The 288358-nt window shown below is 40.4% G+C and overlaps 8 protein-coding genes, 2 long non-coding RNA genes and 4 other non-coding genes across 17 annotated transcripts in view; 9 read left to right on the forward strand and 5 right to left on the reverse strand.

Moving 5' to 3' along the window:
* Positions 1-9488: 9488 nt before the first annotated feature.
* On the reverse strand, positions 9489-10697 carry LOC148096150 (uncharacterized). Its single transcript, XR_015717214.1, has 3 exons — positions 10641-10697; positions 9742-9950; positions 9489-9578 (listed from the first exon to the last, which is right to left on the reverse strand). It is a non-coding gene; the product is annotated as an uncharacterized LOC148096150 (long non-coding RNA).
* Positions 10698-15505: 4808 nt separating this feature from the next.
* LOC148096151 (uncharacterized) lies at positions 15506-18669 on the forward strand. The gene is made up of 2 exons (XR_015717233.1): positions 15506-15792; positions 17950-18669. It is a non-coding gene; the product is annotated as an uncharacterized LOC148096151 (long non-coding RNA).
* A 4536-nt stretch (positions 18670-23205) lies between these two features.
* LOC102795669 (tubulin alpha-1C chain-like) lies at positions 23206-29846 on the forward strand. Its single transcript, XM_006792885.3, has 4 exons — positions 23206-23331; positions 27083-27305; positions 28406-28554; positions 28653-29846. Exons 1-4 carry the CDS (start codon positions 23329-23331, stop codon positions 29625-29627), a joined length of 1350 nt encoding a protein of 449 aa, XP_006792948.1. The 5' UTR covers positions 23206-23328; the 3' UTR covers positions 29628-29846.
* Positions 29847-36026: 6180 nt separating this feature from the next.
* Positions 36027-148043, reverse strand: LOC102785397 (inactive dipeptidyl peptidase 10-like). 2 transcript variants are annotated; one of them, XM_087835833.1, is made up of 27 exons: positions 147789-148043; positions 94612-94726; positions 94343-94438; positions 78683-78777; positions 73652-73726; positions 69021-69073; positions 68850-68931; positions 67452-67572; positions 65520-65674; positions 64268-64365; positions 64058-64181; positions 61668-61706; positions 60767-60874; positions 57628-57719; positions 57056-57103; positions 56847-56965; positions 52390-52437; positions 49027-49116; positions 48769-48838; positions 48134-48262; positions 47989-48045; positions 46593-46647; positions 45445-45544; positions 44748-44806; positions 41117-41186; positions 40804-40877; positions 36027-38705 (listed from the first exon to the last, which is right to left on the reverse strand). In XM_087835833.1, the coding sequence occupies exons 1-27, from the start codon at positions 147846-147848 to the stop codon at positions 38577-38579; spliced, it is 2361 nt and encodes a 786-aa protein (XP_087691959.1). In that variant the 5' UTR covers positions 147849-148043; the 3' UTR covers positions 36027-38576. The 2 variants fall into 2 exon arrangements, with proteins under 2 accessions (XP_087691959.1, XP_087691960.1); XM_087835834.1 differs by lacking the exon at positions 147789-148043 and adding an exon at positions 107909-108005.
* Positions 103360-103432, reverse strand: trnar-ccu (transfer RNA arginine (anticodon CCU)). The gene has a single exon. It is a non-coding gene; the product is annotated as a tRNA-Arg (tRNA).
* Positions 148044-190956: 42913 nt separating the features above from the next.
* On the reverse strand, positions 190957-191030 carry trnal-gag (transfer RNA leucine (anticodon GAG)). The gene has a single exon. It is a non-coding gene; the product is annotated as a tRNA-Phe (tRNA).
* Positions 191031-192539: 1509 nt separating this feature from the next.
* Positions 192540-192613, reverse strand: trnaf-gaa (transfer RNA phenylalanine (anticodon GAA)). The gene has a single exon. It is a non-coding gene; the product is annotated as a tRNA-Phe (tRNA).
* Positions 192614-193307: 694 nt separating this feature from the next.
* Positions 193308-193380, forward strand: trnar-ucg (transfer RNA arginine (anticodon UCG)). Its single transcript has one exon. It is a non-coding gene; the product is annotated as a tRNA-Arg (tRNA).
* Positions 193381-193764: 384 nt separating this feature from the next.
* Positions 193765-226743, forward strand: nhej1 (nonhomologous end-joining factor 1). Of its 3 annotated transcripts, none has more exons than XM_035908539.2 (9): positions 193765-193837; positions 194706-194823; positions 195137-195350; positions 195502-195723; positions 195807-195945; positions 197945-198003; positions 222204-222384; positions 224313-224422; positions 224712-226743. In XM_035908539.2, exons 3-9 carry the CDS (start codon positions 195162-195164, stop codon positions 224787-224789), a joined length of 978 nt encoding a protein of 325 aa, XP_035764432.2. In that variant the 5' UTR covers positions 193765-193837; positions 194706-194823; positions 195137-195161; the 3' UTR covers positions 224790-226743. The 3 variants fall into 3 exon arrangements, with proteins under 3 accessions (XP_035764432.2, XP_006792945.2, XP_006792946.2); XM_006792882.3 differs by having other exon boundaries at positions 195140-195350; XM_006792883.3 differs by lacking the exon at positions 193765-193837 and adding an exon at positions 193861-194216 and having other exon boundaries at positions 195140-195350.
* A 1592-nt stretch (positions 226744-228335) lies between these two features.
* Positions 228336-246552, forward strand: LOC102794438 (indian hedgehog B protein-like). Its single transcript, XM_006792881.3, has 3 exons — positions 228336-229352; positions 235548-235809; positions 244878-246552. The coding sequence occupies exons 1-3, from the start codon at positions 229053-229055 to the stop codon at positions 245573-245575; spliced, it is 1260 nt and encodes a 419-aa protein (XP_006792944.2). The 5' UTR covers positions 228336-229052; the 3' UTR covers positions 245576-246552.
* Positions 246553-248847: 2295 nt separating this feature from the next.
* Positions 248848-275712, forward strand: bin1b (bridging integrator 1b). Its single transcript, XM_087835954.1, has 19 exons — positions 248848-249265; positions 259939-260019; positions 260492-260546; positions 263392-263486; positions 263899-263934; positions 265009-265104; positions 266818-266925; positions 267363-267455; positions 268568-268653; positions 268740-268815; positions 268894-268949; positions 269054-269098; positions 269766-269808; positions 270261-270410; positions 272254-272274; positions 272547-272807; positions 273041-273094; positions 273224-273325; positions 274405-275712. Exons 1-19 carry the CDS (start codon positions 249185-249187, stop codon positions 274504-274506), a joined length of 1641 nt encoding a protein of 546 aa, XP_087692080.1. The 5' UTR covers positions 248848-249184; the 3' UTR covers positions 274507-275712.
* A 2655-nt stretch (positions 275713-278367) lies between these two features.
* On the forward strand, positions 278368-280123 carry LOC148096154 (tubulin alpha-1A chain-like). The gene is made up of 4 exons (XM_087835815.1): positions 278368-278402; positions 278518-278740; positions 278843-278991; positions 279067-280123. The coding sequence occupies exons 1-4, from the start codon at positions 278400-278402 to the stop codon at positions 280042-280044; spliced, it is 1353 nt and encodes a 450-aa protein (XP_087691941.1). The 5' UTR covers positions 278368-278399; the 3' UTR covers positions 280045-280123.
* A 1573-nt stretch (positions 280124-281696) lies between these two features.
* LOC102793273 (tubulin alpha-1A chain) lies at positions 281697-284805 on the forward strand. Its single transcript, XM_006792876.3, has 4 exons — positions 281697-281774; positions 282812-283034; positions 283133-283281; positions 283364-284805. The coding sequence occupies exons 1-4, from the start codon at positions 281772-281774 to the stop codon at positions 284342-284344; spliced, it is 1356 nt and encodes a 451-aa protein (XP_006792939.1). The 5' UTR covers positions 281697-281771; the 3' UTR covers positions 284345-284805.
* Positions 284806-286567: 1762 nt separating this feature from the next.
* The window catches only part of LOC148096155 (tubulin alpha chain-like), a 5439-nt gene continuing 3648 nt past the window's right edge, over positions 286568-288358 (forward strand). The window contains exon 1 of the mRNA XM_087836887.1: positions 286568-286672. Within this exon, the coding sequence (XP_087693013.1) occupies positions 286670-286672 (3 nt within the window). The 5' untranslated portion in view covers positions 286568-286669. The remainder of the gene's footprint in view (positions 286673-288358) is intronic.

The following is a 288358-nucleotide window of genomic DNA, read 5'->3' on the forward strand; positions in this document are numbered from 1 at the left end:
GGCTGCCTGACATTTCTGCAGCCCTTTGGTTAGATGTGGCATTAAAGAAGTCAGTTTCTGCTGCCGTTAGCAAAGATAAAGGCCCAGGATTCAGCACCTACACCAAGAAAGGCCAAACAGAGCAAATAAATGGAGGCGCTGGTGCTGAATATATCCTACGACCTCATGTTGCTCCTGTCCATATGATTAAAATCTCTTCTAAAACATCAAATTTTAAAAGTCTTCAGTGAAAAGCCAAATCCTTTAAACAGCAGCCTAAACATTTTTAGTGATGCATATGTAAATATTTCAAGTTATTCCAGCTGATTTGTACTCTGCAGCTGGTGACATGTGTTCTCTTCTATCTGGTTGAAAACATTGATTTCATGACTTGAAAAAAAGGTCTTATAGGATGATGTTCCCAAGGAGGTTTTAATAGGCCTGCAGGTCGATATCTGGGGCCATTCGGGTGCCCCGGCGTGGTGAGCTGAGATAGAGATAAATCGATAACGGTATCTGAGAAACATCCAATTTATTCTGATGATGATGGTGACTGACAGGTGCAGAAAGCGAGTGCAATACAATAACTGATATTTAACAGCCAAACAGTGCTAGTTCCTCTAGCACCTTTATAAATATGGACATTGAATTAAGGTCACAGACAGGAATGTTTTACAAAAATTAGCCTATAGGAAATCTATTGATCCACAAAGTCATGCTAGAGCATCATCGCATACACAGTATATGTCAGTGCCAAGTCCCTGCAGTACTGTAATACACTGTATAACCAAAAGTATTTAGACACCCCCATCTGGAGCTCTAAGGAAACTTGTGCAGCTGTTACCACTGGATCCCAGCCTCGAAGAAGATGTTGGCTTGACTTTGAAATCATTTGCTATTCATATTACTAATAACCAAAGAGCAAAACTACAGAGTGCAAGAAAAAGGAATTAAAAGTTCTTTCATGCACGGTCTACACAAAGATCAAGCAGCAGACAGTGTACCCACTTTTAATGTCCCATAACTGATAACAGGTGTAAGAACAACATGTAAAAGCACCTTTCATGTTGCATTTATGGATATTTAGCTCATAAAGGCCTCAAAGACTCCAAAATTCACTGTGTGTCAGTTAAATTAAATACAAAATATGGAGTACAAAAATAGGAACAAATGTTGAAGTAACCGGTACCCAATGATTTACTAATATAACATCTCCTAGTTAGCTCTTCTTTAATTCATCACTATCACTACAATAGTCCTGGAGTGATTAAGAGAAACAATGTGAACAATGGATCAACTACTTCACATTTTTATGTGCTGTGTTAGCTTTGATGTACCCTCACTTTTAGCTAATGTTGTAGTCCTGTGTTGTATGGTGCGCTGACATGAGTAGCTAAAGGAGAGGATGCTCCAGGAAATTCATCGATAATTCACGGATGCAGCTTGCAGATTCTGTCCGCCAGGATCCTCTTCCCATCTTAATTTCCCCAACTGTCCTAACAATCGCTTCTCAAACCTGTCAGTCTGCAGCTTCTCAAAAGGCACCAGCAACTGCACCATCTCTCTGTCACTGGAAATAGGTATTGTTAGTTTAGGGAAGATGGGTTCAAGCAAACTCCCACGCAGAAGGCTGGGCAGGAATTTTGAATGAGATGTACAAACTCAATTCCCCCAAAAAGTTGGTACGCTGTGTGATGCAGTGATTCAAAAAACGTATAAACTCATATTTTATTTACAGTAGAACAAAGAAAACATTAAATGTTTAAACTAAGACAGTTTAATATTTTAATGAAAGGTTTAACTCGTACATTTGATTAAGTAAAACAGTAAAAGGTTGGAAAAGTAAGTGCTACCTAAAAAGAACGAACATCTTGCAGACAATCAGGTTCATTGGCAGCAGGTCAGCAACGTGATTGGGTATTAAAACAAAAAACAAAAAACAACATCTTAAATAAATCAACAAAAAAACACAAATTCTGGAACAATTTCAGAATAATGTCCTGTATGTATAGACTTTTGAATATCTCATCATCTACAGTCCATAATATCATCAAAAGATTCAGAAAATCTGGAGGAATCTCTGTGCGCAAAGCACAAGGCTGAAAATCAGTACTGGATTGGGATCTTCAGGCCCTCATACAGCATTGCATCAAAAACAGTCACATTTCTGTTGTGGACATCAGTGAAAGGGCTCAAAAACACAAAAATAGAACTCGTAAAAACTTGTATTATGCAAAGAAGATGTGTTACAGACTCTTGTCAAAAGAAGAGGGGTTGCTGCACAGTGCAAAACATCTGGTTTGTATCATTCTACAAGTAATCATTCGTTTTATTTTACTCCTTTCCGTTTCCACTTCCCGTTTCCTCCTGCCTTCTGTATGTCCCTGTCTGTCACTTACTTTTGGTCAGCATTACCCTGGGAATACACTGGATTTAATGTCACGTTCCCATCACTGTTTTGTTCCATCCTTTGCACAGCTTCAAATCCCACTGGGAGCATTTCAGAAACAGAGCCTTTAGTCTGTGTGGGGTCTTTTATTTTGAAAATTCCCTGGATTCCCTATGTACTGCTTGTATCTGACTTCCTGCCCTCTTCACCTGCTCTGTGCAGCCTCCTAAAAAATAGACCTGGCACCATGGGGACGCTTATAAAATACACAAGGAAGCATTGTGTTGAGTTGGCGCGATCAGCTTCAGTGGCCACGTCAGAGCCATCGAAGGTTAGTTTCCCTCATTGTGGTTTTTACTTCCTGCCTTTGTTAATTTCCCCCCGATTTTGTGATTGTCTGGCCCCACTGCCCCCCACCTGTAACTCCTCTGTGGTCATTTCCTGTGCTTCTCTGACTGTGTTGTTCCTAGCCTTCTTTGTGCTCCTTTTAGATCTTTGTATTATTGCTTCATATTTTCAACCCGCCTGTTTTTGTGCACTGCTTTTTGCTGTTTGTAAGTTCTATTAAATATTTCTTTTCTTGGTTTAACTTCATCTTGATTCATTCATCCAAAGCCCAATCCTCTATGATGCCAAGTTGTAGCTGTTCCAAACCAAACTGGAAAACACACGTCTTTATGGAGCTCACTGTGTCCTCCATCAAGAAGAGCCATTTCACTTGAAAAAAAAAAACACTGCAAAGAAATAATTAAAAGCCATGGCATTCATGCCCATGATGGGTAGATGTAAATGTTTGACCATAACTATACTTCCTGTGCATGGATCCACCAATGGGCTGCTTCAAAATCTTTTACCTTAGTATATGGAAACTCCTTTCCCGTATCAGCAGGACACAGTCAGCTCCATAAAGCAGTGGTTTTCCCAGGTTTGGTTGAAACAGTTAATCTGGCTTGCATGGATTTTTCACCCATCATCAATGAAAAAGAGACACAACTATAATAGTTAACTTTGGGTATGCTTTATAAATGTTAGGAAAACAGGGGAGAACACCAACAGGAATCCTCATAAACTATGGATTTTATATAAGACAAAGTACAGTGGGGCAAAAAAGTATTTAGTCAGCCACCGATTGTGCAAGTTCCCCCACTTAAAATGATGACAGAGGTCAGTAATTTGCACCAGAGGTACACTTCAACTGTGAGAGACAGAATGTGAAAAAGAAATCCATGAATTCACATGGTAGGATTTGTAAAGAATTTATTCGTAAATCAGGGTGGAAAATAAGTATTTGGTCACCTCAAACAAGGAAAATCCCTGGCTCTCACAGACCTGTAACGTCTTCTGTAAGAAGCTTTTCTGTCCCCCACTCGTTACCTGTATGAATGGCACCTGTTTGACCTGATCATCTGTATAAAAGACACCTGTCCACAGCCTCAACCAGTCAGACTCCAAACTCCGCCATGGCCAAGACCAAAGAGCTTTCGAAGGACACCAGGAAAAGAATTGTAGACCTGCACCAGACTGGGAAGAGTGAATCTACAATAGGCAAGCAGCTTGGTGTGAAAAAATCAACTGTGGGAGCAATCATCAGAAAATGGAAGACATACAAGACCACTGATAATCTCCCTCGATCTGGGGCTCCACGCAAGATCTCATCCCGTGGGGTCAAAATGATCATGAGAACGGTGAGCAAAGATCCCAGAACCACACGGGGGGACCTGGTGAATGACCTGCAGAGAGCTGGGACCAAAGTAACAAAGGTCACCATCAGTAACACACTACAACGGCAGGGAATCAAATCCCGCAGTGCCAGACGTGTTCCGCTGCTGAAGCCAGTGCATGTCCAGGCCCGTCTGAAGTTTGCCAGAGAGCACATGGATGATACAGCAGAGGATTGGGAGAATGTCATGTGGTCAGATGAAACCAAAGTAGAACTTTTTGGTATAAACTCAACTCGTCGTGTTTGGAGGAAGAAGAATACTGAGTTGCATCCCAAGAACACCATACCTACTGTGAAGCATGGGGGTGGAAACATCATGCTATGGGGCTGTTTTTCTGCCAAGGGGATAGGACGACTGATCCGTGTTAAGGACAGAATGAATGGGGCCAAGTATCGTGAGATTTTGAGCCAAAACCTCCTTCCATCAGTGAGAACTTTGAAGATGAAACGAGGCTGGGTCTTCCAACATGACAATGATCCAAAACACACCGCCCGGGCAACAAAGGAGTGGCTCCGTAAGAAGCATTTGAAAGTCCTGGAGTGGCCTAGCCAGTCTCCAGACCTCAACCCCATAGAAAATCTGTGGCGGGAGTTGAAAGTCCGTGTTGCTTGGCGACAGCCCCAAAACATCACTGCTCTTGAGAAGATCTGCATGGAGGAATGGGCCAAAATACCAGCTACTGTGTGTGCAAACCTGGTAAAGACCTATAGTAAACGTTTGACCTCTGTTATTGCCAACAAAGGTTATGTTACAAAGTATTGAGTTGTATTTTTGTTATTGACCAAATACTTATTTTCCACCCTGATTTACGAATAAATTCTTTACAAATCCTACCATGTGAATTCATGGATTTTTTTTTTCACATTCTGTCTCTCACAGTTGAAGTGTACCTCTGGTGCAAATTACTGACCTCTGTCATCATTTTAAGTGGGGGAACTTGCACAATCGGTGGCTGACTAAATACTTTTTTGCCCCACTGTATGGAGATTCAGAAGGTCAGAGAGTTCAGGCAGCAGTGAGAACAGACCTCTGATTGTCTCTCACTGCCAAACAACTGAACTTCCATCAGAAATGGGCTGCTTTTGGGGCTCCTGAAACCCCTCGGGCTGGCCGTGGTTGCTCAGGAGCATCAACTATTTTATCTCAAGTGCACAACTCGTGGGGTTTTTCTGAAGCTCTGACTTTGATCTCTGCATCCATCCAGCTTCAATACAGCTTAACCCTTATCGCTAGCAGCCCAGAGCCCGCCAGCATCAGGACCACCGCAGACAGATTTATAGGCAGGGGCCCCCCCTGTTACTTTAAACATGTAATCCATTGCAGATTATTACAGATTACTGGACAGATGCATCAATAGCTGTCATAATTATAAATGAATACTTTCCATTTGAAGTCGCTACAGCTCCTACAGCATGCATGAACCACTTTTAGAGGTCCCCAGACAAAAACAACAAGCTGGATTGTTTCGGACTTTTATCAAACATTTTCAATAATCAATAGTCATTTTTCTTTTAAGAATGGATAATCCAGAAATCAATACATATTCGTTAAATGTAAAAATAAGTCACCACACTGATGATTGCACAGTTTGACTGGACTCTAATCTCAGCATTTATCATTTATAGCATGAAGCATGTTGTAGACGTGCAGCTTCACCTTCTGGCTGCTTCTGCAGATAAACACAAAGCTGAGTTGGTGTTTTCAGGCCGGAGTTACTGTAACATACTGTAACTATATCTGGAAAGGATGAGGATTAAACTCAACCTCTCTAAAGCATACATTGTATTTGTTCTCTCTTGCCGTTTGGCTCTTACAGTGCTTGGAGCGCAGTTTAAAATAAAGTTTGGTTTCATTATGGACTGTATGTCTTAATGGATGCTCAGTAATCAGAGGAAGTAGATTCTGTCAATCTGAACAAACATTTCATCACTAACCCAACTGACTACATGAGTCTCAGCTGACTGCAGGTTTCAAGATCAGGTTTCCCTGATTTTAAAAACCGTGCTATTAAAGAAAGACTGAAACTAGCACCGGCTCAATTTGATAATTGCTAATATGCAAAATGTCATGACCACTGATCAATGGCTACGAGTACCATTCAGACAGAGATGGGGAATGCTTGTAATACACTGCCAAATCACAACAGTTGCCTCAAAGCGCTTTATATTGTATTGTGTATGAGTAAGCACCTAGCAACTGTGAGAAAGAAAAACTCCCTTTTAACAGGAAGAAACCTCTGGCAGAACTAGGCATCGAGTTGGGAGTCATAGGAGGACAAAACACACACTGTCAAGAAGAGATGGAGATTAATAATAAATAATGATTAATATTTGTATACATACAAAGACATGGCACCCTTAGGCCCCCTCCTCGGTTCAGAGATGGTCATTCTCTTTTCACTGTTTTCAGTGCTTAAGTGCTTTCTGTCTAACATTCACAAAACGTCAGGTCAGTATCTTGCCAAGGATATTTGGCATGCAGACTTGAGCAGCCATGGGATCAAACCACAAACTTTTGGATTAGTACATGACATGCTCGACCTCCTGAGCTACAGCCAATCACTGAAGGAGTGGTCACTAGCTTGTAGGCATAATAAGACTGCAGAGTCCTGGCCTGATGAGGTAGCTCTTCTGTGTTTTCCCATCCTGTTGGCCAGAGGTTGCTTGGTTTCCACAATTTATAATTCACAGTAATCCTCTGGGCACTTCACAGTGCATATTACTTTGTTTCCAGTTACTCTGTTTTCCTTGGGGTAGATCGTTTTTTAGCATAGCGTGTTTTTTGGGTTTGAAAAATTGAGTCTCAGCTGTTCCGAAACTCCTGACACATAAGGGCTCACCAGTGGTTTTCACTTAGGCGGTGGCTGTCCATACTCTTTCCTGGATCGCCTGGAGCATTCTTGGGTTATCTTCCCAGCTCTGACAAATGTCCAGCTGGGATGACAACATTTACTCAGGGCCTTCTTGATATGATGTTCTTCTGCTTTGCTGGCTTCTGTATCTGTGGGGATGATGTTCACGCTGTGCTGTAGCATCCTGATGACAACTAATTTGTGCTCCAGTGGATGATGAGATTCATGCCTTAATGTATCCATATGCATTGGCCTATGGTACACATCAGCTTTTCAGTACTAGTTCCACAGTTTAACAAACTCAATGGCTTGGTGGTGTTTCAGGATAGAATATTGGAGCCCTCTTTTACCTACATTGGGTAAAACTGGTGCAACCATGTTTCTGCCTGTAGTAATGACACTTGTGCGTGAAATGTAGACAGAGGACTGGTCCTGATGTGAAGGGTAGGGTCACCCTTTAATGTCTTATGAACTACCTCCACTACTCCAGTAACTGTAATGCAAGTGAGAGAGATTCAACGTCAAACGAGACCATTGTTTTTATCTTCCTCCATAATGTCTCTTACTTCTCCACAAATATCCAAAGTGTTCTGAATGTTGTGCTTGGAAAATGGTTAAGGACTGAAGCCAAAAACCTGGGAAGATGTTGTCAGTTTGTATATAAAAGATGGCCCATAATGTAACCCAATGGTAGGGCAGTCCTGATGTAAAACCTTGCCTTCTTGGTGCTTAGAGACCAGATGTGACAGGTGAGGGTTTGATCTGACTGAGAAAACAAATGGGTAAACATGCAGAATAAAAACTATCCTGCTTTGTCATCTATTTTACTCTAGTTTTTTTTACTCTAAATTGTAATAAACAGTTTTTACTGAGGACACACATAAAAACAGCTGAGAAAGGCAAACTGAGGCTAAACCCCTGTTCTTACCTTTCTGTGTGCATAACATTTAAAATACCCAGCAAACATTTTTGAAAATAGTTACAAAATGAAAACTAAGCTAAGCTGATGTCTGAGAAATAATGCTGTCTTCTGGGTGTCACTTGAGCATGTTGGACTTTATAGAAAAGCCAAGGTTATGTACAATAATGTATAATTAGTAGAGATGGCACAATACCACTTTTTTATGCCCGACACGATACCGATATCATAAATTTGGATATCTGCCGATACCGATGTGAATCCGATATAGTGTGTTTTTTAATCAGTAAAACTGTTTTTTTTTTATATTTTGCTGCTTTTTGTATAAGTTCATACTCAAGTTAAAAAAACAAAAAAACACTAAAGCTATTCTGTTATACCTGTATGCAAAAAATACACTGCACCCAAAATATTTCATAGTTCAGCAATACTGACCCAGATAGCAAGGAAACATTGAAACAACGTTGAGTCAATATCAGGCGACGTCATTGAACCAACGTTGAAGTGTGACGTTGACCTAACGTCACTCTTGCACCCTCTTTTAATGTTGAAACAACGTCAGGTTTTGATGTTGAATCAATGTTGAAACCTGACATTGAAACAATGTCAGATTCTGATATTGAAACACTGTTGAGCTATGGTGTTGATTTTCCACCTCTTTCGCACAGTTGCTTTTTATTAAAACAGTTAAATCATGACTGGAAATCTACCTTTCTTTATAAGTATTTTAACCAATACTAAACTACTGCATGTTTCCATCAATACTTAAACCACCTAAACACATAATTGTACTTATTCCTCAAATTGGACACCCTTTATTAAAAAAAACAACAACAAATGTCTCACAATGTATCATGTCAATATTAATATCCTAAAATAAGAAAGCATTGCATGTGATGTAACAGAGAAAAAAAATAAACAAAAAAAAAAAAAAGGTCAATAGGCATGTTTCGTTTGCTAAATACTTTATTAAAAGACAGTTTCCTATTTACATTTATGTGTTTCACAGAAGTTTGTAATTTTTTACTCTGGGATGGGGATCATGATGTGCGTCCTGCACCACCCATACCCATACGATCTGGGGCGTATCGGAGCCATTTCTGCACTGCTTGTGCAAAGACAAACTCGGACATAGAGTTTGCCCCTAACTGCTGCGTCAGGCCATCTAGGAAAAAAATACACACACACAAACACAAAAAGTGAATTAGAGCACATGAATAAGCTCTTGTTAACTGTCTTCAGCGGGGAGAAAGTATGTAAACTCCTAGGCTGATAAACATGAAAGTCACCAGGCGTAAATCTGCAAACTGCCGCATTTGATTCCCAAAGAGCTATGAGCTGTGATAAGTGATAAGTCTTAGCATGGTGTGCTGTGTATCCTTTAAAACAAAATAAACATGGGGTCCTCGGGCTGTACAACTACAACCCGAGGACTAAACAAGCCAAAGACCAAAGACTCCATCTCCAGATTAACCGGACATGAAAGTCTTGTTATTAAGAAAGACAAAGTAATATAGCAAAAAAACTGTAAAACTTACCACCATATATGCATTTGCAGAGCGCTGTATCTTTAAATGCCATTTTTTGCTTTGTCTGGTCCTTGGTTTTTTTCCTTGCCCAGTTGAGTACCGAGGCCAGCTCGTTTGTAATGGCATAAGCCATTACACGGCAGACTCGCACCTCCAGTGTGGTCCCTCCAATCAAGGCAAAGCGTCTCACCTATAGACACATTTTAAGAGATGGAATTAGCGTGTCTCATGTCTTAAATGTGTATGCAAGTGCTTGTGTGTTTAATCAACAGGCCGTTGTTATGTATTTAAATCACATCTGACAGCTATTACACTTTATAGTTACAAAGTGTACATAACCTTTATATACTTACCATTGCCTTATTTGCCTCTTATGATTGAAGAGCTGCCTCTGCATTGTTTAGCTCCTCAATGTTGTGCAAGGGCAAATCCAGAGGCAGTACCCCAGCATCTACCGATTCATTTCAGCAGGGATGGCGGATGGCTCTGACCTCCTCACGGAGTTCGTTAACAGCTGTCGTCAGGTCTGACAGCATAGCTAATATCTTTTGTGAGGTCGCATCTGTTTAAAAAAACAATTCCAGAAAGATTAATGGCTTAAGCAGTGAGAGGCGAAAAACTAATAAATAAATAATAAAACGCAGTTTACGTGTGGACAAAAGGTGCAAACGCAAGGTAGGTGAGCGTGCAACGTAAAGTTAGGTGAGCATAAAGTTTGAATTGAGTGCGAATCGAAGCGGCCGCTTCGATTCGCACTCAATTCAAACTTTACGTTGCACGCTCACGTTGCACGCTCACCTCACTTTTAATGATTGGAGAGCACCTGGGTGCTCTCCAATCATTAAAAGTAACAAAGTCATTGAACACATTTATACAGTTACCTTTACGTTTATCAATCATATATCACAGATTTACAATTTTTTGTAGTACTATGCTAAAAAGCAACTGCAGAGCGAAAGTCTGGGTCAAGCGCCGAGGCGACGGCAAGAACAAAGAAACCCTCGAAGCATTACAGCTAGCTAGCTAGCTTTGTAAGGGAATATGACGGAAAAGTATGAAATGAAAATGTTTTCTTTGTTGACTTTGTTCGCAGTGCAGTTTATTTGTTGCCGGATTGTAAGATGAAAGTAGACACAATTTCGGGCTCCCACATTTTGTCCGAAACTTTACATTAACAAGTTTGTTTGTTTTTTACAGTTATTCAAATGCAACCGTGGAAATAACGAATAGAACAAAAGTCATTCATTCTTACCTTATATTAATCGTGGTGCAGGCCAGTGCAGTGCATGAACTGATGCCTTCTCCGGTCGCTGAGAGTAAATCTAATGTCCCGCTCTACCTTACAAGACAATGGTTACCTGAAGGGATGTACCACTGTGAGAGGGGGGGCTATGGAATAGTCCAAGTGGTAGCAGCTTTAATTTCCCGCAAAACCATAAATCAATGGTTTTTCAACGTGATTGTTGTCACCTTGTCAACTATAAATAGATCAACAATCAACGATGACAGAACAACAGTGAATCAATGTTATTTCAATGTCAGTGTCAGGTTTCATCAGTATTTCAATGTTGTTTCAACATTGGTTTTGTGTTGACATTTCAAGCATGACGGTTCTGATGGTTCAGATGGAAAATCAACATCTGTTCAATGTCTCCTTGCTATCTGGGGATCAATCTAATAAACTTAAACCTACTCCAACCACCCTATTCTGGTATTTTAAAGAGTAAGCAACCTAACTAATAGGGTTCTAAAACTCCCAGCAAAAAAATAAAAAATAAAAAAATCTTTCTTCAACAGAACTGCAGACTGCACAGATCGTACCTTCCCAAAGGAAAAAGTACTATAGCTTACTAGGGTATATTAGACTTAATAGTTACTATATACAGTAATGGACTTCTATACATTTTACATCAGATTAAAACTTTGGGTGTAAGATTCAGATAATTATTTATTAAAAGCTAGACATTTTAAATGAGAATAAGAAAGAAAAGTATGTCTTTGTGCCCCCTTTTCCCTGTTCATGCCCTATCAGCCCCCCTGGCTAAACTTTGCTAGATCCGCCCCTGCACAGTTACCAGCCGTCAGCTACGTAGAAAAAGATCCTGGTGTAGAAAGTAATATTAAATAAATTCTAACAACAGCTTATCAAGGTTAAACGTGCTGCTGTTGTTCAGCCGCTGGTTTCCTCTTTCTGGTGCAAAGTGGGCCAAAAACAAAGAAGAGAGACGGACTCGCGACAGAAAAGCCGATCAGCTGATCATTAAGCAGTTTCAGGATTGAAGTAGCAGCAGGAGGGGGAGGGAGAGAGGCAGTCGCTCCATTTATCGGTTGTTAAGCTTAACGCCGGAATGCTTTATAAACATTCAGAGATGAACTTACATATTTGCTTTACTTCTCTCTGGGATAACTTCCTCGGAGATGAAATGCCGGAGTAGTAGCAAGGCTACAAATACACGCAGCCGCTCTATCACGTGATGCATACTGCTCCGACGTGCTACGGTTATGAGCCGAGTTACGCCGTGTCGCAAGTTTTGTGAGGTGCTTTTTTGATATTTAATGGCTCGATTACATTTTTATTTCTCTCCGATATCCGATCCAGTAATTTACTTAAGTATCCTACCATACCGATAGGTAATATCGGATTGGTCCATCTCTAATAATGAGCTAATCACATGGCAGCATTTAAGCAGGTAGACATGGTCATGACATTCTGCTGGATTCAGTGTGAGCATCAGAAAGAGGAAGAAAGGTGATTTAAGTGACTGTACTTCAGAAACTGCTGATCTCGTGATATTTTCCCACACAACCATCTCCAAACTTTGCAGAGAAACATCAGACAAAAAAGAGAAAATACTGAGTGAGCAGCCGTTCTCTGGGAGAAAATGTCTTCAGAGGAGAACGGCCAGACTGCTTTAAGTTGATAGGAAGGCAACAACAATTCAATTCTAGTTACCACTTATTGCAACCAAGGTATGCAGAAGAGCATCTCACTCTTCAACAACAGAAGAAGGAGAAGACCACAGCAGGTACTACTCCTGTTAGCCTAGGAGAGGAACCTTTGAACCAAAACAGAAAATTGGACAACATTGGTGACCATGTCCAAAACGGGACTAAGCCCGTAATAGCAACGTTGAGGGCCAGTGAGTGTGTATAACATCTAGACAAAACCAAATGCATGCTGTTTCTAATAAGAAAGAAATACATTGGCTTTCTTCATAATAAGAGTTTGTCCAATAAGCCAGACTATAAAAATGTTGATCAGTAAACTCTTAAATTTTATCACCAGGGCCTTATTGGCAGCTCCACCAAAGGGCTGTTAGGTTTGCACAAAGCAAATAAGCTGTGACTAAACAAGCTGTGACTCTAATACTAGGCCAAATGATTTTATTTCTAAACTAATAGGATATAATTCCATTTTTTCAGTCTTACCTTCTTGCCTCATTATGAAATTTTTCACAAACTCCCAGAAGAAACTAAATTGCTGTTTATGGATCAGCTGTGGATTGGAGGTTAAAAGTCAAATCGGGATAAATCAGGTTCTTGATGCATCACTTGGGCTCTTCTGTGTGTATTCTGTCCTTTACCTCTGGGCAGAAGTAATCCAGTCGGGTGATTCAAGTGTTCAGTCCTTGTCCTGTTAGCAGACAATGCTAATTTCAGTTGTAAACTGTGAGGAGCTCCCTGAGGGGTTTACCCCTCAGAAATAAAGCACTCTAATCCCTTCCAATTATTACCTGTTGTCTCGGTGACACAAGATTTAGAGATAGAGTTGCTGAGTGCGCTCTTCATGATGGCAAAATATTCCAAATCCACTGATTGCTTTGCTAACCAAAGCCTAGATCTGAATCTGACGGGAATATGTGGCTTTAAAACCTTCTGCTGGGACCTGTGGCATGATCACTGTTAATGTATATGATAATAATAATAAATGTGGGAGTTCTTCACTTCTTTGAGCCCACTATGAGCTCCACTTTACTCTGAAATACCAGCCCCCTCTTCCTCCTCTATGCTGGTACTGCAAACTGTTTTCATTAAAGTGAAAAGTCGTTGAATTTCTGATGTACTTTAAGTGTGCACGACTCGTTTCGTGTCTGTGGCATGTTCTCAGCAGTAGTTTTGTTTGCACTGCTTTGCTGTGTTAGATTCACTACACGGGAAACCAGATGCAGGTGAAATATAACCACAGAAAAGTTCTATTTTCTGTAAATGAGCTGACTTTAAACAGTTTGTTTCCCTGTGAATGCACACAGTGTAATAATGTGGGTTCAGTACAATCACCTCCAATCTAACGTCTTACTGCTGCATAACTGTTTCCTAAGCTGAAAGGGTTTTTTTTCCTGTAATTGTTATCGTTGATTCCAGCTTGTATCTCCTTTTTATACAGGTGTTGCTTCTTCTTATAAATAAAGTGACTTGTCTAAAAGACTTTAACCTGAGATTTGGCGTTCTTGTCACGTTCTAACTCAAGCAGTCATGAGAGGACCGGGTGCAGAAAAAGTGAGAGAGATGTAACAGAAGAGCATCTGTGGACCGCCGAGGGGGAGGAGGACGAAACACACGACATGAAAAAGATCTCCACTATCGCAAACTCTCGCACCTTTCCAAAAAAAGAAAAAAAAAGATGCTTAGGGGACTGTTTGAAGGAAGGAATGAAGGAGCTATAGGCTCTGGAGGACTTTGAGGATTATGAGGACGTTCACATTCAGAGGCGGCGGCCTGGTGCGATGGGCTCAGGCTTGTGAAAGCTCCTGTATCAGTTCTGCGTTGCTGTGAAGAGTGATGGACAGCTAAAGTTCACCAAGACTTTGTTCTTCCTCATACATGCTGACCACGTGCATGCATCCATGACAAAGGCACACTGCTAATGAGAAATGATTTGATGTGAACACCACAAGGGGACAAAAACCCATGTTTCTCTTTTTGGCTTGGTTTTAGCTCACCCAGAGTGTTGGTGCACACAGAGTCCTCACCCTGGGCTCAGTCTGGGTTTGCATAAAGAAGTCACTGCTTTAATGTTACACAGTGTTACAGTGTCATTTCCTCACAGTCAGGAATGTAAATCAAGCCAACACTTTGAAATATGACCTGCAACTAGGGGCATAATTAACCTGTGATTAAATGGGATTACAATGTATTTTATTAGAAATTACAATGTAATTATATTTACTTACAATTGCTTAATGAGTGTAACAAATCAGGTCCTTACAGGAAACAAAGAAATAAGTATACTGTAAGTGATTTTAAGTATTGCATAGCTTTTAAAATAACGAGAATGCACCGATTTGCAAATCTCATGAACCTTTTTTCTAATTTAAAACACAGAAAACATACAAAATGTTAAAACTTAGAAAATTTAAGAAAAATCTGAGCTAATAATGAATTTAAAGTGAGTGGTGTTATAAAGAAACAGCTGGAGGAACTTTTGGGAACTAATTAGGTTAATTGGCAGCAGGTCATTAATGTGACTGGGTATAAAAAGCGTCCTCTAAAATCATAGAGAGGCAGAGTTTCTCAGAGGTAATGATGGGCAGAGGTTCACCAATCAGCAAAAAACTGCACCTACAAATTGTGGAACAGTTTCAGAGTAATCATCAACGTAAAACTGGGAGAGATTTTGAATATCTCATCATTTACAGTGCATAATATCATTAAAAGGTTCACAAAATATAGAGAGATCTCTGTGCGCAAAGGACAGGTAAGTGCATAAATATTGTGTTTGACATCCCAGATCTCCTTGGTGAGTAACATGGCGGCTCACACAGTGGACATATTAAAAGGATGCATGCAGTGTTCCCCACACTACTAATATCCTACGAGCCCTTGAAGTAGTATTTGGCGTTTTTTAATTCCACCTTTTATTTTCTTCCAGGTTTGCTTCAGAAGTACAGGAGAAGAAATCCAAAACAATTCAGGGTTCAAAATCTAACCAAATCAACTTTATGTCTTCTCCAAGTGTCACAAAATCCAAATGTGTTCCGATTTCTCTCTACCCCTCTCTCAGTATCAGTGACATCAGCACAAAACAGATCAAATTTAACAGACAGGAAAAAGCGTTAGTGTCCTGCATGTTTTTCCATGTGGATTTCACAAGTGAACGGCAGAGGGCAGCATTGCGCCACCGCTGCCCAGCTGAAGACGAAGAAGGCGCTACCGGCATTATCTCGGTGTTTTTCGGCTGGAGGACCTCTTTGTTGTGTGCTCGCACTAAACCCAGCCGTCGGTGGGAGTGAAGATGTCCTCGTTTGGGTCTTTCAGAGATCGCCTCAGGCAGCGGATGTCGGCTGCGGGCGATGAGCTGTGCTCGGCGCTGGAGGAAACCACCGTCCGGTACGAGGCGCAGATCGAGCAGCAACGGAAAATGCTGGATGTCATCTGGAAACCCGAAGTAAAGTTATACAGAATAGGTGTGTACGGCTGTGAAAGGTCCTGATTTAACCACACACGGTGTGACTGCACTGTGTTGACAAGAAGGGGCGAGGACGGTCACAACGAGGGTGTTGGTGAGGAACAGGACAGGGTGGAGATCAGCAGAGCCCGCTGAGGAGGTCACTAATAAAAAGCTATAAAGCTGCAGGCAGAGGCAGTCTGCTTCACCCAGACCCCAATATTAAAAAACTGAGAGGAAAGGGTAGAGTGCAGGGGTGTCAAACATATGGCCTGGGGACCCAGAAGTGGCACGCTAAAGAGTCCAATCCGGCCAGGCTGTGCAGTAGTGGGTGGGGCCACTAAAGTATCGTGTTACAATATTGTGTGTGAAAATACAACCCCACCAAATACAGCATCCCCTGGATTAACACAGGGTTTATGGTCCAGGACGTGGAAGATCTGCGAATCAGAAACCATGTGTTTATTTTATTATTTTCATCAATTTAAAGCCATAAAAACCCTCCAGACACTTTTAAAGACACTTTTGAGACACATCTGTATGTATTCAGCAGGGCATTGGTGCAGGGCGTTTTGTATATAAGACGCCTTAAATGCACAGAAAAAACACCTTGCTGTATAGGCTGGATATTTATATTGTTATGTTTTTTTAGGCTAGAAAATGCTTATTTTACCGCAAAAATGGTTCAAATATAAAAATATAACATTAGCTATAGGCCGCAGAAACTCGCGTGAACAACGTAGGGAACTTACGGAAGACAAACAACCCAAAGCATCAATTCTGTTGCACTAGTATCAGCCTGATACCAATACCAGCATTGCTATCAATACTTGGATTGGGTGGGTTTGTATTGGTTTCTGTACTGACCAATCATGACACGACAGAACTTACAGTAAAAACAGATTTTTTACCGGTGTAGATTGCAGACTGATCGCTTGCACACCGTCCAGAAAGTTACTTTCTATAAACTATGCTGCTACACATGGAAAATTTAAAAAGGTAATTTTAGGTAGTGAAAAGCAGTAAAATTTTGTTTCCTCTGAAGGTTTTTAATCAGAAACAGCTGCTTTGACTTAATGCTCAAAACATCTTGTTAGCAGGATCAAAGGTCATGCACTCGTCTCATGATTTAGAGCTTATTCTGGGAGATCCGAGAGCAGACTGGGCTTCAGGCATATTCAGTGATGAGCGGATGTAAGCATGTTACAGCTGAGGGGAACATTATAGAAACTATTCTCACCCTCACAGTTAGTGCAAGCCTTTGGTCTTTGTTTCCCATGGCCTTTATAACCACGAGTTACTGCCGTTTTAATGATCTGTCTACACAGAAGCTCAGAGCCACAGATTGTACAGAGGGAGATGTTGCAACAGAAAAACTTTGGAAAAAAAAAGGTTTCTTTGCCTTCCCCTTTTGGGAATATCTGCGGGAATGTTTGTGGCTGGTAACAGGATTGTGCTCAGGGATTTTATGTGCAGATTTCTGCCTTTAAAGTTTCATAAAAACTGCATTATCGGGCCCACTCCAGGTTACACACGATATTCCTCTTGCTCCTGGAAATATGGGAACAAAAACCTATCTGTGTTCTAGTCACTGACGATCAGTCTTTGTTTCTGGTGGGATTTTTGTCCATCCAGCCATCCATTTTTTGTCGCTTATGCGAGCCCAGGACACAGTGCCACAGTCTAAGCTGAAGAGCACAGCTCTAACTCTTCCAAGCCACCTCCTCCAACTCTTCTAGGGAATAGAATATCTTCAGTTTGTTTGAGGTTTAAGCTGGAATCTCCTCCTAATCAGATGCTTGAACCAACCCGACTGTCTCCTTTCAATGTGGATGAGTACCGCTCCTTCCTGAGATGCTTGAACTCCTCCCCGAGGCAGCAAGTCAAGCATCTTCCTCAGACTCGGAGGTGCTAATACTGGAAACAGCCCCAGTGCAACCTGCAGGCCAATGTTCAGTGAGGCCAGAACGATGAAGGACTCCACCAAACCCTACAAACCCTCCACCTCCCTCGGTTACACCTGAATACTCTCTGTGAAAGTTATGAACAGAATGCCCCAAACAAATGATTACCATCTATGCCATCAGACCTCTGCTGTTACTATAATATATTTGTTTTGTGTTGTCCTCTCATCACTCTCGTCACTTTTTGTGTCTGTGTGTGTGTCTCCCTCCAGATGACCCACACAATCAAGCTTTTAAGAAGAAGTTGGAGGTTTCCAACCAGGAGCAGAACTCCAGTGTGGACCAGAAGGACTCAGAGGTCACGGATTAAAGAGGACGAGGAGAAAACCTGCACCTTGCATGAGGGACAAGCAGGAGGCTAATAACTTTATGGTGACTCCTTACTTATCTACGGGGGGAGTAATCAAAGGGCTGTTTGGTTCTGACTGCGCATTCTTCACACATTTACGTTCCCAGTGAAGCCTTCAGCACATGTCCATATTGACACTAAAAGTTGAGTTTCTTCAGATCACCATTTTTGTTGTTTTCATATGTTGATTTATTCCAGTTTGGATCCTGATTCACACAAGGTCCTGGAAAACCTGGTAGGTTACTGAGGGCAAGAACTAAACCAGGTCTCTGTGGGCTGAACATCCCTAACAGTGAACCAGAGCCAAAGACAGCTCTGCCATAGATGAGAGTCAAGACGAGGAAGAAAATGAGCATGCTGTTAGCTCAAAGAGCAGCAAAAGTAGAGACGGTACAGAAAAAGTGTGCGAGGTATTTGTGGGGGGAAAATGTTTTGATGAAGGTTCAGAGTGAAGCCCACTTCTGAGGAGTTGTTTGATAGGGAGCCAGATGTTGGTGATTATTGTTTGTGGGGTTTTCTGTTGTTCAAAGTGAGCAGTGGGCTTTTTTCTTTGTTGCTGATTATTAATCTAAAAATTGATTAAAAAACAACTTCATTTAAATATTTTGTTGCCATTTTCATTCATTCTAAAATGTTCTGATTGTTGTGACGGGAGCTCTGTGAAAGAGATGTTAATGCTTTAAAATGGATGTTTGGTTATTTTTAAAAAGACTCATTGCCTTTTCATCTGCCACTTTATTAGATACATCTTGCTAGTACTGGATTGGACTTCCTTCTGCCTTCAGAACTGCTTTAATTTGTTATGACATAGATTCAACAAGGTGCTGGAAACATTCCTCAGATTCTGGTTGATATTAACATAATAGCATGTCCAATTTTGGTGAGCCCCTGCAAATTGTAGCGTCATTCTTTGACCTTGGCTGATAGGGGCAGCATCCGGTGTGCTCTTCTGCTGCCACCAAGATGCTCTTCTGCATACCTCAGTCGTAACAAGTGTTTTTTTGTTTTTTGGTGTTACTGTTGCCTTCCTGGCAGCTTAAAGCAGCCTGAGCACCCTCCTCTGACCTGAGACCATTCTCTATAAACACTACTGGTTATGTGGGAAAATCCCAGTAGATCAGCAGCTTCTGAAATACTCAGACCAACAACCATGCCACGTTCAAACTCACTTAAATCACCTTTCTCTCATATTCTGATGCTCAGTTTGAACTTCAGCAGGTTGTCTCAATCATGTCTACCTAAAATACACTGTGTTGCTGACATGTCATTGGCCGATTAGGGATTTGCATTAAGTAGTAGCTGATGTACCTAACAAAGGTGGCCAGTGAGTGTAGTGTACAGTTGTGTTCAAAATAATAGCAGTGTGTTTTAAAACGTGAGTAAAGCTCAAAATCCGTATAATATTTTTATTTCCATTCATTGGGAACACTGCACATTATATTTTACATCAAAACATGAAGAACAAAGTATCAATATTTCAATTACTTTACAGAAAATGAAGCAAAACATGATACTGGGCTGTTCAAAAAAATAGCAGTGTCTGCATTTTTCATTACAAACTCAAATATTTAGTCAATAAACTGAAAAAAACCCATTAAGATTTAGCATTCCTGTGAATCACTAAGCTAATATTTAGTTGTATAACCACTGTTTTTGAGAACTGCTTCACATCTGTGCTGCATGGAGTCGACCAAATGAGATCTCTGTGTGTAAACAGTTATGCCAGCCCAAGATGATTTGACAACCTTCCACAATTCCTCTGCATTTCTTGGTTTTGCTTCAGAAACAGCATTTCTGATGTCACCCCACAAGTTTTCTACTGGATTAAGGCACAGGGATTGGGCTGGCCACTCCATAACCTGAATTTTGTTGGTCTGAAGCCAAGATGCCGCTCGCTTACTGGTGTGTTTGCGGCTGTAGTCTTGTTGAAACACCCATTTCAAGGGCATTTCCTCTTCAGCATAAGGCAGCATGACCTTTTGATATAAGCAAATTGATCCATGATCCCTGCTATGCGATAAATAGGCCCAACACCGTAGTAAGAGAAACAGCCCCATATCATGATGCTTACACCACCATGCTTCATGGTCTTCAGAGTGTACTGTGGCTTGAATTCAGTGTCTGGGGGTCACCTGACAAACTGTCTGCGGCCCTTGGACCCAAAAAGAACAATCTTACTTTCATCAGTCCACAAAATGTTTCTCCATTTCTCTTTAGGCCAGTTGATATGTTCTTTGGCAAATTGTATCCTTGTTTTTTTTTACAGTGGGACCTTGCGGGGGCTTCTTGCCAATAGATTAGACTCACACAAGGGTATTCTAACTGTCATGTTTACTCTGATCTCCCGTGAGCTGATCATTGGCTGAGTCTTTGCCATTCTGGCTATTGTTCGATCCATTCGAATTGTAGTCTTCTGTTTTCTTCCACGACTCTCTGGTTTAGCTTTCAATTTTAAAGCATTGGAGATCATTTTAGCTGAGCAGCCCATCATATTCTGCACTTCTTTATGTTTTCCCCTCTCCAATCAATGTTTTAATTAAAGCACGCTGTTCTTCTGAACAATGTCTGGTACAACCCATCTTTCTCAGGTTTTCAGAGAGAATTGCATGTACAACATGTGCTGGCTTCATCCTTAAATAAGGTCCACATGATGGCACCTGTTTCTTCACATAATGAATGACCTCACTGATTGAACTCCACACTGCTATCATATTGAACACGCCCGTTTCACTTAACTCAATTATGCAGACTCAGGTGCATTCATATCATGTGTTGGGTTGGTTGGTTTCTCTGACTCTACTACACCGACTGATAAATTATTTGCTTTGTAATAATATGATTTGTACCAAAATACTGATTGATCTGGTTAGTCCTGTTGGACTGTCATTATTTTGAACACAACTGTACCTTAAGCTGCAGACATGCAGTTGTGTCATTTGACCTGAAGAGAGCACTGTCGATCTGTTATTGAAAAGGCAAGTGCAGTATGTCACTGTCAGTAACTCTATAAACAGTTTAACCACAGAGGTTCAGCCTGAGTGTTACAACACTCATTATAGCAGGAGGACTGATGGTGAAGCTCTTCTGTGTGATAATATTTCATGAGGAAAGAAGCTCAAGTTTCTGTGAGGCTTATACTGAAATCATATTTAACCCCAACAGAAAAGATAAAATAACACATTTGCTAAGTTATGTGACAAAACCTGAAGTTAAAAATGACTGAAACAAAAATAGGGCATTTGTTGTTTTTGAGATATAAGAAACAACACACAAAATTTAAACTCAGCATGTTTTCAGATATACAGAAATGAGTCACTATAATTCTGCTAATGTAAGTAAATTGTAAGAACAATTGAAAGGTGCCTTTTTGTTTATTTGAATTGCTTTATATACTTACAGATCATTTCATTTGCATTAATATTAATACTATTTAATTTATTAAGCTGACTGTCTTAACATAGACCTATTCTGCTCATTTCCATTTCGTATCTTTATTCTTGGGCTTTACTAGAGTCTCTTTGCATGAATCACAGTTCAAAATAACCTTTATTTCCCTTGTAGCTCGTGCAGCCTTTCAGTTCCAACTTCTAAAGTACGTTGTTTCAGAGCCTCTTCCTTAAGGGCACTTTTTTGTTAAATACTGCGCTATATAGTGAATCTCAACAGAATGTGCTAAACATCTTTGTATTCTGTTCAGGAGATATCAGCTGAAAGTTAAGTAGGACTGAGCTGTTTATTTATTTATTTAGTTTAACCACAAGTAACCACAAGTTGTTAAGTAAGTGAAGTTTTTTTTTTATTTAGAGTGCTGTGCAATAAAATAAAGTCTAGGAATAATCATAATTAAGTATAACGTTAAATTTAAACACATTAATTAGCTGTTAAAAAAACATAACTAAAAAAATCAGAATAAAAAAAGAAGCATATAACCAGCTGTGAAAAAGATGATTTGTCTAAGCTGGTAAACGCGGCATTGCAAGTTATCTAGACGAGTTATCTAGGAAACAAGTGTTTAACTGATTCTTTAATGTATTTCAGGAGGAAGTACAGGGGCCTTAGTGTTACTGGAAAGGTCATTGTTAGGGTCACTAATCTGGGATAAGCCGGTGGGGTTTAAGACATATACAGCTGAATGTCATTAGCATAGAAATGATAAGAAATGTCAGAATGATGTCCGATGATGGCAGCTGAAAGAAGAATGCAGAAAAAAATAACAGGCCCAGGATTGAGCCTTGAGGAACACCACAGGTTGGAGAAGCAGGGTTAGAGGATAATTTGGCAACAGTCTAACACAGCGTCAGAGACACCAGCCCAAGTATTATTTTAAGATTATTAAGTAAAATTTTGTGATCAAAGGCAGTACTCAGGACTAGCATAGTGAGCACAGAACAATGCCCTGCATCAAAGTCATTCAGATCATTATAGACCTTTTAAAGAGCACTCTCAGAGGAGTGTGCTCCTAAAAACAGGGTTGATGAGGGTCAGAAATCTTTTATTTACTTAACAAGGATCTGAATAGACTTTTTACAACTTTGTCACAAGATGGTGCAGTGAGCCAGCATAACCTTTATTTAACCAGGCATGTGATGAAGAGCAGATTATTGTGTAACGGTGTTGGCTCAGGGGGGAAACGGAAGTTTAACAACAGCACACTTCTAAAAAAAATTACAACATGACAACAAAATTTAAGAAACGACCATATTAGGAAGAGATCTGCTCTTTATGACATCATACAGTGCCAAGGCTAGAAAAACAACTGTCTGAAACTGAGCATTTAGAGCTGTTGAGTCATATGTATTACTTGCACATATTTGAAACTTCAGTTAATGTTTAATGTTTAATATGAGGATCCAGCACTGGAACAGGAGATCTATATTACAGAAAATTAGGTAACAGAAATTTATAATGAGAGAGTTTTTAAATACATGTACTTCACACTTGTGGAACTAAAAACGGCGATCACTATCAGAAGATTACATCATCTGAGTACTTCCTGTGGACTTTTATTATGACAAGGACACAGAGGAAGACTTCTCTTGCCCTTAAAAAAAGAACAAAGTTTCAGCTGTTGGGTGGCTCCACCTCTCCTCCTCCCTTTTTCTCCACCTCCTGTAGTAGCTATAAAAGTGTGCGTGTCACACACTGATGAGACTTCCCTCACAGAGATCTCATTATAGGTGCACTGTGAGAACCTGCAGATTTGAACTACTTCTTCTCCTTGGAAAACAATTAAAACAGCACAATGGTGAGTATCAATCCAGACATTATTTACTGTTATTAGTACAGAACTGCTTCTATTCAGCTGTAATTACCCAAAAATGCAACATATTAGACTTGAATTTTCTTCATAATTTAAGGTTTCCTCTTATATCTTTACACTTTCTTCTCAAACCCGAGCTTCAGTCTACTGTTTCTACTCTACTGGCCCCAGGCTGCTTCTCAAAACACATTTCTGTTTTTGGCGCTGATGCAGGAAATACCTCCTACCTCAGCCACGGAAAACAAATGTATGTTTAAAACATAAAGTCAGTCAGTGGAAACAAGCTACCGGGTAGCTGGCTTCAGCTCCGGCTCAGGGGAAGGTTAACTTTTTCCATATGAGGCCTGGAGGACTTTGTGTCTGTCAGGAGGGGCGTGCTTGTTTGCCCGGCCGGTTGGGAATGCTGATGTGGCTTCCAAAGGGCCGCTTGTGTATTTTGCATTTATTTTTGTTCAGCAGAGTGCTAACAAGCTGCAGAAACTCCAACCTCCAGGGTCTTTGGAGTGCACAACATTTTGAGCAAAGTTGCACGAAATGATAAAGGAAATCAGCAGAAACTGTGCATAAACCTCAGGACTCTGACCTCCCCCCCCCGACTTTTGCTCCCTTTGCAGCAGTTAGTGGTGTAACATTTGCAGGTCATTTGGAAAATGCAGGCAGACAGAAGTGATTGAACGCAAGAAAACTGTTTCTTGTGACACTTCCTACTGAGGAGGGGGAAGTGCAGAGAGCTCAGAGACTCAGTTCCACCTTAAAGAGTGAGCTTTAAGTGAATACTTGGCATCGTCTGGACTCTGGACGGCTTCTGATTTGTCCACCCGGTTACTTCTTTCACCAAAATACACACGAACAACAACAATCCACTTCACTTTCATCCGAGGAAACCAGGAAACTCCAAAATCTTTAATGATTCATAGCCACTTCTGCATTTTTGTTTGAGCGCGCACTCTTGCAGCACAAAGCTCTCTACTGTGTTAGCTTTCCAGCATGGAGACCCGGACGTCAAACATGACGTGGTTTCAGTCAGGGGACGAGATACAGGAAGCACAGTTTAACTCTAGACACCCCCCTCAGCCCCCATGTTTTCCTGGAAGTGGGTATTTCAAGGCTGCGAGGCATATTGCAACACCAGCAAGCAAACAGGCCGTCACGCCCACCTTCCTCACATTCAGCCAACAGATGTCACAACAGCTCTTGCTGAATTAGCTTCATATATGTTTGCAGTGTAATGTAATGTTTGCAGAGAGGCTGGAAGCGTCAGATTGTTTGCAGATTAGCGGGGTAAAAGTGTAGCCGCCGCTCTCTGAGGGTCGTCTGAATGACACTGAATGACACTCAAAATAGCTGTCTACCATCGCCATACTTAGCAGCTCTGTCATGTTGACCCTATCCTCCCCTCCTCCGCCCCTGATCACGAGCCTTTTACAAAGGAGGGGGACGGTGGTGGGTGAAGGGATCATAATTCACAAGTAGCCCAAAGCTGAGCTGATAAATAGTTTTAAATCATGCTTATTGAGTGTCTGAGCTTGGTTTGTGGTGACTAATCCTAACTTTTGGTCTCTTGCATTCAGAAAATTCCTGAAATATCTCTCCACTGAAATCCCTTTATCTCCTCAAATGTAAAACATGCCTCGAGACTGATTATCAGCTTAATCGTTTCTTATATAACGAACATGCCTGGCTGCATTGTTAGGGTTTCTTTAAATGTGTTTGTAGGCTTAGCCATAGGTTTAAACAGGCATGTTTGGCTTTAAGAATTTGAGATCCGCTTTCCCGCTGAGACACCTTGTAAACATGAAGCTGTTTCTTATCCATCAATACATCAGGGTGTGAATACCTGAAGTCTTGTCTTAGCAGGTATGAGCAACACATGACGCATGTGCTCTCATTTTTTCGTGGACAGATGGTCATCTGTTGACAGGGAAACTGCTGGGACAATGCAAACAGTGTGGAACAAAATCATCTGCAGAGATAAATATGACTCGGGTTAATAATTCATGAACGAGGCTAATTTCATATCCATGTTGCTTTTTGACAGCCTAAACTGGTCGGCTGATGTTGCACCCTACTTTCCCTCAGGCCGCTTCTGCACGATGAGACCAAACACGTTTTCACTCTCACCCACATCTTTTATAAGCAGCTAAAAAATACTTGAGCAGGGAGTGGAAGCACTTTGGACCTTACACACACTCTGACAAGACTGTGTTAATCACCACTGCTTGTTAGTCTAAGGAAGCGGTCCCCAAACCCCGGGCCACGGACTGGTACCAGTCCGTGAGTCGTTTGGTACTGGGCCACGAGAGTTGAGTCTCGGGTGTGAAATGTATGGTTTTCAGGGTTTTTATCGGTTTTCAGCGTTATTTTGTTATCGTTTTTTTTCATTAACTTGGTTTTCCCGGGTCTTTTCACGTGTGTTATGAATAAATCTTCTTTTTTTCGGTACCAGTACTAGTTTTATTTTGTTGTATTTATCCGCGACACCTTAAAGGCCGGTCTGTGAAAATATTGTCAGGCACAAACCAGTCCGTGGGGTTGGGGACCGCTGGTCTAAGGCAGTGATGCCTGAGAGCTCTGATAAGAGTGCAGATCCAGGCAATTTGAACACATGGAAATCGGGTTGTAGAGCAAATCGACTCCACCCAGCTCAACTGTCTTATAAAGCAGGTCATGACAGGCTTAAAGGCAGAAATGTTGGCAGTAAGGTATTCAGTTAAAACAATTTAGCCTTAAAAAAATATATTTTTTTATGTGATTTTTGATACACCACTATTTATCATGGGTATGATGCCATATTAAATTTGGGCTTTTAACTTTTCTTTTAAAAAAAACAAGTTTGAATTTATTTTGGATTTTCTCTAATCCACACAGGGTCAAACATATACATACTGCCTCAAATATATACATAAACACACTTAAATCTTTTAATAAGTGGTACTGAAGATTCTATGATGTTCTATATGAGGCCTATCTTGGTAGTGATCATGATTGACTCCAACTGGTAGTTTCTTTTTGCAGCTTTAAAACGATTTATTTAACAGAACTCACTCACAGACTGATCAATACTCAAAACAATGGGAAAGTCCAAAGAACTCGGTGAAGATCCAAGAAGGAGAACTGTAGATTTAATCTAGTTGGAAAGGCCTTTTGGAGTAATTTGTAAACAATTGCATATTCCAAGATCATCAATTCAAACACCTGTATTTAAGTACGAGTTATTCAGATCTGTCACCACATTGTTGACGTTTGAAGTTGTCATCCTCAGATGAGAGGAAATTGGTTATGATGTTTAGGGACAAATCAGGAATCATCAAGCTCAAGCATGCCATGAACTAGATTTTTGATGACGACCAAAAGCGTCTGGTTGAGGTTCAACTTGATAAGGGAAATTTGACCAAATATTAGTCGGAGTGTTCGTTTCTTATTTGAGTCTGTATTTATACTGTTGACCCTGTGTGGATTAGAGAAATCCCAAAATACATTCAAACTTGTGGCCCCTTTTCTTCTCTCTCTTTTTTTAAAAAACGTGATTAAAGATGTATAACCTAACCCTAACGCTGTACAATCATTCCACCATGTAAAAAGGGGAGTTTAAATAAAATCATTAAAAGTCCCAAATTACCATGAAATTTATGCCAATGATTAGTGGATGTAAACTTTTGACAACAGCTGTATATTAGAACAAAAATAAGAAGAATATTAATAACGAAAATGTCTTTTTTGTTTTCTTCCTCTACAGCGTGAGTGTATCTCCATCCATGTTGGCCAGGCCGGTGTCCAGATGGGCAACACCTGCTGGGAGCTGTACTGCCTGGAGCACGGCATCCAGCCAGATGGCCACATGCCCAGCGACAAGCCCACCGGAGGCTATGACGACTCCTTCACCACCTTCTTCAGTGAGACCGGCACTGGGAAATACGTCCCCAGAGCCATCTTTGTGGACCTGGAGCCCACTGTTATCGGTGAGGGTTTTACTCTGAGTGGGTTTTTAAGACCTAAGGGTTTAGGGCGTCGAAAGGTTGGTGGGAGCTGTTATTTTATTTGTCATTTAGAGTATAAAGTGGTTATCTTTTTCAATCAGTTTTTAAAAAACCTAAAAGACTCCTTTCATGCTTTTTGTCTGAGTTTTTGCTACGGTCTGCAGACATAGGCAAACTGTGAAGTATCACAAAGCTGTCATACAGTGGTTTGTCATCGCACTCTTTTATAAATAGACTAGATTGCAGACACAATGAACTAAGATAAGCCTCACCCTGAAATTTTACATACTTTCAATGCTCAGCATTTGGCCGCAGAGGGACCCGGTTAAAGTCCAGCTGGTGAACATAGTGGAGCATTTAGTAGTCGAAGAGCCCAATATGTTTTTCCTCAGGAGCTCAAAAGAAGGAATCTCAACTTCTGTTTATCAAGAGGACGTGAGCTCGGCTCTAAGTGGAGCTGATTCTTATGTAGTGGGCAAATATTTATTTCTGCTGCCCCCAAGTGGCCAAAAAAACTCATAACGTGTGTGTAAACTGAGCTATAAAAATGTCCAAAGCTATGAAGTTAAAACTAATGATTAATCATTTTCTGTTATCGGTAGCAGGTGGTTCCAAGACAATGTTGATGTTGTAACAGTCACTTTTATGAATTTATCTCCTGGCCAAAGTTCATTTCAAATCATTCAAGTAGGCTGGGTTTCTCTGTAGCCCAGCCCACTTGAGTTTAAATCAGCCAGTCAGATCCACTCTTCTTCTTTCAGTCAACATTTTCATTATGCCTTTGCAACTACAGATGGAATTAATACGGACTTAGAGCTGCATTAAGTGTGTTAATATTTATTGCATGTTGGCTCCTTTTTTATTGTTTACTTACACCCACAAAAGCAAAAAAGAGCCTTTGTAAAGTTTCTGTGCTTCCAAACGCCATTAACAGAAACTACAAACTGGACCCAAATTACCTTCAGGGGGACTCTTAATGTTTTGGCATCCATTTTAATAGTGCGGTTCGATTTTTAAGAGCAAATTTTCTCACTCAGCATGAACAGTCAAAGCATTGCTCGCTCTCTCTTGCTCTCCTTCAGATGAGGTCCGTACAGGAACGTACCGCCAGCTCTTCCACCCTGAGCAGCTGATCTCTGGGAAGGAGGATGCTGCAAACAACTACGCCCGCGGCCACTACACTGTGGGAAAGGAGCACATCGACTCTGTTCTTGACAGGATCCGCAAACTGGTGAGAGAAGAGCAGAAACCTGGAGAGATTTTGAGTGTGGGGCTGCTTTGAATGTTGTTTTTGATTCTTAAATTTTAACATGTGCCTTTTTCGGTCAGTCTGACCAGTGCACAGGTCTCCAGGGATTCCTCGTCTTTCACTCCTTTGGTGGAGGAACCGGCTCTGGTTTCACCTCTCTGCTCATGGAGCGTCTCTCTGTAGACTTTGGCAAGAAGTCCAAGCTGGAGTTTGCCATCTATCCAGCTCCTCAGGTGTCCACAGCTGTGGTGGAGCCCTACAACTCCATCCTGACCACCCACACCACCCTGGAGCACTCTGATTGTGCCTTCATGGTGGACAATGAGGCCATCTATGACATCTGCCGAAGGAACTTGGACATCGAGCGCCCATCTTACACCAACTTGAATCGCCTCATCAGCCAGATCGTCTCCTCCATCACCGCCTCCCTTCGCTTCGATGGAGCCTTGAACGTGGACCTGACAGAGTTCCAGACCAACTTGGTGCCCTATCCTCGCATCCACTTCCCTCTGGCCACCTATGCCCCTGTTATCTCAGCAGAGAAGGCCTATCACGAGCAGCTCACCGTGGCTGAGATCACCAACTCTTGCTTCGAGCCGGCCAATCAGATGGTGAAGTGTGACCCTCGCCATGGAAAGTACATGGCTTGCTGCCTCCTGTACCGTGGTGACGTGGTGCCCAAAGATGTCAATGTCGCTATCGGCAATATCAAGACGAAGCGATCCATCCAGTTTGTGGACTGGTGTCCTACAGGCTTCAAGGTGGGCATCAACTATCAGCCCCCCACTGTGGTTCCTGGAGGAGACCTGGCCAAGGTGCAGAGAGCCGTGTGCATGCTGAGCAACACCACCGCCATCGCAGAGGCCTGGGCTCGACTCGACCACAAGTTCGATCTGATGTATGCCAAGAGGGCCTTCGTCCACTGGTATGTGGGAGAGGGAATGGAGGAAGGAGAGTTCTCAGAGGCCAGAGAGGACATGGCTGCCCTGGAGAAGGATTACGAGGAGGTCGGCATCGACTCGTTCGAAGAAGATGAAGAGGGGGAGGAGTATTAAAAACAGGAGATGTTTATTTAAAAAAAGAGCTTTTTTCATGTCATTGTTATCAGTCTCATGCAGAAGCAGTTTAATGACTGTAGACCACTAATAGACTGCAGAGCAGCAGTTTGTCTGAGCTCAATCCCACGGTGTTTGGTTTTATTGAAGAACGACTCTCCACTGAGAGAGACGGTGTCTGTATCTTCTTTTTCTAATAAAACTCTTCACACCTATCAAGCTTGTCCTCATCAACACTTTATTAAAACTCTATGATGCAGATCTATAATGAAGGTTTAGAAGCCAGGCACTAAAAAAAAGGAAAAGGAAGTTATAAAACCATAATGTGTGCCTAATAGTATATATTCATATGCAGATTAATTATTACAGTACTGGTTTAATAGACCAATAAAAAAACCCTTCTTAGGAAATGTTGAAGCTTTCTGGTCCAACTAAAAGGGCTTTTGAACAGGCTGTGCAATAATCTGGATCCTATTACACATTTTTAGATCAAATGACACCTGAAGATGGTATTTATTTTATAGAATAATATGTCATTCTTTAAAAAAAAAGAGAAAAAGATCAAGTTCAAAGTATAAGTGATGCAAAGATAAAAAGAGAGTTTGATAAGAGGTGCAGGAAAGAGCAAACAACGGAAAGGTTAAAAAAAGTCCCATTCAGATCCATTCAGATTCAGGTAAACATTTTCTATTCTACCAATAGAAATGAATATTTTGTTAATTTCCTGTAACTACATGACTAACCATAAGATAACAACACTAAAATTTTCACTAAACCTTTCAATGTCTGTATTTGGCTTCTGGGTTATAATGTGGGTGGTCCACCACTAGATGTCAGTGTGGGGTGACTTTACGCAGAACAGACTTTTGCACCGTACTTTATTTTTAAATGTATGCATTTAATCAGGATGGATTAATCAAAAGCAACATTTTATATTAGTGAGTTACTATTACCTCAAAGTAACCATTTAACATTTTATGCAAACTGAAACATGTCTGTTTGTTTTCACAGGTCTAAATTTGCTCATCTGGTTTACACTGTACAGACATGTGACCTCTGCGGTCACCCCTCTGCAGATTTTGTACTCTAAAACTGTCAAAGCAAGGCTCAATTCCTCATTTCTTGCAGTACAAAGTGTTTTTTCTTTTGGTCTTTATACATTTTCTGCTGAACCACCAGAGACGAACTTAACTTACATCTTCTGAAGTTTCCGCCGCAGCTTCTCCTCCCTTCCTCAGTGGATGAGGCGCTCTGTAATTGCTTTGATGTAATTAAGGCTCAAATTGAGCGGAGTGAAGGCACAGCGCGGACGGGGGATTTATAAAGGTCACAGAGGGCTGAGAGAGAAAGATAAATGTTCTTTTCTCCTGAATTTCATAAGTCTGCTGCCACAGTCCACCAACTTTTACTGTTACTTGCTTTTTCTCGACGTGGCCGCGAGGCCCTAAATCACATCTGTCAGGGTTTCAGGCTGCCACACAAACACACCTGCTCAATATGGCAAAAAAAGGAAATTACAAGGTGCTGATATCGATAAATAATCACAGCAGGGTCGGGACAGGCTGCAGCCTGGTTGTGCACAGATGGATAAAGTATTGACGTTTGCTGCTGCGAGTGTCAAATGAGGACAGATTATAGCAAGTTTGAACAGAAGAGAGAACTGCAAGATGATATTTGATAGGTTAGGTTTCAGCAGCTCAAAAATACTTAAATCAGGACACTGAAATCAACCTTCTTCAACCTTTTTTGGAGCTGGTGGAAATACGATAGAGTTTACAATGGTGGCCTTCAACACCTGTAAGAGTGCATACATGCTGTGATGTGAACAATTTATGGATATTATGGTTTGATGCATGCAGACTGCACAAACATAACTGTGATTTGTTTCAATAAGCCCTTCTCTGATTAACTTGGAGGACAACGAGTCAAACGAGTTTCCTCTGCCAATGTTCAACCAGATGCTCTCCCTGTTTAACTAAAAACCCCAAATTTTTTATGTTTTAATTCCATCTGTTCAGTTTGGTATGTTATTGACCAGCACTTCTGAGATGGTCCTTTAAATTTCTGACAAGGGAAGAATTGGTTATGGGTACAATTGCTAGGGAGAACCAAGTGGAGGAATGTGTCCATGGCCTCAGGACCTCATCTTCGGTTTTTTGCAGAGGATGTGATTCTGTTGGCTTGAGTTTGAGGCCATTCCTCTCAGCTGGTGGTGGTCAGAAGGTGTTTTCCAATGTTTCTATGTGAAATTGTTCCTATTATTATTGTAGGGTCTTTACTATACAACATAAATGCAACTGAATTGAACTGAATTAATTCCTTGCTTATATTAATAAATGACAGTAGATAACAAGAATTACAAAGGGTTATATATATATATATATGTGGAAAAATTACAATATATGTACAGAACTGTTATAGTAGTAATTTCTGTTGCCCTCTTGGTCAGATCTCTCTTGAAAAAGACATTTTTAACATCAATTACACTTTTACCTGCATAAATAAAGGATACCTACAAGACTCTTTGGCAAAAACTGATTGCACCTCCTACTTTGTAACAGGATTGTTCTTTTTGGCTCATAATGACTTGATATCATTCATGAGAAACATGTTTGGCACGTGTTTGACATATTCAAGGGCAACAAGCCATTCAATATGTTTTAATACCGGATATCACTTTTTTGGTAGAACACTGGAACAAGGTGGAGTGTCCACTCTGGGTGAGGGACGAGTTGCTGGTTCAACTGGAGAAGTTTAAGTATCTTGGGGTCTTGTTCATGACTGAAAGGAGAGGGGAGCGAGGGATTGATAAATTGGGGTTGATCTACATCCCTACACTCACCTATGGTCGCGATATTGGAGACAGCAGATAGAAGCGGCAGAACAGAGTTTTCCTTTAGAGATAGGGTAAAAAGTTCAGTCATTCAGACTCAGGGTACTGCCGCTACTCCTCCAAATTGAAAAGGAGCACCTGAGCATCTGACTAGGTCGCCTCCTAGACTATGTGTTCCCTACAGGACAGAAACCCAGGGGCAGAACCGGGGCTCATTTATGTCTCTTAGCTTGCCTGGCAACTCCTTGATGTTCCTCCAGGTGAGTTGGAGTACGTGGCTGGAGAAAGGGAAGCCTTGGACCCAGATAAGAAGCAGAATATGGATGATGAACTGGCGGTGCAGTGGTAGCTCTGTTACTTTACAGCAATGTCTCTTTTACTCAGTGACAGATCACCATTTTGGCAGCATTATCAAATATATCAATACAATTGTTTCTTGTTACCAACATTCCTAAATCACAACAGTGTATAAGAGCAGGGGGTTCCACTCTTTCTAATCTGTTCAACCTTGTTTTGCCAGTATTAAGTTGCCATTTCAAGCTGGATCCCTGCATGATGGACTTTTTTTTTCCTCCCCAGGTTATCTTTGTTCACCAACTATGAACCTCTCTTACTGGGCAAGGACCAACAGATTGTAGCAGCAGTCACACTGTGAGATGGTCCTCGTGACATTGTCTACATCTAAATTTGTCCACAAACTGTGTCCAGAGTCCATTGCAGCAGCCAACTCTGTGATGTCAAACATCTAAAGACAATGCTGTTCATCCTTCAAGTCTGAGAATCAGCTGTCCTGTGTGCACCCAGCTTAAGAAAATGACTGGATTTCAGGAGGCAGCAGCTGGACAAACAGCTGTTGGAAATAGGTTTAGTGCCACATCAACAGGCCAATGCCAGCAAGGTCATGTAAATATAAAATGTGCCAAATTTACCTTGCTGTGCAACAAATATATCCAGCGAAAGTAGCACATATGTAAAGCCCAGTTTCATTAGTGCAAACTAACCACATTTTGCACAAGTTATACTGTATATGTGAAGTTCACAGTTGCTTTGTGTCATTTTTATAAGAAAAAAAATGAAAATAATTTAAACTTTGGAAAATTTAAAGGCAACTATGTTGTTGCTAATTTATTATGTTCACAAAGCATTTTCACACACACACGCCCCCCCCCCCCCCCCAGCTCATGTCTGAATTTTTATAAGAGGTGCACTTCTCTAGGTTGTACATTTTCAGTCATAGCAGTGACCGATGGGTGGAGGCTTCACATCGAGTTCCTGACTAATCTTCAGGCTCTGCTACGGAGGGAAATGCTGCTGATTTGTGCACAACAGCCACTAATCATTTCTACCTAGAAAATGCTGACTGTACACTACTTTGGCTGCAAATGAAGGAAGGAAATTATTCAGGTACAAAGGCCCAAGAAGGTAACAAAGGAAAGCTTGATTTAACCACACACTGGTGGAAAACTGATGCCTGTGGACAACAAGTCTGCTGTTTTTACCCATATCTACATTTAAAATATCAACTCATGCTGAAAGTTAAGACAGCTGTTGTAACTTTAATGCAAAACAGACACTTTACACAGAAAATATGAGAACCTACTTGTAGCTTGAGGAATGTGGGTTAGAGGATGGAGGACAGGAGATGATGAGGCTGGGAATCATGACTGACTCTGAAATGACAGCAGGAATTATGTGTATGATGCTATTGAAGACGCCGAGTGTCCCCTGATGCATCTGAAAACAATCTCTGCTCTGGAGGAAAGAGCTATGAACACTATTCTTAACTCAATAATAATACATTTATAGACCTTAGTAAGACATTGGTCTTACTTTAGATACAGTAGTTAGAACAATAAAATCTTAGTAAAGGAATACCACAAAATGTAAGGTACCGCAGTTAAACACAAATATAAAAATAACCATCTTCTAAGACTTATAAAGGCCTAAATATCAGAGAGTGTATATAAACTGGCCTTGGCCAGTGATTTATCAGTGAGCTCCAGCTGTGGGTACTTACTTTAATTCAAGATATCATAAGCATGGAGGAGATCTGACAGAGCAACACTGCTCACTCCTCATTGACTAACTTGTGTTAGCCAATGAGCATGTACTTCCTATTTCCTTCTGTTTTAGATAATTTACTGAGTATCATGTTGTATTCAGTAAGACGTTAAACTTGCGAGACTTTAGTTTCACACGTGTAATGGTCATCTACCAATCGGAAAGTTGGTGGTTTGATCCCAGGATGCTCCAGTCTGCATTTCAAAGTATCTTTAAGCAAGATTTTTTATTTTTTTTTTTAGTACCGGAGCTATGAGCGTCCTTGGTGCCAAAAGCAGTGGTCTGATTGGTCAGATTTGTTTATTCAAATGCAAAAAATCCTAAAAAAGTGAGCTTGACCAGAAAAATTAAATGGCACAAATTCATCCTGCGAAATTACACGATCGTTATGAGAATAGGTGAGTCAGAGATAGAAAGGACTGCGATTGTGAATTAGACATGTTGTAAAACGTGTTTTGATACCATATAGAATCCAGTCAATTTTCAAAATAAAAGACCCCTGAGCTCCGCTTTTGGAATGCCCCCAAGGTGCTTTGAAGCTCTCACAGAAACACACCAGTGAGGCAGAGGGCGGTTTTCATTTAAGTTGTAGTCACACAGGCTTAGAGACCAGTCTGTGGTCATCTGGCAACCACCATCTGGTTGCTAGGCCAAAATTTGCATTCGCAATCCGGTTGGCTAGGGGTTGCTAGCCTAAAACTGGTAACAAAGAGGATATATGATACTGCACCGAAAAACCTTCTTGTGACTGCCTTGGTTGCTAGCAGGTTGCTTGCCGAAGGTGAACGCTCTCCATTTCTAGTCTGTGTTGCACTTTTTCGAGTTTCACTACAGCTTGAGTGAATGTTGAGTGCAAACTGCATCTCTCTGCAGCTGATATCCTGGCAACTGTCAGCAAACTGCAGCAGTCTCTTGCAAATATACTGTACATCTTTCCCTAGCGACTGAAGGTTGTTAAGCAGCCTCTACGCCTTGTGGCTGAGATCTTAGGCTTTTATCCAGCCAGGCACCCCCTGCTGGACATTAGCGAGAATTCAGGCTTAACCACTTTTTGTGTTTGTCTTGATGCATGCTCAATCATCTGGGTAAGTAAATCTCCAAAAGTTGATTCTGTTTATCTGGACGTAGCGTTTTGTGGGAAAAACATTTCATCACTCATCCAAGTGACTTCTTCAGTCTCAGATGACTGCAGGTTTCCCCAATCTTATAAACAGTACATTGTACTGTACAGTTCTCCCACAAAACGCTACGTCCAGATGAACAGAATCAACTTTTGGACACTTTTTGTGTTGATTTAACTTGTTGCCTTGCATCTTTCGTATACAGTCCATGCTTATGAGCCTAACTGAGATCCGAGGTGTTCCTGTGTTTAACAAAGAAACTCTCACAGCTCAAACATGCCTTCTTCATCATTCTTTAATATTAAAACAGCAAAAAAATTTACAATAAGCTTTTCATCACTCATCCCACATCCACATTGCCCCCCTCCCTCCCACCCTCCCCAGAACAAAATCCATCCCCTCACGGACTCCATGTTACAAAGCACAGATACATATGGCTTTAAGTGTGTTGCATCAGCAGCTGCTCGCTCCGCGATGCAAAGCGCTCATCTCTGAATGAATTATGAGAGTGGCCGTATCCTGGGCTACCAAAACAGTTGTCATGGCAACTACCTGCAAGCCAAGCACTGGGGGGATTTTTCACCCCCGACGCACGCCAACTCCTGCAACTGTTTTTATCCTCGCGTGGAGATGAACCTCGCTGAGGATGCTCGTCTCTGTGATTGATGGCACTTGTGAGCGGCCGAGCGGTAATTGTGGGAATCGCTCTCAGAGCCGTAATCACAGCGAGGAGCGCTCTCGGGCGTCGTATTGGCATAACATTTATTATGCTTTTATTGCAGTGTTTTCTGGATAACACTACAACCACAATGTATTTACGAAAGAAAAGACTTGAAGCAGCTGGAAATGGATAAACTGAAGAGAACAACAGAACCAAATACAGTGAAAACTTCTGGCACCTAATCAGTTAAAGGTGATTCTAAACCAAGTTTTGGACCACATACTTAAATATACAAAAACAGAACGGCCTGCAGCTACCTAAAAAAAAGAAATTACAGCATAAAATATACATTATAAGCCAAATGTCACAATTTAACCTGCAACAGAGGTGCTCAAATACCCATGAGAAAAATTAAAGTACCCTGTCCTGAAATGTAGTCCAGGCCAAACTATGAGTAGCTATTAAGCTCCTCCACACCTGCACAACACCAAAAAAACTGGTGTGAAATGGTAAATATCTACTCTTAGATGTAATAAATTAATAAATAACTCTCTGTTTCAGTAAGAACAAGGAAACATAGCGTGCTTAAAAAAAGATCTTGTAACTGTCGTACATCTGTTTAGCACTATTGCTGTCTATAAGCTTGATGAGTCAAACTTTGTAAGCTGCCCCCACATAAATAATCCACAGGATAGCATCACAAACACCTGGGGAAATGAGACGAGCATCAACAGGAAAAAGAAGGTAACAACATGACCTGAAAACGCCCTTGAAGTCGGGTTTTTAATCATGGCTTTATCTATAAAACTGATGTTTTTCTACTTTTTTATCCTCTCAGCTCTGGAAGATTCTTGACCTCTGGGTCAGGTTGGTATCGTTGGTATCATTATGCTTTAATATTTTGAGAAAGACACAACAGTTGATGCAAGGTGTGAGCTAAGAGTCCCGTCTTTACAAACCATACCAGAAGTAAGTCTGTGTTTCAGTGTGTGACCACTTTCCTAATGGATAAGGTGTCAGACTTCGGATCAGGAAATTAAGGGTTCGAGTCCCTTTGTCTTGTAAAAATGAGTTTCATATCCACCAACACTGCTAATAAAAAGTGTAATGATTCCATGACACCAAAGCACAAACTGTGATGATTGTCTCCAAACACTTGCAGGCTGCCTTTTGACCGACTGCAATCGCTCTCAGATTGATTGCCAACAAGTTGCAGTAACTCCTGGTACAACTGAGATGCTTTGCAATAAGAGGCTCAACTCAACTGGTTGTATTGTTTAAAAATAAAAAAGCCCCTATGTTATTATCTGTGGAGGAATTTCTGTTTCAAATCTGTGATGTAGTAACTGGTGTGAGTTTCTGTGCATGTAGTTGGCAAAAGATCTTTGATTTTATCTGATTTATCAGCCTTTACGGCTGTATTCTGACAAACTCAAACTGTCAACATGACCCCAATTAATCACAGACTGAAAGCAGATCGACTCCATCACACTGCCATTTAATTCAGGTTTATTTATATAGCGCCAAATGACAACAATAGTTGCCTCAAGGCGCCTTAAACCGTAAGATAAACACCTTACAGTTTCATCACTGCCTCGACGCACCGAAATCGAAGCAATAATTTAAAAGGCAACAAGATTGGACGTCCACTTGTTGCTGTTGTTTTCCCTGGTGTGACTGTAGCATTAGCTGTATTTTAACACACCTCACCGGGACACTGCCTCAAACAGCTCCTCCTCTACTAATGATCAGGAATAAACTGGAAAAAGGAGTTGGTTTTTGTGCTGGTTGGTGATATTTGAATACATGGACCGTTTTAAGTTGTTTTGACGGAGGAACGTCTCAATCACACCTTGAACAACAGGTTTCTGAATCAGCCATTAAACTCTAGGCAACAAGGATTCACAGATTTTAAACTAATCTAAACCTTAAAGGTTAAAAAAAAAGCAATTTCTCAATTATATTTGAACTCCGATTAACAACTCCAACAAGATCTCACAGTTTTCTCACAGTTTGAAACTTGAACAGTTCTAAATGCTTCTTTCACAGGCTTGTTTGTGCCACCAGGACAAAAAAAAGAAAGAGGTGATAAATCCAGGGACAGTCACCGACAACCTCTGACAGCAGGTGAAAACTTATTTCTACTGAGGTGACACAGACTATTCTGATATGTCAATAAGAAGCTTTTCCTGTCTGTCAAACATTGTGCTACAGGTATAAAACACACACACACACACACACACGCTCAGAAACAGTAGCGAGCCCGTTCCCTCTCACTCGTCATCCCGTTGGTTCAGTAACGATGACGCATCGAGGAGACATCCTCTGAAATATCCAATTAGGGAGTGAGTCAGCTGAATCTGGCTGCGTCTTGACAGGAAGTGGCCTTCATCTGGGAAGATCTGGCCCAGAAAGAGGAGAGAATTTAAAACACTCTGCCCAAATGAAACATCTGAACAACCTCTGGAAAAATTCTTGTAGTGAGCTTTAAGTTTTATTCTTCACTTTCTTCACTCAAGGTTCACTTTACTCGAATGTGCTCAAGGTTTTGACCACAATAGAAATATCTGTCCTTGAGTCTCCTTGCTTTATAGTGACTGGACTGTAGATATCCAACATATAAATCCTCTGAGTGCTACACTTACGTCTGCACCGGAGGGCTCTGGGATTTGGGCAAAAGTTGCGAAACAAGTGATGAAGTGGACTAAAAAATGGATTTATTTGATTGACCAATTTATTTTCACAAACACAAAGACGGTAAAATAAGTCAGAATTTCTAAAATAACTTGTCACAATATTTTGAAGGCTGTGAAAAAATCTGTGAAATAAAAGCAGCTAACCTTCTCTTTGAGACTTGAAACTACAACATTTAGAAATTCTAGGAAAAACAGAGCTTACACCAGTGCTGCTGCAATACCAAGTAAATACAGGACCAGTATAACCAATACTAATACAGATACTGATAGTTTTAACCCATGATTGGAGGAGCAATATGTCATGATTTATCAAGTCTGAACACATTTTAATCACCAATAAGTTACTTCAGTCATTTCTGCTTTCCATAATGAGGAGTTAACAGACCAAAACACACCTTTCATTAAAGTGTTGCTGCTTTCTTGATGAACAGGAGCAAAGCGCTGAATTTAGACGAGACAAAGAAACGCGAGCATCAATCCAATCGTGCTAGTATCCGATACCAATACCAGCTTTAGTATCAATACTGTTAACATCTGGATCAATCTGCCCACTCCTATCTCGCAGCTCACTTTGAAACAAGATATGTGAGAAGCTTTTATCTGTTTATCTGTCTGTGGAAAAACTAGGAGCAAATCTGTGTATCAGAGAAAATCAGGTTCCTCTACTTTCTGGGGAGATACTTAGATTTGAGTCTGGGCTTTTTGAGTGATTGCTGGCTATCACCAGATGAAACTGGTTACAAAGAAGTTTCTGCACCAAAACCTCCTTGTGATTGCTTTGGTTGCTGGAAAAATTACTGCAGTCGTCTGTAGTTATCTTTTGTATGTAAGACACCAAGTTGTCAGCAAACACTCAACTATTCACTGACTGTCAAACTGAAGAGTGTAACGCAAACCGGAAATAGAGAATGTCCAAGTAAAAGTTTGGTTTACCACATCACCAAACTATGTTACAGAAAGTGCAGCGTTTACTCTTCGGTTTGACAACTGCTCAGCGAGTAGCTGGCAAGAATTTGCTAATGCGAAAAACTACAGACGACAGGTCGCAATTTTCCAGCAACCAAAGCAAAGGTGGATTTTTACTGACACTGTAAGACTGTGGAAGAGATGGTTTACAGTATTTGCAGCCGTACTTAGGTAAATATGATTGGATTGCTCTCTTGTTAACAGATGATATGCATCACTCTGTTTAAGAAATATGCTACCTTTGCTAGCTTATATGCTATCTTACCTTAATTCAAACACTGGAAACAGAAGCAAATGGCAGTCAAATGGCAGCAATACCCACCTAGCAGCATCTCTAAAGTTTACTCATTAGTTATGTATTTAATTATATATATATATATATTTTACTATAAGCATAAAAGCAACATGTTTACAGGTTTGTTAGCATATTTTCCAAAACTTAACCATTTTCGAGTATTGTCACAAAACACATTTTTTCAGTGAAGTTTGGCACAGAGAGGTTTTTTAGACATGTTTAAGTGAAAAATGGACCAGCTGTGACCATGCTAAGCTGTGATAAGCTAATCATCAAAACTAAAGCTATTTATTGAATGATGGCTCTTCATAAGTACCTTTAAAGTGGGGTAAAGTGAGTTTTTAAATATTAAAAAAATTCCTAAAAGTCACATTTTTACCATGAAGTTTAGAACTCAAGTACAGGACTGCAAATCTCCTGTGCCACACTGGAGTAAATAAAGACTGCATAACAGTGCACTGATACATAATGGAGAATGACCCATTTTAATTAAAAGCCACAGCTGCTGTTTGCAAAGACTCTTTGTAAGAGCCGAGTGTTTACCTGCATAGTGTAGTTGGCTCCTATCTTTATTAAGTGCTTGATGAGCTCGGCCGAGTGCTGGAAGTGAACATTGGCTGCCGAGACACAAAAAAACAGGACATGCAAATAAGTGTCGGAGAGGTTAATTCCACCGCTGGATAAAAGGCGCCGCACTCGCCGAGGTCAAGTTTTAAAGCTCAGCATAGCAAAGAGGCTCGTGAGACTCACGCCTACCTTCAGTAGCTCACATTACTACGATGTTACTGTGAAATGAAGTCAAATTACATCCTCAGTTTCTGCTGTTCTGTGAGGAGGATGAAGGAAATGTGCATACCGTCAGCAGTGCCGTGGACCAGGAATAGAGTTCCTCCCAGATTTTTCATGCCGGACAGCACTTTGGAAGCCTGAAGATTGGACACAAATCAAATTATTTGTCGCATTTTTGTCGCATGATTGAAGTGTCAAAAGTGTAAGAAAAGTTAATCGTGAAGTTTCCACTTGAGGAAGCGGATTGTAAGATCATTAACAGGAAAAAATATATAAGAAGCTAATTTTTTCTTGTTGGCTGATGCTCTTCCTGTGCAAGCTTGGCTTCATCTCACAGTCTAAAGGCATGTTAGACTAATTGGTGATTCTAGGTGAAGATGTGAGAGTGAGATGTTTCTCTGTCCATCTATCTGGGGTCTACCCTGCTCCAGATCCCTTGTGACTCGTGGAGTAAACAGAAGCTTTAAGCTAAATATACTGGAAATCACTAATTATTAAAGCAAGTAACCATCTTCTTGATGAAAAATTATATGAACGTAGACGTGCCAAACCTGTCATTCCTCTTGTAAGCGCATCCATCTCCATTCAACTCTTTTAAATGTTTACCTTTACAGTAATCAAAAGCACGGTTATAGGCCACAAACTGCCCTGTTTCCCCCTGCATGACAACTGCATGATGGGTTATTTGTCTCTTTTTTTCTTTTAATAACTTCTCAGTCTCATACTTCTTCTTTGAGCTGCTCCTTCAAGGGGTCGCCACTTTGGATCATCTATCTCACGCTATGCCTGGCATCCTCCTCTGTCACACCAGCCCATCCTTCACTATATGAACCTGCTCTGAGGTCTTCCTCTCACTCCGGCGCTCCTGCTTTTCCTTCTCTTTAACTGCCTCTGAACATGCCTTCCCCTCCCCTCTTCAGCCAGCAGTAGCACAGTTTCCACATCATTCCATGGTTCACATTATTGATTATCTGCTTGCTTGCTTGCTTGCTTAGGTGCATATTTTACACTGGAATCCCTTCCTGACACAACCTTCTTCTTTCATTCAGTCTTGGGACTGAAACTAGGAGTACTGGTTTGTAGTCTGGCTTGTAGCTCAAACAGCGGTAACAGGAAGGTTAAGCCTGCAAGACCTCCTTGGCTAATCAGAGTCACTAAACTGGACCTTTACACTGCATTTGTGCTGCAGGTGCCTTTTTAATCTAATAGGAGGCTGAGGGGTAGAACTGGCAGCCATCAGTATTTTTCACCCCCTGAAGCGAGGAAGTATGCAATCAGCTCCCCTTGTTTGTCTGTTTATTAGCAGTCCAGCGTCCACAGTTTTCAGGATATTGTTGTGTGATGGTAGTTACCAATAATAGCTCAAGCTGATTTAATTTTAGTGAAAATCAGGTCAGGGTCACATGAATGTGAATATCAGTAAAAACTTTAGATTATCCACAACTTTTTATGTATTGTCTTCAAACTTCACAACAATATACCAGGACTTGGGGGACACGAGTACCTCGGTTGAGTAAAAACATTTGATGTTGATATCACTGTTAGCAGCACAATGACAGCGTAACACATTGACGTCGGCATGTTGTAATAAATAATTAGAATAATTCTAATTCTAAAAACAAAAAAACAAAGTTTCAGTGTAGCCCTTGTCCTTCAGGCTGACTTGAGCTCTCTGAATGCTCGTGTTTCGTGTTTCCATCTGAGGTCATTTCTTATATTTATTTAGCCTGGAAAAACTCGACCTTAGAGTTATATATGTAGTCTGCTTGAATTAAAGCCACTGATATAAAGGCGCTATACTCACATGATGTAACGTGAGCCACTTTAAGTGTGATGATCCCGTCTGTTGTCCTTCATGCTGTTTGATTTGCTTTTTTGGGATTAAGATATTTAAAAACTAAGCAAAAAAACATTTTTTTAAACCAAGATGCCAGACTGATAGCGATCGCTCTGGGAGGGCGAAGCTTTAATATTACAGGATGTCTCAGTCTCACTGCCGTCATTCATTTTGTTCCCAGCTGGAATTCAAACCCGCAGCCAGCCATCAACCACGGCATGTTTTCTCACCCGTCAGTTTCTGCATCTCGGAGGACTGGGTGAGTGATGATGCCCTGCTGATTATTGTCTGATCAGATCGTGCCACATTTCCTTCTCTGGGTGACTTTTGAAGCAGACCACCCCTCCTGCTGCGAGAGTCACAAAAATAGAGCTCTCTGGCCCAGTTACAGGCAACCCACTTAGGAAGAAAAACACTCTCTGACTGCAACCTTCACTTGGAGGACAGCTGGGTGATTTTGTTTTTTTTAGGATGGCATTCCTCTGTTCCTAAATGTTTTCTTCTTCTTTACTGTTTGTTCTTTACTTTTAAAAAATGGGAGCTGTATAATTTGTGTTGGCTGTCTAACCCCTGCTATACTGTAAAATGTAGAACTGATTGGGAATCAAACAGGTAAATGTGAAACCCACCCAGCCACCTGCATCATCAGCCAGCTGCATTTCCCATTAAAGTGGCTCTAAGTTTGCACTCTCCTTCTTGGTTTCAGAGATTTGAGCTGCATGAAGCAGCCTGTACGGCTGCCAGCTTACCTCCACGCCTCGGTTTAAACACAGTAAAGATAAAAAGATAAAGGTGTCAGGTCGCAGGACATTTTATCATCAGCTGTGCTTCTTGTTTAAACACATTGCTGTCTATAAATGGAACAAGCTACAAAAAAAACCTATTCTCTGATTTCGCTGGAGCATTTTAAAGGGTCGTCTTTGTCTCCCTGCAACAACCCCAGCACACCTTTTTCTTTTTTTGTGTGTATAATGTGTCTCAATTTCTGTATATGTTTTTTGAACACAGGTCTGTCTTTTCAAAAAGAGATGTTGATCTCAATAAGACTGCCTGTTTAAATAAAGGATTTAATAATAACAAGAAGCACTCAGAGAGCACAAACCTCCGCCAAGCCGGCTCACTCTCTGGGCAATATTTACTTTTAAGGGAACAGTACTGTATTTGTATACATTCATTTTGTTTTCTTTGTTATTTTTAAAAGTACTTTAAGCAGTTTGATGTGCAGTAAAAAAATCAGGCACTGGTAGCATGAGAGATATTTACTTCACTCTTTACACTACAGTATATGCAGCTTACTCTACTTTCTTTAAGCATGTAATACTTTCTGACGTCCCCTAAAAAAGGCAGATGTGAAATGTAGATGTGAGGTCAGAGGTCAGACGTGACACGATAGCTGATGAGGGACATCCAACTTCCCAGATCCAGTCGCATTTAGCTGAATTTCTTAGCAGTGTTAATTTTATTGACTAACAAATGATAACTAAACAAAAACAAAAACTGGAGAGACGAGATCCAATCAGAACTTATGAAGTTGTGAGCAAGGCGGGACGAGTTTGGAAGTAATCCAATCAGAAGCAATCAGACATACACATTTGAGCTGCCCTCGGGAAACGACGCAACCACCTCACATGCTCACAGTTTCTCTCGAAAACGCTTGGGAGGAAGAGACGAGCGGACATATGGACATGTTTCACATTTGATGGACAGGAAAATAAGATACCATGTGGAGGAACGCTCACGCTACAACAATTAGTTGAATAAAAATAAAAGAGTTTAAATGCTTAAACTATGACTAAAATGAAATGAATCTAAGTCATCCGTTAATAAAGAAGCAGGTGGGTAAAAGACAGACGACGCTCACTTGGTATCTGCTCTCGTCAGTTGAAGGTGAGCCGAAGTATCTCTCTGAGAAGGCTGAGGCTGAAGGGGAAAAAGGAAATCAAAGAGGTTACATGACGTCAGCAACAACCTGAGAACTTTACATAAAACCAAGAAGTGCTGCATGGATCTTCTGGAGGATCTGACAGATCAGTGGCACTGGAATAAGCTAGAAGCCACACATTATGTTAGAGGACACATTTGAAGTTTATTATTCGAGCATATTGGCAAAAAACAAGTTGAAGTCGTCTTCGACTCATGCTGGAAGAACAGTCGGAGGTGGAAAGGCGTCTTCTTTCTGCTTTTTACGAGTGAAGACAGACAGAGAGAGTTGCTTTCTTTGAAGCAGAGGCTTTGCAGCAACACTTCAGTCTATTAAACTCTACTCACAGCCAGCAGGAAGTCCTGAGCTGTACAGGAGTGCTAACGCCCAGCATTCCCTCAAAGAGCTGACGAGAACTTTTTCATCTTTAAATGTAATAACCCTGAATTCCCGAAAGCGAACACAAAGGATAATTAAAGTGACATTACCCCCGGCAGTGCACATGAAAAAGATTGTGCGGGATAAAGATGTTGTGTTCTGAGAAATGACTAGCCGGGTTCAGCAGCAGCAGCAGAAGTAATAAATATTTCCGCGTCTCTGGAGCGTTGTATTAAAGAGGATTCAAATTCCTGCTCACCGTACATGCTCCAGTCGGTGACGGGAGCGCGAACAGCTGCGCAGCTGATCAGCTTCTCTGTCGACTTCAGCATCATCAGTGCAAGGTAGCCACCGTAGCCCTGCAGGGGAGACATTAGAGGAGCGTCACTTGCACCGAGAAAACAGCAGGACGTTTCTATCGTGTTTACACAGCATCAAAAAATGGCAGTCTCTGCATGGATCTGTACTTCATTACATTTATATATGGTCTCCAGCAAGAGCAGCTGGCAGCAGAACTGTTGAAACATCTTTAACAAACTAATAAAGAAAGACAAAACTAAATTTGAGGGAATAATGTGTAATTTAATTGGGGATTTTGTGGTATCAGTGGGCTGTTCTGGGTTTAAAAACAGGAGCATTATATTACAAGTAGCTCAAAGAGTAAATACACTGTGTGATGATGGCAGTGATGGTTTGGGGAGGCGTATCCTTGGAGGGTCACACAGACCTGTGCTAGCCAGCGGTACCCAGACTACTCAGACCAAGAGAAACTCCTGTTCCTCCTGGTACAGGTCATAAACAAGTCTCCTATGGCCAGAACCTGTAAGTAGTTCCTGGATGACAAATGTCGCCTCCTAATGAAGGGCCACAAGTGCCAAAATGAATTAACTGAGTACATCATTAAATCATTCATTTAAGGTGTCATTAATAAATAATTACATTTGTAAATGAAAAATTATTTAAATATACAAATAATTAATATTAAGTAATTTCATTTAAAACAGTTAATACAGCATTTATTATTTTAATTAATTATTATTAGATTCAATTATAATTTAATGAGAAATTTAATTACCTCAGTACATCAAATAAATTCATTTTGGCGCTCGCAGCCCTCCATACTCCAGTGCACCTCTTTTTTTTTTGTACCAAAGCGGCTGAAATGGATTCACAGTGGTTTCTACTTCTTAAATAGGCAGACTGAAGCTTCACTGAGTTGTTATAGTTAATGATAGCAGAGTACATTTTCACCATGTTTTCTTTGTAAAATCTCATTTCCTCTTTTTTGTGGGACTAATTCACTGGATGAGGAGGAAACAGAAATCAGAGTTTTGACTGGGCAGTCACTACAGTTACTGTACCGATCACACGTGTATTCAGGGTTAGGTCAGGGCGTGAGAGACGAACCTCGCCGAAGACTCCAACACGAGTGTGATCGATGAACGGCCGCTCCGCCAGGAAACTGAAAAACACAGCGGCTATTTTTAACAAGTGGAAAGGAAGTGGGTATCAGAAAGTAAGAGAGGTAATTATAACTTTATATTTCATTTCACACATCACACACTCGGCTGAAGCTCCAGAAGGTCAAAGGTCAAAGCCGTGAAAGAAGTTTTTGAATACAAATTTATATGTTTTCCAGAAATATTACTATTCATAAAGAAATAGATTTTTCCTTTACATCTCCCAAAGTTTTGAACAAAGATCACTTACACCAGACCTCATTCTAATCATCTCATCAAGCGGTGTGGCCTCCAGTATTCCCATAATATGGTCAATAAAAGGTATAACAGTTGTAAAAATGACCATTTAAATGTTTTATCTTCTTTAAGAAACAGTGACACGCTCTAAAATGTCCATTTCAAAGATGTTTAGAGCTCATAAAACAAGCACCTTTATATCCAGAAAACTGGAAACAGAGATTCGATTGATTTTCTTCTGTTCACAAACTCAATTAGTTGCTTCGGGCCAAGGAGTTATGTTTTCAGTAGCATTTACACGTGTGCTTCATTCTGTCTGTAAACATGAAAGCTCTTAAGGTTTAAATGAATTTTGACAAAACTCTGTAGGCGAGTAGCGTGCACTCATGTTAACAAGCCATTAAAATTAGCCTTACATCCATCGAGGTCTTCAAGGTCAACTTACTGGTGGAAAAATGACAAAAAGCCTTAGAAACCAGAAACTATGATTCTCACAAGTCTGGTCTGTCGTCAATACAGAAAGTAACATATAAAGGTTTAAACCTCAAATCACATTTGACCTCTGACCTCTTCTTCAAGGTCAACAGATTGAGCTGAAAGTCAAAGTGACCATTAATGTTTCTTACTGCCATATCGTGTATTGACAGCATACAGACATGTAGGGAATGACAAACAGGAGGACTTTAAATATATTACGTTACTTTGGAACTCTGACAAGTTTATTAAGGTCAAACTTTATTTGTTTGTATCAGCAACATTTAGGAAAGAATTATGAATATCCTACAAATATCGTGTCACATCTGACCTCTGACTTCACTCTGACCTTGGGTTTTATGGCACTACAAACTTCAAACTTCTTAAAATAATTTTTAAAATAACAAAGAAAACAAAATGAATATATACAAAATACAAAGCAGCACTCAGAAGCTTCTTGTTATAGATCATTTAAGCGCTTTGCTTTTTTACTTTTTTAATGTATGCATCTTGTTTATGTTTTCCCGCCCAAGAACACCACAGAGTCATCTGCGAAGCTCTGACGAATTCTCTGTCTAACAGAGAAATGGTGCTCCAGGGTGGATGAAGGCGTGCAGAGCAGCGCTACGTACTTCAGAGCTGCTATGTAGTCCTCCACGTCCGCTATGCCGAGCCTCTGCTGTGAAAAACTGCCAGAGGACAAAAGACAAAGAGACTACCTGTGAGGTCAGGAAGGACTGAAACAACTTCTGTTACTAAAAAAACAAAAACTGTTACCTTTGACCTCTGAACCCTGACCCCCTGCCATCAATCCGCGCCACGATGACCTGCTCCAATCCTGCCAGCACCGAGTCCCACTCCAGCCTGAACTCCTCCGTCACTGTCTGGGTGCCTGGAGAGCTGTCGCTGTCGGGAAGGTTGTTTTACTCACATTAATGTACTGACTCTTAGATCCGGACATATTTGTAGTTTACTGTGTGAGAGTGGCGCTTCACTGAAGCATTTTGACCCTTGGCCCTGACCCATTTTTGCTCTAATGGTCACCATAATTTACAAAATGAGCATCATGCTGTACTGAGAAAGACTTAAAACTAGCCACCGAGGGCATAAACCCATGAGAAAAATGTTAACTAAGGACATAAATGAAGGGAACTGAAGGTCGTTTAGACTTCTGTATAACCACGTCTTTCTGAAACCAGTCTGCATGTATATAAAACTGCAGGATGATTTTAGCTATGACATTTACATTTTTCTCAAACATCCATTTTCATCTCCACAAATGTGTCCGACAGCCTGCAGCTACACTGCACTTTCATTTTTAGCTGTCCTCACAGAGTCTGGCCTTTGAAGCTCACAGTGCTGAGATAAAATAAAATAAAAAAAGCAAATGTAATAAAGTGGAAAAGGCTTACACAATAAGAAGAAGGCCGTAGATGTAGGAGTCAGAGAAGTCAGGAGGATAGATGAGCTTCAGAGGCAGCCCTGTGAGAAGACATGCAGAAATATTAGCTGGAGACGAGGCGGGGATAAAAAAAATGCACGCACAGACACGTAAACATGACGACACGTGCACAGACTCAAACACGCTCGTGTCATTTACTCTCGGAGTGGCTCAATTATCTCATGAAGCTCACACACTAGCACAGCTGTTAAGTGCAGATAATTTGTACCAAAGGTTGTGTTAGTGATCTCTGTCCGAATCATCCTTTTAGTCTCCAGCGCCGAGCACAGGGGGAGGTTGTTCTCCAAGACAAAATACGCTGTGAAGAAGAAATCATGTTTATCAGAGTGCAACAAAGCTGTTATTAAGACGAGAAAAATCATTAAAAGGTGCTAAGAGGTCCAGGATGCTCGGAGCGGAGCAGTTAATTCTCTGAGTGTTTTTCTATCAAGTCTTCATCGACTGCTGGTTACTACGCCACTGTTATTTTTTTATGTAAATATTATTATGGACTGAAACAGGGTTTTTTGACATACAAAAACATCACAAAATCTCACCTCAGGATTAGCTGGCACAGTAAAAAGAAGTCATGACTTGACGTTGCTATTCACAAGCTATATCTCAGACTCTACAGGTCTCAGTTAGCATGATAAACGTTCAAGTTCATGACTTCTGGAACAATGTCCTTTGGAAAGAAGAGACCAAAATCAAGATGCTTGGTCAGAAAGCACAAAATCAAACATCTGATACCAGCTGTCAGCACAGTGGTGGAGGAGTCATAATTTAGGCTTGCTTTACAGCCACAGGACACCTGAGTCCATCAGTCTAACGGCTAAAGCTAAAGATTACTTCAAGTTATTGCTGTTAGAGGTGTATTCACAAACTACTGAATCATGGGGCATAATTAGTTTTCTAATCAGAATCAGAATCAGAATACTTTATTGATCCCTAAGGGAAATTATTTTTTGTTACAGATTCGTTCTAATCAGCTCAGAGGGGACCGTGGCTTCACTGCTGCAGCTCCTAAAATGTGGAACAATTTCTCTTCTCTGTCTGTTTTTAAATCTCTTGTTAAAACCTGCATCTTCTCCTTTGGTTCATTGTGGTTGTTTGTAAAGTGCTTTACAAATAAAGTTGGTATAGTATGGTAGTTTTCACTGTTACCTCCTGTGGGTGGAAAAACCCAGCACGTGACTCTCTGTTCTCACCAAATATTGACCCTGATAGAGGATGACCCCTACCTTCAAACAGCTGTGTTTAGAGATCAGAAGAGTAGATCCGCATGATGTTTTTACTGATCTCAGTTGAGGGTCTGCAGACCGAGGCCGCTGCATGTAGCATGGATTATGAGCCTGCTTGAGTAAAATGTAAAACTTGCTAATGTTTATCCAACTACAACACAGCTGATATCATGGCTAGAAAGACTAAACAGTGTCATAAATAGATGCCTCATACAGGAGGTGTGTATTAAAAGGTACGACACTCATATGCGAGTTTGTAATGAGCAGCTAATTGTGTTGGTGTTTTTCCATCAGGTCCTCATTGATTAATAGCAAAAGGTCTAACTTGCAGTTTTATTAACATGCTCACAGTTTCTCATTTGAGCTTTGCCTCTGATGTATGATTGATCAGCTAGAAGAGTTCAGAAAGTTCATTACTGTATGGATTACAGCGAAAAACCTGCAGTGTAAGACTGGTTTACTGATGACCATGAACCAGACCAACCAGTAAATATTTTCTGGCTTGGCAACACATCAAAATCACCTTTGAGGAGAAAAACACCCACCACACCTGCAGTTCTCTCCTTAAACACCACATAGGCCTCAATATAACATGACCCTGCTTAGAATATGACCACTCACCTTCTACCTGTTATTTAAGGAAAATGTCCTTTTATAGGAAACCCTTTTACACTCATTATTTGAGGAAGTTTCCCAAGATGCTATTACTGCAAAGCAGGGTCTTATCAGAAGGATGCTTCATTAGTCACTCTTCCCAAATTACCTAATGCAAAATGTTTTTTGAGCGTGTTTTCACCTTTTTCAAATCAGTCTGAGTGCAGCTGGTGCAGATTGTGAAACCCCCGTGAGAAAGCTTTGCCGTTTGTAATACTGGACTATAAAAAACACAGACTTAACTTGACAGCTGTCACTCTTGGCTGTTTAATTTCTCTCTGATCATTTATGCAGCAAATGCACTGGGAGACCTTCAGTCGTAATTCATCTATTTTCTATGTGGCTGCAAAACGCACCAGACTTCAGCAAAGGCTGCTGGGTAAACTGGCTATAAATCCACTGTATGAACAGGCTGAAAGCATTTGCTGATAAGCAACATAAATAATCCATATTGCAGACCAGTCATGGTGGTGTTCTCTGATAAACTATATCTGATTTCTCTTCCCCCCACCCCCCACCCCCAATCTTATTTCTAAGGGAAACTTACATAAGGAAACTTTGTTGATTGCATATAAAAGGTGAATTTTCTCCTTTCCTCTCCATCCTCGAGTGTCTGCCCTGCCTCTGCCTTGTACTCCAATCAGCCCTCTGACAGAGTCCACCTCAAACAGGCATTAGAAGAACTACAGTTTTTGGTACTTTAGCTGTGGATTTATTTTTCAGCCCTGGACCTTCAGTGGGTTCTTGTCTGCCCCCCATAGTCTCCAAGTGCCACAGCAAGTGGCAGTAATACACTCACTGAGAAGCAACAGTGAGCTTGGTGATGTTTTTTAAACAAGCACGTTTTTTGGAGAAAGTTGATCCTCTTACGACAAGCATGTGGTTTGTTATCCCTGAAAACTTCAGCATTTGGAAGAATTTCTCACAAAAGGAACCCCAGAAAACATAACTACGTTTGTTACTTCAGCCTGACTTTAACAAAACACAATGTGGCTCGACACGACGAGGCTGCCCTGTAGCATTTTGAGGTGATTTCCCCTAAAAACAGACACATGGAAACTGTTACTGTACAGCTTTTAATTCCTGCTTTTGTGTAACGAAAAACTCTGCAGCTCGTGCATTTGAAGAAGCACAAGCACACGGCAAAGCAAAGGTGTCACTGCCGCGATTATAACCTCGACTGTGCATAAGGTTGGTGGCCTCTTCTTTCACTATGTTTGTAGAAGCAGTCTGCACAGCTAGCTGCTTTATTTCATCCACCTGTGGTCATGAAAGTGACTGGAACACCATGGCTGAGTGAATACTTTTGGAAATGTAGTGTAGCTGTCCTCTCTCTGGCATTCTATCAGTGCACCACTAACTTACACAGATGGTATCCAAATCCACTCTTTCACAATCTTTTAATGAATTCCCCTTGCAGCCCCGCTGATGATTAGCTCTTCTAAAACACTAAGCGATGACACCCGCCCGTTTAAACTGTGATACAAAGCACGTTAAACGCCTCCAAAATGCAGAAATTATCAGCGCGGTCTGGCACCAAATCCAGCAGCTGCTCATGTTTCCACACAAATGAGATGATGTCGCCTAATTGCAGAAAACTATTTTCCATTTCAGAGCAGAAGTGAGAAAAAAGCACATCTGCCCGCCCACGCAAACATCGCACAAACACCATCAGGCGGAGTAAAGACTCCACTCACAGTCTACGTCGGCGAGACTGACGAGCAGCACAGCTGGAACTCCGGGACCTGCGATGGGAGACAGAGAGAGAGAGAGAGGTTGAGAGATGACTGTGTGCTTGTGAATAAAAAGCTCCATGCTGATGCAGCCTGCTTTAGGTTGTGTTTTGACCAATTATCAGTCATGCAAAAGCAAAAAAGAACAACTTATTCTGAACATCAGGAGTATTTTTATTTTTATTTCTGCAGTTGTTATGCGATTAAAGCAAAAAGAGTAAAACTGGAGATTTCAATCAGGTTTAATTCTCTCAGCCAAGCTCTAAATGCAGCTTTCCTTTGCATTTGCCATATTAGAAAGTAAAAGTGAACAATGTTGTCGATAGATGGTGTTGTCTGGCTTTAGATTGAGTGCGTTATTTGTCTGGAGAAATAAACTAGCATGGCTAACATGGAGCCAAAGAAGCCAAAAAGCCAACCGGAAACCAAACACGCCTTCAGAGGGAAACAGAGGCAGCAAGAATGAGCAGATTTTATGAGCTAGTGAAGCTTGTTGGCATGTGATTGACTGTTGTGATAGGCTGCAGCACCACATGTTGCTCCTGAACCAAAGAAAACTGTAGGCATCATGACTGAAAGTGGCTTCATTTCACAACACGATCAAAAAGAAGAACCAGAATAAGGCTGCTTCCTGTTGCTATAAAAGCAAGCATGCAGTGTATCGTGGAGAGCTTTGGGTGCAGAAAGTTTGGAAACCACTGGAGGTTTAACAGACGTCTGGATCACTGATTCAAAAATGCAAACAGGGCTTTATAGTTTTATAAACAACACAGTGAGCCAAACAACCTCTGCTCCAGGTACCCAGATTAGTTCTACTGTATGACATCTGTTAAAAATGTAAAATAAAAACAAGTGTTTTTCATTTACACTGGAAAATCTAATTCAATTATAAGATTTTACATATGGGGACATAATACAGTCATGTGTTCCTCGCCAGGTTCTAAAGTTACTTAAATAAAACCTCAGATGAACAACAGCACGACATGTTACACTGTGTCATTATTTAACAAGAACCAAAATGCTGAACCTAAGCACACCTCAGGATTCAGCAGCCTGTAGAAGCACCTTCAGCAGCATCACTGTGAAGGACACTTGGTCCATTCAATCAATCAATCAATCAATCAAGGCTTTATTCGCCACGTGCAGGTTGCCCTGCAGTGAAATAGGACCCCCCCGACCTTACACACACAACACAGACATCACATGGGGATACAGGTCGGAGATCAGTAGCGTTACAGAAAAAAAAAACACTGAAATATACACTACAATGGGAAAGTACAAGAGGAAAAAAAGAGACCTCTACTCATGCTGGGCTCCTGGGAGGACAGCATGAGAACAGGAAACAAAAAAAGCACATAAATGTCCACAGCACAACATTATGAAACACGTGACAAGCCACAGGGTCGGGTGGGGGGTGAGGAGTAATCCGAAGCAAACACAGCAGCCATCCTGCCCAGTGCTACCATTCCAGCTCGGGCTCAGACCCGCCGTGTTCCCAGGAGGGAACAAGCATCGAAGGCGTTTGGAAAGGGAGGGGGGATGAGTGTGTGCATATCAGTGTATACAGTGGGGCAAAAAAGTATTTAGTCAGCCACCGATTGTGCAAGTTCCCCACTTAAAATGATGACAGAGGTCAGTAATTTGCACCAGAGGTACACTTCAACTGTGAGAGACAGAATGTGAAAAAAAAATCTATGAATTCACATGGTAGGATTTGTAAAGAATTTATTCGTAAATCAGGGTGGAAAATAAGTATTTGGTCACCTCAAACAAGGAAAATCCCTGGCTCTCACAGACCTGTAACGTCTTCTGTAAGAAGCTTTTCTGTCCCCCACTCGTTACCTGTATGAATGGCACCTGTTTGACCTCATCATCTGTATAAAAGACACCTGTCCACAGCCTCAACCAGTCAGACTCCAAACTCCGCCATGGCCAAGACCAAAGAGCTTTCGAAGGACACCAGGAAAAGAATTGTAGACCTGCACCAGACTGGGAAGAGTGAATCTACAATAGGCAAGCAGCTTGGTGTGAAAAAATCAACTGTGGGAGCAATCATCAGAAAATGGAAGACATACAAGACCACTGATAATCTCCCTCGATCTGGGGCTCCACGCAAGATCTCATCCCGTGGGGTCAAAATGATCATGAGAACGGTGAGCAAAGATCCCAGAACCACACGGGGGGACCTGGTGAATGACCTGCAGAGAGCTGGGACCAAAGTAACAAAGGTCACCATCAGTAACACACTACAACGGCAGGGAATCAAATCCCGCAGTGCCAGACGTGTTCCGCTGCTGAAGCCAGTGCATGTCCAGGCCCGTCTGAAGTTTGCCAGAGAGCACATGGATGATACAGCAGAGGATTGGGAGAATGTCATGTGGTCAGATGAAACCAAAGTAGAACTTTTTGGTATAAACTCAACTCGTCGTGTTTGGAGGAAGAAGAATACTGAGTTGCATCCCAAGAACACCATACCTACTGTGAAGCATGGGGGTGGAAACATCATGCTATGGGGCTGTTTTTCTGCCAAGGGGACAGGACGACTGATCCGTGTTAAGGACAGAATGAATGGGGCCAAGTATCGTGAGATTTTGAGCCAAAACCTCCTTCCATCAGTGAGAACTTTGAAGATGAAACGAGGCTGGGTCTTCCAACATGACAATGATCCAAAACACACCGCCCGGGCAACAAAGGAGTGGCTCCGTAAGAAGCATTTGAAAGTCCTGGAGTGGCCTAGCCAGTCTCCAGACCTCAACCCCATAGAAAATCTGTGGCGGGAGTTGAAAGTCCGTGTTGCTCGGCGACAGCCCCAAAACATCACTGCTCTTGAGAAGATCTGCATGGAGGAATGGGCCAAAATACCAGCTACTGTGTGTGCAAACCTGGTAAAGACCTATAGTAAACGTTTGACCTCTGTTATTGCCAACAAAGGTTATGTTACAAAGTATTGAGTTGTATTTTTGTTATTGACCAAATACTTATTTTCCACCCTGATTTACGAATAAATTCTTTACAAATCCTACCATGTGAATTCATGGATTTTTTTTTCACATTCTGTCTCTCACAGTTGAAGTGTACCTCTGGTGCAAATTACTGACCTCTGTCATCATTTTAAGTGGGGGAACTTGCACAATCGGTGGCTGACTAAATACTTTTTTGCCCCACTGTATGTATGTGTGTGCGTGTCCAGAGTTCAGCTGAGACAGTGTCCTTCGCCCTGCTAGGCTAAGTAAACAGTCTGCCAGCCAACCCAGGTGGCCTTGCATGGAATGGGAAGGAACAGACTAAACACAGTCGTTATCAGGGTGTTGTTGTTCAGCTCCAGCCTTGCAACCGCAGCTGGCGCCGAGAGGGTATCTGCATGAAGTGATGGTGCTTTTTACTTTAGTGCGAACAGCTCATATGAATTTCAAAGCAGTTCTAACAGTCCAACACTGGTCTCTCAATCTCCCGTTGGAGAGCCGTGAGCTTTCTATGATGTTATCAAACTTGCGCTCTGTGATGTTGTCATTCTTGTGCTCAAAGAGCCGATTCTGAGAACTCACGACCACAGTGTGCCTCCCCAAGATGTCATCCAATTTGCGTTCAGAGATGTTATTCCGAGCGAGCCCTTCCAAGATTTATCCAGTCTGCACTCAGAGATCTTATTCTGAGTATTCACAGCAGCCGTAAGCCTCTCCAAGATCTTATCCGTGCTGTACTCAATGAGCCCATTTTGAGAAACTCATGCCTCTCCCATCGTTCCAATCCCAGCGGGCGGTCTTTGGTTTTGTGCATCCTGACCAAACATCTCTACTTTGGTCTCGTCTGTCGAAAACACATTGTTGCCGAAGTCTTGTGGTTTGTTAAGATTCAGCTTTACAAACCTGCTCTTTTTAGAGAGAGGAGGCTTTCTCCTGCTAAACCTTCCAAAGAAGCCATACCTGTCCCATCATTTTCTACTTTGACTGTCATGAATTTTAACATTTAACATGCTAACTGAGGCCTGATAGAAAGCAGAAACACTTTCATTCCTGTGAAAGCAGTGAGGTGATCCATGCTTGTTTTACACACTGTTTCTGCATTTTGGCTCAGTTTCTGTTAAATAAATAATGACACTGTGCAATAAATCATGTTGTTTCTCATCTGAGGACCAGATGGTTTCTCATTAAGCCCCCATATATAGAGTTTTAAAACTGAAAGAGGACTTCCCTCTTCACACATAACTCTTAATATTTCTCTATTCAAACTATTTCTCTCTTTCATGGCGTAAAGTCTCACCGTGTGTTACAGGCTGAGGCTCTGCCCGTCAGAACTCATAAGCTCAGAAAGAGTGCTCATTAACACTCTGTCATTAAAATGCCAAATATTGCTCACACGAGACCTCATAATTTGTGTGTGTGATGCTTCCCCGAGCGGGATGTGCATCGACCCTCTCTGACCTTGACAGTGCACGATAGCGTGCTGTGCGTCTGGGCTGACGTTGGCATCGAAGAAGGTGCACCCCTCTCGCAGTCCACAGGTGAGGCATCGCCGTGGAAACGAGCTGAGAGTCGACACACTGTCAGAGGAAAGGGGACAAAATGTTTACCGAGCCTCACACGCACACACACAAAGGCTGGGGGAATAAGGCTTTAAGTGTGTGTTTCACCTGTATAGGTGTCTGTGTTCTGCAGCGTCCTTTGTGCTCAGGAAGTATCTGTGTGAAGGAAAGCAGAGCAGCTAAAGTAGGACAAGGTCACACATCCATTATCCATCCGCCTGCACTCGTCTCTGTGTCCGCCCAACCGTAAGCAAAGATCTGTGCTGTCATGAAACTGGCAGCTCACAAAGCACTTGTTGTTTTCTCACATTTATCTCCTCCTCCTCAATGAAGCTGAATTATTATTATTAGCAGTGATAATGGGAAAAAATAAATAAGACAGACAGAAGAGTTTTTATTCTGTTTCTTGGTTGGAAAATGAAAAAAAAAAAGGCTTTCATCTAGATAAAAATGAGGCTTTTAGCAGGAGTGTTTTTCCTTTCTCTCATCGTCTACTTTACATCTGAGCCACTGCTTTCTGAGTCCAGCGTTATAATTACAGCCTGGCAACGAAAAGCCACACAGTCTGTGTTAAAACATTCATTTTCGTGGCTGTATGAGAAGCATGCTAACATCTTCCTCTCAAATATCAATCAGCGTTTGCTGAGACAACACGGGTTATGATTTTGTTTGAGTCTTACACAGTCTGGTTCTTTTCGTCGTACGCCACAATTTTTGTCACCTCCCAGTTTCCCGACGTCAAGTTGCGAACTTCGTCCTGGTCGCTTCGCAGCTGAAAGACAAACAGTTTGATGGAAACATGCTGAAGTGAAAACAAGGTGAAGAACTGATAAGACTTGGAGTCTCTCATCCCAGACTGGTTAGTTAGAAAATGCACTTTTAAACGACTTTGATGAAGTTACTTCATGCTGTCTGAATATTATTATCTTTGTTTCTGGCATTTGACTACTGTTTTGACAAAGATAATCATTTTTATTGACAGTGAAGTTTAGAAATTTCTTTGTTAATGTTCATCCTCTGCCCATATTTAACTGCTGTATGGATTTGGATGTGTGTGCTTCATATTAGCCTATGATTGTACTGCTGTCCTTGTTTGCAAGGACACTCATGACAAAAGAGACTTTTAATCTTATTTTTTCTTTATGAAAAGAAGGTTAAATAAAAAATTAAATCTGGGGGTTGTGTATTCAGGCTTGGCAGTTCTTCGCCACGCTGCCTCTTCCTCCACGGTGCTAAACTGTTTTTCTTTCTTGATCTTTGCTGATCTTCATTTCGATGCAAGAGTAATTCCCGACTTGTTTCACTCCCACTACTGTGATTAAAAAAATCCAGAAAAAGAAATCCACATTACACAAAAGTTAAAAACTGATTTGCATGTCACTGAATAAATAAGTATTTGATCCCCAATCAAAACAAGAGTTAATTGGTAAGCTGTTTCCTGTTGGTCCCCAGGTTTGCACACATCCCAGGAAGGGTTTTGGTCCACTCCACATTACAGAAACTCTCTAAATCCTTTGGGTTTTTTGGTTAAATCTCAGCAGCTTCAGCTCTATATAGTCTGAAATCTGGTTAGACTACTCTTTTATCACAGTGTGCTTTTTCTTTAGCCCGTGCTTTGGTGCTTTGGTGATATGTTTTGGGTCAATGTCTTGCTTGAAGAGCCATCCATGACTCATTTTCAGCATCCTGGCTGAGGGAAGCAGGATCTCACGAAGTCGTATTGTACAGTTAGCATGTTTCCACGTCTGTGCCTGACTGTGGGGATGGTGTTCTTTGAGTCTTCAGATTTCAGTCAGTTACAGCGTAGTGTGTCACCAACGGCGTTACCAACTGACTTCAAATAATTATTTAAATCAATAACATGCAGCTCAATTTATAACTTTTATATAATGGTGTTTCTGGATTTTTGGTTGATATTTTGTCTCTCTCCAATTAAACATTTGGTGCCAGCCCCGATTCTGTGCCTTCTCTTTCTTGACAGTTGCAAATATGTGTTTTATTGTGAGATTGGTTTCCTTTTTAGGTCCAACCCATCTGTATCCCTGACTTTTTCTTTATTAGTAAAGCAGCACAGTGACAGCTGTTTGTATACTACAACCTTCAGCGATGCCAACAAGAAAAAAGAACTCAAAACAATTGAAGAACCTGAAGTAAATTAGATCAATTTTTAAGCTTCTGTGTATTAAATGACCAATTTTTTTTTAAATGTTGTAAAGTTTCATATAAAACTGAGCTGATAATTGAAGTTCAGTGACCTGCGAATGTAGTTTGTTTCATTGTATCTTATACATCATGTGGAATTACACAGTTATAAGAGCTTCTGTTCTTAACATTAATTCATAAAAATCCAGATTGTATTTTTATTTTAAAGTGGCCCTACTATGCACATTTCCAGGTTTATATTGTGTGACTCTAGCAGCGTATTTTTACATCATTCAAAGATCTACATAATCATTCTGTGGGCCTTGGTGATGCCCTCACTTTAAGGCCAGCTTTCTGCTGATTTGTAGCCATTAATTAATAAATAAAGTGTCTAAACAGCAGCTGGGTTGAAAAGATGGTCTTAAACTGAGCGATTAGAGGATGACATTATTACCATACACTAATCTAATCACACTGCAGGAACCCAGTGCATTTAGGCATGCAGACATGATCAAGACGACTTAATGAGGTTCAACCTGAACATCAGAATGGAAGAACGGTGACTTTGAGCATGACACAGTTGTTGATCTAAGTATTTCAAAAAGAACAGAGAAAAAGAGAAAATGTTCAGTTCGCTGGGTGAAAATGCTTTGTTGATGTCAGAAGTCAGATGAGAAGGGCCAGACTGCTTTCAGCTAATAGAAAGGCAACAGTAACTCAAATAACCACTCATTACCACCAAGGTATGCAGAAGAGCATCTCTACAGCAGCAGAAGACCACATAAGTGCCACTCCTGTCACCTAAGACCAGGAAACTGAGACTACAATTCACACGGGCTCATCAAAATTAGACAACAAAATATTCAAAAAACATTGCCTGGTCTGATGAGTCTGTATTTCTGCTGCAACATTCAGATGGTAGGGTCAGAATTTGATCTAAACTACATGAAAGCATGGAGCCATCCTGCTCTATATCAATGATTCAGGCTTCAGGTAGTGTAATGGTGTGGGGCTGTACTCAAAGGGCCTCCATATTTACAAGATTTCAATCCAGCAGATCACCTTTCGGGTGTGCAGCTGACAAATCTGCAACAACCGTCTGATGCTGCCAACATGCACCAAGCAGCTTGTTGAATCTGTGACTTGAAGAATTAAAGCAACCCTGAAGAGCATACAACCTGACAGCTGCAAGGTGTACCTAATGAAGTGGCCAGTGAGTATATATCCAGAAAATAAGGAGAAGGCATAAATGGTCCACTTTAATTACTAGTAAATTCCAGTTTAATGTGTACATGAAAGGGAATTTTTTTTTAAAGCTCTTTTGAACATTTTGAACATCATGAAAAAATAGTTTACTCTCAGGATAACCAAAAACAGTTTATTCTTAAATATAACATTTCAATAAAATATTTAATTAAATATAGTTCAGAAAACCTCTGCAACATAAAAGGTTTAAAGGGTTCCAGACGGGATTAAATTTAAATTACTTGTGATTAATTACATAATTTCCTTAGGGATTAATAAAGTATTCTGATTCTGATTAAATAAAAACTGTCGTTGGGATTAAAATCAAAGCCAAGTAACTGATGAAACAGTCGTCCTACTCTTATCCGGTCCTGGCTACACCACTTGTGGCGAGGACGTGGAGAAAAGAGCAGAGTGTCGTCTGTAAATCACCTTCTTGGTGAACATCGTGATGTGGTGGAAGTCTCCGTGACCTCCCTGCTTCACAGGCAGCGTGAGGAAAAACCGGCTCCTGTCCTTGGAGAACAGCGGATCCTGTCCCTGCAGAGAGAAACTCGAGACTTCAGAGGTCACATTCTTCACGCATGGACGCATCGTGCTGCATGCTGACTCAGCAATACAACACAGTCCAAAAATAAGCTACGCATATTTTTATCAATGGATACGACATTAAAGGAGGCAGCTGTGCAGGAGATTTAACCTTCACGTCTCGCCTACAGTGAAAACTAACCCGCCCCATGAGTTAAACCCCTTATCCAAGCACAGGGGATGCTCCTGTATACACAAACCGTGAAAATCTATCTTTATTCATTATTCTTGCAGGCTTTTACGCTATAATGCACTTATTCAAGCATTAAAAAGAATGCCAGTAACACCCCAAAAATAAGTTACGCCATTTTCACACATCCACAGGAACCCTGGACTTTTCTAGACATCATATAAATGAGGAGCATGTGAGAAGACAGATGTCAAACACGGTCAGCTCATACGTTAAATGGTCTTTAACCTCCGATGTCTCTGCTACAATGTCCTTGTGATTGTCAGGTGTGAATGGGCGTCATGTGACCTGCCGCTTGTCCAGAGAGGCCCCCTCCCCTGAACCACATTGATGATTTCCAGTCCTACAAACATGTCTAATTGTGTAATAAAGACAGCTCTGGACAAGGTCTGAGTGCAGAAGCCTGTCCGGTTAGTTTTGTAACCTTGAAATATGGTCCTTTCTAATGCTGGCATGAATGTTTGCAAGTTAAAGCTAAGACTTATCACATGTGTGGTATTCACGGTTTGATTCCACATATGGGACACTGTGATAAATGTGTGCATTCAGACTTACCTGTCTGGAAAGCCACGTCTCTGAAGACTCCTCGTGTCTCTGCATGAAAGAGCAGGAAATAAAATCCAAGGTTTCACACAGCTTGAATCATGTGTCCATTAAACGTCTCTGTAAGGTTAGGTATGGTTATGATTTCTGAATATTCATATAATTACTTATAGTATTATATATATATAGTATTATAGTATAATAATTTATGCAACTATTTCTTGTCCTTCACTTGTTAGGATGTAATGCACCAATCTCACCAGAGGGTGGGAGTAATGCGCTTCAATGTCACTTAATAATAATAAAAGAAGAAGAACACGCGAAGCACCAGTGCGGCCACACTGGATGCTACTATACAGAAAGCAGAAACACGGAAAGTTAAAGGTGACAACAACGGTCAAAAAAGTGTGAAACAACTGAAAAATAAAAATTACGTTTTTAAAACGTCATCTGGTAAAGCTAGCATTAGCATGTCATGTACCTGTCACAACTACACACTGTTACGGCTGCAAAAAGGGGCTAGTAGATGAGGGGAGCAACAAGAAAAAGACCAAGAAAGCATTTTTTATGAAAACAAAGGACGCCAAACTAAAATAAACACATAAGTACAAACACAAGTTAGTAAAAGTGGGTCATACTCTTATAAGTACTACATTTACTCTCAAGTTATGTTAAATAAGCCACGTTTCACACACACCCCCTCCCCCCACTAGGCATCAAAATCACTTAATATACTTCAGGTAGAAATAACAATATCATATTATTATATTATTAATAATATTATATTATTACAGTACTTCATTCATTAACTATTATTGTGAGTATAGTAATAACACGTACAGCGATTTATCACCTTTTATCAAACTGCAAATTACATCCTCTAAATTAGATTTAGTCAGTATCTGTTTTATTTTGTAAGATAAAGTTATCTCACTTCAGGGACCGAGACTGTGAAGCACACCAACGTGGTAACTGAAACCTGCCATAAATGTTGCCATAAGAGAGTCAGTCTACAATCACTGTGGTATTAAATGGGGTCAAGTTGGCAGTTACATGCAATCTGTTTATGATAATAACAACATAACAGCATAATTAACAGCATAATTATCAGCAATTAACTCTGATAAATCATTGCACATCACATATCTGTTGCTGTCTACATGGAAAGAAATGAATATCTAACTATCACATTTGTGCTCAGCAGCCTTCCTGTTCTGTAGGAATATTACCAGAATGCAAACTGCTGGCAGCCACCAGTGATGTTACCAACAGTTCAATCACCAATTCAATACAATCAGCAGGCAGCCACTGATCTTCTTGCTTGCTGTCCTAGGTTGCTGTCCTATTTTTACTTGTGCGACTAAGCTATTAGCTTGCAGTCAATCAATCAAGTGTTTTGATTGATTGATTTTTCCCACCCCTACCACAGACTGTAACAACGGTTTTGAGAAGCTAAAGGAACTTACCAGTAGGTCTGAAAAGAGTGGTTAGGCTATGCCCATCAGTGCAGTCCACCACTGCCATCAGCCTTAGAAGGCAGGGAAGACCAAGGACTGTTTCTATGCCAAACTGGACTTCTCCGTGTCTGATAAACTGGGCTTTATGTCACAGAGATTGGTCATTCTTCCAAACCATCTGCCAAGCTGCCAAACCAAAATCCTGCATGACCGCTTTTCACCATCCTTAAACCCGTCTGACAACCACTCCATTTTTATCAGTCCATCCAGTTTTGGATGTGTGGAGGTGAACGCAAGATACCTATGATTTCAGTTTTAGAACCAAATGACCACATTTATGACAGTTTCTCCATCTTGGGTCTTGACAAAGGAATGCCAGCATCCTTTATTCACAGAGAGCACAAGTGGGAGCAGGCATGCTTAAAGCTACTTTGGTGTATCAGTGGACTCATCGGCCATGTGGCGGCCTGATGCAAAGTCGACACTTAGAGAAGTTCCAGTGCTTTCAGGCACACAGTCCTCACCTAGCAGCAGCTCACACTGACTTGCACTGATTGAAGTGTGCACCATTACAAGCACAGCACCATCTGCCTATAAGTCCTGGCAAAGGGTCACAGGCTTGTAAAGTGGCAGCTTTGATCTTCTTATAGTCAAGACTGCAGCAAAGAGCTTCTGCCACTTTACAATTTACTCTATATCAGAGTGGCCTACATGCCTCAGTGTCACATAAGACTGGGACTCGCTGACTGTATATATCTGATTGTAAATGAAGAAAAGCAGAACAGCTGGCCCTAAGAGAGTAAAGTAACAGTACAACTTTAATGAGTCTGATTCTTCTCAACTCACAGCAGTGCTTTGGGGTACACTTAAGTAATCTGCTCTGTATGCGGACAATGAAAGTCTGAACTAAGTTTCCTTCCTGAGGTTTAAATCAAAAGCACTAACCTGAAGACAGACTCCTATTGTTGCGTCACACACAGTAAGCAGAGAAGCGTTCTGGGGCCGATTGAGCCACTGCACGGCGAGGTGAGTATTACTGATCCACTTCACCATGGTGATATAGAAATCCCTGCAGAGAAGATACAGAGAGGAGACTCGAATTGTGGATTTTACACCTTTCTGTGCCAGCCCGAGCTTATGTTTGTGTGTCGTCACCTGAGCGCGAGCTGATCGGGCGGCTGCATCTCCTGAGTGTGCGTCGCACCAACCAGGCTGACCACTGACAGCTTGACTGTAGGATTGACGTGACCGGCCTGATGGGACGGACACAGAAACATCCCCTAAAATCAGCTTTTTAATTTTATGTACATAAGACGAGACCGTGGTGTTGACATCTATACATAAAAGCAGAGAAAAAGTCTGAATAATTCATTTAAAATGAAAAGACCATGCTATAGATCACAGAGAGAATATGTAAGCTAACACCAAATAAATAACTGTTCATGACTTATTTCCACAATTTCTACTCTTCCACATAGCAGATTTTTGCATCCTCAGTTGTACAATAACTACAGCTGTGGTCTTCACGTCATAGGATCATTTAAATGGTCAGACATATCATTGGTTGGGGAATTGCTGGTATCACATGTACAGTGAGAAATTAATTCCCAAAAAGACAAAACAACAATCAACATATCATCTAAAAAACAGGGAGATAATTTGTTTGTAAGAATGTTCAGCCAACTTCGAGTTTAACGCTTGTGGGTTGAGTGCAAACGTGTCCATAAGTATTGATGCGTTCCGTATAAATTCAAGATATCACGATGGGAATGACAACACCAATTTCAAAAAAGTTTGGATGCTGTGTCAAACGTGAACAAAAACAGAACCCACTGATTGCAGTACTAAAATAGTAACTTTTGCCAGGTCATTAGGTTCATTGGCATCACGTCAGTGACATGATTGGGTATAAAAAGAGCATCTTTAAGAGGTAGAGTTTAACAAATCTGAAAAAACCCTGCATCTTCAACCTGTGGAAAGATTTCAGAATAATGTTCCTCTACATAAATGTGACTTTGAATATCTCATCATCTACGGTGCATAATATCATTGAAAAATTCAGAAAATCTGGAGAAATCTCTGTGTGCAAGGACAAAGCCCAAAATCAACATGAATGCCTGTGATCTTCGGGCCTCGGGCAGCACTGCGTTAACAACAGGCATGATTCTGTCATCGAAAAACTGCACTTTAAGATAATTACTTACAGTAAAATAATTTAAAATGATTCCAACTGAGCCAGATGTGCAGAGCAGCGACTTACTGCTACTCTGCTAAGCTAAGGTTATTGATCTGGCATTGCCTTTTCCCTCTGGTATATTTAGATTTAGCTGTGTATTAGTTGAAGGACGAAAATACTGCAAAGAGCCTTAAAGAAAGCGACTGTCTATTCCTCAGAGCCCAGCCTCACCATTGGATATGGGTACTGTAGGCCTCGGGGGTACGTGCTGCCGGTGAACTGGGGAAGAACCATGTTGGGTACCAGTGTGTCGTTGATGGTGAGGTAGGCCAGTCGTTCTCCATCAGGAGACCACCAGTGAGCCAAATATGAATGTAGAATCTCCTCTGATCAGGAATAAAACACACAAAACCATCTGTAAAACAGCTTTATTTAGATTTTTTTCCTCTCATTCTGTATTTAAAGCAACCTGAGGATCTTCTTACATACATTAAGACAGATAATTGATAGATCTTATGAACCTGCTGGTTTTCCCCACCTGCACTCCCATTCTTTTATTCTTTAATTTTTGCCTTTTCTAGGTCACTTTACGTTATTTAAAATGTAATCCAAAAACTGGTCAAAAGCACACTTTTTGATGGAGTTGTGCTCCTCCGCTGTCAGAACACATCAGCCAAATGGCTGCAATCTGAAGTAAAAGCAAATGAAACAGTGAAAATGCACAGCTTTCAGTAAATCTACAAACGAAAATTATTCTGTAATGTTCCCCATCTCTCTCAGACAGCGTTTGTGCTGCTCTCTGTGCAAACTGCACACACTATCACCACATTACTGAATTTGTTTACACAGAGACTTAATGGATCGTAGAGGCTTGTTGTTGATTTTTCATTGCCACTCTGCTGAGTTTGTCTAGTCTGCTCTGCTGCATTTTTAATGCCAAAGACAAATCTTTGAAAAACCGACAATCCACAGTGCACCCTGAAACTGTTTCCTCCACCAACGAGCTCACAGCGACTCTCCTGTTTCGCCTTCTGGCATTTATAGAGAGAATGGCAAAAATTCAAACCACCTGGATTTAAACTTAGCAATTATTAATGTCACAAAGTTTTTATAACTGACTTTCTGAAGGTCTTAAATTAGCATTTTACTAAGAGAAAGTCAGAGAGTAACAAAAAGAGCAGTGAGCCAAATGCAATTTACAAGCGCACTGCTAATGGGAGCAATGCCACCTTTCATAAATGGCTGTTTCTGTGTCCATAGATGTGCTTTTTCTCTCTTTATTAGTGGAATATGTCAAAATGAGTAAAAGGAAAAGATCTCATGCTGAAAAATTGTAGTGCACGTTACAAATCTAGTAAAACCACAGCCGCTGTAGCCATACTCCAGCATCCAGTATAACTGTAATATCCTAAAAGTAAGACACTAGAATGGCTCATTGTTTATGAATAACAAATAAACATTTAACACTGTAAGATAATGATATCTGACCCATTGCAATATGTGTGAATTTTAGTAAATGTTTTACATTTTTATTGCATTGCTCGTCATTTATTTGTTATAATCATAGACTGTATATAAAGTTATTTGTTGTCATATTTACCAGCGGAGAGGTTTGCATGCTAACATTACCAGTCCTGTAAAACAACGTCCATCCTGCGATTCAGTGACTTGTAGAACAACTTACAGCAGCCCACAACAGTCAGGTTGAGGTCTGGACTTTGACCGGATCATTGCACCACCTTGATTCTTTTCTTTTTCAGGCACTGTGTTGGAGATTTGCTTTCTGCTTGTATGCTTGTGTTCATTGTCCTGTTGCATGCTTTATCTGTCAGACAGATGTCCTCACATTGAACTCTAGAATACTTTGGCATACAGAGGAGCTCATGTTGGCTAATGTGTGTATCTATATGTGAAACCACAACTAAGACTGATGTCATGAGGAATTTAGTCATAAGTAAAGTTCACACGTGTTTAACTCATTTACATTCAGTGTCTGTGCAAGATTTAATTTCACAGTTATTCACATTAAGTCAGAGCTGGCATTTATGGTGCATCAGCCCAAAGTGCAGTTTATACATAAAAGTTGCATTTGTAGTGATTAAAGGGCTCATAAAAGATGCAAAGAACTCAACGTTCAGAGTCGATACACTCTGCGGTACACACCTTCGTATAGCCAGTCAGTGAGCCCGTTGAAAATGACTCCCTCCATCCCAGAGGAGGTGATTCTCAGAGAGTTGCTCCTCACGTCTGACTGGTAGTAGATGTTATTCTCAAAGATGTAGATCTGGAGACAAAGCGACAGCAGACACAAACACGCAAATTTAGTTTGTTTTTCCTCTCTGCCGTTTCTCACCCTCGTGTGAAGCTGCTTTTTGCTCGTCCACTTGATTTGTTTTTCTTTTTGATTTCCTCCCTGATGACATCCCCTTTTTATATATATTAAAACCCAGTGTGCAGTGTTTGTTCACCATCTTTCATCACTGTTTTAATATTTGCATTTGAAGGTACAAACAGGATCTCGCATCTTCACCAATATCCTGAATCTTCCTGAAGTCATTTCCCGCTGCATTTGCTTCATTTCCACTGCTCTCTTGTCAAATGTCATTAGCTGCATGGCAGCTCCTCTAGCTAAACTGCACCCTGACCACGTGTAAGCCTTACATACACCTAATGCAGCTGTTGTTTTAATAGCTGTACAAATGTTACAACACTGACACCAACTTAGGAAAAATGGACCAAGAGGTGGAGCATCAGTGTCGTGAGATCTTTTTTGTGAAACATTTTTCCATTTCATTGTGTTTTATTTGACTTCTGTTGTTCTGTCGATTTCTTATGTGCATTTTTATATTTCCTGTTTTTTGTTAGTTGCAGTGCATTTGACCTTTTAGAGCCACCATAGAAACATCTAAAAGAACTTGCAAAGAAATGATTAAAGTTGCCCTCAACTCATGGTGCTTAAAAATGACACAAAAGGACAGATTCTTACATGTCTCGTCAAGCGAAAATGCAAAACTTTAAGTAAAAGACAATTAATCTGGTCTCTAGCTACGAACGATGAAATAATCTGGCTGTGTTAACCTTCAGAGGTGAGAATGAGCTCTGGACTTGTGCTCCAAGTTTGAAGACTAAAAAAAAAAAACCCTCAAAGTTTTTATAAAAGATATTTATAAAAAACATATATGTTATTCTTTTATATTGCTTTCCAACTACTGATAAAAGGCACTGCACTACATCAGCAGACATTCAAGGTTGTGCTGAAAGCTGCTGCTTGCTTTACAGTGCTGAATTTATTTCTACAGCACAGCGCTAAAATGAAAACAGGTGGCCCAGAGACTTCCTCACTCTACTAATAAGTCTGAAGAAGCACCCCGAGTGTAACATAATGTAAAAATGTGAAATTAACTACAGACGAAAACAGAGAACGTGTAAACACAACCCATCCTGTGGAGCAGATCCCCCAGGAGCGGCTGGGCAGCGTGAATTTATAAAAAGCCGCCGAGGACAGAAGAAAGGAAATGAGAGAAAGCATCACGCTTTAAAAACAGACACGCTCAGCCTTACCAGCTGCTGCCCTTGTCGTCCCCAGGCTGCGTGCTGGAGCACAGCATTGTGGACCTCGGGAGGATTCAGCTCCCTTACCTCCCTGTTAAACACACACACACAGAAATAAAACAACCTGAATGCCGTCACGTGCAGAGAGCAGGTGATGATGAAAAGTCTAAACCGGCTTACCTCGTGTAGATGTTGTACAAGATATAAGATGCGGTGTATGAATATCTGTACATCTGAAATAAGAGAGCAAGCCATCACATAATGCAAACACTGATCCATCACTGATACCAGCCGTGCTGAGCAAAGACAAACCAACTGCAGCGGGAAAACTTTGATCTACGTGCTGAAGTCACAGTCGTCTGCAAACATCTCGTTATTCTGCTTTCTGTTTGATTGCTAATCTGGTAGTTTTGGCTTTTTTAGCTGGCCTTTTGTGACATGAGGTTTTGTTTGATACCTTTAATAATTATGTGACTGCTGAATGAGTTCCTAAATCAAATTTGACAGTAAATATGTAGTTTAAACCCTGGCGAACCTTAGTGTTCTGTTATTGTTCTGCTTCTTGCATTGGTATAATAAATCCATGTAGCAGAATACGTGTATGTCTTTGATGGTTTTATCGATGTCTCCGTTGCTGTCACTTCCTGTTTTATTATGGTAAATTCTGTTCTCTGCTTGTGTTCTTATTTTGGGAGCTCGTGGTAGTTCTTGTTTTGAGTATGGTTAATGTTTGAGTCTTGAGTTATTTTGGGGATGTTTGGTGGTTTTTTTGTTTTGTATTTTGGTTCTGTTTTCTATATTGGCTTTTGTTCTCCACTTGCTTTACTTGATAGGTTTGTAAATGGTAAATGGACTGATTCTTATAAAGCGCTTTTCTACTCTCACGGAGTACTCAAAGCTGTATACAACATGCCTCATTCGCACCCACTCATACAAGCACTTCTAAACACAAGTGCAAACTAAACTACATTCACACTCCAATGAACGCATCGGAGGGCAATTTGGGGTTAGTATCTTGCCCAAGGATATTTGGCATGCAGACTGGGGAAGCCAAGAATTGAACCACCAACCTTCCAACCAGTAGCTGAACTGCTCTACCACCTGAGCCACAGCCACCCCCAAGCGCTTGTTTATTCCTTTTGTATTCCCATTGTGTATTATTCTAATTTTAAATTGCTAGCCCAAACATTTGAGTTATGGACATCATGTTTTTTGTGTGTTTCTGGTAGAAACAGGTTATAACAGTCTTTTTCAGTGTTAGTTGTTTTGATTTTTCTCTCATTAAGCAGCTTAAAATTCTTCTCTTTGCACTTGGCTCTTTTTCTAATAACACACTTAACAAAACCTAGCTTGCTGGCAAAATATGCAAGTGTAAAACTTAAGGGTTATAATACACTCCAAGGATTTGTACTTAACTTCTATTAAATAGGAGGATTTCAGGACACAGCGGTCAAAATAAAAGCAGGCTCTTTTTTACATACTAACACACATGTGTTCATGTGGTCATAATGACAAAAACGATCTTGACGAGTGGAATAGGTGTAACACATCTTTATCAAACGATACCAAGGAAACTGGACGAGTTGTGCTTTACAGATTAATCTGCTTTTCACAGATTGCGGCTGACTGACTGACCTTCGCTATGATGCTTAAAATGATGTATGTTTACAAATGCTTCAGTAAAGTCATCTTTATCGACCCAATGATGCTATGAACTGTCACGTCATCCATTCTGGCTTAAATATCTTGTGTTATTGCACTATTTGTCTTGTGTTTTGTTTTTTCTTACAAATATTGATCATACTGACATTTTGCTCAGCAAAAGCTGTCTCAATCTATCTTCATCAATCTCTCCTTACAGCCCAGATTCCCCTCTTGTCCTCGAGCAGGATTTTTAGAAGCTATTTACAGAACATCTGCATATTCATGAATTACCACTGGCCAGTGGACTGGCCCCCAGGTTCACTTCAAGTCAATGGGAAACGAATCATGCAAATTTGGGTATACTGTATTTTATCAGAAGTACTGGGGGTACTGCCTCTTACTGTAGGCTTTGTTCAACAATTTTAAGTTAGGAATAATGTTACCCGATCCATCGATTCCACCCACCCAACAAATGAATGTGATGAAATAAACTAAGCAAGTGTGAAAAGTGTAGAACCACCTATAGCAGCAAAAATTTGAAATAATTGTTTTCTGCCTAACTTTATCAATCTCTACAATGTTGTGAAGGAATTTTGGTCCATTCATCTTTATAATGTTGCTTCGGTTCAATCGAGTTTGCAAGGTTTCATTTATGCACAGCTCTCTTAAGGATATCAGATCAAAGGATTTCAATCAGGTTGAAGTCTGAAGTTCGACTGGTCACTGTAGCATCTTGAATTTTTTTTTCACCCATTGCTTTTTGTCGCTGTGCTTGGGATCATTGTCCTGTTGCATGACTCAGTTTGGTCCAAGCTTTAGCTGTTCAACTTGCCCCACATCTGACTCTAGCATACTTTGGTATACGTGTTGTTCAGGGTCGACTCAATGACTGCAAGCTGTCCAGGTCCTGTGGCTGCAAAACAAGCCCAAATCAACACCCCACCACCACGTGCTGACAGATGGCATGAGGTATTTTTGCTGATGTTGGGTCTAGTTTTGTGCATTATCATCAAACAACTCCAGTTTGATCTCATCTGTCCAAAAGACATTGTTATGGAAGTCTTGTGGTTTGTTCAGATGTAGCTTTGCAGACCTAAGCTGTGTTGCCATGTTCTTTTTATAGAGAGGAGGTTTTTTTCAGGCAATCTTCCCAAACAAGTCACACTTGTTCAGTCTTTTTTAATTGTACTCTCCTGAGATTTAACATTTAACATGCTAATTAAGGCCTGTAGAGTCTGAGGTGTAGTTCTTGGGTTTTTGGCAGTTTTTCTGAGTATGCAAAATGCCAAAAGTTCTGCTTTTATAGAGGTGCTCATACTTGCTGATCATCAACTAATCAAGTCCATTTGATTGGCACCACCAGGCTGCTATTTACTCACTTAATTACAATGGAAGCAGTGAGAATGGACTTAAACTATACAGCCAAAAGTATTAGTTTGTTTGTCTTCAAACATGTATGAACATGAGTGACGCCCCATTCTTAATCCATAGGGTTTGATAGGTCAGTCCACCATTTGCAGCTATAACAGCTTCAGCTCTTCTGGGAATTTTTGACCGGTTCTTCCAGAAGCACATTTGTGACATCAGTCCATGTCTTTATGGACCTTGATTTGTGCACTGGTGTGCATGCTGCAAAAAGAAGGGGCCAACCCTAAACTGTTGCCACAAAGTTGGGGGCATGAAATTGTCACAAAAACACATAAAAATGCAAATTTGACAACTTGAACAAGGAAAGTAGTAAATGTTTTTTCACTCTTTGTTACAACATTTTAGATACCACTTCACATCATGTGCCACATTTATAAATGCTGACTGTAAAGCAGTGGAGGCTTGGGTTGTTAGACATTTGCTGTTAAACTGTAACACCGGCAGTTTGACTCCTAGTCCAGATCTCTCTCCTGACACTTATCTTTTGTGTTTTTGGCCCTCAAATCCATCACTTAAAAGCTGCTTGCTCTTGAGGTAGGAATTTAAAATTCTCAAATACTGGAAAAATACAGGAGATTAAATCATGTTGTTTGTGCAATTTTGGCCCTTTAAAGTTGCATGAAGGATTTAATTCACTGGAAACCACAAACCACACTTTAGGTTTTCTGATTTAATTTCCCCCAAAACTGCCTTTAAAGTCAGAAGACTCCTCTTACAGCAACATGTATCTGAATATATTAAGTATGCCCTCACTATGTAATCCAAGCTTAATATAAATATTGGAATATTAACTAAGGAATAAAACAAACTTGAACTGGAAAAAATTCAACTAAAAACCTCAGGAAGAGGCTTTAATTGTACTTAAGGGGATATCATGTTGCAGTAGATGGTAAACAGGGGTGCGATAAGTGGAGGGTATATTAAAAACGTAAAGCTCATTGAAAATAAAGCTATTTACATGTTTCTATATAAACAGAAGATGTTCCAAGGTGTGTTTTTTTATGGTAACAAACATCCTGCTGAGAGGCCTTTAAACTGGTGTTGCAGACCCCAGTGCAGGATGTACAAACATTCACCTCAGAGTTTTTCAGTTGCTGCAGACTTTCTAAAGCCTGGATGCATCGGTTTGCAAACAAATCTAAAAATCAATGGAAAACCTGTGAGGGGAGGAGAGCCTCGTGGTGGATGACTGACCGCTAACAAACAGAAAAACACAAAAAATACTGAGAGACAGAGTGAAAATGCACAGGAAGGGCAGAGGCACACAGCCTCACAGCAAATAAACACACACCTGCTCAGCACAGGTGCTGCTCTTTATATTCACAGAGAAACGGTGGGTACGTGCAGCGCGGTAAGTATTGTGTTTTGCAATCAGCTGGTGTATGCTCAGTCCAAAGTGAATGCTTTTAATTTATGTCGCTTCCATTTTTTTATGGGTTTGAAAAACAGTTCGTCTGAGAACAAAACAGCATGATTAGCAATAAAAACATCAGGTTGCTGCGTGCATGTAAGTGAATGAAAGCAGCCTCGGTATTTCACAGCACAGTGTCAGTACCGTCCTGGCTGGAAATGAAACAAAAGGTTTGTGACAGTGAGGATGAACTCCTGCCGCAGGGTGTGTGCTCACGAGGAAGCAAATAAAAAATGAACCATCTGTTCTGTTTGCTCTTTTTATGTGATGTTCAGGGGATTTTGATTTATCATAGTGGGTTGTGGATGCATTTTAATGTAAAACTCACCCGTTTGACGTCATAGGCAAAGAGCGCATACTTTAGATCTGCAGACAGGGAGTACTTTGCCACCTTGAAAGAAACCTGATTGAAAAAAAAGAAATAGATGAAGAGGAGAAGATTTTTTAATGTTTTTTGCTCAGTCCACATTTATAACAAGCAAGCAAACAATAACAAAAAAAATGATAACAGAGAGCTCAAGCACTCAGGAGGCAGGAGTGGACAACTGGTAGGAGTGGGGTGACAAAAATTGATTGAGCACTGGTATTGTGTGGCAATATTGCATCCCGATAAGGTTAGTTACCAAGTGTTAATAGATAAACTTCCTCCTAAATAGATTAAGTATTTGTTTTTTTAGATTAAACATAAGTTCCATAGGGCAGATATATATTTCACCATTTGACCCAACTCTCCACTTGCTTCATCTCCACAACTGCCAGGCTGCTGTCCTACTTCCTACCAATGTTGGGACTCTGCTCTTATCGTGATGCTTCACTGAAGTCTACAACGCTTCACCTCTTTCCCATTTTGTCATGTTACAGCTCTATTCCAAAATGGATTCAATTCATTTTGTGGGTTATTGTGATTTTGCCAATCACAATAACCCATAATGACAACGTTACAAAAGTTAGCTTGAAATTTTTTGCAACTTCATTCAAAATAAAAAAAACTAAACATGTATATAGGTATTCAAGACTTTTGATGCTACAAGCTTGGAACACCTATTTTTGGGAAGTTTCTCCCATTCTTCTTTGCAAAACCTCCCAAACTCTATCAGCCAAACACACAGCTGTTTTCAGACCTCTGCCAACACAATCAGACCAGGTTAAGGTGGTCATCTTTATGGACTTTACTGTGCCACTGGAAGAAGGCTGTGATGAGGCTCAGGAAAGGAAAACCCTAAAATAAATAAATACCAAGACATCATCAAAGAGTGCAGACAGAGAGGTTGGCAAGTACAGCTGTTTTCTGTAGAAGTGGGGTAAAAAGGGAATGAATTGAAGACAGCTGTGTGCAGGATTAGGGAAGCAGCAGAAAGAGCCTCTTGCTGGTATCAAAGGGAGGAGAAGGGCTGGAAGAATTAAATTGCTGAGTGCTGAGCCACCAACAGGAGGGTGTTGGGTGTTATGGTCAAGCGTCAAATTCTGATTTTTCCTAGTTGAGGTAAAATCTGGAGGTTGCTGTCACCCCAGCTTTTTTCCAGGTTTTGGTCAGGACAATGATGAAAAAAAAAGAAAAGAAAACTAATGCAGCAGGCAGAAGCTAATGTGGCAGATAAAGGTCACAAAATCACACGGGAACCTCAGCAGGTTGTGACATTTCTGGTATACGAAGTGGTAGACCAACATTTTATAGACAGCATTTCAAAATTGTGCAGAGTCGGAATAATTAGGCAGGCTTAAAAATTAAACAGCATGCATCATTTCTAGTGCCACTTTTTGCCTTATGTGTCATTTTTGCAATTATTTGCAAAAAATGAGACAGGCCAGTGCTTGGTTTAGATGCTGAAGCTGTTTGTCTATGCAGCTACCAAGCATGGGTCAAGACTATGACTTCTCATCACCGAGGCCACCTCTGTCTTTTGATTTCATCATGGAGCTACTCATTTAAGCATGTTGATGTAGAAACATGCTTCCTGGTGACAGCGCGGCTGAGAATAAATGGTTTATGATTGTGATGATGGAGCACCAACAGGATTATAATGATGCAATTAGAAAGCAGCCAATTTAGCCCTGCACTGGAATAATTTAAAATTCCTGGAAGTAATACATGTGTGACAACTCATGATGAATGTTCATTTGTGTGCTCGCATCAGGTTTTAGAGAATTATCTAAAATTATAATTTACATGTCAAATCCTCTTTTCCAGGTAAGTTGAGGTGAGGATCAACCTTAAAGCTAGAGTTTGTCCGCAGTGCAGACAGACGGGCAACTAGCGTCTTCACCAGGACGCTACTGTATTTTTATTGTGCAGATAAAGCAGGGATGAGGCTTGTTTCCTGCAGCCTCTGGGGACCCAGCAGCCAGACAGTAGAAGAGAAAGCTTTGTGATGAGGACTAGACAGAAGTAAGGTTGCAAGGCCAGTGTCTAATTTACTGTGCCAGTTCTGTAATTCTGTTTTCTTTAAGTCCTAAAAGATGATATTTGTGTTTTAACGTGTGCATGATCAGAGGTTGAGTAATCAAACTTTGTATAGAGGTACATCTTTGACCCCTGAAGGCTTTCATCTACATCTGATATTAAGATGGTATCATTCTGCAAAGCAACCATTTATAGTCTTTTAAAAACCATTATATCGTTTTAATTTTACAACATTAACTAATTTATATTCACAAAACTTGAATATTGGGTCCTTATCTAAATCAGATATTACTAACCCTACCAACATACTAAAATTACCCCTTTGTAGCTTTTACACAACTAGAACACCTTCTAAAACAATTATATCATTTCAAATTAATGAAATGATCTCATTTATGTCCACCAAACTTAAGTATTAGGTCCTTATCTATATCAAATCTTATAATATAATCATGTTCCCTAGCAACCACCTACCCTTTATTTCCTTTACGCACCTATGACACCTTCTAAAAGTGTCATATCATTTAAAGTTCATGATATTATCTCATTTATATCCACAAAACCTGCATGGTATGTCATCATGTTACCTGTCAAACACCTACCTAATGACAAAAATGACCTATTTGAAGTGTTTATGTCTTATCTTTGTTATGTTATGTTTACTCTTTTTAGCAGTGTTTTGTCACCTCCCGTTTTACCTTCAAAAAGGCATCGTATAATTTTCCTTTCACAACAGTAGTGTCTCATTTACATACACTAGTAGGGCTGGGCTATATCATGCCGTTCACGGTAATACCGGTGTAATTTTGGGCAACGATAGTAAAATGAAATATCGCGATAGAATATGGGTAACACGCGCATGCGCAGTGCCTTTGTTTACATACACACATGGCGGCGACGCAGAATGAGAAGAGCGAAAGTGACTATGTGCACGTTAGCATATGCTACTTCCGGTGCGGAAACTCCTGTGGGGAGCTTTGTTTCCGGTGTCCTATTCGTATCCTGTTTATGGTCCAAAACAAGTTAAGCAAATGAATAAATCAAGCGGCGATTTACATTTCTATAGATGTCTCGGGCATTTACCCAATATATCTGTAAATGATGTTCATCGACTTGTCGATATTTTTTCCCCGCGCCTCAGGGCAAAAGAGAAAAGGGATTCAAATGTTATATTTCTCAGCTGTCCCTCGTTTATCGCAGGTGTTATGTTCGAAAAATAACCAGTGATAGGTGAAATCAAGTAGCCAATTTTATTTTTTGACGGTGCAAAACGTTTCGTGGACATCGTAGACATACAGTACTGCTCTTCAGAGTCACACTGCCAGCGATCGATGCAGCGATTCTGTACTGTACAGGAGAGACGTCACGGAGGAGATCGTCTGCAGCGATCAGGACTCAGGACACAATGTGATGTAAAAATAAGCATGCAAACTTGCACTAAAAAATCCGTGAAACAGCGAGGTGAAAGGTGAACCGCGTTATAGCGAGGGACCGCTGTAATTTTGAAGGTAAGTCACAACATACCCTTCATAAATACTAATGTATAGAAACCCTTACCAGCAATTTTTGTGTGGCTTTTTTCACGGTTTGTTAACATGCTGTGTAGGTGTGTACTTGACTAGCTGATATCGACAAAACGGAAACATCTGGTTTGACTATTCTTCACCTGTAGTTTGAATGCTGAACATTTGCCTGTTTAAATCATAAGACCAGTCACTATACAGAGATGTGCTTCTGAATGTGGACGATGTGTCTTCTGCTGCAGTGATGCAGTTCTGCTTGTGTTGAGTGATGTAAACAACTGATCATCTAAACTCTTTAAACGTCAAAACTGATCATTAGATTTTTTATGACACAACAGTGGTGAGTGTTCCCACCTTCTCCTCTTTGTAACTTAACGCGATCTTTCCGTTTTCGAGTTTTGGACATCAATTTTGGAGTATATCTTCGCAGTAGCATTGACCGCAAAGTAAAGCTACCGGAAATGTACAACCCCACATCCGGTCTCAAACCAAGAAGTTAGCATTTTCTCGTGCACAGGGTCAAGTGGATCGTTAAATGAAACGGATGAACCAGAACTGGTTTGTAAAAATGCTGCAACTTCAGTGGTGTGGAACTGGTTTAGCTTTCATCCTCAGATACACAACAAAGCACTATTTTTGGTAGAGCATGCTAGCGGGCCGTCGTTATTACCGTGTTGTTTGGAAAATACGGCACACTTAAATCAATCCTTTGATTTTCTGAAAATCGACAGTGCCCTTATAATCCCGTGTGCCTTATGTATGAATTCTGGTTGTGTTTACTGACCTCGAAATGATGTTATGTGGTACACGGCGCTCGAAAATCTGTCAAATGTTTTAGTACGACTTTGCTAATCTACGAAGCCGCACCGCTTGATGGATTGTCGGAGCATTACGGCTATCGTAGGCAGGCGCCTCGCGGAGTGATACGTACTGTGCTTCAACATAATATTACCGTATTGTGTGTGTATAACCTCTTTTTAGTTTTTGTGGATATTATACATGGTTATGCTGAGAATATGTCGGCCAATTTCCACTGGAAATGCCTTTTGGTTAAACTGTCAGCAAAGAATATGCATTTGCACTGTTAAATTTTTATGTAACTTTAATGCAAAAAACAGCTGCTTGTTTAAGTGAAAATAGATTGATGGGGTTTTTTTTGCACTAATAAAGTTGAGGAGTTGTAAAGTATTTTGTCTAGTGTCAATTATATCGTCAGTTATATCGTTATCGCAAATTTTCAAATGTATATTATGATAAATATTTTTGATCATATCGCCCTGCTCTATACACTAGTATGTATATTCACACATCACATTCCTTGGCAATCACCTAACAGTGAAGTAAAATGGCATTCATAGAATATAACAGCTCAGGCGCATGGGTGTGTATTGGAATATTTAATATGTTTAAATAAAGAAAGTGTAAAAACACTCACAAATATGCTGTTGCTGAGGAGAACGTGTGTGTCATTCAGGACAAAGTCAAACTTGATGACATCTCCATCTCGGTTCCTGTAAACCACCTGGGAATCTGAAAATGGAGAGAAAAATACGTAAGACATAAAAGAGCCAGGAAAACATGTTTTTAAAAAAACAGTACACTCAGAATTAGATACAGACCACAAGATACCACAATAAAGCCCAAGTTCAGTTCATGTGATTGTCTGTTATCTTGCTAAAAAAAATTTAAATTACCATAAAAATTTTAAACTCAGTATGTGGAAGGTTCCAGACAAAGTGCAGAACCAAGACAACAAGAACATGTGGACAAGAAGACAAGTGATGAGGGGTAAGTGCTAACACCACGAAGACCAAACCTCTTCATGTACCATAAACAGATAAAGTAAGAGGCTGACTTCAAGAAGTCCTACCAGTAGCAAGAAAAGGCAAGTGTTCTGATCATGGCTGCAAACTCATGCCCTGAGCACAGTAAGTGTCACAGAGGCAGCACTGAAGGTGCACGTGTGCAAAGAAGCTCTGGGACAGTCCAGCTCCTCATGACAGTAATTGTGTAATAGTGTACAGGAACATTTGTGCTCGTTAAAAGCTCACAAGTCCCACTGGGACACTCCACTCCAGCGCTCAAGTCCTGTGGGACCTCAAGTTCCAGACAGATAAGCCGCTGCTGGCCAACCAGCCAAAGAAAGATACGTCAGACACGGGAGGAAAAAAAGGCAGTTTTTATAAATGTGGCTGCCCCAGCTGACGGCATCGGGAAGGAGAATGAGAAGATTGATCCCAGGTTGAATACTTAGTTCAGACATTTTACAAGTTTAAAAAAGACGTTGACTGAACTTCTAGTCTTGCACACACTCTTGGATTGTTAGTGTACAGAGGACTAAAATGTACATTTTCCATGTATTCATTACTCTGTAAAGAACCAGCGCTTCATTCAAAATGCATTAAAGACAAAGTTGCCCTCAGAAGTTTGCTGGTTGATGATGATTTTGTGCCCTTAAAGTGGATTCTGTGTTCTGTGGCTGAGATGACCATGGAGTCAAAACAGGACGGCAACCTCTTCGAAACTAGGAAAACAAAAATAGTGGTTGTCTGAGAGTGTGCAACACATTCACCCTCTGAATAGTTGCATACTTCGCTTTGTGAGAAGCAACCTGAAGGTTTATAAATAACTATCTAACCTATAAGCACAGACTGCCAACATGTTGCAATCAGTCTGAGTGCAACTCTGCACTACATATAACTACATATATAACAATCAAGTAAATTTCCCTTGATCAGATTCCATTAATTTTAACATTTTACTTTGGACTTCTGTGACAAAATCACACAAAAATATTACATGTAATTAAATTAGTTCAAGTCAGCAATTTGGGGCATAATTGAGATTCTGGTTGACCTTCTGTCTATGTAGACAGCAGCAGATTTGCAAATGTCCCCAGTTTATTACAATTAATAGCTGTAATGCCACAAACGGTACCGACAGTTTTCAAGAATTGCATGTAATTCCCAACTTGACCAACTTAACTTTCCATCTTGAGGCACCAAAGTAATTATATCAAGACAGGAACTGCCTCTGAGTGGTAGCTGACCTGGTCCCTATCGTCTACATCTGGAATAAAATTTAATTTAAAATTTACTTTAATCGTTCATTTGAGTTTTGACAGGTCACAAGTTTAAATTTAAAAGATGGTTTTACTTTTATGGAGAGATGAAGTGAACTGATGACAGCCTGAATTAATAAAGAATAAAAAAAAGCTCTTACTCAAAGTTTCTTTAGTTGTTTCAGTCAGAATAAAAATGGTGTAAACTTCTGATTTGAATTTCTTGAAAAATCACTCTGCTTCACATGTTAACCACACTGAACCAGAAGCAGCTGTGCCTCCCTCGCCTTCCCTCTTCACAAGCTCCTGAAACTCATTTAGAGTGAATTTGTGGCTGATTGCAGGAGCGGCAATCACTCACTCACTGCTATACGAGCAGAGGCAGCTTTCCAGCTGAATGTGCTCTAATGCAGCGTAAAAAAGCTAATGTGCATTCACATTGTTAGAGAAGACAAACAATGAATAGATGCAACCATTTTTAGCATAAATACGTAATATTGCTGGTTTGATCCAACTGCAAGTGGCTACAATTATCTCTGTTTTTTGAAAAGAAAAATGCCAAAGCTGGAAAATGAACACACCGTGCAGCTACATTGAACTCACCTTTAACATACAGACTAGAGGAGCTGGATCGTTTTTTCAACCACTGACTTTCTGATTAGTTGATGATCTGCTCTATTTACTGAGCCCCTGCTGCTCACCTCTTCGTTTTGGTGCTGGAAACTTACTGCTTTTGTTACCTCTTTGTTACTAATAGTGGGCAAAGATGGGCCTGAAAACACTTATGACAAAAAAACACACTTTTAACAACTTGCTGTGGATCACTCAATAGCATTTAGCATGCAAACAACCAGATATTTTCCCCATGAAGTCAAATTCAGTATTTAAATGGTCTGATATGTATTGAATTATATATATATACAACTTGCATGGCATGTTTCACCTGATAATGAGTAAAAAATAATTTATAAAGATATTTTAGAGCTTATTGTTTAAAAAAATAAATACCAACAGCGCAAGCTAGGAGTCACTGGTCATCACTGACCTTCCCCTTGTCCTTTTAAATTTTAGAGAAAGAAGAAAATGGCAGGAGTTCGTATATATTCAAGAAGAAGAGCTTTGAGAACAACCCCTCATTACGACTATTCTCCATGTTGAATTAGAGGCTAGTTTCCTGCGTCACAAAAACCCAGCAGCAATAACGTCAAAGGTCTGCCTAGACTCTAATCTCCAAAAGAAACCATCTTAACAGCCATCCACCTTTTAAACTGCTTATACAATCCAGGACTGCAAGGGGGCTGGAGCCTATCCCAGCTGTCATGGAGCGAGAGGCAGGGCACACTGTGGACAGATAACCTGTCTGTCACAGGGCTAAAACAGAGAGATAAAAACCATTCATGTTCTCAGCCAATTTAGAATCTCCAGTTAGCCTAACATGTACATCTTTGGAGTGTGGGAGGAAGCCAGAGGACCCAGAAAATTCCCATGCACACTCGATGTAGACAGGCTCCAGTTGGCAAGTAGATTGGAGCCCAGGACCTTATTGCTGTGAAGTAATCGTGCTCACCACTCCACCACCATAATGGCCAACATCTAAATATGAGGAAGCAAATAAGACTTGGCTGGAAGCTACCAACAGTTGGAATCCACCCCCAGCTGCCCCAGAAGTTAAAATAAGTACAGTACAAGTACAAGTACAAGTACAAATACAAATACAAGTACAAGTACAAATACAAATACAAATACAAGTCAAATAAAATCTACCTGAACAAAACAAACAGAGCTACCTTGTGGTGATGCCCGTAATTTTGCATAAATTTAAACTTTAAAGGGTACACTGTGTAATATCTCACCACTAGATGACAGCAAATTGCAGTGTGCATTCAAAGGGTGTATTTTGTTAACCCTTCCATTTTAAATTGAAAACTTAAAATTGTGTGGGAAACACTTTGTAATGCTGATAAGGTGTACTACATATATGTGTCTGGTTTCTATCCACATATATAAAGTGTGATTAGCGGAAAATGGCGATGTTCATCTCCACAAACCTACATATTTTGAATGGATTAATTCTGAGTTCATGAGAATGAATCAGTTTGCTGGAAGATGCAATTAAATACTCATCAGTGTATATTTATGAGTACAATGGGGGTTTTTTTTATATTAAATAACCTAAAAAAAAATACTTACTGTAACTTTTTGAAGTTTTTGACTGTAAACATAGTCCCCATAGACTGGCTCACTTTTCAAGGCACCCTCAAGTGGACACTGGAGGAACTGCAGCTTTTGCATCTACTTTCAACTCCGGAGGTAGCTGCTTATTTTCAACATGATATAGAATAAAGGCTTAATGCTGAGGTGTCCACATACCCATTTTGCCCATGTTTTGAAGCCCCCTTATCCACTGGAAGTCTCTGTGCTCCAGTAACAGCGATTGACCTGAACTCTTATAGAGGATGTGCAGTATTGTTCTCACATTATTTATGTTACATAATCATGTTTTACTCATGTGAGTCTCTGCTAAAGATGTAGTCTCGTTTGTCCAAACCTCATTAACAATCATGTATGACAAGCTGAGCAGCACTCACCCATAAGTGATTGCGCGCGCGCGCACACACACACACACACACACACACACACGTTATCGCTCTGTTGCATAAGCAGCTGGATGTTTTCTTCATCCTCAGCTCAAAAACACATAAGTTGTCCATACATTACAATAATACACCACAAATGCAGATAAACAGGTGCACATTCAAACCGACAGAGCAGGTTTAGTGAGGAGGACGTATAGATGGTAGTGATGTAAAATAATGAACACGTTTATAAAGTTAGCAGTTAGCTGTTCGCTCTGACAAACGCTGCACTGTGGGTTTTTGGTGGTAATTAATTTTTCAGACCTACAGAGTCGCCTGCCCCATTAGCTGTTTTGTTGAGATTGATGATAAATTTGGGAAATCGCTGCCTGACATGCAGCGTGGTGTAAATCTAATGTCGATCAGGTGCGATGAGAGCCCAGAGACAGCGCAGACGAGCGAGGTCTGGGCTTGAATTTACTGCCGCGCCTCCTGGAGATGTTGTGGGTGTAATTCACACATGATGGAAATTGCTTCCTTGACAACCTCTGACTTATTTCCTTTTCTCTCCTCTTATAACTTTGTTAGGCTTCAGTAGCTGCTCGGCCCTAATTTAACAGCATGAAGGACACTAATAAAAGCAGTTCGAGACACGGTTGACAGATTAAGTGAAAATAAAGCAAACACTTCAACAATAATAATAACAGAAAAAAAATAAGCTGTGAGATTGCAGCTTCTTGAGTTCAGTCGCTGCCAAACAAGTTCTGAATATCATTAAAATAATATGTAATCTCAGCCTCATCAGGAAACCAGAGCAAAACAAACACGTCCAAATCTTCTTCCTGATTGCTTAGAGCACGTACCCCCAGAGCAAACACAGGAAGGATGGATGCAAATAACTAATTTTTTTAAGTTCAAACTGCTGAAAAGATCAAAAGTATTGTTCCCAAAACAAGACTACCACACCTAAATCCTCATGTTACATACACATACTGTCTGCATGCTGACATATGTCTAAATCTAAAGAAGAAGAAGAAAAATTTTATCTATCCATAAAGGGGAGAACATATTCAAAGTGATTCAATAAATAAAACTATAAATATCATAGAATAAGCTGGAAATGGATGGAGTGACCACTCTGGGTTGATCTATGTTCCTATCCTGCTTTATGACCCCCGGGTAGTGACTGACAGAAAAAGATGACGGATACGAGTGACAGAAATTAGATTCCTCAGAAGACTCTAAGGGCTCTTATCCAGTAGGGGCTCAGAGTAGAGCCAAATGCCTTGTGCAGAAAAGTTTTATGTTCAGACAAGACAAAGATTGAGCTCTTTGGCCATATTGACAAGAGGTATGCTTGAAAAAGTAAAGATGAGGCTTAAAAACCTAACCTGTGCCAGCTGTTAAGCATGATGTTGGTAACATCATGCTCTTGGGCTGTGTTGCTGCCAGTGGTACTGGTACATTGCACAAAGTGGATGAAATAATAGAGGAGGAGGACTACCTGCCAATTCTTCAACTTCACAGTTGAAACTTGGACACAACAGGAGAATGATACCAAACATACATCAAAACTAGTTTTGAATCAATAAAGCGGGCTTATATTAAGCTTGGCCTTCCCAAAAACCTGAACTCAACCCTGTTGAAAATTTGTGGACTACACTTAAAAGTCAGGAAAACGTAAGAGTCCGTCTGTGTCAGGAAACCATCCAGTTGAAATGAACTCTACCAATTGTGCCAAGAAGAGCAGCCAAATTTCAGCCAGAATTATGCTGGAAGCTTGTTGATGGCAACCAAAAGTTTCTGGTTGAGGGTCAACGTGCTAAGGGACATTTCACCAAACATTAGTGTGGCTGTGTGTATAAATTTGATCAGTGTGGATTACAGAAAATCCAAAACAAATTCAAAGTTACGCACCCGCTACTTGTTATTAAATTACATGCTGTGCAATCATTCCACTCTGGAAAAAGAGAAGTTCAAAGAAATCATTAAAAAAATATCATTTCATTCATGCCCATAATAAACAGATATAAACTTCTCACCACAACTGTATAGTCATGACACCAAAATAACATTTAGATCAAAGTTCTCTCCAAAAGACTTTGGTGATATGGTCATTTTTTTTGTCCAACAGCTGACGATTGCTGGTATATTTGCCACATACAGTAAGAGAATCTTCACTCCCCAAATCCCATTTTCAGTGACGGTACTAATGGAAGAGCCCAACTGGGTGAAAACATCTCTTTTTAAAGTCACAAACTAGGATTATTTTTGGTTTTCCAGTACTGGAATACTGGACCTAAAATTACAGATCAGGTGAAGGATGCTTCTGTTTGCAGCCTCTACATTAGCAGGTAGTGATACCAAAGGCTATAAAAGACCTTAAACATGACTGATGATCTCATTTCAGCACCAATAAGCAACTACTAAAGATGTGTCATTCGCAGTCGCTGACATTCTTTGCACTGCCGCTTCCCATTACACACACTATAAATTATATTGTAACAATGATTTATTTACTAAAATTGGTTCTTAAGTAGGTGTATCATTGAATTAACTTAATAAAATTACAATAATTACCTGAAAAACAACAGCAGTTAGCCGTACACCAGCTTCTTCCTTGCTTCTACACATACATCAACGTGTGTGTACATGTGTGTGTGTTAGAGGACTAAACATCCACAGCCCATTATGAAAAGCCACAGGCCACAAGACTAGCCATTAGTATTATCTCTCTGTGGAAGGGAAGGACACAGCAGGAGGTGAATCTGTGTTTCACAGCCAGAGCAGGAGGACCGTCTCTCACCGTCCCCCTCCACCTCTGTCCTTCTGTCTGTCTTTCTTCCTCTCACCTTCTGTCACTCTCAGCAAGTCTCCGGAAAGGTGTTATGGGTGTATTTAGTTATCTAATTTACCACAAATGCAATAATTTAGCTATCACATTGCCAGAGTCCCTCCTCTTTAGCTCTGCCATCTATAGCTGCTATTTACATTCTGCTTCTTCTTTGGTTTTTCTTTTTTTTCATTCTCCAAGCCTGGATACAAACACAATCTGTCACTCTGTCACGGAGCCAGTTAAACAACGCAAGCCTTTGAGATTGTCCACATTTAGACTTGAACAGGAGCTCAAGGATGTGGAGGGATGCAATGACACAACACAGCCCTCGACCGCAGATCAAGGTTGTGCTGTAGCGCGGGCCGAGTCTTATGCAACACGGGTGAAAAATGTAATGAGGAGGCGGTGTCGACGTGGCCCGGGGAAAGATTGAAGAGGAGAAGAGTCAGTGAACTCAGGTGGTGGGGGTGATGCAATGTTTGAGAGCTGTGAATTGGCTTTTATTATCCTCAGTGACAGATATTTTTCTCCCACATACACACACTGAGAGTTTGACTCAAGGACACTTTAACACAAATGTCACAATTAGTAACAGACCAGCTGAGCTGCAGCTGCGACAAAAACCGCCACAAAACACAAAACAACAATCAGCCGGATTTGAACCCTATTGTCTATTTGTCTGTGTCACTTTGACTCCATTCGACTATCTGCTGCCATGCTGACATTTACCAAAAGCATGACTATAAAGCATTTCACTCAAGTCATTTTACCACACTCTTTATATGCCTTCATGTCATTTGGCCACCACAGTGTGTCACAGATCACAGATACAGAGTCATATGAAAAAGAAAGTTTTCACAGGACTCAACACCGTCGTGTGAAAACTCTTTTCGCATCGCAGTGTCCATTTGTTGTGTAACTGGGGCAAACTTTCTTTGATAAATTTATTAAAACTTACAAGTAAAATGCTCAAGTTCACCACTCCACCTTTGCTATTCACCATCTCTATTTTGTTTTTGTTAAACAAACAATATTACTTTTAATTTTAAAGAAATATGTTCTTGGTTATTTAAAGGTAAAGTAAGTCATTGTTTAAGTATTTAATAGAAAACAAGAATGCTGTACTCGTCAGTTTACATTGATTAATGTGTAATTACATCTTCCAACAAACTGATTCGTTCTCATAAACTTTAATCCATTAAAAACACACAGGAGCAGAGAGAGAGCTATGACCATTTAACATTGGTACATGTATATTTTCATCATCTCCTTTCTCCTAACCTCATCTTTTCTGAACTGAAGGTCAGGGCTCTAACATGCAAAAACGGGCATACATATGCCATTGTGGTTTAAAAAACCCAACCTGGATCCAACACTGCTTCAACAATTTAGACCTATCTCCATTTATGTCAAAACTCTTTGAGAAGGCAGTTGCTATCCACCTTACAGCATACTTGGTGAAACACAACATCTATGACCGTTTCCAATCTGGTTTTTGTAAATTGCATTCCACTGAGACACCGCTACTAAAAGTCACTAATGATATTATGATGTCAGCAGACTCCGGAGAATACACAGTCCTAGTCTTGTTAGACCTCACCTCAGCCTTTGATACAGTTAATCATACAATCCTTATAAACAGATTGAGAGACCTGGTTGGGATGTCTGGCTCTGTTCTAGACTGTTTTTCATCTTATATATCTGAAAGGAGTTTTAGTGTGTCTGCAAACCAGATCATGTCGGAATCTACAGAGTTGTGTGGAGTTCCTCGGGGCTCCGTGCTGGGACCTATTCTGTTTTTAATATACATTCTTCCTTTAAGCCAGATAATACAGCAGTTTCCTGAAGTGTCTTATCATCTTTTTGTTGACAATATTCGGCTATACTATTCATTTAAGCCTTCTGAAGTTCATAAGCTCTCCAATCTGATTGACTGTTTAACCAACATTAAACAATGGTTAAACAATAATTGCTTACAGCTAAACCCGGCCAAAACAGAAACTTTGATTATTGCACCAGACAGTACAATACCTGATATTAAACATCGACTGGATGATTTAGGTTTCTCACAGAAACATAACCTTAGAAACCTAGGCATTATTTTTGATGAAGCTTTTTCTTTGGAGGGACATTTAAATCAGATAGTAAGAACCTGCTTTTTTCACTTGAGGAACATTTCAAAACTTAGATCCATCATGTCAATAAGTGATCTCGAGATGATAATACATGCTTTTGTCTCTACAAGACTCGACTACTGTGACAGCCTGTTTACTTGTCTAAACAAGAAAGGGCTGGCTCATCTACAAGTTGTTCAAAACTCTGCAGCGAGGCTACTGACCCGCCTGATCAAGGGAGCCCAATTGGATTTAGGATCTATTTTAAAATTCTAGTTTTAACTTTTAGAGCATTACAGGGACATATCTCAAAAAACTTTTAATTAGACCCGGGTTTTTATGATGTATTTATAACTGTATTGTGGGGTTTTTGCCTTTCTTGTAAAGCACTTTGTGACAGATGTCTGTGAAAGGTGCTATATAAATAAACTTTACTTACTTACTTATTTGTTCCTAACACTAAGACCAAGCCGCTGAAAAAAACAACAACAGTTGGTTATCAGCTAACCTTATGTCAACAAAAGTTATGCTCAAGTGTCCTAAAAGTCAAACTTTCCCTCAGATAAACAGTTTGATTACATTATCACATCATATGAGAGTTACTTCTCTAAGTGTCTAAGCTCAACAATGTTTCATCCATTTAAAAGACAGTTTCACAAACGTGGCTAACAGCAGCTAACATGAGCTAACAGAGGCTAAGACCAGCTAACAGACATTAACACCAGCTAACACAGGCTAACAGCAATAGAAGCCAAAGACATTACAGACAGAAAAGTTCTTTCAACAACTCTTAGTACCAGTTTTACAATTAGTAAAAGTCAAAACTGTCTTGAGGTTTATTCGTATTTGATTCCTTATGGTGACGATGTCACCCTGCTACACTTTGATGACCTCATCATGAGGATCAGGAAATAAGGCCATTTAAATTCCTCTTGTACACGCAAAGTATCTGATTCCTAGACGTGTAAAAATATCTGTATTTTTAACATCATGTGTTCATGAACAGTGATTACCTTCTGTGACTTTTTCTGGCTTTTTTACAGTTACAGTCATTATTATTCCTCAACCATAGTTTGTCACAGGGGTTGTGGATGTTTATGTTGAGTCACTGCAGGCTGTTGAGCTCTAACACAGAGAAGCCATCTGCATTTGAATATGCAGGTCAGCAGGAGTCACTCCAGCTAGCTTATGTGTTTATACAGTGACAGGCATATAAAAATAAATAAATAAATCAGGGACTCAATAAAAAAACAAAAGAACAACCTTTGGCTCTAAAAAGTGATTCACAAAGTATGAAAATGGTGAAAGTTAGAGACGCTTGAGGCAGTTTGATGTCAATAAATGAACCAGAGGTTTGTCAAACAGAGAGGCAAAAAGTATTAAAACTAAACTAATTATCATGAAAAGTGAGTAAGTGTTTTTATGAAACAATAACAGACCCCATCTGCTCACTGACAAATGTTTGGAGTCTGTAATGAAACCTCAGGTGGAGAGATTCTCATTTCCAGCTAATGCACTTCCCACAGTGCTCTGAACTTTTTACCCACGGCTCTCTCAATGCGGTTTTTCTCCCCCAGTGGGAGGAAAGTGTCCATCCTGTGGTTAGCTGAATTTATCTGGAAAATACTTTATTAAATGCTCATCAGCTCACCAATCCACTCTAACCAGCTCTGAAGAGAAGAACAGAAGTTTGCTTTGGATTTCAAGTTTAGAAAAATGTAATTGTCTTGGTTAGATAAAAACAGGAAAGTTTATTAATTAACCATTATATTTCTCTAGCCTTCAAGCAGGCCTATCTGACTCATTTACATCCCCATCTATTAATTCCTGGGCTCTGCCAGAGTAGCTTTGCATGAATCAAAGTCCAAAATAATCTTTATTTATCTTGCATTGGGCCCTGGTGCCACATCTCAAGTTTGGTTTGTGTCTCAAATAAACAATTGCAGCTGTCTAACCTCCCTTTAAGCCAACGTTCTTGTGATTGGCTGCCTCTTAGAAACAAGTAGTTGGGTGGAGCTAAGGGATATCTGCTCTCAATGACATCATACTCCGCTAAGAGTAGAAAAAATGGACTTTAAAAATGTCTGAGACCTAAGCTTTTGGCTCGCAGCAATTGTACATGTTTACAATTATAATTGCTGTGAATATTCAGTAAATATATACATACATCAGTATTTATATGACAATAAATGAGGAAAAGCATAATAGCGTAATGTTGTTTAAAGCTGAGCATTTTATGAATATAAATGAAGATGGTCTGGTTTGTTTTCTTTATTCACAACCAGCTACAGCAACACATTATATTGACTGCAGGTGGAGTTTGTGCTCATAGAAAAACCTAAAGAAACTCACCTGTATGTTACCTGCTCAGTACAAAACAGCAAGCAGACCCAGTTAGAGACGAGCTGATGAGCACAGTGGTGGACTAGCTGGTCAGCAGTTACACATCAACATATTTCCCTCAAAAGCTGGTGGGGACCAAAAATAGATGAAGAACAGAGTACCCAGGACAAAGCTACAGCAGCATTTATATTTCCCTACAAAACATATTTAGGAAAACATATCGTGGCTGTGCAAACTCTTTTACCCAATGCAAGTATAAATGTTATTTTAAATTAAATATCATTATCGTGTATTTGTATTTATTTTAAATCAGCTGTTTATTGATTTAGTCTTTTAATCTTTTAATGTAATATTTAACAGTCATATAAGAAGTCATATTAATTAAGAGTAGTTTTAATTAATTTTTTTAATTTAATTTTAATTAGTGGTTGCAGCACGGCGAGCAGTGACCGCGAGGATAAACTTCCTGCCACAGCAACCCTGAACTGGTTAAGCGTAACAGGATGGATGTTTAAATTATTAAACTTTTTGATTTTTTTTAAATAAAGGAACACATGAGGAATAAACAGGGGAAATATAAATAATGTTTTCTGTAACTAACCTGTGCTTCTAACATTTAATTCTATCTTCAATTAAAATGAAATCTAAATGAAGTCTTTTAATATTCCAGACACCCAGCTTTAAAACATTTACTTTAAAGATGATCTTTGTCTCAGTGACAGACGGGAAATTGTGCACCAAATAAAACTGTGTAAAGTTTTCTACACGAGCAGCTGTTCTTGAAACTGAAGAACTGATTTTTTTTCTTTCAAAAGATAAAAATACTAAAGACACCTCATCAGGCCTCTCGAACTGACACACAGACTTCACCTCTGTGCTGTTTGCACAGTTTTACTCGCCTACACTGCATTACATGTCGCTTTCCTCACACATTGTCCTCACCTCCTCCATCCTGAGCTACATCATCTTCACCTCACTCTGCAGGGGCCACGACTCGTGACCTTGGGTCACAATTAAAATGTAACTATACTCCGCTGCATCAAAGACAGATATTGGCAGCAATACTTTTGTTTTTCTTTCCAAAAATAAAGGCACATAAAAAGTTAGTGCTATTGTAGCTAGGATTGCTCCATTATCTCATTACATAAAACTGATTAAAAATCCATCATGGCGGACGTTTGGAGATATAAATATGTGTTTATTTCAAAACCAAGTGTACCTAAATAATGCATGCAAATGTTTCATTTTTATTTCTTAACATATGAAAGTTAGTTGTTGCAATGGAAATCGATGGTCACAAAGGTCTATGATTCCAGTGAAAGGAGATCTAGATGAAAATAATTTAAAGTGCTGGTAAACAAACATGAGGAGGCAGCTAACGAAAATCAGGTGGCTATTTGCACAAGGCTTCAGTATTAGCTTATGAAGTACTATGTGTTCTTGGACTAAGACTACATCAAAACTAACAAGATGTAACCTCCAGGCCTGAAATATGAAACCAATGGCCATTCTTCCTGACAGCCAACGTGAAGTGACTCTTCCTCCTCAGGTTATAAGGAAGTCAAATAAGAAAATGACTCTACTTTCCACTTTACTGATGAGTTTACGGTCCAACTAATCTAGAATAAAACACATGATAAATCAGGATAAATCAGCAGATAAAAAGTCGGGCGGCACAGTGGTTAGCGTGCACAGAGGACTGAATTCCTTTGAAATGGCTCAGGACGGGATCAGGTCTGTGACCACTTCTAGTTACTGTAGGTGCCATCTTTAAAGCGACTTTGGTGCCTCAGGTTGGTGGTAAAACACCACAACTGATCAGCCCCTGTCAGTTTGTGATTAAATGGCATCAAGTTGACAACTACATGCAGTTCTTTGTGATAATATGGTGATAAACAGCGATAAATTGGCAAAAATTTACATCAATTGTTTACATTCAGAGTCCTGGAAGAAACTCAAAGATCTGAAACTGCGACATAGTTGCTGCAGGACAGCAGTTTGACTGCAACCTTACTTTGATGTAGGATAAAAAGCAGAAAACCAGTGGAGTCCTCTTTCGCAAAGAGACGAGACATAGATGAGTTGCGCTTATTAGCACAGACTGACTCGGATTGACTGCAACATGTTGACGTTTGCCTACACTTACAAATTAAACAGCAATTGTTTGCAAACCTTCTCCAGTCTGAGTGATTACAGTCAGTCCAAGAGAGACCATGATGGTTCGAAGACAGGTTGCCTCCCCTTAGACAATTTTGAGTTATCACCGAGAGCTTGAGGATGTCACATGCTGCATGCTCAACCTCTAGGCAACCAGCTGGTTGGCACAAGTACTTGCAATCAGTTGCGAAAAAGGAAATAAATGAATGTGAACACAATTTTTTTGGTCTTTCTCTCAAGTTGTCATTCAACAGGCTGTCATCGTGTTTTCACTCTTGTCAGACTGAACCACGAGTAAACTGTGTTTCTCTGTCTATAACATACATCAGGTGTTATTCTCTCCTGATATTATCCATACATCAGACAAGGAGGGGAAGTTAATTGTCACCTTTCTTGGTCAGTAGGAGCTATAGAATTCAATTTCACTTTTTATATACAGAAAAAAATGGCCAGAGCTTGAAAAAAGCACAATCTAGTAAATGTACTATTGTTACTTAATTACAGCTAGAAGTAACTCTGATTTACCTTTGCTACTTTTGCTTGTTAGGGACAAATATTTAGGGCTTCCAGAGTGATCCCAAATCACATCAGGAAGTGAGATTTCACATTTGATGACCTTCCCACTCTGAAGAACAGCATTTACTTTATTTACCTTAATGTCCTTTGGAGTTTGGTCACTTTTGTCTCCAAACAAAAAAAACAAACAAACAAAAAAACAAACATGATGGAAGAAATGTCGAATGGGTGGCAGCACTAGGGCTGGGCGATATATCGAGTTTTTTAAAAATATCGATATATTTTCATACGAGATATAAGATGTGACAATATCCTTTATATCGATATAGTCTATGTTACGTTCTAATTATAGTTGTGGAGCCACAAGTTTGCCTCTCTTTCGTCCACTTTTGTCTTTACGAAACGTTACTCAGCCTCGCCCCTCCTTCACTGAACACAACTCCCCCTCCCTTCCCCATCGCTTCACCTGCAGGCAGCGACAAGATGGACACAGCAAATCTCCGTTAACGAGTTACCGCGGATCACCCCGTGCGTGGGGCTGGACGGCGTCAACGTGTTAACGAGAAACCACGCTAACGAGCTAACCACGCTAACGCCATGCAGCCCCTCTGGGCTGCACAGCCTAAAATCCTTTCATTCTCTCAAAAGTTGACAGCGCACCTTATGTATGAATTCTGGTTGTGCTTGATGGCTGCGAACCGATTTTATGTGGTACACAGCGCTCAGCAATCTGTCAAAAAATGTTTTAGTTCGACTTTGGTAAGCTACGGTGCTTCACCGGTTGATGGATTGTCAGAGAATTACGGCTACCGAGGAGCCTCGGAGTAATACGTACTGTGCTTCAACGTAATATTACCCTACTGTGTATAAGGACCATAAATGGCACCTGTTAAGAGACGTGGTTATGAAGAGGATTTCAAACTCAATGCTGTCAGTCACACAGTAGAAGTTGGGAACAGAGCAGCTGTGAAATCTGTCTTTGTTACTATGCTCTGTGTCTTTTAGTTTACATTTTGACTGCACAGTTGTGAGCTCTTTGTTATGCACAAAAACAACATAGTTTTCTTTTATTTATGGAGCATTATTATTTAATAAATGCTCATAATTTATTTTTGAGTAGTTTTTTTCATATACATCTACGCTGTATGTTAATAAAAGTGCCTGTGTGACATCTGGGACACAGCTTTGACTAAGAACTCTCTTTTTGTTCTTACTTTATGGCTTTAAAAAAATATGAGATATATATCTTATATCGCCACCCAGCTAAAAAATATCGAGATATGAATTTTGGGTCATATCGCCCAGCCCTAGGCAGCACATTAAGTCCATCTTTTATATACAATGTGAGTTTTACCTTTCCTTCTCTTTCTGTAAAAGGAGACTTAAATGCTGCTACTCTGTGCAGGATTAAAACCTCAGACTCGAAATATTCAGCAACACACATGTTTGTGTGAGGATTTTTGTGGGGGTTTTTTTTCAAGTAAACACTCACCGCTAATCCACTTGGCCTCGGGGTCATGAATGCTGAACTCTGGTTTGTAAAGATCTGCCACAGTCAGCCTGGACTTGCTGCTGCCGGGAAGTTCAACTGGAAAACAAATAAATGGGTGAACTCCAGGTTACAGTGAGAGATTCATCCAACGAAGAGCTGCAGATTATAAGTGTCTTATAAAGCATATTCATGTACTTCTGACAAACACATATTTGCATGGTTTAGAAAGCTAGACACATCATCCTGTCTCTCTCCACAGGCTGACATACCGGGTGTGAGGACGACCACAGACATGGTGATGAGCGAGCAGACCACCACGATCACCAGCAAAGAGATGGCAATGCCCTTCCAGTTCCTCTGCGGAGGGCTGACGTCCACATACTCCTGCAAACACAGAAAGTCAGAAACAAACACTAATCATCAGAAACTGTGACTCCACGTGTGAGTCACTCGAACACTGCGAGAATTCATCTGCAGCCCTAACAGCCTCTACGCTCGCTGTGGGATTTTGCTCTCATTCAGTCAGAAGTGATGCTGTTTAATGCGGTCCAGCTTGCACTTTATCCCAGAGGTGTTGCATGTGGCTGAGTTTGAATTTATGTGTAATTTCTTCCAGACCAAACTAGGAAAACTTTTTTTTACATGGCGCTGACAATAAAATATCATCCCAGTACTGACCTATAAAGAAATGGGCTCTGCAAGACCTGTGAAGGTGTCTTATGACATCTGGCACCAGCTGGCAGCTCACTGTGAGTTGGAGGTGCTGTGGACCAGTTAGGGATTTGCCCTGAAGCTCCCCACAAGCCTCAACCACACACACAACTCTTAACTTAATACAGTTACTTTTGATCATTCTGAAAAATGGGATACTTTGTATAAAAATGGCTGTAATTCCTAAACAGTTAATTCAAAAGTGTTGTTAAACCACTTAAATTAAAGCTGAAGGTTTCCACGTCAGTGTACAGAAGGAAAACTACAAAAATTGTACCTTTCTCCAGCAAAATATAGTTTGATGCTTCATTTTAATTACATTTTATTTATATAGCGACACATTACAACAACAGTTAGCTCAAGGTGCTTTAAATCGTAAGGTGAAGACTCTACAATAATACAGAGAAAATAGAAAAACCCCACCAATTAGACGAGCCCCTATCAGCAAGCTCTTTGGTGACAGTGGGAAGGAAAAACTCCCTTTTAACAGGAATACACCTCCGGCAGAGCCAGGCTCAGGGAGGCACAGCCATCTGCCACTGGTGGGGGGTGAGGAAAGGAAGACAGGACAAAGAAACCTTGGCCATTTCACTCTAACTAAATGATGGACAGACTCCTGCATTAAAGGAATATTGTGGCTCTGCTGTAATCTGTGGTCTCTTTCAAAATGAGAGAGGAAATAAAGGCTGACTGAATTTGATGCTGTGGCCTTCACACTGAACATCTACAGGACGTTTGGGACTGAGATGCTTGAGCGTGCTCCAACCACCATCATAAAAAGATCAAACATAGCAGAGAGAGACTGCATAGGGTTAAAAATCATGTATGAACTGAGCCCCTGGGTCCAGATTACTGTGTGATACTTGCTGTAGAGCATTAACAATACATCTCCAGGTTTCAATTACATTTTAATTTAATATGAATTTGTGAAGTTAACACAAAATGTCCATGTGACAAAGTGGCTAGGAGAGAAGTCATTTGCCATTTGTCACTTGTGTATGTTGTTATTCTGTGTTCTGTTATCTTATAGTTTATCATAATGCTTTAATGTAAACACAGCACATGTAGCCTTGGCTCTACATACTATCCCGGGTCTGTTTGTGGTAGCATTGGTTATATTCATTTCATCTGTGCAAATGTACTTAAAGCTAAATGTCACTTCGTCATTAATTGATTTGAATCTTTCATTTGTTTATGTAGTTTGGTTATACTTACCATTGTGTGTTCCTCTGGACAGGTCCTATGTGTAAAACGGGTATGTGGGAATGGCCGCCCCAGTACTTCCTGATTTTATAGGATATGTCACTGATCATGTCAATTGGGTGTAACCAAATGAAGGGGTGTTTCTTTTGTGTAAAATTGTTTATTTCGTTTAAAATAACCTCATGAGTCTGTAAGTGAAGAGATTGACTTTTCAAATTGTTTAGTTGGGTGAATGAGTTTGTTAAGTGGAAAAATTATTTTATTCCTGTTTCTTTGGACTAGACTGTGTTATTTAGTCTACCCTGTTTTCCCAATGGTGGAGGTTAATGAGATCCAGGTGTGAGTAGAATTTTATATAAAGCAGGTGAGGTTTTGACTGAGAGGTTCTTATGTTTCTGTGAAATAATTGTTGAAAGGCGACGCCAGAAAATAAAGAATACTTAAAAGAAACTTGAACAGTCTGCAGATGCTGTCTTCCTATCACCTTCCATGCTGCTTATGTCACGCTACTTCACAGTCCAGAGCACTGAAGCTGATTTAATGGCTAACTCCTTGTTTTGCTACCTTTGAGCTTGGTACTAGCAGCCAGCTTTCAGATTCTTCTTCTTTTTCTTTTTTTTTTTAAGTTTTTTGAAAGTAAAGCTTAGCCCCCTGAGCATTTCCCACTTTTTGATTTTAACCAGGAAAAAATATATAAGTTCAGTCAGTAACAGCTCCACAACTTTGAGGCCTTAATGAACAGCCTCAGGCTCTATGGATCTGAGACACCTGGGAGAACTTAGAAATACAATAAGTTTCTTTGTCTTCATCACAGGGCCAGAGTGAGATTTGTAAAAGTCCACTGAGCGCTCATGGTGCTGACAAATCCATCACCTGCAACTCCACCAAATCTATCAAAGCTTCGTCCTTTATACAGCTGCACTGTGACTAATACTAGTGTGACGCGTGATGCAGGGCTCCTCCTGTAGTGGAGACTTGGAAATGAAAATCATTTGCACATTCACTGATTCTGTGACTTTTGTGACTGTGTGTTTGAGATCTTCTGCAATGTACGATTTGCAGATGGCGGCAAAAACACAGGATGCAGAGCTGAAGATGAAAAGTGATAAGGATGGACAGGATCAGAAATGAGTATATAGAGGGCAGAGGAAGGATAGTGGATATATTGGGAAAAGAATCCTTAAGACGGAGCTGCCAGGCAGAGGAGTTTGATGGCTCTAGTGAAGCAGGACATGCAGAGGTGGTGTGGCAGAGGTGAGATAAGGTGAGATGGCACCAGATGATCTGCTGTGGCGACCTCTAAGGGCAGAGGTCAATTTAAGAACTTCCAGCTAGGTAACTGAACTTTTTATAAATGAGAAAAATCATGGAAGACAAACTTTGATATTCTTTTTTTTAATCAAAGACATTTAGTTGATTATTCCTTTGTTGTAACAATACTACCTGTCTTTTTATACAGTTGGAAAGCCTGTTTCTTTCCCCTTAAGTTGTGCCACATTTATAAGGAAAATGTAATGTGGGCTGAACCATGAAAAACTTCTTTGCCAATGCCAAACAACTGTATAAAGCACAGAATCAGTTTCTTCCATGAAGAGCTGTCAAAGGACATCAGGGACAAGACTGTAGACCCGCACAAGCCTGGAGTGGGCTACAAGGCCATCAGCAAGAAGGTGAGGTGGTGGATCAGCCCAAAACTACATGGGAGGAGCTCGTTAATGATCTGAAGGCAGCTGAAACCACAGGACCCAAGAACAGCGCTGGTAACAAACTACGCTGTAATGGACTAAAATCTTGCAGTACCATAAGGTCCCCCTGCTTGCCCACAACCACACCAGCAAAGAGTACTCGCGCATGCTGCCCACTCTGTGACCTACCTTCACGCGACCAATAGAAACAAGGCGTACAGCCGGGCTAAGCTCAACCACACAATGAACGAGGATCTTTATGACACAAGTGTACGTGCATATGGTCCAGAGCCCTTGAGTAAATCATTCCATTCAACACATTGGCTTCAGAGGCCACAGCAAATCTGTGGAGAGGTTAGGTTAACACTGTTATGTTTAACACTTCCCTAATAATGCAGAACCAGATACAGTCAGGTCAAGTGTGATAATGAACACCTGTTGGTGCACACACAATGCTGAGAGGCACCTGCTCTTCATCAGCTCCATTTTTTCCTCATGACAGGGCACACAAACAAAAAGTCACATAGTACAGTGAGTTACTGAGGACAGGTGATCATATTTTATTTTACATGTAACCGTTGGTCAAGAAAGGCTTGAACTACTGGCTAAAAGGAAATTGAAACGTGCAATAAGCAGAAGAGACGCAAAATGTGTCAAACGGAGACAAAAACTACTGCAATAAGAAACAAAAAGATACAGAGAATATCTACAAAAACAAAAATGTTCAAAAACTAAAATGAGATATAAAACACAAGCAAAGATGCAACAAAAACAAAACTGTGTCACACAATCACACGACGAGATTTAAAACTAAACAGGGAAAAAAAACATGCAGAGTGATACAAAATCAGGTAAAATATCAGCCGGCTACAGAGTCAGAGACACAAAGCAAACAGAAATCATATCTGCATGTACTTATGAACCACTGTTTCATAATCTGTGTCCTGTACAACAGAGTCTGAACCTGTGCCAAACATGTTTGCTTTGCCAGAAGGAGCTCCTCTTGTTAGTCTTATTCTTTTAATGTGATTGTTATTGCTTTATTTATTATCATTATCGACATAAATGTACATATTGTGTAACAAAGAAAGAAGTAGCGCAATAATGAGGAAAAAAAGAGGATAAGTGCATCGGCTCACTGACTCCTGCTACTCTAACACCTGAAGAAAGATACACGAGTAAATACACATGCTTACTGTGTCGGTGTGTGTGTGTATGGATGAGAAGCTTCCAGCATACTGCAAATGAATACATTATAAAAACTAATATAACTTGGATAATTGGTATCCAGCTGTTTTAATACGGATTTGTGTGTGAATCACTTCTTTGTAAAATGAAATGACTGAATAAAAAAGAAAGAAAACTGCAGGTCAGTCAGCACACAACATGGATGAGTCTGTAAAATGATAATGTGGAAAGAATAGTCCCTTTATTTCCTCCTATTGTTTGGAGTGCATTTAGAAAACATTAGAAGGAATTCACTATTTTTAATGGAAGCGAGATATAAAAATAGAGCAGACTCGCTGGCGTTCATCTCCAGCATCAGTCAGGATTGAATTTTGACTTTTACGGTCATATAACACTCCCGTCGTCTAGACAGAGCGGTGATTATCCTCCGAGCTAAAGTGGAAAATCTGATCTGAGCTTTCACACGTTGTGCTCTTAGGCTGAAAGTTTGCTTAAGGATTCCAAGACATCCAATGAACCGTAGCTTCTCAAGAAGCTACCAGCTTACATCATTCCTCACTCCAGCCTCCAGTGATGAAAGTTGAACCCGCAGCCAAGACGTTGACAAGTGAGAGAAAAGATGAGAAAGAAATGATGCAAGCAGGGTTTTCTAGTTTAACCTCGCACGGGGCCAGGAGACGGCTGCGGACGAGCACTTGGATGTTTCCAGCAGCGACACTGCAGGGGACTGTAATAGGAAGCTGTCACATGCTGACTAAGTGGCCTTTCTTCTGAGCTTGAGAGGGAGAAGCATAAAGGGAAGACAGCATGAAGCCTTGTTCGTACATCAAACACATCAAACTGCATGTTTTCCAGCAGTCTGTCTGCCCTCTGTAGAGCCGGAGACGAGCTAAAAACTCGTGTTTCTTTTGACTTGTTAAGTATCCTGACAATCTTCATTTGGTCAGCTGTTTGGTGTCTAATTATCTCCAACAGGCAGAAGATGAAAAACATGTTCAAATTTGGAAGCTTAAAAGGACTCTTGCTGTGAGTTTTAAAGTATCTGACCTGAAACCTGAAGGAGTTTTGTAGGTGGCCATCAAAGATCACCAATTCTCTAATGTTTACTGACTGGCTAGACTGTTTAAACATTCAACAGGTATTCCACTTTAAAATCTGGGAGGCACAGGTTGAAGTCTCTTAAACGTTCAAAGTGGACTAAAATTTCTCATCAGGAATTTCTCAAAAATAAAGGCAAAATGTAATAAATTCAATTCAATTTGATTTATATTGTGCCAAATTACAACAGCTGTCTCAAGGTGCTTTCTTTTGTAATGTAAAGACCCTACAATAATACACAAAACAGACAAACCAGATTAACCTCCCATGACCAAGTCTGGTCTGTAGCAGTCAGCACTCAGATTTTACTAGAATACTTCAGTGCAGAAAAGCTGTCCAGGTCCTGGGTCTACAAAACAAGCCAAAATGCTGAGTTTGGTTTTGTGCATTGTGGTCAAACATCTTCACTTTGGTCTTGTCTGTTTAAAGCACATTGTTTTACAAGTCTAGTGGGTTTTTTTCAGATGTGTGCTGACCCGGTCTTTTCTGAAAACCCTTATAAATAAGCCATACATGTTCAGTGCTACGCTGTCATGAACACTGACATTTAACAAGCTAACTGATGCCAGTTTTTTTACCATTAAACACACAAGTATTATTCTGCATTGCTAGTGATGCATGAATGGCTCTGCCCTGCTAAGAAGCTCAACAAATCTTGTTTTTCATTGACTAACAGACTAACTCAGGGCTGACATCACTGTAGACTTCCAACATTAAACATAACTGGAATACAACATAAATACTGGCAACCGAGTTGGCTACTTCTGCAGGGTACACAATAGGCTCTACACAGATTCAGCACAGCCTTAAAGCCTTTTCAACTAGGATGTAGCTCACGCATTGCTGCGCTCTGAACCGCTCTCCTTTCTATTGCTTGCACTGGGCAATAGCGGTTCCCCGCTGTGCTTTGCACAGTCGAAGTTGAGTTCGACCCGGTTGAACTTTGACCGCTGTGCACTGTGATGTACCTTCGTGCGACCAGTAGAAACCTAGAGCCACGCTAAGTTAAACCACATGAAGAACGAAAAGAATCTGTGTGTATCAGAGTTTAGTGAACTTTCTGACACAAGTTTACGTGCATCTATAGGGACCTCCAGTCTTAAAGTCATTCCTTTCAATGGCTCTGGGGACCTCAGAAGGAAAGCAGTGTTGTGGAAACGACACACCCCTCAAAGCTTTCTTCTTCATGAATGAGAGACGCATGTTTTGAAATAACACAGAGCAGACGCGTGTAGTACAAGTACAGCGGGTGGAACAAAGTGAAGTACAAGCAGAGCTCAACGGCCAGCTTAGCGCAAATTTCGGGCCATTTGCACTAGCTAGCAGTCAGCACAGCACATGTCGCCTCCTATGTGAAGGACTTGTTTAGACTGTAGTCAGACTTACTAATGATACTATGCTCAGCACATATGACGCCCAAAGTCTAATTTGTTTTGATTAGTATAATCATTGTATGCTGTGCCTGGTAACAGCTGAGGAACCCTGTCCTGCTTTAAAAGGTGGGACCAGTTTCAGTTCAAACTGGCACAGCATGCATGTAGTATGATTGCTATCAGTGCCCGAGCACTGCAATCCTGCATAAAAGTAGCAGCTTTTGTAACGTTCGAGTGCCACAAAAAGCATAAAATCATGGACCTTGCCCATATGGAAAAGATATATATAAATCTTATAAAGTTTTAATCTGTCTTGTGTGAAACTTGTATGAAAATCATACAAGAGTGAAAACAGATATAAGATCCCTTGAAAAATTCTATAAAGGAAACTTGTATGTTTTGGATACTTACTAAAACAATATATGAAAGTAATGAGAAAGTGGCCACTTTCATGAGTAAATCAAAATCTTATATGATTCACGATATGAAGTAGGCCACATCTTATGCAAGTCTTTTATACGTTTTTATTATTTCTTTTCCATATGGGTGTGTTCTGTTGAAAGGCTTCAAAAGAGCCTGTGTACGAGAAAGGAACCAAGCATGAGAGAGAGGCCAAGATGCTGAGGCAAACAGATGTGTACTCAAGCCCGATCGTTGAGCACATTGTGAGTGCAGGATAGTGTGGGAGAGCTGAACATCAAACATCATCAATTCAGAATCTGATCAAAAGTTAAATATACAGGATTTTACCCAAATGTTACCCTGTTTACTTGGTTATTCATTCAGCGGGTTCACCATTGCAATCTTTAGATATTTGTTGAGTTAACTCTCATTATTGCAGATTATTAAAAACAGAAATGCAGAAAAATATGGCTCTTGCCTCAAGAATCGCTGAAGATGCCAACTGGAGTGAAACGCATACTGTTAAATCGACAACCTGATTCAGAATTCTTACCCCTTGCACATTTCATATCCTGCAGGTTTTTCAGGTTGCTACAGAAAGGCAAAATTGGTGTTGTAGTGTAACCTCGCTCTCTCTGGGCTATTTCATTATAGCAGTAACAGTTTTGTGCTGTGTGCTGCATGTCAAAACCTCAGTTGACTCTCCCAACTGAGTCCAACACTGGCTTTAGTTTCTAATTTACAGTCTTGACCATTTGGAAGTTGTACACTAAGTATACTTTACTAGTTTGTCAAATCCTATTCTCGTCTGGCGACTTACTGAATTCTAAATTCTCACAAGTGCCTCTGATCAATAGAGCCCAGGGCTGTTCATTTTGGCCTCACAGCTGTGGACGTGTTACTGACTAAATTTGGGAGGTTTTTGTTTTCCAGGTGGAAATTTCAGAAAATAGCCGAGGGCTTAAGGGATTAAGGCAAAGGCCTTAACAATCGACCAAAAACACCTTTATAACCCTGCCTCTGCCAGCTTGAGCCCACACATCAACAGAACCATTACAACCTCAGACTTTGCCATCTAACAGCTCAGCACACACAGAAAGAAAACATGGATACCTGTGTAGATTTACAACATATTAAAATCCTGAATGTTTTTTCTATTCAAAACACAAGCTGTCGAATAACAAAAGCAAGAAACTATTTGATTATTATGGCTGAAACTAATTATGGTTATGTAAGTCCAGAAAACTTGAAGAATAATGCCAAGTAAGCTGAGATGTGTAGTTCTTATGTTACAATATCTCTAAAACAAGACCAGTATCATGGTTTTACTGCATATTGCTTCCACTGCACTGAAAATCACCCCAGATGGGACTCGAACCCACAATCCCTGGCTTAGGAGGCCAGTGCCTTATCCATTAGGCCACTGGGGCTGCACAAAGGGACCCCAAACATGCTGCATAATGTTCAGTGTACAGCTGATCCATTGTGACCTGCAGCAGAATGGAGAAAATGTATATTCGGCTCCTGAGCTTTGCTCTGAGCTCCACTTTGTTTGGATGTTGTTTCCGTTGTTTGTGGACACTCATGAAACCACACAAGGACCAAAGAGTAACTAAGATCTGGATCACTGGCTCTAGTTACATTAAGTCTTTAAAGGGTCTTGCTGAATTTCTGTTATGAAGACTTAAGACAGCTCTGAAGGTAAAAGGGCTCCCAACCCTTTACTAGCAAGGTGTACCTAATAAAATGTCTGGTGAGTGTAGATTCAGTCTGAAAAGTAACAAACGTAACCAATGCATTTTCACAGTATACACCCAGTTTTCTCATTTTACACAATTCTTGTATAAATCTAAAAAAATACAGCCACAAACCTTTCTAAATATGACCACCCACACATACACATGAGAGCACAACTACACAACTGACTGTGTGATGCTATCGTGTCAATATGGATCAAAAACTCAGAGAAATGTTTCCAGCACCTTGTTGAATCTATTGTTCTGAAGGCAAATAGGGGGTCCAACCCAGTACTAGCAAGTTATACCTAATAAAGTGGCTGGTAAGTTTATATACAGTCTTAAATCTATTGTCAGCAGCTGCCAGTCAAGCACACAACTGTTTAAGACTGAAAAAAGGCTGTGATATTAATCGAGTGATGTAGAAAGGGTTTGATTTTGTGCAGTGTGAAGCTAAACCGCCCTAAGACTTGTAAAAACAGTTTGTGCCTCAACGAGAAAGCACTAGCAGCGCTTTTATTCTGGTAGGATACAGATTCGCCAGTTTAAGTAAACTAAGTAAACCTTTTTTTTTTTTAGATCTTTTTGAGATCTTCTGTGATGAACAACACTTTCATCTTCTGTTCATATCGCTGCACGCTGCTGCGGGATGCCGACTTTAGTGTTATTGAAGGATTATTATGACAAACCCACTTTGAATAAATCTGTGTGACGCTTAGTATAAAAGGCACAAATGTGTCCAGAACAATCTATATCACATCCACTGCTGTGAGAGGTGAAACTGTTCAATTACCGAAGCAGGGAAACCTCAGACACGCTCAGCAGTGGGTAGAGCTTCCTTTGCACACCACTGGGCCATCGACTCCTCTCTGAGTTTGGTTCAACATCTCGCAGGTAATTCACCGTACGCTCAGAGTGTGAGTGTGCTTCAGCAGATACAGTTCACTGCAACAGTCTGCTGATCAAACTCCCTTCAGTGGGAAGTAAGGCAGGCGAGCAAATCAAAGCATGTGTGTCGGTGTTTGTGTGCTGAGGATACACTGAAGAGAGTTAAAGGGACAGATGCAAAGACACACATTGACAAACCGAACCTGCTGAAAGCCAAGGCGATGGCTTTCCACACAAAGGCTTTCACTGGGTCACGCTGAGACTGAACACGAATTCAAGGCTAAAATTTCCAGCCTCTCAGATCGACCTCGGAGATAAAAAGGCAAGGGCACGTTTTATGCCACGAAATAAAAACCCAAGACATTATTACCAGGAGTATTATCCAGTCACTTTTAGCAAACAGACACCAAAAACAGACAAAAAAAATGCAAAGACAAAGGCCAAGACTGAAAAAACAATAAGGAGGGATTATTTCCAAGTAAATTAAGTATCTGTAAAAACTTAAATGTTTTTGTACAGTTACTTTCCCTGTTGTGTGCTAGTTTTTTGTAGAGCAGGCGCTTAGTGATTTAATCAGTAAACCAAATCAATCCAAGTCATTTCAACTGATTTGACATTTGAGTCTTTCTTCAAGCTAAAAATGCCCAAAATGTTCTCAAATTGATCATTTTCGGCTCATCCTTCTCTTGCATGGTAGTAAATGTTTTGAGACTTATCGTTTCCTGGTGTTTTAAAGACAAAAGAATCCGTTCTTATGCAGAAAACTCTTAGCTGCATTCTTTTTGCATGTTTATTTCTCTTGCAAAACAGACTTCAAACTCACAGAGAATAAATAAAAATCAACTTTTAGACCCAAAATAAAATCAAGATTATTGTTTGGTGGGGAAAAAAGAACGCAGGGCATCCATGAAACACATCCAGAAACAAATACAAAATTACTTAAATGAGATAAAAGCGCAATAACAAATTACTCCAAAGATAGTCAACAACAGATAACAGATAAGACAACAAAGATAACATCTCTGCGAGCCAATGACACAAAATAAGGTGTAACACAAACAAAAAGATAATTATAATTACCAAAATGTGATGCAAAATGACCAAATGAAACGTGACCACAGAAATACAAAATGAGAAACAGTTTTACCACAAATATGTGCAAAACTACCATAAGTAGGTCAGAAATGAGTAAAATGGGGCATAAACAAGTGCAAATACAAAATTTGGTACACGAATGTAAACAACAATGACCACAGATATGCAAAATTACCACAAAGAGGCTCGGGATATCAGATTCAGATGTTTTAGGAGAGACGAGATGCTATAGGTGGCTTTTACTTTGAAAAGACTTCAGTTCTACAGCATTATGGCCCACCCTACACCGCGCCTGATTGGGCAGCATTTAGGCCGATGACTCATGAGAAATGATAACTGGTTGGTTTAGACAGGAGGAGGACAGGAGCCATCGAGTAAGTAACTTCCTCCCTTGTGCTGTTTTCATTTTAAATGAAGCCATAATTCTCTACTTTTGATATTTCATCTTACGTGTTTCTACAGACATAGTCACTCCTGCAAAAGAGCAAAGCGTAATGGCAAAAACATTATCTGTACCACACTAATTTCTAAACCCTGGTTACATCCATGTGCAAAACAGACCGACCGAAGGAGGCACAAAGCAACCAAAAAACTAGCAACAAATGTGCACAATTTGATTCCAAGTGACACACAAAACACTGAAAATGAGCAAAAGAAGGACAAAAAAACCCACGAACCTACTAAAACAGGAGCTACAATGACAATCAAACACAAAGAGACGACAAATTAGACACAAGGCTTCATAAATGCCAAGCTACCACAAACACGTGACAGTAATGAGAATAAAGATGAACAAAAAGCAAAATAAAATGACCCGATGAAGACACTAAATGAGACACACAACATTTAAACTAGAAAACACCACGATCTACCACAATGATGAAAAACAACCAAATGGAGACAGGATTTAGACACAACTAGCACACAGTGAGTCAAAATGTGACACATTTACTGAGTAAATTAAGAAATAATAAGTTGAGCAGGAAGAAATACAAAAATGCAAGAACGAGACACAAAGGATTTAAAATAAATCGTAAGAGCACAGGCAGAAACTCCCACAAAAAGATGAGAAACAAAAATCAAAAGAGATGACAATGAAGAGATAAAGAACAAGACACACAACATTTAAACTCCAAAACCTGCCAGATCTACCACAACAAGACTGAAAATAATGAAAAAACTAGATGAAAAAACTGAGACACAAAGCCACCAAAATGAGACAAAAAGGGAATCAAACACAAGAAGTAAGAAAGAAGATGAACAGGAAGACATTTAAAATAAGAAACAGTGAGAGCACAAAAAGACTCAAAGCAACAACAACAAAAAAGACACAAAATCACCAAAACATGAAAAAGATGACAATGAAGAGACACAAAACGAAACACAAACACTGAGAATGAACACAAATGAACAGAAATGGGAATATTTTATTCTGCTGTACATGTTTGTATACCACTTATATACTTATTAATAGTCAATATATACTGTATATGTAGCAACGAGTTATTCATTCCTAATCTATTCCAACATCTTTGCACCACTCAACCATAAATATGCTGTACTTGTTGTTATTGTCTGTGTCGTGTGATGAAAACACAACAATTATGCGCAAACTGAGCAGAATAACACACGAAAGAATCTAAAACAAACAAACAAACAACCAAAAACGAGACAATTTGATCAGAAAGACGCAAAAACAAACCCGAGGAAACTTAAAGAACTGCGAAGCCAAAGCATCTACAAAAACAGGACTCAAAGTCACCAGAGTGTCGCCACAAACGAAGCTCCCGGCCTGTTTTTTCCACAAACGCGCCCTGGATTATTCACATGATCGTGGACAACCTGTTGGAGTTACACCGCGGACATTGCATCCCTGTCAGCCGCGAGCTCCGCGGCATCAGGCTGAAGTTGGAAAAGTGTGAAATTACTGAGAGGAAGGAGGAAAAGGAAAGCTTCTTGAAGGGAAAGGAAAACTTCTACAGATTTGATTTTTACAAAGTAAAAAATAAATAATTTCATTAAAATTTGATTTTAAATAAAGCGCGGGGTCCCTGTCCACTGTAGCTATCGCGCTGACCGCACGCGCATGGACGTTATCTCATTATAGCTAGAAATAAAAATAAAAAATTAAATTAAAAATAAAGATGTCTATCTGTGTCGCTGTGTGGTTTTAGCGAGTCATCCCACCTCATCCTGCTGAGACTCTTTGGGCTTCTTCTTGCTGGCGGCCGTCATCGTCTCGGAGTCTAGGTCTGTCTCTGCCCGGTAATAACATCACAAACCTGCCGCGCGACGATTTTAGCTGCGCGAGCCACAAAGCTGCTAACAATCAACGCGAGGTTCCGGCAACAGCTTCAAAATAAAAGTCCTTCCACAGGAAACACCTTTTTCGTCAATAACTGTCGCTACTTTTTGTGTTAAATTCATTTTTTATTCTTCTTCTTAATTTTGCTTGTTTAATTCATTTTTGCTTTACATGCTAAAGGCTTTATGTGAACGTTTCTAATAATTATTTAACTAATTAATAACAGTTATTAAACAATAGCAATTACTGAAACTATTAATTAATGTATATTAATAGTTTAAAAACACCACAAATATTAAAATGATTTTTTTAAAAACTGAAACTGGCCCTGAAACTAATAAAAACTAAACAGAGCCTAACATAAATAAACTCAAGATGAATAAATAGAAAGGCAACTAAAACAAACAAATCTGTGCTCTAAAATGACAGAAACTAAAGTGAACTGAAGATAAGTAATAAGAATTACTTATATAGCATAAAGACTTTCGTAAATGAAGAGTGTACTGCTACTCATAAGCTGGACTAAGCCAAAATTTATACTACTCTGACTCTGAGTTGTTTCATTTTGTTTCATGTTTTTTTGGGGCATATACCAGTGTGGAAATAAGAGTATGTGGAGATATACTGAGTGAAGAGAATAAATCCAAAACACAGTTTGAAGAGTTTTCAGATTCAGTGCACGGTGATAAAGTTTTTTTCCCAAAAACATTTAATAAATATTAAAATAATAATGCAAACATCAAGTGTCAATTTAAGCAGAGCTGTCCATGGTGCTTAAATCCACAATAGCTGAGACTTTAGCTTAAAATAGGCAGCAGCAAGCTTTAACTGTAATCCTTTTTCCTGTCACTGCTCATTAGAAACAAAGATAATTTTATTATTTGTAATATTCATTTTATTTTTATTTTTATTTTAGGCCTTCAGTCAGGACACCACATTTACAAGAAAGCTCAAGTTTATTTTATTTCTTTTACTGTAAACACAAAAAGATGATGTTTGCTTTTACTAGCTCATGCTTATTCATATTCAGCTACATTAACTACTTCATTTGAATTCAAGGTTTAGTTAATGACAAAAAGAAAAAAGTAATCAGATTATGCAAACAGGTGCAAGCCGACAACACACACCTACAGGATTATCATAAAAGGGAAGTCATACTGTAGTAACAGGTAAATGTGAATGAAAAAGATTTTTTTCAAGACAACCAATCACATCACACATGAAGACATCCTGTAAAGTCTAGCTTGCTACATAAGCTCTCAGCACAAAATTTAAATCTCAAGGTTGAGGAAGGAAAATTACTTGTTGTTTTATGCATGTGATTCATGAAGGTAGCAGAATACTGTGGGCAAAGGGAACATCTGTGTGGCTGTACTTTACTGCAAGCTCTTGTCATGATATGCTGTGTGGACCCAAATGTAAGACACAGAAACAGACCTTAACTCCAAAATCTCAACTTATTTACTGGAAAAAAAAGAAGACAGGAATGGAGTGCAGAAAAAACATACTCAACACAGGAACCAAGGACTAGAATCAAAGATAAGCTCAAAAGACTAGGATATAATATTAAAATTAAAAGAACTAAAAGCCTGGGACTTGATCATAAATCATGAACCAACAGAACTCAGAACTCTTCAAGAAAACTGCCAAGCTTACCTCCACCCCACTAGCCAACAACTGAGAGAACAGTTGGGCATAGAGCCCCGTGTATTCATGAGAGTCCAACCCCATGAAGTCCAGAAAGTGGTAGTTAATGTGTATCTAGAAGTTTTGTGTAATAATCATCCTCCTTCACTAACACACATAATATGGGTGACAACTTCCTTGGAACAGAGAACGCCTTTCCCCCCAAATAAACCTGTATATTATGTTGAATATTGACCTGAATTCACGTTGTAAGTCAAGTTAAACACAGCCCATCAGTTTTGCTATGAAATGATCCCCTCTAAGCTCTCCACAGGAGTTTATCTCTCACTCAGTCTGGCTGCACATTTAAACCTGATAACTGCAGCCATACTTAGAGTAATATTCCCATAGAGGCTTACAGTGTAGTACTTTGTGGTATTTTTACCTGCGATGATGTCATGCCACTATTCCTACAGTATCACTTCAGGGACTAAGAGGCCTTCTGCAATATCTAGTGTTTCAGCATCCCTCGGAAATACATTACGGGATTATAGCTCAGCGTGTCATCGGAGAACAAATCGGACCAACGCTTCATCTGAAATCCCCTCAGACGAGAGCAAGACGAGACAATCGAGGAGATCGGTAGCCAGCTGACCCTTCACCACTGCCAAATGTCTGAATGCAAACAGATAGGTGTCAGAGAGAAAGCCCTGAAGACACAACCCACACTCACTCACGCAATCTGTGGCCCCCCATCCCATCTACAGAGTAATGAGTACAGCTGGAGGGGGAAATGGGGAAAAAAATTAAGATGGAGGAGCCGACGATGAGAGGCAAACCAGCCTGAAGGTGTCTCTCTGCCCTAATGTGTGTGTGTGTGTGTGTACGTCTAAGGACAGGAAGAAGACACAGATCAGTTTCCGACTTCCATATGTGGGGGTTAAAAAGGCTTAGATCAGGAGGCCTGGCCAGTAAGTATGCATTTAATAAGTGCTTCCAAGGCTCCTCTAACCATGTTTTTATTAAACAGCTTCGATAAAGACAAAATATTATGGAGCTAACATGGAACCATGAATACCATCATACACTAACCAAAGCAGTTTTGCAGAAAACTCGCCTTTAATCTCTTATAGGCACCTTTAACTCTGTGACAGTGTTACAGCTCAAAAACCCGGTGACCACAAAAATGCAGCTTCAAACAGTCAAAGAGTCTAGGGTTATGGGTGTCATCATACATCCAAATCAGACTGGATTTATGAAAACACGCTCTTCCTCAGATGACATTCAAAAGCTACTCCTTTTAATGTAGTGGGGCCAGTCTAAAGATAGCAGCTTTCTCCTCCAGAGAAGGCTTTTGACAAAGTTGAATGGAGCTTTTTTTTTCAACCTTGTTGCGGTTCAGGTTTGGGCCAGACTTTCTAAACTGGGTTAAAGTGCTATACAAAGAACCAAAGGCGGCGGTAAAATCAAATGGTATGGTTTCACCCTTCTTTAGTTTGTCACGTGGAGCTCGTCAGGGCTGTTCTTTAAGCCCCCTTTTGTTCTTAATTTTTATAGAAACATTGGCAGTGAGTATCAGATCAAACAAGGAGATTAAAGGCATCATAGGTGGGCAGCAGGAACACAAACTCCTCCTCTATGCTGATGATATTCTTGCCATTATAACAGACCCACTCTTATCAGTACCGCATTTAATGGACACCACAAAGGCGTTCTCTGAGCTGTCAGGTTATACTATTAACTGGGGAAAGTCTGAAGTAATGCCACTATCACCACTATGCTATCCAAACATGGTAGAAAAATTTAATTTTAAATGGGTACCTAGAGTGATGAAGTATCTCGGGATAAGACTAAACCAAGATATGGAGGACCTACCCAAACTTAATTTTGACCCAGTCCTTCTAAAAATAAAAACAAATATAGAAAAATGGGGCAAATTAAAAATCTCATTGTGGGGCAAAATAAATATTGTAAAAATGATTATAGCCCCCCAATTTAACTATGTAGTAATGATGTTACCAATTGCGATACCGCCTGGTCTCTTTAAACAGTATGAAAACTTAATTAAGCAGTTTCTTGTTCAAACATACAAATTGGAAGGGAAGGAAAATTTCTGGAGATATTTGCAAATTAGACACTATGTGACGTCGAAGTTCAGAAGGGGACATGAAAATCTTGTTCTAAATTTTATAAATATGCCTCAGGAGCACCACACAGCATCATGTTTTTATAGGTTGGTAAATGATAATAGAAGTGGGGAATGTTCGAACATTAAAACTTTGTGGCAGAAAGATTTAAATGCACCAATTTCAAACGAAAAATGGATGGGCATTTTGGCAGAAAATGGGATTCATGTTAAGGAGGCGAGGAGCAAATGCATACAATACAAAATTCTGCATAGATATTATCATACCCCAGCAAGATTACACTGTATGAAGCTTATGCCTTACAATCTCTGTTGGAAATGTAAAATTGGGGCGGGGACTTTCCTACATTGTTTTTGGGAATGTTCCCTTATAGCTCCTTTTTGGAAGAAAGTCGTCACACTTTTAAAAGGTTGGTCAGGATTAGAAGTGCCTTTAACTCCTGAATTGTGCTTGTTAGGAGACAGTTCTCATATTCCAAGAATTCATAATAATATTTTTAAGGTTGTTATGGTTGCACTGGTAACTGCATCGAGGATTATCCTTAGGCACTGGAAGACTACAGTACGTCCTGAACTGAAAGACTGGATCAGAGCAATGGCAGAGACTGCTTCCTATGAGTCCATGCTGAATAAACTTAAAAATGATACAGAAGATAAAGATGAACAGTGGGACTACTTCTGGAGCTATTTGAAGCAAACAGGAAATCATGACCATATTATCGTAATTTGAAGGATTATTAACTGTGACCACCGGTCCAAATGTTACTTTACCGTCATTTTTATTTGCCCATTTCTGTGTTTCTTCTCTTGGAACCCCAAGAGAAGAATTAGTTAGTTTCTCTTTTCTTTCTTTTAAACTTGTAAGGGCAGGGGTGCACACCAGCAGTTTTCTTGTGTGTGTGTTTTTTTTTCCTCCCTCTTATACAGGTTTAAGTATATGCTGCAAAATCAATAAAAACTTAAATGTCAAAGAGTCTAGAAATGTTGCTTTTGATGTGTGGTCCAATGGTTCGAAAAATCAGATCATATCAAGGATTAAGGGAGCTTTGATTGTCATTCACAGAAAACATGGGAGAACAAGATCCACTTACTTAGTTCTCAGTGCAAATAATTAATTACATGTGTCATTATTGATTAAAATGGGAATTAATTAAATATCAATTTATATATATATATATATATATATATATATATATATATATATATATATATATATATGAGAGAGAGAGGAGCTAAGAAGATCTGTTTCAGACAGAAAGACAAACACTGAACTGGGAAATTAAGCAAAGGTGCTTTAGTTGATTCCTAGGGTAAAATAAGAGCTGGGGGGGAAATGAGCAGGAAAAAGCTTTAGCCACCATTAACTGAAATAAGAGCAGAGCTTAAAATAGGCGTGCACGTGTAGTATAAAAGCCCAGAAGCTTTAATATGAAGCCAAATGGCCGGATGACAAAGCAGTTTTACCCTCCCGGTATGCAGCTTGATGATTGATTTGCTCGTCATGAAATATTTCGGCTGGATCTCCGCTCTGATTCACCAGCTTGCTCCTCTTTATTTGGAAGTGTGCGACAACATCAAATGTGTCAGCTAATGGACGCAGATTCAGACACATCGGGGTCAATTTGTAGTCAGCTTTTGATAACCTCTATGGCAACACAGGTTCTCACAAAAATGGAAAGATTTTTGAAAAAATGCAATTCTTTTGAAGCTTGATCTCTCATTTAAGTCACAAAAAATAATGTATCAGCATTACAAAGTTGAATTTCTTTTAATTTTTTTTGTCCTGTTAAATCTTTAACTCTTATTTTGAAAGTATTTCAGGTTTAATTAGTGGACAGCTTTTGTACCAGATGTCTTTATTAGAGATGGAACGATACCACTTTTTTATGTCCGATACCGATACCGATATCATAAATTTGGACATCTGTCGATACCGATATGAATCCAATATAGTGTGTTTTTTAATAAATAAAACAGTTTTTTTAATATCTTGCTGCTTTTTGTATAAGTTCATACTCAAGTTAAAAAACAAAACACTAAAGCTATTCTGTTATACCTGTATGCAAAAAATACACTGCACACAAAATATTTCATAGTTCACCAATACTGATCAATCTAATAAACTTAAACCTGCTCCATCCTCCCTATTCTGGTATTTTAAAGAGTAAGCAACCTAACTAATAGGGTTACAAACTCACTGCAAAAAATAAAAAAATAAGGAACCACCCTCCACCTCATGATGCTTAATCAACGTAATCAACTTTAATTTGATGCAGTGTGGAAAAAAATGCCCAGAAATAAATTATTTTCCAAGAATAATTAAATAGATTCAACATCTTTCTTCAACAGAATTGCAGACTGCACAGATGGTACCTTCCCAAAGGAAAAAGTACTATAGCTTACTAGAGTATATTAGACTTAACAGTCACAGAAAGAAAAGTATGTCGTTGTGCCCCCTTTTCCCTGTTAATGCCCTAATTTGCATTTGCATTTCTTAATTTGCATTTTGATAAAAGCTGCCATGGATATGGTAAGCATGCTCGTTGTTTTCAGTACATAACTCCATCTTTTCTCCGTCCTCATCCTTTCAGCTGCCTTCCACAGCCTAATGCATCTTTGAATAGAGATGTTCTGCAGAGTTCAGCTTCAAGGGCTACGGTAAAGTGAGTAACAATGATCAGACGTGCAGTAACACGTGTGTGTGTGTGTGTGTGAATGAGCTTGATGTAATGAGCAGCGCTCGGATGAAAATGCAAAGAAAAAAGGCATGAGGTCACGAGCAGGGAGGAGGAGGGCAGCGGGCTGAAAAGGAGGAAGAAAAAAGAGAGAGCAAGGATGAAGAAGATGGAAGCTGTGGAGCTGTGGAGACATGGTGGGTGGTGGGAGATGAAAGAAAAACGGCAGGGATGATCCTCAAAGCCTCGACTGGACTCTCTTGCCGCCTCTATTAAATATTTAAGAGGCGGGATCAGAGACCACATGGAAATGATCTCGCTCTATCCCTCCCTCTCTGACCTCTGCTGGCGTTTCGGAAGTTCACTGATGTCCCTGAGGCAGACATCCTCTCTACAGTGCACAGGAAGCTGGTTGGTGCTTCGGTGCCTCTATATGATGCATGCGTGCATCATGTGGATGCGTGTGCTTCTGCACAGTGCTCCTGTGTGCTGTGCACTGTAAACAGTTTTAATTGTCTTCAACGACGTGAATTTATTATCATGTCTATCCTTGATTTTTGAGTGAGCCTCGCAGCCTCTTCTCTTTCACCTTTCTTCACCTTCTAACACCAATTTTACTTTGACTGGGCGTTAACTCATAATCCAAACCTTTAAAGTGCTGGGATTAACACCAAAAAGCCTGTTAACTTAGCGTTAATGGGTCACGAACCAAAGCAGTTCGGATTCCCTTCAAGGTTTCGCTCCAGCCATCTAATCAGGGACTGGTTAACACCTGGGACACCAGGTGTAATTAACCTGCTGCCAGGATGGAAACCTGCAGGGCTCCGAGTTTAATGTTTGGTGTTTTGATAAGGAAGTGGGATGTTTAAAGCCAGGTTCCTGATAAGAGCAGGTTCAAAGTTTTGAAAGACTAAGGAGAAGTGCTTCTCTGGCTCTCTGTGGCATACACATGATGGTGGTTACTAAAAGACAGAAAATATCACTCTCGCCTCAAGTTATTATTCATTCAGAAAACTCAACTATTTAATTATAATGTAGTCTTGTCCTTCCCAAGCAGCAGCCTCCAGGGCTGAAAGATAAAACTAATGCAGAAGTACCAAAAATTGTAGTCTGAAGAGACTGTTGTCTCCTGTCAGCCACTGTCAACCGATGTTAGCTGTTGTTAGCTGCTGTTAGTTAGCATTAGTAAGCTATTATTTAAGTCGATCTGTTATTAATGTGCTCTGACACTTAGTGAATGACCTCTACTGTGAGAGTGATTTCTGAGCAATCTCTGAGCAGAAATACAACTAAACCCCTGAAACACTGCAAACCCAGCAGCTGACTCTAAAAATTAAGTTTGCTGGGTCTAACAAGCACCCTCGCATGTCAGGATATCCCTTCTCCCTGTGACGCTCCATGTTAATATTGTTTCAGTTCTTCTCTTTGTCATTTAAATACTTGACCATGTTATGTAGGAATATATGGGTCTTGTGTTCTAAACATAAGAGTCAAGACAAAGCTAAATTTTGCACTGCGCTCACAGCCATGAGCCATCCACCTTTATCAGTTATGCACTGATAACTGCAATGCCAAAGTACTGCTAACAATCCAAGATGGCAAAACCTTTTTGACCAATACAAAGTCAACTGGGCTTCTCAATCACTGGGTTTTAAGGAGACAGGAGCTAAACCTCAGCAGAACATACTGTGTCTTTTTTCCACATGAAAGCAACGAAACCTATTCTAGTATGTCCCACAAATCAAATGACAAGCCTGCAAATAAGCATAACATGGACATTTTTGTATCAAATCAAAGTTCAAGCCTTATAATTTTAATTACATTTTTTATGCTCACATTCATTTATGTCAGGAAAAAAAACCTGTCGTAGTCCTCCCCAGGGAACCTGTAAATGATTTTAATTTACTGGTTGGGATTCTTGGTTTTGACAGAGATCTTAAAAACTGAGGTTTAATGCTTTGAAACTTGAACATGCCCAGGCACAAAGGCAGTACACTGTGAGTGGGAGTGGAGTGCTGCTGGCAGATGAAAGCCATGTACCTGAAAAACATATTAGTCATGCCCATGATGATGCACATGGATATTTTAATCTACACACAAGGATTTCATAAGAACGCCACACCTCTTTGCTGCATAAATGAGAGAGTAAAATTTATAGAATAAATAACCTCAAATTTGTCGGTTTACTCAGCAGCTATGAAAAGCTTACATGACTAAGAGTTATGTAAACGGGCCCTCAGAAATGTATTTGCATAATTTTACATTTATCTTAGTGACAGTTTCCCCTTAAGCGCATTGCAGCATTTAATTTAACACATAACTGTTTGAAATGAAGTGTATTTAAATGAGTGTGTAACATTACCGCTGTGATTGCTCAAAATATTTCAAACGGATAGTAAAATAAAGAGACACAGATATGTAAAAAACGAAAGACAAGTGCAAAACATAACAGAAATAGGTCAAGATTTCCTGAGCGACCCATTAACCAGCCCAAGGGTCTGCTGGGCTTCAGCCAAGCAGCTGAGGATTTATGGCATAAATCCTCTGAAGAGACTCTTGAATCTTGACTGTAGATGTCTTTGTTACCAGCCATCAGCAAAAGTGTTTGACTTGATTTTAGTAATTAAACAATACAATCTGCATTGGATGACCAAGGAATGACTCCTGTAACAACTCAGTTAATTATGCAGTTATGGTCAGGACAACCTGCTGAAGTTCAAACCGAGCATTGCACTGGCAGAAAAAGGTGATTACTTGACTTTGAATGCAGCCTGGTTGTGGAGGACAGGCTACAGCAGCAGGAGACCACAAGTGGTGCCACTCCTGTCAGCTAAGAACAGCAAAATGAAGCTAAAACTCACACAAGCTTACAGTAGAAGATTGGGAAAAAGGTTGGTCTGATGAGTTTGTATTTCTGCTGCAACATTCAGATAGTAGAGTAAAAATTTGGTGTCGAGGCCTGTAAAAACACTTTTCTTAGCTCTCATTGCTGACCGTAGCATTTGACTTAGTTTGTTAGATCATGTAAAAGGGTAAAGGTGAGGCTTTCAAACCTAAGAACACTGTGTCAGCTGTCAAGCATGGTGGTGGCAGCATCATGTTCTGGGGTTGTTTTGCTGGTAGTAGTACTGGTACATTGTAGAAAATGGATGGAATAATAAAGGAGGAGGATTATCTCCAAATTCTTCAACTTCAACTTTGATCCTGTGAAGATTGGAGAAAAAATGTAGTTTTGTAGTTTTATTTTCATTCTGAGGTCTTTCTTTTCCTTTTCATGTGATATTTGGAGACTCAGTTGTCCCAATTTTGCTACGTTTCTTACCTTTATGTTAATCTGACCATTATTAGATGCCATGAGACCAACCTGTAGTCTGAAATAACAGACCTGTAGCAGCTATTTTAAAAGCTCATTGTATTCAAGCTTTCTCAATTTTCTCAATTTTTGCCTTGCCTTGTTAGGTTTTTGGCCTGATCTGAAGATATCAGATTATATTTGACTTTGGGAAATATGTTTTCTCTTTTACCTGCCGCCCTACATTTGCATTTGTCCACTTCAAAATCCATCTCAACAAAGTGTCTTTCAGCTGTGAGCAAAAGCAAGCTGAGGCAAGAGTTTCTTGTTTTTCCATTACTGAAGTCTGCACCATATAATCGCAACATCACATGTCACAGAATCATGCTCTGCAGCTCAGCCATCACTCACAACAACAGTCTGACACACTTTGAGTCCCGGAGGACGTGTTTCTGTTTCTCAGAGTCTCTGCTCTCCCTGGAGGCAGCAGACTCTTGTGGGGCTTCATGATAAAGGACACGTCACTAGCTTCAGAGGATGTCTGCCACCGCGCCGCGTTATGCAACCTATTACACACGACAGAGTTGATCTTATGTATGCATACACAGGCATCAGTTGAAGAGTTCTAGCTGTGAACTGCTGTCAGCTACATCTATATATTAAGAGCATACTGAGACCTCACCTCCACGAACCTGAGCTCTGGGTCCATTGTGTTGACGTTCTTCAGTTAAAAAGCTCAGATTTGAAGCAGGAAGCTAAGCAAAACTGGGCAAGGTTGTCCAAAATAATAAAAAGTAATCTCTGAAAAACAAAAGCAAAAAAAAAGAAAAAACAAAGAGTATCTGCTTTGCAATACAACTGAGTAAAAAAATGAAGATCTCCTGCTCGTGCCAGCAACGTGTCTGCCTGGGGTTTCTCTTCAGAGTAAACAGACGTCTGGCACAGGCACACACACATGCTCACAAAAACCCCTCTGTTCTGATTTTATCACTTAAAAAATGGTGTCATTCACAAGTGAAATCAGTCAACCCAGTTTCACTTGGCATCGTTAGTCTGATAATCTAATTCTGTGTCGGGGGGAATTCGCCCGGTGGAGGCCGGTGAGCTGAATTCACATAGCATAAATCAGTCTGAAGTTCAGGTTTATAAAAAGCTGCAAGGAGAAAAATAGAAGACACATTTTAACGTTAGGGTGCACTGATGGTCGTGCCTTTACGCTTAGATCTGCGGTTGTGAGGTTAGAGGTGGGGGGAATATTGATAGTACTGATATCAACGCTGGTATCGGTATTCGATCAATAGTAGCGTGACAGGATCGATACTTTGTGTCTGCCCCTCTAAGTTGAGTATCTAAACAACTGAATTGTGTTGAATAATATATTTTTTTAGGAAATAAACCTTAAATTTGAAAATTTATTAAAGAGTCATCGCATAAATCATGACACACTGCTCTCCCTAAAAGTATTGGTATTGGTATCTGCAATGCTGGCCCTGTATTTACTTGGTATTATATTGATACAAGCATTTGGAGTATCACACAGAACTAGCTGATGTTCATTCAAGGAAAACCAATGTCTCTGAGCCTGCTGTGATCATCTTAATGTGTGAGGGCTCTCAGACAGTGCAACTGTTGGGTTTATATTGTTGGATTGTCATTTAGCTTAGAAACATATACTCATTTATGCTTAGAGGTATATAATCAATTGTATATTGATAGGATGTCTGATCCTTAGCAGTCTGCAAAGACTCTGTGTGCCTTCCAGAGTGTTCTGGCATATACACACACATCCTAAGGTCATGAGAGAGGTCGTACCTTCTCTTACTGATTTATGGTATATTTGTTGGTGGACCGCTGGGCTCCTAGCACCAGCTTTGGGGAGTCGTTCACAGGGTCACATCTAGACACACACACACACACACACACACACACACACACACACACACACACACATACGTACACGTACACACAGACGGTACTCTTTGTTCACATGTATGCCTATGTAAGATGTCATATGTTAATGAACCTATGCATATTCATGTAACCACAATAAAGAGCAGTGCTACCGGGGAGTTAGCAGCGCTAGTCACAGTTCTCTCCCTCGTGCACAAGATCACACAAAGAGTTCTGCTTGGTGTCCAATGCTTTTTGCCATTGTAGTAGAATAGTCTCTAAATGTTCCAGCAATAGGCCTGTGGTTGACAGACCTATCAGCAACCACTGCCAAAGCCAACATCATCTAATATTTTAACGCTGAAAATTCAAATTTTTTGAAACAGGACTGTTAATGGGACTATTTTTTAAATAAGCAAATTAAATACCAGCTTGCATAAATGTGTGTTTTAAATTCATGTCATATTTGGGGGGAAATCACAGTGGTGATGTAGAAATCTAAAAAAACAAACAAACTGTCAAATATGACACATTTGGGGTTAAAAGGAAATCATCCCTATCAAAATTTACTGCCATTGCTATGGGCCCCAACCTTCCAGCACCAGGCTGCCACAAACCTTCAATCTTCTTCTTCTTCTATCCAGCTTGCTGTGCCTTCTTTCCACCTCACCACCATGGGAAGCAGAGCTTTCAGTTGCTCTGCTCCCTGGCTGTGGAACTCTCTCAGGGATTACGTGTTAAGTTAAATTTCTTTACACTGACAGAAAAGAGAATTTCCCTTGTCTGGAGTGGGCGGTATGTGGGCCACAATGGAAAATTAGTTTGACATCAATTATAAATGAGCTCTTACAGTTAATAAAATGATATATAGTAAATTCCTAAGACTCTTAACCCTTTAAAGCCGGTCGGCGCGGGCACGCTCTGTTTTGCGTAACTATTTTTAAATCCCGGTAGCTCTGCATCCACGTGAGCTAGCGCAATAATTTTTTTTGCATATGAAACCTGAGGAGTTGTACTTACATCTTATGCCATCAGCTTGTCCTCGGTCACAGTTTCCTTCCACATATAGCTTTGCAAAAACTGCATAAAAAGCACTTGCAGCAACAAAAACATAATATTCCAGAAACACGCTTTGCCAATCTGATCAGCTGTTCATAACACTTCCTACATTGGATTAGACGTCAGCGCGAACTATTGCATGTCCGCCATTATCTGCCCGAAACCGGAAGTGACATCATTTTCGCGGAAATGTAGTTTTTTACTGTCCGGGCCTCAATGAGCCTATACTGGTGTTTTTAAAAGTTATGTTTGACTTTATGACTTTCTGTGTCGTTTCTGGGATTCTTAGGACTCATGTTGCACTGCTGGAAATAATTTATTTATATGCATATGCTGCTTTTTTGCAAATTTGCACTATAATATTTATTTTCGTTTTTCCTGAAGTATATAAAAATTGGTGTATTTCAAAAATAAAACTATGAAGGCACTCAAAATAAATTTCCTGTGGTGGGAAACTATTTTGTGCAACTTTTCTGTATTTACAGTTTTGAGGGATAAGCCTCTTAAATTTCTCTAACTAGAAATATATGTTAAAAAAACAAAAACGATTTTCAATTTTTTTGTAGTTTATTGCACTTTTTTGCAATTAATGTAATTACTATGCACTTAATGGAGACATATTATTAAAATCTAGGCTGTAATGGTTGTATTGATGTATAGCAACTTGAAATGCTCCCAAAAATGGCTCCACAGCATGTAAACATATAATATAAGCTCTGGCGGACTTGGTTCTATGGTAGGTCTTAAAGGGTTAAGAAACGAAACATATTTTAATTTCATATGAAAAGAGAGTGCCTTGGAGTTTATTGATATTTTACATTAAATATTTCCAGTTTATATTTTAAACAACTGATATTTCTGTGGGTTTAAAAACACTGTGAACAACTAAACCTGAAGTGAGCTCATATCGTTTGTCATATCAAACCTGGAAGGTGACTTCTCTTTCCTGCTCAAAAAAACCTACGATACAGTCTAATCCTCCTGTTAAATCTGCCAGTAAGAAGATTAAAAGCTGCAAATTCATGACATCTGTAAATCAAAGCCATGGCTAGGAGAAGAAAAGTTGACAGAAAGTGAGGAAAGGCCTGGAGGGCTTTTTTCTATCCGTGGTGAGGGATTCAATCCCCGATGCTGACTCTGCTGCACAGCAGGAGCTCACAGTCAGGCCGGCCTGCTAATACAGATTATAGGAATTAAAATCTGAGGTGCTGCTGCTGCTCTGGAGGAGACACGCTGAACTTGCCTTTGATTAATGCTGCCGACTTCCAGGCGATGAGTGAGACTCCATCTGAATTTAAACTTATTAAAGACTCAAAAACAGACACGTGCATTTACTCTGTGAGCAGACACCACAATTTTTGTTTCACCTTGCAACTGCCGGCAGCCTCCAATGATTTCCCAAGAACTCAGGGGAATACACACTTTCCACTAGCTGGTTGCTTGGAGGTTATTGACTGGTCTCTAGGGTTGTGAACCAGGAGTCTAAAGCCTCAATTACACTGTCAAAAGTATTCGCTCTGCCATCCAAATCCAGGTGTTCCAATCACTTCTGAAGTGGCCACCACCCACAATAACAAGCGTTGGATGCAGTGGTGTAAAGCACACCACCACTGGAATCTAGAGCAGTGGAGACATGTTCTCTGGAGTGACAAATCATAATTTTCCATCTATACGAGTCTGAGTTTGGCGGTTGCAAGGACAACAATACTTGTCTGACTGCATTGTGCCAAGTGTAAAGTTTGGTTGAGGGGGAATTATGGTGTGGGGTTGTTTTCAGGAGCTGGGCTCGTCCCTTTACTTCCAGTGAACTCTTAACGGTTCAAACCAAGACATTTTGGACAATTCCATCCTTCCAACTTTGTTTGAACAGTTTGGGGATGGACCCTTCCTGTTCCAACTAGACTGCACACCAGTAAACAAAGATCAAAGCAAGACATGGAGGAGAGGCTTTGGTGTGGAAGGACTTGACTGGCCGGTGCAGAGTCCTGACCTCAACCTGACAAAACACCTTTGGGATGAATTAAAGTTCAAAGTGAGCCAGGACTTCAAAATCAGTGTCTCACCTCATAAATATGTTTCTGGAAGAATGGTCAGAAATTCCCACAAACACTCCTAAAACTGTGGAAAGCTTCCCAGAGGAGCTGAAGCTGTTATAGCTGCAAAGGGTCATCTGATATCATATTAAACCCTATTGATTAAGAACAGGACGTCACACGAGGTCATATTTGTGTGTGTGAAGGCACATGAGTGAATATTTTAGTGTATTTTCTGCACCCACAAATTCACTTGGGTCAGCCTGAACAAATTTTATCATCAGACAGAAAGTGCAAGGGTCTATGCGGACATCCTTGGGCCTGTCTGCTTTTTTGTGACCATGTGGATTTGTCTGCAGAGAATTTACATGACAATGCACCAACTACACATGTTCCTGAGGCCTGTTTCAAGTGGACTTTAAAGAAGTCTAACAGGAATGAGGACTCAGCTGTCTGTGTCTGCAACAGAGTAACATCAAGGTGTACCGAGGAAGTATTACAAGTCAGAAGTCATCCTTGTCTTAATTAAATTTCCCATTTAATGGTTAAGAAAATCCAGTGTATTTGCTCATTTAAATGTTACCTTTAAACAAAAAATTAGCTAAAGGCTATGGTTGTAAATTTTCTGGCTGTATGTGCCAGTAATCTTCAAATTGAGAGAGCCAACGAGTTATACATTTCTTAAATATTCTAAATATAATCCTTTAAGACACTGTGCCCAGGTTGGTTTGTTCTGTCAGGCCTAATTTAACCTAAAGATAAAAAAAAAAGACTTCAGTTAAAGTTCTCCCCACACACGTTTCCTCTTTGACTCCTTAAACTCCCATTTTACCACCTGGAGAGCAGCCATGGATCACAGAGTTCATCACCGATCAAGAGAAAAGCTTATATTAGTCAGAGGCATTACAGAGCCTCCTTATCTTGGTCTCTCTGCGCCTTTTGCTCGGCTCTATTCTGGACAATAGTGACAACTGGGCGTCAGAGGCTGAAAAGCACAGCTAAAAGCATTGAAGGCATTTAAGAAAAACTCAGAAAGAGTTGAATATAACAAATAATATCGCATTTTGATTAAATGAGCTCACAATGAGGGGGATCATAAAATAAAACTTTTCCAAAATGATGTTTTGACACCCATAGGCAGAGGACCTCATTACTGAACAGTATGAGGTGTTTTTAGTAGCACCACTGGAAACTGAAGCCACCTCATAATGTTTATTTTGTGGTGATTAAAGCAGGTGGTGTGTGGCACAAACCGAGGGTACCTGCTGTTTTCTGTGATGAATGCTAACAGTGCTCCTAATGGTTATGGGTACTGTCTTAATAGCTGCAAATTGCTCTGTTACTAGGGATTTAATCACCTTAAGTCTACAGCAATATCTTCCTGTAATTTAATAAAACGTCTTCCTCTTGCTCTGTTATTTCACTCTAAAGGCAGACCAGACCTAAGACCTTAAACACAAAGCTGCCAGGACTTTGAGGACAGACGTGCTGACTGTGGATTTCCGTATACTATATTTTCTACTGTGGCTGTTGTGATGGTAATGAATGCCTTCTCTCCTCTCACGGTTTGGAATTTTTGCCTGCAGCTATTGGCTTTTTCTCTAACTGCCAAACTCCAAAGGCCTGGTCCTTTTGGAAGATGCCTTAGCTGGTTGGCTAAGAGAAAATCTCCTAGATACTGTTGCTAAAGATAGTCAGGTACAATACCTCTCAAAGTTTCTTTTTTCTAGATCTACAGCAGTTATTTTTCAGCTTCCTGTTTAAAAAATTTACCAAAAAAGAAGATTTTGGAAAACTTCATGGCAATAGATACACTTTCTCATCATTTCTTTAAGTAGTCTTCAGGAATAGTTCTCCAGGGTTCTTGAAGGACATTCAAAGCTCTTCTTGGGATTTTTCTGGCTTTTGATCTTTTCTCTGTCACACACTGTGACAGAGAAAAGATCCCACACTGCTTTAATAGTGTTGAGGTCCGGGCTCTGGGAGGCCAATCCATGATCGATAGAGTTCCACTGTGTGTTTTTATATCCAGGTATGATTTTACTGCATTGGGCAGTGTCTTTAGGACCATTGTTGTGTTCATAATTCATCAATTTTGACAAAGATCTGTAAAACCACTGACTGAAATGCAGCCCAAACCACGACAGAGCCTCCACCGTGTTTTACAGATGGCTGATCACTGTGCCTTTCTTCTGAGCTCCCCTGTGCATACTGACAATGATTTGAACCAAAACCTTCAAGTTTTGATTCATCACTCCATCAGACCCTTTTCCATTGACTTTCAGTCCAGTTCTTGCATAATTTGGCCTACCTCAGCTTTTTCTCCCTGTTTCTTTGCCACTGTTAAGTGGCTTACTAAACAAAAAAAAAACCCAAACTGCTGGCAACCAATGCAATCCCACGTTTTTTGGTGTGCAAATTCCAGCAACTGCAGGTTGCTAAGGGGTCACTGACCAGACCCTCGTCATGTTTTACTCAAACGTCCACCTAAAATGACCTATAATCTTAACCAGTTGGATCCCTCTTTTAGGTGACAGTAAAAAAGAAAGCATTTTGTGATTTTAAGCACCTGCCTGGTGCTACAGGATGTCTACAGGCCTTGGTCCCTGTTAAGTTGCTTTCTTGATGAAAAAGCTATATAACTTTTTGCAATCACCATTACATCACCCATCAGTTAATGAGGTTTTCTTCTGAAGGCTTGAGCTGAGTGATTTTAGAGTGGCCTTCTTACTAAGAAACTGAGGGACACTACATGATTACACGGACATTACATGATTCTACAGAAATGGCTTGTCAATCACAGGCCTGCCTGAAAACAAACCCTTCTTTGTGACTCAATGGAACAATAATTTACAAAATGAGCATTATACTGTATTAAGTAATGAATTAAACTAAAGACCATGAACTCATAAATAAAGCATTAGGTCAAAGGAGTACTTTTACAGCTTGCATTAACATGAAACTCAAGGCTGAAAGACATCAGTACAAAAATAAGAACTGTCAACATATCAGGTCCTTAAAAAAGTTTTTGTACAAAAAAAGTAATAATCCATCCATTTTCTTCCAATCACAGTTCACACACTAAATTGCAACAATCCTTAGATTTTTTTTCTAAGATTCAAAAGGTAAATTAAGTTGTAAATGATCTGCAGAGCAATGGAAAGAGATGGCATGTTTACAAATAATTTGACCTAGAGGGAGCATGCACAAAAAAAGAAAAATAGAAGAAGCCCCAAGATAGAGCCCTGTGGAGCTCCAGATATCATAGCTGCTGATGCAGAGAAGAATATTCCAGTCAATGATTGGCAGCTTTGGTATGGATTGATAATTACTTAAGATGTCCACTTCCAAAGTTAGCTGTTTAAGAAGCCAGGCTCCCATTTATAATTCAGAAAATATCAGATATCAGATTATATCCAAAGGTTCCTTAATAAGTTAAGAACATTCTCTCACAGTCTGTTCTCTAAAACCTAAAAGAGGAATTATGGATTGGATCAACTGGTCCCTAAATGCAATTGACACCCCTTTCTCAACGAGAAGTTTGGGCTTGGGTGAGCCTGAGTGCTGAAGATATCTACCTATTCGGAATCATGGTAACAGGGTTCTGGCGGATCGGAGCTGGCTTGGCCCTGACTTATCGAAGAATTAAGAAAGCGGAACCGGCTGTTCAAACCCCGACAAGGCTGCCTGCTGGGATTGTAATGATGGGACGAGGCGTGAGTTTCTCAAAATGGGCTCATTGAGTCAGCACGGATAAGATCTTGGAGAGGCTACGGCTGCTGTGAATACTCAGAATAAGATCTCTGACTGCAGACTGGATACATCTCGAAGGGCTAGCCCGGAATAACATCTCTGGGCGCAAAATTGGATGACATCTCGGGGGGCACACTGTCGTGAGTTCTCAGAATCGGCTCCTTGAGCACAAGAAATGACAACATCACAGAACGCAAGTATGGCGAAGCTCGCGGCTCTCCAACGGGAGATTGAGAGACCAGTGTTGGACTGTAGAACTGCTTTGAAATTCATATGAGATGTTTGCACTAAAGTAAAAAATAACATCACCTCATGCGGATACCCTCTCGGCGCCAGCTGCAAGGCCGGAGCTGAACAAAACACCCTGATAACGACTGTGTTTAGTCTGTTCCTTCCCATTCCATGCAAGGCCACCTGGGTTGGCTGGAAGACTGTTTACTTAGCCTGGCAGGGCGAAGGACACTGTCTCAGCTGAACTCTGGACACGCACACACATACATATACTGATACTGATAAGCACTTACCGACGCATCACCCTCCCTACCCCGGATCCAACGCCACCTCCAACGCTTACCTCCCCTCTGATGTGGACATCGGGTCAGCTGGAGGCGCAGTTGAAAGATTGCAGCGGTCCCAGATCAGATGTACACACTGGAACTCTTTCCCATGTTGCTTGTCTGTGTTTATTGTGCGTTGATGGTGTGTTGATATCTGTGCATTCCTGTATTATCCTTTTGTGTTACACATTTCGATGTTTTTTTCCTCGCTGCCTAGCCTGACCTGTCTCCCCAATGTGATGTTTGTGTATTGTATGTACGGTCGGCAAGGTCTGTCATCTCGGTTGTGGGCAAAAGACCTGCAACTGACAAATAAAGGCTATCTCATCTCATCTCATCATAAACCAACACCTGTCATAGAAGTGGAACACAAGTCTAACCTGGGAGACTGCAAGATGAAAACAAGTTCAAAATTGCCCAAAATGACAACAACGAGCTGATAAACAAAGGTGTCTAAGATGAATTGGGACTTTTTCTGTAAATACATGAGCTCAGGTTTATAGATATTCTCTGTTGAAGTTATCAGTGGATATCTCAGATCTCACACCACAATACATATGCACTTGAGCATGCAGACAATGGCAGCAGACCTGGCTGCTTGATTCTGGCCTTGAGTTATCAGTGTATACACTGCACAGTCTCTAGACGTAGTGTTTGGCGCTATGCGAGCAGAGAAAGAGAAATCCAATCTGGTGATGTGAGCACTGTGAGGCCTCTGTACTGCTGCCTGTGCAGCAGTGACCTTGGTTTGGGCAATTATAGTTTGAAATGCTCTAACTTGAGATGAATCCTGAGGTGGTATTTGGCCCTGTGTGACCCAAAAAGAAAACACAAACTAAACACTGGTGCATGCAACAAGGACATTTTCCTCAGAGCTAAGTTTAATTTGGATGCATCTAAGCACCACTTTTTTATATGAAATGCTATGCATGAAGCTGTATTTCAAGGGAAGATTCACTATTTTTATCTCTTTGTGTGTTGTTTTTCCTGATGATTTTCTCATTTTTGTTAGTATATTTATGTTTTTGACATGACTAGAGGTCAGCAGCAACTCTGATATCCAGTTACGTTCACAGGATGTCAGTATAAATCCAGCCAGAGTGGTGACAGTATAGTGTAGAGGAGACTTGTGTAAGATTGCCCTCTATTGACAGAAGACAGACATGCAATCACTGATTTAATCCTGCATGAAGTCAATCCAGACAAACCCTGTCAGGTCTCCGCTATCCTGTTGTTTACAAATGAGAGAGCTTTATGTTTTTTTTTTAACTAATTCAGTCCAGCCATAGCTACAGTGTTGCTCCCCAGTACAATATTTACATAATGTTCCCGACATATAGATATATGAATCACATTAAGCAACTGTATGACACCGATTAGCTGCCTATGTTTAGTTCAGCTTGAACCACCAAAGCAGCAATAGTACCTCTTGGTGACCTGTTGGGTGGTGCTTTATGCCCTTAGTGCTGCTATAAATGCTACAAAGCTGTAGCAACGTCATTACTGGAATTTGGTTTATCAGCTTTAAAAAAAAAGAGTTTTCTTGGGTTTACCTCTGGATAAATCCTGAAAGCTTTTGGACTAAAAAATATCAGGAATTCCAATTTGTCACATAGAAGATTGGTGAATTAGTGTAATAAATAAATGTAAGACTGCAGATGAGTGCGTGGTCCTCTTCTATAAGTGTAATAGCTGCAGCAGTTGTGTAGTAGTACAAACAGCTCTGAGAGTGTGCATCAAAAACGGAACTGTTTGCAGGCAACAGTGAATATTAACTCTGTGCTCTGAGCTGTTCACAGATTTCCATTCTGCCACTCTGCCTTAATGCACTGTTAATATTATTGAGCATCACACAGTCAGGAACTTGAGTGAGACTCACACATGTCCCAGCTACCACGTGATAACAGTGTAGGCCGTGCAAATGCCAACAGCTCAGCTCGGCATTTGGGAATTATAAACTACAAATCCTCATATCCTTGTATCAAACTAGTCAAGCAGGCGCTCCTCCTCCTCCTCGTCCACCTTTAATGTACATGAAATGGACTCATTAAAATCATGATCAGCCTTCCAGTGAGGGAGTGGGTGGGTTTAAAATTAGCTGCTGAAGTATGTCAAAGACAAACATTATCAGCGACTTCATAGCAGTAAAGCCAGTGATGGTGATGATGATGGCGGCTGAGACTGAGTTAGTCATCTTCACTGCTTACATGTAAATGAGCTTCTTTATTTCACATCCATGTCCAAAGTAACAGATGGCAGTGACGGCATGGGACTAATGTTAATATTCAGTGATTGTGACTGTTATTCGGCACCGTGCAGGCCGCCAAACTCTGTTATGATGCCAATCTGTTCATGTTCACAGCTTTCTAGGCTGGGAGTTCTGAGCTGGTTGCTTCAAACAGAATAAGGCTTGCTAAATTTCTTTGTTTTCAGTCTTTAACAAACTGAGTTTATAAGAAAATATATTCATTTTTTACCACTTTTGTATCAGCAGAAGGCCAGTTTGAACATTAGTACACAGAGTGGAAACAGGCACCTTGGTTCTGCTCATTGGCAGTCAGCGTCTTTGGTGTTTCATTTGGTAAAAGTTGTTGAGTCTAAACTCATTTACTAACCTGCATTGGCAGCAGTTAATTCACCCATAGATGTAGTTCTGGTTGCCACATCACTGGTTAAGGTCATGTCAAAGCATCTCAGTTGGATTTAAGTCCACACTTCCAACTATTCCACTCCCAAACCTTATTATGTATATAACCTATTATTTTAAGAGTGATTACTTTTTTGGTTGGTGCAGTTTGGTGGTGTGTTTCTGCTCATTGTCCTGCTGTATAACCCAAGTGCTCTTGAGCTTCATGACATGAATTGATGGTTGGAAATCCTCCTTCAGGATTTTCTGGTAGAGAGCAGAATTCATGGTTCCATCATGTTGTCCTGAAGCAGCAAAGCAACTCCAGACCATCACACTACCACCACCATGTTTGACTGTTGCTGTGATGATCTTTTTATGAAATGCTGTTAGTTTTATGTCAGATGTAACGGGACTCAAACCTTCCACAAGGTTCGGCTTTTGTCTCGTTAGTCCACATAATATTTTCTTGGGATCATCGAGATGTTTTTGGTAACTGTGAGACGAGCCGTTGTGATCTTTTTGGTCAGCAGTAGTTTTCTCCTTGAGCTCTCCAATGGATGCCATTTTTGCCCAGTCTCTGTCATATTGTTAAATCAGTGAAATGAAACCTGCAGTTCTTTAGATGTTGTTTTGGTTTTTTTGTGACCTCCTGGATGAGCCATCGATGCCATGTTGGAGTAATTTTGGTAGGCTGGTTACTCCTGGGAAGTCTTCTCCATGTGTGCATAATGTCTCTCACTGTGATTCACTGGAGTCCCAAAGACTCAGAAATGGCTTTGTAACCTTTTCCAGAGTGATAGATGTTTCTCAGCCGTTTCTTTAGGTTGTTGTGCGATGTGTTGCTGTGTGAGATCTTTTAACCTGCTTCATTTTGTCAGGCAGGTTTATTGATTCAGCAGGTCTGACAGTAATCAGGCCTGAGTGTGACAAGTGAAAATGAAATCAGCTTCCAAAAACTGTGCTTAATTACAGTTCATTTATGATTCACAAGAGCGGGCAATTACTTCTCACACAGGGCCAGGTACGTTTGGATAGCTTTTTATTCCCCTAATAAATGAAATCATCATTAAAAAAAATTGCATTTTCTTGCATTTACTCGATTTATGAAACAGTAACTGAAACGTAGAGAATTAACTATGTGTCAGCCATTTTCAGGCTGCTCTGCACCATTAAAATCTAGATCCCAAAACTATGGTGTCAGGTCTCAAAATCAAAATACATATATGTTGACAACATCTAGACTCTGATTTCACCTATTTTTATATATAAAAGAATCACATTTAGAGGCGTCGCAATGTCTTTTGTGTCTATGTCTGCTGCCACGCTATCAGCTGAACGTGTGCTGCGTTTATTTCCGCACGTAGAAACAGCAGTTCATGGACGGTTTGTTTGGTGTCCCGAGGAAGAAATCTGAAACAACACAGTCTGGTGACGTGTAGGTCACATTTACTTTGCTACAAGTTGGTATTATACGACCACTTTAGTACAATAGAAACCCATACACTGTGGCCTACCAGTGATTTCGCTTTCATTTTCACAAACTCTGAATTTGTTATGTGCATTTGCTGTAGTAAATGCCACTCTTTGAAGTGAAATAAAGGCTGAATAAGCAGGTAATAATGTTGCGTTTTGCTGAAGGGCATTTTAGCAAGCGGGCATACAAAGCAGAGTGTTTTAGATTTTCCTGTGGCAGATCTGAAAATTCCTACACACCAAAGCCTTTCTGTCTGTTTGCTTGGTTATGATTCAGTCTTTGACTTCAAGGTTATACTTTTTAAAAAGACCATTTCTGGTGTATTGAATTCTGTACGAGGAGCATAAAAAAAGAGAAAAAGAAGCTTTCTTTCCGATGTCAGCAAATTGCCAAGGTGCCAGCTCTATCTTTTTTTAGATGAAAGAAAACTTTCAGTGTCCTGTCATTATTACAGTGATGCTCGTTGCTCTTACAACTGACTCACTGCAAACACCAGTGTACGTCTGTGCTCCCACTCTTCTGACCCCGTGCAAATGGGATTTGACTGATACATATATATATATGATAAAAATGTCCTGAAATAACAAGTTACTTAGCAACAACCAGCATGATCATGGCAGCAACTGAAAATGAGAGAACAGAGAGGGAGAGATAATGAACAGGAGTAAAGCAAGTCGGCATTTACAGTAAATGCATGCTGATTTCAACTTGTTATGGGATATTTATCCCACAGCTGGAAATCCAATCAGATTCAACCAAAATACACCATATATGAACTCAAAGCAGGTCAAAGCTGACATCCAGTGAATGCAACAATGCAAGCCCTTTTAATCAGCTGCTTCAAATATCTGCTAGCTACACCCCCTCAGAAATACTGATTATGTGGCAAAGTACCAATAAAGCCATTAGAAAGATGGTAGGCAAGACTGGAAAAAAGGAAAAGGATCTTAACACTTATTAACGGTGTTGATGATGCATCTTTAATGTTTACAGCTTAATCTACTAGAGTTCATATTCCTGATTTTAGTGATCTACATTTCACTCCTCCAGAATGAATGACGTGCTGTAAAACTGTTTAGCTACAGCTCATGAATCAAAGGTCGCCATAGCTGCTTTGTTGGACTTGGTTGACTACATCTCAATGGAGCCCGTGTGACACACAACCTAACCAGTGACTGTACTGTTGTTCTTATTGAAAACACGGACCTAGCTTCCAGTGCAGAAAACCCTGGGTGCAAAAGGAAATCCTATCCACAATCTCAGTAAACACTTTCTGACGAGAAGCTCATGAGCTCGATCACAACTGTTGAAGTCTGATTGATTGCAGTGTGACATTTAAGTTGTAAGTTAGAGTCAAAATAAATAAAGCAAGGTGTGATTTTAATTTTTAAGTTGCTTATGCTACCTGCTGGGCTCATTGCCAACATTTTGGCGCCGATGCGCACAGCTCCACTCAACTGGTTTCCAACTGGTTGCATTCAGGTTATGACCAAAGTTGCTGAACACATGTCATTCTGGAGTTGAAGGAACATTCTGCAGTGACGTCACTATTTGAAGAGAAATGTCTGAATTTCTCTTACAGAAATATGCATTTCTGACTGATCAGGCAACTGACTACGAGTTGCTGCTGACCTGGTCCCTTGCTTCAAAGCAGCCATTTCTAAGCCAACAATATTACAAGTTCATTGCACACAGGAATTCAGTTCATGCTAACACTGTTTTCTCTTGTGTGACGGTAGCATTAGCATGCCTCGGGTTGTTCTGAATCTGCATTCCACTTTGCAACCCACCTTCACCGCAGGTTTTCATTTCATGCCATTTCTGACTTAAAACATGTCTGCTGTCATGCACACAGGACAACAGGGCACCAACTATAACATTTACTCTGATCTAAAATGAGATTTATGCCCAATTCTGGTGTTTTTTCTACAAAATACAAAAAAGACACAAATCCACACTCACACTACAACCTGTATGTTATTTCAGACTTTTATGAGGCAATTTTAATCAAGCAGAAATTTTTATTTCCAAGTTTTGGCCTTTTATTCATTGCAGGGTAAAGTTTTTACATTTAAACTTGTCGTTCTGCCTTCCACAGTTTCAGCTACCATGACCCATCAAGCCTTTATTTTTCTGGGAGGTTTGGCACCACATAGCAGAGTGTTGTAGGGGTAGAAAAAGAGATATTGATGCAAGAGGAACCTTTTTCCACCATTTTTCTCATGTATCTGAGGAAACACTCCACATATTTCTTTGCATAAGTTCCTTCTCTTATCGAAGCTACCTCCTGCCAGATTAACCCCATCCTGCTGATGTGGGACTGCAGCAATACGGGATTATACTTCGGCTGGCTGTTCCTCTGCCTGTCTGAGGGATCTGCCGGCAGCCTAGAAGTGCTTTGCATAAACTGCGAGCAACAATGAAGCTCTTTAGTGTTGTGTCTCTGTCTCTGCATTTAACTGAGAAAATTAATGAAAAAAATATAAAGAGGTCATAAAAAAATGATCACCGCTGTGATCACTTCATATCACTGACAAATACAGAAACTGGCTTTGTCTAATGAGGGCTTGAGTTTCCTTCTATATGATGTTTAACCTCATAATCTAAGTTATTTTGTCAGAAAATGTATTCTATAGTGTGAAGAAATTAATTCCCATGTTTATATAGTAACAGTAGGTGTCTTATTGTGTGTTGTAGCACTGGAAAAAGAGGTGTAAGTAGAGGTGTAAAAGACTAGCACCACATGAATGTATATGTAGAAATAATACAGACCAAAGCACAATAATCTTTACTTTAAACTTGTATATATTATTTAAGCACTTGCTGCAATTAAAATCCTGAAATTTTATTATTCACAGTTAAAGTGTCATGGTGGCTATATCTATCTCTTATATACTGTCTGTTCTCTATTACTGCATTTTAATTGTTTGTTGACTCCATCTAGAAACTACAGAAACGCTCATCATCATTACCAAAGTTCCAGAGAGTTCATTCAGTTCAATTCAAATCAGTTTTATTTATATGGTGCCAAATCACAACAACATTCACCTCAGAGCACTTTATATCGTATATGGATATGGATTTTTTCCCTTCAACTTGATTCATTCTCTTCAAGTTGATTCAATAAAATGGCAGCAGAAGCTGAAGTGGGTGGAAATAAACATCAGTACTGAGCAGGCCAGTCATAGTGACTGTAAGCTGCACTGATGCGAAATGTAATTACACTTCAAGGGAAGTGCATTTCAAGCTACAGTTTAAGGTTTCAGAAGGGTTTGCAGTGGATTACGCAGAAGCATAAATCCACTGTCAGGTCAAGATTTTACTACAAAGTCTAAGTATCTCCTCAACAAAAACTTAACTTTATAAAATTACTGGAAACTGTCAGTGCTACCTCTGAGCCTCCTAGTAGACACACCTGTGGTATCACTAAAAATTGATTCTGTTCATCTGGACGTAGCGTTTTGTGGGAGAAACGTTTCGTCACGCATCCAAGTGACTTCTTCAGTCTCAGCTGACTGCAGGTTTCCCCAATTGTATAAACAGTACATTTGCATAATGACTGAAACCAGCCCACTGAAGGAACAATGGGCTGGGAGGTCAGTTCCTTAATCATAACTATGCCAATTCTCATGACCATTGATCGACAACCACTGGTCAAAGACCACTGATCAATGGCCATGAGTACCATTCACAGAGAGTTGGTGAATGGCTGCAATCACAGCCTTGTAAGATGGCAAAAGATGTACCCTTAGGCCCCCTCCTCGATTCAGAGATGGTCTTTCCCTTTTCACGTAAATGGCCTCCTTGACTCCGCGCTCAAACAGCGTTCCTCCCTGTCCAAGATGTGTACATCCTCATCCTTGAAAGAGTGTCCACTGGCCTGTAGGTGTAAATATACTGCCTATTTACGCTGACGAGTTAGCTCTTCTGTGTTGTGCCATCCGCTTCGCCAGAGGTTGTTTGGTTTCCCCGATGTATAAATCCTGGCAATCCTCCTGGCACTTAACAGTGTACACTATGTTACTCTGTTTGTGTCAGGGGACCCGATCCTTGGGGTGGACCAGTTTTTGGTGCAGCGTGTTGGGGTTTAAAAGCCACAGAGACCCGGTGTTTAGAAAAAATGCGTCTCAACTGCTCCGATACTCCTGACACATACGGGATCACTACAGGTTTTCGCTTGGGCAGTGGTTGTCCTTCTCTCCTGGATCAGCTGGAGCTTTCTTTTGGCGCCTTCCCAGCTTTGACAAAAGTCCAGCTGGGATAACCACATTTACTCAGGGCCTTCTTGATGTGCCGTTCTTCTGCCTCCCTGGCCGCTGTGTCTGTGGGGATGGTGTTCGCTTTGTGCTGTAGCGTCCTAATGACGCCCAGTTTGTGCTCCAGTGGATGATGAGAGTCAAACCTTAAATACTGATCCGTATGCGTAGGTTTACAGTACACATCAGCTTTTAGATGTCCCCCATTACTGATGTAAATCTCACAGTCTAAGAAGGCTAACCTGCCATTATTCATATCCTCCCTGGTGAATTTGATGTGTTGGTCCACCGAGTTAATGTGATCCATGAATTGTGGTATGTCCTGAGATTAGATTTTTACCCAGGTGTCATCCACATATCTGAACCAATGACTTGGTGGTGTTCCAGGGTAGGATAGCAAAGCCCTTTTTTCCACTTTTTCCATGTACAAATTGGCCATGATGGGTGAAACTGGAGAGCCCATGCACACCCATATTTCTGCCTGTAGAACTGACCTTTGTATGTGAAATAGGTGGAATTTAGACACAGTTCCAAAAGCAAACACACTTGGTCGATGCTGAGAGTGGTCCTGTTGATGAGGTTGGGGACATCCTGTAATCTCTTACGAACTACCTCCAACGTTTCCGTGACTGGGATGCAAGTGAAGAGAGATGTAACAACGTACGAGACCATGGTTTCATCTGCCTCCATCATGACATCTCTCACCTTCTCAACAAAATCCAAAGTGTTCTGGATGTGGTGCTCAGAGCTGCCTACCAACGGGTTGAGGATCAAAGTCAGAGACTTGGAGGTGTTATAGGTGACCGAGTTGATCATACGGACAATCGGTCTTAAAGATGCACCCTGTTTATGTGTCTTCGATAAACCATACAGACTTGGTGTAGATTCCCCTGGGTATAGCCTGTGGTATGAGGTCTGGTCGATAGCATTGTCTTGTTCTAACTGCTTCAGACAGTCTATCATCCTCTTCCTGTAACCACTTCCTTGGTCTCGTTTCAGGGGCTCATAAGTATTTTCATCACTGAGCAGTGACAAAATTTTCTCATGATAGTCTTTCTGGTTTAGCAATACTGTGCACCTAATCTTGTCTGCCGGAAGGATGATAATGTTGTTGTCATTACTAAGTGATGTGAGTGCCTTCCTCTCCTCCATGGTGATGTTGGATGCTGGAGGCTTTGATTAAGGAACTGACCTCCCAGCCCATTGTTCCGTCAGTGGTGCTAGTTTCAGTCATTGTGCAAATGTACTGTTTATAAGATTGGGGAAACCTGAAGTCAGCTGAGACTGAAGAAGTCACTTGGATGAGTGACGAACCATTTCTCCCACTGAAAACGCTACGTCCAGATGAACAGAATCAACCTTTGGAGATTTACTTACCTGGATGATTAAGCATGCATCAAGATCTGTGGTAACAATTTTAAAATTCTACATCACTGCATTCTCAAGTTATCACATCTACAACTTTCAGAAAATTTGAACTCTTACATTGAGGTCCAGGTCATTGAGATTTGAACTCGTCCAAGATTTATAGTAGATCCGCCTATAGTAACAATTTGAAGCTTTTTACCTTAAATATTTCCTTTTTTAGGAGTATTTAATTTAATTAATTAATTTATTTAGGACAGTGCATGTTAATGAACATATATGTAAAAAAAATTACATGAATGTAAACATACCAGATTATAGCCAAGGGCTAATTTCCATCTGTTGTCCATAAAACATAAAAAATAGACATAATAATTCATAAAAAATTCAAAATTCATTCATAATAAAAACTCCATCACCAAACTCACACATACACATCATTCTATTCCCAAATAAAACATTAAAACTGTACAACTTACACATGATCACACTCTTGATTTGTCCATAACCAGTTTTTAACCTGTGCCTTAAACAAGTTGAATGTCGAGCATTTTCTAATGGATTAAGGAAGACTGTTCCACAGATGGCCACCCTGGACAGAGAGGACGTTCTGCCCAAATGCTGTCCGTCTGTGGGGTATAAACAAGTCTCCTCGGGTTGTAGCTCGAGTGGTCCTGTCTGAGCTTTCTTTATGCCTAATGAACTGCTTTAGTGGTGGTGGAGCAAGGGAGTGTAAGACTTTATATATTAAACACACTCTTTTAAGTTTCACTAAGTTATTGAAGTTCAGTAATTTATGTTTTTTTAAACACATGACAGTGGTGGTGGGAAGTCTGTTTTTTGTCAAGTAGTTTTAAACTTCTTTTTTAAATGTATTCAATAGTTTTAAGTGTTGTTGGACAAGCAAGTGACCAGGACGTCAAACAATAGTCCATATGAGAGATGATCATTGAGTAAAAATAAGCTTTTGCAACATTCATATTTAAATTATTACGTGTATGATTACAATTTTGATTATTAAATTTAAGTACCTGGGACACTTTATTTATGTGACTCATGAAGGATAATGTTGGGTCTAGAATGACCCCAAGATATTTAAATTCTGGAGCTAATTCAAGCTCTACTCCATCCAGGAATATGTTTGACTGCTTCAAGTTTAAGGGGTGTTTTGAAAAATACATGCAGACAGTTTTTGAGGTGTTCAAAATTAGGCATGAGTCCTCCAGCCAGCTATGCATTAATGCTAAAGCAGCTGTAAGATCTTTTGCCCCCTGCTGGACACTATTTGCTTGCGTATATATAACTGCATCATCCGCATACATTTGAGTAAATATATTTGGACAGACTTCAGGTAAGTTATTGATAAAAAGAGAGAACAATAAGGGCCCAAGAACAGATCCTTGAGGAACCCCTGTATCACAGTCTAAGTATGGAGATTTAACCCCGTCCAACACCACACACTGTTTCCTGTTTGAGAGATATGAGGCAAACCACTGAAGAGCCTGACTGGAGATATTAAACTGAGTCAATCTGGACAACAATATCTGATGGTTTACAGAGTCGAAAACCTTCTTCGGATCTAAAAAATACAGCTCCAACACAGGGACTCTTGTCCAGCAAGCTCTTTAAGTTCTCCACTAACATACACAAGGCAGTATCTGTGGAGTGATGTGCCCGAAAGCCAAACTGCAATGGATGTAATGAGGGTTGGGTGTTTTCTAGGTGAGCAGTGAGGAGTTTAACCACCCACTTCTCAGCTATTTTAGATATGACCGGGAGTATGCTTATGAGGCGATAATTAGCCATGTCAGTCTTCACACCTGCTTTGAAAATTGGTGTAACTGCAGCAATTTTCCAATCTGTTGGAACAATGGAGTGTTCGAAAGACATATTCAAAATATGAGTTGTTGGACGTACAAGCAAATTCATATGTTCCTTTAGGAAATTTGTGTTAATACCATATACATCAAGTGCTTTAGATTATTTTAAACCTGTAATTAGTTTAGCAACTTCAGTGTCTGAAATATGAGTAATGGTAAACAAATTTTGACCAACATCATTCACATTATCAGAGTATACGACTGAGTCAAAGCTCTGACTGATCTCCTTAACAGATGAAATAAAGAAAGTGTTTAAGTTACTGGCAATAGATAGAGGCTCTCTAACAATAGAGTTATTTACATAAAGTTCAATTGTATTTTTGCTTTTGTTTGAATGACAGCCAAGTAATTTATTTAGGTGTTGCCAGATAATTTTACCATTACCTTAGGCTCTTTCAATTATATTTATAAAAATTTTTGCTTTGGCCTGTCTCAAAATTCTTGTTACTTTGTTCCACATTGAAGTAAATCTCTGTCTATCCAGAGTTAGACCTGTTTTCAGGAACTGTTTTAGTAATTGATCTCTTGTTTTCATTAGATTTTTGCACTCTTTGTTTAACCAGGGCAGATTAGATGTTGTCTTTATTTTTTGTTGACCTCTAATGGAGTATGTTGATATAACATCCTTGACAATGTCAGTGAAGTGACTGCTGCAGAACTGTGGATCATCACTACACAATAAACGCTCCCAGTTAGCTGATGCTAATGCTTCTGCTACATTTTGTCGCTGACTTCTTGGTATAAATTCATGAAAGGTTCTCCTATTAGATGAACTATGAAAATGATTCTTAACCTGTGATTTTATGAGTTTTCTAGAAAATAATATAAAATTGTGGTCTGAAATACCAGTGATAAAATTATAAGATTTAATAATTCGCTCGGGCTTATTACTGAAAACCAGATCTATTTTAGTTCTAGAGTGTCTCGTTATTCTTGTGGGTTGTTCAATGTGTTGAGTAAAGTTTAAAGTCTCCATTATGTCCTTGAGTGTTTTTCTGTCCTTTTCACAGTCCCAGTTGACATTAAAATCTCCCATTACAATTATTTCATTAGACTTATTATTGTTTGTTATTTAAGACCCTTATGAAAAAAACACCGAGGGAACAGTTTACCCTGCCCGGGATAGGGTTACCGGGGCCCCGCCCTGGAGCCAGGCCCGGGGAGGGTGCCCGAGGGCGAGCGTCTGGTGGCCAGGCCTTAGTCCATGGGGCCCGGCCGGGCACAGCCCGAAGAGGAGACATGGGCCCATCCTCCCGCAGGCCCACCACCTGCAGGAGGCGCCATAGGGGTCGGGTGCATTGTGTGCCGGGTGGCGGCCAGGAGCGGAGGCCCTGGCGGACTGACCCCCGGCTGCCAAGACTGGCAATAGGGACATGGAATGTCACCTCTCTGGTGGGGAAGGAGCCTGAGTTAGTGCGTGAGGTTGAGAGGTACCGGCTAGATATAGTTGGGCTCACCTCTACGCATGGCTTGGGCTCTGGAACCAGTCTCCTGGAGAGGGGCTGGTCTCAGTCTGGAGTTGCCCCTGGTGAGAGGCGGCGGGCTGGGGTGGGTATTCTAATATCCCCTCGGCTTGCTGCCAGTACATTGGGGTTTTTCCCGGTGGACGAGAGGGTTTGTTCCCTGCGCCTTAGGGTCGGGGAACGGGTCCTGACTGTCATCTGCGCTTATGCGCCGAGTGGCAGTTCGGAGTACCCAGCCTTCTTAGAGTCCCTGGGGGGGTGTGCTGGAAGGTGCTCCACCTGGAGACTCTGTTGTCCTGCTGGGAGACTTCAATGCTCACGTGGGTAACGACAGCGAGACCTGGAGGGGCGTGATTGGGAGGAACGGCCTCCCTGATCTGAACCCGAGTGGTGCTTTGTTATTGGACTTCTGTGCTAATCACAGTTTGGCCATAACGAACACCTTGTTCGAACATAAGAGTGTCCATAAGTGCACGTGGCACCAGGACGCTCTAGGCCGTAGGTCGATGATCGATTTTGTAATCGTATCACCAGACCTGCGACCATATGTTCTGGACACTCGTGTAAAGAGAGGGGCTGAGCTGTCAACTGTTCACCACCTGGTGGTGAGTTGGATCAGGTGGCGGGGGAGGACGCTGGACAGACCTGGTGCACCTAAACGCGTAGTGAGGGTGTGCTGGGAACGACTAGCAGAGGCCCCAGTCCGCGAGATCTTTAACGCACACCTCCGGCAGAGCTTCAACAGCATTCCGAGGGAGGCGGGGGACATTGACTCCGAATGGACCATGTTCAGCGCCTCCATTGCCGAAACTGCTGCATTGAGCTGCGGCCGCAAGGTGGTTGGTGCCTGCCGGTGGTATTCCCCGAACAAAATGGTGGACACCAGAGGTGAAGGGAGCCACCAGGCTGAAGAAGGAGTCCTATCGGGCTTGGTTAGCCTGTGGGACTCCGGAGGCAGCCGACAGGTATCGACAGGCCAAGCGGAAGGCGGCTCGGGCAGTGGCTGAAGCAAAAACTCGGGTGTGGGAGGAGTTCGGAGAGGCCATGGAAAAAGACTTTCGGACTGCCTCGAAGAGGTTCTGGCAAACCGTCAGGCGTCTCAGGAGGGGAAAGCGGTGCTCTACCTGCACTGTGTATAGTGCTGGCGGAGCGCTGCTGATGTCGACTGAGAAAATTGTCAGGCGGTGGAAGGAATACTTCGAGGACCTCCTTAATCCCACTGACGCGTCTTCCGAGGAGGAAGCAGAGTCTGGGGATGAGGGGAATGACCCGCCAATTTCCGGGGGCGAGGTCACTGAGGCAGTTAAACAACTCCTTGGTGGCAGAGCCCCTGGTGTTGATGAGGTCCGCCCCGAGTTCCTGAAGGCTCTGGACGTTGTAGGGCTGTCCTGGTTGACACGCCTCTGCAATGTTGCGTGGAGATCAGAGGCAGTACCCGTGGATTGGCAGACCGGGGTGGTGGTCCCCATCTTCAAGAAGGGGGACCGGAGGGTGTGTTCCAACTACAGGGGGATCACACTCCTCAGCCTCCCCGGGAAAGTCTATGCCAGGGTGCTGGAAAGGAGAGTTCGTCCGCTAGTCGAACCTCGGATGCAGGAGGAACAATGCGGTTTTCGTCCTGGTCGCGGAACACTGGACCAGCTCTTCATCCTCTCGAGGATACTTGAGGGTGCATGGGAGTTTGCCCAACCAGTCTACATGTGTTTTGTGGACTTGGAGAAGGCATTCGACCGTGTCCCTCGGGGTGTCCTGTGGGAGGTGTTGCGGGAGTATGGAGTGTCTGGCCCATTGCTACGGGCCATTCGATCCCTATACAACCGTTGCAAGAGCTTGGTTCGCATTGCCGGCAATAAGTCGGACTCATTCCCGGTGGGTGATGGGCTCCGCCAGGGCTGCCCTTTGTCACCGGTTCTGTTCATAATTTTTATGGACAGGATTTCTAGGTGCAGCCAAGTGGCGGAGGGCTTTGGCTTTGGTGGCCTCAGAATCTCATCTCTGATCTTTGCGGATGATGTGGTTCTGTTGGCTTCATCGGGTGAGGGCCTCCAGCTCGCACTGGAGCGGTTCGCAGCCGAGTGTGAAGCAGCGGGAATGAGGATCAGCACCTCCAAATCTGAGGCCATGGTTCTCAGCCGGAAAAGGGTGGAGTGCCCACTCCGGGTCGGGGATGGGTTCCTGCCCCAAGTGGAGGAGTTCAAGTATCTCGGGGTCTTGTTCGCGAGTGATGGGAGAAGGGAGCCGGAGATCGACAGACGGATTGGGGCTGCAGCTGCAGTAATGCAGACGCTGCACCGGTCCGTCGTGGTGAAGAGGGAGCTGAGTGTAAAAGCGAAGCTCTCAATTTACCAGTCGATCTACGTCCCTACCCTCACCTATGGCCACGAGCTGTGGGTAGTGACCGAAAGGACGAGATCGCGGATACAAGCGGCGGAAATGAGCTTCTTCTGAAGGTTGGCTGGCCTCTCCCTTAGAGATAGGGTGAGAAGTTCGGCCATCCGGGAGGGGCTCAGAGTAGAGCCGCTGCTGCTCCACATATAAAGGAGCCAGCTGAGGTGGTTTGGGCATCTGACAAGGATGCCCCCTGGGCGCCTCCTGGGTGAGGTGTTCCAGGCATGTCCCACCGGGAGGAGGCCCCGGGGCAGACCCAGGACACGCTGGAGAGATTATATCTCTCGGCTGGCCTGGGAACACCTTGGTGTTCCCCCGGACAAGCTGGAGGAGGTGGCTAGGGAGAGGGAGGTCTGGGCCTCTTTGCTTAGGCTGCTGCCCCCGCGACCCTGCCCCGGATAAAGCGGATGGAGATGGATGGATGGATGGATGGATGGACTTATTATTTATAGTATGATATTTAAGTAATATCTGTAGTTGTTCATGAAAAATATTCTTTGCAGAAGGAGGGCGATATAAACAGATCAACGTAAATGACATTTCTGGGGAAAGAGTGATTTTAACAGAAATATGTTCTATTTCAACATCTATTGGTGAACCTTCTGAATACTGTGTACTCTGGAAAGACAACCACAGACTCAGGAGAAGAACTTGTGAGCCAAGATTCAGAGATACCCAAAATAGAAATATTGGAATTGCTTAGAATATGTTCCAGTTGCTCATGCTTTGGTAACATACTGCGAATGTTAATGTGTCCACATAGAAGCCCCTTTGGTTTATTTTTAGTGTCCCAGATTACTTTAGCCTGATTAAATGTCTTGCAGATCTTTGTTCCTCTGTAACTTTTAATAGCAGGATTTCTTGTCCTTTTGTTGACAATGCTATGAGCATTTAATGATGAGAAACCCTTTACCGGAGACTGTAGTTGGGTTACAGCAGGTGGAGGCCAAGGCAGCCGAGGTGGAGGCCCAGGCAGCCGAGGTGGAAGCCCAGGCAGCCAAGATTGAAACCCAGGCAGCTGAGGTGGAAACCCAGGCAGCCGAGATGGCGGCCCAGGCAGCTGAAATGGAGGCCCAGGCAGCCGAGATGGAGGCCCAGGCAGCTGAGGAAGAAACCCAGGCAGCTGAGGTGGAAACCCAGGCAGCTGAGGTGGAGGCCCAGGCAACTGAGGCGGAAACCCAGGCAGCTGAGGTGGAAACCCAGGCAGCTGAGGTGGAGGCCCAGGCAACTGAGGCGGAGGCCCGAGCAGCTGAGGTGGTAACCCAAACAGCAGAAGCTGAGGCCCAGACAACAGGGGCGTAAACACTGTTAGTTGTAGATGTAGCCTTACTAACTGGGACGGTGGTTGGAGCACAGTTAGTTGAGGTGGAAAGCAATGCAGAGATAGCTGTGCCCATAGGCTAACTAGGCTAATTAGTTGTAGCCAGTCCAAATCACTGATGTTTGAATTAGGTCCAGAATTTAGTTCTATATCACCAGCCAAAAGTAGCATCAGATCAAGTTTCAGAATCTCCAGGGACAATTGTCGTGTATTTAATTGTTCATGTTTACCTGGGGGTGGTCTAGCATGACCAAAATCCAAGAATCTTGTGAACAAAAGATGTTGACTCCATTTGGCTGGGAAAATGGTATAATTATCCAGCTTTCTTGGACCTGTCTAACTCCACAGAAGATAAAAATGTATAAAAACAAAAAGACAAGTTGATGTCAAGATCCAGGGGTTTTTAGATGTTTTTTTAGGTGTTTTTTTTTTTTTTGGCAAAAGCACAGGACCTGCCAAGCTGTGTGTCTGCACCCTAGCAGCAATCTTGAATCCAAGATGTAAAAAGGGAAATATTTTATATTTTATATTAAAACAAAATTTCTACTACTGGCTCCACATGGATATTTATTTGATACTACTCATTCACGGAAAAGCGTGCAGCGCGTTGTTTTGTGCGACATCTTAACTTTAAGGTCAGGTAGACCGTGCTGCACGTATGGTTTCTTTTCTGGTTATCTTTATCTTTACGCACTATGTTATTAGCAGCCTGTCACAAAAAAATGTTGTTTGTTCTCATTTAGTTGAATCTGTGAAAAATACCAAAGATAACACAGTTTTCAGGACATAAAATGGTCTTATTGCACCAAAAAGATAATTCCAAAAGAGCTATTTGCTGAAAATTGTGCATATCTCAGCATGGTGTGCAGTGTGTCCCCCAGAATTTGAGGAAACAGGACAAGTAAAGGACAAAAGAAGATAAAATACTATCTTGAGCTGATGAAAAGACTTTTGCATACTATATATTATGTAAATTTCTACTTGTAATTGAGATCGAAGGAAACAGGCCCATTGGTAAGATATCCAGTGAATCTGTGTTATCCGTTCCCATTCTACATGCATACACCGTTAGAACAAAGAAATAGAACAAAATAATCTCTGAGGTCTTGAGTGATTGGTGAGGTTGCCAAACAGTCTTACAATATCAAGGAAATAAAACCGGTTTGTTAGCTGGTTAAAATACAAAAAGAAAAAAGACCAAACTCTGAAAAGGAAGGGGGGATTTCTGTCCCTCAAGATGACAACAACACTTTACCTTGGATTAAAAAAAACAAAACAAAACAGTATCAGACTTTGCTGACAACCAGAGCCAATATTAGTGCATGTTTTTATTGGCTGACAGCACTTTGGGGTCTTTAAGGTGTCAGTCAGCCCCAAACAAAAAAAATCACAAATAAAGTCAGCCACACAGACTTTGAGCCAGACTGTTTACTTTCATTTCTAATAATAAAGGAAAGAGTGTGACTCTTTTCAGACTTTATGTACCTGGGGTCACTTCATGTCCTTGGAGCTGTCATAGTAATGCTCCAATTCTGCCTTTAAATTACTTGGGTGATCACTTAAAGGGAGAGCTCACCCCAGAATCAAAGCGTTTTCCTTCTGGACTGTAGTGCAAACAATACTTGAATTGCTTTGCTGTGAGTCGTACAGAAGAAAAAGAAGAAGAAGGGTGGCTTGAAGTGCTCAAAGTGCCACAGAAATTCATTTTAAAAACTCTGCAGACATGTCTCTTTCCATCTGTGAGCATTTTCATGTAGGAGAAATTTTCATGACACCATCAGCTCATCTCCAATATTTGGTCAATATTTTCTTGTATAATTTTATTTTGCAGTTTTGCCACTACAGAGGATTTTAAATCAAGTAACCAAGACGTGATTGAAGTGGAGACTTTCAGCTTTAAATCAAGGGTGTCCAGGGGTTTCACAAATATTCTGCAGTAGCTTTTTAGGAATTACAGTCATTTTTATGCACACCGCCCCATTTTCAGCAACTCAAGACTAATTGAAAATTGGACAAGGTAACATACTTTTAAATAAAAGGATTGTTTCCATACTTGGATGAAAATACTTTGCATTCAAGAACCCACAGACATCACCATATAGTGTTTCCTCCCCTGATGCTAATGCCCTGCTGGGTCTTTACTGCAGACACCTTTAGTTGCTGCTTGTTTGTGGGTCTCTCTGCCTTTTACTTTCCTATTTAATAACTGAAATACTCCTCTTTTGGGTTAACATCACGTGACTGGCTTGGTCATTGAAGAATAGACCTTTCACCATCAACAAAAAAATTGTCACTCAGCAAGTAGTTAGCAAGTTGTTGGAGCCAAGTCCAGGCCAATATTTTACTCAGTTACATCATGCCATATTTAAGTATTTGTCATGATCTTTAAGTTTCTATTATAATCTTGATCATTTTATGTTATAATGTAATAGGCTGTGCTCCATAAATTAATCCTGCTTTGTTAGTCTGTTGTTGTAAAGTGTTGATAGATGTCGTAAAGGGGGTATGTATTTGGCCCGCATGCGGAGGGGTGTGGGTAAAAGGTTAGGTAAGTTTTCTGACCGTCGCCATTTTAATGGGGTTTTTTTGTTGTAACATAAAGAGAATGTAAACGGAGCTCCCACCAGAGGCATTTGTTTTGTACCTTTCGATTTGTATGGAAAATAAATGTTTTGCCCTTTTTTCCTTCGCCTCGTTTTTGCTACCGGAAGGCATCCAAGCGACTTTACAAGAGCACGAGTCAGAAACTTTACGTCCTGCAAAAGGTTGCCGCAATAGCAAGTGTTTGCAGACTAGTTGGCATCTCCCATGCAAACTTCTAGCAACCCCCAGCATCCAGCAACCGCTTCACAACTGTTTGGGAAACACACATTGTTCCCTATCAATGAGTGTCTACCATATGGGAATGACCAACCGGTCTCTAGGCCTGCGTGACTGGGGCTTTAGCAGTCAACTTCACAGCAACCCCACCAGCAACCAGTTGCCAATTGATCAGTGAAGACATTTTATCCCTAGCAACAGGTGGTTGCCAAGTGGTTGCTAGCTGGACTCTAGGCCTTTGCAGCATCAGCCCTGTAAAATCTGAACCATGAAATAATTGCGAGAAAATTAATTTTTTGTTTAGAAAATTCAGTGTTTAATTAACCATCTGACAATTTTTGAAAAAACAATTATTTATAAATGCGGATACATACGTTTTAATTTGTATAGTTTGTGCTACATTTGGCAATTTTGTGCAATTCAAAAATGCTTAAAATGCATTTTGCGGAGAAAAAGTGACACCGGTGATGTAGTGACCTCAAAAACTCACAAAAACTCATGTTTCAATTATTATACACTTGGCATTACAGGGTCAAATCTTCTCGATTGTTCCAACAACAGTTAAATTTACAGCCCTAATACTTTTAAATGTAACAAAGCAAAGCAAATCTAATAAACCATTCAAGAACCACTCTGTGTAGAGTACTTCATTTATTTTGTTTCCTGACAACAGTTTAGTATCGAGTCAGTAAAGAACTAAAAAAAGCACAGTTGAGATCAACAAGGCGAGTGTGTTTCATAATGAAATGTCTATCTTCTGCTGTTTTTTATGATACTTTATTCCTATTAGTGTATACGTGTATAAAGGTTAGGGTCACAGTGAAGTTTAAGACTGAGGGAGTGGGTGCGTCATTTTAGCAAGCAAAAACCAAGATTTGTCATTTTGAAGAATTATGGAGCATTACTAAGAAGCTTTGTAAAAATAAATAAATAAGCAGCAGTTGTTAGGATGAGCCTGAAAGCTAAAAGTAACTCTGGCAGCTTCATTTATAAGCTGGCTCAGATGCGTTTTAGAGGTGTTAGTGCGGTGCAGTGGTAATTAAAAGTGTGAAAGCTCTTTGAGGATGAGAAGTAAGAGCTGATAAAGATTAGAAACAACCTTAACACAATGAAAAGAAAGGAAAATCAGCCCTACCTTGATATCCTTGACAGGCTGACACTCAATCTGATGGGAGACTGATGCAGTTTGGTTCATTGTTGTGCCACAAATTCCACCAAATGCTCCTTTATCTAAAACAGGATCGCAAAAAAAAGATTAAATAAAATTCCTGGTGAAGTTTCCTTCGTCTCCCCCTTCAGCTGCTTCTCAGCTCCGAGCTGACCACGCCACCAATCTGGTGCTGATATCAAATACTAAGAGGCTGCAGAGCTTCTTCGTTGGAAATGCTCTTCCTCGTCTCTAGCTCCACTAGTGACAACACATTTAAGCACACAATCTGTTTTCCCTCCTTTGTTGCTCTCTCTCTGGCAGTAAATGCTCTCAGTGCATTTGAAAGCAGTTCCTCCCTCCCTCTCGTTTCTTCTTTTTCTTCTTCTCTTTCCCTCTATGGCAACTACGAGCTGCTTCGGCTGACAGACAGTTCATAAACCAGGATGTTTGCCAGTGCCTCCCACATGCGAAGATGTTCCTTCATCAGAATGCAAATTTGCTTCAGGCAAAGATTTTGCAGGCGTTTGGTTAAAGTGTTTCTCACACATCAAAGCTTCTTTAAGCGTTTCTTTTCTTTTCTTTTTCTTTTCTTGGAGGACTCGCATTGATGAATTCATGTTCAGATTTGACCCAGTGAGAACCCGCCACTGTTTGAGCGTTTATTTCAGCTGAAAGTTGGGTGACGGTTTGTTTTCAGTGAACACACAAAAAGAATACACTTCACTTTAAAAGCAACGCAAAGAAAGACTCTTGACGGATCTACAAAAAGCACAATGGAAAATAATTCAACAAATCCTCTCACCCAAATGCCATTTATAGGAGGTCTGTGAGGACTTAGTTAGAGAAGAAAAAACAGAGGCCACATTTTATTACATGCATATGCATATTTTGGTGAATGTGTTTAGCCATTTTTTTATTAAGAGGCATTAGAACTTTATTAGAGCCACAGACTGTATATAAAAGATGGGCATTGCCAACGTGAAGTCACCAATTGGTTTGTGAAGCCCCATCTTGAGGCCTTGAGATGTCCCACTGGGTGGATTTAACTGAGAAGTCAAAGGGACAATCTTACAACTTAAATGTAATGATTGGGATGACAAACTCACCAGTTCAAGACAGAAGCAGGCTCATTTTCCCATAGAATTAGAAACAGCCAGAAATGATTCGCCCCCTGCTGGCCATTAGAAAAAATGCTGGTTTAAAACACTTCAACATTGACTTCCCTTCTTAGACCCAGCAGCACTTCACTTTAACATTTGAAAAGCAATTAAAAAAAACTTTTAAAAGTTAACCTTTCTTTAGCTTAGCTAGTATAAAAAAGTTAAAAGGAAAATGGGAATTCCATCCATTTTCTCCCACTTATTCTCTCCCAGAATCCAGACGCAGGCCAGCAGCCTACGCAAAGAAGCCCAGACCTCCTTTCATCATCCAGGGGAACACTGAGTCTCTCTGAATCTCTCCAGCATGTCCTGGGTCTAACTCTCGGTCTCCTTACAGTAGGACAAACCTGAACCACCTTACCTTGCTCCTTTCGATATGGAGAAGTACTGTCTCTACTTTGAGTCCCTACCAAACAACAATCTCATTCTTTTGGTTATTACTGAAAAAATGGTCCAATTTGTTCTCTGCTCCCCTCACTTGTGAACAAGACCCTCAGATACTACATACCTGGGCACTCTGCCCTTTTCAAGCTGTCACACTTGGCTCAGAATTGTTCCAGCATGAGCTGGAGGCCACCACCTGATGAAGCCAACAGAACCATGTCATCTGCAAAAAACATAGATGAAATTCTGAGGCCACCAAAGTGAAAACCTTTCTCTACTTGGCTTTGCCTAGAAATTCTGTCCTTGAAATTATGAGCGGAATTGGTGACAAAAGGCAGGCCTGGTGAACTCAAACACTATGTGGACCAAGCTCTCATTGCAGTCATACTGGAATCGAATGGCTTGTAGCAGTAGCAGTGAGCCATACACCCATCAATGTGGGCCAGACACCGCATCCTCCCAAAGCACCTCCCACAGGCTGTCCTGAGAGATGCAGTTGAATGCTGTCTCCAGATCATCAAAACACTTGTATACTTTACACACAAACTTCCACCTACAGTCGAGTATCCTCAAGAGGATAAAGAGCTGGTCCAGTATTCCACAACCAGGATGAAAACCACATTTTTCCTCCAGAATCGAAGGTTATCAAAGGCAAATCACGACCCCAGTATGCCAGTCCGGAAGCACCACCCTAGGTCTCCACGCAACATTGGAGAGGCATGTCAACCAGAACAGCCCTACAGGAGCTCACGGCGAATCTTATCCACGCCAAGTGACCCTGCCACAAGGAGAGTCATCTTGAGTTAGGACATTTATGACCTCAGCTGGTTTGGGGTTGGTTTTTAACCATAAAAATGTCACCTACCATGAATTTGTCCATTATTCTTTCTTTGTTGTGACAAAGATAATGGGAAGTGTAAAAATATATTGATGTATCTGAACACTTTACTTTCTGATGTTTTGAAGTCACTAATGCCTAACAGAGCTCAAGTAGCAAGATTTACGGCTGTAGAAGCTTTCAAGCAGAGCTGGAGTGATACTTACATGGCACTCTTCTTTTGTAACTGAGCACTCAAACCACTGTTAACTAGAAACCATATTCATACATTCAAACAGTGCTTTATTCTATGCCTTTAAGCACTTTCTAAATATCACATATGTATATCACACCACGATTAGGAGCAATTTGGCATTCTGTTATTATGCCTAAGGACACTTTCAGTTACTAGAGGACCCACTGAGCAACAAATACTTTTTGCACAAAAATGATTGAAAACCATAATTAATAGCATTAAAACACGTAACCAACATTTGTCACAAATAAAGAAAACAATGAATGATATTACAAACATAAACAGAGCCATTAAAAACATGCTTAGTTAAAAAGAAGTCGTCCTAAATGTCCAATAAAGAAAAAAAAAAGTAAACAGTACAATACAATATTTTACTGCATTTCCGCCAAGTTGAATAATTAGCAGGATATAAATACTACCTCAGTCCTGCTTGCTTGTTCCCTGATGTCCATCAGTCATCTCTTGGGAACTTTCCAGAAACTTCATTTTCTTTCATTTAATTCAGTTCAACAGACTTCCCCACTTTTCTCTGTCACCAGCTGCCACCAGCATCAGAGGTCCTGTGTAAAGGAAGCTTTGGTTAGGACTCTGCAGTCCTGTTAAAAACTAAGTGCCTTAATTGTTTGCTAGCTTGTAGAACTACTTTCAGCAGGAACAACTTGAAGTAATTATTTTCTTTATGACTTTATCAGTCTCTCGGTCATTGGAGAGGAATTTAGACCCATTCTTTTTTGCAGTATTGTTTCAGTTCATCGGGGTTCATGCACAGCTCCCTTAAGGTCCCACCACAGCATTTCAATCAGGCTGAGGTCTGGACTTTGACTAGACCATTGAAACACTGGTCTAGTCAACAGATTTGCTGCTGTAGTTGGAATAGTTGTCCTGTTAAGGCAAAGCTTTATCTGTCTGTCCTCATATTTTACTCTAGGATACTTTGGTATATAGAGGAGTTCATGATTGATGGTATCCAGGTCCTGTGGCTGTAAAACAAACCGAAATCTTCATGCCTCCACCACCCTGCTGACAGCTGGTATGTGCTGTTTGTGCTGACGTGCTGTGTTTGACCAGACATGTCCACTTTTGTCTCATCTGTCCAAAAGATACTGTTCCAGAAGTCTTGTGGTTTGTTCAGATTCAGCTTTGCAAATCTAAGCTGTGCAGCTGTGCTCTTCTTAGCGAAAAGGCTTTCTACTCGTAATGCTCCCAAAAAAGCCACACTCGTTCAGTCTTTTTCTGTTCATACTGTCATCAACTGTTCACTTGTGCCAATAACGAAGGACTGTAAAAAAGCATAGGAGCTACATCTCAGACTCTACAGGCTTCAGTTAGCATCCCAAATATCAAACATTTATCTTCTTAAGCACTAATTTCCTGCAGTTCTTTTGTTAATTAGTCGTCCAATGGTAGAGGTATGAAGATGCAGGTTCATGAAGTTTAATCTGGATAAATTTACTGGAGCTCTCAGCCACAATGGCTACACGGAAATATCCAATAAGTGCTACAGCTGCAGCGAATTGAGGCCCTTGCTTTAGTGTTGTTGACATCAATCATTTATTTTACACATCGGGTTGTGTAAGAGGTCTCATGTGCAGATCATAAATCACTTTCTGACAGGATGTGAACGATCAATGAATGTTGCCATGACTCTGCCTCCCACTAACCATACAAGAGCATGTTAAACCCTCAGCCTCTCTTCCCAGATTTGTTATTATTTGTTACAGTAAACTGTTGCCTCCATTAAAAATGTATTATGCTGATTCATAGTTGATGAGCTGGCTAGTTTCCATGAGACTAATCATATTTATTGTCGGTACAATCGCCCTCATTGAGCACATGAAGCTTTTATCTCTATAAACACTTACTGGCCTGCTTGTATTGGATTTCAATTCACTTTGCAGATAATGTCAAAGGTTGAAAAGAAATTCAAATATCCAGGAGCCCATACTGCACAACCTTTAGCTTTTCAGTTTTGCTTTTTTATCAAGCAATTAATCACAAATATATTTTTTTACTTATAAAGATAAAAAAAAAATGAATTAGTAATGGAGAAAAAGGTCAGTGTCATTTATATTCATATACACACACTTAGAGGCCACTAACACAAAGCTCTAATCAGTGACTAAACCAACTCCATGGGTTTAGGCATGTGGGCTTGATCAAGACGATCTGCTGAGGTTCAAGCTGAGCATCAGAATGAGGAAGATTTAAGTGCCTTTGAATGTGGCATGGTTGTTGACCTGAGTGTTTCAGAAACTGCTGATCTGCTGAGATTTCCTCATACAACCACACAGAATGGTCAGACTGAAAATAGACACGTTACAGTTTCTGCTGCAACATTCAGACGAAATGCAAATTTTTGTCTGAAGATAGATAGATAGAATTTATCTTTCTTTCTTTCTTTCTTTCTTTCTTTTGATTCATTAAAAAAACAGTCTGCAGAGGGTTTCATCTTTTCAAGCAGTCCTATCTTCCTCTATGCCACCTGGAGATCTCCGAGCTCCTGTATGTATGAAATACATGTAGAGCGACCTGCTCCCACGCTCGTGCAACACCAAGCGACACCAAACTGGTTGCCAGCATTCATGACGTCCACAAGGACAACAGCAATGATCTTAAACTCTTTAACCTCGTATTAGGCTCAGCTGAGTCAGTGCTGTCAGTCAGTATCGAATGTGCCCCTAAGTAAACTGCATTCAGGCCAAGCAATCATTACTGTTTTGGGCTGGCACTATTTCTGTTAGCAGCAGAATTTGTTGCCACGGAATAAGAAAACATTGCTATTTTAAACATCTGAGATGTCTTTATACTGTACCTGCAGTCCTTGTCTCAGACAATTATACCCAAGTACGTGGATATTTAACTAACAAGCTCTTGGAAGAAGTTTAAGAAGCCTGCAAAGAAGCAGCAGACTTTGGAGAACACATACATAAACCAAATTAATCTGTATTTAATACTAACACTGTTCCCCTGCAGTTCTAATTGCTACATTTATCGTCATTATTTATTCCTACTTTCAGTTCTCACCAACCACACAATTCCCAATTTGTGCATCTATCATTAGTTTGTTTTATTTTCCTCCAATTAAGAATATAGTTAAATTCATACTGTGCTGATTTTCAGTAAATAATGAAATGCTACTAATCACAGTGGGACATCTTTAATTAGAGCAGCGGCGCAGGAGGCGAGGATGCCGAGGTTAATCAAGACAAACGCCTGATTTAGGGTTAGCCATTGCATGAAAAAGTACTTCAGCACTTTGTTGCCTAAAGTGCACCTTTTCCGAAGAAATGCCAAGACAGTTGTAACATTTGTAGGTTTACCTCCCACCTTTCCTGGCTGAAAGCAGCATTATGCATCAAAATCTTTATTTTATTTTATTTTATTTTATTTTATTTTACTGCATTACATTTTGGGGCATGAGTTTATCTTTTTTAAACAGATTTTTGTAACACTTTCGACAGTTTGTAGTTATTTGTTGTCACTTGACACAAAAAAAAAAGACCAAAAAAAAGAACCCAATGAAAAAAAATTCATTGGGTTCTTTTGGAATTCTGAGATTAAAGTCAGAATTCTGAAAAAAATTTTCCCCATATTTCATTTCTAATTCTGATTTCTTCTCAGATTAAAGTCAGAAACCTGAGAAAAAACATTAGGACTTTGATTTTTTTTTCATAATTCTTAGTGTAATCTCATAATTTTGAGATTAATCTCACATTTAATCTCAAAAATTAACCTGAGATTAGTCAGAATTATGATTTTTTTTTTTCATATTTCTGTCTTTAATCTCAGAAGTCTGTTTTTTTCCTTAGAATTTTTTAGATTCATCTAAAAATTCTTTTTAGATGAATCTAAAAATTCTCACTTTAATTTCATTATTCTGATCTTCCTCCATAGAATTCTGAGATTATGATAATTATGAAGACAATCTCCTAATTCTGAGGTTAGAGTGGGAATTCGGAAAAAAAAGTCAGAATCCCAACTCCTTCTTCTTCCTGTGGCTGTTTGCGTCTCTGTGTGATTATTTTTGTAGGAGGTTTTTTTGTTGTTACCTTTTGTCTTATTGCACTTTTTTGCATCACTTTATGTAATTTTGCAATAGTCTGCACTGAGTATTTTTTTTTTCTGTCTCATATTTTTTCCTAATCGTACTTTCTCTTCTCTTCAGCGGTATTAAAGAAAACACAGCTGCACGCGATCATCATTGATGCCAAATCAAGGAAAGCCTCAGATGCTTGGAACTTTGTTCTTAAAGCAGAGTTTCTTCACTGCAAACAGTTTCAAATCTTCAATTCCTTCACAAACGAGTCTTCCGTCACCCAGAACCCATTTTTGTGCATTTTCTGTGTGTCAGCAGATCAGTTAGACAGCAAGTTATTTCCAAAATGCTGTTTTAATGGGACTGTGGATTCCCTGCTGTGCTTGTTCCCGCTACGTTTGTTTCCACTCAAGTTGAATCAGATTTAATTTTCACACCTGTAAAGTACAAGGCACGGTAGAGACAAAAACATAAAGTGCTTCCATCCTGTGCTTGGTAAATATGAAGATGTAAACTCTGAAAGGTTATATGGGTGCAGTGTAGAAAGCCATCCGAGGGATAAGTGGACTAATAAAAGAGGACATTAATGCGAACAAGGGAGAGCGTTTAGTGCTCTATCTCCTCTTCCTGAGTTTATTAGTACCTACGGGTCCTGTGTCTGGTTTCAAATGCACTGTTTAAATTATACAGTACAACAGTCTGTATCAATATTACTCTTGTAGTGGTTAAGTCATATAAAGTGAACGTATTATGCTTTTCCTTATTTTCAGTTAGATATATACGTTTACCAGCAGTTTATCTCCATTTAAAAATGTCTAAAGATTCAAATAACAAGGCCAGCAGGAGTTAAAGAAGTGAGCCTAAAGCTCTTCTTCAGACAGTTTTTTTCTATTCGCGGCTCTTGATGATGTCAGTATGAGCGGACATCCCTAATAGGCTACCTCAGGCCTTTTTTTGCACTTTGAAAAGAAAATGATCCTCCAGACTGTCTCTAAACTGATCGTGTCTCTTACCACATGACTCCTGCATGTGGGGAAATCCGAAGCTTGGCAGATGTGTTGCTTCTGTTATTTGAAGGCAGATCAAGCAAACGGTCGAAGATTTTTATTCACTCACAGTTTTTCTATATATTATTCTGCAAATTAAGCCAACTTCAGTGAGCTCTTGGCTTAAACTCCATGCACAACTTGCTGCCATTTAAGCCAACACAGTCTTTTTAAAAAAAACAAATACAGACCATGGTGCCATCTGTTTATTTGAACAAAGGTTTATAACCATAATTTGTACTAATATTTTTTTCTGTGCTACTCCTCTGTTTATTTACATAGATAACAACCATTCAATTAGTTAAATTGGTATTTATTACACACATGTAACTTGTAGAAGTGTTTACTGATCATCATTATAGTCACATTCACCTTTTGTTTTATGCTTCTTAGAGCCAGAAGTGACCATATGTGCCTCAGAATGTGCAGCAGCAAGCTTGGTTAGCATGCTGCATCTTTAAACTGCATCTTTAAGCTGCATGGGTTTATCGCTCGCCATTGACGCAAACGAATGAAAAAATGAATGAAGAATTTCACTTACCAAAACTTTAGCACCAATTTTCATGACAGGCTCTGCTCAGTGTGTGGCAGAGTCTGTCAAGACACTGTGTCTTCCCACTGTATATGCATGTTTATGCAAATACACAGAGCAGCCACTAGAGGACCTCAAGGTGCAAGCCCACTTTCAATATATTTGGGTCTTCTGTTCACCACTTTAGCTCACAGGGCCCACCAGCAATGGTGGCATGGCCCGCTGCACACTCGTAAAAAGAAGACAACTGTGCTAGTTCCCTGTATGGAGGGCCACAAGTGCCAAAATGAACTGACTAAATAATGAATTAAATGTTAATTAATTAAAACTGAAATTAATTGAAAATGTGTAATTAATTATTTGACAATAGAAATTAATATTTTATTCAATGTTTTAAACTAAATCAATATATATTTTAATTACTTATTTAGTGAATTATTTCCTGACATATTCGTTCATTTTGCTACTCATGGCCTTCCATACCCCTAGCGTAAAAATATCTACAAACAGTAGTGCTGTGCATACTACAAATTTTGGTATCAATCTGATACCAAGTAAAGTGAACGCAGTGAACGCCAGGACTGCCACCTACAACACGAGTCTCACCACTGGCAATATGCGTGCCTACAAAGCGGCCTCATATGGCGTGCTGCACGTGGTGAGAGATGCCAAACGCCGGTACCGGGAGCATGTGGAGTCTCGGTTCCACCAGGGCGACACACGGAGTATGTGGCACAGACTACGCACCATTACGGACTACAAAGCCAGGGACACTGCGCCGATCAACACCGACTCTGCATTCACCAACGAGCTGAACTAGTTCTACGCCAGTTTCGAGGTTAGCCAGGCGGCTAATGCTATCTACCGCATGACTACCGAGGACAGTGACGTCATCAGCGAGGGACCGGTGATCAGCATCGCGGAGCATGACGTCCGAGCGGCATTGAGGAGAGTGAACACAAGGAAAGCGGCGGGGCCAGACAGCATCACCGGCCGTCTGCTGCGCTGCTGTGCTGACCAGCTAGCAGGTGTGTTCACTTACATCTTCAACGAGTCCCTGGCGAAGTCTGTGGTCCCCACATGCTTCAAAAGATCCACCATCATCCCTGTGCCCAAGAACAGCAAACCCTCATCCCTGAACGATTACCGGCCAGTTGCACTGACCTCGCTATTGATGAAGGTGTTCGAGAGACTGCTGAAGAACATCATCTCGTCCTCCATCCCAGACACCACAGATCCGACCCAACAGATCCACAGAGGACGCCATCGTCCACGTCCTGCACACCACCCTCAGCCACGTGGACAAGAAATAGGCTAACTATGTGAGAATGCTGTTTGTTGATTACAGTTCAGCGTTTAACACAATAGTGCCCAGCAGACTGTTTACAAAGCTGAGGGATCTAGGACTCAACAGCCGTCTGTGTGCTTGGGTGTTGGACTTCCTCGCTGGCAGAACTCAGGTGGTGAGGGTGGGTAGATGCGTCTCTAACAGCATCACCATCAACACAGGAGCACCACAGGGATGTGTCCTCTCACCACTGCTCTACTCCTTCTACACTTCAGACTGTTGTTGTGTCCTGTAATGATTGTATCATATTGCACCACTAGAGGGTGGTGTCGCGAAATAAGAGAAAAGCGGAGTCGGTAAAATTTTAGAGTTAGAATATAGTTAAGATGGCTAACTGATAACTTGATGTGTTTACTGATGTGATCTGTTACCTCTACGATGTAAAGTCTGTGCTGAATTCATTAAAGAGCACTGTTCCTTGACGAGGACTGGTTTATTACCGGCCGCTGCTACATTTTGGCGACGAGTAACCCTGCGTGTTTTTTCTGCTTAGTTTTTTGCTGAGTCATCATGGCTGCAAACGTCCATCCACCGCCCATGCTTTTGCCTTACCCTGGAGATCCTGCTTTGCCCTTCAACATGTGGATGCGTATGTTCAACAATTATTTGCTTGTGATCACTGCAACAGGGAATGAAGCACGAAGAAGAGCTACTTTACTTCACTGCTTAGGAACAGAGGGACAAAGGATTTTCTACTCACTGCCAAATACAGGTGATACCTTCACCTCTGTTACTGCCCTAGAGCAACACTTTTCACCCAAGGTAAATGTTGTTGTGGAAAGTGTCCTGATTCTTGATTTGAGGTGAGAGACAGACGACTGGAGGTCCATTGTGCGTCAAAACAATGATTTTATTAAAACACATATATATGTGGAAAGCCGAGCACGATCACTCAAACAGCATCGATCTTCTCCGAACAATAAATGAGCAGTCATATATATAACATAGTTGATGACGAACAACATGCTTCAAAACAGATAAATGACCTGCCTCAGTTCCAGTAATTCCACCCTGGACATATTCTAAAAAAGAACAGTTCCTTCCTCTGTTCCTCCGCCACCGCCAGATGCTTCCTGTTATTTCACTTACTGCACTTCACTTATCTGTGGCACTAAACTCTTCAACTCTTTAATTAGCACAAAAATGCAATATGTGTATAACATGATTACAGTTGCACCTGCAATAAAAGATTATTATGTGATTATGCTCACACCTGAAGTACAAACTTTAATGTAACATCAACAGCTTCAATAAATGCTCTGATGAAATGATAATGATAAATCATAAGTGATGCAACAATAATAATAATGGTTATGTATAGTAACAGTAAAGTAATATTCTCATCCCGACAAAAGACATGCTTTCAGAAAGCGAACACAAGCTTCACATGAGACTGTTATCCAGTATGTGGCCAGCTTGCGTGACCTTGCTTCGAAATGTGAGTTTGATGACAGGACAGAAGATCAGCTAGTTGAACATGTGTCTAGCCCCAGCATAAGAGAAAGACTCTTGCTTGAACCTGATTTGACACTAGATAAAGCTGTTACACTGGCAACACAAATGGAATCTGCAGTTCAACAAGCTAAATCCATAGCTGCAAACAGCAGTACTCCAGTCCAAGCTGTGCAGTCTCACTCGCACTCCATGCAGAGGAAACACAAATACAATGCTCACCCTGCAAAGCCATCTCATGCAACAAAACCATCTAAGAACTGTTTTAGATGTGGTTCAAACAGTCATTTAGCCAACTTTCGTCAGTGTCCTGCTGCCAAAGCTACTTGTAAACTGTGTCATAAACAGTGTTGGTCAAGTTACTTGAAAAAAGTAATCAGTAACTAATTACTGATTACTTCCCCCAAAAAGTAATCCCGTTACTTTACTGATTACTTATTTTCAAGAGTAATTAATTACTTACTTACTTAGTTACTTTTTAAAAACACAATTCACAACCTGAATAGGTGATAAAGCGATAGATCTTTCAGCCCAATTCTACTTTTTCTACATAATCCATCATAAAAAATGTAATCAAATGAAAAAGTCTCTTTTTAAAACTTGTTTTATTATTATAAAATTTTATATTTTATTTTTATATTTTATTTTATTATTATATGCAACATTCTCTGACTGGAAGAAATTTGTTTAATATTTAAACCTATTTTCTGCACATTCCAGCACATAAAATATATTTTTTTTGTGTTTACACTCACTCTTTCAAATAGATGCAAGTAAAACACAGCAGAAAATAAATAAAGTCAAAGACTAGCGGTCCTTTTGCTCTATTTTCACCTGTAAAGCAGGAGTAGGGTAGGCGGAGGTTTACCCTGGTGCAGGTGTGCCGCAGCGGTCAGTGGAAGAATCCGCGAGTTTCTCTGTGAATTTCCCATTACGTCATAGCGCACTCGATGTTTACTTGGAAGTTTAGGGGGGTTTTTTCGCTGTAAAAAGAAGTTTTCTTCCCACCACAACGGACGCTAATGTTTTTGTCACTTTTTATGGAATCAAACTCAAAATAAGGTCAGTACTTACATGCTTTAAACGCTGCACGCTCATACTCTCTCCGCATTCGATATATTATCCATTGTTGATCTGCACACAGCTGTTGCCACGAACGTCGCACTCGCTTACGTCACTGTCATGAGACATTCTCGCAAAAAAATCACGGTTTTAGTAACGCAGTAACACAGCGATCCTACGGGAAAGTAACGGTAATCTAATTACCGTTTTTGCAACAGTAATCCCTTACTTTACTCGTTACTTGAAAAAAGTAATTGGATTACAGTGACGCTACTGCCCATCTCTGGTCATAAAACTGGACATTTTGCTCGTGTCTGCTGCTCATCCAAGACAAGAGATGTACGGGAAGTCCATTTACCAAAACTCAGTCCTTTACTTAACAGGTCCTTCTCATGCGTCAAAAGGATTGCAATGCAGCATAAATGTGAGCACACCTACCTCATCAGCTAAGGACATTGAACTGATTGTGGACACAGGTTCTGCAGTTTCTATCTTGCCTAACCACATCTAAGAAGAGCACTTCAGTGATACGCCACTAAAACCACCTGACCTTCAACTGGTTACATACACAAAGAAAACAATCCCTGTGTCTGCAGGCTGCCTGCAAGTCACAGTGAGCAGAGGAAATGCATCCACCTCAGCTGTGTTCTTTGTTGTAAAAAAAAGGAACCCCTCTTCTTGGAAGAGATCTGATGGAAGCACTGAATGTCAGCCATAACCTCATGCCTGGACTGGACTGGTTTATTACCGGCCGCTGCTACAATAGAACCCTCCTCTATGCTTTTCCCCCAGTGGTCCTCATTTCTCCAACTCTGGCCAGAGTGAGAGAGAGAGGTCACTATATGATCCTGATAGCCCCGCACTGACCAGGGAAGCACTGGCTGGGGAGATTTTGCAGCTGCTGTACAGCCCACCTTGGCTGTTACCACTATGCAAAGACCTCCTGTCTCAAGCACGGGGGGAAATATTCCACCCACCCCCACCCACAGAGGCTAGCTCTATGGGCTTGGCCCATGAGTGGTTTAACCTGAACACAGTGGGGCTCCCTCATAGTGTTATCAACACTATTCAGTGTTCTAGAGTATCATCTACTAGGACGCTATATGAGCACAGGCCATCCCTTTTCAGTGCTCTGTGGCAGTGATTCTGTCATTTCTTCAGGCCCTGATTGATATTTGGCAGCAATTTCAGCCTGCCATATTGGATTTGAGGGGAGGACTGTTGGCCAGCATCCCTTAATATGCCGTTTCATGAAGGGTGCATGGCGTAAATTGCCTACATCTAAGCCACTGGCTCCATCGTGGGACCTTCCCACAATATTAGCTGCACTCTCCTGTTGCCCGTTTGAACCCCTGGAACAGGTTGAGTTAAAATTTCTGTCCTTGAAGACAGCTCTATTAATTGCTTTAGCTTCAGCTAAGCGTGTAGGAGAGATCCACACTCTCTCAGTGCATCAGTCATGCGATAGTATGTTAACACTATTGGAAGTAAAAATAACTTGAACTTTGAAAACACAACTTTATTTTTTATTTTTTTGCTCTGACTTGTATTATGAGTATGAGTCTGTGGTCTGGGAGAGAGTCCTGTGTCTGTCTCTGTCTCTGTTTGCAAAATACAGTATATAATGACCAATGTTGGGCAATTAATTATATAGTTACTTCTTCAAAAAAGTAACTGAGTTTTGCAAACAACAAAGTGTTTTGCAGCTGTTTACCTAAAAATCCAGCCAAGGTGGGTTTTTTAAATAAACATTTCAAACTATTTACAGAACAATCAGCTGTTCTGCATCAAATTTGATGCCACACAAATTATTTGTGCCCCTCCAAAAAATAATTTCTGTCCACTATGAGATAAAGGAGAACAACAACCTGATACCTGCAGGCCTGACAACAGGAGATGTATCACTCCTGTAACACCTGTAACATTCAGTAGTCGCCTCATTGCTCTGACACACGCAACAAAACTATTGACTACAAGATTTGGGCTAAACGTCGCAAATCTCTCACATCTCAAAACACCACTGTCACTCCTAAAACTTTCCCCTTCCTAAACAACTAAATGACATGTTGCCATATCATTTTTTGATTGGTCCACATAGTACATTTTCCACCAATAGGAAAGGCTGGGGGGGGGGGGGGGGGGGGGGGTTGCTCACAGGCTTTTGAGCATTTTCCTTATAAAACGCCATTTTCACCATTTCTTCCCGCAGTAAATATACACAATGATAGTATTCAGGAAAAAAACAAATATTGCATTTATTTTTTATCATAACTCTGGTTTTACGTGACCTATCAACACAATTTAAAAACTGGTATAAAGTCCACACGTTTTCCGTCAATTGTTCCGTCTGTCCTGCTCACTTCTCCAATGGTTGTCCACGTTGTCATTAACGTGGCTTCACTCCACATCAGCCACGCCACTTTGCTAGCTAAAACACCGGTGTCGGCACATAAGGACGCTGTCATAGCCTGTCAACGACGTTGATTAGCTGCGTATATACGAATGTGAATCGCATTATTGGCTGGACTATGGGATAATCCCATAACTAATCCCAGCAGCCTGTCACTTACTGACTCACACTGCAAAACAGAATTGTTAACGTATTTATTTTAATTTCAGGTTAAAATAAATTTTCAGGTTAAAATAAATTTTTGTGCGTAACACAGATTTTCTGCGCGCAGAGACCGTGCCAGCAGTGCGCAGTTGCGCACGTGCGCAGCTTAGAGTGAACATTGCAGTGGGGTTAGGTTAAGTGGTGATGCTAAATTGCCCATAGGTGTGAATGTGAGTGTGAATTATTGACTGTGTCTCTGTGTTAGTCCTGCGTCAGATTGGCAACCTGTCATTGCGAAAGAGAATGCATGGATGGATGGTGGGATACATGCTGGACTTTGAGGATAGAAACAAAGTATTGATCCAGGTGAGGTAGTACTGATCTAATACTGAAACTATAGATCAGTGGTTTTCAAACTTTTCACAATGAGTACCACCTCATAAAATATATGGCTCTTGAAGTTCCACCCTTATGACTGACATTAAAGTAAATGGCCTGTATTTGTATAGTGCTTTACTTAGACCCTATGGACCCCAAAGGGCTTTACACTACATTCAGTCATCCACCCATTCACACACACATTCACATACTGGTAATGGCAAGCTACATTGTAGCCACAGCTGCCCTGGGGTGCACTGACAGAGGTGAGGCTGCCAGACACTGGCGCCATCGGGCCCTCTGACCAAGTGTCTTGCCCAAGGACACAACGACTGAGACTGTCGGAGCCGGGGCTCGAACCAGAAACCTTCCGATTACAAGATGAACTGCCAGAACCCGCTACATTCTTTTCTTATTCATTCACACTTTCTCCTTTAACATGGGTTTAACCTAGTAATATCAGTATGACGTCATAGCAGATATAACACCGTCACCCTCCGTCATTACTTTAATTGGAATGTTTCCGTTTCTTTTCTTTTTTTTGTTGTCGCTTACAGTTTATGTGGTTTCTTTCTTTCTCTTGTCTTTCACTGCTGTGATCACCTACTTCCCCACTCACCTACAAACAACACCCTCTATTTCTCCATATTTTCACACCACGATCACGCAAACACATGCGCTCAACGGCAGCACATTTACAACAGCCTCACAGCAAGCACAGACTTACAGGACACATACACAAGCCACGCTTGTTCATATTAGTGAATAGTCACACACATAGTCAGACTTATGGAGCCTATCACCACACTTTTTTCTCTTTCTATTTACAAACAAGTGATGTTTCCACATTCTCTCCACCCGTCTAAACGAAACACCCAGCTTACATCATTAGACATACACACACAATTATGGGCATGCTGAGGTTTGTCACATGGAATGTAAATGGGGCTGGCACCAGAGGAAAGAGGTTAAAGATATTTAACCAGCTTAAAAAACTACAGGCAGATGTTGTCTTATTACAAGAAACTCACAGACCTGTTACAGGTTTAAACGAACTTAAAACACCTGAGTTTCCTAATGTGTTTGCAGCTTGTTATAATTCTAGACAAAGAGGAGTAGCAATTTTAATACATAAAAATGTTAATTTTACAGTACTCGATACAGTTATAGATCGAGAGGGTAGATTCCTAATTATTAAACTATCAATATTGAACAAAAAACTATGTATTGTAAGTATATATGGTCCAAATGTTGATGAACCCTCATTCTTCCACGGATTTTTTAGTGCACTCTCTGAACACCTTGATTGCACACTCATTCTTGGAGGCGACCTCAACCTTGGACTAAATGAAGAAATGGATAGGCTCAACACAACAGGAACTCAGCGCAATTGGCAATCCACAAATATAATCAAACAGTATATGAGCGACTATGGCCTTTGCGATGCATGGCGCTACCTTCACCCCAACAGTAAGGAATATACTTTCTTCTCACATGTTCATCACTCCTACTCTTGTCTGGATTATTTTTTGGTCAGCAGCTCACTGCTGAGTGACATTTCAGACACTGAGATTCACCCTATAGCTGTCAGCGATCATGCTTCTGTATCTTTAACACTAATGCACAAGAATAATACTACGCCAAGTAAAAACTGGAGATTTAACACATCACTACTTAAAGATGAAGACTTTATTAAATATTTTAAAAAGGAATGGATTTCATATTTAGACTTTAATGACACTCCCGGAACATCTGCTTCTGTTCTATGGGAAGCAGGAAAAGCTGTGATGAGAGGTAAAATAATTTCTTTCTCATCACACAAAAAGAAAGAAGAAAACAAAAATATTCAGGAATTAGAAAAAACCATCAAATCCTTAGAAGAAGCCTACGCGTTCCACCAAGATCAAGAAATAATGAACAAAATATGCAAAACAAAACTAGAATTAAATGAAATTATTAATAGAAAAACACAATTCCTTGTACAAAGACTTCGCTTGCAGAATTTTGAACACAGTAACAAATCAGGTCGATTTCTAGCAAACCAGTTAAAAATAAATAAAGAAAAAACAACTATATGTGCTACTAAAGATTTATCGGGGAACACAATATATGACCCTGGAAGAATAAACAACATTTTTAGGGATTTCTATGAAACTTTATATTCACCACAAATAAACCCGTCTAAAAATGAAATTGATTTGTTTCTTGACAACGTAACTCTTCCAAAATTACTAGACAGTCAAGCAATAGCACTGGATTCGCCACTGATGCCAGGTGAACTCCAGGAAGCCCTGATAAGTATGCCCAATAACAAGGCTCCAGGTCCAGACGGCTTTCCTGCAGAATTCTACAAAGAATTCTGGACAATTTTGGCACCAGTATTCCATAGATTGTTGCAGGACCCTTTATTTCCCTCAAGTTATCGTCCAATATCCCTTATAAATGTAGACCTTAAAATAATCTGCAAAGCTCTCTCAAAGAGATTAGAGAAAATAACCCCCCTCTTAATTCATCCTGACCAAACTGGTTTCATAAAAGGTCGGCACTCCTCAACAAACACTCGTAGATTATTTAATTTAATAGACTACTCATACAATAAAAACATTGAAACCATAATATTATCTCTAGATGCAGAAAAAGCATTTGACAGAGTTAACTGGAAATTTTTATTTGCAACTTTACACAAATTTGGTTTTGGAAACTCTTTCATAAATTGGATAAGAATATTATACGATTCCCCAACAGCTCGTATCAGAACAAATGACCAGACATCCTCCAGCTTTTGTCTCATGAGGGGCACCAGACAGGGATGCCCACTCTCCCCTTCACTTTTTGCAATTTTTATCGAACCTCTAGCAGCAGCATTTAGACAGGCTACAACAATTAAGGGCATAAAATGTAAGAACGTAGAACATAAAATCAGTCTCTATGCGGATGATGTGTTGCTTTTTCTGCAAAACTCACAAATCAACCTCTCTGAGGTAATTACTCTAATAAACTGGTTTTCAAGAGTTTCAGATTATTCAATTAATTGGCCAAAATCTACAGTTCTTCCCATTAACTGCTCCTTCCATAATTCATCTTCTGCCCCACTACAATCTGGAAATATTAAATATTTAGGTATTAATGTTTCTCCTAAGCTTTCAGACTTAATTAAATTAAACCACATCCCACTTCTAAAGAAAGTAGAAGGCGATCTGACTAGATGGAAATCTCTACCCATATCACTCATGGGAAGGGTCGCCACTATAAAAATGATGATCTTGCCAAAAATAAATTACTTATTTTTAATGATCCCCAACAAACCATCACAAGATTGGTTCAGATCTCTGGATTCACATATTTCTAAATTCCTTTGGAAAGATAAACCCCCGCGTATCAGCTTAAAAACACTACAAAGAACCAAGGATAGAGGAGGATTAGATCTGCCTAATTTTCACCAATACTTCTTAGCCAACAGGCTTCAGTTCATCTCAGAATGGTTAAAATGTACCCTCTTAGATGAGCCCTGGCTAGACGTTGAACAGGCACTATGCAATGATCTAGAGATTTCAGACCTACCATTTATTAGCTCAAACATCAAAAGACATGAATGCTTTAAAAGCATCAACATCAGCTTTTCTCTGACAGCATGGTGGGAGTTTCTAAAAATAACGGAGTCTTCATTAATCCCATGCAAACGTACACCTATCTGGAATAACCCTGACATATTACAAAACAATAATAAGATTAATTTCCCAGAATGGAGTTGTAAAGGAATTAAATACTTAGAACATATATTAGAGGGAACAGAATTTATTCCATTTGACAGACTAGTTACACAATATGGGATCAACAAGAAAAGATTTTTAGAATATCAACAAATTAAATCCATAGTAAAAAAGAAATTTAACCTTAGTCAAGTTGAATTACAAACACCACCAAGTGTGGTTCAATTTCTTACTCTTAAATCCCCCAAACTATTATCTAAAATATACAGAACACTTTCTAAAATAGATGAATCAATATCCCTTCCTATTGCAAAGTGGGAAGCAGATTTATCAGTCAGCTTAGACCAAAACGTCTGGTCTCAGATGTGCTTAAAAACCTTTAAATTGATTAAAAATCCCAATCTGCAATTAATACAATACAAAATACTGCATAGAGTGCACTATACAGGTCATCGAATGTTCAAGATGGGCTTTACATCCGCCAACAACTGCTCACACTGTCAAGGCAATACACCAGACAATTACATCCACGCTCTTTGGTTCTGTCCACCAGTGCAGAAGTTTTGGCACGAGATATGTGAAGACTTATCAAAGTGTCTGAAATGTAAAATTCCAACCTCCCCTTTAGTATGCTTGTTGGGAAATTTGGATGATGTCACTACAGAAACTAATACAGTCCACATGGTTTTTACTGCCCTATGCATCGCCAAGAAAACGGTCCTCATGAACTGGAAAAATAAAAATAATCTTAATTCTAGCCAATATAGAAACTATCTAATAGATCACATTAGTCTCGATATAGCCTCTGCCACCACATTAGATCAATCCCTCTGGGCTCCTTTGATCGGCTCCATCACCTAGCGGGGTTGGGGGGTCGTGGTTTGGTCCCGCCTTGGCTATTGTGGTTGATGTGGAGGTTGGGATGGGCTTAGGGCACCTGGAGGACCCCTAGAGACGTTATCCCTGGAGGGCTTAACCCGGGGGTTGTGTTCATAACCTGGTTAGTGGCTCTGGTCGCTCTCAGAGGGTGTTCTCCTCGTGGCTGCGTGCAGCGGGGCTGGAGGATGGTCTGTGCTGGCGGACGTAGGTTACTGGCCTGGTGGCCTGGCTGCCCCTGAGTGGATCTGGGGCGGGCGTGGGGGTTTGGGGTTCGGGGGTGCTTCGCCTCCGTGCTGGGGCTCTGGCTGGGCCTTGGGGGCTTCGGTCCTCGTCGGTGTGTCGCCGAGGTTGTGGGCGGGTGGGTGCACGGGGGCTCAGCCCTGGCGCAGGGGGCCTCTTGTGCATCGGCCTAACCGGGGGGCTCTTCAACTGGCAGGGAGGTTGTTCCATCTTTGCAGGAGTCCACTCTGCAGGTGGGGGAGAGACATAGGAGAGGTGGAGAATAAACTTAACCTGGGTGTCTGTGTCTTGTGTAGTCTGGGAGATGATTGAATGTTGGGGTGGGTACAGTTTCCTCTGCGGTGGGGTGGGGTGGGCTGCCCCGGGTCCTGTGGGGCTTGGCGGTGCTGCTGCCGTAGGCCCCGGTCTGGATGGGCCTGGGCTCCCTTGCCTTGGTGGATACCAGAGGACGGGGGTGCCTATTGGGGTCAGCGGGGGAGCTGGCCCTAGGGAGGGACACCCTCCCCTCCCTTCTTTTCCTCCCCATCCCCGGCTGCCTCCCTCTTCCCGCTCCACCACACCCACCCACACAGGTAGGGCTTTGGGGTGCGGGTGTGTCACCAGGGTGCAGGGGAGACATTCCCCCCCCCCCCCCCCCCTGTCCTCTTCTGGTCACCTGTGCCTCAATTTTATCTCACAACTTAGACATCCACATTACTTACACTCTCATAACACACACACACATATATATATATATATAGGGCCTTGAGGGTGGGCACGTTAACGGCGTCCAGTAGACGGTCTGTGTATTCAAACCTACCTCTGGCGCTGGTGCCCACCTCTCAATTTTAAATCCATGTAGACATTGAGGGTTCTCGGGAGGGGCCATGCTAACACCTGCTGCTCTCTGGCAGCAGCACCGTGCTCTCCCTTGTTTTAAACACACTTTAGAGCAACACGCAGCAACACTACACTTGAGCGGGAGGAGGAGGGTATGGGGTCTTAACACACCCCCGTTCTCTGCTAGCCATCGAGGCGGGGGGGCTGGGAAGAGATGCTGGCTGTCCGATTGGCCTCCCTGCTGCTGCGGAGCCTGGGGCGGTCTGCTAGCCTCCACCCCGGAGGGAAGGGTAACATCTCTTGGGTCTGGGTGCCGTTTCCCCCTCTGGGGGCGAGGATACCTGGACCCGGGGTATAGAGTATGTTTGGGGAGTGTGATTGTGTGTACATGTCCATTTACGTTTATTCCTACGTTGGGTGAGTGCTGAGTGTTTGTATATGTGTGCATGAGGGTGGGAATGCATGTCTGTGTCTGTGTGTGCCTGTTTGTCTGTGTCTATATGTCAGGTCGGGTCTTAGACTCCACCTCTCTGGGAACTCCCAGGCCCTCCAAGTGTGGAGGCCTATCTCCCCTCACCACACTCCCTGCCGGTGACTGATGCCCTCAGGGGTCGGTGCATTGTTGGTTCTTGGTGTCCGGGGCTGGGCGCTCAGGTCATGTGCCAGCTCACTCCCGGTGGCTACTTGGCGGGGCCTGGCGCCTGCTGCTCAGTCAGGCCTCTTCCGGGGCGCGGAGGGCCCTCGGGCCTCTGGCCTCTGTGCCTGCGGCTCGGTTCACTCTGGCACAGCTGGCTGCCAGCGGAGCCGGCGGGCACGCCGGTGCAGCCCCCTCTAGTTTCTGCCCGGTGGCTACTGGGTGACCCCTCGTCTGGGTATCCTCAGCCCTTCCCATGAAGGTGGCACGGATGCCCCTCCGGTGGTCCTCCTTGGGCTCTTGCACTCTGGGACCTCTGGATGTCTGGGGCCTGGATCTCCTCCATGCCTGCTTCATGCCCCGAGGGACAGGGCTATGGCTCTCTACATCCTCTTGCAGACCATTACATGGGGAAACCATTTGAATACAAGCGCGCCGACCCACACAGGTGTGCACACAGGTGTTCACTGTTTGTAGACTTAAATCACACCTTTCTTGGCTGCTACTTCAAAGCACATTGTCCGCTGTCTGTCCTGCGTGCTGCACAACAACATTCAATATTTAGTATTTACTGCTGTTTACACTTAGCTAGATTAATGCGATGGTGTTGTGTATAGTATGTTGCTTTGTTTTGTTTTTTTGTTTTTTTGGCTTGTTTTCTATTCTTTTTCTCTCAACAGGTGATCCCGGAGATATTTTTTCCCCCCCCTTTCTCACTGTCCCTCTCCCCTTCTGTTTTTCTTTTCCTTCCTCTTTCTTTCTCCCTTTCCTATCCCTCACTCATGTCTGTCCCGTCTGTAACAACTGAAAATAAAATAAAATAAATAATAAAAACAAAGGTCGATCAAATGGACCAATACGGCAATGCCATGATGATCCATTTGGAAAAATAAATCCATTGGGTATCCTTGTTGGTCTTCAGACAACAATTCTGACGGCTAAAGAACCAAATGGGACAGGCAAAAAAAAAAAAAAAAAAAAAAAAAAAGATGAACTGCCAGCTCTTGAGCCACGACTTAATGTGTTGTGTTTCCTTATCCACAGGTTTCTGTAAGAGCGTACGTAGGCTGCCATGACAGACCACTACTTCTGCAGTCCGGTTTTATACTTCCGGTTACTCAAAGCGAGAGCCAGCATTCAGTCGTTGCTAATAACAAAATCACTTACTTTGTGCTGTAACTGTTTACGGCTTTATCTGTTCGAGGATGAGCTCGGGTTCAACGTATGCTGTTGTCGCCACAATAATTCAAGAAAACTGAAAAACGCGTTAGAAACATTTTGGCTTCAGCATCAACAACTTCGAAAGGCCTGTCTGTGCCCACCACCCTACGCACTACACTCTGTGCCACTGAAGGAGGATTGGAAACTAGCGTGGCTGGCAGCTTAAACCACTTAAGCCCCACGCCCCCGGTACCAGGGGCAAAAAGGAGGAGATCACGTTATAACATGGGGTCAGAAATATAAGTCCCGACAGTGGCGGTCCAAGCCTGTTTGGCACCCTGGGCAAACACTCCCTCTGGCTAATGACTAATTACTATTGTGCTGAACACAGTCCAAAAGATTCAGTAAGCTGCATCAGTGTCTACTGTTTACTATCATAGCCAAGTGGCTTACAAACGTAAACAGAAGTTTTCACTATCACTACTAATTGATGTTATCTTGTTGTATCTCTGTTGTGGTCAGTGCTATCTTCTATGCTGTTGCATGCTGGGGCAGCAGGTTGAGGGTCACAGATGCCAACAGACTAAATAAACTGATCCACAAGGCCAGTAATGTGTTGGGGATGGAGCTGGACTCCGTTAAGGTGGTGTCTGAGAGGCAGATGTTTTCCAAGATAAGGACAATCATGGATAATACCTCCCAACCACTCCATGACGTCCTGGCAAGTCACAGGAGCACATTTAGTGAGAGACTGAGATTACCAAAAAGCACCACTGAACGACACAGGAAATCATTCCTGCCCATGGCCGTCTCCCTGTACAACTCCTCCATCTAATTATTATGTGTAAGGTAAGCAGATGTGTCGTGACAGGACACATCTGCTTACCTGTATCTTTTGCTTGTTTCTCCTCTCCTTTTCTCTTTTTTCTAAACTGAGCACCTGATGGCTTTAAACTTTTCTGGTCCATCTCCATTGGTTTTAATTTTGCACTCCAGTATGAACACCCATCCCCCAACCCGAGGATCACCACAACATAACCTAATAGACCTACACCTTAGTTCACAGATTCACTTTGTCCAATGCTGGTCACACTGGGAGGAGACTTACGGACTGGCGAGGAGAAGCTGTCAGAGCTGGCTGAAGTAGTCCTCTGGTGATTGCCTCAGATGAGACGCAGGTGGTTTGGAGGCGGCCCAGCCCGAGGGTGTGGTCACCGCAGCCTCCCCTGGATGCCGAGCCACGGGCCGTGACACTCTCAGGCACCTTCCCCCAAAAGCAATCAGAGAGGAGTATGCTTTGGGCATTGTGATGCTGTTCCCCTCACTCAAAGATCCATATGCAGACAAAGGCTATGTAATAGTCAACACAAAATTGTTTAATGCTGGACATAAAAATTATCTGATATTTTGTTATGAGCTAAATCTGACAAATTATTTTGTATTTTCACTTATCCAGGAGCACTTCTTTGATGCAGCAAGTGGTACAGGATACATTTCTTTTAGTTTCTGAAAACTGTCCAAAGAAAGATTCGTTGTGGATCTCCAACACAACCTAATAGGTTGACAGACAGTTCTTCAGGTGGTCCAAATCTCCAAAGGACTGAATGTTATACACCAGCTTGATGGTGATGCTTTGCTTTCTTTTTTTTAATGTTTGGAATTTGGAGCTAGCAGTTGTTTCAAATACAATTTTCTTTCTTAAAGGTGGAGCAAAACTTCACTCTCCTGTTCGATGATGACACATCCTCCAGGTTGCTTCAGAAATGGAAGACATTCTTCAGGCCAAATGCCATAAAAGAGGCTGAAAAGCTCACTTTAACACCCTTTAACAAAATAAATCTTTGTCCAGTTTTTCTAGTTTTGATCTTAGAATGTAATATAAAGTCAAACAAAGCATTGTCCGTTTTGTTTGTATGATGATCCTGAACTAATAATCCTATAGATTTTTTTCTTCTTCGGTATCTCTAAAGATTTCATCTACTTTTTGATAACTTTCAACAATAGACATGGGAGAGATGGAAGTCTCTTAACTTTCCCCTGTTTTCATTGTTAAACAGATCAAAACATTTGATGAAACGGTATTAATTTTGTGTCTTTTCATCTTCAGCCTTTGAATAAGAAATGGCATTGCTGTTGTTGTTGTTGCTACATCTCCTTCCAACACCACCAGGAGGACAAAGGTCTCCAAAAATCAGCGCGAGTGATGCAAGTCAGAGACTTGTAGTCTTTCATAAGGTAATTATATCGTGAAATTTCAATAATATCAAAGTCTTTGAGCAAACTCTTCTGCATTTTTTTCTGTATTTAGACATCATTTCTGTGAATAATTATTAGTTTCCTTATGTCAACCCCAGTCATGCTAGAGTCTGGAAGAGCATCTCTGCAATCAACAAGGTCGGCAACCATACCTCCTCGCTGTCAGGCAAAAGAAGAGCAAGACTGACACCACTCACTCGGGGCATTTGATGAACTTTTCAAAGCACATTTTGTGTTTAATTTGTCCCAAGTGAATATAAAGCTGGACCTTTTATTTGCAGTGCAGTGGACGAAGACACGCCTGTCTTTCGCCAAATAAGTGACTTACTTTTGGTTGAAGATGACATTTTTTTTTATGGGTAAACAGGTTATTTACAGAGTGTTTTGATAACCATCTATATGTATTCAGAGTTCTACATGCTGAGCAGATATGCATAGTGAAAATGTCAGATCTAAAGTTTTATAAATCTTTTGACATGCAAAGGTTATACAATGTTTCAGATGAGACAGTGTACATTGTACCGTCATTCACAAACAATAAATGTGCTTTTGGGGAATATTTATTTTGTGGAATTTAATTCTTTCTCAGAATTAAATTTTAACACTTTTCAGTGTAGAAAGCCTGACACTATAGGGAGTGAAGCCAACACTAACCAGAAGGTTAAAAATGTTAAAACATGAACTCTGGCCTGGTGTTAAATATTATAACTATTTCAAAAATGTTGATTTAACTCTTAAGAGTGTATAAATAATATATAAACCCTGAAAAAGTGTTGATGATTGTGATTTATGAGGTCAACAGAAATGATTCTGTTGACCTCATAAATGATAGAGTGGTGGTGTGGGGATTGGTGTGCGAAGAAAGAATAGGATAATTATCCTTTCCTTTGTTTTGTGTTTTGTTATTTTGTTTGTTATTTTGTTTTGTTGTTGTTTTGTTTTTGTTTGTTTGTTTTTTAAACTATTTATTTATGTAGTTATCCTTAAGTTCTGCTAGTTTTTTGAAGTTTAAAATGAAATAAATAAAAATTGTTGAAAAAAACAAAAAGAAAATGATTCTGTTGGAGCTAATTTAACACTGGTCTTTTTGCTGTGCATACTCTGTCTCCAACATAGCCCCCTGGCTCCCACCGTGACCTGCTGGGGTAGACGGCCTGGAAACTGGCTCATCTCTCTCATTGACTTCAGGCCAACACGGCTCATCATCTAAGGTCACCTTTTTCTTTGAGGAACACATCACCAGTTAGTTCAACCAAAATGGATGACATAATGAGAATTTGAGTGTCAATCCTAACATTCAGACTCCACATGTTCCTATAACAGCTGTTCACGTGTCACACTCTTTGTAGAATGTACCGTGCAGAAAAACAGCAGCGATTTTGGAGGGCAGGAAACCTCCATCCGGACACCAACGTCCTTGACTTCACATTTTTCTGTGCTGATGTTACCGTTATAGAAAGACACAAACAGTGCAATCACAGTGATGAAATTACAGGAGAAGAAACACAAAGCAATGAATCAGCTTTAAACAGGAACACAGTAAAAGGACCTCATACCTCAGATTTGCCACTTACAAATAAATCCAGTTAAACACAAATAGATGCACAAATTCCTGCACCGTTTGTTTGTCCAGAGCTTATTCTCTGCAGTGGTAAACTCACCTTACAAAAAAGCCATCAGCGCCACCAGGAAGCTTTCTTTGATTTGTTCCTCTGAGCCCCAGCTGGAGGTGAGACTGGTGCAGAAGAGGTGGCTGGAGTGTCAGGGACCACATGTTCATCTGCAAGATCCTTTCGTGCACTCACACTGGAAAGATAACAGAGAAGATCAGTCTGCTGTAATGCACTCAAACTGCCCTCAGTGCCTCAAGAAAGTCAGCTAGACCGACTGCTTGAAGCAGAGGGAACAAATCTACAACTTACACAGTGAAATAGGATTCAGCTCAAATATTCAGACAAATATTTACTTTCAAATGAGAAAACTGTGCATGCATGTTAATATGTGTATTTATAAATGTATACATAAACATAATCTTAAACATAGTAAAAATATGACAGAGAGCAAAGATTGTACTTTTTCAGAGGGTCCTCTCCAACACCCACAGTGTCCTCTTTTATTATCTGTTTCAAATAAATCAAACAGCATGTGATTTAATAAGAACTGTGTTGCACAAAAACAGCATTTTTTAAAAAATATTAAAAAAAACCATGACAAACCAGGCTGTGCCTTTCTTCTTCTTAGAGTCCAGCAAAACATGTTCGCACTTTTGCTGTTTGAACAAATAATCCGTAAAACTTGTAAAGTTTTTACAAAACACTTCTCCTTCTCTCTGCAATCTCCAACTCCGGTTTGCAAAAGTCTGAAAGAACTTACAGTCCTCAAAATGTGACACCTACAGAATGTGTTTGAGTTACCCGGTAACAAACATAAACATGGTTACTGTTAGGAGAAAAACCTCAGGAAAGCAAAGAATCACGGGCCCAGAGTTAATTCATGTACATGGACGATTGCCTGACACGTTCCGTCAACTACAGAAACGTGTAGGCAAAGCGCGCCAGGCATCTGGTCAGACTTTATTATATACTGCTTACTCACGTAACACTCATGGGTGGAGTACAAGTTAGGAAAAAACAACTTCTTATCTGGTGCTTGCATACGAGGCTGCACAGGATGCAGCCTTGCAAGACAAAGATGGACAAGTTGATTAACGATCTTGTAGTGGGTTAAAACAATACATGTGGGTGTTGTCTAAACTTGAGCAACTTCCTCATGTGATCACTTTGTTCCAGCTAAAGAATTTGCTGACACGCTATGTACAGGCATTACTGTGCAATTCAAATAAAGCTAAACATAAAGGTAATAAGGTAAAATCTTTTCACATTCCAGCCTGTGTTTAGCAATTTGAATTGTACGGCAAAACACATATCATTTATCAGGACATAACTTCTTACAACATGCATTTTCAGTTAGTTCATCATAGAATGTATTTGCTGGTTTTTATGGGCAACTTAGACACTTGTATCAGAGTCTACATCATAGTCATCAGTAAGTAACTACTTGTCTTTCACATTTTTAGTTACTACATAATTAGTTGCACTTCATCTTCATTTAACAAATAGGAAAAGAAGTCTTCATGATCTTCATCGGTTTGTGGTACATCTGCGTGAGTGATAAACTTATCATCTGTGAAATTACAGCCTTTAAACAAGGTATAACACAAGTAAAGAAAAGCAAAATAAAATAAAATATAATAAAGTAAAATAAAACCAGGAAAACTCCAACGCCGATCAACAGTCTCTTTAGAATCTGAAGCCATGTTTAAAGAATGTACATTATCTGGTATGTAGGTGCATGGTGTTGAATAAGACACACAATCCTCCTTTCTCAGCCAGGATCATGTCCAGTGCTACACGATATTGCATTACAGCAATTCGGAGAGCGTCCATTTCTTGGTTATGTCCCTCGTTGACCTTGCAGGATGCATTGAGGAACAAGCCGAATCTATAGTCCAGTGTCTCACTTCCGAGAGCATGTTTTCCAGTCCCTATCCATGGGAAAAGGGCGTGGAGAACTTTCTGTCCTGTGATAGGAATACTTATGACTCTTCTATTGCAGAAAAAAACCCTCTATGGAAAGGGTGCTGGGTCCAGTTATCTTCCTGCTGTTATGATCCCAGCAGTCTTCAGAGTGTCATCGTATGCACAGTACAGTGACACAGCATTAGGTGATGTTCATAGGAAACTGCTGCTATCACCACCATAGCTTCTGGTTTCTGTGCTTTTCACAGAATCATGATGTCATCCTCGGACTCCCTCTGCGCTGTCGATGGAGCTTGGCACGCTCCCCTCATCCTTCAGGTGCCCGTCTGTTGTCCAAAATCTCCTCTGTTGGCCTCTGGAAATCCCCCTTGGCACAGTTCTCATTCCAACGCAGCTTCGTGGTCCTTGCTGTGGCTCCAAAGTCTAATTTCATGATGGGCCCCAACCAGCTCGATCTTTGACCTCAACCACTGCCTGGGCTGTCAGCTATGCCTGGAATGGTTCTTGCTTCTCACCGGGCCTCTGAAGATTTCTCAGGAGATGACTGCTGCACCTGTATTTCCTTGCTAGGAGGAAAAACTTCTATTTGGAGAGCATGTCAACAATCATCAAACCACATTCTTTAGTTCAGTGAACTTCACTTATAGGCCATCAAAGCCTCATCTGAACATGGATGCACCACTTGCATAGGTTTGATACCCGTTGAATGAACTGTTAATCACACAAATCACTGCAAAAATCATATAAAACATAGTTTAATGTTAATTCATTGTTCATGTTAATCCTGGACCCCTCCTCTTGACGCATGGACACTCCCATGAGTCAACTCATCAAAACCAGATTCCTATCTTAAAGAAAAAGGTTAGCTAGATCACGTCCCAGGCAACATCAGGGCATCTCCTCCTCTGGAGCAGCACCACCCCGGACCTATAATCCTGCAATAAAAGATGTTAGTGTGTTTTGCATATTAAGTTTGCTTAAAAACTGGCTCCGCCAGGAGCCTGCATACACACCATAACGGCCTGGAAAACAAGATCTGGAAGTGAAACCAAACTTCACACATAAACCCAGAAATCTTGTAGTAGAAAAACATTAACTAGTTGTTCTGGTATAAATCACATGATCAAATCACAAGAATTGTAATGCTGTAGAAAAGAAATATAAATGTTAGCACTGCGCAGGTGTATACACTCTTTCTCACAGTAATCTCTATGAACAACACAAACCCATGAATAACACACCCCTGGTAGATTCACAAACACAGAAAGTGGCATTTAAAAGTTAAATCGGTATGCAACCTCGGATGTTGCTGTCATCTTTCTGCTCCTGTAAAAAGAAGCACGTAAATTCATCCACCCTTTTGGCCTGTCTAGGTGGAGGTTAACTTTGAGTCGTGGTCAAGTCTTGTCAGCTTTTACCAGTCAGTCAGTTTGTTTTTATTTCCATTTATTCATTCATCCATTCTTTCTTTCTTTGCTGATAGTGGAAACTATCGCCGCATTTGATTTCCACTCTCAGCAAAATGACGTCATTTCAAAAGAAAAAAGAAGAATTTTAGATCGGATTACCTCGCTGAATCCTTTTTAGGCAGGGACTCTCATTTTCTAATCGTCCCAAATAAGTGGCTTTCTCCAGAGCCCATTTTAATGTGGAGAAACTCACTTGTAACAATTTTCTTGACGACGTATCGTATAGCGCTTCTAATCGTGCAGATCTGCTCAAACAGAGATTATCGAACAAAACTTTCAGTGCACTGTGAAAGTATCAAAATAAAAAGGCCTTGTTACGTCATGACACAAGCTCCTCATCTCAGGAGGGTAAATCATACCATCAGCATGGTTTATCATACCATCATACTAATTGGCCGGCTCAACTTCACAACAAAAGAAAAATCATCAGCTAGATTCACTCCGAACCAACCATCAGCTGCACAACACACAATATAAGCCTAATGTCTTATTAGCTATGAGTTTAATCCCCAGATCTGTGCTTCTCACTCATTTAGGCCACACACACCCATTTTATTCAGTTTTCCTTTTTTTTTTTTTCCTGTCATCCTAAAACATGTGACATGTTGTCATTCACTTCACAAAAGAAGTTTGTTCTGACGTATTCAGAGTTGTGTATCTAGGTGCAGGATACACTCGCACATAAAAACAGGAAACTCAGTGTTTTAGAGTCTCCACTCTAACAAACTCCAACACATCTCATTCACTCGTGCTAAGATTCAGTCACCTTTCATCAATCTAAGAACGATCAACTAATTTGCATATCAGCTATTAACCCACTAAGATGACAGGACAACAGAAATGCATATTCAAAATGTTATCACAAAAATAGAATTTCCCTCATACAGTAAATTACTTGTGCTGCATCAATCAAGCAGAAAGCATCTCCCAATTTACTGTATTAACAACTAAATTTATTGTCTGATCACTGGTTGGTCAAACCAGAATCTTTTTTCCCCACAAAAGTTAAACTGTTGTCCTGCAACCTAGAAAGTCAATTTTTTTTATTGGATAAATTCAGCATTTGATAACAAGTGTCTGTTAAATTCACACTATTTTAACACTGATGAGAGATAAAAAAGCTAATTTTCATTACATGGGTGTTTGTGTTATTAGGCAGGTTTAATGCTGTGATGTCTGTGGAGCTGCACATCCAGCAGGGCATGTTCTTAAAGCTGCCTTTCCTACACATTTCTCTGCTATTATTTAATCATTTTGTAACTAATGTGCTATGAGTCCATTGATCTTTGCATCACACCAAGTGACTTGGACAAGATGGTAAACAGACTCACATGCTTAAGATGTTGTCTAATCTTCATGAGTTCTCTTGTATTTGGAAGTGTTAGTAGGGTTAATGCATGTTCTGCTTGTGTGTGTGTGTGATTTTGTATGTTTCTTTTTGCAGTGTTTCAGACTCCTTCACAATTTTCCCACTTAAGCAGTCAGTTTTGTTTTTCCCAGGTTTGCTAACCCAAATTTTGATTTCCCAGTTTAAACACCAGCATTCTCACTTACTCTCACTGTTGTCCTCTCCCACTTCAACAGTCCAATAGCAGGCAGTTCTCTTTCAGCTTTGTCCTGTGTTTCACTGTCTCTTCTTGCCATTTTCTCCAAAAGTGGCAAATGTCAAACTCCAACAGTCTCCTCAGTTCTCCTCAAACGTTCTTTTCACATGCACAGTGAATTTGCAGCTTGTTGGAAACACAGTGCCATTCATACAATCAGGCAGGATGATGGGTTTGCTCTTCTTCTCTGATGCTGTTTGTCCACACTGCTGCTCCTTGCTGGGACTCTTTTCTCAGGACTTTGCTGCTGTCTCTTTATCTGCCATGTTATTGCTCTTTGGAGCTGCATTCCTTGTCTTCAGGGAGGAGTGAGAGCTCGCTTGTGAGTTTGAGAGACACATGGTGCTGTAAATAAGTTAGCCAGAAACTTGGCCTGAATGTATATATAGGAGCATATTTCTCCTGTTTTGGCTTCCCTTCATTGGCTTCCTGTTAAATCCAGAATTGAATTCAAAATCCTGCTCCTCACATACAAGGTCTTAAATAATCAGGCCCCATCTTATCTTAATGACCTTGTAGTACCATATCACCCTATTAGAGCACTTCGCTCTCACACTGCAGGCCTACTTGTTGTTCCTAGAGTATTTAAAAGTAGAATGGGAGGGAGAGCCTTCAGTTTTCAGGCCCCTCTTCTGTGGAACCAGCTTCCAGTTTGGATTCGGGAGACAGACACTATCTCTACTTTTAAGATTAGGCTTAAAACTTTCCTTTTTGCTAAAGCATATAGTTAGGGCTGGACCAGGTGACCCTGAATCCTCCCTTAGTTATGCTGCAATAGATGTAGGCTGCCGGGGGATTCCCATGATGCATTGAGTTTTTCCTTTCCAGTCACCTTTCTCACTCACTATGTGTTAATAGACCTCTCTGTATTGAATCGTATCTGTTATTAACCTCTGTCTCTCTTCCACAGCATGTCTTTATCCTGTCTTCCTTCTCTCACCCCAACCGGTCGCAGCAGATGGCCGCCCCTCCCTGAGCCTGGTTCTGCCGGAGGTTTCTTCCTGTTAAAAGGGAGTTTTTCCTTCCCACTGTCGCCAAAGTGCTTGCTCATAGGGGGTCATATGATTGTTGGGCTTTTCTCTGTATCTATGAAGCGCCTTGAGGCGACATTTGTTGTGATTTGGCGCTATATAAATAAAATTGAATTGAATTGAATTGAATGTTTCTAATGATGTTAAACTATAACTTTCTTCCGACCGCTGCATGTGGAAAATTGATTCAGGTCTGTTTGTCACCTGAAAGTGACAAACTAAGACATGTTCATTATTGTTATCACTGCTTAACCAACACACACAACTCTCTCTGTTTTTGTGAACTGTCCTTTCTTAAAAGCAGAAAATGAGATTGTAGTTGCTCTTGGCTGATCAACACAAAACCTTTTTCCTATGATTATTTTTCATCTACAATGTAAATTTTGTCTCTTTTTTACATTTTTCTTTTTTTCTTTTTTCTTTTTTTTTTAATAGCTGGTGACCTGCAGAATCACCGCTCTCACAATCAGAAGCAATTATTTTTACACAGCGCACAAAAATACTGTGACGTCAGACACATTAACACTCACTTTTTTCATCTGCATAAATAAATCATTTGGCCAATGGCATGTGCTATCATGATCCATAAATATGATCACAAGTTTATTTAACTATTTTTCAACCCACCAAAACAAATAAACAAAAACATGATGCTATGAACACTCTACACACATGAGTCAAGATGCAGGAAAACTGCTCACGGAAACTCTGCACATTCCAGTTATCACAGTTATCATAGTTCTATTTCCCTCTCTTTGAAGAGTTCTCAGCCAGCTCCTGATCTGATAATGTGTAGCTTGCTCATCAGCTCAGAAAAGACCACAACGCAACCTCACACAGTGATTGCGTGCTTTGCCCCACAGTGGCAAAGACTTGCACTTTCATATTCAATTCAGCTTCTCCATCATGTAGTTTTCAGCTGTTTCATACAGGGTTCAGCATATTAGTTGTTATTATAGGTTTGCTCTATATCTCAGCAAAGTCTCATCCAGGATGACAGGTTTTCAAGCAGGTCAAGTGCCTCTATGCACTTAATTAGTTAAAATATTTACCTATTTTACTTCATATGTCATTGTACTGAATTTGAGCAACCCTAAGCTTAATGCAGATTACTTTCAACAATTATCCACCTCACATCATGACTGACTGAGGTACCTCTTCATATTAATATTATTTCATCATTAACACCAATTTACAGGTTGTTATCCTTGCTATTATTAGTATGAATACATTAAAGATAAGTTGTAATTTAATTTTGCCGTTCGTTTATTTTTCATTATTCAGTCGGGTCTGTTTCCAACCCTTTTTAAACTACTTTAAACTACTTTGATCTCCATGTATAAACACTAATTTGTCCGGCGCCTGGACATTTTTTCTCTAGCCACTGCTCGTCAGCAGTGAGTTTGGTGGGCTGATTACCCATTATCACACAACTGCAGAGCCGTCTCTGGCATGAGACGCAGGGGTGGTTGCTGACACGCCCTTCTACTTCCTGCTAATCAGGAAGCGGTGTCAGTTTTATGGGATGAAACCCAACCTTTCCCCTTTGTCACCAGTACTTGAGCTCCTTACAGTAAATAAAAAGACAGTAACAATGGAAGTAGTTTAGCATCTTACTGTGCTATAAAAAATCACTTACTTCCGACACACAGAAAACAGACATTCATACACAGTCGCGCAGATCCTTACGGCGGATCACTCCTAAACCCTTACGGCGGGTGAGACCTTTAACGTGTTTTACTTTACAATCCTTTTGGCGGATTAGTCCTATGAGCTCTTACAGTGGGTTAACCTTATTACACGTATTTTTAAAAATCCGTACAGTGGATTAGACTGTCAAACCCTTTCGTTTTACGCGAGTGTGATTGAGTGGATTCTTTACCTTCCAAGATCTCTCCATCTATGTTTGAGGTCTTACACTGGATCCCAGCATCGTGGACCGCTTAACCGGCCTGGACCCGAATTTTTTACGTCCCAGGACTTTCGCTCCTTCCTTGAGGAGGCTGTCAACAGTCTGCGGTACGGCCCCCCCCACGGCGACAGGATACAGGTAGATCTCTGGTTTGGAGTCACAACAATCGAGTTGCTTTTTCCAACTCCGACTCGGAGGACCAAGAAATGTTAGGAGAAAAACCTCAGGAAAGCAAAGAATCACGGGCCCAGAGTTAATTCATGTACATGGACGATTGCCTGACACGTTCCGTCGACTACAGAAACGTGTAGGCAAAGCGTGCCAGGCATCTGGTCAGACTTTATTATATACTGCTTACTCACGTAACACTCATGGGTGAAGTACAAGTTAGGAAAAAACAACTTCTTATCTGGTGCTTGCATACGAGGCTGCACAGGATGCAGCCTTGCAAGACAAAGATGGACAAGTTGATTAACGATCTTGTAGTGGGTTAAAACAATACATGTGGGTGTTGTCTAAACTTGAGCAACTTCCTCATGTGATCACTTTGTTCCAGCTAAAGAATTTGCTGACACGCTATGTACAGGCATTACTGTGCAATTTAAATAAGCTAAACATAAAGGTAATAAGGTAAAATCTTTTCACAGTTACCATAGTGATAATAATAAACTTTATAATGTGTTGCTAACATTTTGGTTGTTGTGATGATTCAAATTTGTTCAGTAAACCTCATCAAAATGAACATGTGTTGACATAGACATATATTTGGATCTCATATCTTCTTATTAAATGTAGCTAATGTCCGATGAACTGAAATCTGGGATTTACCAAACACTAATATCTCATATATATTTAAACTCACTAATTTAATTAATGGATTTGTTTTAAATTATAATGTAAAAAAGAAAAAAAAAACAAAACCACAATACACAATGCAAGAAGATTGTACATGTGAATGTGCTGGCTGCTGTTTGCATGTTGTGTTGTCTGAGGGTGCTCCGGCTCCCTCTCACAGTCCAACAACTTGCTTTTTTAGGTTAATTGTCGATTCTTTTGGGAATTACAATCATCTATTGGGAATGTGATTCTGAGCAGTGAACTGTCAAGGGTGTACCCCGAGTTTTACATTATGGCAGCTGGGATAGTCTTCAAGCCCCTCTACAGCAACCCTTAAGTGCTTAAGAGGAAGGAAGAAGGAAAGAAAGGAAGGATAACTACACTTTATGATCTCAGCTGTGATTATTAAAGGTTTGTGCTTTCTAGACATTCCCTGTAATGAAAAGAGCAGAGGGGCATGCTACTTCATCACAGCCAGAGGGAGGCACTGTGGAACTATCAAACAAAAGCTGCTGATAAGGCAACATGCTGTCCATTACCACCGGTTACGAGGACACAAGGTAGGTGGAAAACTCATCTAATCCAGCCTCAGTCGCCCTAAATGAGAGTAAATGTGTTACTTTTCTTCAGTCAGTCCTGTCGTTCCTGCTTTGTTCATTCTCTCAATCCAATAAATCTGCATCATTTTTCACCGTGAGTCCTGCGTTTGGGTCGTCTCTTCCTCGCTTCCACACATGACACGCCTGACACAAGCACAGCAGCAAATCTACAGCATGGAAGTCCAGACCTCAACCTGACTGAAATGCTGTGTATAAAGGAATGCTTGCAAATGTCAGTGAATTGAAGTTATTGCTGCTGACTGAAGGTTCTGTAAATTTCCTCAATCATAGAATGATTATGATATTGAACTAAAACAAATGTCTGAATCCTAAATTGTAGATATCCTATTATGGTGATCTGAAATGTAACACTAAATGTGATTAAAACACTAAAACATTGGACTCCTGGGCTGAACGATCGTGAGAATCACCAACCTGAGGAAAACACACAATACACAAGTCCATGACAAAGACAATTCATTCTTGAATGAAGACGTTGTTCAGACACATTTAAAATGCAGCCAATTGTGTTTATTATTAAATTATGGAGGAAATAGAAGGGGGTGGGGGGTTAGAAGAGGGTAAATGAAAGGGATAGAAAAGAGATAGAGGAGAGAAAACCCCAACAATCCCCTCTGAGCAAGCACTAGGTGCGACAGTGGATAGGAACAACTCCCTTTAAAGGAAGAAACCTATGACAGAACCAGGCTCTAGAGGGGGCAGTCAACTGTCGGGACTGGTTGGGGGGGGTGAGGGTGAAAAAGAGAGAGAGGGGAGGGAGATGGGACAGGTGTTAGGGGTTAAAGGGAAATAGGGGAGGGAGAGGTGTCAGGTGGGAAAGGGAGGGGACAGGAGAGGAGAGGTGAAAATTACGATGGAACAGAGGTGGAGGAAGACGGGGTGACAGCAGCAGCAGAAAAAGTAGAAAAAGAAGAAAAAGCCAGAGTGTCCCTCCTCCAGAAGAAACGGAAGCGTTTTTTCTTCTTTTCCACGAGCACTTTTTTCTCTAGGATGAGGGTTCTTAACTCATCGATTGTTTGTGTATTTTCCTTCTCAAGTTTCCTGCATGTTTTCTCCTCTTTTTCTAATTTGGCTTGTTTTTCTTCCAGCCTTTCTTTCAGTTCTTTACATTTTGCCTCCTGCATTAGCTTTGCCTGGTGCATCTCTGCATAACTCTGTTGTAACTTGTTGTGCGTGTCTTCTAACTGCTGACTTCTCCTCTCGATTTGTTGAAGTGTACACTGCAGGTCTTTGTTTGTTTTCTCTAGTTGCTGCTTTAACATCTGCACTTTAGTGTTTTTGCACTTCAAGTTGTTGGAAACTTCCTCGAGTTCTGTGTTTTTTCTCAGCATGTCATTGAGCTTACTCTGCATCTCTGAGCATTGTTTTTGCAGTGTTTTCTTTTCCCTTTGTTCTTTGTTCAGCAGAACAATAACAATTATATTGACAATTATATGTGTCCAGTATGTTGGCTGATTTTCTTTTACTTTTTGAAAATAAAAGCTGTCCTGATTTTAACACCATTACAAGAAGTGTTGTTAATTATTCTTTTTCACATTTAAGTTTTTTTTATTGATTTTGCAACACATACTTAAACCTATATATATGAGGGGGGAGAAAAAAAAGTGAAAGTCTGAAGTAATGCCACTATCACCACTATGCTATCCATACATGGTAGAAAAATTCAATTTTAAATGGGTACCTAGAGGGATGAAGTATCTTGGAATTAGAATAAACCAAGATATGGAGGACCTACTCAAACTTAATTTTGACCCAGTCCTTCTAAAAATAAAAACAAATATAGAAAAATGGGGCAAATTAAAAATCTCATTGTGGGGAAAAATAAATATTGTAAAAATTATTATAGCCCCCCAATTCAACTATGTAGTAATGATGTTACCAATTGCAATACCGCCTGGTCTCTTTAAACTGTATGAAAACTTAATTAAGCAGTTTCTGTGGGATGGGAAAAGGGCAAGAATCAAGCTAAGTAAATTATATGCTCCTAAGGAGAAGGGTGGATTAAGTTTACCTGATCCAAGATTATATTCAGTCTCATTCGAGGTGGCAAAATTGGTTAATTACTGGGGAAAAAATCAAGCAGGACAGGAATGGCAGGAAGTATAGAGTCTGAGATTTATACTCCTTTTGATCCAAAAGGTATGCTGTCTCAAAGCTGCACTTCAACGAACCCAATTTTGCTTCACTCTAGCCAGGTATGGCTCAATATACATAGAATTCTTAAAATATCACCTCATGTGCAGTTTTACTGATCTCTTTGGAACAATCCAGCTATCCGTATAGGGGAAAAAAATGTTTTGGAAACTGTGGCAGTCTCATGGCATAAATGTTATTAGTGACTTATTTAAAGATGGGGAATTTATGTCCTATCGAGACCTTGTTCAAACATACAAATTGGAAGGGAAGGAAAATTTCTGGAGATATTTGCAAATTAGACACTGTGTGACGTCGAAGTTCAGAAGGGGACATGAAAATCTTGTTCTAAATTTTATAAATATGCCTCAGGAGCACCACACAGCATCATGTTTTTATAGGTTGGTAAATGATAATAGAAGTGGGGAATGTTCGAACATTAAAACTTTGTGGCAGAAAGATTTAAATGCACCAATTTCAAACAAAAAATGGACGGGCATTTTGGCAGAAAATGGGATTTATGTTAAGGAGGCGAGGAGCAAATGCATACAATACAAAATTCTGCATAGATATTATCATACTCCAACAAGATTACACTGTATGAAGCTTATGCCTTACAATCTCTGTTGGAAATGTAAAATTGGGGCGGGGACTTTCCTACATTGTTTTTGGGAATGTTCCCTTATAGCTCCTTTTTGGAAGAAAGTCGTCACACTTTTAAAAGGTTGGTCAGGATTAGAAGTGCCTTTAACTCCTGAATTGTGCTTGTTAGGAGACTGTTCTCATATTCCAAGAATTCATAATAATATTTTTACGGTTGTTATGGTTGCACTGGTAACTGCATCGAGGATTATCCTTAGGCACTGGAAGACTACAGTACGTCCTGAACTGAAAGACTGGATCAGAGCAATGGCAGAGACTGCTTCCTATGAGTCCATGCTGAATAAACTTAAAAATGATACAGAAGATAAAGATGAACAGTGGGACTACTTCTGGAGCTATTTGAAGCAAATAGGAAATCATGACCATATTATCGTAATTTGAAGGATTATTAACTGTGACCAATTTTATTTGCTTATTTCTGCATTTCTTCTGTTGGAACCCATTGTTACTTACTCTTTTCTTTCTTTTAGACTTGTAAGGACAGGGGTGAACACCAGCAGTTATTCTTTTTGAATCATAATCAGGTTACCACAAATTGTTATTCTTAGTACTGCATACTTGCAATGAAGAAGTTGTCCTAACAGTCATCTTAAGTAAACTTCACTCACTTTTTTTTTTGAGGCAACGAGTTTGCATAGTTTTTTGAGTTCTACTACTCAAACTACTTAGATTTTACAGTGCAGTAGTTTGAACATTTGCAATAACATTTCTGCAAACTGTAACAAACCTCTCCTTTCACACCAGTGTTTTCTACAGTCAATGGTGTGAACAGTTCACGGGCCTCAAAGTGGCCCGCATGCGCAAAAGAAGACATCACACACAACGCAGTCTGTTTACAGAAGTAGCTAGTAGGTGTTGTTGCAACAGTCTAGCAATTTCTGCACAGTCTCACAACCTCAGTTTCTGTCCATTGACTCGCTCCGTCTTCATGCTTTCTCGTTTGTCTTCTCTGGCGCTGAGAATTGACGTCTGTCTTGTGTCAGTGACGTAAAAGACGGATTTAGTGTGACATGACCCTTCAAACAGCAGTCGCTTTCTGAAACATCAGATATGTATTGGATTCAGTACCACATACGAAAGGGGCCCAGATCGGATTTGAAAATACTGGATTTGTGCTCTTCAAACTGTCATAACATGATCGGATATGGGTCGCATAGGGTCAAAAAAGTCGGATTTGATGCACTTTCGCCTGCAGTGTGAACGTAGCCTAAAGACCTCTTCATTCAGTACACATGTTCTTTTGCAGCTGTTTTAAATGTAGATGAGGAAAGTCTTATACATATTTCAATTGCAGCACTGAAGTCTTTAACCACAGCACTGCACACGACTTCAGATTCCCCTGAGGTGGTATTTGTTTCTTTTGGTAGAATGGCACTAGAATGGTCCCTTGTGACTGAAATTGTAGGAAATACATGGAAATCATACATAAGAAGAGCTATGTCGCCCTCTCCTGGTTCAACTAAACCTGGACTCTAAGATTGTGTGTGAGTGACACAGACAGGGTGCTGTTATGACTTTATACACTTTACTCTTATTTCAATTTATCATTACAATTATCTGTCTAAGTCTTATTAAATAAATGTGTATTTTTAGAAAAACATGACAAAAAACTGACAACTGCCCACCTTTAGAGAGTCTTTCTTATAGCCTCATAGAGGCACACTTGTCAGAGATCATACGAGACATAACATGTGTTAAATATGTCAAATCTGATCTGATGTGAAAACTGCATATTGCATATTTAATAAAACCATGAAAAATTTAGATGTCATAATGTGAATATATATTGTAGTTATGCTACAATCATAGGCCACTTTATTAGATACACCTATTTCACTGCTCATGAAAAGAAACTGAGGCTAGAATTCACACAGGCTCATCAAAAGTGGACAATAGAAGAAATTGATACCGATTTAGTGATGGCTGCTTCTAACAGGATAACACACCTTGTCACGGAGCTCAAATTATCTCAAACTGGTTTCTTGTTGAATCTGTGCCACAACGAGTTAAGACAGCTCTGGAGACAACATCAGGTCCAAACTAATGCCAGTGGCTAATGAGTGTGTATGGACAAACATACTGGGTAACATCCACATCACACCTACAGGAGCTGCTCAGCCATGAAAACCTATGCCACAAAGCTCCTGGCTCACTTTTGTGTGCTGATATTAATGCCAGACGACATTTCCCCAGCAACCACATGGCTGCACTTTGGGCAGACTCATATGGCCCACTGTGAACTGCCCACTGTGGGCCCCAGTATTGCTGTGAAATGTTGGGCAGACTGTTTGATCTGAGCAGCGTACCCACTGTATGCCCACACATCCAGTACTCCCACTGACTGGTACAGAGTGTGGACCAGAATGTTGTTTATGATTAAAGCTTCTTTTAGCCACTTCCACAGTGTCAATAGCAAAAGTGACCAATTAAACGTCTGAGAGGTAGAGGAACAGAAACCACAATATCTACTCTGCAGCCCTACAAAGTATGATCAAAGTTCATTCAAATCTTTTCCAGCTGTTGTGTTTGCAAACAGAATGAAGCACACGCTAACAAACACATCCGCTCTTTGATGGAGGTGACTATGATTCTTACAACTATAGTGTGTATTGATAACATATAAAAAGTATCCTATAAAGATATAAAATATCACGTCACATTACTGCAAGATCAACAGATTGATCTTAAGTTCAATTCACTAATAAGCTATTTAAAACTATACAGTTTATTCTTTTACAAACCAGAAACAAATCATAAACCTTTGACTAAACATTTAAAATAATTTTACTGAACAATGAAATGAATAAAACAAATGTACTATATCCCCATAAATAAAACAAACAATAACTCAAAATAGTGGTCAAGTATATTAAAATGTGCTTCAACAGGGCAGATAACAAAAGCCTGCACTCTGCACTTGTTTTCACGGCATTACAAACTTCTTAACGTACGTACAAGGTGACATTTAAGTGGCTGTGCCACTGTGGTGGTTCCTCTTGTGTCCAAATAACTGGACTGGGGAAAAAATTTATATTATGACATTTAAATTTCGCACGATTTTGCGATTTTGTTAAATATGCAAAGGTTATTCTACACAAAAAACAAAACCATCAGCATGTTCACATAACTGTATAATCAACCAATCACATGGCAACCAATCACATGGCAGCAGCTCAGTCCATTTAGGCACTTGACAAGATCCAGATCCAGATATAAATATCATTAGAGTCCGTTTTTTTGTTTTTGTTTATATATCATGTGGCACAAATGGGAACCTGAAGTCATTTCCGGTGCTGTGGTTAAAGAAAGTGAGCTTCACACTGGGAAAAACACGTTATTTTTTATCTGCATTTGAAAGAGCTGGACAGCTGTGCTGAATGAATGAAATGACAAAGTATTAAAAAAAATCCACATGGCTGAAAACTTTCACGTGTTGCTCACTTTAATGTGACCACTCTGCTAGCCGAGTGAAGCTACATGCACATTTAGATTCTTGTCTCTTACTCACCATCACGTCAGCCTGGTGACAGCACAAACTTTAACTGGGTTTTTAAAGTATTCCGTGTCTGTGACAGCAGTGGACATGCAGGCTGGACGTGACCTCTCCCTGTCAGTGCCGATGTGTTTGTGGGAGAGTAAATGTTTCTCACATGTTTTAATATGCATTCAGTTAATATAAAGCACATTTTTCTTAATGATTGATCACTTAAATAAATAAAACTTTGTTTTAACTATTTTAGCTGCTTTTCACTCAAAATCATTACTTCATGTTTTTTCAGTCCCCCCCCCCCCAGTTTTTGTTTTCACGTGTGTAAACACAACACTGGTTCCTCCCTTGAGTTAGGTGCATTTTATAACAAATTCTTTAGTAATCAATAGATCACTGTTAAGCAAAAAATGGAAGACAGTCTGGCCCCTTGGAATTAAAGTACAGATAAATGAGGGGTGGCTTTTTGCACAGAACTGCATTTTTTTTTAACTATAAGATAATTTATTAGAAAGAAAGTGCACTTTATTGATCCCTGTGGGGAAATTCCTCTCTGCATTTAACCCATTCACTCAGTGAAGCAGTGGGCAGCCATTGGGCGCCCGGGGAGCAGTGTGTAGGGATGGCACCTTACTCAGGGGTACCTCAGGGTAGCTGTTCAGGGGAATCAAACCCCTGACCTTCCGATCATGGGGCCACCACTCTACCTACTGAGCTATCCCTGCCCCTAAAAAGCTATATAAATGACTCGTTTAAGAATGGGATTATGAAACTTGTTTGTTACCCAGGAAACGCTTAAACAGCGGGTATGGTGATTGAACCCATAAGCTTGTGTGTTATCAGCACCATATTCTAGTTATCTGACTCGTGGCCTGAATCGTCTGATCTGAAGCCAGCTGTAGAGTTCAGCTGATGAGCTGTGCAGATAGAGGTGGAAGCAGACATTTATATTCCTTGTCACCTGACACTGCTGTTATTGTTTTTAGGAAAGCCCATGTTAGGTATAAAAGCACTCATGTGGAGTATTTCTGACTTCTTTTTTGCTATTTCTTGTTAATGAAGCCCAATTGGTAATAAGAAATGTGCTCAAGTGAACTCAGCTACTACATACCTGAGCTCACTCATGCACTTTAGTGGCCAGTATGGGGGTTGAACCCATGACCTTGGCTGTTTCAGCACCATGCTCTACCCACCTGAGCTAACCAACCTGCACGAAGACTGGTCAAACAACAGTTTTTGTTTTCCAGGATTTCACTGAACAAAGACTAGTGGATCTATTCTGGACCTCCAATCAACTGAGACTACTAAAGACACAAAACCAACATAAATATCCTTTGGATAAGGCGTCTGACTTCGGATCAGAAGATTGAGGGTTTGAGTCCCTTCGTGGTTGGTTATGTGTTTGCTACAGAGAAATTCTAGTCTTATGTGTCGGTATATGAGGGAAGGACCAGAAGCCAATCTACCATTACACATTAATGGCCGATTTTAAATGAGGAACGCAGTTCGGGACTGATGTCTAATCAGCCATTTGTTTCATTGGTTTTTTTTCTTACAGAAAAAGGAATTTCAAAAATATGCACATTAAAAAAATCAAAAATATAAAACTTGATAAAAGCTAATACGAAACATTTAAATTTCACTGTTATGAAGTACATTAAGTGTTTAACGGGTGCATAAACAGCGGGTATGGCGATTGAACCCATAACCTTGTGTGTTATCAGCACCATGTTCTAGTTATCTGACTCGTGGCCTGAATCGTCTGATCTGAAGCCAGCTGTAGAGTTCAGCTGATGAGCTGTGCAGATAGAGGTGGAAGCAGACATTTATATTCCTTGTCACCTGACACTGCTGTTATTGTTTTTAGGAAAGCCACTGGCTGTATCCCAATTCAGGGTCTGCAGCCTTAAAGGCCGCATTTTAAGGCCGATTACGTCACCGCGACGCGACAAAGGCTGTCCCAATTCGAAGGCTGCTCGAAATGCGTCCCTCAAATGCGTCCTTAATTTCCCTGAATTTTAAGGATGTGGCGGTGTAGACTTCGTGGCCCAACATATCCCAGAATGCATAGCGCAGCGGTGGGTGTGGATAATTTTGCTGAAAAAAATGGCGGATGAGGGGCGCCCGAAGAGTAAACTTTAAGTAATTACTGAATATCATGTCACTTATTTATGTGCAAATGTTTAATAACGAAGAACATTAAAACATTACTGTTGGCCACATGTCGGCAAAGTTATGTGACAATAGTGACGTTTGTACTAACTTGGTTTTACAGCCTTTACTTTAAAATATACACCGTTCAATAGCTGAGCTTAATCTTACTGAGAATGATCAAAGCTCATGTAGAAAAAAACAAACAAATGAACAAAAGATTTTCTCCTTCATTTCTGTCAAACAAAGCTGTATGAAACCAGCTGTTAGTATCATGGTTGCTAGGCAACCTGGGCAGCGCGGCTAGACCGTCCCATTTCACAAGCCTCGCACTTCCGGCCTTAGCGGTCTTTAAGTACGCGGCCCTTGAGGATCTTTGAGGCTGCGTACTTTAAGGCTGCAGACCCTGAATTGGGATACAGCCCATGTTAGGTGTAAAAGCACTCATGTGGAGTATTTCTGACTTCTTTTTTTGCTATTTATTGTTAATGAAGCCCAATTGGTAATAAGAAATGCGCTTAAGTGAACTCAGCTACTACATACCTGAGCTCACTCATGCACTTTAGTGGCCAGTATGGGGCTTGAACCCATGACCTTGGCTGTTTCAGCACCATGCTCTACCCACCTGAGCTAACCAACCTGCAAGAAGAGTGGTCAAACAACAGTTTTTGTTTTCCAGGATTTCACTGAACAAAGACTAGTGGATCTATTCTGGACCTCCAATCAACTGAGACTACTAAAGATGCAAAACCAACATAAATATCCTTTAAAGCCTTAGTTTTGTTTTCATTCACAGTTTCATGTCACATTTGTTGGACATGCTGCGCCAACTGATTTAGACAGGAGTCACAACCTCAAGAGCTGTAGCAGAAGGGCTGTAGCTACATCGTAAGGTTTTAAAAACTGAGCTATAAAACGTGCTGCCGATGAATAGTGGTAATATAAACCGAGAGAGGCCCACAGTGATCACTGCCTTTTTTAAGGGGCTTGTTCAGATTAAATAGAACAAGATACAAAGCATTAAACATGATAAAACACAACAGCCTTAATAAAAGCAGAGTAGTTTGGACCCGGAAGCAGGGTTCATACATCATCACTTAAAGACTGGATATCCAACCTTCTGTGAATGTTTTAATGCAGTACAGTTGTTATTATTAGCAATATGGCAGTTAAAATAAATAACATTCATATAAGAAATAAAATTGTCTTGTGTAAACTGTATATGGTGTTAAATAGGCCTATACTACTGTACTTTAATGTTGGTCATAAGGGTGGTACTTCACCAGGACTTCCAGCTGACGTCATCTGGCCTCTGTCCAGGCTAGGTTATCGAAGACCATGTGGCCTAATGGATAAGGCGTCTGACTTCGGATCAGAAGATTGAGGGTTTGAGTCCCTTCGTGGTTGGTTATGTGTTTGCTACAGAGAAATTCTAGTCTTATGTGTCGATATATGAGGGAAGGACCAGAAGCCAATCTACCATTACACATTAATGGCCAATTTTAAATGAGGAACGCAGTTCGGGACTGATGTCTAATCAGCCACTTGTTTCATTGTTTTTTTTTTCTTACAGAAAAAGGAATTTCAAAAATATGCACATTAAAAAAATCAAAAATATAAAACTTGATAAAAGCTAATACGAAACATTTAAATTTCACTGTTATGAAGTACATTAAGTGTTAAACGGGTGCATGAAATAAAAAAAAATTACTCGTAAATTTTAAAAGGCTGAGTTTTATTTATTTATTTCTTTCAAGACGGGCGGAACCTTTTAAAAGCGCCGCTGTTTGTCGTCGGTGTAGGAATTCTCAACTGTCAACAGGAATCGACTGAGGAGCAGCAGTGTGTGTTGTTGCAAGCTTTAGTATGTTTAAAGTACCGTTTTTCTCAGTGTCTCTATGTGTGTGTTAGGAGCTGTCGGGTTAGAATAATAACCGAACTCCACTTTAGCGCGTTTACAACTGTAGAGACACAAAAAATTAGCTCAACTTAAACCTTGAGTACCAGACCTTGAAGTCTGGCAATTCAGAGCTAAAAGTGAAACATTTTGTAGTAAATTTGTTTCTAGTATCGTGTAGATTGTTGCCGAGTTAAAAAATTTGAACTATCGATGTAAACTGAAGTTTGTTATAAACTAAATATTCATTATATTTTATGAGAAACGTTGAAACCTCAAAAATGTTAGATTTTTAAATATAGTTTGGTTTTCTGGTCATTTGCTACTAGGTTATAAGCTCAAAAGGGTGAGAAAAACCACGTCTATAATCCCTTTTACTTTATGAATACACCTAGCAACACACATTTCTTTTTAACACTCGCGTTCAGTGTCTTTATTTTTATATTTTTCTTCATGCTGCGTCTTTGAATCCTAACAATGATCGCTGCATGTTTAAGTCTCTGGAAATGCTATGTTAATTATTATACAGGCTAGATGGTTGCCGAGTTAAAGAGTAGCTGCTACTCATGTGTGTATGCTCTAAAATAACACAATGACTCCTACCTGTATGTGATAAGGAGCAGTGAGATTTTAAATTCCTAATTTTTTGGACGACACAGCCGAGAAAACCGCTGGCATGTGCGTCCACCGTCCTTTTGGTGTAAACTGGTGTCATAAAGTGACTGATTTGGTGTTTTTGAGTTTTCTAAATGATCCTGAGTCAACCTCTGTGTTGTGTAGTGTGTTTCTAATGACTTACTGACGAGAAACACTCGACTTCCTTCCCCGAAAACAGGAGCTGCCACTGCGGTCTGAACCTCCTCCAGTGCGGTGATTATGCGGCCGGCTCTGCGTCTATAAAACGCGGCTTCAGCAGAGCTCAGCCCAGGCTTTTGGGGGCGCATTCCTCGGAGGTGAGTGATTAGAAAACATTTTTGATATAAAATGAAATTAGACCATGTGTTCACTGGCATTCACTTTCAGAAACAGCAGCTCCTGCTTGCTTTGACCGACAAATATGGCTACGAGTCCTGTGATAATAGGTGCTTTTATTGTGAAAGAAAATACTTTGCTGTTGTTTTAATTACTGTTTTTAGTGCAACCCTTTTTATAATATCAAAGCAACATTCTGTTGTAAGAGTTGGAATACTAATAATATTAATAATAATAATAACAATAATGCTAATAATAATAATGATAATACAACATCTTCACCCTGCCTTTAAGTAGCTCTTTCGTCCTGTTTTCCCTGATGGAGGGAAGCGGAGCTCCTGCTGAGGACATCCTCCTCCGGCGTCCCTGGCTTCCCGTGAGCATCAGTGGGTGCCAGCTCCTGGCCAAGAGCTGTTTCGGTGAGACGGCGTACCATATCCTGCTCACTGACATGCACTGTGTGTGGGAGGAGAGGATGGACACAGCAGACATCCAGAGCAGAGCACAGGTATGCACAAATGTGAACAGATAACCTGCGAGGCCTTGTGGAATTTACTTAGCAGGAAGTCTTTAAATGGAAAAGGAAATCTTACTGTTCTTAAATGCCAGATGAGCAAAAACCCGTGTTTGATGAATACATTCTTGTTCTCCATCATCAGGAGCTTAACAGGCGTTTGCGAGCCCCAGTCAAAGCCTTCTTCACTCACCTTTGTGAGGTGGTTAAGCCCTGCCTGGCGGGAGTCGGCAGCCAGACTGAAAACGAGGTTCAGATCTCTCTGATGAGACAGGAGGACGGTAGCATCAACATGAGGCTGAAGAGCGAGCTGGCAGGGCTCCCTTTCCACTGGGAGTTTCACTGCACCCCTGCCCCAGTAGCTTTGGTACGTCCTTGCCTTTCAGATTTCTTTTTCAAACCCTAATCGTGGTGGCCGGGCTGTCTGACTGTTTTGTGTGTTTCTTTCAGGTGTGCATTCAGCTGGTGCGCCCCCTGCTGACGATGAGCCGCCTGCTGCAGCGGCGGGTGGAGCAGCTGGGAGGTCTGCTGGTGAGGAAGGACACTGAGATCCAGGACTACAGAGAGAATGGAGCCACGCTCAGCAGAGGTACAGAGGCTGTTTGTAAGGTCGCAGCATTTCCAGCAGCACTTCCTGGTCTGCTGTAATGGGACTGTGATATGCACCTGGTGAAAGCTGGAGGAATCCACCATCACATTACCCACTGGTTTTTGGGCTGGTGTGTTGAAGTCGGTAGCAAACATATTCGTTAGCAAGCTGCGCTGTAATTAATCTAACAACATCTAAGCAAAATGCAGAAACAGTGTGTGGACAAACTAAATACGCAGATGGGGGCAGTGTCCAAATTATGGGGTACAGCCAGTGTGTGGGCCTCACTTGTACTGTGATGGCCCAAGAGCTGAAGTGAAACAGAATGTTAAAAAAGAATGAAAGGTGTCCACTGCAGTTCATTCATTTGATTCATTGCTCATTAGCGAGTGTGAGCACCTCTAAAGAAGAAGTTCAGGTGTGTGTTAACACGATTCAGAGTTGGAAAGACTTCAGCAATAGCAGGAACAGTAAGGAACAGCAAGAAAAAGATAATCCACAAGTGAAAAACATTCCCTCCAAGGTAAGGCTGTGCAATGCTCAGTGAAAGTGTAAAAAACAAAACAAAACCCAAGAGCTCCATCTCAGATGGTACTGTTGGCACGGTGGAGGAGGGGGTCATGATTTGGGCTTGTTTTGCAGCCGAAGGACCTGGGCAGCTTCAACCATCTCCTCTGTATACCAAAGTATTTTGGAGTCAGGTGTTAGGCCATCTGTCCGGCAGCTAAAACTTGGCTCCAACTGGGTCATTTAACAGGACAATGATCCACAGCACAGCAGCAAATCTGTAACAGAATGGTCCAGTGCTGAGGTGGGGGCCGCTGTAAATTAGAGTTGAGCAAAATTCCTCCGTAATGATGTAAGAGACCGATTAGGTCTTAAACTAAATGATGCCTTTTTTATTCACTGTGTCTGCATTTTGTTCGTTTTTTCTACTGAATAAAGAATGAGTTAGTGTGATGGTTTGTGTGTTGTCGTCCATCAGAGCTTGTATTTATCTCATTTTAAGATCTGCTATGGACAGGTCTTAAAACAAAGGCACATCAATTCATATTTAAATTTGGTGTACAGTGCAGTTTTGTGTTTTCTGAAGTCTAGTTTTTGTTTTTAGTTAAATTAAATGTTTTTTTTTTTTAAAAATTTCAGTTTTAGATTTATTTTAGCTTTAGTTCACCATGATAAGCTCAGTCTGTACCTTACACCAGTTGTCAGATAAATGCGTTAATCTACTCTACAAGGGACCGGCAACACAAACGCTGATGATCACAATCAGCCTCCACAACTTTGAACCTTAATATAATTTAATCATCTGAGTTATAAAAAAACAAAATCACCTTTGCACAGCTATCATGAACTGGAAAACTGTTCATAGAGAACAAAATGTATTTTTGCAGTTTTCAAACTCTGTCCGCTCTTTGGCTACTCAGGTTAAACATGATACATAAGTCACCTAGATACCTTCAAAAAGTTATTGTATGTTATTTTTATTTGTTCCTAAGTAAATCAGTTTGGCTGAGATAAGTTATAGTTTTCACACAGCTGAATAAACATCAAACAGAAAACTGATTAAACAGAAGTGTGAGATGGTAGAAAATTTACTCCAATGTCCTGTTATATTTTACGGAGCAAGGAGTAGACAGCTGAGTTTATTAAACTCCATTGAGACAGCTGGTGAGGCAAATCTGAAGGCTAGACCGTCCCATTTCACAGCCTCGCACTTCCGGCCTTCTCAGTTTTCGGAGGATCCGGCCTTCGCGGTGTACATGAGCCGAAGGATGCAGCCCCTGAATTGAGATACAATTCAGGGGCTGCATCCTGTAGTGGACATTAGCGGAAATGCAGTTTTGTATGAAACTCTGTATGAAACCTCCCCATAGGTTGCTAACTGTTTAGCAGTGCTTTAACTGCTTTTGTGACCCCTTTTGTGACCCCTCAGTCTGATCACTGTGGAGTGTCATGATATCATGATTATAATCCAGATGTGTCTTTTTGAACCCAGAACGGCTGCAGACAGATGTTTTTGAGGAGCACACCCACAGAGAAGACTTCATTGCAAAGGTGAGAGCACACGCACACACACACACACACACACACACACACACACACACACACACACACACACACACACACACACACACACACACACACACACACACCCCTATGGAAAAGAAATCGTAAAAACTTATATGATTTACTCATGAAAGTGGCCACTTTCTCATTACTTTCATATATTCTTTTATTAAGTATCCAAAACATACAAGTTTCATTTATATAATTTTTCAAGGGATCTTATATCTGTTTTCACTCTTATATGCTTTTCATACAAGTTTCACACAAGACGGATACAAACTTTATAAGATTTATATATATCTTTTTCATATGGGACGGACACACACACACAGCCTAAAGTTTGAGCTCCGTTCCTCGTCATTAACCTGCTGTGGTGAGCTTCCTTGTGATAAACCACTGTGGTCGCTGGAACTTGAGCCGCGTGACGTGCTCAATAATCGCTGTGTGCCACTTCCTGCCAATCAGGATGAGGTGAGGTTAAGTTTCCGTGCGTCCGTGCGTGTGTACACTGTATTCAGGTGTGGAATTTCTCATCTCTTACTATGCTGACCCCTGACCTCCACTCTGTGTGTGTGGTCGGGGTTTTCAGATGCACCTGTTGAATTTTTCAGGACGGATACGACTGGTTATTTTTATATTTTTATTATGTTAACACTTCAGTGTGTTTTTCACACAGTTTCCATTTGAGTTTTGATACCCACATCCCTGCTGCCTTGACATTTGTCCACCTTCAAATACACTAGTCATACTGTATGTGGTAAAAAGGAAGAAAGGAAATCAATAAATATTTAATTTTAAGGGACAGACTGAACCATTAGGTGGCATACAGCTGGTTTTGTTACTTTTTTTGGATCCAAATGTTTCAACCTTTGGATGTCTCAGACATTTAAATGTCTTCTGTGTTACAAACAGAGCAGTACTCAGACATGAATGAATGTATTATTCCAGTTCATTGTTTGTCAATTATTCAACCAAAAAACAACAAAAAAAGTGTCTGTCTGTCCTTTCTTCCTTCACGGGAACTAGAGTTGATCAAAATATCTATATATTGTTATATGATTGATACAGATGTATTAAAATGTGTTCAGAATTTGCAAATCACTGATGATTCATCTCATAAGACATGACCCGCTGTTCTCCTCTACATAAAGTGATTTTATAGGTTAAAAGTATTTGAAAAAATCAGCCCTGTGTTTACTTGATGTTGGATCACCACTAAAGTTGGCAGTGGACTTGGTCATATTTACAGAGGTACCTACAAAGAATAGAGTTTCACATGTGGGTTTTTACAGGTTTCAGTCGTGGTAAAAAGGATGTTGCAGCATCATGACTCACTTCACTGCATCCTCTGATTTGATTTACAGTAGCAGCAGTGTTGTTGGCCATTACAACTAACTGCTTCTTATGCACACGGATGTTTCTGTTGCACCTTAACTTAATATCTGATGCCTACTTATCATCTGAAAACAAGCACCATCGAAATCCATGTGTCCCGTTGTAAATCCTTAAGACCAATCAATGTCCATTAGCTGGATTATCAGTGTTTTAGGGGCTGACTGCGGTGTGCAAGGAGATGTCCTTGGATGACTTTAGCGATAAGTGGACTTTTTTTTTTTCTCTCTCTGAGCTAATGTTAGCTGGTGTATCTTAAGTAAGTACACCATGATTCAGAAGCTTGTAGTGGAGGGATTTTGACCTACTCTTCTTTATAGCGTTGCTTGAGTTCATTGAGGTTCATGCACTGCTCTTTTAAGGTCCCAACACAGCTTTTCAGTCAGGTTGAGGTCCGGACTTTGACTGGATCATTGCAGCACCTTGATTCTCTTATGTTCACTCATTTTGTTGTAGATTTGACACTGTGGTTCAGATCATTGTCCTGTTTCATGACCCAGATGTCCTCACATTTGACTCTAAAATACTTTGGTATACAGAGGAATTTATGGTCAACTCAATGACTGCAAGGTGCCCAAATCATCACCCCAGTACTGATATGCTGTGTTTGGTCTTGTGCGTTGTGGCCAAACATCTCCACTTTGTTACCTTTTAGAACATCTTCCAAAGAAACTCTAAGTATATTAAATTAAAACTTCCGCTTGCAGCTTTTCAGGCAGTATTTTGTGCATTTTACCTTTTACTTAAACTTCTTCTATGTATGTATTTATTTAATTCTATTTTTTTGGACCTTCATCCCTTGTGCGTATGCATGGTCTGTGGAAGTTTTTACATTTGTTCAAACAAACTGTGGTAAGAAAATACAGATGAGTCACAGATTTGGTCGAACGTTCATACGCACGGTCTATCTGTGAATAAGATCTACTGTCTCCAGAGGTGTTAAAAGATGCCTTCTTGTACGTTGTGGGGTTTTTATAGCTCTCAGGGAAATTTCCCGTCTCAGGTGAGCGTGCGGGGAAGATGCTGCAGGGCTTGCTTGTGTGTCATCAGGTGGTTTTCGGGGAGGGAAGCAGCCTATTTGTTGATGCTGTTTGTGTAAAAGGACAAACCAGGAAAGAATCACAGTTTCATTCAGTGGAAAAGCTCCAGGTCAGGTACGATTATGACTCATGGAAAGTTACATCAGGGTCACAGTGGAAGCTCTATTTTCTGCTTTTTTTTAAAATATTTTTTTCTGGGCAATCAGTGTTGAGCCAGGCTGGGTGAAGTGGACAGTCAGAAACCACAGAAGAAGAAGAAAAGTGCTGCAGTAGATCAAAGTCTTCTTCTCTCATGGCAAATTACACCGGGCTGCGACCAGGCCGCCCTCAGACCAAAGTCCAAACTGAAATAAAATGTGTCTGGGAAAAATGTTGCCGCGATGCGTCAAGCAGAGAATCACACACGCGATGGATAGACTGCTATTTGTGTGTGTGTGTTTAGCATGTGTGTGTAGTATTTATCTATCAGGGTCAGGCTTTTGCATACCTGTACGCGTGCATGTCTGTGAATGTGCCATCCCTGTGTTGTGTTTGTGTCGACATCTCTATCACCATGAGAACGTCCACAGCAGCCCATCATACTTATATTTCGTTTCTTTTTTACTCTCCTGACGTCATGGCGTCAGCAATCTTCTGTAGCTCTCTGCCAGATAATGAATGAGCCCGTTTCCAAAAATGTCACAGACGGATCAGAGCTGCAGGTACAACACACAGTCTGTATTTGTGCCCTGTTGCTGTTTTAAAAAAAACAACAAAACAACCCGGCTTCAGTTTCAGCTTCAGCTTTTCTTCCTTGAACTTGAACTTCTTTGACATTTACACAGTTATTTATGTGCACAGTGTCAACACAGAGCAGCACACACCAATATCTTCAGAAATCATCCGCCTCATCACCCTCTCCTTTACCGCTTCCACGTGTGCGTGTGTGTGCGTGTGCATGTGTGTGCGTGTGCATGTGTGTGCGTGTGCATGTGTGTGCGTGTACCATTTGTGGCCTCTGGTTTCCCACATTAAGGGGAGTAAAGGGCAGAGGGACAGTGAGAGGGAGACGATGATGACAGGAACTGTAGCTTTTATTTTCTACTGCAGCTTTCCATGCAAAGCCCCTCCCCATTCGGTCACCACACAAACACCCCACCCAGCTCAGGTCAACATTTACATGGGTGGAATTAGTCTGTGCTTCCCACTGATGTACACACACACACACACACACACACACACACACACACACACACACACACACACACACACACACACACACACACACACACTGGGAATTAACTTGGGCACAGGCTAAAGCTGGTCATGGAGCCAGAGGATGAAAAAAAAAAAAGTGTTCAAATCCTTTTAGGATCACATCAGCTTCCCTTTAGGACCTAAATTTGAGCGCTGTGTGTGTCTGCGCTTGTGCATCTGTGAGGACCAGTTCTACAGCATCAGGATATTTTTTTGCTGCCCTCTGTTACCTGTTGTGTTCTTAAAAGTGTAGCTGTTTTTTGTAACCCCCCCCCCCCCTTTTTTTTTTTTTTTAAATACATGTTTTATAAGATTAGGACTTTTTTCTTTTTGTAAAGTGAGAAGCCCCGTTTTAAAACTGGGGAGTTTTGGACATTTCTTTTTGTAAAATAAAGGCCATTGTTTAATATGAGGTTAAGCGTGAATGTTTTAATAAAGTGAGAACGCTTTTCTATAAAGTGCACACTTTATGTAAAAAGTGCCGTTATTTAAAAAGTCTTTTTTTTTTTCTTGAGTTTTGAAAGTTAGGGATAATTTTACAAAAATTATCCCTAACTTTTTCAAATTTGAGAGGTATCCTTGTTGAGGACTTTTTTGTGTAAGGTGTGATTTTTGCAAAATACTCTGTTTATCAAATAAACACTTTTTTGTAACGCTAGGACCATATTTTATTTAGAAATTGAGGACTATTTTTCATAAAATTATGTTTGGTTTTCCCTTTTTTTGTTTTTGTAAACATAGGACTGTTGTTTATAAAGTGAGGACCTGTTGTAAATTGAAAAACCCTTTTTATAAAGTACTGGGTAATTGGTAAATTTTAATTATTTAAAAGTGATCGGTTTTTGTTTTTTTGTACAATTAGAACCTTTTCCAACATCTGTAACATTAATTATATATTTTATATATACAGTGTTGGGAAGGTTACTTTTAAAATGTTTTCCACTACGGGCACAAAATATAGTTTGTAACATATTCTGTTAAGTTACTTAATGTGAGTAACGTATTCTGAACACTTTGGATTATATTGTCATGCTTTTTAGAATTACATGAATGTACTATTGCTGTGTGATTTATTACTATTACTGAAGGCTGCATTACAACCTGCTAGCTGCAAATAATCATGGGCAGTTCTGAAAGATTTTTAAATCTTAATATAAAATGAGTAACAGTAGGGTGGACATTAGGTAAGGCTGCACTTTTTGCAGTGATCTCGAAGAGAAAACTATTTCTGTATCAGTAATATGTTTCCTTTCTGTCTGCTTTCAGAACTGTGCATGATTATTTGCAGCTAGCAGGTTGTAATGCAGCCTTCAGTAATAGTAATAAATCACACCGCAATAATACATCAAAGATACTGAAGTGGCACATAACCCAGGTAGCTACCACAACTAAAACAAGGCAGGATAATGTTAGTCTTTAAAAAAGAACTTGCTTCCAGATGTTTCTTTAGGTTGGAGTCTTTACGGCATTGTACGGTCAGATTTCGCCCATCCCTTTCTTCTTTAAAGTGTGTGTGTGTGTGTGTGTGTGTGTGTGTGTGTGTGTGTGTCTTTTCACAAAGCCATGACTCCTGTATAAATTAAAGTGAGGATGTTTTGTGACATGAATTCATTTTAATGTAAAATGAAAACAAGAGTGAGAGCTTTTCTTTCTTGTTCATTTCTTCTTCTTTTTTTTTCTTTGGGTGACATAAAGTTGGGAAGTTTTCTTGGCTGGTCTTTAGATTTGGATTGACTTTTTTTTGAAGGTTCCTAATATCTTGGGGTTCAAGTTAACGTTAGGTAAGGGTCACGATGAGGGACCTCATGTGCCTCGGGATCCACACGGCGATGGAAGTACAAAGTTATTGTGAGTCAGATGGCAGCAGCTGATGACCTGGCAGAGGGGAGTGTCACACAAAGCATTTTGTGAAGCATGGTTTTGGTTTTCAGAGTCAATTGTTGGCTCGTGTGTGTGTGTGTGTGTGTGTGTGTGTGTGTGTGTGTGTGTGTGTGAGAGAGAATGTGTCACAGGCCCTGTTTATTATCTTTTACATGCATGTGTGTGTCATGGTGACGCATGCTCTGCAGTTTTCGGCACTGTGCTCGCAGCACCAGCAGCAGCGTCACAGCTGTTGACTCTAAACTGAATTGTCACTGTTTGGGAACGATGCCCGCTTCCTGTTTCATGAGACGGCGGCTTCACAGCTCCACTGACAATTAGTGGCCACTTCTGACCAAAACACCTCACTTGAGCTGCACAGACTCACATAATTGAGCCAAAATGTTGTGGCTTCCAAATTTGGCATTCCTTACTCCAAATTTCCAGCTTTTCTGGCTTAAATTGAAGGTTTTCCTGGTCAGGTTTAAGTTGGGTTTGCTTGAAACTGCTTACAAACAATGAATCAGAAACTATTTCTTTCTTCTTTACAGTGCAGCTTTCCATCTCCAGTAAAAGGTCTGTATTGGGTTGTGTGTTCAAATTGCTGAGGAAATTATCCTTAAATGCTACATCGTGCTCCACGTGAAGCCCTGTGCGGCTGGTTTAACAGGAGGAGTTGAATCCTAATATCTGTGTGCTTCAACCAGAGTCTCTAAGTTAAGAGCAGGGCAGGAAACTTAATTTTTGCATCCACTGACCACAGAGCCTGACCGATTCCAAAATACACACTTTGACTTTCAGCAGCTGAATATGACTTTGAGAACAAGGAGAAGCTGCAGATATTGATCAGTTTGCTGTCTGCAAATGAGGGAAAAGTAAAGGACAAAGCCGAAAGCTCCTTAAACTTGAGCACAGTTTCTGAAATGCATAAATCAAGTAAAATACATAAATGAAAACTGCTTTCATGGTTGGAAAACATGACTTGTCTCTCATTTAATCTGACTTTAACTTCTTTATGTTTATTGTTGTCAACAGTAAATTCTAATATGGATTAAATATTTTTAAATTCAGATAAAAATGCAGATAAGGAGGCTGAGGAATTTAAGCCCTGAGTGATATCTGCAGGCAAAACCTGGGGTAAAAAGGAGCATAAAAGAGAATAAGGGAGCTTTAAAAAAAACCCAAATATGACCAGGAGTGTTATTGGAAGCCATGGCAACAGAAATGAATCAAGTGCAAGTACAATGAACCACAGTTTAAATCAAAAACTGTTGTAAACATACGAGAAAAAAACCCCAAACTTGCTTCATAACAACATTGATTGTTCACCTGTCGTTCACCTGTTGTTGTTACAAGTCGCTGAATTTTAATGCTCTTCCTTAAGTCAGGAATTAGTCAGGATTGGTCCACACTGAAGCACAAGCCCTGAGTTTTACTATTAAAACATCCAATATCCATTTAAAAGGTCCTTAAATATCAGTGAGGTGGAAATGTAGTTAAACTACATTTAACATGCTGGTGTGGAAATGGCTTCAGAGTTTTAGGGTAATTTTGTGTTAGCATATCAAACTGGAAAACAAAGGGGGGGGGGGGCGGCGAAGGAAAAGTCAAAAGCACACGAGGTACTTTAAATTATATACAAAAAGCCTTTCAATAAAAAAAAATGTAAGACATGATAAAGTCTGCCTTGAGTGATTAACAGTTTATAATACAGCACCAGGACTCTAAATAATCCAACATGTATCTTAACTGAAGATCTAGAAGAAGCAGCCGTGTGTTTTAACATCTGTATCGGTTTTCTCTTTGCTGTGGAGGCACGCCGGACTCTATAATTTCATATGTGAGGCTGAGAAAACAAGACTGTTATTGTAGGAGCAGGAGGAAAGAAGGATTTGAGGAAGGTGAGAAAGGTTTTTCTCTCTTTACGTCTCTCCTCTGTAAATCATTGACCGTTGTGCTCATAAACAGCGGTGTGCGGCACTTTGTGTCATGGACCTGAGGAATTCAGGGCCTACATGGTAAGTAGGCGAGGCTAGAAAGAGGCAGCATTTACACTCTTCAGCAGCAAAGTGATGGAGAATATTTAGCTTCTTGGTCACCGTATTCAACCTGATATTCTTGGTGATATCTAAAGACTCGATATTCAGTTGTTTCCTGTGTTTTTGCTTGGTTACTCATCAAGTGACCGAGCTATTGTAGCAACTAAAATGACTGAATAGTGTCTTTATTTCTACACTTTTTTTAATGGTTTTGTTTACATTTATCAGAAAATTTTACAGATAAAAATAATATGTCATTTACTGAGGCTTTTAGTCATTTCCATACGAAAATGATTGTTGCCTGCTTGCCTGTTACTTCTTTTAAAACAAATTTTCTATGTTTCAGTAAAATTACGGGTGAATAATATATTTCAGTATGCTTTTATCATTTTAACACCAACATTTTAGTTAAGTAACACAGGCCTACAGACTGGTCTGCAACCACCAGTCATGAGGGAAAAATTAGTATTCCCTGACCTGTTGTGATTGGAGGTTGAGGGCAGCAACAGGGAAAATGACTACTAAAGCCTAACTTAACTAACTAAAAACACAGGCCTACAGACCAGTCAGTAGGCCCCTGGCAACCACCTGTTGCTATGGAAAAATATGTATTCTGCAAACTGTTGACATAAACCTCCTCGTGCTTGCTTTGGTTGCTAGCATATTGGTACAGTCATAGTTTGCATGGAAGTGGCAGACTTGTCTACAAACACTGTCCAGCTGGTCTCAGAGCTGTAGTGAAAATGTGAAAAGTGTGCTGCAGACCAAAAATGGAGAAGCTTCACCTTCAAAGTAAAAGCTGTTCCTCAGCACTGCAGCTGACAAGTTTCAAAAGGAGCAACTTTTACTTTCAGAGGTCTCCATTCCTGGTTTGTGTCACACTTTTTAAAGTTTTACTACCATTCGACAAGTAGTTAGCTCATATTTGCTGGCATTCTTTACTAGCTGTTTCACTCAGTGAGAGTCAGGAATCACAGTCAGCCAGTCACAATGCACATCAAATATGGCATATGGAATAGGGAGGGCTAGAATGGGCAATAATGGCATTCGCCCTGCTGGTAACCCAGTTGTTGCTTGAATGGTGTCTCTGCAACAAACCTTGTGGATGGATAGAGAAGGAAAAATAAAATGTAAAAAAATATATATATATATCATAATATATCCTGGAATTCCCACCAGTAAAGTCATCAGATTCATCGTTACATGTATGCTTCTGTTTCAAACTAAATCTGATTAGGAAAGGTGAAATATCTCAAATACTTATTTCAAACACTCGGAGTATTTAAATTATTGAAATATCTGAAAACTGTCAAAATGAGAACATATTTCAATGTCCGTAATGTAAAACTGTCTGTCTTAGTGTCTGTTTGTGAAGCAGACTTTAAATAACTATTAATGGCTAGATGTTCACTAGACATGTTCTCCTGATTCTCTGGTCTTTGTTGCATAATTAGTTCATTTATTTTGTTGTTTTTTTTGGACTGTGGACAAAGTTGCATTTATTTATTTTAACAGAGTAACTTGTGTCTAAGGAGCTTGAAAAGAAAAGCTTCTTGAAGATGTTTCACCTCTCATGAGAGCTTCTTCAGTTCTAAGAGCAATTCATGGAGAGTCACAGATTTTTTTAGCCCTATTGGGAGTGTTCTTACGAGGGCTGTGGACCCCCTATGGATCCTCTGCCATTGTGAGACCTTGCCCCACCCTATCATGTGACTTACTAAGATCAAATGACCCAAGATTTAAGCGGGCGTTAAGGTGTCTGGGAAGGGATCACAAAACTCGATTATAGATGGCAGACAGTTGGTGTCTTAAAGCCCCACCCTCCTTTCAAAGATGATCATTCACAGTGGACATAGAGGACTGAAATTAGTCATCTATCTTTCACGACCCTCTTAGGGACACTCTCAATAGGGCTTAAAAATCTGGGACCCTCCACCAGTTGCTCTTAGGACTGAAGAAGCTTCTAGGATGAGAGGTGAAACGTCTTCAAGAAACTTAAAGGAGTCCAGATGCTTTTCTTTCCAAGCTCCTTAGACTACGATGACCTGGATGACTGAGAACCTTCGCAGACAGTAACTTGTGTCAGCGGAGTCATTTTATCAATAACATTACGGGTGCTTCGCAAGTTTTTGTACAAGAAAATGTGACAGTAACCATTCTCTCAGGATGTGTAGATCGGCGTTACACACATACACTTTAGAGGTAGGGGGTAAAAATTGATACAGCATAGTACCGCAATATTCTATATTGTAATATTGTATCAATACAGGGACACCAAATATTGATATTTTATTAAATGAATTCTGGGAATACTACAAACAAGAGGGCTCATCTCACCTGATAGGAAGCAACCTTTCTGCAAACAGTTGCAGTCTGACTTGGACTGACTGCAATCACTCTGACAGATTGCGCTGAAGGCTTGCAAGTAGTTGCTGTCTAATTTATCCAATGCAAATGCAAAGAGACTGCCAAGATGTTGTCTTAAGTCTGAATGAGTTTTTGTTAATAAGAAACTCGACAAGACTCCGTTTAGCTGGCTGCCAGCTGGTTGCATTTTAGTTATATTTCTATAGAACAGGAAGGTGGCTGGGTGCAAATGTGATAGTTAAATGTGAATTTCTGTCTATGTAGACAGCAACACATATGTAATATTTGATGATCCCCGATAATTATTGTATTATCAGAAATGGATTGCATGCAATTGCCAGCTTGACCCCATTTACTTATCAGTTTGATATCGGTCTGATAACAGACTGATAGGAGACTGACTCTGTCTTATGGCAACATTTATGGCAGGTTTTTAGTGAACGTCTTGTTCTGCTTGACAATCTCTTTTTGCATCAAAAAAAATAACTGAAGGGAGATAACGTTATCTTATTGGATAAAGCGGATATGGACAAAGTTTAACTTCGAGGATGTAATTTGCAGTTGAAGAAAGGTGATAAATCACAACATCTGTTATTGTAAAAACTCAGCATGTCGCAGAATGCAAAAAATTTCAATAACATAGTATCAGGAGTGAAATATTGTGATAGTATTATAATGTCAGGTGAGACACTTGACAGTATAATACTAGTCCCACCTCTAGTCATTTGTTGCACTTAAAACATAAACTGGACTTTCATTAAGTCAGTGAAGACCTTTAGACATGAACCAGTGAAGAACAGAACATCATCATCATCCTCCTTGATGTGGTAGAAAGTCATCCTGGTGCATATCAGACCTAGCAATACCCACATACAAAAACTGGCTTCTTGGGAGATTTAACCACCATTGCCACCTCAGCACTTGTGACCTTACTCTTGAGATGGTAGGCTGGGAAGTGGCTTGAACCACATCAAAGGTGACGACCCCACTAGAGTTTATATAAGCCTGGCACTCCCCACCAGCTTTTAAAACTCTAGAAGCCTTTCAGATAAGAGGTGAAACATCGTCATGAACCTAAAGAAATTGGGTGCCTTTGACTCGAGCACTTTCCATTCAACATGTTCTCACTCCCGAGGAGTAATATTTTATGCTAGGTGACAAATCGCCAACATGTTAGGCTTCCAGGCACCCAGCACGTTCCTAAATGACGAGATCGGTAAAATTAGGAAATATGAGAATTGTTTGGAATCAGTCAACACATGTACGTTCATTTTTCTCAAATCGCTTTGGAAAACACTATTTCACGTCATTAAAGTGGTGGTTAAGGTTAGGAATAAGGTTATGGTTAGGGTTGGAATACATGGCTGGAACGTCAATTCAATTCAATTATATTTATTAAACACCAAATCACAACAACAGTTGCCTCAAGGAGCCTCATATTGTAAGGTAATGGCCCTACAATCAAACAGAAAACTTTCTTTGCTTCAGGTTTCTGTCAAGCTGAAGGCAATTAGCCCATATACCTTGAAAGTAGCATATATGGAAGGACTGATGAGGTTGTAATTGAAGTTGAAATTCTCATAGCTATTAGCAGCCACTGAAGAAAATACCTCTGCCTTTAGCTCCTCACATGTGAGGAATTGCTGCTTGTTTCTGGCTTGTATCACTGCAAACTGAATACCTTGTGGAAACATCTCTTGGGCACTGGGAACTTGTGATGCTGCTATTTTTCGACACAGACTACATTATTAATCATGTAATGAAAATAATCATTATCTACAGCCGCAGTTTGTCCTCTTTACGTAAGGAGCAAAAGACTGCATAACAAAACCATGTACGTACAGTAGATCCTCCTGCGTCTTCTGTCAGTTGCGCACAGTTTCCACAGGGCTGTCCCTGATCTGGGTCTGTAATTAGGCCCTCTGTGGCCTGGCTGCTTCCTCCCTCTTCAGCTGCTGGCCTCTGGGCTGTGTCCCAGCCTGGACGGGCCGAGAGCGGCATCCCGCAAAGACATCACGAGCCTGCAAGCAACATGAGAGCAGGGGCACAAAACACGGCGGCAGGATCGGCAGCGGCAGCAGCAGTAGAGTTTATTGGCATGTGAACACATTGGGTGCAGTTTGCGACAGCTGACTCCTGCAGTTCAAAAGCCCATTTAGAGCAGCGTGGAGTAAGCATGCAAGGCATCAAGCTGGACCTGAAACGGCTCTAAATTGAGGAGCTTTCATCAAGAAAAAGAGTTTATGGTTCAGTTTATCAGCTTTTCTCTGGTGTGAGCTCGACTAATTCACTCCAAAACACTGAAACAAAACTTGACTGATAGAGAATTCACGGGTCCGCTCGGGTTTTAAGCGACCTCTGACAATCGGAGGTATAAAATACATGAGCCGGCAAATTCATCTACCGAGACATGCACTTTAACCCTTTAAGACCTACCATAGAACCAAGTCCGCCAGAGCTTATATTATATTTTTACATGCTGTAGTGCCATTTTTGGGAGCATTTCAAGTTGCTATACATCAGTACATCCATTACAGCCTAAATTTTAATAATATGTCTCCATTAAGTGCATAGTAATTACATAAATTGCAAAAAAGTGCAATAAACTACAAAAAAATTGAAAATCATTTTTCTTTTTTTAACATATATTTCTAGTTAGAGAAATTTAAGAGGCTTATCCCTCAAAACTGTAAATACAAAAAAGTTGCACAAAATAGTTTCCTACCACAGGAAATTTATTTTGAGTGTCTTCATAGTTTTATTTTTGATATTCACCATTTTTTATATACTGCAGGAAAAACGAAAATAAATATTATAATGCAAATTTGCAAAAAAACCCCAGCATATGCATCAAAATAAACTATTTCCAGCAGTGCAATTTGAGTTCTAAGCATCCCAGAAACGACACAGAAAGTCATAAAGTCAAACATAACTTTTAAAAACACCAGTATAGGCTCATGAGGCCCTGATGGTAAAAAAACCCCGACATTTCCGCGAAAATGACGTCACTTCCGGTTTCGGGCAGGTTATGGCAGACATGCAATAGTTCGCGCTGCCGTCTATTCCAAGGTAGGAAGTGTTATGAACAGCTGATCGGATCGGCAAAGCGTGTTCTGGAATATTATGTTTTTGTTGCTGCAAGTGGTTTTTATGCAGTTTTTGCAAAGCTATATGTGGAAGGAAACCGTGACCTAGGACAAGCTGATGGCATAAGATGTAAGTACAACTCCTCCGGTTTCATATGCAAAAAACTTTACTGTGCTAGCTTACGTGGTTGCAGTGCTACCGGGATTTAAAAATAGTTGAACAAAACGGTGCGTGCCTGCTCCGACCGGTTTTAAAGGGTTAATGCATCGGCTTTGCAGGCAGACTTGGAAAAATGTCTAATATTTGCTTGCAGCTGTGTTTGTGCATCTGCAAGCAAGTGTACGCCCTATCATTGGACTCTGCTGATGGTGGAGAGAACAAAGTTGCTCTCTGAGGATTTTGGAGAGCCATACAGATATTTATACTTGAAAACCATAAAAAAAAGAATATCTGGCAAAATCTGATAAGATTGTGCTTTAAAACTATTGAACATACAAGTTGTTAACTGAAAGGGGGGGGAAGTCCAGTTGATGAGTGTAAACATCCGAAAATATACAGAAAAGAGAGATTAAATTCCATCAACATAAATACTGCGCGTTTATTCAAGAGCCATATGCATGCATTCATGCGTCTTCAGGAAAATCTTGATGGAAAGTTTGCATGAGCTCTTATGAGGAATCCCATTGCGTTTCCCAGCTGACAAATCAGTGTGAGTGTTCAGCTTTGTGTTAACTTTTAACATCAGCCTAAGGGGAGGCGTGACGACAGTGAGCGGTCACTGAGGACGTGCAGAGGTAAAAGGTAAATGAAGTGAAGGTGTGGATAATGTCAGAGCAGACAAGACCCTGGGATTTATGTAAAGCTGTACGATGCATTTATTATTTTTTTTACCAGTAGGTTTTGGGCAAGATACTAGCCCCAAGGTGCTCTCCAATGCATTCATCTGACTGTGAATGTGTGTGAATGTTAGATAGAAAGCACTTAAGTAGAAAAGGCATATGAATGGGTGAATGAGGCATGTAGTATAAAGTGCTGTGAGTGCTCAAGCAGAATGGAAACACGCTTTCTAAGAACCAGTCCATTTATCATCTATTTGTTTCATTTCTATGTTGTTCTGTGTTTTTATTTCAACATATCAACAGCGGGAGAACCAAAATATCAAAGGGTCAGAAGCTTTTGAGGTTTGTGAAACGTTTTGACTGAAATTCACAATTGACACGACTGCTGAAAGGCTCAGATGGCGCTTTACTTGTTGACTTCTATGTCGTCATATTGGGCCTAACGCTTAAGAAGTTGTTATTGCCCTTAACCCTTTAAAGCCGGTTGGAGCGGGCACGCTCCGATTTGCTTAACTATTTTTAGATCCCTGTAGAACCGGAACCACGTAAGCTAGCGCAATAATTTTTTTTTTGCATATGAAACCGGAGGAGTTGTACTTACATCTTATGCCATCAGCTTGTCCTAGGTCACGGTTTCCTTCCACATATAGCTTTGCAAAAATTGCATAAAAAGCGCTTGCAGGAACAAAAACATAGTATTCCAGAACACGCTTTGCCGATCCGATCAGCTGTTCATAACACTTCCCACATTGAAAAAGACATCAGCGCAAACGATCGCATGTCCGCCATTTCCTGCCCGAAACCGGAAGTGACATCATTTTTGCGGAAAATGTAGTTTTTTACTTGTATGTTTGACTCTATACTTTTCTGAATAGTTTCTGGGATGCTTAGAACTCGAATTGCACTGCTGGAAATAGTTTATTTTGATGTACATACTGTTTTCTTTGCAAATTTGCATCATAGGATTGTTTTTCGTTTTTTCCTGCAGTATATAAAAATTGGTGTATTTCAAAAATAAAACTATGAAGACAGTCAAAATAAATTTCCTGTGGTGGGAAACTATTTTGTGCAACTTTTTTGTATTTACAGTTTTGAGGGATAAGCCTCTTAAATTTCTCTAACTAGAAATATATGTAAAAAAAACAAAATTAATTTTCAATTTTTTTGTAGTTTATTGCACTTTTTTGCAATTCATGTAGTTACTATGGACTTAATGCATACATATTATTAAAATATGGGCTATAACAGTTGTATTGATGTATAGCAACTTGAAATGCTCCCAAAAATGGCACTACAGCATGTAAAAATATAAAGTAAGCTCTGGCGGTCTTGGTTCTATGGTAGGTCTTAAAGGGTTAAAGGTAACACGATGTCCTCATTTCTCCGGCCTCTGTGTGTGAGGAGATGCACTCTGAGCGAGATTGAGAGCATCCATCCATCCATTTTCTTCCGCTTATCCGGGGCCAGGTCGCAGGGGCAGCAGCCTAAGCAGAGAAGCCCAGACCTCCCTCTCCCCAGCCGCCACCTCCTCCAGCTTATCCGGGGGAACACCAAGGTGTTCCCAGGCCAGCCGAAAGATAAAATCTCTCCAGCGTGTCCTGGGTCTGCCCCGGGGCCCTCCTCCCGGAAAACCTCGCCCAGGAGGCACCCAGGGGGCATCCTTGTCAGATGCCCGAACCACCTCAACTGGCTCTTTTCGATGCAGAGGAGCAGCGGCTCTACTCTGAGCTCCTCCCGAATGGCCGAACTTCTCACCCTATCTCTAAGGGAGAGGCCAGCCACCCTTCGGAGGAAGCTCATTTCCGCCACTTGTTTTTGCGATCTCGTTCTTTCAGTCACTACCCACAGCTCGTGGCCATAGGTGAGGGTAGGGGCGTAGATCGACTGGTAAATTGAGAGCTTCGCTTTTACACTCAGCTCCCTCTTCACCACGACGGACCGGTGCAGCATCCGCATCACTGCAGCCGCTGCACCGGTCCATCTGTCAATCTCCCGCTCCCTTCTCCCATCACTCGCGAACAAGACCCCAAGATACTTGAACTCCTCCACTTGGAGGAGGAACTCATCCCCGACCCTGAGTGGGCACTCCACCCTTTTCCAGCTGAGGACCATGGCCTCAGATTTGGAGGTGCTGATTCTCATTCCCACCGCTTCACACTCGGCTGTGAACTGTTCCAAGGCGAGCTGGAGGCCATCACCTGATGAAGCCAACAGGACCACATCATCTGCAAAAAGCAGAGATGAGATCCTGAGACCACCAAAGTGAAAGCCTTCCGCCACTTGGCTGTGCCTAGAAATCCTGTCCATAAAAATTATGAACAGAATCGGTGACAAAGGGCAGCCCTGGCGGAGCCCATCACCCACCAGGAACGAGTCCAACTTATTGCCGGCCATGCGGACCAAGCTCTTGCAACGGTCGTATAAGGACTGAATGGCCCGTAGCAATGGGCCAGACACTCCATACTCCCAGAGGCCCCCCTCACAGGACCCCCTGAGGGACACGGTCGAAAGCCTTCTCCAAGTCCACAAAACACATGTAGACTGGTTGGACCTGAGAGCATTGAAAATAAAAACTATTGAGACTACCACAATGAGCTGAATTCAGATGACACCAAATAAATTAGGTGAAAAATATAATATAATTATCTACATCTTGGTTTAATTTACTAATAAATACAATTTCAGTACATGTATATTACTGCAGATTTATTATTTATTTAACAAAGTTATGCACATAAACACCTCAGTGAGGATTATACGTTAGTAATTTAGCTCGGGTGTCAGTAGACAAAGATAAGGACATTGTATTATTACTGGAAAAAATTCTATAAATGCATCCTTTGTTATCAGCATGAGGGGAAACTGTAGAATGACTATGAAGGTCCAAATTTAGACCTGGAAAATTGAAAAAATAGAAAAATACGTAGACTTTAAGTAATTTTTTGTGTGGACAGTAGTGCTTTAAGCAGATTTCAACAGTTGATATTAGTGTTTTAAGGGAGCCAGAGGGGAAAAAGGAGAGTCTGACAGAGTTTAGAAGTGCTCAGGCCAATTCGTTGTTACTTGTTTTGTTAGACGCCCAATTTGCAGAAATTCCAGTGAATCACCTGACTTAGACGTCATTCTGTGCAGATCTTGAGATTGTAGTTGCAGCTTTTTAGATTTTATTTTCTTTTTCTTTCTTTCTTTTTCTTTTTTTTGCTGATTAGTCAGGACTCATTCATCAATTTAAATGTGCTTTTTGTTTCCAGAGGATGTGAGTGTTCAGGGTTCAAACATACGATTTCTGGGATTCGGGGCAGGAAGTTGAGGTCACGATAAGAGAAAACGAGGTCGAGAGGAATGAGGGAGCGTAAACATGAGGTTGGGGAGGATGAGGGAGAGTGAGTGTGAGACTCTGAGGCACCATACCCCTCCTCTTAAAAAACAGCAGCAGCGACTTGTCTAAAATCAGAGCTGTTTACCTGCTAATAATAGAGAAACACCAGCACACTGCCAACTCTTCCACCCGTCCTCTCATCGCCTTCCCCACACATGATGCTTTACTGTAGGGCAGCCATGGGGGAGGGGCTCAGGAGGCATGGCCTCCAGGTGAGCGTTCCTTCTCCTCGTGGACTTTGCTCTATCACAAGAGCAGGGAGGAGCTTTCCCGAGCTTAGCTCTACAAAATGGTCAAGAGGTTATTGACCTGCTGTAATCTCCTTTTTTATTCCTCGTCTGCTGTATTCTTTTCTTGCCAACAACAGAAGATAACAATCCTGCGGTTGCTGTGTTCACACCTCGGGAGTCACATTCGTGCCGTTCCTCAAATACAGAAGTATGGAAGCTAATTTGTGCACACCAAAAAAAAAAAAAACACCACCCCCCCCCCCCCCCCCCCCCAAAAAAAAAAGAAAAGAAAAGAAACTTTTTTTAAATACTCAATAAAATAAACAAAAGGACACGCAAGAGAACAAAGGAGGTGGAAAAGTGAAAGTTGGGACTGTTTTTAAACTGAGAACTTTTCAGGATTGGAAACAACAGGGGAACTAGAAACGGGTAATGGAAACTATTGGACATCGATTTAAAAAAACATAGAAAGACGAGGCAGAGGAAGAAACAGACAGGGAACACTAAGGGAACTTAACGCATCAGAAATAAATTCAACTAAACAGGTTAATAAACCGAGAATTTAAACCTGAAAAAATATGCAAGTTTATGGGGACTGACTATTAGAGCTTCCAGTAGATATTACAGGAACTGCAGATTTTGGTAGTTCTTCTTTTTTTCATAGAGGTTGCTGTTTGTGTTGTTTCTTTCCAATTTTCTTTTTTGACATACAAATGATCTGATATGAAATTGTCAACATCCATAGTTTATAACTCAGAATTTTAATAATATAATTTTCATTTAACATGTCAGACCAAAACCATTTTTTGTAGCAGGCTGTAAAGATGTTTTTTTTTTTTTTTCTGGTGTGAAGTTGAGCATTTTAACATGAGTCTATGGAGATTGATTCAATGTTTGGAGTCAGCTTCAGGTGGCCATTAGAGGAATTGCAGCTTTTGACAGTTCAGTGTAAGCTTCACTTGTTTAAACGCTGGAGGCTTCTGCTTGATAAATAAAATAAAATTTAAGTCACAAATTTATAATAAAACCCAAATGAACACTTTAAGTGACAAGCGGCATCAGTACTGAATGTTTTAGTAAAGTTAGCAGCAATTTATTGCTTTTTCACCAATCCAACAGGACTGTTAGTCTCTGTCTCTAATGATGTATAATATTATATAAAATGAAAATGTGCTGAGTCTCTATATTACAAGTAACTGGTGTGATAAGGACTCAAATCTCTGGTTGCATCAGGAAGGGCAGGAAGGGCAGCTGAAAGAATCGTATATAAAAATGGTAAATATAGTTACATTTTTACTAAAAAATTTAACAACATACATTTTCTAAGTAAAATGCATATGAAGCAGTGAAGCAACATTAAGTAAGGATTTTAGCATCAATATTTTAGCATTTTATACACATCAGTTCTCGCAGTGTGCCATTAACACTTAGTGGTGGAGGCTGAAAATAAGCCTCTTTATGTTGACGCATTGTTCTATTAAAATCGAATTAAAATTCATCTGCTTTTTGTGACACCTTCCATGGAGCAAAGAGGAGGGATTTAAACTAGTTTTAACATTTGATTTTAGCGCTTCGGGGCCTCCGGATCCAACAAATTGAGTTCAGCATTTCACATCAATTAATATGAAGTGAGTTGGTTTGCAGCTGGAGAGGAGGAGGAGGAAGAGGAGAAGGGAGGGAGAAGGTGTATAAAAAAGCAAGAGAATAAGGTCTGCTTTCTCCTGCTTTCTCTCCCCTCAGCACATTGGTTTCTCTGTCCCCAAAGCAGAAATAAGCCTCGCCAGAGTGTACATTTATTTTTACGATATTTAAACAAACAAATAACGAAAATAAATCAATGCGAAACCTCGAAACCTGACCAAAGTGTGTTTAGGAGCCCCTCTGCTCTGACAGCGAGCGGGGAGACCACCAATTTCTCCCGGTCAATATTTGAGGAGCTAATTTGGAGAGTTTGTCCTCCATTTGAGAGAAAAAGAAGGATTTATTGAATGGTGAGTGTTTTTCTATGTGCCAGCCGTGCGTTCGCATAATGTCACAGGAGTTTACCTGAAGCCTTATCTGTCAGACAGAGTTTTTGTTTGTGTGTGTGTGTGTGTGTGTGTGTGTGTTTCTGTTGTTACTGCTCGCCGCTCTACCTGCAGTCAGCTGGGCCAATAATGTAGCTTTGATTAGAGGCTTATCGCAACCCCGACACACCCTCAATCACACCTCAGACATGTGACTCCACACAGCAGGGCCATAAAGCAAATGTGCTCCAAAGGCAGGGGCTGCAAGTCACTTTTATTTCCATGGATTTATCGGCTTTAATTAATGGAAGGGGCAGGGTGAAAATAAACATCTGAAACTTGCAGAATCTCATCAGAGTCTGAAAATAAAGACACGTAACTGTGACTTGCCCTTCTAAGTTTGTTGTTGAGTAGGCTTAAAAGGTTTTAAGGTGGGAAAACTGAGTGTACTCCTGTAAAAGTAATATAAAGCATATTTAAGATTTGCTGAAATAATAAATGGAGAATTAAAACTAATGACAAAATTAAACTTCTTGGGGATCTTATGTTATATTAGGGAAAGCTAGTGGCAGGCAACAGGAAAATCAAAATAGAAATATAAAAATACCTGAGAAATGACTCAGATGTTCACTTTTTATTACTTTAAGCAGTCAGGAATTCTAAAAAAAACCCATATAAAATCATCTCTCTGACACATAAAACCACTTCTAGTTAAAGAATTTATGACTTTATGATCCATAAAAAGCTGTTTAGTTGATTTTTAATTTAGTTATTTGGAATAAAAATTCCAAGTGAGGAACCTAAAATGCTAGCTATACATGCAGAAAAACTGCATGTATTCAATGCCAGTTACTTAGCACCCTGTCACAAAAACACATTATTTGTTCCCTTTTCCTTAGTTGAATTTCTGAAAAATGTCAAAGATAACATAATTTGACAGACATAAAATGCTATTTTTGCACCAACAAGGTGATTCCCAATGAGGTATTAGCTGAAAACCTGTCATATCTCAGCGTGGTGTGCACCAAAATTGAAGCAGGGAGTTAGTCTGTAAACTGCATTTGTTTCTCAGTACGAATAATTCTGCATTTTCCAGCTAGTTGAGTACTAGCATTTCTCAGAATATAGCTGATATCTAGCTTTAGATCAGAGGAATATTTCAAAGAGTCTCTACATACTCTAAGTGGCAGAATATCTGACTGATGAAGAAATGGGGAAATCTAGTGTTGGATAAAGAGATTTTGTCAGAGAAACACTCTGATGGGTTCTCCATAAATTGAAGGCTTTACCTTAGCTTTAGCTGTAACATTCACAACCTGGTGTCCAAGGTATGCGAGACATTGCTTAAAATCTCCAGCTTACCTCATGAGACCCTAACCCTCTGCTTGATAATCAACCAGCTCATATTCCAAGCTCAGCCTTAAGGTAAACTCAGGCTGAGCAAAAAGAAAGTTTCTGTTTATTGGTTATGGTCCTCCATCAGTAAATACTAGACAGGACACTGCAGAGTTTGAAGCCTCATTTGTGTACCTGGGGTCCGGAAACTGGGAAACTGTAGATATTTAAACATTTAGCTTTGGGAGTTACGCAGACTGGAAACAAAACTGTTGATGGGATGGAACTACAGTGGCTTGCAAAAGTATTCGGCCCCCTTGAACTTTCCCACATTTTGTCACATTACAGCCACAAACATGAATCAATTTTATTGGAATTCCATGTGAAAGACCAGTACAAAGTGGTGTACACGTGAGAAGTGGAACAAAAATCATACATGATTCCAAACATTTTTTACAAATAAATAACTGGGTGTGCGTAATTATTCAGCCCCCTTTGGTCTGAGTGCAGTCAGTTGCCCATAGACATTGCCTGATGAGTGCACCTGTGTGTAATCTAATGTCAGTACAAATACAGCTGCTCTGTGATGGCCTCAGAGGTTGTCTAAGAGAATATTGGGAGCAACAACACCATGAAGTCCAAAGAACACAGCAGACAGGTCAGGGATAAAGTTATTAATTTAAAGCAGGCTTAGGCTACAAAAAGATTTCCCAAGCCTTGAACATCCCACGGAGCACTGTTCAAGCGATCATTCAGAAATGGAAGGAGTATGGCACAAATGTAAACTTACCGAGACAAGGCCGTCCACCTAAACTCACAGGCCGAACAAGGAGGGCACTGGTCAGAAATGCAGCCAAGAGGCCCATGGTGACTCTGGACGAGCTGCAGAGATCTACAGCTCAGGTGGGGGAAACACAAAGTTGGCCTTTATGGAAGAGTGGCAAGAAGAAAGCCATTGTTAACAGAAAACCATAAGAAGTCCCATTTGCAGTTTGTCACAAGCCATGCGGGGGACACAGCAAACATGTGGAAGAAGGTGCTCTGGTCAGATGAGACCAAAATGTAACTTTTTGGCCAAAATGCAAAACGCTATGTGTGGCGGAAAACTAACACTGCACATCGCTCTGAACACATCATCCCCACTGTCAAATATGGTGGTGGCAGCATCATGCTCTGGGGGTGCTTCTCTTCAGCAGGGACAAGGGAAGCTGGTCAGAGTTGATGGGAAGATGGATGGAGCCAAATACAGGGCAATGTTGGAAGAAAAACCTCTTGGAGTCTGCAAAAGACTTGAGACTGGGGCGGAGGTTCACCTTCCAGCAGGACAACAACCCTAAACATAAAGCCAGGGCAACAATGGAATGGTTTACAACAAAACATATCCATGTGTTAGAATGGCCCAGTCTGTGGCAAGATCTGAAAACTGCTGTTCACAAACGCTGTCCATCTAATCTGACTGAGCTGGAGCTGTTTTGCAAAGAAGAATGGGCAAGGATTTCAGTCTCTAGATGTGCAAAGCTGGTAGAGACATACCCTAAAAGACTGGCACCTGTAATTGCAGTATTCGGGGGCCGAATACTTTTGCAAGCCACTGTATGTGTCAAACCATGATCTCAGAATGGGAATACATGAACCTCCACCATGCTGGCTGCATAGCAGTAAGTGCAATGGTTTGAACATCTTCAGTGATTACCTCCCAAATGTCCCACCAAAGCAGACCTTCGGCTTGACCCCAGTGCTGCAGAATGGAAGACCACAAGGCTTCAAGACACCTGATGGAAACGCAAAAAGTAGAAAGAAGGTAGCCAGCTGTTTTAGGTGAAGTTTGGTGCTGATTGTTTGCCTGTTTTTCTGTTGTGAAGATTACCCAACAACTACCCTGAAGAAGTGCAGCAGAGGTAGATGAAGAACTTGTGACAGTTTGTTGGGAGGGGTCCGGATCACTTATTTAACACTGTGACACAGGAGTTTGGAGTAGTTAAACAGCTTGAGTGATTTTTAATGAACATTTAGTGAAGTAGGTAAAAGGAAAACTGCAAGATTATGACCAAAAAATGGCATACAGTAAGTTGAACAAATAAAAGGCCTTCAGTTTAGTGCACTAGAGACATTAAAATGCACCAATGTGTATTTGCTTGATCCTCCTTCTTTACTGAAGTAGGTCTATAATGTAAAGCAGCTCAAAGTCTCGTCAGCATGTGAAAACTCTTTGACCTGCGTTCGTCTGGGATTAGTGCTGTTAAATGTCAGTAAGTGGGCATCATGTGTCCTGCTTCATGTAAGACAAACAAAGCATTTACAACATGTCTGAAGTGGATGAAGAGGACAGCTTCAGATGATATCCCACCTTGACTTGACATGTGAAAGCAGCTTCTGCTAAAAATATTCTCAGAGATAAATAGGATAGCTAGACAGAGTATATTTCTCAAACAGTGGTTCATCCTCACTGGCTTTCTGTTACATTCAGAATTTAATTTAAAGCTCGAAGCACTGAATCATCAGGTCCCATCTTAGTATGTTAAAGACTTACTACTATATCACCCCAACAGAGCACTTTGCTCTCAGACTGCTGGCTTATTTGTGGTTAGAGTAAGTTTGAATGAATTTGAGTGAGTAGAAAGGGAGGGAATGCCAGGGCGCTGTACTGTGTAGCAGACACCCTTTGTACTGTGATGATCCTGTGTCACATTTAGCCATCTTTTAATCAGTGTAACTGGGAGCATCTGGAGCATTTAGGTCTCTCGATCTATCCACCATAGTGTTGGTTTAGTCCTAGTGGTTTTAATTTTGCTTCTCTTGGTTAATAATTGGTACACTTTGTCTCTCTCTCCTGTTATTTGTTGTGACTCATGAGTTGCATTATGACAAATTTGGGGGCTTGTCCAGGATTCTTACATGGGAGTTTTTAAGGTTCAAACATCCCATTTTGGTAAATCTTCCATCAGTTATGGCCCTAGTCTTTTTTTTTTTTTTTTATATAGTTTGTTTTGTTCTTGCTCCCTCTTTGTGCTTCTTTTTCCTTTTCCACGTAACCAGTAACAGTAGATGGCTGCCTCTTTTTTAATCTCTGAGTGCATATTGCACTTTTTAAAACTACATTGCATCTAAAAGAGCAGCACCTTTTTGTTTTCTTTTTTTTTTTCATGCATGGAGGTTAATTCCTGTTTTAATATATCCGTTATCACACCTTATAGAGTTTGCATAAAGCCTTGTTGAAAGGTTCAAGGGTTTTTAACACATTTAGGAAAATCTGGAGCTTGAACAATTTTTAACTCTGACAACACTGGAGAAATAATAAGACATATGAAACTTTTAAGTGCTTTGAATCTTTGCTAGTTTTTCACACAGGTTTTGCCTCGTTCTGTTTCTCTCCATCAGGCTCTTCCTCTGCTCTGTTCTGAACAACAGGAAGCTCTGGGCTTCGATGGCGATCTTCAGGAGCTATACGCCGCCATCGTCACTCACGGAAGTGCACGAAAGCGCAAACTGTCGGAGCAGCACTCTGCTGAGGAGATCGAACACGCCAACAAAGAGCCAGAACTCGTCTTAAACTCTTCAGGTGAACATTACAGCTTCACAACTGCGCTGAAGTTTAATGGTCAAATTTGAAGATTTAGTCAGGTTTATGTGAGCATTTAATATTTCCTCTTTATCTTCATCAAAGAAATTGCATTGTGATAGTTTTGGTTGTATATTTTTGATTTTGAATGCATACATCTGCACACTTTGCAGATGACAGTTTGCATATTGAGGCTGATGTCCATTACAAAAATGTAAAAAGTAAATAAATGTGTTGAATCCAAGAGAAGAACTGCCCTACTGCATGAGAAGGTCAGAAGTGGTAGAGAGGACTGTAAAAGAGAGTGGTGAGCCGTGTGATAGGAGTGACTGATGGGTTGAAGGTGGGGGTGGGTTTACATCAAGGATAGACTCTGAGCCCCTTCTGTTTGCTGTAGTGATGGACAAGCTGAAAGATGAGGTCAGGCAGGAGTCTGCATGGACTATGATGTTTGCAGATGACACCGTGATCTGTAATGAGAGAAGGGAGCAAATGAAGGAGAGCCTGGATAGGTGGAGGTATGCACTGGAGAGAAAATGAATAAAAGTTGGTAGAAGCAAGATATGTGTGTGAATGAGAGGCAGACAGGTGTTACAGTGAAGGTAGATGAGCTTAAGTATCTGGGGTCAACCAGATACTTAAAAGCGTGTCAGGGGTGATTTGTAACAGAAAGATGGCGGCAAGAATGAAAGGGGAAGTTTACAACATGCAAACGTAAAGGACAGGGCAACTAACAACTGTTCATATAAATAAATGTTCATAAATACAGAAGCAAAATAAATCAGAACACCAGTTTACATTTTCAGTTTCCTATTATGTGCTAAAACATCTGTCACAGCCTTCAGTTTGAACAGAAGTTAGTTTATAAAAATGTGAAGCAGTGAGACGTGGTTTCTAATAGATATTGAAGATAAAGGTTATTCAATGTAATAAATACATATGCCAGGTACAGAAGTTAAACCCCTGTATATGCGTGTCAGCTCAGGTCATAACAACCAGCTGCATTTGTTTTTAAAAACTCTCCTGTGTAAAAACAACAAACTGTATATAAAAGATGGACACAGACAGCCATAAGTTATCCAGTGGTTTTGCAATTTCAACTTTAGTGAAAAAAAAGAAATCATTTTTTTGTTTTTTGTTTTTTTTCTGCCCATCAGCTGATCTGCGTTGATGAGTTGATACATCATGAAAATGGGAGGAAATGATGTGTTTTTGTCACAGGCTGCTAGTAACAAAGTGTCTGAGGATGCAATTTAAAATGGTTTCTTCACTGAGTTGTCTGTTTAGTGCACTTTAGTTGCTTAAGATGATTCATAGGTCATAGTGTTAAATAACTTAAGATACAAAATCATTCCTCTGAAAATCATCAGGAAACAGATCATGGATCAAGACTTTTGCACAGCACTGTAACTTTGGAATGAAAACAATCAGTTTAAGCATCAGCAGTACAAACACACTCCAGTGGTCCAGTTTAGTGGCTCCAGTTAGCTGTGATGAAGCCTTTAGGCAGCAAACCAGCTGCTGTCAATCAAGGAGGAAAGGTTGCTAAGTTTTAGCCTCAGCAAAATCCAAATGTGTGAGGTATGAGATCCATCTAATATCAAGGGTTAAACTATCTTTAGAGACTATGAAATTCTTTGCATCAGGCTGTAAGCATGTTTATATCTGCTATAAAGAGTTGGACATTCGAAGATAGGAGTCTGTGGGGATACAGCCACGAGTGGACACTAGCAAGTGTTAGTGTCCACTCCTGCAGCAGGTCTTTTTTTTTTTGTTTTCTTTTTTGAAACCTCTAGAAATTGCTGATCGGTTGTAGTAGCAGTATTTTTTTTTTTTAATTTAATCCTGATTTACTGATGACAGATGTGACATGTTGGTGCTTTGAGTCATTATTTAGTTTAATAAACATCTTCGTCCTCGTCCTTCAGCCGGCGGATCTGTCAGCAGTGAATCGGCTGATGGGAATGAAAAACAGACCAACAATGGGGAGCCGGAAACACGTGGAGCCAAGATGGTCAACAGACCCAAAATGCAGCAGGTACAACAGAAGACTGCTTTTTTTTTTTTTTTAAAGATTTGACCAATTAGGGTTATTTGTAGGGGAACAAATGCAACAAAGATGGAGATTAAAAGAGATTTTAAATCCAAATTCATCAGCTGGGATCTCCAATATTCAAATTACAAGTCAGCAGATGAACTGTGAAATGCGTCTCCTGCTTAAATGCTTCCTTGGGGGAGAAAAAAGAAGAGATTGAGTGATTTTAAAAACAGGAAATTGGAAATAGACTGAAAAATATTCCTCCTTTTGTGTGTTTTGTCTTCCTCAGTCTCTTCCTGTCACATCCACCGCTGCAGAGCGACCGGCCTCCAAACCAAAGAAGAAGAAAGTGGGCCTGTTCAGATGATCTCGAGCAGTAGGACGCACACACAATTACGAAATTAGAAAAAGTGCCATCCTTTAGAAACACTTCTTATTGAATTTTTATACTCTTAAGGACATTTTTACAAACCTACTTTTAAAAATGTTTAGATTTTAGACTAAAAGTGTCATTAAATAAATACTTTTTTCTATTTTTACCATTTTTGTTAAAAATAGAAATAGAAAAACCACTGTGGGATCAGGTTTTCTTTTTGATGATTGCACTGATGACTGACAGCTGGTAGGTAGGTAATTTCTTGTTCTTTTTAGGTTTTAATAAACAATTATCCTTCATGTATCTTTAACTAGGTGTGAAATGTTTTTAAAGAAGTCACATTGCCAATTAAAGGTATACATGTATTTTTAATGGGTGTTTATGTTTGTTATTTGATATGTAAACCACAGAATCTTTAAAAAATGTGAACATAATAAGAAATTAAACTCAAAAACAGCTTTCGAAGGAATATTAAGTTTTTTTTAATGTTATAAAATAAAAGCTTCAACAACTTTTCACTAAAACTTCAGGCTTCTATTTTTCCGCCAATCTTAAGTAGTTGCTTTCTCCGTGACCCAGACAGTCGGAGCACAATGAGCAGACAGCGGTCGATAGAGGAGCCGCTCTCCTTTTTCAGGGCTCAGTGAGATGTTGACTCAAGGTGTTGCAGCATGTCGGGAATGCTATTGAAGTTTTAGTTTGAGAAGTCAGTGTTTGCCTGCATGGCTCCAAAGAGTTTCTGTGTGAGAGACATTTGTAAATAAAAAAAAATTGCCGTTTTCTCCACTGAAAGAGCAGCTTATTGTTATTCATTTAAGTGACAAATGCTTCTTTTATGGTCAAAAGAAAGAAGGTGGTGAAACATGAGGATTGTGTAATTCCATTTCGGTTGTTTATTTGCAAAAATCAATCATATCACATCATGATTTTGTCTCTTTGATCACCTGTGTGTTCAGATTTGTTGATCAGAGATACCTGAGAGTAACTTTGGATACCAGCCAATCAGAATTGTCCCTCTTTCACGACAGACAGAGACAGATGTTTCTGAATGTAAATGAGGGTTTATTAAATTAATACAACCAGGAAATGGAATTAATGCTCTATTAATATTTCGAGAAACTATCCAGTAGTGTTATTTGATACGGCAAATGTTCCTATCGATCAGATATCAAGTAAATGCAGGGCCAATATTGCAAATACCAAAACCGGTCATTTCAGTTCTTAATTCAAATGAACCCAATTTAAAGGCTGTTATCTACAAAATCGCTGCAGCAGAGCAAATTTTGGTATCGATCCAAAACCAAGAAAGTACAGGGTCAGTATTGCTGATAGCAAATATTTTTAACCCATAAAGGAGAGCAGTCTGTCATGACTTATGAGAAGATTCATCATTAATTTGCAGATTCTGAACATATTAATAAATATTCAATACAGAAAAACGTAGTTTTTAGCTTTTTGTGTACTTTGAAACTGGATTTATTAGATACCTGGAATATAAATGTGTCTGTTTCTAAAGCACTTTGTGTCAACTTCTGTTGTTTAAATGTGCTGTAGGCTGTAAGTATAATAGACCGTGAACACAAAAAGGTTAAGACATGTTTCACAGGGTATGTTTTTTTTTTTTAATTAAAAAAAATGTATTTAACACAATTCAGTGGTCTACATATTGAACATATTGATACTTTGTTTCTATCCTCTATCATTCTAGTATCGATCTGATACCAATACCAGCGTTTGTATCGATACGATCGATCCGTCAAGTTCTACCATTCAAAAAGAGCAAAACTATTTTTTGCAATATGCTGTAGATGTTTGTTTTGTAAAGTTGGACATTTTAAATGGGAGCCTATGGGCATTGACTCATTTATGGTGAGATATTCTATTCTGTGTTTCCATAAAGCATTTCAACCACCATTTATTAAACAAAGCTTACAAATGTTTGATTCCAGCATTTTCTAAAATCCGCTTTTCTTTATCTTGTATACAGTAATTGAAGATCAAGAACAGTAACTTTGTCTCTAGATGGTCTTCTGGAGAAAAGTTTGAGGGTTAAACAATTTCCTTCAAAGTCTCTTCTCAGGGTGGGTGGGGGGTACATCAAAGTCCAGGATTAGTTAAGGAAGAATCCAGCCAGAGCCGGAGATGATGATCCTCAAAAACAAACCAAAAAACAGTCATCTGTGTAAAAATCACCGCTGCTGCTTTTTCTTGAGTCTAATTTTCATGACACTTTAAAAACTTTAAAAACAGTCAGCACAAGGGATTGAAATCCTTAAGTTTCTTCAATAGTTGCTAAAATTAAATGTTTGGTCAATACATGTTGCATCAGATGACAGTTTCCATGAGTTTCCTGATGTGGTGGAGGGTTGTTGGAAAGGTCTCCTGTTTTCTGGTTTATCTTGGGACCCCTCAGCAGGCCTCAGACTTCAGTTTGACCCCTGGTGAGGGAGGGTGTGACATCAGCAGAGGGCTCAATGGGCTCCGAAACCGTGTTGGGTGGTTTGTGAAACCGGATCTGTCCAATAAGCCGCTCAGTTATCCTCAAGTGATCTCCCTGAACGTAGTCTCTGTAACCCCGACAACAAAGCAGCCGGTAAGCATGTCAAGGTTAATTTTGTTCCAGTGTCTCCAGTTAGCTACATTCTGTACCAGTGAAACCATCTGTGATGTGTGTAATCTCTGAATTTAAGAGAACCTTTCTCCTCAGCAAAGATTCACAAAAGATGCTATTCAGCCCAACTCTTCGAACTGTGTCGCTGGTTATACTGTAGCTTCTGAAAGCTCCAACAAGGCATTTAACAAAGAAATGAGTCAGAATCAAGAAAGAAGCACCTTTTGGAGTACTGTAGGTACTCCAAAGTAGGCATGTAAAACTGCACTTAATGGCGTCAGCTTGTCACTGTTGAGCTTTTGCACTCATTTTTGTTAACATTTGTCACCTTTAGGTTTGTTTTATGTTTAGTTTCTATGATTTCTGACTTTTTCCCCTCTCAGCAAGCCACTTATAAAAGAAAAGCCTGAAACCTGGACAAAGGCAGTCACTCAAGGTAATAAAACCCAAATTTAAGCGTCCATCACCTTGAGGTGATCTCAGAATTCAGGGCCTTTAATAATGAGGCAGAATTATAGGATTTTAGTCCTTTAAAGCCTGAACTATGAAACAGTTGCCAGACAATTCACATTTATTTTCCAGTTTATTGAGTATAATGTATTGTGCACTTTGAGGAGGGGGAAATTACACTGATGATGTAGAAGTTTAAATAACTGATGTATGACATATCACAAACTTGGTGTCCCCGTGCTTGGGGTCCAAGAATCAAACTTGAGCCTTGCTTGGTCTGGTTTAAAGGTAGCTGAGTCACGTGTTCGCTTTTAGTGTGTTTTTGTGTAAGTTGGGGTCTCTGTGTTGTCGAGGTCCCCTTGCTCTCGCTTGGTGTGCTCACAGCTTCGTCGCCCACAGCAGAGCTGTTACCTGCACTGAGGAAGAAGGGGTCATGCGCGCACCTGCGCTCGCCCTCATGCGTCTTGCCTTGGGAACGCGGGTCCAAAGGACAGCGTAAGCGCGCGCCGGCCCTCGCGGGTCTCGTGGCTCTGTGTTTGTTTGTCCTCGGCTCAGGCCCGAGCCGACAATAAACAGATGAAGGCGGCCGCGATGGGAGGAGAGGACAGAGTAGAGGGCAGGTCCAGCAGGGCGCGGTCTCCTTCTCCTCCTTCCGCGGCACCTCGTGTGCACTGTAGCAGGCTTGCTTCCTGACAGCATTTCTGCCAGCCGCCCCGCGCCACAGCGACGCATTGAGAGGAAAACCGAGAGACAGAAACCGCTGCGGGGACACCCCGTGACCGCCGTGTCCAACAGCCTACGCGCCGCGCGCCTCCGCGTCTGTCTCCGAGCCCGTTTCTCACAGCTTCAACGCAGAGGCACAGCTTTGAACCTGCCTGCCAAGATAAACTCACCTCTCCTATTTATGCCCCTGCACTCCGCGTGCACTCGGAACACGCAGTGCGTGAGCAGCGGCGCAGAGGACAGGTTCACTTCTCTCCAGCTGGGCTCCAGCGGCGCACTGGCCACTTTTACGCGCCGGGAATGGCGACTTCTGGGGACTCTGGGATGAGTCCTGCTCTGTTGTCTCCGCTCTAAGATTACAAAGGGGATCCCACGCGTGGAAGGAGGGGACACTCCAACAGAAATACAGCGGAGACATATTGGCCTCCCGCAGTAGGTGGGAGGGGGTGACACGCCGGCCGCCAGGCGGAATGCTGCTCTCGACGCTGGTGACGTGCCTCGCCGGGTGCGCGTTCCTCCTGTCACCGGTCAGCGAGGGGTGCGGACCGGGCAGAGGCAATGGCAAGAGGCGGCCGCCGCGGAAGCTGGTCCCTCTCGCCTACAAGCAGTTCACCCCCAACGTGGGTGAGAAGACGCTGGGAGCCAGCGGGAGATACGAAGGGAAAATTACCCGGAACTCCGAGCGCTTCAAGGAGCTCACCCCCAACTACAACCCCGACATCATCTTCAAGGATGAGGAGAACACAGGTGCAGACCGCCTGATGACGCAGGTAACCCTCCCGGCTGCTGTAGTGCCTTTAAGCCCGACTACAGTCCGGCTCAGAGAGAAGCGGGCATTTGTGCGCAGGAGCTCTGTGCACTTTGCCCCGTCTTTAAACGCGTGGACGCTGTTATCTTGTTGACTCAAAGCTCTTCACCGCAGGAAGAAAAACGGTATTTGCCAACAAAATAATTTTATCACATTCATCCCTTAATGATTTTAAATGAAAAAGATGCGCTTTAAAACATATTTTCTCCAACTTGGCACTGATTTAAATCACAGCAGCAGCTCTATTAAACTTTATCGTCCCTTTTTAAAAATAAATAAAACTACAAGTTTAACTCAGACATTTCTTGGGAGGCTAAGCACGGATTAGCTGAATATAGTCTAAAAGCCCTGCGAAGGCTGAACAGTAGAGGTTGGAATCAGAGGTTCACTGTGGGCAGCTCATGCGTAAAGAAGTGGGCAACCCCTTCTAAAAATGTACGGCGAGCGGTCGCTCTTAATTAAAACACTATGTCCTCTGTTTCTACATCATGTTTTTTTGGTGGAGAAACAGCCAAAAGTCGTATTTGGTTAGAGCCCGGGGTCAAGCGTGTGCTCATGTTTACCGTTTTCGTTTTTAGCCTCACTGGTCGGAGTTAACAGTCGCCTTTTTGGACTGTCAGAAATCTTTATGACACCGTCACTGATGTGGCTTCGCGTGGAATTTATTTGACTCCCTATTTCCCCAGGAATAAAGTATTTATATCTGGCTCTTGTGACCGCGGGCTTCCTCCCTGAGCGTTTGTGTCCACAGACCCACGTGGGGAATGAAAGCGCGCACTCCGGGCTGGAGCTGTCACCTCGCTGTACACGCTGCAAGAAGTAGAGGCTGAACAGACATGTGTAACACCTGCATGAGCGAACGAGTTCTTAACTGAACCCGATTTATAACTGTTATCTACAAAATAACGACACTCGAGCGAATTCTGGAATGAACCATACCAAGTTAATACAGGGCCAATATTGCCGATACCAATACCGATAGCTTTGACCTATAACGGCACCTTATGTAGGTGAGAGCAGTGTGTCATGATGTATGGGAAGTCTTCATTGATTAGCGAATTTAATAACCACGAAATCACTTTTCGTGATTTGTTGTGTTAACTAATTATTGATTTTGTTTTCAACAATAATTAGTTAACACAACAAAAACACACATTTTAGCTTTTTGTAAATTTTAAAACGTTGAAGCTTGAGTTATATTTTTAAATCTCTATAGAAAATTACAATTTAACATCAGTGGGCTGCATGCTGAATGTAGAGGGTAGAAACAAAGAATGGACCCTATTGTACTAGTATCATCCAATACCATCATTGGTATCGACATTGTTGATATTTGCCTTGACCCAGCTGAGGTTTTTTTTTTCTTACTCATGTCACTTTGCCATAAAATTGCTCTAAAGCTCACAGCCTCCTTGGTGTGAGCTTGATTGATGAATTTAAGCCTGTTAAAGGGGACAGGTCTTCTCCAAGCTGGACATTTTTTGCAGCGCGCACTGGGAGCCGCTGCTCGTCACCGGCGCAGACCTGCACACAATTTATGAGCCCTAAGCCGCAGGAGACAGCCTCCTGTTTGTCTTTTACTATTCCGCGTTACTTTTTTGTTTGTTTTCGCAGTGCTCCTGTGCAAAAATAGCCCACTTCACTTGTGCTGAAGCCTTAATTATACGGATTTTTTCCCCTGCCTCTTTAGATTTTATTCCCTTTTTCCTGGGCGCTCCTGAGCTGCTGCATACAGACGCGACTGTTCAGGGGTCGAAGCCGCACTGCAAAAAGTGGCACTTTAAACGATATAAATGCAGTTTTAATGTCATTTAAAAACGTCATGTGTTAAGCTAAGCAAAAGTGCAACACCGTTTTACTCATGCACGATAAATCTGCGCAGATTTTTGCGGATTATTTGGAGCTTTGATGCGTAAAAACTGATACACAAAAAGCGAGACTGTTCTTTAAAAAGTTGATTTTGGAAACATTCACTTGCATTTTAGAACGTTCTTTTCTTCAGTAGTTTTTTTTTTTTTAATCTCTTTCATCCAGCTAAAACAGGACCCACAAGACTAAACAGAACCTTCTCAGACTCTTTTTGGGACACTTTTTGCAGCGCAGAGTTGTGCATAAGCGCATGTTGTCGGTCTGTGCGCCCAGTGTTTGTGCAGCCAGCGGTTTGGTGCTAAAACCGCTCCTACAGAAACCCCCCGTCGATCTGTACACCTTGAAAGGAAAACCAACAAAATCTATCGTCTGATTTATGAAGTTCAGCTCCTTGCTCTGACCGCAGAGAGAAAACACAAGACGTTTTTTAAAAAACCCACACTGAACGCTGTGAAAAGGCATCTGTGGCCACCGAGCCACGAGCTATTCTTATCACAGCCAACATGGGGGAAAAAGACATTTATGGGGTTTAATCCCAGTTTGGAGCCTTAATGGGCCGAGATTCATGAAAGGCTGCATCACTGAGAGACGCTTTCAGGGGCAGCTGGGGAATGACAAGACTGCCTCCAGCCACACAGAGTTCATTTAATAAGATTTCTGCCACTTAAAACCAACAAAATCTCCTTCCATTCAAAACCAGAGCAGATGAAAAAAGTTTGACTGTTTAACCTTTCATTTGATGGCAGTGAGTGTAATCTTGGAGGGCAGATTTTCCATCAGATTTCATGCATGTGCAGTGCACTAGGAATGGAATTATTATGAAATTACTTTAATAGAATAAAAATGTGTTGTTTTGTTGGCAAATTTTGCTTAAAAATCTCCAGTTTGGTCAACAACTTGTATTTATTTGTATTAAAATTGGTGAAAATGTTGTTATTCAAGGCATCGTCCTTCAAGATTGCTTTAAAATCCAATCGTGGAGGAAATAATCGGCCGAACCACTGATGAATGACTCCTGATTGACAGGTTATCAGTCAATTTTGGATTTCTTTCTGACTTTCAATATAAACCTCAATTTATGAACTTTAAAAAGGAGCTTCATGGTGATGGTCATGAAAGAGTTTAGTGAGGTCACACAGAGCAGGAAAGCTGGTGGTCCTCTTCCCATAGACTTCTATACAATCAAGTCTTCTTCTTTTTAATTTTCAACAAAGGGAGTCACCCCCTGGTGGTCATTAGAAAGACTGCAGATTTAAGGCAGGCTTCAGATCCAGAAGCTACTGTATCCTTTATATCATTAAATCTGGTTTTATTAACATTTAAAAGACAAACTCAACATGATCACCGACTGGGAGTCATTAATCACTACAAGTTTGTGATAGATAACCCTCTACGCTGCTCTTGGCTTCACAAACACTAGAAACCACATTAAAACTAAACAGAGCGTATCTGAAATAAATACCACAACCACGACTAAATTAGAGATTTGAAGTTAAACATGCCCACGAGTCTTTGTACTGGCTACTGAGGAAATGTTTCCTCCTTGGAGAAAATGTATCCAGAACTTTTCTCCTCTCTCTGTGTGTGTGTGTGTGTGTGTGTGTGTGTGTGTGTGTGTGTGTGTGTGTGTGTGTGTGTGTGTGTGTGTGTGTGTTTAAAAAAAAAAAAAAAAAAAAAATTAAAAAGAAAATACACATTACTCAATATGAGTAAGTTTTGAAAAAAAAAAACAGTTTTAAGTAAGTTCAATGAATAACAAAGATTCATCCCCAAGTGTCTTTTAAAACAAAACAAAACGAAAAAACCATCAAAACCAACGAGGCCTGGAGTTGGCCAAGCCTGACCTAAAATTTCGACTTATTGATCAGCAATATTAGGTTTTTATTTTTTAATTAATCTTTGTCTTCATTTAATTTTGACTCAATTTAGCTTCAGTTTAGCTTCCTGAATAGATTTTTTTTGGTTTCATTTTAGTTTTTAGTTGGAGTCTTTCAAATAATCATTATAAGCTGGACGTATACTAAAGGCAAGAATCAGGAAAAGTACAGTTATTACAATAAAACAGAACCTTTGAAAGCTGTTGACTCAGAGTCTTGTAGACATCTAGAGTCCCAATAAACACGTCTAACCTTCCCTCATCAGTAACTTTTAAATAAAATCTTTATCAAAGAAATGGTAAAACTAAGTATATTTCCTCTGTACTTTTTAAGTTTTATTTTAGTTTGTTTGCCAAGTTCACAAAATCATGTCAGCTAGTTTTATTTGTTTTTCCCAAAAGTCTGGTTAACTTAAATATAAACAAAAACTAAAGTGTTTTTTCAGATCTAGTTTTAGTTTTCACAAAGAGGAGACTGTATATAAAAGATGGACACAATGACCACAGTGTCATGTAGTTTGACGATTCAATGTTTGCCTTTTGGACTCTGTTGTTCTTGCTTTTATGCAACCAGATGATAATGTTTGGGTAAAAAAGGTGACTTACTAGGTTATCAAACTAAGTTAACAAGCTGTATCACATGGACAGAGAGTACCGACTTCTTGGACAGTCTGTTTGTACAGTCCACTAATAATGCAAACTTTAAGCCTTAATGCAATCTGAACTGGTGAGTTTGATTGATCGATCGATAGATCTCCTTCTCTACAGTTGTCATGAAGTGGGAAACTAAAGCTGTCCACATGTATTTTTTTAACAAAGATTTTCTATGATTGTTTTGAAAAAACAATACCCCACGCAAAAATGTAACAAGGCGACATCAAGCAATGTCAGTAGTATGCCAAAACGGGTGGTGATGTAACCCTTACTGAATAGAAGTATTAGGCCATCAAAAGTCCACAAACAGTAACATAGCTCACAGTCTGACATCAGAAAGAAGATAAAGGCATGCACCTTTCACTCCACGTGTAAAAGCATTAATTTCTGAAAGTTTTCACCCTGGAAGTTTTTCAAAATCTCCCTTTTCACAGCATTTACACAGGAAAAAGCTCTTTTTTTACCAAAAGACCTCTTCACATATCCAAACGCACCAACTCTTCAGACTAAACCTGTTTTGTTTTTTGTAGCAGGATGTAAACATGTTTATTTCTGCTGTAAAGCTTTGCTTAAGCTTCATAAAAAACCCAACCCAAATCCTCTTCAGGCCAGTAAGTGTCACAGCTGAAACCCGTCTATGAATTGGCCTCTGGTGACATCTGGAATTGGTTTACGCGTTAATAATCAAAAATATTCATCCTTAAATTAGGATCTTTAATTATCAGCCTCTTATAGTTGTGTTTTTAATTTTCTATAATTTAACCTCCTGGGACCTGGCATGCACATATGTGGTCATCACATTTTGGGTTGTCTAGATCAAAATACAAAATTTTGCTCTACAAGGGTCTGATTTGCACTTAAGAGGACATTATACTTCCACTGTTCTATTGCAAGTTTAAACAAATGTCCTCATATGTGGATCTCATTTTTCTCTGAAACAAAAAAGAAAAAAACTGGTAACTCTTTGTTTTAACATTCATCAGGTGCCAATCAGCACAAATAGCAAAGAGTAATTAAAAAAGCATGCCATGAAAGAGTTCGGTGTTAGGAGGTTAATGTGACTAAAAATGTTCAAAAATTAGGGGTTTAAAAAAAATGAAATGGGGGGAGGAATATCTAAAATTCCTTAATTTTTGTCCATCTTTAAGTCTTTGACTGCTGTTAGTTACATTTACTCACAGTGAGACCAGGACTAGTGCCTGTCTGAGAGGTTATCCAAGACGCCGTGACTGCTGCCCTGACAATGCAGCTCGGGTGTGGATTAGATAAACGGGGCAGACTGGAAGGTGAGATTTGTGTATGCCGGAGCAATGGGAGGGGAGGGGTCCTTCAATAGGCCCTCTCACCTCCTGTTTGCTCACCCTGACCAGACTCCAGGTTTAGAGGGACGCTGAGGACCTCTTGTTCTTGTAGCCGCCACCACATGTCACCCCCACCCAGCCACCCTGTAACCTCACAGTCCCCCCCTCCATCCGTCATAGCCTCCCTCCTCCGTTAGCTCACCACAGAGAGCAAACACCGGGCTGAGCTGGGACAGCAGGCTGGAGCCACAGACAAGGGGGAGAGGGGTGAGGCAAAGGGGGTTTGGTGAAGTCCACGAGAGAAGGGGTCTTTGTAAAGAGTCTGTGTTTTCCTGGTTGGTTTTAAAGCTGCGCAGCAGCAGAGGATGAGGCTTCAGTCCCCAAAGAACAAACACATTCACATAAAAAGTGCAAATATATTGATCCAGAAACGTCCTGTGTGCCTCCTCTGTTGCAGCGCTGCAAAGACAGGCTGAACTCTCTGGCCATCTCGGTGATGAACCTGTGGCCCGGGGTCCGGCTACGGGTCACCGAGGGCTGGGATGAGGACGGCCACCACTCGGAGGAGTCGCTGCACTACGAGGGCCGGGCAGTGGACATCACCACGTCGGACCGGGACAGGAACAAGTACGCCATGCTGGCACGGCTGGCAGTGGAGGCTGGATTCGACTGGGTCTACTACGAGTCCAAATATCACATCCACTGCAGTGTCAAGTCAGGTGAGCGAGCGCGCCAAATCACAAGAAGTAAGAAGCAAGGTGTTCCAGAAACATGGATAATATTAATATGTGTCTACAACAGGGGTGTCAAACATGAGGCCTGGGGGCCACAACAGGCTCACCAAAGGGTCCAATCTCGACCCCTGGATGACTTTGGAAAATGTGAAAATTGTTAATGAGAAGAGCATAAATTTTTAACCGTTAGCTGTGTATTGTGTCAGTTTTACGCTTATTACTCACCAAACTAACATCACCCACACCCTGTTAGACACTAAAGCAAAGAAGCACTGGACTAACCATAGAAACATTAAAAAACAGGAGTTGAAGGGTTTTTTTTAATGTTAGTATTCAATTAAATACCAAAAAAGTTATGTTTTTTTTTATTTTTAGGAGTCCATTAGTTAACAGAAAAGTTATTTTTTTGTAGTAAGTTTTCTATTAACTAACAAAAAACGTTCACTTTTTTTATTGTTAGTTGTCACGTAGTTGTCGCGTAACAGAAAAGTTCCTGTTTTTTTTTATTTTTAGTTGTCTGCAGTAAGTAATTAAAATGTTCTGTTAATTACATTAATTACAACATCTGCCAGTACTTTTCTTGTAACTTTACACTTACAAGAAAAGACATGCTTCCAGAGATATAAGGTAAACAATTGAGAGGCAGTGACTTTTGTAGTCGTATCCACTTGGGACCAGATGGAGTTTGACACCCTGGGACCTAGAAGCAGGTAGTTATTTCAGCCATTTATTCATGTACTGAGATTTCAGGCACCCTCTAGGTAAATTGCATGTAATTTTACTGCAGTGTTGTTAATAAAGCTTAAACTGCTCTATTTGGATTAGCTCTGGCAGCACAAAAATGTCCAAATGCAAGGATTCATATAATCGGTAGTGACTTCTGAAGCGCGGTGAAGTCTTTTATGCTTTAATCAAATATAAACTAAAGAAATCTAAATGTTTAAATACTCAAAGAAAACAGGATCATTTTTATTTCCTAATGACGTTAAATCTTTTTAAGACATTTCACAGTGAGCCACATTTTTTCACTTTTAGACCTCACAGAAAGGAACCGTGTTGAGTACACTGCGAGGTTTGAAGGTTTTGTTTTTCAGCCTCCAGTCATGGCAACTAGTGATGCCACAGACACGATTAACTCAAAGTGCTTGGTGAAGGTTAGAAAACGTTTGTGGTTTTGGTTAAATATTGTTCAGAAAGTCAACAAAACCATCGTCTTCCCCTGAATGATTTTGTAGCTTGAAGCTGAACTCTTTCACGCTTGGGGGCAAATCTTCTAAAGCCTACAAATGCTTCATGAAAGCCAAGCGAGGTGTTATCCTTCTCTTTTTTTCAGTCTTTGTGTGAGCAGAAATGTAAAAATGCAAATACTAGGAATTGTTTTGTCAAGATATTTTTTTTTAAAAAGAAAATGGACTCTAGATTTCTTGAAAACTGATTTCTCATATGTGCATCTGCTTTGCTTTACTTTCACTCTTCTGTCTTTGCCCACTAACTGTTTTATTGCATCTAAATTAGGCACTATCTCTTACACTCTGTGTCTTCTTCAGTTTATCTCACAACAACCACTCACCTTAGGCTTCCTCAAATAACTCATCTTCGAGTTGTCTGTGGCTTTCTAGCTCTACTCACTCAGCAGCCACCTCATCTGAACTTAATACAGCCGCACACATCTGGTTACCTAACTCTTTACCGCTTGGATGCCTGCTGGGGGTAAAGCTAGTTTCTATTTTCTGAACTGAGCGGTTTATGTTATATTTTAGGCCTGCTTCTAGAACAGGAATTATGCAGGACGTCTGCCTCTGTAGCTTAGGCAGAGATCTCCTTGGAAAAAAAAAACCTGGGAAAACATATTCTAATGGTCGTCAAACCAGGTCTGTATTGATATATTTTGAAGTGTCAAGACTTGACATTAAGGGTTCATGGGCGGTCGTCAAATTTTGTCTTTATGGGGGAAAGAATTAAGAAGACTAAAATTCATATTTGTTTCATCTTATCTACAAAACAAAACATGATCAAAATGATTTGCAGTGGTCCAGAGGTGCACAAGGAGGTGACCTTGAAGAGGTTAATGGGCAAATTTAAACCAGGTTTCTATTTTTGTGGGATGAACTTTTTTGATTAAACCACCTGCAAACAAAATGTCAGTCTTAATTCACAGTTACCTCCATACGGAGCCCCGCAGGGGACATGGGAGAAAAAAAAATTAAGACGGACTTTTGCGAGATCTCGCAAAAGCTTTGCGAGATCTTGCAAAACTAACTCGGGATCTCGCAAAACTTTTGCGAGATCTTGCAAAACAAACTCGGGATCTCGCAAAACTTTTGCAAAACTTTTGCGAGATCTCGCAAAACAAACTCGGGATCTCGCAAAACTTTTGCGAGAGCTCGCAAAAGTTTTAGCTGCATTCTTCCCATTAGCTTGAAGCTTCGAGCTATCGGGAGGTCGAGACCTACTACAGCCGGGAGGAACACCGCTTTCCCGGCACATCGTGCCTCGACCTCCCGGTCGGCTTTGAGCCAGCATCCGAAGAATGCGGCTAAAACGTTTGCGAGATCTCGCAAAAGTTTTGCGAGATCCCGAGTTTGTTTTGCGAGATCTCGCAAAAGTTTTGCGAGATCCCGAGTTTGTTTTGTGAGATCCCGAGTTTGTTTTGCGAGATCCCGAGTTAGTTTTGCGAGATCTCGCAAAACTTTTGCGAGATCTCGCAAAACTTTTGCGAGATCTCGCAAAAGTCCGTCTTAATTTTTTTTTCTCCCATGTCCCCTGCGGGGCTCCGTACCTCCATAAATGGCAGGTTTGGGGAAAAAAACAGGCGTCTGTATGCTGCGTTTTGGAAACTGTGGACACAGAGAACTGGAAACTCAACATACATGAAGGGCGTGTGCATAGTTGGCGCATTGGAACATTGCGTTCTCCATAGATGAGTCTGCCTTGTCACAAAATTTGTAATCATAAGTAATATTACAAAAGTATTAAAAAAATGTAAGGACACAAATGGACCCTAGCAGACTTACAAAAACTGCAAAAAAACTATAACTTACCTAAAAAAGTCAAAGGATAATATTTTGCAATCAGAAATCTTAGTTCGGAAACCTGATTTCCTAAAGGTTTTTCAAAGTTCTTCTATGCACAATTGTCTGCTTTTTTACTCATTTTCATTCCATTTCTTGAAATGGAGACTTTATGATAAATGTTTTTTGTTGTAAAGCTACTTAACACTGAGCTATGAATCGTTGAAGCAAAAAAAAAAGGTTCCTAACTCAATGGATGAACCCGTGTTGTGTCTACACTTACCAAAAAACGTAGCAAAGAATCAATTTTATATTGTATCTTACGACACTTTGTTGCTAGCAGCCTGTCACAAAAATACATAGTTAAATACATAGTTTGTTCTTATTTCTTTAGTTGAATCTATGAAAAAAAGTCTCACAGGTATTAAACAGTATCTTTTCACCGAAAAGGTGACTTCAAAGACACATCACATACAGATTTGAGTGTCTCATTGGGGAAAAAACATTAAAATGAATCAGAACCATACATATAAACTTTACATTTAAATTAAATGTAACTTACTTAGCTTTTAGAAAGTATCTCTCATCTTTTGCTCCTGTCCTCTCTCTCCAGCACCACATTAATATTCCCCTAATGTAACGTTAGCTCATAAGCATATTTTGACTTAAACTGAACGGGGACAGCTTGTGTGTTTGCTGACATTTGTTCACATTCAGTAGGTGCGACCACAGCTTTATGGACTTTTGCATGAAAGAAGAGGAGACCATAAATTGCCTGACAGACTATTCATCATTTATTACTGAGCTGTAATGTTAAATGCTGTCCACAAATATCTGATAGATGGACTACTGAGACCTCGTAGTGCTTTACTTCACTGCACCAAGAAACAGTGAAGAAAAGCAGCTAATTAACCTACCTGAACTTTTTAGTTCGCATGCCAAGCTTTCTTGAAAACTTTTAGGTATTTTTTGCTGGAAATGCAACTCGTAATACTTGACTCCATCAGGATGTACAGAGAAGAGACTGCACGTTCTCATCATGGTTCAAACTTCTCCACATAGCCACTGTTCTCAGGGTGTCTGTTATGAAAAGTTACAGTTAAAAGTAACACAGATGTGCTGAGAGTTGCACCCTCTTGTTAAAATGCATCCACTTTAAACCCCCAGTGACACATTTTACACTGAGTGGTAACTAAGATTTTCCTTTTCTTTCTCCCTTTTCCAACCTTACCTCTCTTTTCCCTTCCTCTTTCTCCTGCTCCTCTCTTCTTCCCTCCCAGATCGGGTTGCGAGGGCCCAGAACTTGACTTGATCAGAAGGGCAACCAATCAAGTTGGTATTTTTTTTTTTCATGTTTTTGATTTCTTCTTCTTCTTTTTTCTCCTAATTTTCTTCAAAATTCTTCAAAAATATAACAAAGAAAAGAAACTGGGAAGATGAACTCTTTGACAACAAACACCCCTGCCCCCCAAATCCCTTTAAATGCAATTAAAAGCGGGGCAGCAACAAGAGGAAACAACCACTAGAGGGCAGCAAAGTGCTGGACCGCTATAGATGAAAGACTGGACTGAAAAAAAGGGGGGTGGACGTGAGAAAAGGAGGAAACGGAGGGATTGATGGAGCATTTTAACTCCTACTGATGCACATTTCACCTCATACTTGAGCTGTTCCCACTGTGCTCATATCATGAAGCAGTTAGGAAGGTAATATTTTGGGTGAAAGACGTGGACTTTTTTGTTCTTTTATTGTTCTCAGTATAAGGTACGCTCAACAAATGATAGAAAATTCAGAATAGATATATCATGAGATTACTGAAACTAGAAAAGGTATAGTTTGTTTTTACGTTTAGCTACACTGATTCCATATTTAGCCAAAACTTTCACCACAAATTATACTTAATTATTTACCCTTCTCTTCGCTAACACTACTGTTTTTACTTTCAGCTCACAATTTACATCATTATCCCACGTTAACGTTCAAAATTGCTCATCAAGTTTATTTAAAATCTTAAAGCAGAGGTATTATTTTGGATTTCCTGTCATGGCAGTTTTCTATATTACAGAATTTAGTCTTGAATAAAGAGCAAGACAAGATAGAGCAACATGTGTGATGTTTTTAGTCTGGAAAACATGAACGAGTACAAGGTTCACGTTTTGAAATTACTAGAATCAAAATGTATAATTTTAAAGTCATAATTAGGACAGAAGTGGTTAAAAAAAATTCAGAGGTTATGAAAAAAATGTAAAAAAAAAAAAAATGTATTAAATAAATACTGAATTAAACTTACATACTGATCCACAAATATAAGCTGTCAAGTCAACATTTTGTCTTATTTATTTCAAATGTTTTGGGTTACTAACAAGCTACAAATTAATTTTACTTGCTTTTTCAAAAGTGTGTTACCAAGCAGTTTAGTCTAAGAAATGGTTGTTTCTTTATTTCAAAAGTCAGGATATGACTGGCTGGTTTTCTTGCTCTGCCCCTTCCTCCTTCAGGTGACTTATCTTATCACTTGGCCTTGGCTTTCCTACCTTCTCCAAATATTTATCCCCAGATAGACTTGAGCCCTCAGGGGTTACTTTCAAGTGCCTGAACTCATTGCCACGAACACAATCTGGGCTGGGGACACATGTACGACCCAACATGCACCTTTATGAAGGAGGTTGTGTTTGTCAGGCTGGTTATTGTTCTTTTATGTTCAGCGATTGAAAGGAAAGAGTCAATATTTGGCTAAAGGGAGGTGGAGAGATTTATTATGTTATCAAGCACTTTAGTATGGAAGTTTATTACTGCCCCCCAAAACCTGCACATGCAACACGATTGGGAGTTAGAAATGTAATAAAAAAAACAAAAACAAACAGTTATAGTTAAAAATAGGACAGTGAGGTGGTGAGTTACAATTATGAATTTATAAATCCAAATTGTAAAAATAAATTGTACCTAAGTAGCTTAACAATTTGGGTTATTAGTAGTTTGTTTTTTTTTTTTGGGGGGGGGGGGGGGGGGGGGTTCAAGGAAAGACAAAAACAATGACCTCATGGGTCTAAACTATGAGACTGATCCGAAGTGTTAGATATTAAATACATTTTTACTCAAAACTATAAGACGTTAGATTAAAAGTGTTACTTCTAAAAGCCAATTTTGTGCTGTTTATTCAAATGTATAACAAATCCTGAAGGTATTTGTGTCTCTGATTTTAACCAGCTGCCTTTCATTTGCCAAGCAAATGTGTTAAACACTAACTATGGAGCCACCAGCTGAAAAATAACATAACATATTAAGACTAGGGGTGCAACGATACACAAAATTCACGGTTCGGTTCAATACTTTGGTGTCAGGGTTCAATATTTTTTTGATACAAAAAAAATGTTCATGCCTTTTTAATTTGTCATTTATTAAATTTTCACGGCACATTCTGCACCACATCTCTGTGCGTTCATCATTTGTTTGAAGCCAGCTCACCTCCTGTAACCACTTTTCCGAGAATACGCGCTTCTTTTATGATTCGGACTCCTTCTGACATTTCTTTGGAGGTGGAGGAACATCACAGTAATTGCTTAAAGGAGCTTCTTCGACATCTTTAAGAGTTCTAAACAAATGTCTGTCCTCCTCCAGAAAATCTTATGTACACAAACACGCGTTGCAACTTCTTACCTTGTGCGCGTTTTTTATTTTGACAGCGAATGCGGACCTGCGGACCTGCGGACCACTTATGTGCAGCCCTGGTTATTTAGCTCGTCATATTGCAGCCACAGAAATTCTTTTGTCCATGAAACCATAAAGCTGCACTTTCTTTTTGCCTTATAGTCTGATTTGTCATAACTTTTCCGTTTTGTGGTAAGCTTTTCTTTGGCTGTCACGTCTTCACCCTGACCTGTCTTATTTGGCTCAGCAGAACTAAAATATATATCCTGCTGCTTTTACACACGCACTCACATAACGCTCAGCGATTCTCTGCGCGATCAACCTCTCACATGTTTAAGCTGCGGGAGATTTCACTTGTCATGTTTGCATAGTAAGCTAACGATTGATAAGACGATGTCAGAGGAATTGGTGCGCAAATTATCATCACTCACCAATCAGTGCTGTCGCTCTCTATACACAGTTTACGCGATTGCAAAGTGAAAGCAAAGAACAAGCGCAAATTCAAACGCGATTTCAATATGTCACATATTGACAGTGGCTCACCGATGCCAATAACATAATTACCCAGCTACATTTCCAAAAGAATGCAAAAGCATTGACATATATTTTTCCTTCCTACGATAGGCCGACGGGCAGGGCAGAGATAGATTTTGGTAGCCCGACTGGAAAAATCGCTAGCCCCGGGACGTCGGGCTAGCGATTTTGCGAGCCCTGTATCTGATTGAGGAATCACTCATCTTTGGAAAAGAGAGTTTATTACAGAGAAATGGCTCTTTCCAAAATAAAACCTATACTATACGCTTCTTCTGGGCTATATTCTCAGCAACATATTAAACATATCAGGTCCCCATAAGGAGAATCATGTGCTAACGGCTGTCTAAATGACTCGGGTAAAGTTTGTAGCATGCGTGCTTGTTGTTTTTGTCTGCTTCCACTTGTCTTTGCACTAGGATGATGTCGGCGTAAATGTGCAGTCATATTCGTTGTGTTCCCACTAGTGCTGTCAGCGTAAATCTCGTTGTGACGAGAATGACGAAATGACGTTAAAGCCACAACACGGCAAATCTCCGTTAACGAGCTACTGCGGATCGCCCCGTGCGTGGGGCTGGACGGCCAACAGCTAACTGCGCTAACACACTAGTTCCCACCCATGTAATTGAGCATTGCTGGCACATCCAACATACTGTTTTACTTTAGTCCATGACGTGCTTTCCTTCAGGGTCATACCTCACATGAAAACCAAAATAGTTCCAAACGCCACATCTGAATGAGTGTGGGGGAGTTTCAATTTGCCATGTTGCAACTAGCCTAGCTTCTGTCTTGCTAGCTTGCCCTGCGCTCAGTGAATCTGTGTTCGACTACTCCGCCTAGGCTGCACTGTCGAGCGCAGATCCACTGACCACTCAACACAGACAGCACCGTCAGAAGGAAAGTTGATAAAATAAATTAAAAATTTTGTATTGTTCGATACATATGCGTACTGAACCGAAAGCACTGTATGAACGGTTCAATATCGATACGAGTATCGTTGCACCCCTAATCAAGACATAAGTCATTACTATGAGGTAAGGTTCGAATTATGTTTTTTGCAAATATTTTATTAACAGAAAATCTCAAACATTTATTGGCATCTTTAGTCTAAAAATTGTGTCAAACTTTGGGATTGTGAGTGTGATAAATAATGTAAAAAAATAAATAAATAAAAACATTGTTTATAAGATGTTGTTTTTTTAAATTAAAAATATTGTTCATAATGAAATGTAGTCCCTCACACAAAAGAAAATATGCTTTTTTTGTTGTTGTTTTTTTACAATAAAATTTGAAATTATGGAAAAGCATTTTAAAAACTTGTGTTGTAAATGAAGATTTTTATCTTGATAATGCAGGTTAACAAAATATCTTCACTTTCTTTCAAAATATCAGAAGCTTTCACCTTTTCTTTCAAATATATAATAAAAAAAAATAAAAAATTACGAGCCCGACACGAAACCCGACGTATTAGCTAAGGTCCCTTTACTACAGTTCGGACCTGTTTTATATACCCGCAGAATAGTTTTCTATACGAGATCGCTGCAAAAAGTGCAGGCTTACCTAATGTCCAACCTACTGTTACTCATTTTATATTACGATTTAAAAATCTAGTTCGTGTTGGTATGGCGAGTGACCTTCAGTAATAGTAATAAATCACACAGCAATAGTACATTCATGTAGTTATAAAAAGCTTGATAATATATTAAGTAATCCAAAGTATTCAGAATACGTTACTCTCATTGAGTAACGTAATGGAATACAGTACTACATACATTTTGGGGCATGTATTCTGTAATCTGTAGTGGAATACATTTTAAACACTGTCCAAACCTGATGGCTATCTTTTATCTCTGTCTCTGTCTTCAGACCACTCAGTGGCGGCTAAGTCTGGAGGTTGTTTCCCTGGTGAGGCCTTGGTCATATTGGAAAATGGAAGTCAGAAGCCCGTCAGCGATCTGCGACCCAGTGAGCGAGTCCTCGTCTCGTCAGGCAGTGATGGTAGCGGTGAACTTGTGTTCAGTGAGGTCCTGACTTTCCTCGATCAGGACCCCAAGACCCGGAAACTCTTTTACACCCTGCAGACTGAAGCTGGGGCTCAGCTCTCACTCACTGCCGCCCACCTGATATTTGTATCCAAAGAGAACTGCTCAGAAGGGACGGTGCCAGCCTACAATGCCCTCAGGACTGTGTACGCCAGCGATGCCCAGCCGGGACAGTGTGTGCTGGTGTCAGAGGGTAAAGCGGGACAGAAGCACAGGGAGGGGCGTCTGTCTCGGATCAGCCGGGTGACAGTAAAGGAGATGAAAGGGGTGTTTGCACCGCTGACCCAGCAGGGGACGGTGGTGGTGGACGGGGTGGTGGTGTCCTGCTACGCAGTGGTGGACCAGCACTCCCTTGCTCACTGGGCCTTTGCCCCACTCAGGCTGATCCACAGCTGGACTCGGACCACTGGGGGCCACAGTGATGGGATCCACTGGTACTCGCAGCTTTTACACTGGCTGGGGAGGAAGTTGTTGGACTCAGGACGCCTCCACCCGCTGGGCGTGGCTCAGGACAACAGGTGAGGAAGCTGAACTGCAAAGTAAGAGCCAAATAAGACCCTAATGAACTTCCTGCAGCGATGGGAGACATTTGGCTTCCTGCTGAGGCCTGATGGGAAGTAATAAAAAAACTCGAAGTGACACAGATGAGACCAAATGAACATTCAGATTTAAAAAACTGCACAAACAAATGTTTTTTTTTTGTTTGACATTTATATTTGTAAAACACTATGAAGCAATAATCCCTTAAAACATCCTTATTTAACTCTAAAAACACGTAAATTTAAAAAGCCATTAATTATAAAATTAAGACAATGGTAAGGTTGACATGAGTCTCCCTTAAATTGGTTGGTTATATGTTGGTGGGTCAAGATACTTATAGGTTGAAAATGATTATAATTTTAGAGGTTTCTACTTTGAAAGCTGTTTATGGTAAACTGTTGATATTTTCTGGATTATGGGAATTTTAATGTGATTTTTAAACAACACAACAAACCCCATGAGGGGAAAAAAGTAAGGTATTTTAAGGGTTTCCTTTAAGATACTGTTAAAATACAGACATATATTAAAAAGACTTGTAACCATTAAACATAGTTTTAGAAATAGAAAAGTTATTTGGTTTTATTAACGTTTTGAAGGGGTTTTAGCATCCTGTAATTTGAGATAATCTCTTAATTTATCCCATAATTTGCCCTTAATCTGATGTAAACCTCGAAACTCCCTGATTACGGAAATTGTATCTGTCTTCACCTGACCCCAAACCAAACCTCTAACCCAGAAAAACTCCTTTTTTGTTAATTGATGGATGTTTCCAGTTTTCAAATGAGCTACTCCTACTACACTATGAAATCTGGGCAGATTAGTGTGAGATTTAAGGTGTAATTTTAAGGGATTTTGTTTCATAGTGGAGCCTGGGAAAGGGTTGGGGTGGAGGGCTGTGCTCTTTGTAAAAGGACAAAATGTATTTTTTTTCTCCAACACATGTACTTTCCTGCTTTAATACAGAGATTTTAGAATGAATAATAGAATGTATTTATGATATTATTTGTTTACAGAAAATCTAATAATGTTTATGAAGTTATTATTATGGGAAAAGAGATATTAAAAAGATTTATTTTTGAAATTAAATTATATGGAAATGAGCCGAGTGGTGCTGCCTCATTTCTGTCCCTGTGACTATATTCTAAAGTGGGTTACAAGCTGCGGTCCAAGTGAGCAGGGTATTTTTGACATGGCGACACAGAAGTGAAACTGAAATGTTTCAGAAAAACAAAACAAAACAAAAAATAATATATTACTAGGCTCAGTGTTATTAGCCCCCTTGAAAAACTGACCTGACCTGGGGATTTTCTTCTGATTTACACAGGGTATAAAAACAAAGTTGTCACAGTGTTTCCAAGTGTCAAGAACTGAAATGAGAAGTATCATCAGAAAAGCCTGGCAGAGGTAGGAATCAAAGGATTTCAAGGACTGTGACAAGAAAACTAGTGACAGATGTGTCTAAAAAAAAAAAAAAAAAACCCACGAGGGAATGTTTTACCCAAGTCAGGAATTGTAGTTTCAAATAAGACAATCAAACAACCCTGCATAGACCAAAAAAAGACTCACGTCTGCAGAAGACACACCATCACTTACGTATGCTAAGGACAACCTGGAGAAAGAATATACATACTGGAAGCTCATTCTTTGGTCAGATTAGACAGAGCTTAGGGCACTGCTAATGTTTGAAGAAAGTGTAGTGAAGCACCAGCACAGTGGTGGGAGTATTATGCTGTGGAGATGCTTCAGCATGTCTGGAACTGAGAATCTTGTCAAGGTGGCAGGAATCATGAAGAAAGAAGGAGATGTGGCGATTTTGAAAGAAAATATCCAGCATACAGCAGCAAAACTGGGTCTGGGCCGTAGCTTTGTCTTCTAACATGACAGCAAACCAAAACTTAAGCTGCTCCTGGTGAAGAAAGACCTACAGGAGACCAAAGTGAACGTTACTGACTGGCCTGGACAAGGAATCACAGTGGGGTGAACTTGAAGACCAAGGTCCCTCAAGAAATTCCGTTTTTGATTAATTTAATCTGGAGACGTGTTTCATGAATTTTCCTTTGCCGCTGCAAATGCGAGCTCTGTGTTGTCATTCATGTATTTCTGCCTCTGGAAGCATATTTTCTTTTAGGTCGAGCTGAGGTTTACTGTAAACTCATCAGTTTATGCCTCCAAAAATCTAGAGATCCATTTAGATCCTTCACTTGAGTGCTGACCTAAAACCTGTTCCTCTATTAACATGTGAAAAATATGCAAATGTGCACAGGATTTTAATTTGAGTGATCCATGTGTTCTTTGGTACTGATCAAACTTGTGTCCCTGATAAATTGCCAATAATATTTGACTGCCGAGGTCTCACAGAATAGCATGGTGGTGCAGCGGTTAGCACCATCGCCTCACAGCATGAAGGTCCGGTCCTTTTCTGTTTGGAGTTTGCATGTTCTCTGCAGGTAATCTGTCTTGTTTCCTCAGACATGCATAGAGTTAGGTTAACTGGTGTTTCTAAATGATAAAATTATAGACTGTGGTAGCCCTGTGATGAATTGGTGACCTTTCCAGAGTGTACACCACCTCTCGCCTTCTGACAACTGGGATAAGCTCCAGAAGAAAATGGATGGATGGATGCTGAGGTCTCAGTATTCCAATCTTCATGTGCATTTATCCTGTACTCTGAGCTCTTGGATTACCAGGGTGTAAACAGGTTTTCAAACTCTGATATGATGCCCTTTGCCATCCTGATCTGTTCTGGTCTAGTAATAAAAATATGCTTCATGAAACGTCTCAGGTGGAGATTTACACATATTTTATGTTCAGACACAATTCGTGCCCCCTTTCTTCAAAAGATGTCATAAACTCATATTTTTATTTAAGTTCATTATAATAACACTGCCAAACACACACAGTTACCCAGAAAAAAGGACAAAAAACACTCTGAGAGACTAAATTAGATGCACAACACATCCTCAAGACACCTGTCTTCAGGTGCGGAGGTTTTACCTGGACGCGCCTTTACTGACACCTGCTGGCTGCTCACAAAAGAAGCAGGTGAGCTTTGTCAGCTCTCGTGTCTGTCGGTGTATTTCTGCCGCTGATGAATGTGCGGCCTTCCGAGGGGGCATCGGGGCTGATTTAGCGCTCGCATCTGACATAAAACCCGCTCCGTGCGCATAAATAGGGCCGTGCGTAAAGACGGCAACACAACTGTTGCGCGTATGCAACAGTTGTCGGCTAATAATATCAGCCTGCTGCGCCTTTAAGAGGATGACTGAGGGGAAACTTAATATCTCTCCATATCGAGCCCAAGTGTGTCTATCAATTATCAGTTAGAATCGAGAGCAGGACGATTTCTGAATCTGTTCCTCCTTGTTCACCAAACTGTTCAGTTTTTCTGTTTTGGTTTTACTAAACGCAAATTGGATTAAATTACGCATTGCACCTTTAAGAAGCTGTCAGCAGGATTAGAGTTACGCACAGCGAGCCAAGTGTCCCTCTGAAGGGGTTTTACGCACCGTCGGCATCCAGAAGAGGCACAACTTAAGCCGCACTTCTCCTTCTTCGCTGGTCCTGACACCAAAGGGGAGTCCCACGCGCGACATGGCCGAGATAGGGAAAGGGGTCACCGCCGGGAAACTGGCCATCAACGTCCAGAAGAGGCTTACCAGAGCGCAGGAGAAGGTAAGAGTGGTCAACTTTTCATTCAGCCGATCAGCACAGGAGGCTCGCATGGCAGCGGGACACAGTGTCCTGGCGTGAAACAGGATCCCATAACTTTGTACCTTCAAACGAGGGAGAGTTAACGGACTACAAAAAAGGTTTTCTCTAAGGAAAGTTTCAGTTTGGATCAGCCTGTCCCATTAAATCGACTGCCGCGTCGTAATATATTCACCAAACATCCAAACCGCATGCAACTGTATTTCATAAAATATTAAGAGATTTAAAACCTTTTTAATAGCATCTTAAATTCCACAGTATTAATAAATGAAAACCTTGAGTTAAAAGTAGGGCCTGGGATGGCCCTTCCCCTGAAATTTGATTTGAAATTTGATCGCTCCCCCTCAAACTTTTGTTGTCATGTCAGGGCAACTTAGCCACAAGTTACAGAAGGACAAAATGGTCCAAATCCCCCTTTTTTGTTTTGGTGCATCCTTTTAAATGCTCTTTTCCAGATTATAAAAGCAAAACAATAAGTTTCTAGGCTTGAATGTAGCACAGTGACATTATTTCCACTCAGTAGAACAAAATGTATTTCCAGGTGGAACCAGACTGCTCTTTGTTCCTTTGTTCCTCCAGGTTGAATCTTTACTTTTGCCCTGTTTCCTGAATTACTAAAAAAAAAGCACTTTAAATAGTTTTTACAGTATATGAGGTAAAATCTCCAGTAGCATGAAAGACCTCTTAAAAGGCTTTTAACTCTTAATTAGGTGGAAACTATAAACTGTAGATAAAAGATGGATGCAACCACTTTGACATCACCCAATTGTTTGGAGCCTTTTGAACCCTGAATGTTAGCATTTAAGCTGTTTCCATTGTGTTTTTAGGAGGCCAGAATTACCATATATGGATGAGAAGTTTGAATGCTGGGTTATTATCAAACACTGGCAAGCTATGTAGAGTTTAAGGTGGTTTTAAGGGGTAAAAATTCCATATATCATGGAAGCCATCTGTGATTTGTAGTGCTCTAATATCTTTAACTAATGTGAAAGTCCAGTGTAGCCAATGAATGGGTTTAAAAACGGTCCAAAATCATATACAAGGGTGCTCTTTGTGGTTAACACCCATTACAATAAATGTCAATCAGCTAATCATTTACTTACTATATTTATCACTCAACTGTTTGCTATTAATGGCAAACCGCAGAGTTATATTAAGAGTCTGTAACATATCAAATTGGATCCACTGTACTGTAGAATTTAAAAAGAGTTTAAAATAAACCCCAGAGGTGATTCTCGTGGTTAAAACCCATTTAAACTCCTCACAGTAGATTGAGGGGTTTGCCAAATATAAGCAAGTTAATCCCTTATTCATCAGTCATGGGTCGATTTATGGCACAGTTAGAATACAGTTCAGTGATAGTCTTAAACACATTTGAAATTAAGGTAAAAATCAGGTGGTTGTGGTATTTAAATAACAATTATCAAACTGCAATATCTCAAAAGTACTTTCAATGGTTTAAACTATAGTTTAGATAGGCTTAAGGGGTAAACTGTCAATAGTTTGGAAGCCACCAGTTACTTAATTAAATAGAGCATTTGAGATAAAAACAATATGGATCCAATAGACTGCTTCATATTTAGGTATTTTAGATAAAGGGGTTTAAGGCACAGAAGAAAGTTGATGTATGAAGTATTTTAAATCAACGAAATTATTTATACATGCCAGCTACCAGACTGTAATATATCAGAGTGCTTTAAATATACTTAAGGCACAATTGAAAGTGTTTTATGGGGTAACATCTGAGCCATTGGGATAAATTCCTAATTTGGGGGAACTAATAGATTGTTTTATATAAGCGTGTTTTCATTAGGTTTTAAACAAGTTAAAGGCCAATTTTACATTTAGAAATGCCCCTTTGTGATTAAAATCCTTTAAAATTCCTTAAAATAGATTGAGGGGTTTGTCGCAAACCCCTCAGCTCGGAATTTATGGAATGTGACTGTTGAATAACATTTAATAATATTAAAATATTTTAAATAAAGAAAGTTGTAAAGTATTTCTAAAATATGTCAAATCTGTCTTTTAAGGAGGTTAACAGTATTTCATTGTGATAATTTTTTGTCACCGTGCTTGTAATTGGTTTTTGGGGAGCAATCTAGGTGCCACTTTAAAAGGCTTTAAAGTCTTTCATTAAAAACAGAAAGAAAAGAGAGAAAATGGTTGTAAAAGTGACCAAATGAAACCTGATCAACAGTCTGTGTTCAGCTCTGAGTTATTATTGTCTGCACTAATCACTCTTCTTACTTAAGCCTGCTGAGGTCTTAACCTGTAATCACCTCAGGGCCACACCAGGAGTGCTGTCAGTCAGTCGGTCGTAGAGATTTCACACATACTGTAAATCTCAGTTGCTGTGTCTTCAAGATTTCCTCCCCAAAATGACACAAGCGTGCAGCCACAGTCACTTTTAAATCTAGCCACCACAAACCTTTTGAAGCCATTTTAGTTTTTGAGTCCTAAAAGTTAAATTAATTTCCTCAAAATATAAACACAACAAATTGTTCTTGAAAATCAGGACCAGAAATTGGGTGAAGAAGTTGTTCAGTGTTGGTAGTAGGGAACTGTGTTAGCTTAGCATAAAGAATAAGGACACAGGCCGACAGCAATTTATTCAGTTGAGCAACACAGATCACACATTTTTATTGTCAGGTTTGACTTTGCTTAATCTTCTGCTGAGTGTTACGTGTCAGTGGTGAGAAAAATATAATGTATGGTCCTGGAAACGCAACAGGAGCTCTCCAGAAAGACCGTAGCTTTCAGTTTTCTACATTTTTGTTTGCATATTTGTGACACTTTAATGTTTCAGATCATCCAAAACATTTTAATATCAGACAAAGATAACCAGAGCAATTACAAAATGCAGTTTTTAAATGTTGACTTCATTTATTAAGGGAAAAATATTTTCCAAACCCACCTGCCCCGGTGTGCAAAAGTAATTGCCCCCAATACCTGATAACTTGTCGCATCACACTTGGCACCAAGAACTGCAATAAATTGTTTTCATCAGGTAAAGATTTTAAAAGCTGAGTGAAAGTGGGTAAATTGGCATACAAATAAAACTCAGATCTGGAAAGAGCCTGATCTGCATTTGTTTATGTTCTGTCATGTTCTCCTGTTGCAGTGGTGGATGTTTATATTAATCATGCTCAAATTTTCAGATAATGAGATCAGTCTATGCATAAGTAGCTCTGAAAACCAAAAGCTCAGATGACAGACTGCCCTAATTTCTACATTTCACACAGTTATTTTCTGCTTATGGATCCATGTAATGTAACACATACCATGGTCATCTAAACCACAGAAGCCCCACCCATTTGCTGTTTGAACCTTCTGTTTGTGAGGAGTAACAAGTCAGAAGAAAACTTTCTTAAAGAGGGAGGAGCTCAGATGGCTTGTTTCAGACAGAGGATGCACTGAGGGAGTGTGGAATAAGATGAATAAGGATTATTTCAAATTGGGACTCATGCAAAGCCCAGGTAAAAAGGATAAAGAGCTGGAAAGGATCAGAATAGGTCCTGATCTTTCTTTTCTGCAGTGGTTTAATGACAGGGACCTATAGCTCGCATGTTCTGTTCTGCTTTGGGATGCCACCCAAGATTTGCTGTCCTGACTCCTCAGGAAATAAAGGAGCAGCTGAAAATTTGGATGAAATATGACTATTTGAGACTCAAGGAAATGTGTTTAGCTTTGTTAGAGTGTGCATAAAGTGCACCCGAAGATCATGGGATCCAAAACATAAACCAGTTTAACCTGAGGGGAACATAAATGTGTAATTAAATTTGTTGTTATTTTGTCTAGTAGACGCCAACATCAAGCAGCTGGAGTCAGTAGGAGTCCTCCACTGAGGAACACGAATAGAATAACAAAATAACTTCTTATGTTGGGAAAAAGTTTGTCTCATATAACAATAAAGTTTAAAATGAAATTACATGTCATTATATTAAAAATGCAGCAAATATGTTTTTCGTACTTTTTCATAGCAACACTGGCTATATGGATGCATAATTTAAATGGTGCTGCCCTTCTGCTGTTTGAGCCACCAGAGCCTGATTGATCATTTCTCTTGAATGGACTTCAAATAGCAGCCGCTGCCACTGTCGCTCGCTGCTGAATGAAATGGCATCCATGCATCCATGCATTCAGACACGGGGACACATGTTCCCCGTGTCTGAATGGGAGAGCTTATTTAGGTGGAGGGTACTCTTTAAAAATCAGTAATAGTAATCAAGTTAAAATATCAGCACAGGGGTTTTTTATCCAGCTGCAGCAAACTTGATTTGATTGATAAAGTGGCTTTAATTTCTAAAGCTGTGGTCTGTCAATACACCTGATCAGCGAGTGAAATTTTATTATATCCAGATCCAACATTCAGCTCAAACACCAATAAATGAAGCAAGCAGACAATGAATTATACCTCAAAGTCAAATTAATCAAATCAAGAGTATTTGTTAAATTGTTTAAAATGGTTTAATAACTATTTTTTATGATTTTATTTTCTAAAAAACGAAAATACCAGCACATATGAAAGTCCAGTCAACTTTCTTAATAATATTTATGGTACACGGTTACCAAAAAGTCTTTGGCTGATTTCAGTGTCCAAGAAGAAAACATAGTGGATTGCATTTTAAAACACAGGAAATACGCAGTTTGTTTTCTGGAAATTCATCTTGGCATTCATGCAGCAGAAGAAATCAGAAAGACGGCAGCTTTTTCTGTCCCTGAGCTTTCAGTCCTTGAGCTGTGGTGCGGTGAGTAAAGAGGAAGGTCAGAGTATCATCTTCCCGCTGAAGGCTGGCAGCGGAGGCGGAGGGGAGGAGGGAGGGGCTGGCTTCAGCTGTCTGTCTGCTGGCACGCTGCCCTCCACGCTCGCTTTACGTTGTTAAACTCCAGTGTCTGTCCTCCCATCCACAGCAGAGAGATCAGACTGCTTTAAATATGCAGACCAAAATCCTGCAGGTTGAAACTTTACTTGAAGCAAAGGAAGAAGAGACGCTTGTAAAACTGACTGATTCTTATACACTCAAAAAATATGAATGTCCAAATCGGTTACTTTGTGCGTGTAAATTTTACATCTAATATTGTTACATATGTACAACTTAATGGAATTTGGTATATATTCAGTTTATAACAAGCATATTCTCTTTAATTATTCATTATTTAAAATAAATAAATAAAACCTTGATTTAATATATTTCAAATGCATTTTACTTAAATGTTTATGTTTAAAAAATAATATTTTTTGATGTACTATAAAAATACATAAACCTCAAATGTATACACCGACAGAAAACCACCTGTTGCATTAGCATTATGAGCATGCTAGATACGATTAAAGCTTACTACAGTTAATTGAGCCATTAACCAGTCAGCTGCAACTATTCACATCAAGCTGTGCTAAGCAGGAATATAAATCGAACACTACTCTGTTATTCTCTCTGTTCTTGCTCTGTTTTTGTTCTTCACCACTTCAGGTGGGAAATATCTGGTCTTAAGCTCCTAAAATCTTCTGGCTAGATCACTGTTTCCAAAAGCAACTCTGGGCAGATAGAAAATGGTGCAAAGCTTTACAGAAATGACCCCTTAAGTCATCCTTTCTGCTGCAGACAAAGATATGGAAGATTAAAAGCTAAAAAAGCAAAACAAAGACACTTTTTGTCATTGATGAGTCAAGATTTTGCACTTGTATCTCAAACTGTTGAGGGACTAACTGAAAATTCTGAGAAAATACTGCTTAAAAGCTTAAATTTAAAGACACACACACTCTACTGCTGCACTTTGGGTTCGACTCGGGTCCCGGCCGGGTGCACAGTAATAATTTGATTCGGACCAGCTGGCCCAACAATCCGGAGACTTTCCTGGGTGCCGCCATGACTGTCATAGTGATATAATATCATCCAGTCAGCTGTGATGAATAGCATGCTGGGAAAATTCCCCACAGATGAATCTGGGTGAGCGTAGTGGCAGTGGAGGTGGTGCTCTTTAGAAAACAGCTGGAGACCTGTTGTGGCACTTGGAGTCAAAGTGGACGCAACCTGTGACACCAACCAGTGCCCTAATGTTTTGTCGACGCCCCCACCTGAGCTCCCTTCACCTCACCGAATGAAAACTTTATCCCAAATCTCTTCCTAAACTGCTCTACATGGATAGTTATTCCCACCTTTAAGTAATTTTGTCAAACTGCCTGAACTAGTTCAAGTTCAGTGCTACTTTAGTTTAAAAAAAATGGGCTAAATACTGATCATTGGTTCAGTTTTCCATAGTGGTACCATACCAACTTTATTTAAGCCCAAGAAAAGATTTATTCATCACTTTTATTCATCACAGTTATTCCAGCATTTATTCAATTTAAAACATCAGCTACTCACTCTGTGATTTGAAAGTTTGTTGGTTTTCTGAACTGTGTCTGTTTGTACGTGGTTGCTTTAAAGACCTCAGTCACCATTTTCTTGTGAATGCTTGAGGCTCAGGTTTCAAAAGCCTTATTGCAGGATCTGGGCTATGATTGAAAACGCTGTTTTCAGGTTTTGAGGCTCTGGACTTGATAAAACAAAAGATTTGACTCTAAATTGCATTTGGAGTTAGGAAACAGACTGACAACCAATATAGTCAAAAGGAAAAGATACAGCAAAATACTGTGATTACAGAATGGGCAATAAGAATGAGGCATTAAAAAGCATTTCAATTTCCATGAAACTGCTTTAAAAATGCAATGTTAATAGAACTGTTACCTAATGATAACCTAATAATGTGGTTATTCATAATAATAATAACAAGAAGAAGAAGAATAACTAGAATAATTGCTTCATGTGCACCTCCATCAAGCAGTCATGTCCAGAACTTTAGGATCTAAAATATAATTTTTCATTCTTTTCTACATTTGTGCTTCTTATCAGCAAATCAGCCCTTACCAAAGGCCTTCATCATGGTCGTCTTCATCTTTGGCTTTTGGCCATGAAATTCTAATCAGTTCACCCTCCGGTCTAAAGAGTAAATTTAAAATGTTTACATCGGACTGAAGAAAGACAAATACTCTGATTTTTATTTTCATATTTTTAAAATATGAAATTTAGAGTTGTTATAAGAAATAATGGAGAAATAACACAAAAATGATTTTAAGTGTTTTCATATTAATTTATAGTTTCCTTCCTTCTATTGAATTTTAAAGAATAATGAAAATAATATCAACAATAAATAAATCACAGTAATTAAAAGACGAAATTCAAAATATACTAAAAATTTAGAGACACTAAATGTTTTAAAATGTGTTTTTCTTTTGCTAAAATGTTACAAAAAAACAAAAATAAAACCAGAATGTGAGATTTTTAAATGAAGTATTTAAATGTTAACGTAATTTATCTAGATAAAAAATAACGAAACAAAATTAGTTTATCTTACAAATTAATGCCTAATAATAAGTCCACTAATTTTAGCTCTCTAAAATTAGTAATTGGATTCCAAACTTACCAAACCTCGAAGTCGCCCTGCTTGGCTTGAACACTTGTCCTCCCTCCCAGGACTCCCAGCATGCCTTGCTGCTATGGGTGGGGCTCATGGGAGGGTGAATCTATATTTAGCTGCCCCTGGACCTCCTCCTCGTCACTCTTAATACCCCTCAAACTCCCTCTGTGTGTGCTCCGGGTGTATTTTGGGGAGGTTGAAACTCAACACCAATATGCAGTGGACAGTTATGACACACATTTGTACATCTGTCTTTGCGAGGACGTTATGCTGCTGTGATCATGAGCCGAAACCTAAGACTAAGTCCTGAAACAGGTCTTTGGAGGTTTGTCCCACTACGAGGACTGACCAAAGTGTCCTGATGTAGTTGGAGATTTGCACAGGTCCTCGCAAAGATAGATAAACCAGCACAGTCACGAACCATTACAGAGCAAAACTCGGGTTTGATTCATGATTTTTTTTTTCTCTACTGACTTGAATGGACCATGACTTTTACGCTTTTCTTCAGCGTGCATGTTTTAGATGAAGAACAAGTTTTTCCGGATGTGTGATGATTATATTCTTGGAGAGTTATAAACAGACTAGTGGGGAAGTCCCCTCTGAGTGTTGATGCTGGTTTGTGTATCCGTCACAGGATTAGGGCGGCAGGTGGCGGAGGTGGAGGTGGTGTGGATGCTCGTCCATGTGCTTGCAGTCAGTCATCTGATCAGATTAGCTGCTGACCTTCAACTAACAACAGAAGAAAAAAACTGAAGCCAAAAGAACCTGAAAGATGTCACTTATACTTTTCATTACTAAGAAATTCAGTAAATAAATGATACATTTCTTGTTTAAATTACCTTTTGAACAAAATAAGAAACTATAAAATAAAAGCACTTGTAGAAACAAATTCAGAAAGTAAGGGAAACATTTAAAAACTATCTAGAAAATATAACTGACCAATAACAGAATCTGTTTAGAAAAGATCAAACAAAAAAAAACCCAAAACATACAAAAATCCAGAAATTCAATTATTATTAATATTAAAATTAATTTAAAAAATCAATTTAATTAAAATCATTAGAAAATAAAACTAAAAATATATTTATATGAAACATAAAACAATACATAAATAAAAAGTAGCAAACATTATATAGAAAGAAAATTGAAAAACGTTGTCGGGTCACAGGCCACAGAGGCTTTGACCTTTGACCTCACACATGCTGACTCTGCCCTAATTTTAAAAAATGCCATAGCTGAAGTGAATTCTCTTCTAAAGATGTCTCACACACAGCACTCAGATGTATTGTGATACAGCTGGTTCATGACTTATAGAAGGACTGGAACATGAATGTGTTCTCACTGCTTTGTTGCCATCAGTTTGCTTCTATCTGCTTTAAATTTCAGCTTTTTGTTTGTTTTGTTTGGGGGGTTTTTTCACTGCTTTGCATTTACATTTAGTTGTTTTTTATTATTTTTCATTGGTTTGTGTCATTTGCAGTTTATTTTTAGTCCATTTATTTCTCTGTCTGTGCTCAGCTTGAATCTCTCTTGGGTTATTATATGTCTCTTTCCTGTCATTTAGTTTCTGTTTGCTGTAGTTTTTGAATTTGTGTCTATTTTTTCATATTTTTAGTTGTTTTGTAAAAAGTTTGCTTCACTTTGCGCTTGTTTAGTATTTTGATGTGCATCTCTTTTTGTTGTTTTGTATCCTTTGGGAATTTTTCTGGAAATTTTTCTTTTCTTTCTGGTTATTCTCTTTCACTTCATTTTTGCATCTCTTGTCTTGCTTTGGGTGTTTTTCATATTTTGGCATGCTGTTTGGCTTTGGCAGCAAACATTTGGCAGGTTTTTCATGAGCACAAACACACATACTCAACTCTACTGGTCAACCCTCAAATGCATCTTTCTTACAAATGTGGCACCATCTGAAGCAATGTTACAACAAATAAATAGTCGACCAAACAGTAATGTCCTTAATTCTTACATGTGGTCCCTTTTTGTCTCTGCTTCTGCTTTTGCACCTGTCTTTAAAATTTTCTCTGTCCTTTTTGGTCATTTTTCATTTTTATTCTGGTTACTAAACATTTTTTCTTTACAGTTATTTAGTTTGTACTTTAGTTTTCTTGGTTATTTTCTGTCTGTTTTTTTCTGTTTCAAATGTGGTCATGTTTTGTGTCCATGAAAAAAAATTCATATATCCTTTTTTGGGTTATTTTGCATTTCATGTAAACAGGAACTATTTGGCTTAATTTTTCTTCATGTTTGTTTGTGGGTGTTTTTGCCTCTTTCTATTTATGTTAAATGTATAGTTTTGCATTTTTTTGTATCGTACTGTGATGCATTTGCATCTCTTCCAGGTTGTTTTGTGCTCATTTTATATGTGTTTATGTGTATTTTGGGGGGTTTTTTGGTGTGTAACTTCCAGAGGGTGCATTAGGGAATCCTGTACTACCCAATTCTTACCTGGGTACATTGCCATGGTAACTAATGGTGTGCATACCTAATCTTCTTGGAGCGGGTTGTAATGAGCATGACATCACTGCGTACTGTGCAATCAAGTCCCAGGTGTAATATTTCCTGGAGAATATTTTGGACCTCTTTACAATTGACTGTGAGGGTCTAAAGTTTTTTTTTCAATAACATCTAATGTCTTTGTATTTCCCTGTTGAGCATCAGTAACAAAGGTAAAATCATCTATTTGTACTTGTGGACTTTCTGTCAAATTTGCAAATTGAGCCTATATTTGAAAATTCTTGTATTCTTTACCATTAAACACCACAAACACCACAAAGGCTGCAACTGAATGAATTTATGGGTATATGGTATGTTGAACCTACTATTTAGTAAACGGCTTTCCAACATGAAATTTAAAGTGAAATTTAAAGTGATTCACTAGCACACAGGTCCCCTTAAGTCCTTGGGCTCCATGGATTTGCTGTGTAAACTTGTTTTCGTCCTTCCAGGACTAAACACCCTAATCCTAATTCTGAGTTCAAGCTGAAATTTAAAAACAAGTTTTAACTCAGATGTCCTCTCTGAAGCTGACACACACAGCTGGTGTTAACCACAGACGTCAACTGGCTATGACAGTGGCCTGAAAATAGACCGCTACATACCTCCACTTATAGATCTAAAATAGCCACAGAAATAAAATGTGTGACTAGATCAATCACCGTGTCCTCTTGTGTTCTCTGCAGGTCTTGCAGAAGCTTGGCAAAGCAGATGAGACCCGAGATGTTGTCTTTGAGGAGATGGTGGCCAACTTCAACAAGCAGATGGTTTGGAGACATTTTTAACTTCCGCACCTCTGATGCTGCTGATGCCCATAAACTGCACTTGTTAATGTCGTAACATATTTTATCATAGTGCTTTATTTTAGTTTATCCTCTAATTAGCATTTATAAATAAATCTGCTTAGTAGTTTAATTAGATTAATAATAGTTGTTGCAACTCTTGTAATTTTCCAGTTAACATTAGTGCTGGGCAGCATAGAAGAAACATAACATATTAAACTAAAGTTAAACCAAAGGTCATAGGCTTTTTAGCATCCCTAGCACCTCAACAGTGACTTCCTGTGTGATTTACCCTTCACAATAAAGTAACGCATTGTACTTTCTGTTTCAGTGGGGGTTTTTTTGCTTGAATTTTATAATTGCTTTTACTAATTGTAGTTTTCATTTTTATTTCCATTCAATTTTTGTTTTTTGTTTTAAACATTGTTGTTGTTGCTCACTGTGCTTCCTGTTTCAGGGAGAAGGCACCAAACTGCAGAAGGACCTGAAAGCGTACCTGGCAGCAGTGAAAAGTAAGTTGGCAAAAAGGCTACATGCTGTGCTTTAACATGTATCATAGCGAAGCACCTAGTTTGTTTGATGCTGAACTCTCCAGTCGGTTCATATCACTTGTTAAGTCAATTGTAACCAAAACATGCTGCACACAGACACATTTATTATGGTTTCTTGAAGCTTTCATATAGTCTGTCTTTACAAACATTTGTGAAAGAATGGGTCCTTCTAAAGAGCTCACTGAATTTGAGCCTGGCTGCAACAGCATGTCACCATTACAACAACTCAGTTTGTATGTCTGTGAAGGTTCTCAGTCATCCAGGTCATCGTAGTCAAAGGAGCTTGCAAAGAAAAGCGTCTGGACTTCTTTAAGTTACTTGAAGACGTTTCACCTCTCATCCGAGAGGCTTCTTCAGTTCTAAGGTCAAATGGTGGAGAGTCCCAGATATAACCCTAGTGGGAGTGTCCCCCCACAGAGGGACAAAAGGACCCCCTGATGATCCTCTAATCGCCTGAGCCAAGGTGTGGAACTGGGTGTGGGTCCCAATCAGCCAGAGTTTCGGGTGAGTTCATTGTGAAACCTGGCCCCACCTTATCATGCGAATTCCTGAGGTCAGATGGCCCAGGGTGTGAGTGGGCGTTAAGATTGATTTAAAAAGATTGATTAAGATTGATTGAAAAAAGATTGATTTAAAAAGGACAAAATCATTGACCGCCTTACTTATCGCCGCCTTTACCCAGGGGATGCCATACCCTGCATTTACGGACTTCCAAAAATCCACAAGGAAGCTGTCCCACTCAGACCCATAGTCAGTAGCATAAACTCAGCCACTTATAACATTGCAAAACACCTTGCTACCATCCTTGCTCCTCTCGTGGGGAACACCCCACATCACATCAAGAACTCCACCGACTTCACTGACAAGGTCCAGAAACTTACCCTGGATCCAGATGAAACCATAGTGTCCTTTGATGTAGTCTCTCTCTTCACTTGCATACCCACCACGGAGGCAGTGGAGACTGTCAGAAAACGACTACAAGAAGACAGCTCCTTGGAGGACAGGACCAACTTCACACCCGATCAGATTTGCACACTGTTAGACCTCTGCCTCACCACTACATATTTCAAATACAACGAAGGCTATTACAGACAAAAACATGGCTGTGCCATGGGCTCCCCCGTGTCACCTATTGTAGCCAACCTTTACATGGAGGAAGTGGAAAGGAAGGCTCTTGGCTCTTTCAAAGGAAGAGTACCCAGCCACTGGTACAGATATGTAGACGACACCTGGGTCAAAATCAAGACACAAGAAGTGGAATCCTTCACTGCGCACATCAACGCTGTGGATAAAAACATCAAGTTCACCAGGGAAGACACGAAGGATGACTGTTTGCCTTTCTTGGACTGCGCTGTGCACATTGAAGAGAATGGCAACCTCAACATCGAAGTTTACCGGAAGCCCACACACACGGACCAGTACCTCCTGTTTGACTCCCATCACCCTCTGGAACACAAACTTGGAGTAATTAGGACCCTACACCACCGGGCAGAACATGTTCCCTCTAAGCCTGAAGGGAAAAAGAAGGAACACACACATGTAAAGGAAGCACTCAAAACGTGCGGCTATCCTAAATGGGCGTTTTTAAAGTCAGCAAAGAGGCACAGAAAAGAAGATCAGACACCAGCGAGGGAGGATAAGAAGGACAGACGCAACAACATTGTCATCCCCTATGTAGCCGGTGTATCAGAGAAACTCAGGAGGGTTTTCTCCAAGCATGACATCCCGGTGTACTTCAGACCCAGCAACACACTCAGACAAAAACTGGTTCACCCGAAAGACAAAACGCCAAAACACAGACTTAACAATGTGGTGTATGCTGTACAGTGCAGCGAGGAATGCCCAGACCTCTACATTGGAGAGACCAAACAGCCACTTCACAAGCGCATGGCACAACACAGAAGAGCCACCTCCACAGGACAAGATTCAGCTGTCCATCTGCATCTTAAGCATAAAGGACACTCTTTCGAGGATGCCAATGTTCTCATTTTGGACAGAGAGGACAGATGGTTTGAAAGAGGAGTGAAAGAAGCATCTATGTCCACTGTGAGCGACCATCTTTGAACAGAGGCGGTGGTTTACGACACCAACTCTCTGCCATCTATAATCCAGTTTTGAGATCCCTTCCCAGACGCCTTAACGCCCACTCACATCCTGGGCCATCTGACCTCAGGAATTCGCATGATAAGGTGGGGCCAGGTTTCACAATGAACTCACCCGAAACTCTGGCTGATTGGGACCCACACCCAGTTCCACACCTTGGCTCAGGCGATTAGAGGATCATCAGGGGGTCCTTTTGTCCCTCTGTGGGGGGACACTCCCACTAGGGTTATATCTGGGACTCTCCACCATTTGACCTTAGAACTGAAGAAGCCTCTCGGATGAGAGGTGAAACATCTTCAAGTAACTTAAAGAAGTCCAGACGCTTTTCTTTGCAAGCTCCTTTGACAACTCAGTTTGTAGATACTCCACAATCAACTGTGAGTGCGGTTACTGCAAACCGGAAGTGTGTAGGAACAACACAACTCAGCCACAAAGAGACAGTATTTAATTGACTAGTGGACTAGTTGTACATGTTTCTACTACAAAGAGATGTTAAGTGACCAAAAAATATGGATCAAAGTGATAATAAAGACACAAAAAAACAGACTCAACACGAGAATCCTGCAGAGATAACCAAAACAACAAGAGACAAGCAATACTATGAGAAACAAAACAAAATGTAAAATTACAATCAAGAGCGTAAATTATTTTTCTCTGGTCATCTTGTGTGTAATTATGTGTGTTTTTTCTGTTTATGTTTCAGCCATGCATGACGCGTCGCGGCGGTTGCAGGACTGTCTGGCGGACATGTACGAACCGGACTGGTTTGGCAAAGAGGAGATGGACGCGTTGGCTGAGGTGAGAAAGGAAATAAAAACATCTCACCCGAACTGCTCTCTTCTCTGTAACAGCATCCGTTCATTAGCTAAATGATATAGCTGTTTGATTATAACAAAAATATCATAAAAATTTCAGTCTATGGAGGGCCATAACCACCAAAATAAAACAAATAAACAAATAAACAAACAAATAATAAAGATGCTATTCCACCAAATATGAAAAAGAAATATAAAACACTTGTGTTTCTGTTTATCTATTTATTTACTTATTTATGTGTTCAATAATTTTTAAAAGGTGGCTGTGGTCCTCCATACATTACTGTATTTCTCTTGTGTGACTCTTTCTTCGATGGCTTTTTCTTCTTTTTCTTCCCGCTAACATACTTAATTTCTTTTTCTTAACTGCATGGCTCTCTCCTTCCACCCTGAAGGAGTTGATAGAGAAGGAGATGGACATTAACCTGGAGGTAAAATATAGAAAACTTTGAGTGTGTCCCACAGATCTCATCAGGACAGATTGTTTTAAAAATCAAAACAGAGAGAAAATGTCTTTACTTCTACCAAAAAGCTCAGACTGGTGAGCTTCTTGAATTTTTAAACATATGACCGATGGAAAGTAAAAGCTTAAAACTAATTCTGGTGATCATTGTGGGACACGCTGGTGAAGTAGGGGCTTTTAGTTTGGTTTTAGTGTAGACTCTTTAACAGACTTTACTGTAGCGACATATCCAGAAACAACCTAGAATAGCTGTCTGAAAAGCATTTAGGATCACTTTATTCTGGTCGGTAGCGGATATTTAATAGTATGCAAATCATCAGAAAGACTGAAAAACAACGGCCAATAACCATTTAACAGGCAAAACAACAACAACTAAACACTGTGTAAAAACTGTGAGCAGCACTCTAAACTGTAGCTGTTCAATGAACAGGATTTCAAGGAAGTACAGGAAACATTCAGGAAAAGCTGGGAGTTGATATGGATTTCCAGTTTACTTTAGTTTTACAAGCCGAGAAAGCTGGGAGCACATGGGTCCAGATGAGCCTTTCAAAGTAAATGAGCAGTGACCTGCATAAATGCAAATGCAAGGCAGTTTACAGGTTGTTAACCTCTGGAAATCAGATCCATTTTACACTTGTTTACAGGTTAAAAAATGGTGTTTTTGTGCAATAAATAGACACAGAGGACACCAAATTAAGTGCCAACCTTTGGAGAGGCAGTACTTTGGATAGCCACTAGAGACTGGCTCCAAAGTGAGTCAGTCCCCAGAGCATGTTAAAATGTGCACCTTCACAACAGAAATGAGCATGTTTGCAGCCCTCTACCAATGGCATTTTGGTCTTTGTCTTAATATTAATTTAAAAAAGGCCACAGTTACAGTTACTATTATACCACTATAAAAGAAAAAAAAAAAGCAGGTCCCCAAAAATCATCTACAAATTAAAATGTCAGAAAAAATAGAAGAATAAGTGCTGTGGAGGATGTAAGAGTGAGTAAAAAAAAAGAAAAGTAGATGTTTATGTAATTGTGTTATGTGTTTCAGGATACAGACACAATGTGGTTGGATTACCATCAGAGCATCACGGACAAATCTCTGCAGAACATGGATATGTACCTGTCTCAGTTTCCTGACATCAAGGTGAGCGTGTTTCTGAAAATTAACCACAGGACAAAAACAACTGCACATGTTGGCTTTTCTAAATAAAAGGTGTTTGTCATACTGTGTTTGAATGAAATGCAGTGTTTGAAAGATTATCAAACACCCGCTGAACTTGCAAGTGGATAATAAAAATCTGTTTAGTGTGTAGACGCACTGGGATTTAATTTGAAAATCCTCTTTTCTTGAAACTTTAAAAACTGATAATTTGCTCCTATGTTAAAGACATCTCTTACACATGTAAACACTACATGATGTTTGTTGACAATCTTGTGCTGATTCTTATATAGTATTTCCAAAAGTCTTGAGCCACCCCTCATTTCTTTACCTTTTGCGCTCATTGAACCAGACGTTGTAGTAATTCCTTAAAGTGCTCTTGAGCAATATTTCTCCAGGTTTTCCGAAGATCTTTCAGTGTCCTAAGTGTTCCTTAGGACATTGGCTGTTTTTTCACTCATTTACATTCAAGTCATTGTACCTGATCACTTTCAGAGGAATGTTTTTTTTCTGTTTCAAACATACAAAAGATTCCTAAGTCAAAGGACAATCCAGTGCTGTGTCTGCACATAACAGATAACTTAGCAAAGAACCAGATTTAAATGGAATCTTTAGGCACTTTGTTACTAGCAGCTTGATGCAAAAACATCATTTGTTCCCATTTCTTCAGCTGAATCTATGAAAAATGTCAAACTGTGTTAAAATAGTATATTTGTATCAACAAGCTGATTCCCAAAGAACTATTAATTCAAGGCTTGGCATATCTCAGCATGGTGTGCAGTGTGTCTTTAAAAAATTTGAGGAAACTGGACAAGTCGAGGACAAAAGAAGAAGTCTTAGATCTAAAAACTGTCTCTGTCCTGTCCGTAAGAAACAGTAAAAAATAAAATCCAGCAAAGATCTGATTCAGGACATGTGAGATGCATCCAGACTTTAAGCTGATGATCTACTGTTCACTGAAGCCTCATCAGAAATGGTCTCAGTGGAAGGCTGGCTATCGAGAAGCCATTTTTAATGAAGGCAAACAGGGAGAAAAGGGTGAGGTATGAAAATTACACAAGAGCTGGACTGAACTGAAAATCAGTGGAAACAGATCTGATGGATTGATTAATCCAAAGCATTGTATGTTTGGAGAAGATCAGCAGAGAGGTACAACAGTGAGTGCCTACAGCCATCTGTAAAACACGGTGGAGGCTCTGTCATGGTTTGAGCTGCATTTCAGTCAATGGTGTTGGAGATCTTGTTAAAATTGATGAATTAAGAACTCGGAAATGTACCATCAGATTTTAATCCACCATGCAAAACCATCTGAAAGCATTCAATTGGCAACAGCTTCATTTTTCAGCATGATAGTGATCCCAAACACACTGCCAATGCAGTAAAATCATATCTGGAAATAAAAACACACAGTGGAGCACTATCAGTCATGGATTGGCCTCGACAGAGCACGGACCTCAACATTATTGAAGCAGTGTGGGATCATGTTGACAGAGAACAGACCAAATGTTGACTTATAGAATTGTACAAACTCTGTTTTTGCCCTAAATGCTGTATTTACATGTATGTTTGCACGTTTCAATAAACATGTCTCTATTTCCTCACAAAACATAAATAAAATAAGGGCTGAGTTGATACTTTTGCACAGTATTGTATGACATTAAACCCTTTAAACATATTTAAAGCTGTGTTCTCCTGCAGGCTCGTATAGCAAAGCGCGACAGGAAGTTGGTGGACTTTGACAGCGCACGCCATCACTTCACCTCCTTGCAGAAAGGCAAAAAGAAGGATGAGGCCAAGATCGCCAAGGTAACCGTCACTGAGAGTGTGTGCACGTTTGTGTGTGTTTGAGCATGTTTAATGGAACAGTTCAGAGTCTTTGGCTGAAGGTGGACTGACTTTTTTATGTTATATGTAATGGCATCATCAATGTGTGAAGGCAAAAGGTAAATCTTGTATTTGACCTAATCATATTTTACTTATGTACTAATCAGCAAAAGTTCCTCATCATACTGCAGGAGCACAGCACTCACAGAGGGTTAAAAAAACACTGGTCCTTACACCACCTCGAGTCAAAGGATCAAAATGACTGTTTAACTAATTAGTGTTTGTTAAACTCGTGGAACCTCTCGCTAACTAAATCCTCATTAACATGTTTGCATTTGTCTTGAATTCTGGTTTGCTTTCTTCTCCTCCCTCTCTCTCTCTCTCTCTGTCTCTCTCTCTTGCATGGTGTGTGTGGTTAGCCAGCAGCCCTGTTGGAGATGGCGGCTCCCAGCTGGGCTCAGGGTTTGATATCAGCTCACCAGGTGGCTCAGACTAACCTCTCCTACAACCAGGTGAAACTCTGGTTCATCACTGACAACCCCCTCCTCACCTTGAAAACTGTAACCCAGGTCCTTTGACATGATCAGCATTGTGAAGCGTGGAGTTATTTCACAGCAACTTGTGACAGACAAGTCGTCAGCCAGTGAGTCAGCTGGGATTCTCCCAGCATCAGATCGATGCTGCCAGATCTGTCGGATACTGCCGGAGTACAAGAAAAGCAGAGGCCTCTGAGAAAAGTAAACAAAGTCGTAGAACTTGTTACTGTTGCTGCATTTCTCGTCTTCCTACTAGCACAGTATTGTAGATGACGTAAAAGATTGAGACCTCAGGTCCTATCCACATACTGTAGGTCTTTTGAGAAATGCCACTTCTTTAAATGTTTTGCCCTGCGTCATCATTGTGTAAAACAAGGATTTTCTCAAAAGTGTATGTGTTTATCTGCTTTTTATACATCAGTCTGTGTGTTGTGTTATTGTTGTTATGCCAACATTGGCCAACATTTATATACAGCTCGATTTAGATGGGCACACAGTGCATTGTGTGCTCTTGTCAGTTCAAATAGCAATTCTTTAGCCAACAGGCATATCCTGGGTGTTTCTTCTTTCTGACTCTAATAGTGACCATAATTTACAATTAATTTGGTGTTTTATGCAGTATGACCTGAGACTAGCGACTGAGACCTCAGACTCACCAGGAAAGTGACTTAGTGAGGTCATAAAGCCCCCCCCCCCCCCCTTCCCACACACACCCCACCCCTACTGCCCTCTAGAACAAAAACTCTTCCGTGGTGGTTTCACTTTTCAGACCTGGAAGCTACATTGATCTGTGGTTACTCATTAAAATGACTCTGCTGATCATGTCTGCAGGCCTTAATTTTAATTTGATTCCCAGTCAGCAGTGTTTGCATTCTGCTTGTGTCATCTATACCCTCGCAGTAGCTCCTGTATGAAACCCTGTATTTGCCTGCATGCTTGTGTGCTTATGGAAAACTCTATTTATTTAGAGATGTGTTAAAGACATTGAAATTTGCCATTATTAAGTGTGTGTGTGTGTGTGTGTGTGTGTGTGTGTGTGTGTGTGTGTGTGTGTGTGTGTGTGTGTGTGTGTGTGTGTGTGTGTGTAGGCGGAGGAGGATTTGGGCCGAGCTCAGAAAATTTTTGAGGAGCTGAATGTGGAGTTACAGGACGAGCTTCCGGCACTCTGGGACAGGTCAAAAACTGTCATCTTCTTCATCTAAATCTTTTTTGACACCTTAGATCAAATTTTTAAAAATGTGCGTGCGTGTGTGTTTGTAGGCGTGTTGGCGTCTATGTTAACACATTCCAGAGCCTGGCAGGTCATCGGGAGAAGTTCCACAAAGAAATGAGCAAAGTGAGTCAAACTAACTGATCACATTGAAGTGAACGCTGATCAGTTTGTAATCGACACGCCCTCTGTGCGTCTCCACAGCTCAGTGAAAACCTGAATGACATCATGACCAAACTGGAGGAGCAGAGGCAAATCAAGTAAGCTTATAATATAAAGTTATAATAATAATAATTTTTTAAAAAAGATCAACAACATGCAAAGGAAAGGAGAGTAATGTCCATCACGATGCCCCCTGCTGCAGAAAAGGTGCTACTGCAGCGTCAAAGACAGAAGACTGTGCAAAGAGGTAAAATCTGTTGCTCTTTAAGGCGTCACCTGGTGGGAAACAAGCTGATGAGCATGAGTGTTCTTCATGCAACCACCTGATTCATGTCTGAAGATTGAAGTGATGCATGTGCTTGATTCTGGCTACAGACTGTATATAAAAGATGGGCACAACATCCTCCTGCTTTTCTGGTTGATTATCATGTTCACTGACTCAGAGGTGCTAAAATATAGAATAATAACATATAGTATCTATATAGTACAAAAGCATTTATCTAAACTGTGCAGGAGTTTTCAGGTGCTTCCACCAGCCTAGATTGGAACCTGTATGTGGGCATCCCTCCATCTCTACATTGCAAGTACACATTAGAAATTCAGCCAAACTGTTAGTAATAATGAAGAAGCTGTGACCTTTTAAATCACATTAAATACTTCCTATTTGTGTTGTTTGATACCCGATAACCAAAGTCTGTGATGTCATGTGCACGCTTTTGAAATCGTGATACAGAGGTTCGTTTAAAGTTCATTGCTGCCTTCTTGTGGACAGACCTCAGAACTGCATGTATGGTTTAAATTCTTTTAATGTTTTATTATTTGTGCAGAGTAATTTCCTGCTCAGGTCCTCCCTTGTTTTTCCTCTCCCCCTCATTTTTCTCTCTCTTTCTTTGTCTCTTTTTGTCTTGTCTCAGTGAGGGAGCCAACCACAGTGAGTCGGCCAGCTCAGCACCAAAGGTAAAATGAAAAAATAAAAAACTAAATAATCCCCAAACACCCTAAACTGAATGTTAAAAGGTTTCATAAAATCTTAAAATGTCAAAAAAATAAGATGAATCCTTTTTTTTTTTTTAATGTAACAAATCATTAGAGGAAGTTTTGCTGTAAACGTCTCTTTAAAATCAACTTAAAATGTGATTAAAATGATCTTTGTCTCTATGGATGTTTGAATGTATTTGCACTTTAATTAGATTGTCAGTTGTTAGTTAGTATTTCATTTTTATGATGATTAACAAACACTAACAAACAAATTTGTGAGAAAATGAATTCCCTAACCTCTAAAGCAACATCATATTACACGCACACACACACGCATTACTTCTGTTTACTACCATGCCTGTGTATCCCTCACTGCTTTTGCATGTGTACGGTGCTGTGTGATTTTGATTTAACGCCTCCTGGATGTACAGAGGTCTGCTCCGCCTCCTGGCCCACCTCCCAGTCGGCCTCCACCAAGAATGACGCCATCTCCGAACCAGCAACAGCAAAATGTCAGCCCATTTGAGGATGAGCCCTCAGTGCATGACACTAACACAGACTCCACGACCACGACGCTGCAGGTCAGGCTGACTGCAAAATGTCTATGTTCTGGGTATCCTGTATGACTTTGACAGAAATACCTTGTTAGACTAGGTCGGGGAAGATAGGAAGATAAAGTCACTACTAAGTAAAACACACTGATATGTGTTTCCATTATTGACAGGAAACTCGAGTTTTACGGTATCTGAGTGAGGGGGAAAAAAGGCCTGGGGTAAAGCCCTGAGGAACAACGTAATCCCAAACCTCATTCAAAATCACTGTTAACTTAGTCTTAATGTTAGTGTTATCTTTGGTAATAAAGTGTATCCCTGCAGAAAAACAAATGCAGACTGAAAATGACAATGTCAAAATGGCACCTTATTTACTAATCTAATAAAAAAACAACACAGCGCAGCACAAAGAAGGAAGGAAAAGTTTAAATCTACAAACACAGAGAATCAGTAGAAGAAAACAAAGCATATACAACAATGGCCTGATAAAGACTGACATAAAAACACCAGAATCTAACCTTCAAAATAAAACAGGAAGTAAAGTGAAATAGGGAATAAGGTTTAACTTTAGAGTGACCCTGACAGACGGGCACATCGGAGGTACACGAAAAAGGAAAAAAGTTCACTCTTTAAAATTATGAATACTGATAAATTACAAAGTTTGAAATTACAAATGCATTCATTATAAAGTACCCTCATGACCCACCTGCAGTAACTTTAAGATCCTCTAGGGTGCAGCAGCAGCATAGACTTGAGGAGTCGCTGGTTTAAAAGAACATCAGCATCACTTAAATCATCAGACGCTAGCAAATGTAAACAGTCTCCACTTTTACACGTCCCTAACATGGATTTGGTGTGTGTGTGTGTGTGTGTGTGTGTGTGTGTGTGTGTGTGTGTGTGTGTGTGTGTGTGTGTGTGTGTGTGTGTGTGTGTGTGTGTGTGAAGCAGTGTGAGCCCTGGTCAGGGGTGAACCTGCTGGACTGGGATGTGGATGTATTTCAGGCCGTTACCTGTACAGCTCCCCAGGTGGGTGTGCTTTGCCCAGGTAAAGGGATTGTGTTTAAGTTAAACCCGAGCTCAACCTGAGGCCCTTTGCCTCCACTTTCCACCCCAACACTATCTAAGGCAAAAGGCTCAAAAAGTTTATGTAAAAATAAATACATTAATTAATGGTGCAAAAAGAAAAATGTAGGGTACCGTTCAGAAGTGCGGCTGTTGTAATTACCACTTACAGCTAAATCTGAAAAGCTTAGAAGTAAAAATAAATAAATAAATAAAATTCTGACTGCATGTAACTGCAGTCTCTTGGTGTGTGTTTGGGCTTTATTTGGAAAGATCTAACCTCTTCACTGCATGTCTAAGTTCTTCCAGCTTTGCTTTGCATGCAGATCGACTGACTGGTGATGTTCATTGATTTTTGACAATAGAGGGATATCCTGGAAATGTCTTTGCTGTTCTGTAAACATTTTCATGCATTCAGCTGGTTCTCCTTTGTTGTCTTTGTTTTGGATTTAGTATTTATTAGCTCTTTCCCATCAAACAAAAACAGGCTGAGAAGGCTTTGAGGATGACTTTGATTAAAAGTGGTTAAAAAGCGACGATTGAAAAAAACCTCGAATGGCAATACCAGATTTAGCCCAAAAACAGTGATTGGTGCTTATAGGGTTCTCTCAAGGTTCATAATGCAAGCAAATAACAGATTAGTGCATCAACAGTTTATGCAATGTGTTTGGTTTTTGAAGTTTGGCTTAGTTTATTCTTTTAAAAGGGGGCTAAATCACATGAATTGTGCACTTGCATGAATCGTTGTGAAAAAGATTCTTTGTACTCTTCTGTCTCACTGCTTGTCTCAATTCTTACTGCTCCATGCAAGGAGGCATCATGGGACTCATGGGTAAGCATGGGTTCTTTATGTTTTAATTAAGGGCTCTCTTAGAAAACCACAACTACACTTTTTTTTTTCTTACATTTTTCTGTATTTGTGGACTATGAAATAAGCTCTTCAATTCTTCCTTTCATGCTATAAAACCTTCCTTTTTAATGCCCTGCACAACCCTCTTACACTCTTTAAACCCAAATGCTCCTCTGCCACCCTCATCCATCCACCTACCCAACCTTTATGCTTACAAACCTGTCACAATGCTCCACAACGCTTGACCTTTATAGCAAGAACAGACTGCCACAGAGGTTGAACAGCAGTATGATGATGACCAGTACCAAGAAGAAGCCCAAGGTGGATGGGATTACAGCCAAAGCAACGCCCAAAGTTATAGTCAGCCTGGCTGGGATGAGGCAGAGACGGCGGTGGGTGAGGAGGGCTGGATTGACGACACAGACTATGTGGCTCAGCCATACACCGAGCCCAACTGGGACAACGACGGTGCCAATGTGGAACAGGGGGGCTGGGGTGATGATCAATACACACAGGTAGAGTTGGATGGATTGGGGCAGGTGGGACCTCAGCTAGATGCTGAAAAGTCAAGAATCCCTCAAATCTGGGGAAAGCACCCTAAAAAGCCATCTTCCTGATCTTCTTTTCTTCCACTTTGTTCTACTTTTTACTCTATCATACTTCTAACCTTTCTATTATTAACCAAATGGAGCATTTCAAAGACTTCCTGAATTATATATCTCGATTTTTCTGTGTATTGTTGGTCCAGAGTGCGGTGACCAATGGCTCAGATGGCGAACTCCCTCCAGGGTTCCTCTACAAGGTAAGTGAACCAAATTTTTATGCTTAATTACAGGAAGGTAACATCCTGCACCTTCTAAAAAGATTCAGTTTTACAGACTTCATATGCAAATCAGATGTAAATGGGAAACGTTTGTTTTGTTTTCTCCAGGTGAAAGCGGTACACGACTATGCTGCTACTGATGGTGATGAGCTGGAACTGAAGATGGGAGACCTGGTGTTGGTTTTGGCCTTTGACAACCCAGATGAACAGGTCAGTTTAAGTGGACTCATTCTGCTTATTTCAGCTTCTTGTTTTTATTCTTGCACTACACTAGAGTAGCTTTGCATGATCCACAGTTCAAAATAACTCTTTTTTTATCCTATACCGGAACCCATCAGTTTGCTCTCTGTCTGAAACAAGCTGATTTAGATCCTCCTCCATGTGTCATCTTTCTTTCGTTAGCAGCCCCTCGGAAACAAAAGGTTTGAACAGCAGATGGTGTGCCTGAGATGACTATATAGCACACACGGGCAAAATACAGCTTTAGCATGTCCTGCTATTGAGCTCCTCATCTTGTGAAATTGACTCCAACGCCACCATGTTGAACTGCAGCTCATAGCGTCAATAAGCTCAGCTTAACGACACATTATCAAACATTTTCTGGAAAAAAAACATTCAAGTTTGATTTAAAGTGACTAGCCACGTCTACTCAAACTTGAGGATTTAAAAGCATCTCACCACATCTTTTACTCTAGAACACTTTAGTGGTTCATGGTCGACTTGATGACTGTAAGGTGTCCAGGTCCTGTGGGCGGCAACGGTTGCTTCTCTGTGATCATTGCTGCTGTCTTTCTCTCTTTGGCATTGTGTTAACACACTCCTGAATGCTCATGAGTAAAGCAGCAAACTACCCAAACTTCTGCGTTCATAGAGATGTTCATACTTATTGGTTGAATTTTAGATGTACTTTTTTTTTCTTAGATGAATAATAACAATTTTACAAGTCATTTATGTAGTTTACCTGAGGCTGTATTTACCAAATTTTAAACCCTGCTAAAGACCAGGATGCTTTTTTACTAGTAGTACCTTCTTTTTACCATCACTATACATGACAGGAAAAGGTTATCTGACTTGTCTTTGAATTTATATTGAGGCATTTTCTTTTCTTTTTTTTCAGCTAAATATTTTTTACGCTTTGTGTTCCCCTTTGTATAATCTCTTTCTAGAGTTTTTTTTAATTGTAACATATTTTCCTGTGATTATTTTTGAGCTGTATGATGTAAAAAGAAAAATAGTTTCTATAAAACTTTTTTATGTTTAATCTTTGATTGTACTCTGTGTGTCTGTAGGATGATGGCTGGCTCATGGGCTTGAAGGAGTCTCACTGGTTTCAGAAGAAAGATATTTCAGCCAAAGGCGTTTTCCCCGAAAACTTCACCCAGAGGGTTTGAGGTTTACGCCACATGCAAAGTCTACTATTCATACAATTTCCTCAGATATCTTATCTGAGACAGAAGAAGTCATATCATCTTTACGTATCTACCTACACACCAAAATGTATTAACAAAACATGATTGGGTGCAAAAGTGTGTATTTAAAAAATGAATATATGTTAAAAGATGATGAAGAATTAGGCTTTATCCTTTATTGTGACTGTTTGGTAAACGATGTGCTAACATCTCAATCGAAATGTTGTCCTGAAATTTCTTTTTGTTTTGATTTTTAACTTACTGATTTCTTCTACTTTCGGTGAATCCAAACAAAACACAAAGTGGTTAAGTAAGTTAACATAAGTCATGGATGTACTGTACGGATGTCAAAATGTTTTCTTGTTTTTGGAAAAGTATGTTTTTAAAACATACTCCCTTGCATGAAGTGTTTCTTTGTATTTTCATTTTGTTTGTAATACAGCAAACACTGTGACACCAGGCGGGACCCTCCTCTGTGAAAACAAGGCTGTGATTATTCTAAAGTTACAGGAGTCCTCAAATAGAGCCCTGGAGAACACCACAAAGTTTATTTGCAGGGTTTCTGTCTTGCCTTGTCAAAATCTGTTTCAGTTTCTTGAGCTTGTAGGATTTTCAAAGGGAACAGTAGCTTTTAATTTATATTACTGGCCATTTTGAGGACATGAGATGACGTGAAGCTTACATTTTCTAATTCCCACATGGTTTTGTTTTGATTTTTTTTCTCTCTTCAATGATGAATGAAATGGTGAACCTTGCTATCAAACTCGGCTGTTTTTGTTTTTTTCCCTTAATGACACTTTTTTTTTTCCATATAAATTTGATTCTGAATGTCTGTGCTATCCGGACTTCACTTTTTAGCTGCTTAAGCACGTTTTCATCTTTTTTGAAGTATAAATAAGGATTTAATGTCACACTTTGTGTCCATGGAGTTCACAGAAAACTGAAAGTGAAAGATTTAAAGTTTGAAAACTCTGAGCCTTTCAGAAATCTGTGCAAAAGATATTTTTACACTGTGGAATAAATAAGGAACATTTAATAATGCAGCATTTGAAGGACGGAATCATCTTTATTAAAGGCCAATTAAACAATGTGTGTCCTGTTGTGTGATGCTTATTAGCCCTTTATTTAAAACCGCTCTGATGCCACTCACTGGTTTGGAGCTTTGTGCTTTGTGTGTTGTTGTGGAAATTTTAAATAGACCGCAAAACCCCCAGTGTCATCATATTAACCTTTTGAAACCAGAGACACAGGCTGCTAACAAAAATAATAATTATTTATAAATAATAATTATTTTTACTTTGATATCTTATGCACAATTTTCCAATAATACAGTTTTATGTGTACTTAAGTGTTTTCAAAAAGTTTTAGTCCTTCTTTTCCTAAAGGAATGATTTGAAATGTTCCTCCACCACTTTTCCCACTCACAAATTATTTTTAGTAACGTAGTGTATAATTATGGAAGCAATTATATTTACACTTCTTCAGCCAGGAAGGAGTGCAGAAGGGTGTAGACGTATATGGAAAGTGCAGACAAGCATCTCAAATGATATGTTTTAATCAGACACATTTGCCTGGAAACAATATTTTTGTGTTTCTTTGTAAATACTATTCTGACCTCTTACACTGAAGAAAATCACACCCCTAATAATGCAATCTTTAAGCTGTAATTAAAACAGATGAGCTATAAAAACAAAATTTCAACAAAGCATGCTTAAGAAATGTGCTGCCTAAATTTGTTCAACATGGGAAATGCCCTACGAGAGAGAATAACACCTTGGACCATGTTTACTCAAATATTAAGCAAGCCTACAGATCTTTTCCTCTCCCCCACCTGAGTATGTCCGACCACCTCTCTCTGCTCGTTGTCCCGGCATACACACCACTCAGGAAAAAGACAAAGCCCATCATCAGAACCATTAGCACCTTTTCTGAGGAAGCTCTCGCTCAGTTGCAGGAGTGTTTTGCCCTCACAGAGTGGAGTGTCTTCGAGCATGATGACCTAGAGCAGGGGTCCCCAACTCCAGGCCTCAAGGGCCGGTGTCCTGCAGTTTTTAGATGTGTCCGTGATCCAACACAACTGATTCAATTACCTCCTCAACATGTCTTGAAGTTCTCCAGAGGCCTGGTAATGAACTAATCATTTGATTCAGGTGTGTTGACCCAGGGTGAGATCTAAAAACTGCAGGACACCGGCCCTCGAGGCCTGGAGTTGGGGACCCCTGACCTAGAGACTCACACAACCACAGTGCTAGGTTACATCACGCAGCATAGAGCTATTCTTAAAAATTCACTTTGTTCTACATCACAGGTAGTCAAGATGAGCAAAATCATTAGAAAGTTTGTTCCCTTGTTATTATTTTCAGTTAGGTCAGTTAGCTTGGCAAAAAAAAAAAAAACGCTGGTGGAAATCTCCTAAAGAGCTTACTTTGGACCACTTTTTACTTTCAACTTGAATACAGATGTTGAGTCAGTACCTCAGTGTTTACCAGAGTCATTTTTAAAACAGATGTCTATACTTCTACTTAAGCAAAGAATGTATGCACTTTTGCCACCCCTATCTGTCTGACAGTCACGGTGCTTCCCTGTACTTTGCAAGTTTCAGTGACTAGTTGACATTTGGGTGCCCTCCAGCGGCAAAGAAATATATAATTCATATAATCTGTTGACTCCAATCTGCTTTTTACATGTGCATGTGGAAAGCCTTAAAAACAACTCCTGGTTAGACCTGCACAGTCACCAGATCTCATTCCAATAGAGCACATTTGGGTTATGGTAACAGGGGAGATTCCCGTTATGGAATTGTAGCAACACAGTTAACCAGTGTAAAGACCACGGGTCAAATGAGGATGGCTCCAATTCATTGCGCTCTGGGTTAAGGGCCCACTTCAACTACTGGAAATCCCCCTATATGTGACTCAAACCCACAATCCTGGCTTTGGAGGCCAGTGCCTTATCCATTAGGCCACTGGGGTTACATGCTGTGACGCATGTGTGTGTAACCTGAACTGTGTGGGACACTGTCATGTTAATGTACCTAATAAAGTGGCCAGTGTACACTGTAGGCTTGTCTCCCTGGCTGTTTATGTTCCCTTTTCTGTGGTTTTCCAATTTAGTCCCTGGCTCTTTGTGGTCTTATGGTACTTCATGACAAAATGCAAATATGCAAACATTTAAATGTAGTCAGAAAAAAAATGAAAAAATGAAATAGCCAAAGTCAAATCCTAAAAATAATTAGGCTACATTTGACATATGTAACTGGATAAAGCTTATAAAAAGCTCTTTTATACATTATCACTGAAGCCCATAAGTTGTTAAATTTCTTGTTAAAATTACTTACGTTGCTTACATTAAAGAACAGACCTGCTCCTTTATAGTTTCTCTATGAACTATCATCTTATCAGTTTCAGTAAATAACATTGATCCTATAAGCTCAATTTGCTGAAGTGCCCACAAAGGTAACTTGTACAAACAGGCTGTGAGGGGGGCTGTTAAAAATATCCTGTTTACAAATATTTGGGGAATGTAGAATTCCTTTGACTCTCTCACATGCAGCTTTGAGCCCCCCTCAGAGCTTTGTGTTTATTAACCACTCTGTGCTTTTTTCCTTAGGTGCTTGTGAGTTAAATGAGTTTTGTGTGCCTGATGTATGGGCTCAGGGTTATACATTATCTTTCCACAGGAAAAATGGTCATGGATGTGTGACCGAGCGTGTCGGGACAATGATTTTGCCCTCTGGTTAACTCAGTTAACCCCCATTTGTGAACAACAAGACCCGTAACTATAGAGTTTGGAGATACTATAAGTACCAGAGAGATCTTGAGAGAGAGTAGATTTTGCCTGCAGATCCTCGCAGTCAGCAGCAGGAATTTAGAACCATGGTAAGTTTCTGCAGTGTCTAACGGACTCTGTAATGTCCACTTTTAAAGGTGTGATAGTGTTGCCTATTAAATTCCACAAAGTCTTTTCTAATGTTAATGTGGCCTGTTCTTGCAGCGGGAGTGCCTCTCTGTTCATGTTGGTCAGGCAGGCGTCCAGATGGGAAACGCATGCTGGGAGCTGTACTGCCTGGAGCACGGCATCCAGCCGGATGGTCAGACGCCCAGTGACAAGACAATCGGGGGAGGAGATGACTCCTTCAACACCTTCTTCAGTGAAACCGGAGCTGGAAAACATGTTCCCAGGGCTGTCTTCGTGGACCTGGAACCTACTGTCATTGGTAAAATTTCAATTTTTTAATACAAATTTAAATATATTTATATGTAAAGGATTTGAAAAGTTTTCTCATATACTCATATACAGTTATTTTTCGTGATTACAGATGAAGTCCGTACAGGAACCTACCGCCAGCTCTTTCATCCCGAGCAGCTCATCACTGGAAAAGAAGATGCAGCCAACAACTACGCCCGAGGTCACTACACCATCGGCAAAGAGATCATTGACCTGGTTCTTGACAGAATTCGTAAACTGGTGAGTTTATCTACATGTATTAGTTTAGAGTGTAGTTATGTATGGAGAAAATAGTGCTGTTTTGTTCCCCTGCAGGCTGACCAGTGCACAGGGCTGCAGGGTTTCCTCATCTTTCACTCCTTTGGAGGAGGAACCGGCTCCGGTTTCACCTCTCTGCTCATGGAGCGTCTCTCCGTTGACTACGGCAAGAAGTCAAAGTTGGAGTTTGCAGTTTACCCAGCTCCTCAAGTGTCCACAGCTGTGGTGGAGCCTTATAACTCCATCCTGACCACCCACACCACCCTGGAGCACTCTGACTGTGCCTTCATGGTGGACAACGAAGCCATCTATGACATCTGCCGCAGGAACTTGGACATCGAGCGTCCCACCTACACTAACCTCAACAGGCTGATTGGTCAGATTGTCTCGTCCATCACCGCCTCCCTTCGCTTCGATGGAGCCTTGAACGTGGACCTGACAGAGTTCCAGACCAACCTGGTGCCCTACCCTCGCATCCACTTCCCTCTGGCCACCTATGCCCCTGTTATCTCAGCAGAGAAAGCCTATCACGAGCAGCTCTCTGTAGCTGAAATTACAAATGCCTGTTTTGAACCGGCCAATCAGATGGTGAAGTGTGACCCTCGCCATGGGAAGTACATGGCCTGCTGCCTCCTGTACCGTGGTGACGTGGTTCCTAAAGAAGTGAATGCCGCCATCGCCACCATCAAGACAAAACGCACCATTCAGTTTGTGGACTGGTGTCCTACAGGCTTCAAGGTGGGCATCAACTACCAGCCCCCCACTGTGGTTCCTGGAGGAGACCTGGCCAAGGTGCAGAGAGCCGTGTGCATGCTGAGCAACACCACCGCCATCGCAGAGGCCTGGGCTCGACTCGACCACAAGTTCGATCTGATGTATGCCAAGAGGGCCTTCGTCCACTGGTATGTGGGAGAGGGAATGGAGGAAGGAGAGTTCTCAGAGGCCAGAGAGGACATGGCTGCCCTGGAGAAGGATTACGAGGAGGTGGGAACCGACAGCATCGGCGATGAAGGAGAGGAAGAGGGGGAGGAGTAATACGTTTTAGTTTTGCATAATGATATCATTATTGTATTTCAGCAGTGAGCAATGCCGTATTGGTTTTTTATATATGTGTGTGTGCGTGTGTGTGCAAAAATAAACCAAGAGTGCAAAGCATTTGTCTGTCTGTGCATTTCAGTTTCTCCCACTATATGCGTCTCCTCCAGCATGTTTGCTGTTGAACTATAATGACTTGTCTGTTGTTGTCAGCTGACACCTGAAAGCAAACAAGGCCTGAGAGAACAGTAACTAGGGAAACCAAGTGTGAGCATGTTCTTGGAAACCTTAGGTGATAGTTTGTGGTTACAGCTCTAGGGTTACCAGCAGATGCACAGGTGAAAGATTTAACAGTTCCCAACAATAGATTACACAGGGTTTACACAAAAAACATCTTCTAAGGAAAACAGGTTTCTGAAAAGGCATCAGTAGACAGTAAATCTGTACTTCAGAGGAGTGGTTCTGAAATTCATTTTGGGTTATAAACTTCCTAAAGCACTTTAGTCAATCTATATCCATTTAGAAACTGGGGAAGTTCTTCTTAAACCTAACCTGTTAACTTCCTCCAGTTCACCAACAACCCTCTTAGGTGTAGGCTTAGACTGTATAGTTTTATTTAATTCAATCTTATTTATATAGCACCAAATCACAGTCGCCTCATGATACTTTAGATTGTTCCTCCAGAATAAGCTGTGGGTGATGGGAGGAAGACATTCTAGTTTCAGAAACTAAAAGATATTACTTTTTAGATCTTACATATTCTGGCCTACTGGTAAATGATTTCTATCTGGGTAAAATAAACTACCCCTACCACAAACAGGTCACTGGTGACCTGGTGGTTTTTAAGAAATTAATCTTTTGAGGAAAATTCCTTAGGAAAACATAATCCTTTGTTAATCTCCAGCCTCAGGTATTGCATTTATCCGGTTTTCTCAATACTACCACCATACTCCCCTTTTCTTTCTCCTGTGTACATAGCTGAAAGTTCTGAACTGAGACCTGCTGGAAAAGAAACGGTGATCTCAAATGTCAGCTGGCTTTGAGGAAAGCGTGTTGCAATGTTTTCCTTGGGGAATATGCTGCCTTTGCATTGCAAATGAATCTTGACTAAAGTGGTGATGCAACGGTGAGCTGTAACAAAAGCCTATTCATTCACTCTGGGGAGGTATCCGTTATCATTCATCTGCAAGATTAGAAAACCCAGGCTGCCAATGTATCACTTCAACATGACCAAACTTCTAATTTGAGCAATATTTCATTAAAGAAGTAATGCTTGACACAGAAACTTTTTTTTTAATTAAAGAGTTATGAGTTAGAGCCATCCACAGATAAATGTTTCCATCATATTTAAAATTTTCATTCAGATCTGAACCACAAGGTACTGACTGCACAGACAGAACAGCAGATTTACCTTAAATCTAACATGAAAAATTAGGTGAGGTGACACAGTTATGGGCCAAATATTTCACTGTTGGTTACTTGTGTGTATAACAACAGCTTTAGTGCCTTCTGTTTGTACAGTGGGTATTCTTTTTTGTGTTTTGCACCCTCATCTGTTATTGAAGGAGCTGGTGTTTGCTTCTTCAGCTCCTCCAGTTACCACAACATTGCAGGCTGTTGCTTGGTGATGCTTGGCTATAAAGCAGCTTACTGCACTCGCATTTCACACACAATATCCCCAGCCACTCCTCTCAAGTGAACAAGGGACTCCTTAAAGCTCCAAAAATATGGTGAGAAACCTTTCATTTTCTGTTTAAGTTCCTCTGTTGAACAGCCTCATATGATTTCTGAGAAAAAAAACATCTCACAGGGACATTGGGTGTATAAAATGGACTGTGATTTTTATTTATTTATTTATTTATTTATTAGTTTATCTCTTTCTTGGAGTATTTTTTCTTTCCAAGTGCCTCCTGTATTTTTCTGCATCTTACTAAGTTCGGACCCCCCCTTCAGTTTACTTCCTGTTTTATTTTGAAGGTTATATTCTGATGTGGTTTTCTTTGTTTCCCATTCCTTTCTTTGTTCTTTTCTGATCTTTCTTAAATGTCTGATTGAATTCACCTCTTCCTTTTAGCCAATAAAAATAAGTAAAAAAAAAAAAAAACTATTCTGAAACCAAAACTGATTCAAATGATATTTTTTTATTAACCAAGTAACTAAAATTAAATCCAAATGTATAGGAAATGTCTTTAGTTTTCTTCTTTAGTTTCAAATTTGGTCAAATGTGTCAACATATCAAGCACCGAAACTGGCATGTCTACATGACAGTATTCATGATGGTATGAGAGTGGTTTATTTTAATACGCTTTCTTAAATCCCCACTACAATAAATGCCCCAGTTAATTTGTGAAAAAACTAAAACACTGAAACAAAAAATTTAAAAACAACAAAGACTAAACTGAAATGAGCAAGCCATTCTAAAAACTAAATAAAGTGAATTGAAAACAAAAAAAGATGAATAAATAAATAAATAACAGTAAGTAGTGATAAATTTGTACATCTATAATAACTCTGATATATAGTCTGTGCATATGCCTTTGTCTGTTCATATTAGATGTTTTTCCTGCCATTGTAGTACAGACCTTTGTGTTCTTTTTTGATGCTACAAAATACAACAGAATTTCTGTCTGCCATTGGGGTTGTTTTCTGTTGAATAATCTCCTCTGATTAGTGTATTAAAGCTGGACAGAAAATCTGTGACAAAGACATTAAAATGTAGCTTTTACTTCAGATCTTTGTTTGACATTTGAACCACTTGTTCTTGCAGCGTGAGTGTATCTCTGTCCATGTTGGCCAAGCCGGTGCCCAGATAGGCAATGCATGCTGGGAGCTGTACTGCCTGGAGCACGGCATCCAGCCGGATGGTCAAATGCCCAGTGACAAGACCATTGGAGGAGGAGATGACTCCTTCAACACCTTCTTCAGTGAAACCGGAGCTGGAAAACATGTTCCCAGGGCTGTCTTTGTGGACCTGGAACCAACTGTCATTGGTAAGAATGCAAGAATAACTAGAGAGTGATAGATTAAGTGTCAAACCAAACCACTATTCCTAATCTTTGAGTGCACTCTCAATGTCTTCCAAATACAGATGAAGTCCGTACAGGAACCTACCGCCAGCTCTTCCACCCCGAGCAGCTCATCACTGGAAAAGAAGATGCAGCCAACAACTACGCCCGAGGTCACTACACCATCGGGAAGGAGATCATTGACCTGGTTCTTGACAGAATTCGTAAACTGGTGAGTTTATCGCTTGTAATGTCATGAGTTAAAATTTCCAGTGTAACTAGTAACAATGAAAAGATTTATTTTTTACCTCCAGGCTGACCAGTGCACAGGGCTGCAGGGTTTCCTCATCTTTCACTCCTTTGGAGGAGGAACTGGCTCAGGTTTCACCTCTCTGCTCATGGAGCGTCTCTCTGTTGACTACGGCAAGAAGTCAAAGCTAGAATTTGCCATCTATCCAGCTCCTCAAGTGTCCACAGCTGTGGTGGAGCCTTATAACTCCATCCTGACCACCCACACCACCCTGGAGCACTCTGACTGTGCCTTCATGGTGGACAACGAAGCCATCTATGACATCTGCCGCAGGAACTTGGACATCGAGCGTCCCACCTACACTAACCTCAACAGGCTGATTGGTCAGATTGTCTCGTCCATCACCGCCTCCCTTCGCTTCGATGGAGCCTTGAACGTGGACCTGACGGAGTTCCAGACCAACCTGGTGCCCTACCCTCGCATCCACTTCCCTCTAGCCACCTATGCCCCTGTTATCTCAGCAGAGAAAGCCTATCACGAGCAGCTCTCTGTAGCTGAGATCACCAATGCCTGTTTCGAGCCAGCCAACCAGATGGTGAAGTGTGACCCTCGCCATGGGAAGTACATGGCCTGCTGCCTTCTGTACCGCGGCGATGTAGTACCCAAAGATGTGAATGCCGCTATTGCCACCATCAAGACGAAACGCACCATTCAGTTTGTGGACTGGTGTCCTACAGGCTTCAAGGTGGGCATCAACTACCAGCCCCCCACTGTGGTTCCTGGAGGAGACCTGGCCAAAGTGCAGAGAGCCGTGTGCATGCTGAGCAACACCACCGCCATCGCAGAGGCCTGGGCTCGACTCGACCACAAGTTCGATCTGATGTACGCCAAGAGGGCCTTCGTCCACTGGTATGTGGGAGAGGGAATGGAGGAAGGAGAGTTCTCAGAGGCCAGAGAGGACATGGCTGCCCTGGAGAAGGATTACGAGGAGGTGGGAACTGACAGCATCGGCGATGAAGGAGAGGAAGAGGGGGAGGAGTTTTAAAGCTAAATTAATCAATGAGATCAAGTCTAAGTTTTTTTCAAACAAATTGAGCTGCACATTCCTGTAGGTTTTAGACAATAATCTGACAAAAGCTTTGTTTGTAGCACAGTAAAGCCTTTTGTTGCTCCTTCAGTTCTGTGAAATTAAAACTACTACCTATAAACCTTTCAAAGTTTGCAAGCACCTTGACATTTGCATTGCTGTATAATATTCTTAGACCCTAGTTTCCACTCTACAATTCTTTGTTTACAGTGACAAGATATCATGTTTACCGTGTGTCTTTTTCTTGAGACATTAAACTGACAAGTCTTTGTCTAATCATGCTGCACAACTCAAGCTTTATTTGCCCTTCCTGAATAGCCTGAATATCTAAATCTTACGTACCAAAAAAACAACGACCCAGGATTAGACCTGCTTTCCCTGTAGTGTTTGCTCTTCATCCATAAAGAATAAATGTGAGGTAATCACTTGTTGCAGTTTATTTATTCATATGTTTTGGAACAAATATGTCATTATGTTGTCTTAAGGAGGTTTTCTTTGTCATTATTTGGAAGGGAAGCTGAATGAAAGAATACATGTTTGCGAGCTTTTTACATTTTATATGACATATCTCAGAAATAAGTTTAAAAACACTTAAATGACTGCAATTAAAAATAGTATAAATCTTTTTTTTTGTTTTAATCGCTAAAATTAACAACGGGATGTGAAGAAACAACCACTTAGACTTCACGTCCAAGTTGTGTTCATTTTGGTGAGGAGATATTAAGTGAGTGTTTCAGTGTAACCTTTGTTTTACAAGGTAATTCATGAACAACACGTCTTGAGTTGAAATGGCAGCCTAGCAAAAGACAAAGCTTATTGGGAAAAAGGGGGTAAGAATCAAAGGAAAAAAGTAAACACTTTTTAAAAACATTTTTTAAAGTTAAAAGTGTTTAGGTATAAGACACACTTGTATGAATGTGTTTGTGGGTGAAGCTTATAGCAAAAAAGCACTTTGAGTGCTCAAAGTAGATACCAGAGAATGTCTCATAACACCAGTGGCGGTCCTAGCCTGTTTGGCGCCCTGGGCGAACACTCCCTCTGCCCCCCCCCCCCCCCCCCCCCCACACACACACACACACACAGACAAAGCATATTAAGGATTGTACATTAACATAAAGCTGTTGTACACACACACATATGAAGGGAGAGAGAGTATACATAGTATGCACATGGTCACCAAACAGCCATCATAATTCCTCATACAATGAGAACAGGACAAATCAACAATTGACAATGACTAATTAATATTAAAATCTGTAACATAATGTATTGTTTGGAGTTTAGTCTGTTACTGTTACTATTTTTACCATTTCTTCTTGGACCAACTGTAACCCACATAATTTCCTTAGGGATTAATAAAGTATTCTGATTCTGATTGTTTCAGGATGACCTGCCATTATCCAGTGACACATCTGCTTACCTGCATCTTTTGCTCGTTTCTCCTCCTCTTCTTTTCTCTTTTTTTCTAAACTGAGCACCTGATGGCTTTGAACTTTTCTTGTCCATCTTCCATTGGTTTTAATTTTGCACTCATCCCACCCAACACCCATCCCTCAACCCAAGGATCACCACAACATGATCTAACACACCTACACCTTAGTTCACAGATTCACTTTGTCTAGGGTGCATTTCTGAGATTTCACACAACCCAGGATTCAAATCATCAATACATAATGGGCTTGGATTTACAACATTATAAATGAAATGTGCTCTATTTGGAAGCAGCAGGCCCCACTCCCCTTTCGACGGCTTGTGTGTGAGATTTTAAATCATCAAACTGTAAATTATAAATTGTTATTGATCCCTTTAAACCGAGTCCTAAAGTGTATATTTATTTTCTTACTCTTCTTATATATATTGTTTGTTTACTTCCACTGCTGTAACTGAAGCTTCCTCGTCTCGTCTCTCTATATACTGTACTGTATGTAGCGGAGATGACAATAAAGTCAAGCCCAACTAATATTTAAAACTTTATTTCAAAGCATGATGTGCAATTATTGTAGGTGGCTTTTAATTCACATTTTATCCAGACTAGTTTTTTTGTTTCTGTCTTAACACGACATGTGAAGACACGCTTAAGAGCTGCAAGACGACATACAAAATCGTACCGTATTTGAATGCAGCACTACCCAACGTTCGTTCCCGCCAACAGGAAATTCAAACCTTCGGTTTGGCCACGCCCTCTCAAAAAGTATAAATAAGACCGGCTGCTCTTCCGCTCTTCAGTCCTGCCTTCAGCAACCGATTCTTCAACGTCGGGTCGAAGGAGAAAACAGCACAAAAATGGTAAGCTTAGTAAACCTTTGTCTTTTTTTTTTGTTTTTTTAATAACGTTGCTTGCTTTCTTTTTAAAAGTCACATAATGACGGGTGTTACAATAAACGCAAGGTTTTTGTTAAATAAATAAATGATTAAAAAACTGCCAAACGCTATGGACTAATTTATTTAAATCTTAAAATATAACTCTAAGTAAAAGTATTTTGAATATATTTTAAAAAAAAATTATGGTTTATGTGCGCACTTAACATTATGTGACGTGGGAGGAGGCCAAACTGCTGGCGCAGTTAAAGCTAAAGAGACAAAAAAGAGTGCAGATCAAACCCCACGAGTTCGTAATAAAAATACGTTTTAAAGAAATAGAAATGGCCTGTAAAGGTCGTGTGCACACGTGTCATGTCTTTCTGTAACCGGTCGTGCTGAAACTGAAACTTCTGGGTGGTTTTTTTTGTTGTTTTTTTTTAACTGGCGCCATTTGATAACGCCCTGTCCGTGAACGTTACACAGAGGTGGGGAACAGAGTGGGGGCAGGGAGCAGAGCTGCTTCCGCTCTGAATGGATTTTTTTTTTATTTATTTTTTTTTTTGAAACCTCCAATGCCCGCAGGGTGATTTTTAGTGATCTGCTCTTTTTGGGAGGGGCCACCCTGCCATGTTGGAGCTCATCAGGCATGCGGAAAGCTCGACCTGAGGGTAAAACTGCTGCTCGGATGTTCCGGCATGTCCTGACACTGCACTGAAGTTAATCTTGTTTCCTTTCACACTCTAAAATTGAATGTGTCTTGTTTCCAAAAATCTTACAAATGAAGTTACTAAAAGTATTCTGAATTAAACATTTTTATAAATAAATGTTAATGTTTAATGTCATTAAGCATTCAGACACTTATCTCTGGCCACCTACACCCCTTTGTTTTTCATTTCAGAATTTTTTTTTTTTGATTGTACTTTAACCCACGAGTTTACTCACTATATAGAGGGTAATATTCTCAACGCCTTTGTTACTTGCTTTAATAAAGAACCTTCACCTTCAATAAGATGAATGGAGGCTAGTTTTTTAAATCAGATCTAGACACTTACAGAAACTTTAAAAAGTTCAGTCAAATTGATTAGTACAATTAGTTACACCGTTGTTAGTATCGCATTCAACTCCCTTTTTGCTTCTGGGGGGTCTTGATTCCTCCTGGCAGAGATTAAGATTCCTCAGCTTTTGGTCTGTATAGACATGAGCATAACACTGTCAATGTAGGTCTGTTGGGTGTGGGTCTATGATGTGAATCTTCCATTCCATCACATCCCAAAGGAGCTTTATTGCAGATTAAAAGACTTTGAGAAACAACCACACGAAGGGCGGAAATGGACATAACCAGGAATCCACTTTAATCTGGATTCCAACAGCTCATTTCCAAATGTAGGAAAATAAAACTGTCGGCTCACCTTTTTAGACTTTCTGTTGGATTAAAATCTTTCAGTGTTTGGAAATGGTGCAAATATTTACAAAGCCCTGTTGTTCATGAGAACATGCAAGTTTATTACTACCTTAAAAAGCTTTGACCTTCCTCAAAAATAAAATAATCTGGACTGTAACTAGAGTAATAGTATACTTTCCTGTTTATGATCTGCTGTGTATTTGCTAAACAAGATCAAAATTTTAAAACTGTGATAAGGTGTCCTATTAACCAGGTTTTTTTATGCACTC

Source organism: Neolamprologus brichardi, chromosome 23, assembly GCF_056152115.1.
Source record: "Neolamprologus brichardi isolate AB-2024 chromosome 23, ASM5615211v1, whole genome shotgun sequence".
NCBI lineage: Eukaryota > Metazoa > Chordata > Actinopteri > Cichliformes > Cichlidae > Neolamprologus > Neolamprologus brichardi.

What these genes read in the sequence shown, in the direction of transcription:
- LOC102795669 (XM_006792885.3), top strand. An exon ending in CCTGGAGCCCACTGTTATCG is followed by an intron (nt 27,306 to 28,405) that starts GTGAGGGTTTTA and finishes GCTCTCCTTCAG; the next exon opens with ATGAGGTCCGTACAGGAACG. An exon ending in TTGACAGGATCCGCAAACTG is followed by an intron (nt 28,555 to 28,652) that starts GTGAGAGAAGAG and finishes TTTTTCGGTCAG; the next exon opens with TCTGACCAGTGCACAGGTCT.
- LOC102785397 (XM_087835833.1), bottom strand. Translation starts at nt 147,848, where the DNA reads ATGAACCAAACTGCATCAGTCTCCCATCAGATTGAGTGTCAGCCTGTC. An exon ending in AGCCTGTCAAGGATATCAAG is followed by an intron (nt 94,727 to 147,788) that starts GTAGGGCTGATT and finishes CTGTGTTTGCAG; the next exon opens with GAGTATGTGGACGTCAGCCC. An exon ending in CACCGACTGGAGCATGTACG is followed by an intron (nt 44,807 to 45,444) that starts GTGAGCAGGAAT and finishes TTTCCCCTTCAG; the next exon opens with CCTCAGCCTTCTCAGAGAGA.
- nhej1 (XM_035908539.2), top strand. Translation starts at nt 195,162, where the DNA reads ATGGAGGGAAGCGGAGCTCCTGCTGAGGACATCCTCCTCCGGCGTCCC. An exon ending in ACATCCAGAGCAGAGCACAG is followed by an intron (nt 195,351 to 195,501) that starts GTATGCACAAAT and finishes CTCCATCATCAG; the next exon opens with GAGCTTAACAGGCGTTTGCG. An exon ending in ACTCGTCTTAAACTCTTCAG is followed by an intron (nt 222,385 to 224,312) that starts GTGAACATTACA and finishes CTCGTCCTTCAG; the next exon opens with CCGGCGGATCTGTCAGCAGT.
- LOC102794438 (XM_006792881.3), top strand. Translation starts at nt 229,053, where the DNA reads ATGCTGCTCTCGACGCTGGTGACGTGCCTCGCCGGGTGCGCGTTCCTC. An exon ending in CAGACCGCCTGATGACGCAG is followed by an intron (nt 229,353 to 235,547) that starts GTAACCCTCCCG and finishes CCTCTGTTGCAG; the next exon opens with CGCTGCAAAGACAGGCTGAA. An exon ending in CCACTGCAGTGTCAAGTCAG is followed by an intron (nt 235,810 to 244,877) that starts GTGAGCGAGCGC and finishes CTCTGTCTTCAG; the next exon opens with ACCACTCAGTGGCGGCTAAG.
- bin1b (XM_087835954.1), top strand. Translation starts at nt 249,185, where the DNA reads ATGGCCGAGATAGGGAAAGGGGTCACCGCCGGGAAACTGGCCATCAAC. An exon ending in CCAACTTCAACAAGCAGATG is followed by an intron (nt 260,020 to 260,491) that starts GTTTGGAGACAT and finishes TTCCTGTTTCAG; the next exon opens with GGAGAAGGCACCAAACTGCA. An exon ending in AGATGGACGCGTTGGCTGAG is followed by an intron (nt 263,487 to 263,898) that starts GTGAGAAAGGAA and finishes TCCACCCTGAAG; the next exon opens with GAGTTGATAGAGAAGGAGAT.
- LOC148096154 (XM_087835815.1), top strand. An exon ending in CCTGGAACCTACTGTCATTG is followed by an intron (nt 278,741 to 278,842) that starts GTAAAATTTCAA and finishes TCGTGATTACAG; the next exon opens with ATGAAGTCCGTACAGGAACC. An exon ending in TTGACAGAATTCGTAAACTG is followed by an intron (nt 278,992 to 279,066) that starts GTGAGTTTATCT and finishes GTTCCCCTGCAG; the next exon opens with GCTGACCAGTGCACAGGGCT.
- LOC102793273 (XM_006792876.3), top strand. An exon ending in CCTGGAACCAACTGTCATTG is followed by an intron (nt 283,035 to 283,132) that starts GTAAGAATGCAA and finishes TTCCAAATACAG; the next exon opens with ATGAAGTCCGTACAGGAACC. An exon ending in TTGACAGAATTCGTAAACTG is followed by an intron (nt 283,282 to 283,363) that starts GTGAGTTTATCG and finishes TTTTACCTCCAG; the next exon opens with GCTGACCAGTGCACAGGGCT.